The sequence below is a fragment of the Pongo abelii genome, chromosome 5 (genome assembly GCF_028885655.2).
Source record: "Pongo abelii isolate AG06213 chromosome 5, NHGRI_mPonAbe1-v2.0_pri, whole genome shotgun sequence".
Lineage (NCBI taxonomy): Eukaryota > Metazoa > Chordata > Mammalia > Primates > Hominidae > Pongo > Pongo abelii.
The window spans coordinates 76,328,757-76,617,114 of NC_071990.2; the positions used below are offsets into that span (position 1 = coordinate 76,328,757).

Below are 288,358 nucleotides of genomic sequence, written 5' to 3' on the forward strand. Positions count from 1 at the left end.
GCTGGGCGCGGTGGCTCACACCTGTAATCCCAGCACTTTGGGAGGCCGAGGCAGGCTGATCACGAGGTCAGGAGATCGAGACCATCCTGGCTAACATGGTGAAACCCCATCTTTACTAAAAAATACAAAAAATTAGCCAGCTGTGGTGGCAGGCACCTGTAGTCCCAGCTACTCCGAAGGCTGAGGCAGGAGAATGGCATGAACCCGGGAGGTGGAGCTTGCAGTGAGCCGAGATCATGCCACTGCACTCCAGCCTGGGCGATAGGGCGAGACTCCATCTCAAAAAAAAAGAAAATCTGTGCAAGAAAGTATTCTTGGAGCTCAGCATGGTGATGCACATCTGTAGCCCCAGCTACTTGGGAGGCTGAGGTGGGAGGATCACTTGAGTCCAGGAGTTCAAATCCAGCCTGAGTCACAAAGCAAGACCTTCGTGTCTTTAAAAAAATTGTCTCTGTAAAAAAAAGTTTAAATATTCTATAAGCTAGAAATTATTGTTATTAATTTCCAGTGTTTTTAACCCCTTCAATAACTGAAAAGTTGTTCGAACCTGTTAGAGAATATATTATTAAATAATCATAATTAGCTTTATACATGGTAATAGAAGATTTGATCAAAAACAAGTTAGATGAAAATAAATTAGTTCTTATTTTTTGAATAATGTTTTGAGTGTCTACTTTGTACTAGGTGCTGGTGACAAAACAGCCAAACAGATACCATCTTCCTTCCTGGAGCCTTCTTATAGTGTAATGGAAAAGACATGTTAATCAGCCACACAAATTAATAATTTCAAGTAAGTATCATAGAGTATATTAAGATAAGTTCATAGAGTATATTAAGATAAGATAGCTTAATCTGGGGAAGTTAAGGAAGTCTTCCCCAAAGGTGTAACATTTGAACTACTAAACAAAGTCTGGAAGGGGAAGAGAGGATAGTGCTTTGTAGGCTGTTCAAAGGCTCTGAGGTAGGAAGATGTGTAATTTGTTCTAAATGATAATGGTCTCATTTATTAAGGATGCCAAACATTGGTCTAAGCATTTTATTTATGCTTTATCTTATTTTATTTTTTTGAGATGGAGTATCACTCTGTCGCCCAGGCTGGAGTGCAGTGGCATGATCTCGGCTCACTACAATCTCCACCTCCCGGGTTCAAGCGATTCTCATGCCTCAGCCTCTGAGTAGTTGGAATTATAGGCGCGCGCCACCATGCCCAGCTAATTTTTTTTTTTTTTTTTTTTTTTTTTGAGACAGAATCTCACCCCAGGCTGGAGTGCAGTGGCGCAATCTCAGCTCACTGCAAGCTCCGACTCTCGGGTTCACACCATTCTCCTGCCTCAGCCTCCCGAGTAGTTTGGACTACAGCTGCCCGCCACCACACCCAGCTAATTCTTTTTTTGTATTTTTAGTAGAGACAGGGTTTCACGTGTTAGTCAGGATGGTCTCGATCTCCTGACCTCGTGATCCGCCCGCCTCGGCCTCCCAAAGTGCTGGGATTACAGGCGTGAGCCACTGCGCCTGGCCAGTGCCCAGCTAATTGTATTTTTCATAGAGATGGGATTTCATCATGTTGGCCAGGCTGGTCTTGAACTCCTAATCTCAAGTGATCACCTGCTCGGCCTCCCAAAGTGCTAGGATTACAGGCATGAGCCACCACACCTGACTGGTCTAAGCATTTTAAATCAATGAATTCACTTATTCCTCACAACGACATGAGAGATGTACTGTTATTACTCCCAATTTCCAGGACAACGAAATCCAAAGGAATAGTTTCCCCAGCAAGGCTGGGTTTTGAATTCACAACCTTACCTAGAGGCTAGGTTAACCTGTACTAGATAAAAGAAAGTGAAAATAAATAAGATGTACCCATTTTTTAAAGAGATGCAATGTAGCATAATCTTGCTTATTACTGAAACTGGTTGTATAGGGGTTTGTTATGTTATTTGTTTAATATGTGTGAACATTTTCATAATTTAAAAAATAAAAGTGTGTAATACAAGTTCAGAACGAAGTAGGAAGGTAGGCTGGGACCTAATCATGGAGGCTTTTGAAGCCATGTTCAAGATTTTGGTCATGGCCAGGCGCAGTGGCTCTCACCTGTAATCCCAGCACTTTGGGATGCCGAGGTGGGTGGATCACCTGAAATCAGGAGTTCAAGACCAGCTTGGCCAACATGGTGAAACCCCATCTCTACTAAAAATACAAAAAATTAGCTGGGCGTCGTGGCGGGCGCCTGTAATCCCAGCTACTTGGGAGGCTGAGGCAGGAGAATTGCTTAAACCCAGGAGGTGGAGGCTGCAGTGACCCGAGATCACGCCACTGCACTCCAGCCTGGGACAAGAGCGAGACACCGTCCCCAAAAAAAAGATTGATTTTGGTCATTATCCTAAAAAGCCATTGAAGCATTTCAAGCAGAGGAATATCATCAAATGTGAATGTTGGAAAGATCACAGTGGTAATGAAAGCATTACTGGGGACAAGAATGAGTGTAAACCTCTACTATAATAAGTAAACTAATTATGAAGTACTATAGTTAGGGTAACAGATACAATTATGCCTGCGATCATAGGAATGCTGAAATAGTAAGACATAATTTGGATATTTCATTTGAAATGTTCCTTTTAGAAACATGCAATAAGAACAGGAAATAAGCCAGGCACAGTGGCACACACCTGTAATCCCAGCACTCTGGGGGGGGTCAAGGCAGGAGGACCGCTTGAGGCCAGGAGTTTGAGACCAGCCTGTGCAACATAACAAGGCCACATGTCTACAAAAAATTTTAAAATCCCAGCTACTTGGGAGGTTGAGATGGCAGGATTGCTTGAGCCCAGGAGTTCAAGGCTGCAGTGAGCTATGATCAAGCCACTGCATTCCAGTCTGGGTAATAGAGCAAGACCATGTCTCACAAAAAAAAAAAAAAAAAAAAAAAAAAAAAAGGAAATGGTTGGTTAGTTGGTTTTGTCTTAGTCAGGACTTTTTTTTTTCTTTATGAAGAAAGGAATTAGCTAAATATATACAGCTGAAAAATGGACAGAAAATGTCTAACTGAAGACATTTATAGAAAATTGGTTTTAATTTTTTTTTTTTTAAGAGACAGTCTTGCTCTATTGGCCAAGCTGGAGTGCAGTGGCATCATCATAGCTCACTGCAGCCTAGAACTCCTGATCTCAAGCAGTCCTCCTGCTTCAGCTTCCCAAAGTGCTGAGATTACAAGTGTGGGCCACTGCGTCCAGCAAGAAAATTGATTTTAAAAGCAAAATTGTGTATAAAGCATGTGATACCACCAAAGAAAAAAACAGCACTAAAACACCAAAGTTTTGTAATTTTTAAAATATAAAGATAAAAAGAATATAAAATTAGCATGGATTATCAACACTCCAGAGGAAAAGATTTTATCAGTGTAAAAACAGTTTATTATACTTGATCTAGTCAGGCAACATTTCCAAATATGTTTCTTAGGAAAGCTGTCCAAAGTTCTTGTAACATAGCTAGTTATGTTTTGTATCACTTGCTCTCCCCCATCCCATTCTCCTCCTGTCACAGCTAACTGGATTTAGGGTAGATACTTGATCTCAAGGAAAGTTAGTTTAGTGATATGACCTAGCAGATAAAAAGCAAAACAAAAACAGGCCAATCAGATTTGATCATTGGGAATTTAGATGGAAAATAAGGAACGAATATGCAAACTGGAAGAGGAGAGAAGATGGTGTGTTAAAATGATAATCTAATACACTCTTTCTTTCTTTCTTTTTTATTTTTTTCCCGAGACGGAGTCTTGCTCTGTCGCCCAGGCTGGAGTGCAGTGGCATGATCTCAGCTCACTGCAGCCTCTGCCTCCCAGATTCAAGCGATTCTCTGTCTCAGTCTCCTGAGTAGCTGGGATTACAGGCACACACCATGCCCAGCTAATTTTTGTATTTCTAACAGAGATGGGGTTTCACCATGTTGGCCAGGCTGGTCTCGAACTCCTGACTTTGTAATCTGCCCACCTCGGCCTCCCAAAGTGCTGGGATTACAGGCGTGAGCCACCGCACCTGGACAAATTACCTTATTTCTAAGACGGACATTGTTGGCCGGGCGCAGTGGCTCACGCCTGTAATCCCAGCACTCTGGGAGGCCGAGGCAGGCGGATCATGAGCTCAGGAGATGGAGACCATCCTGGCTAACACGGTGAAACCCCGTCTCTACTAAAAACACAAAAAATTAGCCGGTCGTGGTGGCAGGTGCCTGTAGTCCCAGCTACTCGGGAGGCTGAGGCAGGAGAATGGCGTAAACCTGGGAGGCGGAGGCTGCAGTGAGCCAAGATCGTGCCACTGCACTCCAGCCTGGGCAACAGAGCAAGACTCCATCTCAAAAAAAAAAAATATTTTAATCTCTGGAATAAAGCTACACTTTATCAAATAAGGAAACTTGGGTTTGCGTAAGAACCACCTGAAAGGCTTGATAAAATGCAGAGTACTGGGCCCTGTCCCCAGAGTTTCTGATTCAGGGAGTATCCAGTGGGGCCTTCAAATTCACATTTCCAACAAGGTCTCAGGCAAGACCACAAGGATGTATGTATGGCTTCTTAGTAGTGTTTTCAGCGAGGTGTTTGAAAACCTCTTGATGCAGGTAAGACCAAGAAAGCAGCAAGCACCAAAGCATCAGCATTCAATGAAACATGTATGAAATTTTTTGATCATATCTATCCAACAGTATTTTATTTGTAATTACAATTAAATGTGAATAACTTTGAGTCATGTGATGATACCATAAAGCTTTGCTCTTTAAATTATTGTAGTCTGGATTTTAATTTCCTTTATAACCTATTTTAACTTTGTATGCTTTCATATTTTTCCCTATATTCATATACTCTTATATACATCTATATATAGTAATACATGTATAAAGGTGTATTTTTAAATGGTTTTTCTTATAAAAACTAGGATAATTATAAAAACATTTTCCAGAATCTTTCTTTTGTCTCAGCATATCTTGTGGAAATCCAGGCCATCTGGTATAATTAAAGTTTATTTTATGATGGACCACAATTTATTTAGCTATTCCCTTGCTCTATCAGTGTCAATAGGCTTGTTATGCAACAGCAACAATTACAAAATCTCAGAACTTACCCTCCCCAGAAAGTTTCCTCTCTTTGGTCATGCTCCATGCCCCAAAGAGGAAAATAGGGGAGCTCTGCTCATCAGTTACTCACCTACCCAGACTGATGAAGCTCTAGGTTGATACAAACTTCCACAGCTACTCGAGGGTGGGACGGGAAACTGGTGAGCAGCACGTTGACTCTTCCAGCTTCTACCCAGAAGTGTCACATCACTTCCATTCACACTGCACTGCTCTAAAGTCAGTGGACACTCCTAACTTCGGAAGGAACAAATCAGTTTACTCTCACCATATTTCCAAAAGGAGAGGAATATTTTGTGAATACCACACTAATGGGCATTCACTTGTTTCCAGTTTTTTGCAATTATCATTGTCTAAAATATTTCTCTGATTCTTTATATGCTGGTAGTTTTATTTCTTTGGAATAGTTTCCCAAGGATTATAGGATCAAAGGTCATATGTATTTTTAATTTTTGTAGATATTACCAGCTTCTTTTCCAAAAGGATGTAAGGCTAACTTTTCTATAGCCATTAAAATACAGTTTCTCCTGAATCCCAATCAACAATAAGTATTATAGCTCTTTTAATTTTGCAAGCCTTTTGCGTATAAGGCTATCTTTTATTATTACTTTGATTTGCATTTCCCTCATCATTAGTTTATTTATTTATTTATTTTTTTTTTTTGAGATGAAGTCTCACTCTCTCACCCAGGCTGGAGCACAGTAGCGTGATCTCGTGCTCACTGCCACCTCCGCCTCCCGGGTTCAAGGGATTCTCCTGCCTCAGCCTCCCAAGTAGCTGGGATTACAGGCACATGCCACCACGCCAGGCTAATTTTTGTATTTTTAGTAGAAACGGGGTTTCGCCACATTGGCCACGTTAATCTGGAACTCCTGACCTCAAGTGATCCACCCGCCTCAGCCTCCCAAAGTGCTGGGATTACAGGTATGAGCCACCGTGACCGGCCCATCATTAGTTTAAATTTGAGCCTTTTTTTCCCATGTTAGCTATGCCTATCATTTTTCCATTCTCCACTGGCTTAGTCTTTTTTTCCAATTAATATTTAAGCTTTCTGCATATAACATTGCCATCTGTGTTACAAATGTATTTTTTCCTAATTTATTGTCTGTAGACTTTGTGGTATATTTTCCATACCAAAGTTTTTATTTTTATGTATCTTTTGAGTTTTCAATCTTGGTTAAGACATTCCTTCTTGACTCAGAACAGTACATTTACTCACATAATTCTTTCAAAATTTTTAAAATATAAGTAATAAAACTACAGAGGCTGAGTGCAGTGGCTCACACCTGTAATCCCAGTGCTTTGGGAGGCCAAGGTAAAAGGGTTGCTTAAGGCCAGAAGTTTGTGACCAGCCCGGGCAACATAGCAAGACACACACCTGCAGTTCTAGCTACTGAGGAGGCTGAGGTGGGAGGCGCCCTTGAGCCCAGGAGTTTGAGGTTACAGTGAACTATCATCATGCCACTGCACTCCAGCCTGGTGAAAGCACAAGACCCTGTCTCTTAAAAAACACACACAAAAATGGCCACGTGTGGTGGCTCATGCCTGTAATCCCAGCACTTTGAGAGGCTGAGGGGGTAGGATTGCTTGGGCCCAGGAGTTCAAGACTGGCCTGAGCAACGTGGTGAGATCTCATCTCTACAAAAAAATTAAAAATTGGCCAAGTGTGTCGGTGTGTCCCTGTAGTCACAGCCACTCGGGAGGCTGAGGTGGGAGGATCGCTTGAGCATGGGAGGTCGAGGCTGCAGTGAGCCAAGATTGGGCCACTGCACTCCAGCCTGGGCGACACAGAGTGAGACTCTGTCTTAAAAAGAAAAAATATATATATATAACAATTATATCTCTTGTCATACACAGGTTTGGTTTGGTTCGGTTCGGTTTGGTTCAGTTTGGTTCAGTTTTTGAGGCAAGGTCTCACTCCATTGCCCAGGCTGGAGTACAGTGGCCCAATCTTGGCTCACTGCAGCCTTGACTTCCCAGGCTCAAGCGATCCTCTCACCTCAGCCTCCTGAGTAGCTGGGACTACAGGCATGTGCCACCATATCTGGCTAATTTTTGTATTTTTGTAGATATGCGGTTTCACCATATTGCCCAGGCTGGTCTCTAACTCCTGGGCTCAAGCGATCTGGTTGCCTCAGCCTCCCATAGTGCTGGGATTACAGGTGTGAGCTACCTTGCTTGGCCTATGTTATTTAAAACTTTATATTTTTCTAGATGGTCATTTGTGCCAGCACTATTTATTAAAAATCCTGTTTCACATTAAAGTGAATTCCCATGTGTGTCATATATTAAATTATTATGTTACTGAAATTTATTTCTGAAATTTCTATATTGATTGTCTAACTGTAGAACATAGTGAAAGCTGAACTCAGAAGAAATGTATAGGTTTAAACATCTTCATTATTAAACACAAAAATTAAAGAAACTAAAACTTCATGTTAAAAAATTAGGGCTGGGCCCGGTGGCTCACGCCTATAATCCTAGCACTTTGGGAGGCCGAGGCGGGTGGATTACCTGAGGTCAGGAGGTCAAGACCAGCCTGGCCAACATGGTGAAACCCCGTCTCTACTAAAAATACAAAAAATTAGCCGCTGCAGTGGTGTGCACCTGTAATCCCAGCTGCTCAGGAGGCTGAGGCAGGAGAATCGCTTGAACCCGAGAGGCAGAGGTTGCAGTGAGCTGAGATCGCACCACTGCTCTCCAGTCTGGGCGACAGAGTGAGACTTCATCTTAAAAAAAAAAAAAAAAAATTAGGAACATCTGGTGATTTGTGAAACAGCACCTGTACACAAATACTGGCTGTTTCCTTCTTCCTATTACCTTGGCCACTCTCCCAACTTCCTAACACTTATTAATTTATGAAATTGTTCTTATCAGTGAAGTTTTGTGTGTACATTAAGTTACAAAATATTTTAAAATACAAAAATAAAATTAGGAACAGAACAGTGAATACATTTTTTTTTTCAAATAAATTGGGAAAGGAAATTGAGACAGAAGTTAACATTAATGATTGGAACTTCCTACTACACTACCATACTCTGTCCAAAAATAAAGTCACAATTAGATTTTTTTTTGAAAAGATAAATTAGATAAACTCTTGAGACTGATAGAAAAAAAAGAAAATTTAAAAAGGAAAATAGGAGAAAGGAGACATATCACAGATACAGAAAGGCTTAAAAAATACTTTAACATGGCCAGGCAAGGTGGCTCACGCCTGCAATCCCAGCACTTTGGGAAGCCAAAGTGGGTGGATCACCTGAGGTCAGGAGTTCGAGACCAGCCTGACCAACATGGTGAAACCCCATCTCTACTACAAATACAAAAATTAGCCGGGCATGGTGGTGCACACCTGTAGTCCCAGCTACTTGGGAGGCTGACACAGGAGAATCTCTTGAACCTGGGAGGCAGAGGTTGCAGTGAGCTGAGATGGTGCCACTGAAGCCTGGGCAACAGAGCAAGAAAAAAAAAAAAATTTAACATGTAATTATATTACTACAATCTGAAAGCCTGAAAGAAATACATAAATTTCTGGAAGGTTAGAAAATATCAGAACTAATTCAAGAAGTAAACAACTTGATTAGATTATGTACACTTAGAAGATACTGGCAAATAAAGGGTTACACAAGATCAGTTATTGCATTTAATTTTTTTTAATTTTTTTTTTCCAGATGTAGGGTCATTCCAGAGACTGGGCCACTGTGTCCAGCTAGATTTGAATTTTTAAATTAAATTTGGGCTGAGTGTGGTGGCTCACACCTGTATTCCCAGCACTCTGGGAGGCCAAAGCACGAGGATTGCTTGAGCCCAGAAATTTGAGACTAGCCTGGGCAAGCCCAGCTCTACAAAATATTTTTTAAATTAGCTGGTATGATGGCACAGGCCTGTGGTCCCAGCTACTCAGTAGGCTGAGGTGAGAGGATTGCTTGAGGCCAGGAGACGAGGCTTGAGGCCAGGATGAAGGCTACGGTGAGCCGTCAGCACACCACTGCACTCCACCTGGGTAACAGAGCAAGACCCTGTCTCCAAAAACAAAAATAAAATTAAAAAATAAGTAAATAAAATAAAAATAATTAAAAATACTAAATTTGAGGCAATTTGAACTATTCTAGGGCATACAAATCGGTGAAGGTATCCCAAATCATTTATAAAGCCAGTATATCTTTAATTTAAAAATTCTAGTAAAGATGGAAAAAAGTAACAAATAATATACTAAATAGTAAAACACTAAAAACCATTTAAATATCAAGAAATAGACAGTACTATTCAACATTGCTTTTTCACATACAGCAAATATTCTAACATAAGAAAAATGAAATAACTGGTATAACCTTTGGAAAAATAAATAAAAGGAACATTTCTGTTGATTAGATTGTTATAAAACTAGAAAGCTCAGAAAACTTTTTTTTAATACCACTGGAACAAATAAGATAATTGGGCAATGCCTAGATAAAAAACTAATTCTAACAGTGAGAATGTAGGAAAGGAATTGAAAAAAAAATTCACCGTAACAACCAACAACTATTAAAATACTTAGGAATAAAACTAAGAAAAAAGGCAAATGAGAGAACTACACAGCCTCATCCATGAGCACAAGACCTACAAAGAACAGAAAGAAACAGATAATCGTGTTCTCAGAAGGGAAGGCAAAATACTGTAAAATGTTGATTCCTTTCTAGTATTCTGTTACTATAATGCAATTTTATATAATGCCAGTAGTGTTCGTGGTGGTGTTTTAAATTTATTTTAACATCTCAAAGCTTGCCGAGGTGCTGTGGCTTATGCCTGTAATCCCAACATTTTGGGAGACTGAAGCATGAGGATGGCTTGAGCCCAGGAGTTTGAGATTGTAGTGAGCTATGATGGCACCATTGCACCTCAACCTGGGTGACAGAGTGAGACCCTGTCTCTTGAGAAAAACAAAATAAAACAAAAAACAAAACGAACAAAAGACCTTAAAGCTTAGATTAAAGGAAAAATTCCTGAGGGAAGCCAGGAAAAGAAATATCAGCATGGCCGGGCGCAGCGGCTCACGCCTGTAATCCTAGCACTTTGGGAGGCAGAGGTGGGTGGATCACTTGAGGCCAGAAGTTCAAGAACAACCTGGCCAGCATAGCAAAACTCCATCTCTACTAAAAATACAAGAAATTAGCTTGGCATGGTGGCACACGCCTGTCGTCCCAGCGAGGCTGAAGCATGAGAATCACTTGAATCAGGGAGGCAGAGGCTGCAGTGAGCCGAAATCATGCCACTGCACTCCAGCCTGGGAAACAGAGCAAGACTCCATCTCAAAAAAAAGAAAAAGAAATATCCAAATGTATGACAAAGTCACTATAAACAAATCAATATGGAATCTGGAGAGGAAGATAGTATGAAAATGAGATGAGTTTAAAGAAATAGTCTGGGGCAGAGAAAGACCATGTGCAAAAGACACCCCTACAACACACAAAGGGTGAAAAGGGAATATAATGAGTACTGAAGTGAGCCAGAAATCTAATTATTCATTAGAACAATTGAAAAAATTGCTGTCTGTTACTAGCAGGGTTTGAGATGCTAATTCACAGATTATTATAACAGTTATTATCATTAACATTATTACTACTATTATTTGGAGACAGAGTCTTGCTCTGTCACCCAGGCCAGAGTACAGTGGCATGATCTTGGCTCACTGCAACCTCTGCCTCCCAAACTCAAGCAATTCTCCTGCTTCAGCCTCCCGAGTAGCTGGGATAACAGGCACCTGCCACCATGCTGGGCTAATTTTTGAATTTTTAGTAGAGACAGGGTTTCGCCATGTTGGCCAGGCTGGTCTTGAACTCCTGACCTCAAGTGGTCCACCCACCTCGGGCTCCCAAAATGCTGGGATTACAGGCATGAGCCACCATGCCCGGCCCAGTCAGTTATTTTTAATCCTTAAATCTTGAGAGAGTTGGCTATAAATAGGATAACCATAAACCTCCTAGGGAGAAATTGTTCTAGTCTAGATACAGCACTGGTCATAATTTCCTCAAATTGCCAAGTAACCTAAAAATCCCAGAACAAGACCAGATTTATGAACTGAAGATTCTGTCTTTTCTGGGATAGGCAATGGCTGTCAGACTTTTATTTTATCCTTTGTCAGACTTGTTAACAGGACATCATTGATAAATATATTTTCAATTAAATTCCTATATAAAATACAGTTCTCCATACAGCTCCCTCCACCCACAAACACTCAACTAAAAAGCTTCAGAAAACAATTCTTAACCTTTTTAAAGAGATTCGTTCTGATAATTTCTATCTTATTCTTTTTCTGGTGCTCCTTAAAGTCCACTACTTGATATTATCATCCACAATGTGAATAATAACACTAAGGTTTTAGTATTTTATGCTTCAAAAGATTTAAATACACAAGAGTAAAATTTTTTCTAGTGCCAACTTGGATATATTGATGTATACCTCTTGAATAAATTATGAACGTTATTTTTAAAATTTTATTTATTTATTTTAGAGACAACAACTACCTATGTTGCCCAGGCTGCCCTGGAACTCCTGGCCTCAAGTGATCATCCCACCTCAGCCTCCTAAATACCTAAATACCTGGAACTACAGGCATGCATCACACACGCTCAGCTGTATTTTTTTTTTTTTTTTTGAGATGGAGTTTCACTCTTGTTGCCCAGGCTGGAGTGCAGTGGTGCAATCTCAGCTCACTGCAACCTCTGCCTCCCAGGTTCAAGCGATTCTCCTGCCTCAGCCTCCTGAGTAGCTGGGACTACATGTGCGCCACCATACCTGGTTAATTTTTGAATTTTTAGTAGAGAAAGGGTTTCACCATGTTGGCTGGCTAGTCTCGAACTTTTGACCTCAGGTGATCCACCCGCGTCGGCCTCCCAAAGTGCTGGGATTACAGGTGTGACCCACCACACCCGGGCTTGTATTTTTTAAATTATCAACTTTTAGTTCAAAAAATGTAACACAGAACCAGACACGGTGGCTCATGCACGTAATCCCAGCACTTTGGAAGGCCGAGACAAGTGGATAGCTGGAGCCCAGGAGTTTGAGACCAGCCTGGGCAACATGGTGAAACTCTGTATCAACAAAAAATACAGCAAGTAGCCAGGCTTGGTGGTGTGCATCTGTAGTCCCAGCTACTCAGGAGGCTGAGGTAGGAGGATTGCTTGAGCCCAGGAGGTTGAGGCTGCAGAGAGCTGTGATCAGAGCACTGCACTCTAGCCTGGGTGACAAAACAAGACCCTACCACCCCACCCTGCCCGAAAAATACATACTTATATAGAGTGTCTTTTTTATTCAGAACAAGCTTTTTTCAACCACTCTTTGGCTTATATTAATGAAGTGACTTATGTAAAACCTCTTAGAATGGGAGGGCTGGCTGCCAGAGGAACCAACAATGTCACTAGAGGGTTGGAACTTTCAGCCTCCACCCCTGATCTCCAGGTAGGGGAGAAATGCTGGAGGTTACCTTAATCATCAAAGGCCAAATGACTTAATCAATCATGCTTACATAATGAAGTCTACATAAACATCCTAAATGACGGGGTTCACAGAACTTCTGGGTTGGTGAGTGAATTCACATGTCAGGAAGATGGTATATCTGGCAAGAGCATAGAAGATCTGAGCCACTTCTTAGACATACCTTGCCCTATGCATATCTTCCATCTGTCTGACCATTCCTGAGTTGTGTCCTTTAAAATAAACTGGTAAACATAAACAAATGTTTCCCTGAGTTCTGTGAGCTACTTTTGCAAATTATCAAACCTGAGGCGAGGATCATGATAGATGGCCTGTCAGAAGTGCAGGTGACAACCTGGGACTTGTGACTGTCATCTGAAGTGGTGGCTGTCTTGGGGATTGAGCCCTTAACTAGGGAGGTCTGACACCAGGTAGACAGTGTCAGAATTGAATTAAATTGTAGGATACCCAGTTGTTGGAATAGTTGGAGAATTACTACATACATTTGGTGTCAGAAGTATTCTGTGAGTGTATAGGGAAATAGTTTCCCTTTTATAGGTTTACATGTAGAGAAAAAGTGCACAGATCATGAATGAATGTACAGCTCAATGTATTATTACTAAGATAACGCATCTGTATAATTCATTACCCAGGTTAAAAAAAATTACCAGTATGTCCAAAGCCTCCCGCATGCATTTCTTGATCTACCAAATCCTCACCCTTCTTTTTAGAGATGATGTATTAGGCTGTTCTTGCATTGCTATAAAGAAATACCTGAGAATGGGCTGGGCATGGTGGCTCACGCCTGTAATCACAGAACTTTGGGAGGCCGAGGTGAGCGAATCACCTGAGGTCAGGAGTTCGACCAGCCTGGCCAACATGGTGAAACCCTGTCTCTACTACAAATACAAAAATTAGCCTGGCATGGTGGTGTGCACCTGTAGTCCCAGCTACTCGGGAGGCTGAGGCAGGAGAATCGCTTGAACCTGGGAGGCAGAGGCTGCAGTGAGCCAATATCACACCACTACACTCCAGCCTGGGTGACACAGCAAGACTCCGTCTCAAAAAAGAAAAAAGAAATACCTGAGACTGGATAATTTATAAAGAAAGGAAGTTTAATTGGCTCACAGTTTTGCAGGCTTTACAGGAAGCATGGTGCTGGCCTCTGTTCAGTTTCTGGTGAAGCCTCAGGGAGGTTTCAGTCATGGCAGAAGGCAAAGTGGGAGCAGGCAATTCATAGAGAAAGCAGGAGCATGAAAGACGGGGATGGAGAGGGGTGTGAGAGGGGAAGGAGGAGAGGTGGAGGGAAGGAGAAGGTGCCATACACTTTTAAATGACCAGATCTCATGAAAACTCATGGTCACAAAGATAGCACCAAGCACAAGCCATGAGGGATCCACCCCCATGACCCAAACACCTCCCACCAGGCCCCACCCCTAGCATTGGGGATTACAATCCAACATGAGATCTGGGTGGTGATAAATGTCCAAACTATATCAAATGAGGTTTCACTATGTTGCATAGACTGGATTCAATTCAAACTCCTGAACTCAAGTGATCCTCCTGCCTCAGCCTCCCAAGTAGCTGGGATCACTGAGCAGGCTTCAATCTTTTTTTTTTTTTTGAGACGAAGTTTTGCTCTGTTGTCCAGGCTGGAGTGCAGTACAGTGGTGCAATCTCAGCTCACTGCAACCTCTGCCTCCTGGGTTCAAGTGATTCTTCTGCCTCAGCCTCCTGAGTAGCCAAGACTACAGGTGTGCATGACCATCCCCAGCTAATTTTTGTATTTTTAGTAGGGATGGAGTTTTGCCATGTTGGCTAGGCTGATCTCAAACTCCTGACCTCAGGTGATCCACCCGCCTCAGCCTCCCAAAGTGCTGGGATTACAGGCGTGAGCCACCACACCCAGCCTCAATCCTTTTTAATAGACCACTTTGACCTATAGATTGTTGGGAAATGTACTCTCTCTCTGTCTTTCTCTCTCTTTCTCTCTCTCTATATATACACACATATATATTTATATTATATATTATATATTTATATTACATATAAATATATATATTATATATATTACATATAAATATATATAATATATATATTACATATAAATATATATTATATATATGACATATAAATATATATATTATATATTACATATAAATATATATAATATATATTACATATAAATATATATAATATATATTACATATAAATATATATAATATATATATTTAGTTTATTATTCAGCAAACATTTGCTCCCCACACATTCATTATAAGACTATTCATCCTGCCTCATTGATCTAGGATAGGCCATCTGACTTTTTTTTTGACAATAAAATGTGTACAGAAGTAGCAGTATGCCAATTCTGATGCTAGGCTTTAAGAGGCACCATATGTTTCTGACCTAAGACAACAGGAGAACATGCCTCAGGTAGCCACTGGACCTTCATCTTACACCCCAGAATGAGACACATAAACAGACTGAATTGACTAGCAGACAACTAGAGTTGCCCAGGTGACCTGTATACTTACTTACCAGGAAGGAAACAAATGGTTTTTGTAAATGCATTGAGATTTTGTTGAGACTTTGTTGGCTACATAGCAAAGGCTAACTAATATAATAATAATTTGGTAAATCTTAATAAAGCCTAAGTGAATGAATTCAAGTTATTACTTTGTGAATTCATTTAATGCTTTGTTCACTTCAAACTTATGTTTATTATTAACTGTAGGATAATATTTAACTCTGACACATATTTAATTAGGAACTTCCTGGTCAGTGATGACTCAATACGTCCTTGATCTATTTCAAGATATTACTATTTTTAAGACTAGGAAACCAACCACTAACAAACTTTTAATTTATTTAACAAACATTATTCAGGAGAATACAAAGTATCACTAATTTCTTTAAATAGTACTCCCCACCCCCAATATTTTCTTGTCTTTTTATATTATATACATAGTAATTTTTTATTTACACAGTATCAACTTTGAATATTTTATTCATAACCTTGAGAAAAGTTACAATTTATTTTTTGTAAACTAGCAACATCATAGAATAATTTACATGTGTAAAATTGAAAGATAATTGGTGAAATTAAAAATTACAAATTCTAGGCCAGGCACGCCTATAATCCCAGCACTCTGGGAGTCTGAGGTGGGTGGAATGCTTGAGCTCAGGAGTTTGAGACCAGCCTGGGCAACATGGCAAAATCCTATTTCTACAAAAAATACAAAGTATTAGCCAGGTGTGGTGGTGTACGCCTGTAGTCCCAGCTACTTGGGAGGCTGAGATGAGAGGATCACTTGAGCCTGGTAGGTCGATACTACAGTGAGCCACGATTGGGCCACTGCACTCCAGATGGGAGACAGAACAAGACCCTGCCTCAAGAAAAATAAAAATAAAAATAAGTACTGTGACCCAAGTCCATGGGTGAGAAAACAAGTTACAAGTACTGTAAAAATTCATTTTAAAGAAAAAAAAATTATATATACTTTATAAAGATTGAATCACCTGTGGAATAGTTATTTAAATTTAATGTCTCCATGGAGAATTGAGCAAAGCCCCCTCTCTTCTATAACAAAGCTCTAAAAAGTTCTAAAAATAATGTTCATTTCTGGCCGGGTGCAGTGGCTCACGCCTGTAATCCCAGCACTTTGGGAGGCCGAGGTGGGCGGATCACAAGGTCAGGAGATCAAGACCATCCTGGCCAACATGGTGAAACCCTGTCTCTACTAAAAATACAAAAATTAGCTGGGTGTGGTGGCGCATGCCTGTAATCCCAGCTACTTGGGAGGCTGAGGCACGAGAATCACTTGAACGGAGGAGGTGGAGGTTGCAGTGAGCCAAGATCATGCCACTGCACTCCAGCCTGGCAACAGAGCAAGACTCCGTCTCCAAAAAAACAAAAAGAAGTTCATTTCTGAAGGACCTGCACTGTTAAGAGTATGAACCTAATAAAGCTAGAATTCATTCAGCTCAATCCATTCCACAAACATTTACTGAGTATATGCCTTTTATGTCCCAGCTGGCTTCGTATATGCAAAGAGAAACAAAACCTTAGTGAGATCACAGGCATACAAATAAAACATTCAATAGAATACAAAGTGTGCTAAAATAGAGAATTGCACAGATTATTTCCTGTAGGCATTAAATTCAATCTGAGGATAGAATTATGTTTATAATATTAATGTCTAAATAAGGGTCAACCAATCATTGAAAATGCTTAAATTATGGCCTATTTAGGATTAATGCATAAAAACACAATTTTACTGATTTTAAACACCATAATTTTTTTGGTGTATGCTCTGGACTGTATGTTCAGAATATGTAGACTGTAGAAAATTTACCTTTCAGAATTGTGCCACCAGATTTTTTTTCATTTTTTTCCTGGTATTTATGCCTAATATTTACAGATGATCTATCTATAGCAAATATATATTTATGGTTTCCTTCTTTCAAATTTAATTTAAGCTATTTTGTCTACCTTCTCAAAGCTTCTTTGAATCAGATATTTGCTTTTTTAAATTAAATAATATCCATTTATTCAGTTGTTATTATTTAGTCATAATATACAACAGTAATGCCTGTAATTCCAGCACTTAGGGTGGCTGAGGTGGGCAGATCACTTGAGGTCAGGAGTTTGAGACCAGCCTGGCCAACACTGTGAAACTCTGTCTCTACTAAAAATACAAAATATATAGCTGGGTGTGGTGATGCATGGCTGTAATCCCAGCTACTCCAGAGGCTGAGGCACAAGAATTGCTTGAACCCAGGAGGCGGAGGTTGCAGTAAGCTGAGATCTTGCCACTGCACTCCAGCCTGGGTCATAGAGCGAGACTGTCTCAAAAAAAGAAATAGACACACACACACACACACACACACACACATATGTATATATACACACAACAATAATATGTATTCAACTACTTTCCTTTTTTGAGACAGAGTCTCCCTCTGTCACCAAGACTGGAGTGCAGTGGCATAATCACAGCTTACTGCAGCCTCAAACTTTCGGGTTCAAGTGATCCTTTCATCTCAGCCTCTTGAGTAACTGGAACTACAGGTGTGTGCCACCATATCTGGCTAGTGCTGGAATTACAGAAGTGAGCCACCTCACCCATTCCACTTTTTTTTTTTGAGATGGAGTCTTGCTCTGTGACCCAGGCTAGAGTGCAATGGCGCAATCTTGGCTCACTGCAGCCTCCGCCTCCCGGGTTCATGCTATTCTCCTGCCTCAGCCTCCGGAGTAGCTGGGACCACAAGTGCCCACCACCACGCCTGGCTAATTTTTGTATTTTTAGTAGAGACAGGGTTTCACCACGTTGGCCAGGCTGGTCTCAAACTCCTAACCTCAAATGATCCACCTGCCTTGGCCTCCCAAAGTGGTGGGATTACAGGCGTGAGCCAGCACGCCCGGCTCCATTCTACTTTTCTTATTTTGTTCCTGGGAGTAGTATCGCTATAGTAGGAAGACATCTTTAAAGTAGGAAAATGTTTTAGAAGTTATATTTCTTATATACAGTTTTATACATTTTTAACTTTCAGATTTCATCAAAACTGCATATAACAAAGAAATTCTATAATTGACTTCTCATATTAATCTCTGCATTTAAAACAAAACTAATTTCAAATACATGTTAGTATTTATTTATTTATATTTGAGACAGGGTCTCACTCTGTCACCCAAGCTGGAGTGCAGTGGCATGATCATGGCTCACTGCAGCCTCAATCTCCTGGGCTCAGGTGATTCTCCTACCTTACCCTCCCAAGTAGTTGGGACTACAGGCGTGCATCAACACCGCCTGGCCTTTTTTTTTTTTTTTAATTTTTTATTTTTGTAGAGACAGAGTCTCCTTCTGTTGCCCATGCTGGTTTGAAACACCTGGGCTCAAGTGATCCTCCTGCCTTGGCCTCCCTAATTGCTGGGATTATAGGCAAGAGCCACTGCTCTGGGCTGATTTTATTTTTTTTTTGAGACAGGGTCTTGCTCTGCAGCCCAGGCTAGAGGGAAGTGCCATGATCACGGCTCACTATGGCCTCAATCTCCCAGGCTCAAGTGACCCTCCCACCTTAGCCTCCCAAGTAGCCGATACCACAGGTGTGCCCAGCTAAATTTTTTTTTTTTTTTTGGTAGAGATGGAGTCTTCCTATGTTATGCAGCCTGGTCTAAAATTCCTACTCACAAGTGAGCCTCCTGCCTCGGTTTTATGTTTAGAGAGCTACTTTTTTCTTGTTCAAATACATATACAAAATTTTCTAGCATTTAACAAGTACAAGATTATATATTAATGTATTCTTTTAAATGATTTATTATTTGTGTACTTTTTCTATACATGGGCATTGATAATATGATATTTGTAGACCTCTTGGTAGTTTGCAAAATGCTTTTATTTTTGCATTATGTTATTTAATCATTACCCTATGGAGGAGGTATTATCATATTTTATAGATGAGTAAACAATCTCAGAGAGATTATGTGATTTATCCAGGTCACAGTCCTCTAGAGACAGGCCTGGACGCAGGTTCCTCACCTTGGTGGCTCCTCACCTTGGTGTCAAGTGCTGTCATTCCTCCTCACACTATTCACTGAGTAATAGAATAAATTCTAATCTAATTCTGCTCCTTTAGAATGGCTTTGTATTAGTCCATTCACGCTGCTTATAAAGACATACCCAAGACTGGGCAATTTACAAAAGATGAGGTTTAATTGGACTTACAGTTTCATATGGCTGGGGAAGTCTCACAACCATGGCAGAAGGCAAGGAGGAGCAAGTCACTTCCTACATGAATGGCAGCAAGGCAAAGAGAGAGCTTGTGCAGGGAGACTCCCGTTTTTCCAAACCATCAGATCTTATGAGACTTATTCACTATCATGAGAACAGCAGGGGAAAGACCTGCTTCTCTGATTCAGTTACCTCCCACCCGGTCCGTCCCACACCACGTGGGAATTCAAGATGAGATTTGGGTAGGGAAACAGCCAAACCATATCAGGCCTTCACTCATTTGCTTTCTTTTCATTTCTACAACCTGTTTAGGTTACATTTGGCTCAGTTTGAAAAAAATGATCAACTCTCCTCTTTTCTTCAAATTACCACACTTGAGCTTAAGATCCTAAGACAGGACAAAGTAGATGAAATATTATTATTAAAATATTTGACATTTCAATTAAGATATTTGTGGTGATAATCTTTGGTTATATGTGCTATTGTTTTCAGTTTACTGTGAATTATAATGCTGCTGGAACAGTTCAAACAAACTAGCTGGGAGTTTAAATTTATTTTTTAATTTTTTATTTTTTATAGAGATAGGGTCTTTCTATGTTGCCCAGACTGGTCTTGAACTCCTGGGCTGAAGTGATCCTAAGAGTCCCTAAGTGCTGGGATTACAGCCATTAGCCACCCACTTGGCCCAGCTAGGAATTAAAATTAGAGAAATGATAGTGAAATCTCCAGAAGCTGGAATGTTAAGAGATGTGTGGTAATCTAGTTAAGAAAGGTTTAAAAATTATCTATTGATAAAACACATTTCTGCTTTAATTTTAGTCATTTATATTGAAAGTCTTTCTAAAATACATTAGCCTACTTTCTTTTTTCTTTTTTTTTTTTTTGAGATGGAGTTTCATTCTTGTTGCCCAGGCTGGAGTGAAATGGTGTGATCTTGGCTCACTGCAACCTCCGCCTCCCGGGTTCAAACGATTCTCCTGCCTCAGCCTCCTGAGTAGCTGGGATTACAGGCGCCTGCCACCACGTCCAGCTAATTGTTGTATTTTTAGTAGAGATGGGATTTCATCATATTGGCCAGGTTGGTCTCAAACTCCTGACCTCAAGTGATCTGCCCGCCTTGGCCTCCCAAAGTGCTGGGATTGCAGGCATGAGCCACCGCGCCCGGCCAGCCTACTTTCTTTTTAGAGTAAATTCAGGAAAATAAACATTATTCAGTCTTTTTAAAGAAATGACTTATGGGACAGGCACAGTGGCTCATGCCAGTAATCCCAGCACTTTGGGAGGCCGAGGTGGGTGGATCACTTGAGGCCAGGAGTTCGAGACCAGCCTGCGCAACATGGTGAGACCCCCATCTCTACTAAAAAATACAAAAATTAGCCAGGCGTGATGGCATATACCTGTAATCACAGCTACTCGGGAGCCTGAGGTGGAATAGCTTGAACCCGGGAGTTAGAGGTTACAGTGAGCTGAGATTGCACCACTGCACTTCAGCTTGAGTGACAGAGGGAGACTCCATCTCAAAAAAAAAAAAAAAAAAAATTTGCCGGGCGCCGTGGCTCACGCCTGTAATCCCAGCACTTTGGGAGGCCGAGGCGGGTGGATCACGAGGTCAGGAGATTGAGACCATCCTGGCTAACACAGTGAAACCCCGTCTCTACTAAAAATACAAAAAATTAGCCGGGCGTGGTGGCGGGCACCTGTGGTCTCAGCTACTTGGGAGGCTGAGGCAGGAGAATAGTGGGAAACCAGAGGCAGAGCTTGCAGTGAGCCAAGATTGTGCCACTGCACTCCAGCCTGGGCAACAGAGTGAGACTCTGTCTCAAAAAAAAAAAAAAAGATTTATGATTTTCACAATTACTACATTAAACATTAGGGTTTTTTTCATGATAATGTACAGTAGATGCAGATGTTGATGGTGTGTGGGTATGAGTTAAGATACAGTGTAGGGAACCTGCTTAATTCCCTATACATTCCAGATGATAAACATTAGTGCAGATTTGTTAATAACTGAGAAAAACAAAACTGTTAAAAGCTGCCGAATTGTAGATATCTCACTTATTTATTAAATAAACACTTAAGCATCTACTCATTCCTCTTACGTAAAATGGGAATAATAATATAACTTCTCCAAATCTATTGGGGTTGTTGGTTGAAGGCAACAGAAATGAACTCTGATTAACTTATCCAGAAAGAGAATGTATTGAAAGAATATAATGTAGCTCACAGAATCACTGGGAACAGTGAAGAACAAGGTTTGTAAAAGGCACAGGGCCATCCTTTAGGATGTCACTGTTGGCACTGCTGCAGACCCTGGCTGCTACAACCACGCGCACCATTGTGAATCACCACTCTCTATCACGTCATCTTTGCATCTCTGTCCAAATTCCAGGTTTCAGGTGAGAGCATCCAGTTGGCTCAGCCTATGTTCCATGTCATGCCTATACCCTAGCTGCCAGGTCATGAAGAGAAGGACTTTGGCCTGCACCAGTTTCCAAAGTGTGAGGTGGGCTTTGCCTCCACTAAGACTCAGAATGAAGGATTCTCCAACTAATCCAACTAATGTGCTAAGAAAATAACAGGAAAGGCTGAGCACTGTGGCTCACGCCTGTAGTCCCAACACTTTGGGAGGCCAAGGTAGGAAGATTGCTTAAGCCCAAGAGTTTGAGACCAGCCTGGGCAACATGGCGAAACTCTGGTCTCTACAAAAAACGCATAAATTAGCCAGGCATGGTAGTACAAGTCCGTAGTCCCAGCTACTCAGGAGGCTGAGGCAGGGGTATCACCTGAGCCCAGAAGTTGAAGCTGCAGTGAGCTGAGACGGTGCCACTGCACTACAGCCTGTGTGACACAGTGAGATCATGTCTCAAAAAAAAAAAAAAAAGAAAAGAAAGAAAAAAAGAAAATAATAGACCATTTAAAAAATTATTGTTTTTTTTTGAGATGGATTTCCCTCTTGTCTCCCGGGCTGGAGTGCAGTAGTGCTATCTTGGCTCACTGCAACCTCCTCCTCCCGGGTTCAAGCAATTCTCCTGCCTCAGCCTCCCAAATAGCTGGGATTACAGGCACCCGCCACCAGGCCCGGCTAATTTTTTGTATTTTTAGTAGAGATGGGGTTTCGCCATGTTGGGCAGGCTGGTCTTGAACTCCTAACCTCAGGTGATCCATCTGCTTCAGCCTCCCAAAGTGCTGGGATTACAGGTGTGAGCCACTGCGCCCAGCCCCTTTTAAATTTAAAAGCTCAGTATTTTGGAGAGTTATTAAAGAGAAAAACAGATATAAAAATGTAATTATAAAACTACATGGCTGGGCACAGTGGCTGACGCCTGTAATCCCAGCACTTTGGGAGGCTGATGTAGGAGTATCAGTTGAGTCCAGGAGTTCAAGACCAGCCAGGGCAACATAGTGAGACCTCATGTCTACAAAAAATAAAATTAGCCAGGTGTGGTGGCGTGTACCTGTAGTCCCAGTGACTGGGGAAGGTGAGGTGATGCAGGAGGGTCACTTAAGCCCAGAAGGTTAAGGCGGCACTGAGGCATGACGGCACCACTGCACTCCAGCCAGGGTAACAGAGCAAGACCCTGTTTCTTTCTTTTTCTTTTATTATTATTTTTTTTAAGGGAGGGGATCAGATATTGAGGATGGGGGGTTCTTGCTAAACTGACTTGGCAAAGTTCTTGATAAAACTGGATTTCATAAGGAAGGACACAGATGGACCTAGGAGAAGGTTCACAAGCCTAATTAAAGTTTGGTCAAGCAAATACTCTTGGCCAAAGAAATCTAAACTTGGTAAAGGGGGTGACACAATCAGATTTGGGGGAGAGGGGTAACTCTCTAGGAGTGGTAGAGAGACTGAACTAGAAGGAGCAGAGGTGACGTCAAGAGTTCGGATAAAACAAGATGATGGTCTGTACTAAGGGATAACGAGAGTTATGGCATCAACTTGGAAATGCCTTATGATATAGAATGAACTGGATTTGGTGACTCCAAAACTACAGTCGAGGAAGGGAAGGAGTCCTCGGTGACTTAAAACCCAGAAACCAGTGTCTGGTAATACTATACATAGTCATAATAGGTCTGTGGCAAGGGGATTATCTGAGGCAGTGAGGAAGAAAAATATAATGAGTTTCTGTGATAGACCTGTGGGTGTTCAGCCTGCCTCACTTAAAAGTTGGTGACATACTGCTATTTCCTGGTCCCTGTGTTGTGTCTTGGAGTCTGGAGCGATGAAGACCTCTGTGCTCTTAGGAAAGCCCTTCCTCTTTTCTTTATTGTTTTGGAATTCTTCTGGACTCGATCCAGCAATAATTTCAACAGTTGGTTTGACTATTGAATAGTTTCAATAGTTTCTGATGATTGGTTGTTAGAATGAAAATAAGGCCCTTTGATAGCACAGAAATTAGAATTGGGGACATACACCTGGGAGATAACTGTCCTGTCATTTAACTGACTGTTGTCATTTAACTGAGTTTTCTTATCCTGTCACTTATTGTGGGATCAAGAAAATTATGTTCCAAAGAAACGATGCTGCCATATTCTTGGAGATCAGTTATACACCAACGTTGGATACTACCTATGAATTTCCAGTGGTTTGCTTTGTGAAGAGGCTTAAATTTCCATCTGTGATGCATTTTGAAATGAGTGGGTTTGATGTCAACCCACTGAAAGATATCCCTCAAAAAACAAAAGGACAAGTCATCAGCTCCCACACAAAGTAAAAAATGTGAACCTAATTTTAGCATTGTTAATAAGGAGCAATTATCCATGAATCGCTGCATCAATAATGCCTGTGTTATAACATCCTCTCCTTCTTAAGGTACAGGAGCAAGTGGTACATACTTGTCTGGGAACCAGTTTCATTAATACTGTTGTATCTGCCCAAAAATGAGTAGCAGTATCTGTTACCAGTTTCACTACCTTTTGGAGTTTTGGATAACCTTTCTATACTGTGATGTTTATATATTTTAATGAGTTAATTTTAGGTGAAATTGTAATTCTAACTTTACATGTGAAATCAAGTTCATATATAATAAAGCTTGCCTATATAAAAAAAAGGAGTTGGTGACATAGATGCAGTTGAAGCTGTTAAAGCGGATGTCAGCCAGGGAAGGTGTAGAGACCCTTACACACCTATGTTATCTATTCCCACAAAAAAGAAGAAATGAAACCACAAAATTTTGCATATGATTTCAGGGGGATTTGTGGAGTTCCTATCTATGATAAAGGATCCGTGGATCTCAGTTAGAAATTTCTGGGATGGCACAAGAAGATCCAGGGAAGGGTCTTACAAATATTCAATGAGTGACAGCAAAGCTGAAAAACTTAGTCATGTGCCGAATAGTGACATTTAATCAATGACAGATGGCATATACAGTGGTCCCATAGATTCTAATACCATATTTTTACTATATTTTGTTTAGATACACAAATACTTCCCATTGTGTTACAGTTTTCTACAGTACTCACTACAGTAATAAGCTGTACATGTTTGTAGTCCAGGAGCAACAGGCTATACCATATAGCCCAGAGAGTAAGTTATACTATCTAGGTTTGTGTAAGTACATTCTACGATGTTCACACAAAGACAAACTCATCCAATGATGAATTTCTCGGAAAGTGTCCCTATGGTCATGTGATGCATGACTGTAGAGATATGGAATAACTCATTAGGATGAGTTTTTGCAACAAATAAGATGAGTTATATCCACCATGCTTAACTACAGCACAAGCAATTTTTCTTTTTTGAGACAGGGTCTCTCTCTGTCACCCAGGCTGGAGTGCAGTGGTGCGATCATGGTTCCCTGCAGCCTCAACCCCCCAACCCAGGCTCAAAGAATCCTTCCACCTCAGCCTCCTGAGTAGCTAGGAATACAAGCCCAACTAATTTGCTGTATTTTTTATAGAGATGGGGTTTCACCATGCTCAAACTCTGGACTCAAGCGATCAGCCCACCTTGGCCTCCCAAAGTGCTGGGATTACAGGCATAAGCCACCGTGCCCTGCCAGTGCATGCAGTTTCTTACAAGTGTCAACTCTCTTGCCAGTTGTTCATCCATCTGTCCCATTTATTCAATAGTAACACTAATGGTAGGCACTGCTTAATGAATGGCTACCATGTGAAAGCCACTCTGCCTGGCATTAGGGACACAAAGATTAAGTCCCTCACTATGACCTCAAGGAGTTTTACAGTCCAGTTGGAGGATACTTATAAGTAAACTTAAGTTGCAATGGTGAAATATGTGTTTGAAGAGATATCTGCAATGAGTGTTAAGTGAGAAATGGGAAACAGCACCAAAAAGCACCTAGGATTTGCATCAAGGGGGTTTAGGGAAAACTTCTTGGAGAGAACAAATAGGCTTTGTTCTGAAGGATTAATTGGATTTAGCTTGGCAATGTTCCAATGTAATAAATAGCATAGCCGTCTGTTCTGGGACACAGAAGTACTGCAGAATGACCTGAATATAAAGGACAAGAAATAGAGAAAGGCAGTGGGTAGAAATGAGACTGGAGAGGTAAGCAGGGCTAGGACACTGGATGCAAGTCATTCCAAAGACAGGCAGGTAACATTGTGCGAGGAAGCCTGGTTTAAAACAGACAGCTTTGTGAGTTTTGGACCGCAATGAATTGGGGACCTCATAACCAATGAAAACGCATTCAAATTTAATTAGAAGAAAAAAACATGGTCAGGCACAGTGGTTCACACCTGTAATCCCAGTGCTTTGGGAGGCCAAGGCAGGAGGATCGCTTGGGTCCAGGAGTTCAAAATCAGTCTGGGCAATATAGAAGACCCCTGTCTCTATAAAATAAACAAACAAACAAACAAACAAACAAACAAACTGCCTGGCATGCTGGCATGTGCCTATAGTCCTAGCTACTCAGGTGGCCGAGGTGGGAATATTCATTGAGCCCAGGAGGTTGAGGTTATAGTGAACTATGATTGTACCACTGCATCCCAGCCTGGGCGATAGAGCAAGACTCTGTCTCAAAAAGAAAAGGGCTGGGCGTGGGGGCTCACATCTGTAATCCCAGCACTTTGGGAGGCTGAGGCAGGCAGATCACTTTAGGTCAGGAGTTCGAGACCAGCCAGGCCAACATGGCAAAAACCCATCTCTACTAAAAATATAAAAATTAGCCAGGCATGGTAGTGCACACCTATAGTCCCAGTTACTTGGGACGCTGAGGCAGGAGAATCGCTTGAACCTGGGAGGCAGAGGTTGCAGCGAGCCAAGATCACACCAGTGCACTCCACCCTGGGAGGGAGGGAGACTCTTTCTCAAAAAAAAAAAAAAAAAAAAAAAAAAGAAAGAGGAGAAAAGGAAATCCCCATTATGTTAGGCAAATAAAAACAGCCAGTTTGTGACTGGTGGCTAAATCAAGAAGGATCTTACATCTTAAGTGGTTTGGACTTTATATGAAGAGTCAGAGAGTGCCATTACAGAAATTTAAATAGTGGAGTACATAAAAGACAAACTGATGATGTTGTGAAGACTGGATTAGAAGGGGATAAAACTGCGGCCTGGGAAACTGGTTAGGTGACTAAGGCAGTATGCAAGACTTGAAATGATAGTGGCCTGAAACAAGATAATGGTAGTGGCTATAAAGAGGAATTTGATACATTAGAGAGATATTATAGAGCCAGAAGCAAAGGCACTCAGTAAAGGATTGGAAGTGTGGGGCAAAGGCGAGAAAAAAATCACGAAAGTCATTAGCTACAAAAAATCTTTAAAATGTATTGATTTATCTAGGTGTGGTGACTCACACTTGTAATCCCAGCACTTTGGGAGGCCAACGGGGTGGCGGGGGGCGGGGATCGTTTGAGGCCAAGAGTTCAAGACCAGCCTGGGCAACATAGCAAGCCCCTGTGTTTACCAACAACAAAAAAAATTAAGAAAATTAAAAAAATGTATTGACTTCTATTGGTTTGCCAAATGAAGTTTAGTATTAAATCCAAAATTGAGTCAGAGCAGTGTGAACTGAGACAGCCATCTTCATCTTCTCCCTCTTTTTTTCAGTTTGTTTTGAAATTTAGTTTTATATACTTAAGACTTACCTTCTGGCAATTTGGAATTAAATTTCTGAGATTGCTGTAAATTATTTCCTTTCTTTGTTTCTCTTCCTCTTTCTTACTTCCCTATTTTATTCTTAATATTTTATTGTTTTAGTTGAATTCTAAAACATCTTATCAGAACTTAGATTTTTTTATTTCTCCACCCAGAGAACCATGGAGCCTTTAAGTATCAGAAATCTGTCTCCTTGTCAGAATCTTCTAGATTTCCAGAACTTTCCAAGTCGCTACATATAAATGTTGCAGAAAAAGGTGTAATTCTCATGTGTAAGTAGGCTTTTTTCAGCGGATACATTTAGCATTATAGTCAATTGTTATTTCGTTGCCTTAAAAGAAGCTGTTTTCATTGTAAAGGTGATGTGTTTTTACCATATAATTCAAATTTGCATAGGTACTTCATATTTTAAAAGGTGACTCACAGATATGTCACTAATAAAAACAGTAACATTTAAACGACTGAGAAGGTAGGGGCTCTAAATAAAGTAAATGCGTCGGCGAGGGTAGGAGGGGGAAGAGGCAAAGGGGTGCGAAATTCCCATCCCAAGCCCCCTCCTCCAAAGACCGAACGGCAACTTAGTTGTGCGGGAAGGTTCCCCCCTATGCAGGGCAGCCCAGTCCAAGCCGCCCGATCCGGAGCCGAGTGAGCAGTGGTTCTTGCCGCAATCGCCACGCGGCCTCGCTGCCGCCCAAGCGCGGACACCTGGTTCCTGGGTCCCCAGCGCGGAGCCCCGGACTCCTCGCCCCCTCTCCGAACAACTTTCTCCTTGCTTGAACTGATTCTCGCTGTTGGCAGACTGCACAGTCACAGCATCCACCCGGACAGGACCTGCTTTGCCGGGACTGTAAACAACTACCGTGGCAAAAGAGGCCGTTTAGCCGTGGGAAGAACAAGAACTCCCAGCTTGTCCAGGGGCAGCCCCTCCCTGCGCTGCAGGGCGCTTACCCCCGCCCCAGAGGCTCTGCGCCGCGGGCGGGGCGACCCCGGGGGTCGCGCGCCCCCTCCCGGAGCGCGCGCCCGACGGCCTGCCGCGGCCCCGGCGCCCCCGCCCCCTCGGGCGCTCCGTAGCCGTGACGTGCACGCCGCAGTGCCGGGGACTCGGCGGGGCGCCGGCCGGCGGGCGGAGACCGACTCGGGATCTGTCCGAGCAGGAAGCCAGCCTCAGCCCGGCCGCTGTCGCCGCCCCGTCCTGGTGCCCGTCCGCGTCGTCGCCCTCTTCACTGGCCCTCATCACTTCTCACCGCGCCCTCCAGCTTCACCGGTACAGGTAGCCCCGCCGCCGCGCACCTGCCTTCGCGCCCGCACCGGTGAGTGTCCCAGAGACCCCGCTGTGGGGCGTCGGCGCCGGGGTCTCGCGTTCCCCGGCCCGGCCTTGCTCCCGGGCCTCCTCGAGCAGCTCCGAGGCCGACGCTTCTGTTCACTGCCCGAGGACGCGAGTGGGAGAAGCAGGTGATGGGTGGGCCCTGGGCAGCAGTGGGGCCGGCGGTGGTTCTCGTTTCCACCGAGAGACAATCAGTCTCCTTTCATGGGTTCTCGTCACCAAGTTCCCTTTGTGTTTCTTCCCTGGCTCCCAGGTAGAAGCAGAGCACTCAGGTGCCTAACTCGGACTTGGACACTCCGTGATAGTTTTATTTTCTCTTTTGTAAACACGCTTAAAATTCAGTGCAGGGAGAGCGCAGTTTGCTCTGAGATGTGAAGATCAAATGATACCATTAATAGTCTAATCATGTAGGAGACCAGATCGAGACTTTCTAAAGCCTTATTCTTAGTCTCTAGGTGGTCCAGTACCTTGAGTATGTTAATTTACGGATATGCTACTGAACAAAAACTTTTTTTGTTAATTTCCAAAAACTCCCTAAAACGATTAAAATGCTTAAACTCTGGGATTTTAATTTAAATAGGACATAATTTGATGGGGTTATTACTAGAACATCCATGTTTAAAAGTATTTCCATACAGTTTAAAAAATTCATTACTTTTTTTTTTTTTTTTTTGAGACGGAGCCTTGGTCTGTCGCCCAGGCTGGAGTGCAGTGGTGCGATTTCCGCTCACTGCAACCTCCCCCTCGCGGGTTCAAGCGATTCTCTGCCACAGCCTCCCGAGTAGCTGGGATTACAAGCGCCCACCACCACGCCCGGCTAATTTTTTTGGTATTTTTAGTAGAGACGAGGTTTCACCATCTTGGCCAGGCAGGTCTTGAAATCCTGACCTCGTAATCCACCCGCCTCGGCCTCCCAAAGTGCTGGGATTACAGGTGTGAGCCACCGCGCCTGGCCAAAAATTCTTTACATCTTACCTGGCATAAAGTGATGTGGTGGAGGGATGCTTAAGTCCTGATTTACGAGTATTAGTGAGAAATGAGGAGCACTGCCCTAACTTAATAGACTTAACTGTACGGGTTAAATAAGCCTCATTTTTTTTTTTTTTTTTTTAATGCTCTGGTGGTGTAGATGCAATCTATCTAAATAAAGTCAGAACTTGAGAGTTTTAAAAATTAACTTTTTTTTTTTTTTTGAGACAGAGCCTTGCTCTGTCGGCTCACTGCAACCTCCACCTCCCGGGTTCGAACGATTGACCTCCCTCACCCGCCCGAGTGGCTGGGACTACAGTAAGCGCACGCCACTGCCCAGCTAATTTTTGTATTTTTGGCAGAGACGGGGTTTCGCCATGTTGGCCAGGCTGGTCTCGAACTCCTGACCTCAGGTGATCCACTCGCCTCGGCCTCCCGAAGTGCTGGGATTACAGGCGTGAGCCCCCGCGCCTGACCTGAAAATTAACACTCTTAAGATTTAGCTGAAACTTATCTTCACACCGTAAAACGTGAATCTTGAACTTGGACTGGTAGTGGTCATGGTACAAAGGTTGGCGGCAAAACAGCATTTCTGTACAAATTAACTGAAGTTCCTAGATGTCTTGGGTTGTGGTTTTCAAACTGGAGAATGTTTAGTGAAAAAATTACCTTTGTGCCTTTCTTCCTTAATTGTAGAAACCGCCACAAATGTTACAAAGTGGGCTATAGCCAGAGCTTGAAACCATGCTGCCGTTCAAAATAGCTCACAGACTTTTGTATATACAGCTCATTTTGAGTACTTTACGTTACGCAGGAATTGCATCCACATTGGTAAACAGAAGTCGTTTTAGTCTTATGTACATTTGCCCATTATTTTTGTATTTTTTGTGTGTGACATGCTGTTTATCATTCTCTCATCTTTGTAAGTTACATTTTTGTTTTCAGAAACCATTGTGAATGTCAGTATGAATGACATTTAAGGAAAGATCATGATTAAAAACTGTATAATATATAAAACTATATATGATATACGTATATATTCTTGGTTAGTGCCTAGAAACATGAGTAAGAAAAATGTAATGAACAATTACAATATTTAATGTAAATTAATGCAATTAAATATTGTATTAAAAACAAAAGATCGTAAATCATAACCAGTAGGTATTATCTGAAATAGATTTTTCCCTGTTTATGTTTACGTGGTCAAGTTTTAAAATAACAGTGGCCAGGAAATCTGAGAGAGGCTGAAGGCTCTGTTCTCATCCTGTTGTGACTTTGCCTGGAGTCTGTGGTGTATCATGTAGCCCATTGTTTAGACAACTGGGCTGTATCTGGGTTCCAAAATGTAGCTTTCTTTAGAAAGTTTTAAAGACTTTGACCATGTGAGGCTTGAACAGATACAAACATCCAAACATTCAAAAAAAATTAACCCATTTTAACTTTCTGTTGATAGTTGAGACTCCATTTTTGACATGTAAAATACCAGTTTTAAGAAGAGTTTACTAACCTCTGTGTAGTTTTCATTTTTATATATTAAAATATCTAAAAATATTGGGAAGTGTTATAACTTAAATAAATCTCGAGTTTATTTATTCATTTTTTTTTCTCTGAGATGGAGTCTTGCCCTGTCATCCAGGCTGTACAATGGCACGATCTTGGGTCACTGCAACCTCTGTTTCCTGGGTTCAAGTGATTCTCCTGCCTCAGCCTCCTGAGTAGCTGAGATTACAGGTGCCCGCCACCACACCTGGCCAATTTTTGTATTATTATTAGAGATGGGGTTTCACCATGTTGGCCAGGCTGGTCTCAAACTCATGAGCTCAAGTGATTTGCCTGCCTTGGCCTCCCAAAGTGCTGGGATTGCAGTTTCATAGAGTTTAATTATGATACCCATAATGAGATATTTCATAATAATTTGTGAACTGGCCCTTTACTAGTATAAGATTGTTGCACATTTATTAGGCATCTTCCTTAATTGGACAGATCACAGATTGAGGGGCTTGATCTACAAAATAATTTTCTAGGCTAATGGTCTTGTCCTTTTACAGATGAGGAAGTCTAGTCTCAAAGAATTAAATGCTTGCTCCAGAAGGGCAAAGTCTGGATTCACACCTGAGTCGTTTGACCACGAAGCCCCTGTTTTTTCCACCAGAACGGTTTGCCTTGGTTTCAGTTCACTTGGTGGACTGTTTAAACCGGCAAAACTGGTATTATGTCAAAGAATGTAATTCAAGGTTTGACAAAAGCATCCAGGAGTAGATGTGATAGGCCATGAATGTAGTTCTGGAACAAATTTAGAATCCTATGTTTGTGTCTTCATTCTCAAGTTGACAGCCTTGAACAGTGATGCTGCTGCCTTCTCATTTCTCGTATAGTTCTAGGACGTGATATGTATTGTGCCCGTTTAACTTTGATAGGTTTGTAAGAACTAGAATTAGATTGTAATGTTCCTGGTTAGGATAGAACTTTAAAATTTTCCTCTAATGAAAAAGATAGATTATTTATGCAGTAGCTATCCTTTAAATATTACATAATTAATTCTCTAATCTTGAGAGGGGGGACTCGTTTTTAGATTATGATTAAATTGTCACTTAGAAACTATTAGTACAAATCTTTTCTATGGTCTGTGGAATATCCCTTGAGCTGCAGTAGACATAAATGACAACAATGAGCAAATAAGCCCATTTTTTTGGTAACAAACTAGGAATCATGCATTTCAGCAGTAGAATGTAGTTGGGTGAATGAGCAGAAGCAAGGTAGGAAGGCTGAGTTGGGTGGCTGCCATTACGGGTTTTTTCATTATTTGCTTTGAACTATTAGGAATTTTGCATCTCAAGGATATTCATATTCAGCTGTAAATACAAAACCACCACCTAATATAAATTAGTAATATTACTAATATAAATTGGTAATAGATGATCTGTGACACACACAACAAGAAGTAGAGTTAAATAAGCTTAAGTTCTCTTTTGGAGGCATTATATCTATATACATGTATCTATGATCTATATATGTGTGTGTGTGTGTGTGTGTATTTTTTTTTTTTTTTTGGAGACAGAGTCTCATTCATGCCACATGCAGTGGCATGATCTCGTCTTACTGCAACCTCCGTCTCCCTGGCTCAAGTGACACTCCCACCTCAGTCTCCGGAGTAGCTGGGACCACAGGTGTATGTCACCATGCCTGGCTAACTTTTTTGTGTTTCTGGTGGAGAGGGGTTTTGCCATGTTGCCCAGGCTGGTCTTGAACTCCTGAGCTCAGATAATGTGCTGCCTCGGTCTCCCAAAGTACCGGGATTACAGGCATGAGCTACCGTGCCTTGCCGGCATTATATAATGTTCAGAGGAACCAGGATCTTTTCATTTAAAATGGTTCTGATTTTATTTGACAAATTTGAGTGGACTAGAATCTTTAAATATTTTGCAACGTCTTTCTAGTTACTGTTTTCAAAAATTAGCTTATTTTTCTTATTGATTAGTGTAAGAATGACATAATGGTTTGAGAAATGACCGTAAGTCCACCAAAAGTTTTCCCTGTGAGTACTGAAGCATAGAAAGTAAAACCTAAAGAAGAAATCTGGCATCTTTAGAAATCTTGCTGGTGCTAAAGAGAGAGGAAATAATTTTTTATACAGAAGGCATGTCTCAAGTGAAACCAAAACACCAAAGCACATTCCTTCAGTGTATATTCACATGGGGTAAATATGATGCTGAGTAATGTGCACAAAGGAAACTCCTGACAAAAACACAGTCATCTTTTGAGTATGTTAGGTCATTTGTTATTTTATTTGAAAATAACCTGGCCGGGGCGTGGTGGCTCACACCTGTAATCACAGCATTTTGGGAGGCCAAGGTGGGCGGATCACCTGAGGTCAGGAGTTGAGACCAGCCTGGGCAGCATGGTGAAACCCCATCTCTACTAAAAATACAAAAATTAGCTGGGTGTGGTGGTGGGTGCCTGTAATCCCAGCTACTCGGGGGGCCAAGGCACGAGAATCACTTGAACCTGGCAGGTGGAAGTTGCAGTGCACTGAGATTGGGCCACTGCAGTCCAGCCTGGGCGATTGAGTGAGACTCCATCTCAAAAAAAAAAAAAAAAAAAAAAGAAAGTAAGCCACTGACTAACCTTTACAAAGTAATATATTTTGTGTGGCAGAATTTTTTGATTTCTAATATATGTGGATGAACATCTTTTTCAACAAATATTTACTGAGGGCCCACTGTGTTTTAGATATGACAAGTGTGAACTGATTCCTCCCTGTGCTGGCATATCTTTGGATCCAGGAAATAGGAAGAGTTGCAGAGATATGAAAAAATGAATAGAAACCATCCATTTGAAATCCAAAGACATATATGTCAAAAGCTGATGACTTATATTTGTATGGCTTTTTATTGCTTTAAAATATTTTTATATGCATTTGGTCCTTAAAACAACTTGATGAAGTAGATTTAGTAAATTTATTCCTTTTCTACAGGTGAGGAAATGGAGACTCAAAAAATTAACAATACTGGCTGCATGTGGTGGCTCATGCCGGTAATCCCAGCACTTTTGGAGGCTGAGGTGGGAAGATCACTTTAGCCCAGGAGTTTGAGAACAGCCTGGGCAACATGGTGAAACCCTTTCACAAAAAATATTATACAAAAATTAGCTGGGTGTGGTGGTGCATGCCTATAGTCCTAGCTGTGTAGGAGGCTGAGGTTGGAGGATCTCCTGAGCCCAAGAGGTCAAGGCTGCAGTGAGCCGTGATTGCACCACTGCACTCCAGTCTGGGTGACAGAGCAAGATCCCGTCTCTAAATAAATAAATACATTACTTGAAATTAAGTAACTTGTTCAAGGTCAATGTGGCTACTTAGAAGCATCATCTCTGTGTAGTCCCAAAGTAGTAAGTCCTCCACTTTCCCCCTATTGCTTATGTATTTAACCTCACATTATGGCTTCAAGTCAGGTGGTTCAGGAAGTTCTGAAAAATTAGGGTCACTAAAATGGTGATTATTAAATTGTTACAGGTTATTTTTTTTAATGGAAGGTAGAAGATGAGCATGATGCATCATTATGGAACTACTTTAACATTTTAAATAGATTACTAGACTGAAATTGGTAATTAGCTTTTCTAGCTGGAGAATTTTTAAAGAACAATTAGTTAAAAAAAGGAAGGAGAAAAATGTTCTGGGGGAATTTTGAAAATAACTTTTATTACTTTGTGCATTGGTAGTGATCCGATAGTTACAACTGTCTTTGTAAAGACTCACTAAAGAACTGTGTGTGCATCTGTGTTGCTTCCTTTATGTCTTCATTTATATAAAACATACTTGAGTGTCTACCATGGACCAGGCACTATTCTAAGTTCTAGGGATACAGTGATTAAATTAAGACCAAGCCCCTGTACTGACATTTCATTGTTGTTTTGAATTAAGTTAATTATAGACTCTTCATACTAGGATGTAATCAACAGGGCTGACCTTAAAGTTGGGAAATAGGCAGTTGTCAAAATTGTGCAATTTGAAGGCTACTGTATGACTTACTTGCTCTGGAATATTCTACTCCTGACCTGTCTGTCGAAGACTCCCAGACTATTGGGTTATGGCACTGTTACCAACCTGCTTTGATAAATATAAGTATGTTCCATCATTTATCACACTTTTAGCAAAGAAAACTGAGAGAAAATAAATGGGAACTAGAGTTGGACACGGTGATGCGTACGTGTAGTCCTAGCTACTCAGGCGGCTGAGGCAGGAGGAATGCTTGAGCCCAGGTGTTCGAGGCCAGCCTAGGCAGCGTAGCCAGATTCTGTCTCAAAAAAAAACAACAACCAAGCAAAAAACATATGGGACTAGGACTGATATGTTGGTGTTGTAAGAGAAGAGGTTAGCAAAGTGTAATTTTAATAGCAGCTATTGTTTTTTCTTTTTTTTGAGACGGAGTCTCACTCTGTCACCCAGGCTGGAGTGCAGTGGTGCGATCTTGGCTCACTGCAACCTCCGCCTCTCGGGTTCAAGCGATTCCCCTGCCTCAGCCTCCTGAGTAGCTGGGATTACAGGTGCTCACGACCATGCCTGGCTAATTTTTGTATTTGTAGTAGAGATGGGGTTTCACCATGTTGGCCAGGCTAGTCTCGAACTTCTGACTTCAGGTGATCTGCCCGTCTTGGCCTCCCAAACTGCTGAGATTACAGGCGTGAGCCACCGTGCCTGGCCAATAGCAGCTGTTGTTTATTGAGCTTTTCCTACCATGTCAGATATTATGCCAAGTGCGTACTTTTGTATACATTAGCTCAATCACTGTGTCACCTCAGTGGTGTTGGTGTCATGATCTTCATTTTACAGATTAGGAAACTGAGGGGCAGAGATGTTAAATTTGCTCAAGCTTATTTGGTGGTGCTGGAATTTGGGTCTCTGCTAGTACTAAGCAGGTAGTAGATACTAATGTGGAAAGAGTACTCATGTGTGTTGTGTGTATATATGTGTATATATGTATACACACAAATATATAGTGTGTATATATGTGTATATACGTATACACACACATATATAGTGTGTATGTGTGTGTATATACGTATACACATATATAGTGTGTATGTGTGTGTATATACGTATACACACACCATATATAGTGTGTATGTGTGTGTATATACGTATACACACACATATATAGTGTGTATGTGTGTGTACATACGTATACACACACATATAGTGTGTTTGTGTATATACGTATATACACACACATACACACACATAGTGTGTGTGTCTGTGTATACATATATACACACACATATACAGCATGTATATGTGTGTGTATATATGTATACACACATATATAGTGTGTATTTGTGTGTATATATGTATACACACACATATATAGTGTGTATATGTGTGTATATATGTATACGCAATATATAATGTGTATATATGTGTACGCAATATGTATTGTGTATATATTTGTATATATGTATATACAAGAGTACTTGTGTATTGTGTGTGTATATATATATACACACATATATACACACACATATATTGTGTATATATGTATATAGACATACATATATAGACATACATATACATATATAGATATATGTACGTGTACATATATACATATGTGTATGTATACATATATGTATATGTGTATGTCTGTATACATATATACATATATGTGTATGTCTGTATACATATATACATATATGTGTGTGTATATATGTATATAGACATATACACAATATATGTGTATATGTATATATACACACATATATACACACACACAATATATGTGTGTGTATATATATACACACACATAGAACATATATACATATAGAACATCAGAAGTCTGTGTGTGTGTGTGTATATATGCGTATATACACATAGAGACAGACTTCTGATGTTCTACTAGGATGTGTGACACATCACAGAGGTGGGCAACCTTGGTGTGGGAGTGATGGGTGTGGGGAGTCAGGATAGCTTGTTGGGTGAGGGGTGGGAATTGGGGTTGGAAGGAGATGGGAGGGTATTACTTGCCTAACTACTTGGTCGTCAGGCTTAATCCTCTCTCTGACAGCCCTGGGGTTCCAGAGTTGCATTTAAGCACAGTGCTTTCTTGTCCAGCTCCTGGGTAAGAGGATAGGCAGACTTGAGGCAATCCTGGTTTTGTCACTCATTAACTTGGTCAAATTATTTAATTTCTCTAGGCTTCAGTTTTCTCATCTGTAAAATGGAAGTAACAATATTACCTACCTGGTGTGGTTCTTAAGAGGGTTGAATTAGATAATAATACACGTAAAACACAGATCACACTGGCTAGCACATAGTGTACATTCATTATTATTGTTGTTACTGTGTTTTTTTTTTTTTGTCATGTTTAATGTGGAATTTTCATCCAAAAGCAAGAAAAGCAATATATTAGTGATTTGGTTGGAATCTTGAAGTTGGATTTTTTTGTTTGTTTTTTGAGATGGAGTCTCGTTCTGTTGCCCAGGCTGGAGTGCAGTGGCGCGATCTTGGCTCACCACACCCTCCGCCTCCCAGGTTCAAGCAATTTTCCTGCCTCAGCTTCCTGAGTAGCTGGGACTATAGGAGCGTGCCACCATGCCCAGCCAATTTTTGTATTTTTAGTAGACACGGGGTTTCACTATGTTGGCAAGCTTCCCTTTTGATTTATGTGCAAACTGGAATTAGAGAACTACTGGCTTAAACTTTATCTTTTGGTTAGGGAGGGCTTCAACAAGATTAACGACAATTTGCTTGGGTTAACCAGGCAGTATGTGGTAGAGGGAAGTGAAATATGTTACCAGAATCTCTTCATTGACTTTTTTTTTAAGCTTATTTGGGGCTTATAGCATTTATATGGAGAAGACAATGCAGTGTTAAATTTCACACCTAAATTAAATTGTAATGACTGTTTCAGCTTTTTGTTTGTTTGTTTGAGATGGAGTCTCGCTCTGTCACCCAGGCTGGAGTGCAGTGGTGCCATCTCAGCTCACTGCAAGCTCCGCCTCCCGGTTTCACACCATTCTCCTGCCTCAGCCTTCCAAGTAGCTGGGACTACAGGCTCCCGCCACCATGCCCAGCTAATTTTTCTTATTTAGTAGAGACGGGGTTTCACTGTGTTAGCCAGGATGGTCTTGATCTTCTGACCTCGTGATCCGCTCGCCTCGGCCTCCCAAAGTGTTGGGATTACAGGCATGAGCCACCGCGCCTGGCCTGTTTCAGCTTTTTAACTAGCTTCAGTTGGAGGTGATTAGTTAATATTAGTTAAAATTGTTAATTTTTAACAATTATACAAATAGTAAAAATGTATAAATACATATTTGTATAGATCTTTTTTTTTTTTTTTTTTTGAGATGTAGTCTCACCCTGTTGCCCACGCTGGAGTGCAGTGGCATGATCTCAGCTCACTGCAATCTCCCCCTCCCAGGTTTAAGCGATTCTAATGCCTCAGCCTCCTGAGTAGCTGGGATCACAGGCATGTGCCACTATGCCCGGCTAATTTTTGTATCTTTAGTGGAGATGGGGTTTCACCATGTTGGCCAGGCTGGTCTCGAACTCCTGACCTCAGCTGAGCCACCCGCCTCAGTCTCCCAAAGTGCTGGGATTACAGGAGTGAGCCACAGCGCCCTGCCATTTCTATAGATCTGGTCATTTCTATAGATCTTAAAAAGTTTTAAAAACTTAGATTTCTTTAGATAATGTACTGTTGAATAATCAGACTTGGCATTGTTAGTCATATCAGGCAAAGCCCCAAAAGGAAAGAGATTTTACCCCTGATGCTTCACATGAAGAGGCTATTTGCAGAAGTTAGAGAACAAACAAGTGTGGTAAAGCGCTCAGGGATTAGAAACAGTAAGAAACTCTTAGTTCTCCAGAAATTACCGGAGCAGAAAGCTGGCATTGTGGAGGAGGGCTAGAGGGAGCTGCGGTTTTGAAGCAGGAGGGGTGTGAAGGGAGGTTCCCTGATCTCTCCTCCCTCTTCCTCCGAGTCTCCACCAGTGACTTACTTTACTAGAACCCAGCTGGGGAGCCCAAGTGATTTTTTTTTTTTTTTAAGGCTCATTCTCCCAGTGCAAGAGCAGAGAAAGAATTGAGGATGTGAAGGAGCAAATGAAGATTAACTAGGACATTATTTAGAACGTTTGGGGATTTGTAGCATTTCCTTGGTACATTTAAAAAAAAACTTGTAGCATTGTGATATATCTGCAAAATACTTGGGACTAATTGTTTTATACATGCTTTCAGAAATAGTTTAATCACTTTCTCATTTAACTGAATAATTATGTTAGGAACTTTTGATGATCCGTATAACCCAACAAGAAACATAATCTAGGTCTGTTAATACAAAGCACTTTTGTTAATATATTGTTATACTTTGCTGAGGTTTTCTGAAATTTTCTTCACTAGGCAGTCCTGGTTTAATGGAATACATGTTTCTTTCATTAAAAATCTTTAGTGACTAAATTAAAAATATTTTGGCAATAAGTCTTTCGCTTTTCTGGAATTTATACTTGTGTTCACCTGGAATTTTTTTTGACAACAAGAGCACTAGAACATAGTGTTGATATGGTAATAGTTAATAGAAGCAAGACTATTGGGAAATAGTTGTTCATCCTTCCCAAGTCCTTTTGAGGACACATTAAATTTCTGTATAAATCTGTTGCAATTTGCTGTTATCTTGCAGTTGCTGATATTTTGCTAATGCCAATTTTACCTAGTTAATCTTAGTTCTGGCAAAAAGTTTGTGCTCTTTATTTTGGATAGATTTCTTAGGGGTTACTAAAGAAAAGGATTTCTCTTCTTAAAGAGATGGTATGAAGGATTCTAGGAATATAAGTAATACTCCCCCCAAAACAATTAGATTATGACTTATATTTTCTTTCCTCTCTTCAGGATTCCAGGGAAAAAGAAGTGCAAGATCTTACTGAGATTAAGAAGCAGCTAGAGAGGGCCTTGTTCATTCATGACCTCCAGAAAAGGAGGGGCCATATTGTGCAGGGTTGAGCAGATTAATAAACATCTGGCTGAGAGAATTTAGCATACAAATAAAGTATACCTCTGGATATAAATGTTATAACTGAGTTAAAAAAAATATGTTTCCCAGCTTGTCTTTTTTAAAGAGTATGGTGAAAATGAGAAACAGGTTTGGAATCAACTGAATAACACCTGTGGTTGGAAACCAACCATTTAGATATTTTCTCTGTAAGTAGGCTTTTTTTTTTTTTTTAAAGGAGTGATTTCAAACTTTTGTGGGATCTTCTGAAAACATATTGTTTATTTGGATTTGACACTGATGGAATTAGTATCCCGCAGAAGATATTTGAGGCTTTTAGTTTTTCCATGTTGTATTCTTTGAATTTCCTTGATTTGAGGATTGAGTTATTCCAGAGAGAACTTTTCTCTTCTTCCTTGTTATTTTTTTTCTAAAATTAGATGAACCAGCTGTGTTTTGGTTTGTGGGCATGATTTGCTGTCTGTTATCCTTTTGGTCTTAGTTTCTGGGGGAAGAACAAAGAACCTGTGTGTGTTTTGAAGAGGAATGTATTAGTTTCTCTGCTCTTCTTGTTCATCTTGGTTGATCTTTAAGATGAGAAGAATGAAGAAAATACTTTATGTACTTATTATTCTTGTGTTTGATATTTCAAACAAAACTGTGGCTTGTATTGGCCACTGCGATGATGGAGAAAACAGATGAATGTAAAGTGAAAAACTAGTCATTATGTATTCAAATGGCTAATTGAAGAGGTTTATGTTAAAGAAAGGTTTTCTTTCAGGTATGGGAGGAGGGAAAAGAAGGATGGAAATTGAATGAGTTTGACCATATGACCAGCTGTCACGACAGATGTTTTAGCAACCAGGAAATATTTATTTCAATCAGAATTTAATTTTATATTTTATAGGGATGCATTCTACTAACAAACCTTTTTTTTTTTTTTGGAAGGAAAGTGAGGATAAGTAGGAATTTATAAACCAATTTGGTGATTTTAGTAAGTCATTAGTAAAAATGGAGATAGCCTGGTGGCTGCATATAGTGATGCTAGTATGTTAGAAAATGGGCTGTTAGAACACACACACACACACACACACACACACACACACTTTTTTTTTTCCTTTTTGCCAGATGTGCAACTGTATACAGAGGGCTATTATTTATTAAAGGTGTGTTTCTGGAACTGGCCCAGAATGTCATGGACTTTGGTCCTGTTTTTTAGGATTCTGCTATTTGGTATATAACACTGATATAGATTAGTATTTTCAGAACATGTGGACAATAGAGTAGGTCAGCATGATTGAACAGTGAAAGGTTTATGTCAGATGGGTTGGAGGTGGCAGTATATTGTAATGATGGATTGAATGAGTGATCTAAAGTCATCCTAGCACAGTATAATTGTAACAATTCTTTTTTTTTTTTTTTTTTTTTAAGACAGAGCCTCACTCTGTCGCCCATGCTGGAGTGCAGTGGTGTGATCTCGGCTCACTACAAGCCCTCCCTCCCAGGTTCACGCCATTCTCCTGCCTCAGCCTCCTGAGTAGGTGGGACTACAGGCATCAGCCACCACGCCCAGCTAATTTTGTTTTTGTATTTTTAGTAGAAACAAGAGTTTCACCGTGTTAGCCAGGATGGTCTCGATATCCTGACCTCATGATCTGCCTGCGTCGGCCTCCCAAAGTGCTGGGATTACAGGCGTGAGCCACTGTGCCCCCGGCCATAATTATAACAATTCTTGAGGGCCAATTATATGCCATCACTTTGAGTGTTTTGCAGTTATTTTCTCATTTAATTCTCACGTTGACCCTATGAGGTGACTATTCTTATTATCCCATTTTATAGCTGAGATAGCTGAGGTCTAAGTAACTTGAGAAGGTGATAGATGTAGTAAGGAGTAGAGTCAAAAGATGCTTCCAGGTGGTCTGTCTCTAGAGTCTTTGCTCCACTTAGAATTCTGAGCTTGCTTTTTCTGTGTGCTCTTTTAAACACTCAGAGCTTTGAAAATCTCTTAAGGGTTAATCTTTTCTGTTTTTATCTCCCTACACAAACAGTAGTAAAATGGTGACATTCATGCATCTATGGCCCACTCTCAAGTCCAGAGGAGACAGTTCTGTGATACCCACTTCCCTTCTGAGCCAGACTCACCCTCAGATTTCTGCTCTGCACAGGGCTCCAGCCTCCCCTGCCAGTGGATGAGAGAGGGGAGACCTCCTAGACCCAAATCTAAGCCATTGTCTGCAGCTCTTATCTTTTAAACCTCTTAACAACTACCTGTTTTAGTTATATACCTGTTATAATTACATACTTAATGTATGTGCCTTAAGCAAATGTATTCCTGTAAAGTTTTATGTAAATAATGAATTTAATTGTAATTTAATTTTTTTTTGTAGAGATGGGGGTCTTACTGTGTTGCCCAGGCTGGTATTGAACTCCTGGTCTCAAGTGATCCTCCTGCCTTGGCCTCCCAAAATGCTGAGATTATAGGCATGAGCCACTGCATCTGACCTGTAATTTTTTTTTTTTTTTTTTTTGAGACGGAGTCTCACTCTGTTGCCCAGGCTGGAGTGCAGTGGCGTGATCTCGGCTCACTGCAGCCTCCACCCTCCAAGATCAAGCGATTCTCCTGCCTCAGCCTCCTGAGTAGCTGGGATTACAGGTGCCTGCCACTCCTGGTTAATTCTTGTATTTTTTTAGTAGAGACGGGGGTTTCACCATCTTGGCCAGGCTGGTCTTGAACTCCTGACCTCATGATCCACTCACCTTGGCCTCCCAAAGTGCTGGGATTACAGGCGTGAGCCACCGTGCCCGGCATAATTTTTTTTATTATTCTGGGAAAGTTTCCTATTTAAAGGGTCCCAGTGATAATTTCTTTTGTAAAGAGAAGAATCTTTGTATAAAACAAATGATTGTTTCCTAGATTATATTAATAAAATATGGATTTTTCACACATTACTTTTGCATAAACATTGTTCTAGCTAAATGCATATTTGATATAAACATGCCAAAATGAAATTTGATCTTATATTGTGCTTCATATTACTAATAAAAAAGGATTGAATAATAGTTTTTTCCTTGAATAAATGTCATTTGTTGGATTTGCACTAAAATGTACTTTTGTAGGCTTATCTACAGTAAGAATAATATTCTTTTAGGCAGTAGGTTGAGGTTCAATATGTAACACAATAGTATATTATTTTGTTATAAAATTCATTAGGTAAATGCTAGAGTTCTACTTAACTGCCAAAATCAGTATTTTATGATTCTGAAATAAATTATCTGAAAATAACAAAGTTTAGAGAGATAACTTAAAAACTTATAGTTGAAAGACAAACTACTCTTTGAAAAAAATATTTTTCTGTAACACCGGGTAAAATACTTATTTCCTGTAGTTAATATAATGCTAATGAGGTCTTGATCCCAGACTCATTGTAATTTGTGCTGTGTCCCTAAACACTCAACAGTGACTACTCTGTAACCTAATTAATAGACCCAGTGGCCTCATTTAGAGCATTATTCTTTTCCAACCTCTTCATCTATTTCTTTTTTTGTTTTTTAGAGATAGAGTCTCACTCTCATCCAGGCTGGACTGCATTCTTACCATTATAGATCATGGCAGCCTCGAACTCCTTGGCTCAAGTGATCCTCCACCTCAGCTTCCCAAAGTGCTGGGATTATGGATGCGGGCCACCATGCCTGGTCTCTAAACTCTTACTGTGTGATTCAAAATCCTTTTTGACCTGATCTTGCCCCACTTTTTCACTATAGCACTCATCACACCTCTGCCATTCTCCTTTGCTCTAGCCCCGTTGGCCTCTTCCCCAAACGTGTCCCCATTCTCCTTTCTCCTTAGTCTTGTTCAAACAAACCCTTCTTCTGGAGTGCACTTTTCTTTAGTCATTCTTACCCATCTTTCACTACCTGCTTGAATTAAATCTTTGAAAGTAGCCACCCCAAATTTACTATTTGGAATTATACTGGTATTATAATGTACATCAAAGGTTATGTAATGTATGTGTATCTTCCTTCATTCTTGTCTACTCTAACTAGATTGTGAATTACTAGAGGGTATAAACTGCCTAGCGAGAGGCTTTGTAAGGTTTTTGATCAGTGGATCTCAGGTCTCAGGACTCTTTTACACACTTAAAAATTACTGAAGACTGCATATTTTGTTTATGTGGATTATATCTATTGATATTCACTGTATTAGAAATTTAAAAATGATTTGATCCAGGCCAGGCACTTTGAGAGGCTGAGGCAGGCAGATCACTTGAGGCCAGGAGTTCAAGACCAGCCTGGCCAACATGGTAAAACCCCGTCTTTACTAAAAATACAAAAAATTAGCCGGGCGTGGTGGCAGGCACCTATAGTCCCAGCTACTCGGGAGGCTGAGGCAGGAGAATGGCCCGAATCCAGGAGGTGGAGCTTGCAGTGAGCCGAGATCATGCCACTGCACTCCAGCCTGGGCGACAGAACTAGACTCCGTCTCAAAAAAAAAAAAAAAAAGAGAGACTTGAAGGTCAGATAGCTAACCACTGGCAGAACTGAAAGATAATTCATAAATCTCTTAGTTTGGAGTTCGTTTTTCCTGTCAGTATTGTGCAGTTAAAATATTTAGAGGTAATTTCACGTATAAGGCTATGACTAAAAAAAAAAGCTTTTTTTTTTTTTTTTTTTTGAGACAGAGTCTCGCTCTGTCACCCAGGCTGGAGTGCAGTGGTGCAATCTCAGCTCACTGCAACCTCCACCTCCTGGGTCCAAGCGATTCTCGAGCCTCAGCCTCCCAAGTAGCTGGGACTACAGGTGCACACTACCACGCCTGGCTAATTTTTGTATTTTTGGTAGAGATGGGGTTTCACCATGTTGACCAGACTGGTCTTGAATTCCTGACCTCAAGTGAGCTACCTGCCTCAGCCTCCCAAAGTGTTGGGATTACAGGCATGAGCCACTGCATCTGGCCAAAAATAAACATTTCTTTTTGTGCTATAATGTAATAAAATTCTTTAGGGAAGAAATTTCTGAACTCTTACCCAGTGCTCTAGAATCAAGTTTCATCTATTTGTTTCACCTCTTAAAAAAAAAAAATTACCAGAAGTGATGGCACATGCATCTAGTCCCACCTACTCAGGAGGCTGAAGTGGGAGGATCACTTGAACTCAGGAGTTTGAGGCTGCAGTGAACTATGATCATGCCACTGCACTGAGCGATACAACAAGAACTTCAAAAAAAAGAAAAGGCTAGGCTCAGTGAATTATGCCAGTAATGCAGCACTTTGGGAGGCTGAGGTGGGAGGATCGTTTGAGCCCAGGAGTTTAAGACCAGTCTGGACAACATAGCAAAACCTCCTCTCTACTAAGAATAAAAAAAAGGTTAGCTGGGCGTGGTAGTGTGTGCCTGTAGTTCCAGCTATTTTGGAGGCTGAAGTGGGAGGATTGCTTGAGCCTGGGAGTTTGAGATGGCAGTGTGATATAATTGCACCACTGAACTTCAGCCTAGGCAACAGAGTGAGACCCTGTCTCAAAGAAAAAAGCAGGCTGGGTATGGTGGCTCATACCTGTAATCCCAGCACTTTTGAAGGCCGAGGCAGGCAGATCACTTGAGGCCAGGAGTTCGAGACTATCCTGGCCAACATGGCGAAACCCCGTCTCTACTAAGAATACAAAAGTTAGCTGGGCGGGGTTGCAGGTGCCTGTAATCCCAGCTACGTGGGAGGCTGAGGCAGGAGAATCGCTTGAACCCAGGAGGTGGAGGTTGCAGTGAGCAGAGACTACACCATTGCGCTCCAGCGTGGGCAAAAGAGCTAGACTCTGTCTCAAAAAAAAAAGAAAAAAAGAAAAAAACTAGTAGACAGTATAACCTACACATATGTGTGTGTGTGTATATTTTATATATATACATATACAGATATATACATTTAAAAATTAATACAGTATTCTAACAGAGGAAAGTTATTAAATTATTAATTAATTACAGTAATTACATTAAATATACTGTTTATTTCAGTTTGTGAAGGTGCAGGCAGTCCTTTACTACAAGGCAGAATAAAGTAGTCAGATGCTACTAACATCTACATGTAGAATAATCATGAATGCAGCAGCTGTAAATTAGACTAATATGCAAATATTATAATTGGTGACTCAAATATCTTTATTAGCATTGCTCTATAATGTGATTTTTCCAGCAGGATGAACATCTTTTGGTAAAGTTCCAAATAAAGGACAGTCTTCTTTCAATTTATGTGTTATTGTATGTTTTTTAGTCAGTGTATGTTAAAGCAATGCAAAAATATTTTAAATATATGTACACATATATTGGATTAGATTCCGGGCTTACCTATGTTCTCCTCTGAATTTGCTGTTCATTTTACCTTCTATACATCATTAGTGGCATCACAATAATTTGAAAATTTGAAATAAAAAGTTCTTGTCCCATACCCACAGGAGCTGGATCAGTTTGTAGCATCCTCACAGACATTTGTGCTGGCTGCAGTATTTTTATTTTTTTTGTGTCATCTTCCTCAATTCATTCTTTTTTTTTTTTTTTTTTGTGATGGAGTCTTCCTCTGTCGCCAAGGCTGGAGTGCAGTGGCACAATCTTGGCTCACTGCCACCTTTGCCTCCCAGGTTCAAGTGATTCTCCTGCCTCAGCCACCTGAGTAGATGAGATTACAGGCGTGCACCACCATGCCCAGCTAGTATTTTGTATTTTTAGTAGAGACGAGTTTTACCATGTTGACTAGGCTGATCTCGAACTCCTGGCCTCAAGTGATCTGCCCGTCTCAGCCTCCCGGAGTGTTGGGATTACAGCCGTGAGCCACTATGCCTGGCCCTCAATTTATTCTTGAGTGTTGCATTCCTGTCTTTAAGTGAGACACTGAAGCTTTTACATTCTGAATAATAATACATATAAATAAATAATAAGAATGAATGTAAAATTAAAAATGTTTCATTTAAAGTGATGTAAATGAGAAACTATAATAGTTATAAATGGTATATGGTTCATAAATATACATGATTTACAAATTCCTTTTTTTTTTTTTTTTTTTGAGGCAGAGTCTCACTGTTGCCCAGGCTGGAATGCGGTGGCATGATCTCAGCTCATTGCAGTCTCTGTCTTCCGGGCTTAAGCGATCCTCCCACCTCACCATCTGAGTAACTGAGACTACAGGTGCGCACCACCACACCCGGCTAATTTTTTTGTATTTTTGTAGTCGGGCTTTTGCCATGTTGCTCAGGCTGGTCTCTTAACTTCTGAGCTCAAGCCATCTGCTTGCCTTGGCCTCCGAAAGTGCTGGGACTTCAGGTGTGAGCCATTGCCCCGGCCACAAATTCTATTCTTAAACAATTAAATTGGTGGAAATTTCTTGCATTTAAAAAAATGAATTTACTACAGAAATTATATTTTGCCTCCCAAAACACTTTCACCATTTTTAAAAATAATGAAATAAGGTTTGTTGCCCAGGTTGGTCTTAACTCCGGGTATCAAGTGATTCTCCTGCCTCAGCCTCCTAAGTAGCTGGGATTACATGTTGGAAGAGCTGCCCATTGTGTCTGCAATAATAAAAAAGAAACTGAAACATTTCGCCAGTTTGCATTTGCCCAGGAGCTATGGTGATCTTCTTTGAGTCCTTCCAATTTTAGTATATGTGCTGCCAAAGTGAGCACCTCTCAGTGTTTTTATGGCTGTATCTATTGCAGAATGCATAAATAACTTTTTTACCTGTAGTTTTAGAATATTTGGATGTTAATAATCTGATCTATTTTGCACCTGAATTTAAATACAAGATTTTAAAAAATTTCACAAAAGAGTTTTCCTCCAAGTGTAAATAATTCATTTTATTTTATTTTATTTTATGAGATGGAGTCTCGCTCTGTCACCCAGGCTGGAGTGCAGTGGTGTAATCTTGGCTCACTGCAACCTCCGCTTCCTGGGCTCATGTGATTCTCCTGCCTCAGCCTCCCGAGTAGCTGGGACTACAGGTGCCTGCCACTATGGCTGGCTAATATTTTGTATTTTTAGTAGAGATGGGGTTTCACCATGTTGGCCAGGCTGGTCTCAAACTCCTGACCTCAAGTGATCCACCAGCCTCTGACTCCCAAAGTGCTGGGATTACAGGTGTGAGCCACTGTGCCTGGCCAATAATTCATTTTAATGCCTTCAAGGGATAGTGAGTTTGGGAATAAGTAAAGGGAGTAGCAAATTATTGCTGTAAAATATACGAACTATATATGAACTATTTTGCCATAGAGAATGTATTAGTCTGGTTTTGCGTTGCTATAAAGGAATGCCTGAGACTGAATAATTTATAAAGAAAAGAGGTTTAATTGGCACAGGGTTCTGCAGGATGTAGAAGCATGGTACCAGCATCTGCTTCTGGTGAGGGCCTCAGGAAGCTTACAGTCATAGTGAAAGGCAAAGGGAGAGAGGTTGTTGTCACATGGTGAGAGTGGCAGCAAGAGAAAAAGGAGGGAAGTGCCACACTCTTTTAAACAACCAGATTTCTTGTGAACTCAGAGCGAGCACTCACTCATTTGTGGGGGTGGCACCAAGCCATTCATGAGGGATCTGCCTGCATGCCTGAAACACCTCCCATCAGATCCCATCTCTAACGTTGGAGGCCACATTTCAACATGAGATTTGGAGGGAGCAAATGTCCAAACCATATCTTTCCACCAAATCTCATGTTCTTTTCATGTCGTAAAATACAATCATCCCTTCCCAAAAGTCCCTCAAAGTCTTAACTCATTCCAGCAAGACCAAAGTCCTAAGTCTCATCTGAGACTCATCTCCTTCCACCCACGAGCCTGTAAAATCAAAACAAGTTATTTACTTCCAAGATACAGTGAGGGTACAGGCATTGGGTAAGCATTCCCATTCCAAAAGGGAGGAATTGGCTAAAAGAAAGGGGTTACAGGCCCCTGAAACCCAACAAGGCAGTCATTAAATCTTAAAGCTTTAAAATAATCTCCTTTGACTCTGTGTTCCACATGCAGGGCACACTGGTGCAAGTCGTGGGCTACCAAGGTCTCGGGCAGCTCCACTCCCTCTGCTGCTCTCAAGAATAGAATTGAGTGGGCTGGGCATAGTGGCTCATGTCTGTAATCCCAGCACTTTGGGAGGCCAAGGTGGGTGGATCACCAGGTCAGGAGATCGAGACCATGCTGGCTAACACGGTGAAACCCGTCTCTACTAAAAATACGAAAAATTAGCCGGGCATGGTGGCATGCGCCTGTAATCCCAGCTACTTGGGAGGCTGAGGCAGGAGAATAGCTTGAACCTGGGAGGCAGAGGTTTCGGTGAGCTGAGATCGTGCCATTGCACTCTGGCCTGGGCTACACAGTGAGACTCTGTCTCAAAGAAAAAAAAAAAGAATAGAGTTGAGTGCCTGTGGCTTTTCCAGGTTCAGGATGCAAACTGCTGGTGGCTCTATCATTCTCACTTCTGGAGGGCAGTGGCCCCCTTCTCACAGCTCCACTAGGCGGTGCCCTGGTGGGGACTCTGTGTTGGGGCTCTGACCCCATATTTCCCTTCCGCACTATCCTAGTAGATTTCTCTGTGAGGGCTTCCCTTGCTTCATCTTCTTGCTTCTGCTCTTGCCATGTAACACCATCCACTCTCCCTTTGCCTTGCACTATGATTGTAAGCTTCATGAGGTCCTTTCCACAAGCAGATGCTGCAGCCCTGCTTATACAGCCTGCAGGACTGTGAAGCAGTTGAAACTCTTTTCTTAAAAGTTAGCCTGTGTCAGGTATTCCTTCATAGCAACGTAAAAACAGACCAACACAGAGAGATTGTTATAAAGATAGAAATTCTGTAATGAGATACCTAGTTGAAAACAGCCAGAAGTAATGTTCTCATGTTGTTTATTATATAGAGTGTTTGTTGCTCTGTTATGTGGTATTGAAACTTCTAAACTAACCCCCTTTAGGTTTGTTTGTTCATTTTGAGACAGAGTCTCACTCTGTTGCCCAGGCTGGAGTGCAGTGGCATGATCTTGGCTTATTGCAACCTCCGCCTCCCGGGTTGAAGCGATTCTTTTGCCTCAGCCTCCCGAGTAGCCGGGATTACAGGCTTGCACCACCATGCCTGGCTAATTTTCGTATTTTTAGTAGACATGGGGCTTTGCCATGTTAAATAGTCTGGTCTTGAACTCCCAACCTCAGGTGATCCACCAGCCGTGGCCTCCCAAAGTGCTGGGATTACAGGTGTGAGCCAGTGCCCGTGGCCTCCTTTAGTTTTAAAGGCATTTTCCAATGACCATTGTTTGTGTAATTGAAAGCCAGATGTCTTTTAACTGATTTATCTTTCCTGATTATTTGATGTCACATTGGCAATTTAGTTGAATCTTGATGGATAACAGTATAAATATTTTGGTGTTGTTGACGAGGATAGTATTGATAGCTTACCCCAAGACAGATATTTAAGCTATAAGATAACAGTACTTTTTTTTTTCTCTGAGATGATCTCACTTTGTTCCTTAGGCTGGAGTGCAGTGATGCAAACACAGTTCACTGCAGCCTTGACCTCCTGGGCTCAAGTGATCCTCCCGCCTGAGCCCCCAAGTAGCTGGGACTAGAGGCTCATGCCACCGTGCCCGGCTAATTTTTGTATTTTTTGTAGAGACAGGGTTTCATCATATTGTCCAGGCTTGTCTCAAACTCCTAAGCTCAAGTGATCTGCCTGCCTTGGCCTCCCAAAATGCTGGAACTACAGGCGCCAGCCACTGCATCCAGCCCAGAAATTTTCTTAATAAAAAGGATTCTTCAAAGGGCTTTTTTAGTGGCCTCCACTAAATTGTGTGTATAACTCCCAGGAGTTTAATTAATAAACAAAAGGAAAAGAGTGAATACGTGTTTTAACTCAAGGTACATTTATCTGTAGTTGTTCCTCATCAAAACTGCAGTAACTATATTTAGATATCAGATGCTAAATGTATTTCTCTGTAAATAGAGTTTAGAGAGAAAAAATCAGCTACACAGAGATAGATCCTAAACAATTAAGAATCCTCCTGAATTTTATAAGACAGTATGATGAAATCTTTCCCTTACTCCTGTTTGCAGTATAAATGAGATTGAGGTTGACTTTCTGAATAATTATTTACAGGAAAACAATAGAATTCACATTTGATACAGTGAGAAGTCAATAGAATTCTAGGGTTGAGATACCTGTGTTACAGCTTAAACTATTAAGTCCCATATCTTGGAGGGTGGTATTTGCCAGTACCTTTTCAAAGATCCCCAGGTAGTTCCCATCTGCAGTTCACTTATCTTTTTTAAAAATTAAATCTTTGTAAGTAAAACTTTCTTGTCAGGTGTTGAAGAAACTCTTGGTAACCAGAATGTTTTAAAAATTTAGTTTTTGTGTACTAATTTTTAAAATGTATGATATCTTGTGGAGGAGTTAAAAAAGTAGAACACTCTCTGGGATAGAGACTTAAGAATTATTTAAAATTATTAAAATGGTACACTTGATACAAAATTTGAAAGTAGAAATTAATTCTGTTGAAACTAATACTATTGAGTCTACTTTTCTGTTTCTGGCCTACCGTATCTAAACCACTCTAAACAGGTCACTCACTTGTTTTATCCTTATTTTAATGAGCTTCTGAGATGAAGTTTCTGTAACCTCTGTTTGTCTCCTGTTTGTCACAAAGATTCTTCATGTCTTACCTAAATTGCTTTGTTTACATTCTGTGTTCGGAGATGTAGGTAGGCCATTTGATCATTGATGTGAGTATACACACTCATACACTATCCCCCACCCCCGTTGCACAGTTTAAAGCCTTCTCATTCACATAGATAATTTTGTAAGTCTGAATAGCCTAATTTAGATAAACTTTCTTCGTAGTTCAATTAGAAAACTCTCCATTTTGAGCGCTTGTTTAGGTTTTAATGTAAAGGAAACATTTTACATTAGGAATCATTGTTTTACTAACCTTACTGACAAAAAGAAATAGTGATGAGGAAATGACTAAAAGCAGTTCAGACAGTATTGAGCATCCAGATACTACAAGGGTTGAGAACAGACGGGACTAAGAACACATGTGGAGAAGTCAGCTCTGAAAAGAGTTTTGGTTCACCTTCGGGTATAGATGGATGAAGTTACCGATGTGTTTTCAGTTGGAGAGGCAGAGTGTTGAGGAATTTTATACCTATTGTGTTGTATTTTTCTGTCAGGTAGGCGTTAAGTCATCTTGATTTTCTGTAGGATGGAGATAATATTGGACCCTTCAATGAAGTGCTGAAGTTTTGAGATAGTATTTGAACTGTGTTGGTGATCTTTATAATTTTAGTAAATATACTTATTATTAAAGCATATTGTTCAATTATCCTGTTCAGATAATTGGATTTTTAAGTGTATTTACTTGACTTTTCAGGAAATGTTTAAATTGATTCTGTGAGGTAGGAAAGTGACTATAGGTTTATCTATATGTGTTTTTGATAGTCAAAAAAAGATGAAGTAATTGTCATAATTGTGACATAGAATCCATTGGAAGTGAAATAATATAGTTGGTGCAAATACTATGCTAGTGATAAACATGAGTGGTGAGAATGAAACAGATTCTTCCCAGTTTGAAATTTCATATTCTGGTAGGGCAGGCTGCTTACATGTGAGGATATTTTTAACACTTGATTGAGTTTCTCCAAATTTTATATAAAATAATGAGTATCCAATTATGATCAGTGGTAAATAAAAAGTGGAATGTTTGACTTAACACTCTACTCTGCAGCTGAACCACTGTGGAGAAACTAAGGTTCGGAATGACAGCCACACAAGTTAGAGAAAATTTTAGGAAACTGGGATTGATTACCTTGAAAGAAATAAGACTAACGAGGTGATTCAGACATGTTTCAAATGCAGAAGGTAGTGATTATGTATCAATCAGTATTTTTTGGTGAAAACAGTAGAAGGCTTGATCTTCAGCTGCACTCTGAGGGATTTTAGACTGGTTTGTTAGTTTATTCATTGAGAGTTGTTTGCCTGCTATGTAGAGTCACAATGCCAGGATTGAGAGATGGATTTGTGAGCAGTACAGACACAGTTCCACCATCATCAAGCTTATATTCCAGTAGGGAGGTGGACATTAAACAACCTTTTATCATATGGTTATGCTTCAGTGGAGAAGTTCTGTGGGTGCTATGAAACCATATTAGAGAGGAAAGATGTGAGAAATAGCAGTGTAAGATGGTGGCAAAACATTAGGATGGGTGACGGAATACCTCTGTGAACTAATCAGGCCTCTTTAAAAATTCACCCTTCCCAAACTACAAAATCAACTTATTTGTTCATTGTGGAAAATCCACAAAACCAAAATGAAGTGAATAAGAATCTTTGATATTTCTATTAGATAGAGATAATCACTAGATTTTTAGAAGGCCTTAAAAATTAAATGCATTTTCATCTTTATAAGGTGACTGGGAAATTTCATTTCTAGACCTGGAATTTATGGTTGTTGTTTCTCTGACTAATGCTGCTGTATCAAGAAGAGTAATTATCATAATGATACTACTGTAACACCTTGCTATAGCCCCACTTAATAACTGCTTGATGAATTATGTAAATGAATGTTCGTTCATAGTCCAAAGCAAATAGTTTTTTGAGATGTTAAATATAACAGGTAATATAAATGCTTTTTTACATAATAAAATGTAATGAACTTATTTTTACATAATAAAATGGTATATATTTATTTTTCTAGGTGAATATAATTTAACAGCATGATAGTTAATATTTTTGTACCAAATAGGATTAATGATTTTTATTAATTATAGCCCTGTATAAATTTAAATAATTGATAGACCCATAATCCAGTAGTTTGAATAAAGTTATCTTTACTTTTGACATGTTCTTTTCATGCATTTCTGTGTCTTTCTACAACTAAATTGCTGATATTCATTTACTTTCCTTTGGATCTTTTTTGCTACCATTAGAGAATGAATGCAATTTAATGTTTTATGTGACCATTTAGCCCTTTAAATATTGAAATACATTAAAGCAACATGGGTGTTTTTACTTTTCATGTAACAATTGTCTTCTTACCTTTAAAAAAGTAGCTTCTTAAATAATAGTTAAAATTTTATGGTATATTTGTTAGAGATTTTCCTTAAAGAGGAAAATCAAGGAATTGAAGTCTTCCCCTTAGCTTTAATTTTAATCCCTTCCCCCCACTTTTATGAAGTGGTGCTTAAAACTGGGGGAGTTTATTGAGAAATTTATTATTATTATTACTATTTTTTTTTTTTTGACGGAGTCTCACTTTGTCACCCAGGCTGGAGTGCAATGGCACGATCTCGGCTCACTGCAACCTCTTGTCTCCCAGGTTCAAGCGAGTCTCCTGCCTCAGCCTCCCGAGTAGCTGGGATTGCAGGCACATGCCACCACACCTGGCTAATTTTTGTATGTTTAGTAGAGATGGGGTTTCACCATGTTGGCTAGGGTGGTCTCGAACTCCTGACCTCAGGTGATCTGCCCGCCTCAGCCTCCCAAAGTGTTGGGATTTCAGGTGTGAGCCACCACGCCCGGTGAGAAATTATTTTATGTATACAAGATTATCCTTTGATATTATCATTTATACATTGTAAAGAAGGTGCCGTTTTTGCAGTGCCAGTAGTCCCAATAGTACAGTGAGTTCTCTCCATTAAGTATAATTGTCCCGGGACTTGGGATTTGTGGTTGCCATGTTGCCACTGGTAAGGTTAGAGTCTGCATAATAGCCGAGCTGAGCAAATTCTTCCATAGCAGGCACAGAAGAAATTGTGCAGGTCACCTCTGGGTCAGGAACTTATACAGAAGATAATGCTGCCTTGGCTCCTGGCACTGGGGGTTGGGCTGGCCCTTGTCTCTGGATGCTTCAAATGAGACGCATTGGCAACTGTCCAAATTGGAAATAAACTTCTCAGGTACCAGGCCTCCCTTGGCTCTGAGGGCTGTGTATGGGAGACAGCAGCATCTGGGGTGGATGCCTGCTTTACCAAAGATCAGTCTCCAACCTTGAGGGCTGTGCTGCTTATCTGTTGACAGTTGGGGAGCAGATTGCCAGATACAGGTCAGGAGGTGTATATGACCTATAAAAGGGTCTTCTCCTTTTCCAGTTAGGCTGCTCAGGGCTTCAGCTTTATTCAGTTGTTCAATTTTATTTTGTTATTGTTTAACAATTCTGATGTCTAGTTAAAGTTTAGTAATGCATTGGTTTGAGGGAATATGGTCTGAGTCACAAATCCGTAGCGCTACCATTATGCAGGATGGAAAGTGGCTTTTTAATGGAGTTGACTAGTCTGTTCCTAATATGAGTAATTAGTGATATTTACAAGGTAGCTTGAATCCTGATAGGCAGAGCACACTGGTGTTTTTCGTTTTGTTTTCATGGAATGTGTAGCGTATCATTTCTTTAAGATTTTATCCTACCCATCTTTTAATACTCCGTTCAAAATAGAGTTCCTGTGTCCTGGTCCTTGTCTTTCACTGCTCCCCCGAACACCATTTCTAGGACTACTTTATGTCAGTACTATAAATATTGCTGTACATTGTGGTGTACTTGTCTTTCTCCTTTTGTAAGTTGTAAATGCTTGATTTTATTCTTGTGTCTTCAGGGCCTAGTACTTTTCCCTGTTATAATAGATGCTCCATAAATGTCTATTCAACAAATAATTTTATCCTGTGCACTGTGAATATATTGTCACTTCTTTTAAATATTGTTTTCTCCAAATATAAATTCTAGGCCATCCCATCAACATAAAATTTCTCAGAGGTGGTAAGATTGGGCTAGTCAAGGACTTAATGAGCCAGGGAATTTATAATACTATTTTTTAAAAAAGAATATTAGCAGCAATGGTTAGAAAGGGTTAAAGCCCCATAAATCTTTTTGAATAACATCTGTTTACATTATGTTCATTTTAAGTTAATCAGCTAAAAAGTGAATGCATCCTTTTGCCAACCAGAAATCAAAATAATACAGTGGTTGGCATTCCCCTAGGCCACCACCTGGTTGCTCTTCTCTATTTAGAAACTAAGCACTACTATCATTTGGTGTGCATATGTCTGTCTTTTACTATTACGTACATTTTTAGTCTTGTAGAAATGCGCAGTTTGTGTGTGTGTGTGTGTGTGTGTGTGTTTTGGTAGAGATGGGGTCTTGCTGTGCTTCCCAGGCTGGTCTCAAATTCCTGGCCTCAAGCAATGCTCCCATCTTGGCCTCCCAAAGTGCTGAAACTATAGGTCTGAGCCACTGTGCCTGGCCTTGTATGTGTTTTTTGTTTATTTGTTTATTTTTTTAACATGAAAGATCTTGTACTCCACAAAATGTTTTACAATTCTATTTTTTTATGTAACAATAGTTCATGTTGGAAGATAAACATCCACCTTACTTTAAAAAATTATTGCACGACTCTCTGTCCAGATACAGCATAGTTTACGAAACCATTTTTTTAATCGATAGGCATTCAGATGGTTTGTGGTTTTTCCTCTCTTAACAGTGCTTCAGCAGATATCCTTGGTGTGTACCAAGAAATACTGGTTCAGAGGATTTACCAGTTTATAGTCTCGAAGTGAGAACAACTCAATGTGACAGGTTTTTAATTTTCATAACTGTGATGGATGAGAAAAGTATCTCATTGTTAAATGTATTAATATCTTTCTTAAGGGTACATATCAGAATTTACGCTTGTGTCTTCAGGGCCTAGTACTCCCAAGCTCAAGTGATAAAGATGGATAAAATACGGTTTTCTGGCATAATTATTTACACAAATGTGGCTGGCTGTTTGAAACACAGACTTTGGGTTTAAAAGATTTTTTTAAACAGTTGAGTTTGTGATTTCTTTCTCTTTTCTTTTTTTTTTTTTTTTTGAAACAGGGTCTCACTGTGTCACCTGGGCTAGAGTGCAGTGGCACAATTTCAGTTCACTGCAACTTTGACTTCCTGGGCTCAGATGATCCTGGCACCTCAGTCTCCCCAGTAGCTGGGACTACAGGTGCGCGCCACCACACCCAGCTAATTTTTGTATATATGTTTTTTTTGTGGAGACAAGGTTTCGCTGTGTTGCCCAGGCTGGTCTCAAACTTTTGGGCTCAATCTGTCTGCACCCTGTGGCCTCCCAAAGTGCTAGAATTACAGGCATGAACCACTGCACCCAGCCAAGTTTGTGATTTTATATGAAGAAACACTTATTCCCTGCCCCCAGTTCATTTTAGTTTAGCTTTGTTTGACTTATAATACAAAGAAAAAAGTATTCTTTGTTCTTCAGTTTCCAGAATGAAATTATTTGAAGGCCAAGACCGTGGGAGATAGTTTCAAACTTGAAAAAACACAGTTTGTTTAATACAGCATAGAATCAAGACACCATATTATATTCTGATGTAGAGAAATGGATATTTTGATTGTTAATTACTTATAATGGCCAAGGTATAAGACACCTGACAAATATTGTACAATATGTTTTTTTTTTTAATTTAAAAATTGAAACAGAGTCTTGCTATATTGCCCAAGCTGATCTTAAACTCCTGGGCTTGAGTGATCATCCTGTTACACCCTCCTGAGTAGCTGGATTGCAGACGTGCATCATCACACCTAGTGAATATAGTATATTGTTTTCTGTATTTTATGGTTTCTTAAGAATTTTGCAGTAAGTCAACAGTTTTGTTTAATTGCTTTATGGTATTTTGTTTATATGTCTTGTATTGGCTTAGTGAATATAAGTAAAATAAATAGTTCTAAAAAAATTTCTGGCCGGGCACGGTGGCTCACACCTGTAATCCCAGCACTTTGGGAGGCCGAGGCAGGCGGATCATGAGGTCAGGAGATTGAGATCATCCTGGCTAACATGGTGAAACCCCGTGTCTACTAAAACATACAAAAAAAATCAGCTGAGTGTGATGGTGGGCGCCTGTAGTCCCAGCTACTCAGGAGGCTGAGGCGGGAGAATGGCTTGAACCTGGGAGGCGAAGCTTACATTGAGCCCAGTTAGCGCCACTGCACTCCAGCCTGGGCGATAGAGCGAGACTCCGTCTCAAAAAAAAAAAAAAAAAAAAAATTTTTTTCTGCCTTTTTCTGATTCCCCGAAGAGAAAAAAAGGCATTGAAAGTGAATCAGAATATAAGCTAATTATTCTCCTAATTACTTCTGTTGCCATTTGAGTTTGTTTGCTAATGAAATTCTTTTTTTTCTTTTTTTAAATACTTAAAAAAAAAAATAGAGGCCAGCTGCGGTGGCACACACCTGTAATCCCAGTATTTTGAGAGGCTGAGATAGGAGGATCCTTTGAGCCCAGGAGTTCAGACCAGCCTGGGCAACATAAATCCTGTCTCTACAAAAAAACAAATAAAAAAATCAGCCGGGTATGATGGCGCATGCCTGTAGTCCTAGCTGCTTGGGAGGCCGAAATGGGAAGATTGCTTGAGCCCAGGAGGTTGAGGCTGCAGTGAACCATGATCCCGCCAGTGCATTCCAGGCTGGATGACAGAGTGAGACTTTGTCTCCAAAAAGGAAAAAAAAAAAGAGATAGGGTTTGGCTACATTGTTCAGTCTGGTTTCCAGCTCATGACCTCAAGTGATCCTTCCATCTTGGCCTCCCAAAGTGCTGGGATTACAGGCACATGCCACTGTGCCTGGTGTAAATTCTTAATAAAAAATGAGGCCGGGTGCAGTGGCTCACACCTATAATCCCAGCACTTTGGGATGCCGAGGTGGTCAGATTACCTGAGGTCAGGAGTTTGAGAACAGCCTGGCCAACATGGTGAAACCCCATCTCCATTAAAAATTCAACAATTAGCCAGGCGTGGTGGCGAGTGCCTGTGGTCCCAACTACTTGGGAGGCTGAGGCAGGAGAATCGCTTGAACCCAGGAGGTGGAAGTTGTAGTGAGCCAAGATTGTGCCACTGCACTCCAGCCTGGGTGACAGAGTGAGATTCCGTCTGAAAAAAAAAATTCTTAATAAAAACTGTTGTTTTAAAAAAATGCATTTTGAGACAGCATATTTGTTTTAATTGACTGAGTTGTCTTTCATTTTTGATACTTTATTGTAATGTGTCATTTTCACTTTAGGAACTATGTATTGTGTTCATTAACCTTAGTGTTTTCTTTTTTTAAATTCTTTTTCTATGGCTGTTTAAAAAGAAAAGTAGAAAGAAAAAGGTTTTATGCTTTAGTCATTTCATATGGTAATATTACAGATCTCTCATTTCTCCCTTGCCTGCTATTCGTTTAGTTTACAGTGCTAAATGACTTACCTTTTTCTTAACCAGTTTGTTGCTGTAGCTTGTTACACTTTTCATTCTTGCTGTTATCCCATCTCTAGATTCAAGTTTCCTTTTTCTTCTTTCTTTCCCTTTTAAGCCTGTTTTTATGTGTCCTTATTTTCTTGCTCCATGTCTTACTGCTGTACGTACTATCTCTTAAGCTGAAAACAAATTCTCTCTGTCTGGCCAAGGATTCTGAGTTCTGACTGTCTTCATGGACCTCTTTGAAATCTACCTGTTGCAAAATAATTGGGTAATGGGGGCTGGAGGTCTAGAAAAAAAAATTGGATAGTGGCAAAGATCATTGTTAAATCAGCACACTTTAAATATGTGATGTGGCCAGGCGCAGTGGCTCATGCCTGTAATCCCAGCATTTTGGGAGGCTGACGGGGGCAGATCATCTGAAGTTGGGAGTTCGAGACCAGCCTGGCCAACATGGCAAAACCCTGTCTCTACTAAAAAATACAAAAATTAGCTGGGTGTGGTGGTGCACACCTGTAATCCCAGCTACTTGGGAGGCTGAGGCAGAAGAATCACTGTAACCCAGGAGGCGGAGATTGCAGTGAGTCGAGATTGTGCCACTGCACTCCAGCCTGGGTGACAGAGCGAGACTCTATCTCAAAAATAAATAAAATAAATAAATATGTGATGTGAAAATGTTACTTAATATTAATTTTTTTGTTCTTTATAGAGACAACGTAAGGTATATGCTGGATTTGAAGTTTTGTGAAGATAAACTAATACTGATATACATCTGTTCCTCCAGAAACTTTAATCTTCTCTGAAACTTTGTTACAGGTTTTAACTGAACATAGAGCTGTGTTTAGCCATTTGGGTTGAAGAGGGCATTTACTTCTCATCCCTTCAATCAACAAATATTTAATAATTCCCTATATATGATATACTATGTTAGATACTGGCTGCTTATGAATAAGCAGTATGTAATTCTGGTCCTTAAACTCTAAGGAGAGATTAAACTTTTTTTTTTTTTTTTTTTTTTTTTGAGATAGAGTCTTGCTCTGTCACCCAGGCTGGAGTGCCGTGGCTTGATCTCGGCTCACTGCAACCTCCGCCTCCCAGGTTCAAGTGATTCTCCTGCCCCAGTCTCCTGAGTAGAGTAGCTGGGACTATAGGTGCACACCACCACGCCCGGCTAATTTTTGTGTTTTTAGTAGACACAGGGTTTCACCGTGTTGGCCAGGTCAGTCTCAAACTTCTGACCTCAAGTGATCTGCCCACCTCAGCCTCCCGAAGTGCTGGGATTACAGGCATAAGCCACCGTGCCCAGCCGAGATTAAAATTTAATAACAAAATTGGGCCTTGGGCGTCTAAAAGGTCAGTAAAATTGATTATTTTGACAATAAAGTAGAAAACAAAGCAGAGAGAGACTAACACTATGTAAAGTTAAAAGTAGGTTCATAGAAAGGGGTACCTAATCTTGAGAAGGGTTAGAGTGAATGACTTTGGGGAGGAGGAGAGATTTGCTTAATTTTTGAAGCAGAGAGTAGAAATGCAATACAGGAAGAATAGAGGAGAGGTCTTTCTGGCAGGAGTACAAATTGTGTGCATGGAATGGTGACTCTTCAGAGGCCTTTGTGCACCGCAGATATGCTATGTGTAGAGGATACCCTTGGAGAATTTGACCCATTCTGTAACAGTGAGAGGGATATTTTTTGAGTTCCTCCATCTCCAGCATGGAGTTGACACATTGGTCTCTGCTGGGGATAACTCAGCTTTCCAGGTTTTCAAGGTTGCATGTGTTTCCTCCAGTGTCATTTGGAGAAACTGTTTCTGTTCAAGATAAGATAAGACAAAGGGGGCTCTGTGGGTGGCTCATGCCTGTAATCCCAGCACACTGGGAGGCCGAGGCAGGCGGATCACAAGGGCAGGAGTTCAGAGACCAGCCTGGCCAATATGGTGAAACCCCATCTCTACTAAAAATAGAAAAATTAGCTGGGTGTGGTGGGTACCTGTAGTCCCAGCTATTCGGGCGGCTGAGGCAGGAGAATCACTTGAACGTGGGAGGTGGAGCTTTCAGTGAGCCGAGATCGCGCTACTGCACTCCAGCCTGGGCGACTGAGCAAGACTCTGTCTCAAAAAAAAAAAAAAAAAAAAAAAAGATAAGACAAAGGGATAGGGGGAGTGGCGTGTCACCTAAACCACATGTGGACAGATGAGGACTGGTGCTGGAGTTCAGAGTGAAACTAATTCTTCTGAGTAACCTTACTCTAAATATTTTAGTGAGGTGAGTCATATAAAGTATGGGCAGGAAATTGAGATAACTTTGGGATGGGTTGCACAGTTCTTTGGCTTAATGAAAATTTCAAAAAACATATTTTCCTTTGCATTTTGAATCTGACTTTGTGCTGGGGATTTTGTTTGAATTTAGTGATAGACTGAAATGCAATTACTATACACATTACCTTAATGTGTATCAGTTTAAAATAGTTTTATATTGTCATAGATTTTGTGGATTTATCTTGGTTTCTTATACCAAGACAAATTCTTACCTTATACTGTCTTATACCATCTCTTACCCTTATTATATTGAAGATTCTTACTGCTGCTGCTTCCACATAATTTTTTAGTTCTTTTTTTTTTTGGAGGGGGCAGGACAGCATGAATGTATTTTTTTTTCCATTCTTTACAGCTGGTTAAACGGAAAAATGGAAAGAAAAAGGTTTATACTTGAGTCATTTCATACGGTGATTATTACAGATCTCTAATTTCTTCCTTGCCTGCTATTCAGTTTTCAGTGCTGAATGTCTTACCATTCTCTTAACCAGTTTGTTGCTCTGCTTGTTACACTTTTCATTCTTGCTCTGTTATCCCATCTCTAGATTCAAGTTTCCTTTCTCTTCTTTCTCTTTTCCCTTTTTAGCCTGTGTTTATGTGTCCTTGTTTTCTTGCCCTTTATCTATTATTGCTGTGCATACTATCTCTTAAGCTGAAAACAAATTCTCTCTGTCTGGCCAAGGATTCTGAGTGTCTTTGTGGATGGACCTCTCTGAAATTTACTTGTTGCAAATTTAGTTTTTCACAAAAGAACAAGTGATAGTCCTTGATAATCCTCAGTTAGCTAGTTAGCTTTTTTTTTTTTTTTTTGAGAAGACAGGGTCTTGCTTTGTCACCCAGGCTGGAATGCAGTGGCATGATCGCAGCTCACTGCCGCCTTGATCTCCTAGGCTCAAGTGATCCTCCCACCTCAGTCTCTGGAGTAGCTGGGACTACAGGCATGCACCATCATGCCCAGCTAATTTTTAATTTTTTTTTTTGTAGAGATGGGGTCTTGCTATGTTGCCCAAGCTGGTCTTGAACTCCTGGGCTCAAGCGATCCTCTTCCCTTGCCCTCCCAAAATTCTGGGATTACAGGTATCAGCCACCGAGCCTGGCCTCCCAGGTAGATTTTTAGTCTCTCTTTCCTCAGAGTGCCTCTAGTTTTCTCCTAAAGTTTTAGTTTTTCTATCCTTTGGAAAATAGCCTATAGGCACAAGGTCTTGTTTTGATTTTGAATGGGAAATATTGCCTGGGTCACATGGTTGGGTTCACTGAACCGGTAACCCAACTTGTGGAAATTAGGACGTTGAAGTAGGCTTGTTAAGTGGGGCTTTCAGCATTTCTCCCTTTTTCTCTCCTGGTATTTTGATAATGGCTCACAGGGTAGAGGTCTTTATTTTAATAATGACATATTTTCCAGAAGGGATAGTTTCCATCTCTGAGATGGCATTTGATATCTTTTTTTTTTTTTGCCATTTAAAATATCCCACTTGCCTCAGTAATGTTGACACATACCATAATTAGTAAGGGCCTCGGGCTGTGTCTAAAAGGTCAGTAACATTGATTATTTTGACAATAAAGTCAAGGTTCCTCTATTAATGCCTAGGATCCACCTATCATTTTGATGATCATTTAGTGTTTGCAGGCATTATGAAAGAGTTGGAAATTTATCATCTAGACCACAACATAATTACATGACCTTTATTTGTGAATTTTTTAAGGTGAGGGGAGCAAAAAGGCTGTGTATTAGGAAGAGGTCAGATTTCTGCCTTATAGTTGATGGGATGAGGAAAGAAGTTTGAATATAGTTCTTGTTTATCAGAGTTTGTCTTAAGGGGGATCATGGTGGAAGGACTTTTTTATTTTTATTTATTATTTATTTATTTATGAGATAGAGTCTTGCTCTGTTGCCCAGGCTGGAGTGCGGTGGCGCCATCTCCGCTCCCTACAAACTGTGCCTCCCGGGTTCAAGTTATTCTCCTGCCTCAGCCTCCCGAGTAGCTGGGATCACAGGCACATGCCACTATGCCCGGCTAATTTTTTGTATTTTTAGTAGCGACGGGGTTTCACCGTGTTAGCCAGGATGGTCTCCATCTCCTGACATCATGATCCGCCCACCTCGGGCTCCCAAAGTGCTGGGATTATAGGTGTGAGCCACTGCGCCCAGCCATGACTTTTTATATGAATAGCATGAGAGATCCTGAATGGTGGAGACTTTATTTGAGGGACTTGGAATTGGGAGGGAAGTTTGAAAAAAAAAATAGGATTGGACACAGAGAATGGAAGTGAAGTTGAAAGCCAGAATTAGGAGTGTAATAGAATCAGGCTGGGGAAAACCAGCATTCCATAGGATGTGGCAGTATGGAGAAGAGCAAAGTGAAAGGGAAGTTTGCCCGGCGCGGTGGCTCATGCCTGTAATCCCAGCACTTTGGGAGGCCGAGGCGGGCAGATCACGAGGTCAGGAGATCGAGACCATCCTGGCTAACACGGTGAAACCCCGTCTCTACTAAAAATACAAAAACAAAATTAGCCAGGCGTGATGGCGGGCGCCTGTAGTCCCAGTTACTCGGGAGGCTGAGGCAGGAGAATGGCGTGAACCCGGGAGGCGGAGCTTGCAGCGAGCCGAGGTCACACCACTGCGCTCCAGCCTGGGCAACAGAGACTCCGTCTCAAAAAAGAAAATAAAAAAAAAAAGACAAAGAAAAAGATGAGGGTGGAGCTGAGGAATAAAGTATCAGCTGAAGATTGAGGGGTGTAGCTTTAGTTTGAAACTTTGTTAGAGAGAAACTGAAAGCGATTTGTGGTTTAATTTGTTAATCCTTGGAATTGGTGGGGGGCAGTGTGATAATGTAAGGAGTTACTTTATAATTCCTTATGCTTTTAGTATTCAGTGCACACTTTCATTTGTTCTCCAAATATGGATTTATATAGTGTTTTTAATTAAGTAAATGTAGATTATCATTTATTCATCTAGTCATTTATTCAAGGGATATTTTATTGAGCATCAACTGTATGCCAGGCTCTTACAACTCAGGAGAAGGGAGAGAGAGGGATGTACATTAATTGCTGTCTGTTCTATTGCTGGGCAAACAGAGGAATGAATTTAGTATAATGTACAAGTTACATTGGTTTTATATGTAGCTTTTCCCAGGCTAATCTTTGGAAGCACAGAGTAGCAAGCTTTCTCCTATTTAAAAAGAAAGTCATAAGAATAGCTGGAAATTATGCTGAAATGTATTTTTTTGGAGGAAGTAGTATAGTGTAGTAATTAAGAACACAAGTTCTTAATTTGTCAAATTTATACATCTTTTCCTTTGTGATTGATGTTGTTTTGGATCCTAGTTTTTTGTTTTGTTTTGTTTTTTGGTCTTTTTTTTGAGACTGGGTATCACTGTGTTGTCCACACCAGACTGCAGTGGCTATTCACAGGCGTGACTGCAGCCTCGAAATCCTGGGCTCAAGCGATCCTCCTGTGGAGCTGGGAATATAGGCACGTGCTACCACTGCCTGGCTTTTGCATTCTGTTAATGTTTTTTTTCCTATTGTGAGGTCATGAAGGTAATCTTCTATACAAACTTATAGAAGCTTTATTGTTTGCTTTTCACATGTAGATTTATGACCTGCCTATGTATAATTTTTGTATATGATGTGCAGTAGGACTCAAATTTTATTTTTTACCCCCAAGTGGATATCCAGTTGTCCCCGTGGCATTTATTGAAAAGTTCATCTTTCCCCATTATCTGCATTGCCTATTTCTGTTGTAAATTAAATCAAGTAAATATTTATATATTTATTTTTTAAATTAAAACAATTTTTTTTGAGATGGAGTCTTGCTGTGTTGCCCAGGCTGGAGTGCAGTGGTGCAATCCTGGCTCACTGCAACCTCTGTCTCCCGGGTTCAAGTGATTCTCCTGCCTCAGCCTCCTGAGTAGCTGGGATTATAGGCACCTGCCACCATGCCCAGCTAAATTTTTTTTTGTGTGTGTTTTTAGTAGAGACAGGGTTTCACCGTGTTGGCCAGGCTGGTCTCAAACTCCTGACTTCAGGTGATCTGCCCACCTCGGCTTCCCAAAGTGCTGGGATTACAAGTGTAAGCTACTGTGCCCAGCCTATATATTTATATATATAAATCTTTGCTCTTTTTCCTTGGTCTGTCTATTCACGCACTATTACCACACTGTTTTATTGTGGCTTTATAGTAAATCTTTTCTTCCTGTCTAGGTCTTCTTGAAGAATGTCTTGGCTATTCTTGGCCTTTGCATTTCTGCATACGTTTTAAAATAAGCTTGTCAAGTTCCCCAAAGAAAATCTGTTGAAATTTTAATTGGGATTGCATTCAACCTAGAGATCATGTTGGAGAGAATTGACATTTTCAGTAGTATTAAGTCTTCTCACCTAATATCATAGTGTGTTGCTTACTTTATTTAGGTCTTTGTTAATTTAATAATGTTTTATAGTTTCTTTGTAGTGTTCCTATATATTTTTTCTTTTCATTTTTATTTTGCTCTTAATTTAATATTTCCAGAAGGGCTGCGAGGGCTGTACTGTACAGTGAATTCCTGCATACCCTTTACCCAGATTTCTCAGATGAATACCTTACCACATTTTCTTTATCATTTTCTCTTTCTCTGTACATATACATACATATACACACATGTCTTGCACAACTTTTTTTCTGAACTTTTTGACTGTAAGTTGACATGCTGTCCCTTTACCCCTAAATACTTCAGTGTGTATTTCTTGATAGCAGAATCATTATCTCACCTGACCATAGGTAACAGTTATCACTACTATAATTTAAAATCTGCAGACTGTATTCGGAGTTCACAGGTTGTCTGAAGCATATCATTCATAGCAAAGATAAGTCCCAGATTCTGCGTTGCATTCACTTGTTATGTGCTTTAGTCTCGCGTCATCTGGAATAGTTATTTATCTTTCTTTGTGTTTCACGACCTTAAAATTTTTGAAGCGTTCAGGCCATTTATTTTGTAAAGATGCCTATGCAATGACATAGCACTACACACCCCCTAGAAAGGCTAAAATTTTTTACACTTATACTACTAAATGCTAGCAAGGATGTCGAACAATTGGAACTCTCATATGTTGCTTACCATACTGCTGGGAATCCTACTCCCAGGTATTTATCAAAGAGCAATGTCTACACAAAGACTTACATGTGAATATTTGTAGCAGCTTTATTAATAGTTACCCCAAATTGGAAACAATTCCAGTATCTATCAGCAAATCAACAGATAAGCAAATAACCCCATGCAGTGAAAAACTACTCAGCAGTAAATAGAACCCAACTACTGACAGCCACAACAACATGCATGAATCTCACAAGCATTATGCTAAGTGAAAGACACCAGAACTCAGGAATACATGATTCCATATATATGAAATTCTAGAACAGGCAAAACTAATCTCCGTAATAACAGAAATCAGATAAGTGGTGGCCAGGTGCTAAGAAAGGCAAATTAAATTGACTACAAAGGGGGCATGAGGGAACTTTCTGGGGGAATGGAACTATTCTATATATATATATATGGGGGAATGGAACTATTCTATTCTATATATATATATATATATATATATATATATATATATATATATTTTTTTTTTTTTTTTTTTTTTTTTTTTTTTTTTTGAGACAGTCTTGCTCTGTTGCCAGGCTGGAGTGCAGTGGCAAATCATGGCTCACTGCAGCCTTAACCTCCTGGGATCAAGTGATCCTCCCACTTCAGCTTCCCAAGTAGCTGGGACTACAGGTATGCACCACCATACCCAGCTAATTTTTAAGTCTTTTGTAGAGATAGGAGTCTCACTGTGTTGCCCAGGATTGTCTTGAACTCCTGGGCTCAAGTAATTCTCCTACCTTGGCCTCCCAAACTTGTGGGATTACAGTTTGAGCCACCATGCCCAGCCTATTCTGTATCTTGAACTGTACTCCTAAGAAGTTGAATTTTACTATATGTAAATTATACCTCAACAAATGTGACTTTAAAAAATCATTAGAATTTGGAACATTAACAGTGCAAAAGTTTCCAGCCTGGGCAACATGGTGAAAAAACACAAAAGATTAGCTGGGTGTGGTGGTGGGCGCTTGTGGTCCCAGCTACTTGGAAGGCTGAGGCATAAGAATCACTTGAACCTGGGAGGCGGAAGTTGCAGTGAGCCAAGATCGTGCCACTGCACTCCAGCCTGGGCAACTGAGCAAGACTCATCTCATCAAACAAAAAGTCATTCCAGAACCACGTTCTAGCATCATCTTTCCCTGAGCTCCTCCTGCCTCAGCCCAATCTCCTCCCACCAGTCTTTCTCACCTTTATTCCCACTGTGTCCCCCACACACTCTTCCACCAGATCCTGAAAAAAACGATATTGCTTGTATTTACTTATGTTCTTCCCACTAAACTGAAGCACCCTGATGGTGGGGATATCTGATTCATGTAATGTAATACCAACTAATTTTTGTATTTTTGGTGGAGAAGATGTTTCACCATGTTGGCCAGGCTGGTCTTGAACTCTTGACCTCAAGTGGTCCTCCTGCCTTGGCCTCCCAAAATGTTAAGATTACAGGCATGAACCACTGCCTCCAGCCCAGAATGATTTTGTCAGAAGAAGCCATTTGAACTAAAGCACAGAGATGGGATAAACCTGGAATACTTCGAGGAACTTGGAGCAGTTGAGAAGGCTGGACCTGAGGAAGGAGGTGGGAGAAAGGAATTAAGGAATTAAGGTAGAATTAAGGAATTAAGGAAAGAAATAAGCGTTTGTCATGCTATTAAACAAATTTTTTGAAAAGCAAAGGCAACGTGATATTCCTTCGTATGCAGTATAACTTCTTCACAAAACCCAAAAATGAACATTATTCAGTATGCTGCAAGTAGGTTTTACTGATGAAATGAAGGAAGATGCTGAGAGGTCTCTAGACTCACTTGCTATTTAGATGTCTAGTTTCAGGTTACCAACCTCAAAGTACTTTCTACCTTTCAGATTTAGGTCTTTAATTCATTACAGTACCAGGTTTCATTGAATCTAAAATACCATGAATTCTAAGGTACACAATTAATATTTTATATACTGCTAAGAAAGAAAAAAGTCACTGCCAATTAAGTAATGACACATCATCAAATGCTAAATACATCTCAATTTTAAACATGTTAATGTGTGAAAAAGTGCCTATTGGAGGTATATGGTCTTTCATTTAATCCTTATAACAGGTTTCATGTACATATTATTCACTGTATGTCATAGCTTTTCATGGTAATTTTTATTGAATAATCAAACCTGTGGTTGTTCACTCTTCGAATGCTAAATTATACTGTATTGTAATTTAGTTAATTACCTTTTATTGTTAAATGTTTATTTCCAAGTTTTTTTCTTCATTTTGTTTTTCACCTGCCCCTCCCTCTCACCCTCTTTTTTTTGTCAACTGCCGCTTTGGAGAATATAAGCTTTTTTAAAATTAATTTTTATTTATAATTGACACATAATTGTACATATTTATGGGGTACAATGTGATGTTTCAGTGCTTGTATATGTAGTATAATGATCAAAGTATATTTATTGCTTTAAACATGTCATTTCTTTGTGGTAACAACATTCAAAGTCTCTTTTAGCTATCTTGAAATAAACACTACATTACTATTTGCTGTATTCACCCTACTGTGTAACAGAACACCAGAATTTATTCTTCCTAACTGTAACTTTGTACCCATTGAACAACCTCTCCTGGTCCTCCCGGGTCCTCCACCCCCTTTCATTGGTAAGCACTATTCTACTCTCTACTTTTATGAAATCAATTTTTTTAGATTCCGTGTATGAGTGAGTTCTTACAGTTTTTGTCTTTCTGTGCCTGGCTTATTTTACTTAACATATTGTCTTCTAGGTCCATCTGTGTTCCTGCAAATGACAGGATTTCATTCTGTTTTGTGGCGGAATACTATTTACCTGTAGATGGGCATTTAGGTTGATTCTGAGTCTTGTATAAATAAACTTTTGATTATTTTCTTAAGGATAGATGCCTGGAAGTGAAAATACTAGGTCAAAAAGTCTAAACTTTCTTATGACTCTTGATGTATATGCATATAGTCATGTTGCTTTTCAAAACTACTATACCAATTTAAATCATTTACAATACTTAAATGTGTAAGTTCCACCTTCATTAGCAGAGTATCACAATAAATTTGTTTTCTAATTCTGTAGGCAGAAATAGTATCTCTCTCCTTTTTTTTTTTTTTCTTTTTGAGATGGAGTCTTGCTCTGTCACCCAGGCTGGAGTGCAGTGGCACGATCTTGGCTCACTCACTGCAACCTCCGCCTCGTGGGTTCAAGCGATTCTCTTGCTTCAGCCTCCTGAGTAGCTAGGATTACAGGTGTGTGCCATCACGCCTGGCTGCTTTTTAAATTTTTAGTAGAGATGTTTCACCATGTTGGCCAGGCTGGTTTTGAACTGTTGACCTCGAGTGATCCACCTGCCTCGGCCTCCCAAAGTGTTGGGATTACAGGCGTGAGCCACTTGCTCACACAAGAAAAATAGTATCTCATTTTTCGGACCATGTCAAAAGAATGATAACATCTCATTTTAGTATATATTTTTTGGTTTGCTGATTAGATTGAACATTTGATCACATTAGTTTTTGTAGGAGATAGTTGGTGTATAAGTTTCCGGCATTTTTTTGTGATAATAAGTAAATTATAAATGAAGAACAGATGTAATTATGCAGATGTCATGACATTTTTAATTGTGAGATTTATTTTTTCCCTCATAGTAATATAATAGCTGTATATATAGATATTTTTTGAGATGGAGTCTTGCTGTGTGGCCCAGGCTGGAGTGCAGTGGCTCAATGTCGGCTCACTGCAAGCTCCGCCTCCCGAGTTCATGCCATTCTCCTGCCTCAACCTCCCGAGTAGCCGGACTACAGGCGCCCGCCGCCACACCTGGCTAATTTTTTGTATTTTTAGTAGAGATGGGGGTTTCACCGTGTTAGCCAGGATGGTCTCGATCTCCTGACCTCGTGATCCACCCACCTTGGCCTCCCAAAGTGCTGGGATTAAAGGTGTGAGCCACCGTGCCCGGCCTAATAGCTGTTTTTTTAATTGTAAGGAATAATTGATGCAGTTAGTTAGAAGATTTTGGAGTCCTGTGAATTTCTAATTTTGATCTGTTGCTCAGTTGTTGATTTTTAAGGTGAGATTTAATGTTTTAAAGAATTATGACTTTAATATGTATAATGTTTGTTGTCTTTTTAATGCTGGGATAAAATTGTAATGATTTCTAACCATTGTTGTAAGGCTGTGAAACTTGATTATCTGAAAATTATTAAAATTATAATAGTATATCCTAAAAATGTAATAATATGTGCTTTTCCAAGTGGTTAAAAAAATCGAGACTTTAATGATAAAACAAAGATTCTGCTATATTCCTTTTGTCTTAAGTTTATTCCATTAGTAAAAAGTACTTGATCAAGGAGACTTTGACTTTTTTCAACTGATGTTAAGAAAGAAAAAAAATATCTTGATCTTATGTCATAAGGATCTGTTTGAATACTTGTGAAGCAGAAGCATTTGGCATGAACATTTTAAAATTGTTACTATTTATTTGTGAACGTTTTAAAATTGTTTAACTTGAACAATTTAAAATTGGTTACTTCTGAGCTACGCTAATCCTAGCTATTTTAAACTGGCTTTCAGCAATATATATTACAGTACATACTTCAGTCATTTTTTTGGAACAGAAAATTGGATGTTAAGTAATATTTATTAAAATGTAGAATTTTTCTGTGGCAAAATATTTCTACCAGTGGGCTCTGATAGAAACAGATTTTTTAAAGAAAGTAGAGGGGTTGGCACAGTTTAGTTGACAGCCAGTTGATGGACAAAGAGGAGCCTTGTCCTAGTGCTCTGTTATGTGGCTATGGATGAGTCACTTAAACTTCCTGCCTGTTTTCGTTTTTGGAAATGAAAACAATAACACTGGTTATGGATTGTTCATATTATAAAAACAGTTAAATTCTGATGTTCTGCCGAAAAATTGGTTCATCAGTCGGTTATAATTACTGTTGCTACTTGGTTCTAAGTTTTTAAGTTTTAGATTAAGATGGATTTCATGGCTTGATCCAATCCAGCACATTTTAAATTATTTCACTTTATAGATATTAATTAGTTACCCTGGATGATGAGATGGGGTTATCAGTATCTTGTTAACAAAAGAAGCTGTTAAATTATTCTCAAGAATATAAGGTGGACTGTATACTTATTTTTTACAAAGGGAAAAAAGGGGAATTTGTGCCTTGGAAACTAAAGATCCCATTTATTTTTGTCATTATGCCAAAAAATAACAACAGTGTTTTCTCTCTGGCTTATTTAGAGTGGTAGAGCTTCTTTGACGTTTCCTATTTATACCTCTGCTTTTATCGAGCTATAGAACTCTTCACTTAGAATATAACATTTGCAAATGTTGAAAAAGTACTTTTTTTTTGTGGGATTGCCACTAGGTGGTGGGTATAATATGTGAGGAATGATCAGCAGTAGTAATAGTTCTGATAGTTTCGGGTACTTATATTTTTACATTGTTGTGCTTTTTCATTATTGTATATATTTGAACATTTCTGTGAAACTTAATTCTTTTCATAATTATTTTGTTTATTTTCTTTAGAGACAGGATCTCGCTCTGTTGCCCAGGCCAATGTGTGGTGGTGTGATCATAGCTCACTGCAGCCTTGAACTCCTGGGCTCAGGTGATTCACCTGTCTTAGCCTCTCAAATGGTTGGGATTACAGGTATACACCACCATACCCAGCTAAATTTGTTTTTTTAAAATTTTTTCTAGAGACAGGATCTCGTCATGTTGACCAGGCTTGTCTTGAACTCCTGGCCCCAAGTGATCCTCCCACCTCAGTCTCCGAAAGTGTTGGGATTATATGCATGAGTCATTGTGCATAATGATTTTAAAATTTCAGAGATCTCAAAAGATGTTACTGTACCCTGGGATTAGTCCTCTTTCCCCTTAGGGAAAATATTTCCAATTTTATAATGAAAGTTAGAATACAAGTCAGTGACAACATAATCCACTTACCTGAAATGCATTTTACAGCAAACTTTTAAAGATTAAGTTACAATTCTTATATAAGACAATTATATTACTAAGGATTGAGGCTTAAAAAATGATTAAAATAGGCTGGGTGTGGTGGCTCACGCTTGTAATCCCAGCACTTTGGGAGGCCAAGGCGGATGGATCATCTGAGGTCAGGAGTCGAGATCAGCCTGGCCAACATGGTGAAACCTTGTTTCTACTAAAAATACAAAAATTAGCCGGACATGGTGGCGGGCGCCTGTAATCCCAGCTACTTGGGAGGCTGAGGCAGGAGAATCACTTGAATCCGGGAGGTGGAGGCTGCAGTGAGCCGAGATCACACCATTGCACTCCCGCCTAGGCGACAGACTCTTTCTCAAAAAAAAAGAAAAAAAAAATTAAAATGAGAAATGTAAAATTGTCAGATTAATAAACTTTATTAAACATTCCCAAGGCAGTGATGAAAATAATTAACAGCGAATTATTCTATAAAGATGTGTTTCCTTGTTAAACATTGGACTTCTTTATAAACATGGAGAATGTCTACGTACATTTATATCTTCTTTCTCTTCTGAAACATCATTAGAATGATAGTATAGGAATTAAAAAAAATTATATAGTTAGGAACATCCCTACCAAAAAGTTAGATATGCCCAGTTACTCTAGAATGAAGTCATAGGTCTCCATGTACTTACATCGAGCTGCTAGTTAGCTACTTAGTGACTTTCTAAATATGAATGGAAAACAAGTTGAGAAAAGCCTTTCCATGAGAAAGAAAAAAGCAATAGAAGGAAAAAAGCAGCCAGAAGGAATCAGAGACAATAGAGGGAAAATAAAAATGTGACTGTAGAAATAAAATTTTCTGTGGAAGGGTTAGAAAGTCAAGTGGAGGACATTCCCAAGATGGTGGAATAAAGGGATAAATATATAGGTAATAGAAGAGTAAAGAGGCAAGAGTAAGAGTGGCAATCTCGTAGAAGGAGAACATTAAATTATAGACCTCAGAAGGCAAGAACTGAATAGGAAGACATCTAAAAAATAGAAAGAATATCAGAACATTCCTCATTGTATGATTTGTGCTTCCAGACTAAACATGTTCTTAGTGTATGTAGCACAATGAATTCAAGCAACACAGAGCCATATTATCATGGAAATTTAGGGCACCCAGGATTAAGGCAAGATCCTTCAAGCTTTCAAGTAATAGGGGTGAAATAAAAAGGGGTACGAATAATCAGGAACCTCAAAGGGATAGCAGTTCTGGATGCTAAAATATATGTTCTCAAAATCTTGAAGAAAAATGACTTTCAACCCAGAGCTCAATTATATGTGTGTGTTCAATCAGTAATTTAAGTATGAAGGTAGAACAAAGACCCTATTGAGCATGAAAGGACTCAAATATGTACCTAGGAGAGAGCAGTGAAGGGAAGCCCCAGAATGATAGCTGGCGATAGTTTCAGAGAGCAGCCAAACAAGGGAAGGAGGGGCGGGAGGCACTGTTGTTGGTTATATGAGCAAAAAAAAAATAAAAATAAAAATAAAAATAAAATGTGCTCTTTTATCACCTTAATAAGAAAATTAATATAAAATGCATCTTTGTGAATCACTGTTAATATTGAATGGAACTTGTGAGAAGATTGTAATTAATACTACTTCATTGTGAACAACTAAACTGAAGAAAAAAAGGCTTAAGCCTTCAATGCAAAGAAATTCATCCTTCATGAAGAATTCTCAGTAGTTCTAATGGATTCTATTCCAGGATGGTAATTCTTGTGAAGTGAGACCAAATTGTAGCTGAGTTGAATTTTAATTGTTGAATAATCACTGTGTAATTAATTCCAGAGAATGAGTGAGATTATAAAATAGTAACTGAGTACTTGAACTACTCTGAAATTTTAGATTTATCTGACCTTAATACCTACGGACTTGAAGTTGATAGTGTAAAGACTCAAGAATGAATTTTGGTATAGGCAGAAGGCAGCAGCTTTAAAAGAAATCATGCTATGTTGGTGGTTAGGAGTCAAGGCAAAATGCCCGCAGCACAGTAGAGGAGAGGGTTTTTATTGTGAGATCTGCTTTAAAAAAAACCAAAAGTTTGCTTACTTTTAACTCCGGGGAAACTGAAGCTTTTTAACCTATAAATAACATTCCTTTGAGATATTGCCATGCTTTATGAGCTGGGAAGGTATATGGAGCTTTGGATCATATAATCAGTATGATCGATTATTTTTGTTTGTGAAAAGTTAACTGTTTGAGTAACTTTTTAATTGCCTTGACAAAACCATTATGGTTTTATCAGGTTTTATAGAGGATCTCAGTAATGCATAAATTGTGTCTTGTCTCAAGTCTTTGTCTGAAAATTAAAAAATCCAGGCATATTATTCCACTGGGAGACATTCCCATTATAATGTTTGATTTATTGGCTACTTAGCAGAATTTCATAGAAATCTACCTTAAAAAAACCTGACTCCCACCTAAACTTTGCCAACTGTTTGGATAAACTTTGTATTTTTATCCATGTTTTGAGAATCTATTACTGTATTTCTTTAATTTTACTAATCCGGTACATTTGTGCAAAATGCTAAATTGGAGGGCAAGTGATGAATAGATCTGATTTGAGGGTATTTACATTCCAACAGATTGGAACAATCAGAAAAATCTAGTTGCTGAGTAATAGCATTATTAAAAGATGATTGCTCTACTGAATTTGCTTTTTAATGGGTTTATGACACAAAGTCCCATAAGATCTATGGACACTCAACAATCTGTATACATAAAGAATTAAATCTCTCATATGTATGAAGTTTTCTTTTAATTTTATTTGAAATACCCAGTCAGTTATTAAATTACTTAATTCCTTGTTTATGAATTCACTAATTATTTGCTATTATCTGGTGCCCTGCTTTTGGTGCTTTTTTCCCTCATCATATTGGATTATTGCCTACCACCTTCTTCTACCACAGACCTTTCTAATATGGTCAGTGACCTTTCTAATATGCAGATCTAATTAGGTGACCCTCAGTTGCTTGTAGAATAGAGTTAAGGCTGTTTACACCTTGGCATAGATCTGCCTTTATCTGTCAGGCTTTGTCTTCCACCACACTTTTTTCCCCTTCTTCCTCTCAGTACACCCTCCAGTCATACTAAGTAACATTTTTGTCCAGTATTTCAGCTTTTAGTTTCACATCTTTGAATTTTTTTTTGGAAAATTATAATTTCACCTTTTGTTTTAGATACGGGGTACATGTACAGATTTGTTACATGGGTATACTGTGTGCTACTGAGGTTTAGGGTACGGATGATTTCATCACTCAGGTGGTGAGGACAGTACCCAATAGGTAGTTTTTTAGCCCTTTCCCCCTCCCTCTATGCCCCCTCTGGTAGTCCCCAATGTCTATGACTCCCATCTTTTTTTTTTTTTTTTTTTTAATTGAGACGAAGTCTCACTATATTGCCCGTGCTGGTCTTTAACTCCTGAACTCAAGCAGTCCTCTTGCCTTGGCCTCCCAGAGTGCTGGAATTACAGGCATGAGCCACCACACCTGGCTTCAGCTTCCATCTTTAGGTCCATGTGTACTCAGTGTTTAGTTCCCACTTGGAAGTGTGAACATATTGTATTTGGTTTTCTGTTCCTGTGTTAATTTCGCTTGGGATAATGGCCTCCAGCTGCCTCCATGTTGCTGCAAAGGGCATTATTTCATTATTTTTAATGGCTCCAGAGTATTCCATGGTGTATGTGTACTATATTTTCTTTATCCAGTCCATTGTTTATGGACACCGAGGTTGATTCCATGTCTGTTGTGAATAGTGCTGTGATGAACATACAAGGGCATGTGTCTTTTCTTTTTCTGTGTGTGTATTTATTTACTTATTTAATTTTATTTTTTTGAGACAGAGTCTCGCTCTGTCACCCAGGCTGGAGTGCGGTGGCGCAATCTTGGCTCACTGCAACCTCCACTTCCTGGGTTCAAGCGCTTCTCCTGCCTCAGCCTCCCGAGTAGCTGGGATTACAGGCATGCACCACCATGCTCAGCTAATTTTATTTGTATTTTTGGTAGAGACGGGGTTTCTCCATGTTGGTCAGGCTGGTCTCGAACTCCTGACCTCAGGTGATCCACCCGCCTCAGCCTCCCAGAGTGCTGGGATTACAGGCGTGAGCCACCGTGCCCGGCATGTGTATTTATTTTTAAGCAGGCATATTATGTTCAAAGAATGCATGTGTCTTTTTGGTAGAATGATTTATTTTCCTTTGGGTATATACCCAGTCATGTAATTGCTGGGTCAGATGGTAGCTCTGTTATATGTATATTTTTTTAGTTTTTATTTTTTTTTGAGACTGAGTCTCACTCTGTCGCCCAGGTTGGAATGCAGTGGCATGATCTTGGCTCACTGCAACCTCCACCTTCTGGGCTCAAGCCATTCTCCGGCCTTAGATACCTGAGTAGCTGGGATTACAGGTGCCTGCCACCACGCCTGTCTAATTTTTGGATTTTTAGTAGAGACGAGATTTCACCATGTTAGCCAGGCTGGTCTCAAACTCCTGACCTCAAGTGATCTGCCTGCCTCAGCTTTCCAAAATGCTGGGATTGTAGGTGTGAGCCACTGCACCTGGCTGGTAACTCTGTTTTAAGTTTAGAAATCTCCAAACTGCTTTCCATAGTGGTTGAATTAATTTACATTCCAACCAACAGTAATAAGCATTCTCTTTTCTCTGCAGGCTTGCCAGCCTCTGTTGTTTTTTTACTTTTTAATAAAAGCCATTTAATTAGGTCCCACTTGTCAATTTTTGTTTTTGTTGCAGTTGCTTTTGGGGACGGAGCCAAAAATTCTTAGCCAAGGCCAGTGTCAAGAAAGGTATTTCCTAGGTTTAGATTTTTATAGTTTGAGGTCTTACATTTGAATCTTTATAATCCATCTTGAGTTGATTTTTGTATATGGTGAAAGGTAGGGGTCCAGTTTCATTCTTCTGCATATGGCTAGCCAGTTATCCCAGCACCATTTATTGAATAGAGAGTCCTTTTCCTATTGCTTGTTTTTGTTGATTTTGTCAAAAATCAGATGGTTGTAGGTGTGGGGCTTTATTTCTGTGTTCTGTCCCATTGGTCTGTCTATTTTTGTACCAATACCATGCTGTTTTGGTTACTGTAGCCTTCCGTGTATTTTGAAGTCGGGTAGTGTGAATATACTGTGATCTAATAGGCTTTTATTCCTGGGACGTAAGGGTGGTTGAACATATATAAATCAATAAATGTGATTCACCACATTGACAGAATTAAAAACAAAAATCATCGCATCATCTCAATAGAGGCAGAAAAAGCTTTCTGTAAAATCCAGCATCCCTTCATAATAAAAACCTTCAACAGACTAGGCATCAAAGGAACATAACTGAAAATAATGAGTTATCTATGATAAACCCATAGCCAACATTGTACTGAACAGGCAAAAGCTGTAACTATTCTCCTTGAGAACAGGAACAAGACAAGAATGCTCACTCACACCACTCTTATTCTGGGAGTCCTAGCCAGAGCAGTCAGGCAAGAGAATAAATAAAAGGTATTCAAATAGGAAAAAAGAAGTCAAACTGTCTCTCTTTGCTGATGATACATTCTATATGTGGAAAACCCTGAAGTTTCCTCCCAAAAGACTCCAAGAACTGATAAATGGCTTCAGTAATGTTTCAGACCACAAAATAAATGTGCAAAAATGAGTAGCATTTCTAAACAGCAGTGACGTTCAAGCTGAAAGTCAAATCAAGAACACGATCCCTTTTACAACAGCCACACAGACAAAACGAAATACTTAAAAATATAGCTAACCAAGGATGTGAAAGACCTCTACAAGGAGAACCACAAAACACTTCTGAAAGAAATCAGAAAGCCAGGCGCGGTGGCTCACGTCTGTAATCCCAGCACTTTGGGAGGCCAAGGCGGGTGGATCACCGGAGGTCAGGAGTTCCGAGACCAGCCTGGCCAACATGGTGAAACCCCATCTCTACTAAAAATACAAAAACTAGCCAGGTGTGGTGGCGGGCCCCTGTAATCCCAGCTACTAGGGAGGCTGAGGCAGGAGAATCACTTGAACCCAGGAGGCGGAGGTTGCGGTGGTTCGTGATCTTGCCATTGCACTCCACCCTGGATGACAAGAGCAAAACTCTGTCTCAAAAAAAAAAAAAGTATTTTACTTTGGTCCTTGATTTATGTGACACACCTAGGTTAAGGAAGAACAAACATGTTTGTAGGCAAGAGAGTCTCATTTTTGTAATTTGTCATCAACATTTGAAATGTTAAAATTAATATTTAAAAAGTGTTAGCTCTAGAGAGTCAATAAGGCAAGCAAATACAGACTTGTTTGTAAAGCAAGAAAATATTTACTTTCTTTTTTTCCCTCTGAATTTACCTACTATAAGGTAGGGTTTGTGTGTAGCCTAGAGTTTGAACCTTCATTTCAAGGAATGAAATGAAACAAGATAGCTCTTGTTTCTTGATTTTTGCCTGTTTTTTGAGCCTAAGTTAGTGTTCTCAAATGGGGAAAAGATGAGGAAGGAGAGGGTAGGTGTAGACTAACTTTACCCATGTTACAGTGCTTTGGGATAGAAGCATAGCACTGCTTCTCTGAGTATTTCCTGCTTCCCCCCAGGCATTTGAGTACCTGTGATATTATCACTTTAGTTATTCCCCTTCCCCCAATAATTAATTCCAATTCTTTTAATGGCAGTGGTGGTAACTTTAAGACTTTAGGAGTTTCTAGGATCTTATTTCTATGTGTGGTTTTGTTTTTTGTTTAGAAAGAATGTGCTTTGCTTTTTTGTTTAGGATGAAAAATACTAATTTTTTTTTCTGGTGCTATGCCTGACACATATTGGGAATTCAATAAATATTTATAGAATGCGTTTGTAATAATTTCACTTCATGGTTCAACCCCCCTCCAGACTCTACTCTCCCCAAACAGTCCCGTCATAAGAGTGAGCCCTTACTTTCACGAAAAAAATTCAAAATTGGTATGCAGCTGAACAAAGGTAAATGAGTCAACATAATCACTGAGAAGCACCATACAGTGTGTTCCCCAACACAATTAAGAGGAGACAGGACCTGGGAGCTGCTGAGAAGTACTGAGGCTCCCATCTCAAGGGCCTTCAGTTATAAGCGGATGTCCTTAATGTATTTTCAGTATTTCGCAAAGCCTGATGGAAGGTTTATATTTGCTATGATTAAGCTGAAGTAGGCTAAGGTGTCAGATTTCTTACTGGAGTAATACCCAGCCTGGGTGACAGAGTGAGACCCTGTCTCAAAAAAAGAAAAAGAAATTGTCATTTAATAAGAAGAGGATAACTATGAACGAAACAAATTTAAACGGGGAGCTAGGAGGTCAGTTTAGGATATGAAAAGTTTGAGATGGCTGTTGATTTCCTAAGTAGTGATATTGAATAGGCTATGTGCTCTAGATGTCTGGAGTTAGAAGAGAGGTATAAGTTGGAGATAGAAAATGGGGCATTACTATTACTATTTTTTTGAGACAGGGTCTTACTCCATTACCCAGGCTGGAGTGCAGTGGCACAATCTTGACTCACTACAATCTCCATCCCCCAGGTTCAAGCAGTTCTTGTGTGTCAGCCACCTGAATAGCCGGAATTACAGGTGCACGCCACCACACCCGGCTAATTTTTGTGTTTTTAGTAGAGATGGGATTTCCCCATGTTGGCCAGGCTGGTCTTGAACTCCTGAGCTCAAGTTATCCACCTGCCTCTGCCTTCCGAAGTGCTGGCATTACAGGTGTGTGAGCCACCGTGCCCGGCCACATGGGGCGTTATTAGCATATTAATAACATTGATGCCATGATTAGCCATATGGATAATGTTTAAAGCCGTAAGACTAGATGTATTACTTTGTTTTCACACTTTATAAAGAACTTCCCTGAGACTGGGTCATTTATAAAGGAAAGAGGTTTAATTGACTCACAGTTTTGTATGGCTGGGGAGGTGTCAGGAAATTTACAGTCATCGCAGAAAGTGAAGGGGAAGCAAGCACCTTCTTCACAAGGCGCTTCACAGAAGAGAGGAGGGGAAGAGGAGGGAGAAAGAGAAGAGCGGGGAGAGGAGGGAAAGGGGCGAGAGGAGAGGAGGAGGAGAGAGGAGAGGAGAGGAGGGGTTGTTGTTGCATGGCTTAAGATGGAATAGGATCTGGTGGGTGAGTAGCAACTATAGGAGTAAGAATAATTTGGACTTAGTAACAGAATGAAAGGAAGACTGTATGGGCACAGATGCAGATTGATATGTAGAGATGGTGGTGAGAGCTTAATTTTTTTTTTAATGAGAAAACTTGCATTTGCATTTTCAGAGATAGTTTAGTAGAATACTGTCTTCAAAGCATGTTGTGGAGTGGAGTTGAAAGTTAAAGTGGCCCTTGGAAATTTGAAAAAATAATTTGAGGGCTGGGCACAGTGGCCCATGCTTGTAATCCCAGCACTTTGGGAGGCCAAGGCGGGTGGATCACCTGAGGTCATGACCTCAAGACCAGCCTGGCCAACCTGGTGAAACCCCATCTCTACTAAAAATACAAAAATTAGCTGGGTGTGGTGGCGGGCGCCTGTAATCCCAGCTACTCAGGAGGCTGAGGCAGGAGAATCACTTGAACCTGGAAGGTGGAGGTTGCAGTGAGCTGAGATCACGCCATTGCACTCCAGCCTGGGCGACAGAGCAAGACTTCGTCTCAAAAAAAAATTTGATTCTCATCTTATAGAATATCTGAATATACTTATTGCATAATTTGTATGTCAATTGAGAAAAATAATATATTTTATAATTGATTCAAGAAATGAAAAATTTCAGTGAAAATTTCCAATTTTTTTGATTGTCTCTCTGATTCTCAGTGAGTCATTTAAATGCAATACTAACCGGAAGACAAAATTAACTCCCTGTAAAAAGCATGTTTACCTTTTAAAAATATTTCTTTGGCTGGGCATGGTGGCTTGTGCCTGTAATCCCGGCATTTTGGGAGGCTGAGGTAGGCGGATCATCTGAGGTCAGGAGTTTTAGTCCAGCCTGGCCAACATGGTGAAATCCTGTCTCCACTAAAAATACAAAAATTAGCTGGGCGTGGTAGCGCGTGCCTGTAATCCCAGCTACTTGGGAGGCTGAGTCAGGAGAATTGCTTGAACCCAGGAGATGGAGGTTGCAGTGAGCCGAGACTGCGCCGCTGGACTCTAGTCTGGGTGACAGAACGAGACTCAGTCTCAAATTTTTTTTTTTTAATGAGACTGAGTCTCGCTCTGTCACCCAGGCTGGAGTGTAGTGGCGTGATCATGACTCACTAGCCTCAACATCCCAGGCTGAAGTGATCCTTCCACTTCAGCGTCCCAGCCACTCTAGCTGGGACCACAGGCATGCACCGCTTCACCCAGCTAGTTTTTGTATTTTTTGTAGAGACAGGGATCTTACTTTGTTGTCCAGGCTGGTCTTGAACTCTTGGGCTCAAGCAGTCTCTCTAGCTTGGCCTCCCAAAGTTCTGGGATTACAGGCATGAGCCACTGCACCTGGTGGAAAAACTCTTAAACCTAGCACAAATTACAAAACTAGGTAACTTCTGGGTGTATCATTGGATAATAAACAACATTAGTCACAGCATATGGAATATTTAAATCACCTGGGATGAATATCTTGCTATTATATTCTGATACTTTAACATCTGTGAAAGAAATTTTGAGTAGGTAAACTGGGATGTTTAGTCTCTTAAAAATACAGGGCTTTTTTCTGAAAAAGTCTACTTTTTGTCCATATTATTGTAATAAAGATTGCATATATTATATGAATTATGTCTAAATCCAAATCTGTCTTGTGATGGTAATTTATGCAGGTGTTTATATTTGAAATATAGTTTATGATTTCTTCTCTGAAAATCTGTAAGAAAATCATATAATCAGTTCTCACAATTCAGATTGTATAGTATTTATAGTAATTTTCCTGGTATCACTTGCAAATCATGTATTTTAAAATATTTCATAGTAAGCTTATTAATGACATACTTGCTTTTTTTTTTTATCCTCTTTTTTTGTTAGCACATTAATCTTAACTATACCAGTTAAGTTAGTGGTGGTGTTCACTGTTTCTAAGAATCAAGTAATAGCAGACTTAGCTTTAAGCATTGATTGCTACATTGGAGTTTCTTAGGTTATACTTGGAAGTCACTTTGTGAAAAGGTCATACATCAGGACCAGGGCCGTAATCAACTAGACTTTCAGAAGGGGTGTCATAGCTGGAATAAACATTTGTCTTATTTTGAAAAACAATTGATCTGCATATTTTGTCATCAGTGTCTCAGCCTAAAGCAGTGCCTGGTACATAGCAGGTGCTCAGTAAATATTCATTGAAAAAAAATCAAAATTACTTCTTAATTAAATTGTGGTAGTTAATTTTTAGATATTGTTAACGTTCAGATATTTTCTTCTTTGTCCTGAGTTTGGACTTAGTGATGGGTCTTTTCTTTCCATTGTTAATAAAAGTTTATTGCTGATAAAACCAAGATATTCACAATAAGTTCAGTACTTATGTTCAATTAATACTATATTATAGCAATAAAAAACCCAAATTTTGTACAACTAGCTGAAGATTAACTTGGATATACTTTCTAGGGAGGCTTTTTCTTTTTGTTTTTTGTTTTTGATTTGTGGCACAGGATCTTGCTCTGTCACCCAGGCTGGAGTGCAGTGGCGCAATCATGGCTCACTGCAGCCTTGGCCACCTGAGCTGAAGCTATTCTTCCGCCTCAGCCTCTTAAGTAGCTGTGACTACAGGTGTGTACTGTCATGCCTGACTAATGTTCATGCTTTTGGTAGAGACAAGGTCCCACTATGTTGCCCAGAGTGGCTTTGAACTCTTGGACTCAAGCAATCCTCCCACCTTGGGCCTTTTCAAGGTAATTTACTGACTAAAGGGAACCCTGCTGAAATATTTTTGAGAATGATTCAATTCCTGAACTTTGGTTCGGGAACCGAAATGCTTGATAAAAGATTGTGCTAGGTACACACAAAACTTACTAGCCACAGCCAACTGTTACCTTGTGCGCCATTTTCTCACAGTATCTGGATACCAGGGAAGCTAATAGCCTTAGGATACACTGATAGAGGTGAGAGGAGTTGCCAGTTTAAAACTTGTGTGCCAAAGGTGCACATAACATTGTTTTGATCAACAAGGCCAGGGCTTGGCCAGATGAAAGAGTAATCTTTTTAAAAGGCAAACTTGATAGATCTACCCCACCCCTTCACACTCACCTCCACTGGAATTTAAGATCCCTGAGGGTAGGGATTTTGCCAATTCTGTTTACTCTTCTATTCTAATTGATGATTTTCCTATTAGATAGAAGGCTCCCTGAGGCCAGATACCTTGTCTCTTTTTGCTCACCTTTATTCCCCCAACACCTGGCAGTATGTGGTACATGGTAGGTGGCTAAATAAATAATAGTTAACAGAATAAATGACTCTGTAAGGCAGTCTTGGAAGGGTTCTGTTTGCCATATGCTTTCTCCTTTTTGATATCTTATTCTAGCACTTACAGCCAAAACCCAAATTACTTTTAGTTGGTACTTAACGTCTAATACCCTAACGTATATATATACACATATATACATATATATACACATATATACACATATATACACATATATACACACATATACACATATATACACACATAAACATATATACACACACACACACACATATATATATATATTTTTTGAGACAGAGTCTCACTCTGTCAACCCAGGCTGGAGTGCAGTGGCACGATCTTAGCTCACTGCAACCTCTGCCTCCTTGGTTCAAGTGATTCTCGTGCCTCAGCCTCCCAAGTAGCTGGGATTACAGGTGCAGCCAGAATGCCTGGCTAATTTTTGTATTTTTAGGAGCAATGGGGTTTCACCGTGTTAGCCAGGCTGGTCTTGAACTCCTGACCTCAAGTGATTCACCTGCCTCGGCCTCCCAAAGTGTTGGGATTACAGGTGCAAGCCACAGTGCCCGGCCTTAACCTAACTATATTTCTAAAAGGGTAACTTTTGAAAATAATGGTGACATAGCAGGCAACGGCTCATGTTTTGTGATATGAATCTGCCTATTCTGCCTGTAGTATTTAATATATACATAGCTGTTATTGGAGTTATCATTGGAGATGCAGATAAAAGAGAATATAGTGGTGTGTGTTTTTGTTACTCTCGCCTGCAATAAGTTTGCTCCCCAGGGAGCCTCCTGGTGCTATACTTTTAACCTTTTGACACAGAAAAAATGAAAAATCAGTGTAGTAGCTTTGAAAAGCCACGGATTGCCTTCTGTGGATTACATGGTACTTCTGTGGATTACTTCTACACATTACTATAGTGTTTACATTAAAAATACATTATCAATTGTCAATTAAGTACTAAAAGTAAGATAATTTTCAGTTGATGATGGGGAATTATCTCTCTTAGAATAACTGTAGGAATTTCCAAGATTTAAAATTTCCTTAACCCCAATAATTCTTATTATTTTTTTCTTTTAGTATTTGTGCAAAGTATATGTAGTTAGAAAGTTAGAATGTGTTTAAGACTTCTAGTACAATAGCACTGGGAATTGAGACTGTCTTAAAAATTTCCCTTATAGTGAGTGAGTGTCTTTTTAAGTACTCTTCATATGCAAACATGTTTAGTTAGAATGAATATTGACCACATAGATTTTCTGAAAGATTTTTCTGGGAACAGATATTAACATATCTGAAAGAATTTTGTCATCTTTGGTGGGGTGAATAAATCAGACTTCATTAATGAAGGATAATTTGTATTTAAATATTTAGGATTCCAAAAACAATTAAATGAAGACATTAAAAAAAGAGGTTTATTCTAGTGAAAACCTTGCACTAGATACAAAGTAATACTTAATTTAAGCCTGGGCAACATGGCAAAACCTCTTCTCTACTAAAAATACAAAAAAATTAGCTGGATGTGGTGGCACATGCTTGTAGTTCCCAGCCATTTGGGAGGCCAGCGCATGAGAATTGCTTGAACCTGGGAGGCAGAGGTTGCAGTGAGCTGAGATCATGCCACTGCACTCCAGCCTGGGCAACAGAGCAAATCTGTCTCAAAAAAAAAAAAAATTAATAGAAGGGGGAAGTGAGTGTCCATGGCTTCTTCCAGGCAGAAGTACATCATCATCACATAGAATTAAGACATGTTCAGATTGTTGGGAACAAGTGCCCCAAAATCTGGCTATAAACTGGCACCAAAACTGGCCATAAGCAAAATCTCTGCAGCACTGTGACATGTTCATGATGGCCATAACACCCATGCTGGAAGGTTGTGGGTTTACTGGAATGAGGGCAAGGAACACCTGGCCCGCCCAGGGCAGAAAACTGCTTAAAGACATTCTTAAGCCACAAACAATAGCATGAGTGAGCTGTGCCTTAAGGACATGTTCCTGCTGCAGATAACCAGCCAGACCCACCCCTTTATTTCGGCCCATCCGATAATTTTAGTTAATCTAATGTCTGTAGAAACAATGCTAATGACTGGCTTGCTGTTAATAAATACGTGAGTAAATCTCTGTTCGGGGCTCTCAGCTCTGAAGGCTGTGAGACTCTTGATTTCCCACTTCACACCTCTATATTTCTGTGTTGTGTGTCTTTAATTCCTCTAGTACCACTGGGTTAGAGTCTCCCTGACAGAGCTGGTCTCAGCACAGATAAAAAACTGAACTGGGCCACAGTCATTTGGGCAGTGACTGTCTTTGATGACAGTGCTCAGCGTGGCTGTCTCTTGGATCATATTGTTCCAGTCTGGACTGGGAGTTTGCCTCTGTATAGAGCTCTAGGTTAGAATTAATTTTCCTCCAGAATTTTAAAAACATTGTTTTATTTACTTACTGCTTTGAGTGCTGTTGAAGCCATTGTGATTAATGATCCTTAGAAGGACCTGTTCTTTTTTCTTCTTTTCTCACTAATCTCTCTGGAAATATGTAGCACATTTTATTTATTTCTGGTGTTCTGAAATTTGACAGTGGTGTCTCTGTGTGTCTGTTTTCTAGTACATTGTTGAGGACTCCATGGAAATTTTGACTGGACTCTAGAAAATCATGTCTTTTGGTTCTGGTATATTTTCTTTGGATATTTCAAAGCCTTCTTCCTCTCTCTTTGGGGGGTGGGCATGTGGAGGGATTTTTTTTCCTGGTATTTTGATGCTGGATTATTTTTACTAGTCTCATATTCACATTTTATTTTCCTTTTTCTCTTTTCCCCCTATTTTCTATTGTTACAGGAAAGGGGTCCCGATCCAGACCCCAAGAGAGAGGGTTCTTGGATCTCACACAAGGAAGAATTTCAGATGAGTCCATGAAGTGAAAGGAAGTTTATTTAGAAAGTAAAGGAATAAAGAATAGCTCCTCCACAGACAGAGCAGCCCCGAAGGCTGCTGGCTGCCCATTTTTGTGTTTATTTCTTGATTATCCTACCAGCGATCTCTCTTGTTGCCATGTTGGTTTGATGGGTTTTGGCCAGCTTCTTTACTGCAGCCCGTTTTAGCAGCAGGGTCTTTATGACCTGTGTCTTGTGCTGACCTCCTCTCTCATCCTGTGACTTAGAATGCCTTAAATGTCTAAAAACCAGTAGGTTTCAGCCTTATTTTACCCACCTCCTATTCAAGATGGAGTTGCTCTGGTTCACATGCCTCTGACGCTCTTCCATTTTATCTTAACTCTGAAAGGTTGCCTCATCTTTATCTTCTATAGCTTCTAGTGCATACTTCATTTCTATTATTATGTTGTTAAAGAAAAATTATTCTAACACTTGTTAAAACAGCAAGGAATACTTTATTCAAGGACTCTTGTGGTAGGGGTGGTATTAGTCTGCTAGAAGTGTAGACTGCTCAGGCTGCCATAATAAAATACCACAAACATTTGTATTCTGACACAGAAATTTATTTTTTTCACAGTTTTGTAACCTGGATATCTGAGGTCAGTGTGTCACTGTGGTTGGGTTCTGATAAGAGCACTTTTCCCGGCTTATAGATGGCTGCCTTTTCTCTGTGTGTTCACTTGGTCTTTCCATGGTGCATGTACTCGGAGAGAGATCTATTTCTCTCTCTTCCTCTTATTATATGGCCACCAATCCTATCTAATTAGAACCCTACCCTTCCGACCTCATTTAATCTTAATTACCTCCTGAAAGCCGTGTCTCCAAATACAGAGACATTGAGGGTTAAGGCTTAAACATATGAATTTGAGGGGAACAAAATTCAGTCCATAGCAGTACTTTCAGTTCATATCAAGGGGTACTGCAGTAGGGGGGAGAGATGGGCCTCAACTCCTGAATATGGCAGAGACAGCTGGGGATTGTGAACCCAGAATATCTGAGACAGGTCTCAACCAATTTAGAAAGTTTATTTTGAAACCAATTTAGAAAGGTTAAGGATGCACCTGTGACACAGCCACAGGAGGTTCTGAGGACATGTACCCAAGGTGGTCAGGGCACAACTTGGTTTTATATATTTTAGGTAGACATGAGACATCAATTAATTTCTGTAAGATGTACATTGGTTTCATCTGGAAAGGCGGGTAAACTCAAGGCAGGGGGAGGGGACTTCCAAATCATAGGTAGATAAAGAGACAAACTGTTGCATTCTTTTGAGTCTCTGATTAGCCTTTCACAGAATACACAATTTACATGTGAGAGGAGGGTAGAGGAAATAATCTTATGCCCTAGTCTGGCTTAGTGAAACAATATGGTAGAAGAAGCAATGAGATATGCATTTGTCTCACATGAGCCTCAGCGGGATGACTTTGAGTTCTGGCTATCCTTCATCCACAAGGAATTTCCATGTGGGCAAATTGTGAGGGAGGCATGTAACTTTTTAAAAAATGTTTGTAGCTATCTTGTTTAGGGAGAAAATGGGAGGCAGGCCTGCCTGACATAGTCCCCAGCTTGACTTTTTCCTTGGCTTAGTGATTTTGGGGTTCCGAGATTTTTTTCCTTTCACAGGATTTACAGCCAAGGAACAAAGCGAGTGGGTCAGTGGATGGAAAATTATTCATGGAGACATCAAGGGCATGGAAAGTCTTGCCATACTGACTTAACAGGATTTTTGCTGAAGGCAGGTCAAGGACTTAGAGTGTTAATGGAAAAAGCAAACTGTAAAATATTTAAAGAGGTTTATTCGAAGCCAATATGAATGACTATGGCCCGATGAACAGTCTCAAGAAGTCCTGAAAAAGTGTGTGTGAAGTGGTTGGGTTATAATTCGGTTTTATACATTTTAGGAAGGCAAGAATTACAGGCGAAGACATAATACATGGAAGGTATATATTGATTCTGCCTCTGCCTGAAAACTGGGAAATCTCGAAGTCGGGGGATGGCGGAATGGGGAGCTTATGGGTCATAGGTGGATTCAAAGATTTTCTGATTGGCAGTTGAAAGAGTTAAGCTTTGTCTAAAGACTTGAAGTCAGTAGAAAGAAATGCTCCAGGTAAGATATGGGGGATGTCAGCCGGGCGTGCTGGCTGAGGCTTGTAATCCCAGCACTTTGGGAGGCCGAACCAGGTGGATCACTTGAGGTCAGGAGTTCAAGACCAGTCTGGCTAACATGATGAAACCTTGTCTCTACTAAAAAAACAAAACAACAAAAAAAGCAAAAATTAGCTGGGCGTTGTGACAGGTGCCTGTAGTCCTAGCTACTGTAGAGGCTGAGGCAGGAGAATTGCTTGAACCCTGGAGGCGGAGGTTGCAGTGAGCCCAGATTGCCCCATTGCCCTCCAGCTTGGGCAACAGAGTGAGACTCTGTCTCAAAAAAAAAAAAAAAAAAAGATCCATAGATGTTGAGGTTCTTGTTATGTAGAGAAGCTTCATAGGTAGCAAGCTACAGAGAGAATGATGGTAAATGTCTCTTTTCAGACCTTAAAAAATGTCAGACTTAGTTAATCTCGCTTAAATCCATCCTGGAAATGCCTGGCTGCATTAATTACTATGAAATTCTCTGCAGATGCAAATTTCCCCCATAAAAGACAGCTTTGCAGGGCCATTTCAAAATATGTCAAAGAAATATATTTTGGGGTAAAATATTTTGATTCTCTTCAGGGTCTGATATCTGGCATGTGATGCTGTACCAGAGTCAGGTTGAAATGTGTCTTATTGCTGCAAAGAATCTGTTTTGTCAGTCTTATGATCTCTATTTTAATGTTATTATTGGTCAGTTGTGCCTAAATTCCAAAAGGGAGGGGTGTATAATGAGGCATGTCTGACCTCCCTTCCTGTCTTGGCTGGGAATTCAGTTTTTCAAGTTCCTCTGGGTTTCCCCCATCCAAGAGGGATCCCCATTCAGTTGGTTAGGGGCTTAGGATTTTATTTTTGGTTTATGACATGAAAGGTGGGGGATTGGAACTGGATCAAGTATCAGGGGTCGGGGAGTCTTATCTAAATTGATTTAGCAGGATTCTTGCTAAAACTGGGCTGTGCAGGCCTGTCAGAGATAGAATGGAGTTAAGGCCAAGGTTGAGGGCTAGTTGAGGAGAGGCCTCAGAGGAGCCTAATTAAAGTTGATTGGTCAAGGAGAGAGTCTCAGCCAGGTGCAGTGGCTTATGCCTGTAATCCTGGTTGCTCAGAAGGCTGAGGTGGGAGGATTGCCTGAGCCCAGGAGTTCGAGGCTGCAGTGAGCTATGATTGTCCCATTGCACTCCAGCCTGGGCAAAAAAGTGAGACCCTATCTCCTAAGCAGTGTTTTTTTTTTTTTTGTTTTTGTTTTTGTTTGTTTTTTTTTTTTTTGGCGTACCCATAATTGTTTTTGGTGTTTCTCATTCCAGAGTCTTCTCCAGAGAACAGGCTGTAGACCTCTCTTGGTGGGGGTGGTGGGGATTGGGGTCGGGGGGCAGTTTTTCCATCAATATGGAGTTTGTGTGGTTGGTGTTAGGAAATCTCTTTCTCAAAAAACTTTCACCTAGTTTTCCTTATTTTAGATTTCTTTTCACCCTTGTTCTGGAACCTCGTACTGAATTTCTTGTATCTTTTGAGGATTCTGTAGTATAATTTGGGTTGGTTTTCATATTTTCGAATTCATGCCTTGGAATTCAGCTCTCTTGTGGTTGCTGTTGGTTGCCTCTCAACCATTTGCTTTCCAAATTAGAAAATGCTTCTGTTTTCTCCTTTTTGCTTCTCTCCATCCTCATGGGCTGATGTATTTGTAAAGAATCCCTGTACAGTAGATATAGGGCTTTGATGAAGGAGCAATGTTAGCTGTGTGTCTTTAAATTTGTTACCTTAACTGGGAAGTCGTAGTTAATAGTTGAAAATAGGAAAGTGGTTCGAAGTTTAATTTGCCTTTCTTTTTTGGACCTTGGGAGTTTTGCTTTGCTGTGATTTTTCTTTTCTTTTTTTTCACTGTCACAAATTTTACACACAGTGATTTCAGGTAATTTTTCCTAAATGATCCCTACTGTCTATTCTGTAATTTCTGTTTGTATTTAAAATTACCACAACTATTGTCTTGAAACTGACTGGTGGCTTCAAACAAGGGATATACTGGGGAAGGAAAAGGGAAAGGGGGAGGGGTATGACTAGTATCTTTTGGGTGCCAGTAGAACAGTGATCTCAGTTTTATGTCACTTAATCCTCACAGCAGTTCTGAAAGGTAAGTGATATCCCACCATATGGATAAGGACAAAGATAAAAATCGAAGAGGTTAAATAACTTACTTAAGAGCTTGTCAGAAAGTGGTGGAGCTGAGTTTCAAGCCTAGGTTTTTTTTTTTTTTTTTTTTTTTTTTTCCCAGAGACAAGGTCTTACTCTGTCTCCCAGGCTGGAGTGCAGTGGCACAATGATAGCTTACTGCAACTTTGAACTCCTGGATTCAAGTCATCCTCCTGCCTCAGCCTCCTGAGTAGCCAGGACTACAGGGCTATGCCATCATTCCTGGCTAATATTTAAAATTTTTGATTTTTGTAGAGGTGGAGTCTTGCTGTGTTGTTCAGGCTGGTTTTGAACTCCTAGGATCAAGTGATCCTCCCACTTCGGCTTCTCAAAGTGCTTTTTTTAAAAATTAAAATTTTTTTTTGTGTTGATACATAGTAGGTGTGTATATTATGGGGTACATGAGATATTTTGATACAGGCGTACAGTGTGCCATAATCACATTGGGGTAAATGAAGTACCCAGCAACTCAAGGATTTATTCTTTGTGCCACAATGATCCAAGTATACTATTTTAGTTGTTTTTAAATGACAGTAAGTTACTGTTGACTGTAGTCACCCTCTTGTGCTATCAAGTAGTAGATTTTATTAATTCTAACTATATTTTTGTACCCATTAACCATCCCTACTCCCCACCCCACTACCTTCCCAGCCTCAATTATCATTCTACTCCCTATCTTCATGAGTTCAATTGTTGCAGTTTTTTTTTTTTTTTAGCTCCCGCAGATACGTGAGAACGTGAAGTTTTCCTTTCTCCGCCTGACGTGTTTCATTTAATGTAATGACCTCCAGTTCCATCCATGTTGTTGTAAATGACAGGATCTTTCTTTTTCATGGCTGAATAATACTCCCCTGTATATATGCACCATGTTTTCCTTATCCATTCTTCTGTTCATGGGCACTTGGGTTGCTTCCAGATCTTGGCTATTGAGTATAGTACTGCAGTAAAAATGGGAGTGCAGATATCTCTTCAATATACTGATTCCTTTCTCGTGATTATGTTCCTAGCAGTGGAATTGCTGGATCATATGGTCATTATATTTTTAGTTTTTTAAGGAACCTCCAAACTGTTCTCCATAGTAATTATATTAAATGGTTTTACAATTATAGTTTTAGAATATTCTGTGTACTTACTATTACCAGTGAGTTTTGTACCTTCAGATGATTTCTTCTTGCTCATTAATGTCCTTTTCTTTTGGATTGATGCCACCTGGGAGGCAGGGCCTGGAATCAAGAACCTTAGAAATCTACCTGCTGCTGTATTCTGAAGCTGAGCTGGCACCCAAGCCACAGATCAAGTTCTTCCCACTCTTTTCTCCTTTTTCCTCAAGCAAAGAGTCTCTCTGCATGGCCACCACCATCCCAAGCCCATGGCAAGTACAGCCTGGCTACTGCCGATGTTCACTCAAGGCCCAAGAGTTCTTCAGTCAGTTTGTGGTGGATGCTGCCAGTCCTGAATCTCCCGCTTTAGAACAGTGGGCTCCCCTTTGGCCCAGGGCACATCCGGAAATGCCACCCAAGAGTCAAGGCCGGGGATCAGGGACCCCAGGAGCCCGCTTGGTGCTCGTTAACCCACTCTGGCTGAGCTGGTACTCAGGCTGCCAGACAAAGTCCCCCTTACTCTTCCCTTTCCTTTCCTCAGTCAGAGGCAGTCTCTCCCCATGGCGACCACAGCTGGGAATGTGCTGGGTCATACCTGAAGCCAGCATAGCTCTCAGTCTCACCTGTGACCCATGGTGAGTATTGCCTGGCTACCACTGCTGACTGTTCAGGCCCCAGGAGCTCTTTAGTCAGCAGGTGATGAATTCTGCTGGGACTGGGTTCTTCCCTTCAAATCAGTGAGTTATCTTCTGCCTAGGATGTGTTTAGAAATGCCCAGGAGCTAGGGCCTGGAATGGGGGCCTCAGGACCTGCCCTGTTCTCTATTCTACTATGACTGAGTTGGTTGGTATCCAGGTTGCGAGACAAAGTCCCCTTTACCCTTCCCTCTTCTCCTCTCAAACGGAGGGAAGGAGTCTTTATTTAATAGAGCTGTGAGTTGCACTCCTGGCTGCCCAGCTGGTGTTCTCACTAGGTCACATGCTCCCCAAACCCAGTGGCTCTGAGCCTATCATAGCACCAGGACTTGCCCAGAAAATGCAGTCCTTGTGGTCTAGACTGCTTTTCAAGTTTATTTAGGACCCCAGAGCAATTTAGCCTGCAGTGGGGCTTGCTGAGATGAACTATTTGCCTCTGGCTAGGGCTTCTGTAAATGCTCTGTTTGTGAGCTCTCCCTCCCACAAGCCTGTAGATTCTCTCACCACACCACCATTGCTGCAGCCAAGGGGTGGGGAGAGAGAGGGTGGTGCTGAGAGTTGAAGACTGGTTTTGCTCCCCTCTCCAGTGCCTCTTTCTTTGATGTGATGTTAAAACCAGGCACTGGTTTTAACTGGTACATTGCTCACCTGATTTTTTGTTCTTATGAAGATGCTTTTTTTGGGTGGGTAGTTGTTCAATTTGGTGTTCCTGAAGGGGAAGTGATTGCTGGAGCCTTCTATTAAGCCATCTTGCTCTGTCTCCTTACCCTAAAGTGTTTTGATTACAAGTGTGAGTCACTGTTCCTGGCTGAGCATAGAATTTGAAGATATTTCAGGATGAGCACAGTGGCTCACGCCCGTAATCCCAGCACTGTGTATGGTTGAGGCAGGTTGATTGCTTGAGCGCAGGAGTTCGAGACCTGCCTGGGCAACACAGTGAGACCCTGTATATAAAAAAATAAAAATTACAAAAATTAGCTGGATGCACCTATGGTCCCAGCTACTTGGGAGGCTGAAATAGGAGAATGTCTTGAATGTGAGAGGTCAAAGTTGCAGTGAGCCATGAATGCATCACTGTACCACTGCACTATAGCCTGGGTGATAGAAAGACCCAGTCTCAAAAAAAAAAAAAAAAGGAAAAAGATATTTCATTTCTTCTAAGTCTACACCTGCTTTTACTCTTCCAAAACTGTGTGAACAATTCATTCATTTACCAGTGAATATTGAGTTGCTTACTGTGTGCTGGGCCTTAGGGACACAGAGAGGAATAGTCCAAGTCCTGATGAAACAGAAATGAAATGATTAGATTTACCTTTTGGTAGTGTTACTAGTGATACGTGTGAAGTGGCACGAGTAGAAGCAGGCAGCTGAGTTAATTCCAGAAGTCCTGGTAAAAGATGATGTTCATTTGAACTAGGACAGTAGAGGAGATGCAGAGAAGGAGTTGGATTTGTGATGCCTATTGGAGGTAAAGCTGACAACATTAAGGAAGTGATATGAATTTGGAAGGAGCTCAAGGGATTGGGGTTGATTTCCGGTTTGATTTGAAGGAGTGCTGTTAGTGCCTTCACTGATACAAGGAAGAGCAAGCTGGAGTGGTAGACCATGGCAATAATAACATAATAATTATGTTACACCTATTAGATACATTCATGAAGAGGTGTCCAGTAGACAAGTAAACATCTGGGATCTCAATGGAGGTTCTGGCTAGAGCAACAACTTTGAGCATCACTCGTACATAAATGGTATTTAAAGCCATGGGACTAGATATGATTAGGGAAAGTGTATAGATGTATGTGTGGTAATGTAAGTCTGAAGTAGTGGTATTGATTCACTTCTATGAAGACTCTTCATCTAATTTGTCAACTTGGAATTATATATAAATCTGATAGCGTTTGCTGGATAGGGAAAGCAACTCACTTTGTAGCCACTGCATAGACGACATCAACCAACAAGCAAGTTGCAAACATGCCAATAGTTAGCCGCTTTTGAATGAACTGTATGCCAAACGTCCTTGACTTTCATGAAACTACACCTGAGAGCATCCACATGAGGATCCCACATTTGAGAATGCCACACAAAAGGAGGATTATGGCACATGAATCAGCTTTTCTTTTTAAATGTAGATAAGTAGTGAAAAAATAAGTGCCTGTCAAGATGACATCTGGGATCATTCATCAGATGATCCATTGTTACATTTTAGTCTCATAACATCCAGGCTCATTAAAACAAAATATTTTGCATGTCACGGATTGTTTTGGCTACTCTTTAGAGACAGAATTATGAATATTAAATCTCAGAATGCTAAGTATGAAAGAAACCATACAGGGATAATGGAAAAATTAGGTTAGAATTCACATTAGGCAAAAACTGTAAACAATCCAAATGTTCATCAAGAGAGCAATAGGTGAACAATTGTGGTATAGTCATTCATTGGACTAGTACGCACAACAAGGTTAAATATGTTGAAAGCAAAAACAATTTGTTGAATGAAAGAAGCCAGACACCAAAGAATACATACTGTATGATGTCACTTATATGAAGTTCAGGAATAGGCAGAAACTAACAGAACAGTAGGAATGCCCATGGGGAATAGTTATTGACCAAAAGGAGTCATGAGACAACTGTTTTGTTTTAGAAACAGGGTCTCGTTCTGTCACCCAGAGTGGATTGCAGTGATACAGTCATAGCTCACTGTAGCCTCAAGCAGTCCTCCTGCCTCGGCCTCTCAAAGTGTTGGCATTCTAGGCGTGAGCCACCACTCGTGACCTTGACTGAAGTGTTTCATAAATGGCTATATCCATTTGTCCATATTCATCAACTTGTATACTTAGATTTGTACATTTCACTGTATGTCAGTTTTACCTCAGTGGAAAATAAGAAAACAACAAAAATGGCATGCTGAGTAGTTCCGTGAGGATGAGCTTCGGGAGCACATCAGTCCATTCTCAGAGAGTGAGGGAAAGTTTCCCAGAGATAATAATCTCTCTTTTTATCCTTTTACTTCCACAGTTGATTTATTTTTTTCAACTCTTAGTTACCTCCCCACAATAATATCTATTCCTATGACTGTTTAATTTATTGTGCAAATGCAGAATACTTTAGGTAGCAAAAGGGAGTACTGTTATAAATTACACTCAACTGGTAAAAACTATCATTGTTTGCTTCTGTTCTAGTCAGAGCGTTGTACTCTACTGCAGTCATACCTGAAGGAAGGCAGTGGTAGAGCAGGTGTACCTGAGGGTGGAACAACCTCTGCTTGGCCTTATCTAAAAGTAGATAAAGGGGGCCGGGCGCAGTGGCTCACGCCTGTAATCTCAGCACTTTGGGAGGCCGAGGCAGGCGGATCACAAGGTCAGGAGATCGAGACCATCCTGGCTGACACGGTGAAACCCCATCTCTACTAAAAATACAAAAAATTAGCCGGGTGTGGTGGTGGATGCCTGTAATCCCAGCTACTCAGGAGGCTGAGGCAGGAGAATGGCGTGATCCTGGGAGGCGGAGCTTGCAGTGAGCCAGGATTGTGCCACTGCACTCCAGCCTGGTTGAGAGAGTGAGATTCCGTCTCAAACAAAAAAAAAAAAAAAAAAAAAAAAGGTAGATAAAGGGGGCAGAGTTCAGCAAGATGCAAGGGAGGAGGTGGGGATTTTACGTGGCATGGGTAGATGGGTTTGTTAGTTGGGATTTACATGTGAACTTTTGAAAAAGATACATTGTTTGTTTTATATATATTTTGAAACTGATTCATGTTGCTGTATTTGTTCCTTTGAAACAGGTGACAGTGGATAGTGGAAACAGGAGATCGTGGATCCTCCTTCAAAAATGGAGGATGGAAAGCCCGTTTGGGCGCCACACCCTACAGATGGATTTCAGATGGGCAATATTGTGGATATTGGCCCCGACAGCTTAACAATTGAACCCTTGAATCAGAAAGGCAAGGTGAGTTTCTCAGAACGATGTTGAAATATGATTTCTTTCAAAAATGGGTGTTTTTTTCACAAGAGTTAGGTCTGTCTTCTTAATGAAGTAGATATTTGGGAAAGCATATTTCTGGTAAGTGAGTCTGTTTTCTCCTGACTTCTTTGATTAAATCAGAGCTATGTGCCCTAGGGAAAAAATGGTGCCCTATGATAAAATCAGATGGAAATTTAGTGAGCCTTTCATTCTTTGTTTTTTTCAAATCCCTTTGATCATCCAGTTCTTAGCCTTTCATTCTTAAGAACTAGCTATATGATAAAATCTAAACAATAAAGACATTTTAATTTGTTGTGCCACATTACTAAAGTTATTAGCTTGTCTGTGATCAACATGTCACAAAGTAAAAATATGAAAAGTGAATGTGGGGATATCAGATTTTGCTTTTTTGCTTTAGCTTCTATTATAAAGTCTTTTTTAAAAGTCTTTTTTGTTCACTTAAAATTATTGCTATCATTTTTGTGATAGATGCTTTAATTCTGTACACATGGTATTTATTTCTTTGTATGCTTAGACATAAACTAGACAGTATTAACAAAATGAAAGTCTGAGGGAAAAGTGACTAGGAGTTGTGACTCGTTTACAGAGAAGGCATCATTGTAAATACCTGTTTCAGTCTTCATGGAGACTGATACAGTCTGTTTTTGTGGAACTTCACTCCATTCTCAGAGAGTGAGGGGAAGTTTTCCAGAGGAAATAATCTATTTTTATTCTTTTGGTTCCACCATTGATTTATTTTTCAACTCTTAGCTATCTTAGCACAGTAATATCTTATTCCCATGATAGATGTCCACAATTTTTAGTTTAATGAGTATGCCTGTTAAACAGTTCTTCTGACTAAATTAAATTTTGTAGATGTCATTTCTTGTTTACTTTAGACGGAAAATGTTCATGAATAATTTATATTCTATGATACATGGCTAACTAATGCCATATGACTACCATCCTTCTGGGAACCTTAGAAAAACAAGGTGGATCTCTCCTGAGGTCTTTTCACAGAGAAAACTATTCTGTTACTGTAAACAACACAGGAACTGAAATGCATAATGTATAATGTGCCATGTTAGAGGAGGCCAGTTAAAGATACCCTCAGGACAGGAAAGACAAAGTGTTTCTGGTTTTTCCTCTTATTAACAGGTACCTATTTGTACTTACAATTCAGTACATGTTTAAAAAAATAAACTCAATTACTTTACATATTTGAAGGCTTTTGATTTTTGTTTTAACATATTTTATAAGCACAGTAAATCAGAAGACCAAAATGAAATTGAGAGTGTATTTCCTAGGTGTTTATATATAGTCGTTATGTATATTTTGTTGTATTTACAGGTGACAAAACAATTCAGTTCAATTATAGAAGAAACTTGATTTAAGGGGGATACACTTTTTCATATTTTAAATATTTTAATATGCTTTACACTGTGCCTTATTAATATTATTCAGGTACATATGTAGAACCAATAAAAACTGTTTACATTTGGGAGTGATATAAATTTCATGGATCTGTAGGTAATTCTGTGAACTAAAGTGTACGTCTTTTCCACAAAAATTTTTTTGAGGATTAACAAGTTCTCAGAAATTACCTTTAATCTTAATTTTCCTCCCTACTTTCTGATCAGGGTCTTAATAAGCAGACTGCTGTAATAACCAGACAGTTAAAAAGATCCTTAAGAGAAGCAATCTTTTGCTTAGCTCATTCATTGCCTAGAGATCATCAGCTTCGAAATAATTATTAAGGAATTAAGTACATAAAGGGGTGGACTGGTCTTGGACACTTGTGCAGTGTGTGCGCAGTGGAAGTGTAGATGAGGGAGTGAGGAACATGTCTTGATAGCAATGGCTTTTCAAAGTTTTTGTTTGTGACCCACAGTAAAATAGATTTCACGTTGCATTAGGTATGTGTATTATGTATGTGTGTGAATTTATAAGAAATAAATTTTACATTTCAACAACTGTGTGTGTAGTGTTTGTGTGTGTTTACTTATAAATGAAACAGTTGATCAAAAGAAACATTCTTAGCACATGCTATGCATTCTAATAATTTCTAATAACTTTTATTCTTTTAAAAATGCTGTTTTAGGTTAGGTGCAGTGGCTCATGCCTGTAATCCTTGAACTTTGGGAGTCCAAGGAGGAAGGATTGCTTGAGCTCAGGAATTCGAGACTAGCCTGGGCAACATAGTGAGACCTCATCTCTACAAAAAATTTAAAAAAATTAGCTTGGTGTGGTGGTACATGCCTGTTTTAGCTACTCTGGTGGCTGAAGTGCACTTAAGCCAGCAGGTCAAGGCTGCAGTGAGCCGTGATTGTGCCACTGCACTCTAGCCTGGGTGACAGAGTGAGATCCTGTCTCAAAAAAAAAGAAAGCTATTTTAATCCACTAAATTGGTTTCATATTCTGTATTTGCAGCAGTGGTAAGAAGCCGCTCTGAAGCCTTGTAGGCTGAAGCCCTAAATTTATGGCATAGAAGGGTCTGCATTTTCTTTTCCCTGTCTGCTTTGCTGGTCTTATGTTTTGTCAACCAAGTCTCCCCTTTATACTCTTACTCTTGTGTGCCTCTTTCTCCTTCTCTTCTGCAAGTATTAAGTCCTTACCATACCCCGGGTGATGTTATGTGGTTTGTGTCATTGCTCACATTGCTCCTGCCTGGAGTGCCACTATCCATACCCGCTCTTTATTTTATTTATTTTTTTTTGAGTCGGAGTTTTGCCATTGTTGCCCAGGCTGGAGTGCAGTGGCGTAATCTTGGCTTACTGCGACCTCTGCCTCCTGGGTTCAGGAGATTCTCCTGCCTCAGCCTCCCGAGTAGCTGGGATTACAGGTGCCCACCACCATGTCTGGCTAATTTGTTGTATTTTTAGTAGAGATGGGGTTTCATCATGTTGGCCAGGTTGTTCTCAAACTCCTGACCTCAGGTGATCCACCTGCCTGGGGCTCCCAAAGTACAGGGATTACAGGTGTGAACCACCGCACCTGGCCAATCTCCATATCCTTTTGCTTAGAAAATACTTATTTTTCTTTTAAGACTCTGATTGAGGTCACCTTGTTTATGAAGTTTTTCTACAGATACCCAATCTCTCCCTCCCCCCCATTCAGTAGAATTGACTGTTGACTACTTTTTCCTTTGAGGAGTGGTATAAATTCTTAGCTTTCCTTTAATCTTTATTAGAGATAATTGTTTACTTTGTCTCTCCCTCCCTACTAGACTATGTAGTCTTCTCAAGTGCAGGGTCTATTTTATTCTGTCATTAGAGCTTGATGCTCTGTATTTGACTTGTGGTAGGTGTTTAATGCTGAGTGATCAAGACATGTTTTTAGCAGAAAAAAGCCTCCTTCCTCTAAGAGAAAACAATTAATGAAACATTTTCTCTTTAAGGAGAGAGGAAGATGGGGCTGGTGATAATTTAAGGAATAAAGGAGGGAGAGAAAACACCTTTCAGGACTCCTTACTGGCCTTTTAGGCTGCTCTTAACTTTCTCATTCCAGCAACTCTTTGTCGTTGGCCTCCCCTCATCCCCACTCCCCTCATCATCTAACTTCTTGGAACCTTTTTAATTTGACGTGGCTCCTACCAGGCAGAGCTAAACCCTGAAGTCTGGGGAGCCCGTAACCCTCTTGCCATGGCTGTGAAAGTTGGGCACATACATATATGACATTAGCAGTTATTTCTGAATGCATTTTCCTATAGAATCATTATTATAAATTGTGGATTGTTTTATATGACCATTAATATACTTAATGCACATTATGGGTTAATTTTGCTTTTGTGGCCTGTCCTACAAACTTCTCCACATTTATAACATTAACAACATATGTACTGGGTTCCAAGTAATTAACTTCCAGAGTTTTTATGGCATAACAATTTTCTACATTGGGTGTGACTTAGAATTGAGGTAGTCCCAGCAGCGTGGATTTACTCTTTATAGTTGTAGCTTTACACACACACACACACACACACACCCCCCCCATAAATATTATTTTAAAATAATTGAACCATTTTTCCCTGCAGTTTTCTTTGATACAATTAGAAACTTCATCCACAAGAGTAATTGTAATTGTTTGAGAAGTACTGTATCAGCTTATAAATAACTGTGAGAATGGCATGGATTAAAATTTAATTCTCTTTGGATGTCATTTGAGATCATTTGTTCTCTCTTACGAGATGTTATCTTAATTCTGCAGTGTCTACTATAGCATTTAAGTGATAAATATAAGTATTCATGGATACTTGTAATTTTACAGATGAAATATTTTTGGGTACTTTTTATATTTCTGACAGATTTTTGTACAGGAGTTTGTGTCAAATATATTTTACTGAAACAATAGCTATTAATATAACCCTCTGGTTATATCTGATTGAATGCTACTTTTTTCTGTCTTTTTTTTTTTTGAGATTTAATTTCACTCTTGTCTTCCAGGCTGGAGTGCAATGGCATGATCTCGGCTCACTGCAACCTCCACCTCCTGGGTTCAAGGGATTCTCCTGCCTCAGCCTCCCCAGTAGCTGGGATTACAGGGGTGCCGCATCACGCCCGGCTTATTTTTGTATTTTCAGTAGAGACGGAGTTCTACCATGTTGGCCAGGCTAGTCTCAAACTCCTGACCTCAGATGATCCACCCGCCTCGGCCTCCCAAAGTGTTGGGATTATAGGCATGAGCCACTGTGCCTGGTTACTTTTTCCTTTTTTAAAACACTGAAATTGCTGTATCTACCACATTAACATTTTATTTAAAAAAAATTGTTAAATAGCATATGTATGTAAATTTAATATTAATATACCTCTTTTTTTGTCCTTCTCTAGGTGTTAGAGCCTAGGATACTTACTTACTGATTTTTATTGTTGATTTCATGTCCACAGTAATAGTAGATAATATTTTTGAGTAAAGTTATTGTTCTGTTTTGGGGTTAATGACTTGTTAAATAGTAGGATCTGTATTATATTTTAATAAAGAGCATATTGTTGCCACTATTACAGTGTATGCAACCAATTAAGCCCTTCTATTGTTCTTACTATTTAAAAGCCTTGAGTTTAATGAGCATTTGTTTTGCTTGTTAGACATTTTTGGCTCTCATAAACCAAGTGTTTCCTGCAGAAGAGGACAGTAAAAAAGATGTGGAAGATAACTGTAAGTACCAAGTTAAAAATTAACTCTCTGCACAGAAAAGGAAACTGTTCTTTTTAAAAAATAAATTAGTGGTTATATTACTGATAACACTATGCTGGTTCAGAAACAGTCTAGTCTTTTGACACGAATGTTCATGTGAATGAAGGAACTTGAGTCCTCCATGTTGTCTCACATTTGCATTTTGGTGGAAGAGTCTTGAGTGTTCTTTTGGTGTTATTTGAGTTGCATAAATGTGGGGAATGTTAATTACTGTGAGGCTTGAACTAAAGGTTTCCTGTTAACAGTTTTGAAAGTTATTGAACCTTATCTAGAATCAGGTGGTTTTTATAGTAGTATATGTGGTTCAGTAATTTGGAAGTTGAGTCAGTAGGAGTCATTTAACATCACCGTTTGAAGCAAACATGCATTTACAAAAATTCTATATAATTAGTAATTGAAAAATTAATTTCAGAACGATTATATTAAAACACAGCATTAATTTGACTTATCACATCTTGGCATGTTTGATGAAAAAAGCCCTTCTCGATGGAAAAGGCCAGTGTTTATTCTTTTTAAGATTAAGCAGTAATCATTTCATATTGGGGGCAGCAGTGTTAACAATTATGTACACTTGTCATGGATTTCATTAAAGGTACTTGACACTAACAACTCTCCATTTAACAAGAAAAGGTAGTGTTAACAATTATGTACAGTTGTCAAGGTACCTAATACTAAAAACTTTCCATTTGAGAAGAAAAGGTAAGAGAAAGCAATAGATTTGTTATTATTGATTTTCTCTGGAATTCACATTTGAGTAAGCCTATAAAACGCCCATATGTAGAATGGTGGCAGCGTAGAATAGTGGGAGTAATGGGGAGCCATGGACTGTAACTGTAGAGTTAGGCAAGCCTAAATTCTGATTCTGACTGTGTTATTAGGAGACTGTCTGCTCGTGGGCATTTCATCTCTCTTCTGAAATTCTCATCTGTAGAATGGAAGTAATGTGTATGTTGTATGATTAGAGATGATATAAAGTGCTTTGCACCGCATCTAATGACTCTTAATAAATGGTAGCTGTTTTTATTAGGTGCAAGAGGTTGAGGAAAAAAATGTAGAATTCCCTTCCTTTCCAAAATTGCTGGAGAGTTTGTCTGATTAAATAATACATTTTTGAATAGCAGTCAGAATAAAATAATAAGGAATGAGACTATACCATATCTAAAATACAAATTTTTGTTCTGCTAATACTTGCTAGGGTACGCAGAACTAGGAATCAGTCCTTTTCATTTATTAATGTGTATGTCTCTAAATGTAACAAATGGTTTTGAATAGTTTTTAATCCATTTCTTAAATTAATATTTTAAAACATTCTCTTTCCATTTGCTTTGTCTTGCTATGCTTGTCTAACTTTTAAATTTTTGCAACCTCAGTATTTGCTGCCTCTGGCAGGTGGTTTCCTTGGTGATGCCAGATGGCAGCAATGTTAATGTGTGGGTGTTAACTATTCTCATAAGGTAGTAGCCCATCCCTACTGAAGACCCTTTTCTGAAAGCACATTATTAACACAACTTTGGTTGTTGAGTTTAGAATGTAGGGTTTCCAGCTGCAGTGGTTCTGTCACTTAGTACTTTCATCTGAGGCATGCCACCATATCACTGTCCTCTGCTGAATGACACACTGTAACACAAAGCTATAGTGGTAGCTTTGTGTTATACACTTGCACACACACACACATGCACACACACACAGGGTCTCACATGCATATTTCTAAAATTCTTTTCTTCTTTATATTACGGTAATGTGAAGATTAAATGATTGATGCCTGTAGAGAGTGTTCTGAAGTATGTGTTGAAGGTTCTACTGAAACGGAGGCATGTGAAGTCTTTTTTTTTTGTTGTTTAATGGAGGAGGTAGGGACAATGATGAGGATATTTTACTCCCACCCCACTATGTGTTGTCTTTTAATAGTGCCTTAACAGTGTAGCAACATTTATTATCTACTTTTAGATCTAAATTTTTTTTTTTTTTTTGAGACAGTCTTGCTCTGTCACCCAGACTGGAGTGCAGTGGCGTGATCTCAGCTCACTGCAACCTTCGCCTCCCAGGTTCCAGCAATTCTTCTGCCTCAGCCTCCTGAGTAGCTGTGACTACACGTGTGCACCACCATGTCCAGCTAATTTTTGTGTTTTTAGTAGAGATGGGGTTCACTATGTTGGCCAGGTTGGTCTCAAACTCCTGACCTCAGATGATCTGCCTGCCTTGGGCTCCCGAAGTGCTGGGATTATAGGCGTGAGCCACTGCACCGAGCTATAGCTCTGAGTTTTCTATGTGAAGAGTTTTATATGTAGAAATTAGTATGTTAATTTTGCTGTTTGACTGTTGGTTATTGTCACACAAATAGGAATATCGGGCATGTGAAGTCAGTAATTAAAAGGAAAATAATAGCATTTTTCCATGCTGATTTTGAGCTACTGTGACTTTCATGGCACATAATGTTCTTTGTGAATTATTGTCTATTAGATGTTGAGAATAATAAAGTATAGAGTATAAAATTGGAAAGGAACCGGGCGCAGTGGCCCACTCCTGTAATCCCAGCACTTTGGGAAGCTGAGGCGGGTGGGTCACCTGAGGTCAGGACTTTGAGACCAGCCTGGCCAACATGGTGAAACCCTGTCTCTACTAAAAGTACAAAAATTAGTTGAGCATGGTGGTGGGCGTCGATAATCCCAGCTACTCGGGAGGCCGAGGCAGGAGACTCCCTTGAACCCAGGAGGTGGAGATTGCAGTGAGCCGAGATCACGCTATTGCACTACAGCCTGGGTGACAAGAGTGAAGCTCCGTCTCTAAATAATAAATAAATAAAATCGGAAAGAATTCTAAAAGTTGCCTCAGTCTCTTTTTCAGTAATGGAACGACTTCTACAACAACGTGTATTTAGAATGGATTGACTTCTGTGTTGAAGTTGTTTGTGGATTCCTTTTTTCTTTTAGTGAGCCAGAGCTGTAATGATTAAGCAGGATCTTAAATGCTCAGATAACTCTCTAGTCAGATATCTAAATTTAATAATGAAGTCATACCTAATCTTCATTAGAAACTTTTATATATGTTATATATTTATTTATTAAAACAGCGTTTATAAAGAAACTAATTGTTTATTCAAATATTTTGTTATATGTCTTATGTTAAATTGTTTCAAAATTTTAATATTCTTTTGGGTATAGTTAAATCTGTTAATAATTAGGCATAAAAGGTAAACAGTTTACATAAAGATATTCATGTAAATAGCCAAGCCAAGTAATCCTAGGACTGACTACTAGGAAAGGACAGGAGGAAGGAATTATTTGGTAGAGCAGGAAGTTATTTGTTAGGCCCTTGTGAACATCCCTAGGTCATACCTTTAGGGAGATGTAGGCAGTTGGGACTTAGCATTTCACATTCTGGCAAAACAGGGTTGCAAATATTTTCCTCTCCCTCTCTGTTTTTCTGTGTCTTCTTGAAAATGGAATGGCCTGTGTGGCATGATTTCAGAGGAATACCCTCCTGTCCAAATTCTTATTGTCATCAGCAGATGCTTCATCAGTTAGGGATTTATTTGGTTTAATAAACACACATCCCTGAAAAGGTAGGTGGTGAGTGTGGAAGAAGTAAAGATAGGAGAGCAAGTAGTAATTCCCATGTCTGTGTAGGCTTATATGATTAGCATTCACAGGGGAAGTGTACTGTAGGATTACGGGTTTTTACTTAGAGGAAGCAGTGACAACATCATGCAACCAGGTGTTTCAGAGGAAAGTGAGAGAGATGGGGAGTGGTTCAACAGAGTGCTTTGGGTAAAGAAAGAGGAACATGTAGACCAGGCTCCAGGGGACAAGGATGGAAGAAGATTAGGGATATAGAAAGGTAGGTGACCTCATACCCAAACCAGATATATTAATACCTCTGCTGCCTAACCCTCTCTATATCCTTCCTTAATTTAAAGGAAAGCTGCCATTCAGCTGTTAGTAGCCTCCACCCACTTCTTACTCTTTTATTCTGCCCTAAGTGGCACTAGAAAGCAGTGACGTGACTGAGGCAGGAGAATTGCTTGAACCCAGGAGGTGGAGGTTGCAGTGAGCTGAGATGGTGCCATTGCACTCCAGCCTGGGCAGCAGAGTGAGATTTTGTCTCAATAAAAGAAAAAAAAAAAGCAATGAGGTGAAAGTGAACTGGCTGCACTAAATGAGTATAGATGGATGGGCAGTCTGTGGAGGTAGTTATGGCAAGAGGCTCTTGTTTGACACCATTGGTTAGGTGTTGAATAGTACGTTAGACATACATGCAGTGTAGGCACGTGAGCGATTTCAGTGAGGGATCAAACAAATGAATCAGGCAACATCTTGCCCCCAAGGATCTGATTTAGTAGACAAAATCAGATATGTAAAATTATCATAATAACACTGGCGGTGTGTGGTAAGAACCATAAAGAAATTACAAAGAAGATAGTAGTTCTAGTGGTGGTGGTGATAATGGGTAAGTGTCATTTGTGGGATAACCTTTGTACTGACCTTAAAGAATAGGTAGATTTTTGACACCTAGAAATGTGGAGGATATTCTACATGGAAGCGGATAGATGAATGATACCTGCATTTAATAAATAGTTCAGTCTGCCTATAAGTTAGTATTAAGGTGAATTGTGGAAAATTATATGAAAAGGTCATGAATGTAGGTTAAGAGCTCTGATCAGACGCGAATTTGGATGTTGATAGAGACCCAGTGATGATTTTATGGGGAGAAAGATTTGATGAGGGCTCTGCTTTAGTTAATGTGCTGAGAAGTCTGGATTAGAGAGGAGAGAGACTGAGGCAATAGGTAAACAAGAGGCTACCATGATCACAAAAGAGGTAATGAGAACTAAACTGGTATTGGAGCAGTAGAAATGGAAAGAAAGGAGATGCGTTGAGAGGTTCAGATTATGCTTTGAGTACCTGCCATGAGCTGGCCCTGTGCTGTACTTTCTTACATGGCATAAAGATTTGGAAACCGGTTTAGAATAAGGAGGGAGAGAGAAGATGATTTTAGTGTTGACTAAGGTTTACAATTTCAGTGACAGAGAAAATGGTGGTGCTAATAACAGAAACAAGGTGGTTGAGAAGAGGAGTGGTTTTTGTCTACTCTAGCTAGAGCTCAGGAGATTGAAGGACTTGGAGAATAGATTGGGAGTCAGTTCGGACACTTCAGTAGAGCAGATGTCACACAAACAAGATTTTCTGTTCAAACTCTCCCATTAATTAGCTTCATATTCTCAGTTAAGACACACATAATTTCTCTGGGAGTCTTCATTATGTCAGTTGTGAAGGACTCCCTGAATGATTTGATGGTCTGTTCCCATTCTAAAATTTTATCTTTTGTTTTTATCTGTGAAATTCTGAGTATCAGATTGGATTGGTGTCATCACTTTGTTGTGTCAGAAGTATATGAAAATCAGAGCTATCTATTGTAGTACTTTTTTCCCTCTTGAATTGTACTTTTTAATCAACCTTCATTAACGAGTACTCACTAGGTTTACTCTTTTAGTTGAAAATTCATTACTTAAAAATATCACTGTAACACACATGTAAACTGGATCGCATTTAAATCAGCTTCTAGGGTTTACATCAGCCAGGGTTTTAAAAAAGATGGAGTTAAATGTAACCTAACAATTGATTTTTAGGATAAGTGAAAGTGATTCAGATTAAGATAGTATTGCTTTATTTTATTTGTTTTCTTCAATTCTCTGATGACATATAAATTTTATGTCTTAGGTTCACTAATGTATTTAAATGAAGCCACACTGCTCCATAATATCAAAGTTCGATATAGTAAAGACAGAATTTATGTAAGTATTTTACCTATAGTATAAATTTTTGTGGAGATAATTATTTCATGTGGTACTCTATGATTTTGTCACGCTTGAAATTTTCTAACAGAAAATCATACTTGATCTGAGCCTCTTGAATAGAGTGTGAGCTTAGTGAGGACAAAGATTTTTTTCTAATTTACAACTCGAACTCCAGGGGTTAAAACATGCCTGGTACACAGAAAGCACTTAATCAGTATTTGTGGGATGAAATAATGAATTCAGAGTGTCGTTTAATATCTTTTGGACTTAAAAATGTCCAATTTATTTTTAAAAGCACTATAATGGTTTTTGGTTTTGATTTTTGACTTTTGGTATGTCTGTAGATATGTTTGATTCACTGTCCACATTGTTTGGAAGATAATATAAGGCAGCCTATAAGGAATGTATATTGAAATTAAAAATTTGAATGAGGAAAAAAATGTAAATTAGAATAGGAGGTAGTATCTGAGGAAATACTAAGAACACAGGAATGCTGACCATAGAGCCTAAATAGTTGCTGAATTTCATTAGACCATAGGTACTCTACCTTGAAAGTCTAGAATATTCAAAAATGAAAGAAAATGCTTTCAGTGTAAATAGTCAAGGTTTACACCAAATCATTCAGATGGATACTTAACCTAGTATGTTTTAATTATAATTATTCTTTGGGCATGCATGAGACTTTATTCCAATATCACCTAACTGTGTAGTCCTTTGGTGGCTGGAGATAAATTACCCCACTGTAGTTCTCCTGTTATGAAGATGGGGCTCTTCATTATTTTTGAACGAAGAAAACACATGGCTTCTTTGACACTTACTAGATCAAATGACAGTCTTAATCTATTATATCACTATCAATTTGCCTAATTGTACTTACTTAATTCTGACTAAATTACATTTAGTCTCTGCCATCTGTCCAAGTAGTGACAGCTGGGAGATAGAACTTATTTATTCTATTCTAAAAGAGTATACTTGCCATCTTCTAGTTATATGTAGTTTTAAGACTTTACTTTTCTCCCTGATTTTTTTCAAAATCAACTAAATAAAGAACATATTTAAGTTTAAATGTGGCTATTCTTGATTAGAAATATATTTAGAGGCAAAATTTACTCAATCAGCTGACTCATGTTGAGCATCTAATATGTGCTAAATTCCAAAATTAAAAGCAAGCTTAAGTTGCTCATTAAACATTTAACACATAAATATTCTAGGCAATGGTTAACATATATTGTCTGGAAGAAATCTGGGACCAAATGGTCACCACAGAGCTAAATCAATCCTTGGTATTCAGTGATAGGGATGGGCCCAGAAGGTGCTACGAGCTGTATTAAACTCCTTAGTAGCAGGGTGAATACAGTAGGTAAGGAATACAAATGACTAAAACTTAGCTGTAGGAGATTTCATAAGTAGAGTCAACAGAAGAAGGCTGAATGAGATAGAGCTAGAGACTCAGATTTCTGTCTGTGGTGACTTGGTGGTGATGCCATGTCCCTGAGAAAGCACATGGAAGGATAATATTTTCTTTGAGGCAGAGGTAGGTGGGAAGAGATAATCTTGAGTTTGGATATGCTGAACTTGAGGTGCCTATGGGTTGGTAAGATACAAATATTTATTAAGAATTGGAGAAATATGGGTCCCTATAAAGATCAGGGAATACTCAGGGAATATTTAGGACTGATTTGTGAGTCTTAGTTATATAGATAATTGAAATTTTTTGTATTTTATTTTTTCTATGAGCTTTGTTTATCTTTAAATGAAAATAGTAATTGGAATATTTTATGTTTATGTTTTTCATATTTAGACATATGTCGCCAACATTCTGATTGCAGTGAATCCATACTTTGACATACCTAAAATATATTCTTCAGAAGCAATAAAGTCATATCAAGGAAAATCTCTTGGGACAAGACCACCTCATGTCTTTGCAATTGGTAAGTGATTTTAAATGTATTTTAATTCTTGTCTTTCTTCATATTGTACAAATTTACTCAATTTTTCTTTTGGATTAATAAAAGATACCATAAATTGAATATATATTTTGGAGAAACTGTATACCTCTTGGATATATCAACATTGTTAGGAGCAAGTATTTTACACAGGGTGAGGAAGAATACTTTTGTAGTCAACTAATGGGGCAGGCATACCATACATCATTATCTGTGTTAAATGCCTGTGTCCTCTAAGGGATGTCTGCCCAGGTGAAAGCAGGATGTAATAAAAGCTGACCTAATGGTACTTTTAGACTCTTTAATACCATCAGCTGCATCTTAAAATTGTCCTCCTTCACAATTTTGAGGTTCTGGCCTTCATCTCTTACCCAGCTCATCCCTTATGAGTGTGTTACTTGGGCTAGATTTCAGCTGTAAGAGCAGACTTCTGGGCATCATCTTGCATCAGGGGTTTATAAAATTAAAGGATTAAAAGTAGTATACGCTTCATACCACTGGAGAATCTGTGTGAGAAGACAGTAGTGTCTCTTTGCCTTTCTCAGCCTCTTTTATTTTGAAGTCCTCCAGCTCTGAGGCATAGGGGTTGGAGGTTTTAGATCAGAATGAGCAATTACCCCTCTTCCCACCAAATGGGCAGGTGTTAGCTAACCCTTTGCATTCAGACATAAAGCAGCTAAATGACGTGTATTGGAACTAGTTCGTAGTGCATCCTGTTTCTCTTTGGGCTTTCCCTTCATGCTTGTGTTTTGGCCTAACCAGAGTTCACTTCCAGATTTGGTTGACCTGTGTGCTGTCTGCTACTAGGTAGAGTGAATATGGCTGACATAATTACTCTACCGGGGCAGCAGCAGATTTACTTTTGGCTTGAAGAAGCTATGACAGGCATTGTTGTGTTCAGCCTGCAAGATGGTGCCCCATCCCTTAGAACCTGAATACGAGCAAACATCACTGGAGAAAAGTTACATGTTTAAAATGTAAATAAACCAGCATTTGTTTTTAGCTTTTTACTGCTAAAAAACAAGTGTTTGGAATGATTCTTTAAAAATGTGTGGAGGATGGGTGTGGTGGCTCATGCCTGTAATCCAAGCACTTGGGGGAGGGCGGATCGCTTGAGCCTGGGAAGTCAAGACCAGCCTGGGCAAACATGCAAAACCTTGTCTCTATAAAAAAAATGAAAAAATTAGCCGGGCATGCGCTTGCCTGCAGTCCCAGCTACTCTGGAAGCAGTGGTGGGAAGATCGCTTGAGCTCAGGAGATTGAGGCTGCAGTGAGCTGAAATCATGCCACTGTACTTCAACCTGGGTGACAGAGAGATACCCTGTCTCAACAACAACAACAACAAAAAAAAGCGGTGGGGGGTGGTGGTGGAACAGGTTGCTGATAAATTGGACAAAGGGATGTGTGCGCTCTTGCGTATGGTTTGCATTCTCCCCTTAGAGTAAAAGCCATTTCTGAAGTCTTCTTGGCACATGTCTGAGGTGAGAAATAGTTGCCTTATAGAGCCAAATTGTGATGACCTAGTTTTGAATTAAAGTTGTCTTAATTTGAGACTGCTTTAACAGCATTAAATTGCTTTCAACTTGTCTGTGTAGTCTTAACATTTAATACAATTTATTGCCTAAATTGTTGGAGTCTAATGAAGATAGTTAAAAATTATATATGTAAACAGTGGCAAATCTAGGAAATTTAAAGCTGTTAATTTTGCCTAGTTGTAAAATGTTGACAAATTCTAAATTTAATGGTTGTATTGGAGGGAAAAAACCCACAGATATATTTTGCCATTATGTATTTTTTTTTTCCAGCCGAATTTTTGGTTGCCAGATTTCTTAATTGGAAGCTCATTAATTCTTGCTTTTCACTGGGGACTTCATTAGTTATGCATAGTGACCATTTTTTTAATCCCTCTGCAGATCAGCTCTGGAATTAGGAAGAGATGAGCCACAGCCCATAATATCAAGACATTCTGTCAGAAACTTAAGAGTTGTTTATTTGGATTTCATATTACTTAACTTTTAGGATAATAAGATAGAACATTTAAAGTAAATACTTTTGAAATGATTTGAACACTTTTGAATGACTTTATTTTAAAATTTCATTAACATTGAACAGACATTTATGATTTCTTTAAGAGTAAGTGCTCCTAAAGTGAACTTTCTGTTATTAACTTTATATTTAATATATTGCTCATCATTAATGTCTTATTTTGACCCTAGCTGATAAAGCTTTTCGAGACATGAAGGTGCTCAAGATGAGTCAGTCTATCATTGTGTCTGGAGAATCAGGAGCCGGCAAAACAGAAAATACAAAATTTGTTCTAAGGTGAGTATTCAGCTAACTTGAAGTATTTGAGTAGGTTGATCATTTTTTTCCCCCCTTGAGATAGGGTCTTACTGTGTCACCCAGGGTGGAATGCAGTGTCACCACCACAGCTCACTGTAGCCTTGACCTCCTGGGCTCAAGTCACTGTTCCACCTCATTCTCCCGAATGGCTGGGACTACAGGCACATGCCACCATGCCCTGCTAATCTTTTACTTTTTTTGTAGAGATGAAGTCTTACTGTGGTGCCTAGGCTGGTTTCGAATTTCTGGGCTGGGCTTGAGCAACCCTCCTGCCTTGGCCTCCCAAAATGCTGGGATTATAGGCATGAGCCACCATGCTTGGCAACCAGGTTGACTTTTTTCTGGTAAAAAAATACTTACGTAAAGGTTGTCAACCATTTCTAAGTGTATAGCATAGTAGCATTAAATATATTCACGTTGTTGTGCAGCCAATCTGTATAATCTCCAGAACTTTCGTCTTGGAAAACTAAAACTTGACCCATTCAACAACAACTCCATTTATCCACTCACCTAGCAACCACTATTCTACTTTCCAGTTTTTCTGTGAATTTAACTACTTTATCTATTTCTCATGTAAGTGAAATTACACAGTATTTGTCTTTCTGTGACTGGCCTATTTTATTTAGCTCAACTTAAGATTCATCCATGTTGTAGTATGTGTCAGAATTTCCTTCCTTTTATTTTTATTTTTTAGTATTTTGGATCCCATCCTTCCTTTTTAAGGCTGAATACTATTTTATTGTAGATCTATGGTACATTTTGTTTATCCATGCATTTGTCAGTGGACATTTAGGTTACTTCCACCTCTTGGCTATTGTCAATAGTGCTGTTATGAACATGGGTGTGCACATATTTCTTTGAGAATTTGAAAAGGTTGACTTATAATACCTTTGCATACTTCATGACATAGTTTGGAATGGTGGGCTCTATCCTTTTTAAGATACAGACACCTTATATGGAAGCTAGCCTATAGATTACTGAAAGCCAGCTCTGACATGTTATTCACATGAGGATCTTGGAGGAGACCAGTACTGGTTAGACAAAGGGTGATCTAGAAATATTCCCTAAGAATCTAACATTTACGTTCTGTCTATATTTCTGTCGTTAGTATGGTTAAAACCATTTTTTACCTTAAGCTTACGATAATTTGCCCCCTTATTTCTATTTCCCTATAGTCTGCCTCCTAATGTGTTCTCTTTGCTGCCATTAAATTAAACTCTCTGCATTGTGTTTTTTTTTTTTGTTTGTTTGTTTGGTTTGGCTTGTTTTTTTTGAAAACAGGGTCTTGCTCTGTTGCCCAGTCACCCAGGCTGTAGGGCAGTGGTGCGATCATAGCTCACTGCATCCTCGACCTTCTGGGGCCAAGTGATCCTCCTACCTCAGCCTCCCAAGTAACTGGGACCACAGGCATGTGCCACCATGCCTGGCTAATTTTTTATTTTTTTGTAGAGACAGGGTTATGCTATGTTGTCCAGGCTGGTCTCCAGTTCCTGGACTCAAGTGACCCTCCCACTTTGACCTCCTAAAGTGCTGGGATTACAGGCATGAGCCACCATGCCTGGCCTTACACTTTGTTTAGAATTAACAGCATTTTAAAAATGGGAGGAATCATAACACTCATTGTAGTATAGTTCTTTTAATTTACGTACCCATGAGGTTAGATCTAGTGGTTGAACTACTGCTAGGAGCAGCATACTCACCAGTGTTACTCCCACGGAATTATAGTTCTTAGTTGATTGCTGCATAGTGGTACTATGAAATTTTGCTATTCATTATGTAAATATGTGTGCTGTTCAGAGTTATTTATGTAAAATCAATTGAAGAGTTTGTTAACAGCTGTTATATATATGTGTATATATACATACACACAATTCTGGTTAAGTGAATGCTTCCCAGTATTCTTGGATTCTAAGTGTTTCAATTTCTTTTTCTTTCTTTCCTGTATGTAATAGTCTATATGAGTCTATGGTTAATATATGAAAATGAACAAAAAGTTAAGGAGTTATAAACTTATAATATAAACTTACATTTTAAATTAAGGATTGCTCTTTAATTTGAAATGTGCCAGGCAAATAGTTATTTCTCTGTGTTTCATATTTCAGTGAAACAATATGAAAGTGATAACTTCCCAGTTGTTCGGAGGCAGATTGCCTTATTTTCTGTAGCCAAAGATTGAATTAATAGGGTCTCACAAAAGGCTTTGACATCTCCTATAGTTGATGAATATGATATATTTAAAATCAAATAGTTGGATAAAATCAGAACATTCCCAAAACAATTTAAAAAACAATGTTGATTAGATGTTAAATGCAATACAAATAGAATTTATTTTTCATTTTTATAATTTCAACATTTAGATTCAGGCCATACATGTGCAGGTTTGTTATGAGTATATTTTGTGACACAGAGGTTTGGGGTGTGAATGATCTCATCATTGAGGTAATGAGCATAGTACCACCAAATATAATTTTTTTTTTTTTTTTGAGACGGAGTCTCACTCTGTCGCCCAGGCTGGAGCGCAGTGGTGCAGTTTCGGCTCGCTGCAACCTCGGCCTCCCAGGTTCAAGTGATTCTCCTGCCCCAGCCTCCTGAGTAGCTGGGATGACAGGCGCATGCCACCATGCCTGGCTAATTTTTTGTATTTTAGTAGAGAAGAGGTTTCACCATGTTGGCCAGGCTGGTCTCGAACTCCTGACCTCAGGTAATCCACCCGCCTTGGCCTCCCAAAATGCTGGGATTACAGATGAGCCACCACACCTGGCCCCAAATAGAATTTTAAATAAATTTAAAAAGCTATGACAGAATAGTTGCATTTAATTACACATTTGTTATAATGATGATCTAGGTTTCAGTTTTATATGTACTGAATAATTATAAATTATTGTACACCATATTATTGTCATCAACATTTTTTATCCTATATTTTGAACAGATACCTGACTGAATCCTATGGAACAGGTCAAGATATTGACGACAGAATTGTTGAAGGTATTGCTAATTTTTCTGTTGTTAAGCATGTACTGAAATTAATTTACAAGACTTCTTCCAGTGGTCTGGAATGTTCTTCTCTCAGAGATGCAGAAGACTGTCTTATCTCCTACTAACCATTGCTCATATATCATCTTGTTATTTACCTAATATCAATTGTTTCTGCCCCCACCCCACACCTCACGAAAACACTAAGAAGGCAGGGATTTTTGTTTCATATTTCAAACCCCTAGAATGGTAACTGATACAGAGCATAAATATCTGTTGAATGAATGAAAGAAATACAGGAATGTCTTTAGCTTCCTGTTTGTTTTATGGAGCTTGTTTTGTGTAAAGGAAAGAGGAAGAAGGGTTATTTGGCATTAGGTGCTTTTTTAGAGAAGTCATTTTTTAACGAAGGCAGTAGTGTGTAAATTGATTTCCTTAAGCTATCCATGCTTGTATACCTTCTTAGAAAGTCTTCTTGTAGCTCAGGTTGGAGACTACTGGCCTAGACTACCGTTATGTTGAATCTCCTGCATGTTGCCGTCCTGCATCATAGGCTCCTGTTTGGTCTCTTCACTTAGATTCTTACTTCTCCTTAATCCAGTCTCTGTATGGAAATTGGAATAATTTCTTTTTCTTTTTTTTTTTTTTTTGAGGTGGAATCTCACTCTGTCACCCAGGCTGGAGTGCAGTGGCTTGATCTTGGCTCACTACAACCTCTGCCTCTGGGTTCAAGTGATTCTCCTGCCTCAGCCTCCTGAGTAGCTGGCATTACAGGCGCCCACCACCACGTCTGGCTAATTTTTGTATTTTTAGTAGAGATGGGGTTTCACCATGTTGGCCAGGCTGGTCTTGAACTCTTGACCTCAGGTGATCCACCCGCCTTGGCCTCCCAGAGTGTTGGGATTATAGGGGTGAGCCACCTCGCCCAACTGGAATAATTTCTTTTGCTTTAAATAATCTGATGGCTTCATATTGCTCTCAACATCATGCCCCAAATTCATAACATCACCCACAGTGCTCTGTGTGGTCTGGCTCCTGCCTCTTCTGAGCTCACCTAGAGTCATGTTTCTTCTGACTCCTTATGCTTTAATCACATTGGGCTCCTTGTAGTTCTTTGAGCTGTCTTAAATAGGCTTCTCTGAACACTTTTTCTCTTTCCCCCTGTCTTACTTTCCCCCACTATGTACTCAGTAAGCATTTTTTAATAATGATGGTGGTAATAACATATATGGGATGCATTCGGCATTATCTGATTTGTTTAAAAATCTGTTACATAATTTAAATCTTCACAGAATGAATTAGAAACTATTTTATCCCTACTTTAAAGATGATAATATTTAAATATGCTGAAGCTCATATAGTTCATCAGTTGTGAAATTTGGATATAAAGCTAGGCATTTTAACTACATGCCATAGTAAATGCATATTTTAACGCTCTCTTGGCCTTTTTTGTTTTTAAATTAGAGACAGCATCTCACTATGTTGCCCAGGCTGGTCTCAACCTCCTGGGCTCAAGCAATCCTCCTGCCTCAGCCTCGTAAGTAGCTGGGACTCTAGGAGTGCAATACACATGCTCTTGACATTTTAAAGAAAAATGTTAGTTGAACAAAAACTTATTAGGGGCCTTGTATGTTCATGCATTTTGCTAGATCATAGCAAATGTCATGTGCATTTTTCACAATGATGTAAAATCTGCATGTAGATCAATCTAAATACAACTCTAATAAACATTTTTAAAGTTGAGCATCAGTAAAGTTTTTTTTTAATATAAAGAATTTTCTAGTTTCATTTACAGTTTTTACGTGGTGTTGTAACATACCCAGATATATACTTATCTTGTAAGTAATGCTTTATTCACAGTAAAGTGCCTTACTTTAGTGAGGGAGTCGTTCTTAAAAACTGAATAAATTAATAAAAAAGAACAAATTATGGGCTACCTCAGTAAAAGACTAATTAGTATTCTGATTTGCTCACTTGAGGTGCACACTCACTTGATAATTGGATATAAGCCCAGTTTCTTCCACAGTAATGTGCTATACAGTATGTAGTGTGTTATAGTGGAGACAAGTTGGAAAGTGTTATTCCAAATGCTTCTATAGCTTCTTTTTTTTTTTTTTTGAGACTGAGTCTCACTCTGTTGCCGAGTCTGGAGTGCAGTGGTGTGATCTTGGTTTACTGCAGCCTCTGTCTCCCGAGTTCAAGTGATACTTCTGCTTCAGCCTCTCGAGTAGCTGGGATTATAGGGGTGTGTGCCACCACGCCTGGCTGATTTTTGTATTTTTTTAGTAGAGTCGGGGTTTCACCATGTTGGCCAGGCTGGTCTTGAATTTCTGACCTCAGGTGATCCACCTGCCTCAGCCTCCCAAAGTGTTGGGATTACAGGTGTGAACCACTGCTCCCAGCTTGATAGCCTCTTAATGGAGAATAGTAAATGTAACTAGAAGGGCATAGAGTCTTTTGATCCCATCCTTAATAGAAGTTTAGTTACTGGTTTTGGAATGAGTATATTATTAGTAGCATTAATATGATTTTCTGTTGGAGAGGTTCTTACCCTATTTTGGGATATTTTACTTGTATTAAATTCTTCAGCAAAAACTAGTAGATTATCAATAAAGAAGTTGGGGAGACCTGTAATTGAGTCCTCTTTTTGTTAACAGCCAGTTATGTGGACTTTGAAGAGTGAGTTGACCGTGGTTTTTTTTCTTCTTGTTTTTTTTTTTTTTTTTTTTGAGTTGGAGTCTCACTCTTTCACCCACGCTGGAGTGCAGTGGCAAGATCTTGGCTCACCTCAACCTCCATCTCCCGGGTTCAAGTGATTCTCCTGCCTCAGGCTCCTGAGTAGCTGGGATTACAGGTGCCCACCACCATGCCCGGCTAATTTTTGTATTTTTAGTAGAGACGGGGTTTCACCATGTTGGTCAGGCTGGTCTCAAACTCCTGACCTCATGATCCGCCCACCTCGGCCTCCCAAAGTGCTGGGATTACAGGTGTGAGCCACCGCGCCTGGCTGACCATGTTGGCTTCAGTTTTTTTGTCCCATCTGAAACATGAGGGATATATGTTAATATTTCTTTTAGTTTTAATGTTTTCTTACTTATTTTGGCATGTGAAATGGCTGGGGAATGATCTTTAAAAGAGTTTAGAGACTAATTAAGCATTCTACTGTGGATAGAATAGGAGAAATCTACTTGAAAAGACTTCATAAGAAATATGGCTTCATGTTTATTTTTTATTTATTTAATTTTATTTATTTATGTTTTTGAGACGGAGTATCGCTCTGTCTCCCAGGCTGGAGTGCAGTGGCGCGATCTCGGCTCACTGCAAACTCTGCCTCCAGGGTTCACGCCATTCTCCTGCCTCAGCCTCCCAAGTAGCTGGGACTACAGGCACCTGCCACCACACCTGGCTAATTTTTTATATTTTTAGTAGAGATGGGGTTTCACCATGTTAGCCAGGGTGGTCTCGATCTTCAGCCCTCAAGATCCACCTGCCTCGGACTCCCAGAGTGCTGGGATTACAGGCATGAGCCACCACGCCCGGCCGGCTTCATGTTTATTATAGGAAGAACATGCTTCATAAAAAAAATTTTAACACTGAACATTATGAAGCACTTTAAGTTTGTTGATGGAGAATATGTGTGTAAGATTAACACTAATTTGATGCGTTTATAATTGAGATTTAGGTGAGTATAAGAGTAGAATCCAATAACTCTTATCCAGTCATGATATGTGCATAGGTGATTATAAAATAACAGTGAAAGTATTATATTTGTTCATTAGGATTTTAAAACCTATTATTCTGAGAGCCTTAGGTAATTCTGTAAACTCTTAATTTGTTAAATTTCACTGGATATACATGTAAAAATGTTAAATATGGAGACTATTAATATGTAAAATGTTTTAGAAAAGTAAGTCAAGTAATACATCTCTTGCCTATATTTTCTCACAAGAGGTTTGCTGTTTTATCTAAGTACTGTTGTGGGCCTGATATACTTGATAAAACAGTAAAATTCTTAGGGAAAAAATTTTAAAGTCGAGTTATAAATTTTGTAACATAGTGGCTTAAAAATTTAGTCTTTCCTATAACATTTACATTTTCTTGTTATATATTTGAGAAATTTTCCTATCTCCTGGACTTGAATAGTGCCTGAGCATAGTGGGTAGTCAATAAATATTTGTGGAATTTGGCATTACGTGTAAATTCCTTCATGTTAATTTTTTTTTTTTTTTTTTTTTTTTTGAGACGGAGCCTTGCTCTTGTCGCCCAGGCTGGAGTGTAATGGTGCGATCTCGGCTTATCGCAACCTCCGCCTCCCGGGTTCAAGTAATTCTCCTGCCTCAGTCTCCCAAGTAACTGGGATTACAGGCATGCGCCTCCACACCTGGCTAATTTTTGTATTTTTTAGTAGAGACGGGGTTTCATCATCTTGGCCAGGCTGGTCTCGAACTCCTGACCTCATGATCCACCTGCCTCGGCCTCCCAAAGTGCTGGGATTACAGCATGAGCCACTGTGCCCGGCCCGTGTTAATATTTTTTAGAACATTTTTTTCTAGACATATATATTAACAAATGGAGATATACTATGCATATTTTGTAATGTTCTGTCATGCTAATTTTTTGATGGAGTTTTTTTGTTTCTCAATAGCTAACCCACTCCTAGAAGCCTTTGGAAATGCAAAGACTGTTCGCAACAATAATAGCAGTCGATTTGGGAAATTTGTAGAAATACATTTTAATGAAAAGGTAAGTGAGAGTAAGCTTTGGAATGATATTTTTGGGGAGTGTTTGTGAAAATGCAAGGGTCAGCTGGTGCTGTATTTGCACTTAATGGTAAATACCTTTAAGTTTCATTGTTACTTTAGATGGTTGCAGGAATATATGTGTCCACTATGACCATCTAAAAGCTCCTTTCACAATCTAAAACCCAGATACTGAATTTGACTTCAGCATTGAGTATTACTGTATAGCTAGTCATGTAAGATATTCTAGCACCTGTGTTGAGATACGGTGCAAGGTCAATTGTGATTCTTAAGAGGCTCAAAACTTAGCGGGATTTGGGTAGAGACTTAAATGAGGATGTTTAAATGAAGGATGACCATTATAAATACTCTATGCTTACGTTTAGTTATTTGTTTTTTCCCCTTTATTTGATGAATATTATAACCTCTTTGATAGACAAATGTGTATTAGAAAAGGTAAATAATTTAACATTGGTAAATTATACTTTAAGACTTTAAATGCAAAAATATATTTTCTCTGTGTTTTGTTTTTTAGAGCTCAGTTGTTGGAGGATTTGTTTCACATTATCTCCTAGAGAAATCTAGGATCTGTGTTCAAGGCAAAGAGGAAAGAAATTATCATATCTTTTATAGGTTGTGTGCTGGTGCTTCTGAAGATATTAGAGAAAAACTTCATTTGAGTTCACCAGATAATTTTCGGGTAGGTCAGAAGAAAAGAAATTTCATATAGCCAGGTGCAGTGGCTCATGCCTGTAATCCCAACACTTTGGGAGGCTGAGGCGGATGGATTGCTTGAGCCTGGGAGTTCGAGAGCAGCCTGGGTGATGTAGCGAGACCCTGTCTCTAAAAAAAAAAAAAAATACAAAAAATTAGCTGAGCATGGTGGCACTCACCTGTAGTTCCAGCTACTCGGGATGCTGAGGTGGGAGGATCACCTGAGCCCAGGAGGTTGAGGCTGCAGTGAGCCATGATTGTGCCACTGCGCTCCAGCCTGGGCAACACAGCAAGACCTTATCTCAAAGAAAAAAAATTTCGTATAATTTTTGAAAATATAATTGCCATCAAGCCTAAAACTTATTTTAGTGAATTTTGAAATCTACTTGTTATGTGTATGTAACTTATATTGGATCAAGTATAACATGTTAGAATAACCACTGTACTGAGAAGATCTCTATTAAGGTGTACTGCTGAGTTTATAATATAACACTATATGAGGAGGCACATAATGGAATAGATAAAAGGATAGATGTTAAACCCTATGTCAATTTAAACTCAATTAGAAATTGATAATAGCTCTGTAATACTAGCTTTAAAGTTACATTTGACTTATCTGTAAAAATGTTTGAACACTGAATTAATATTAATAAAGGACACATGATTGTATTTCTTAATTTACTTCAACAACAAATATTTATTGCTTGCCCATTGGGTGCCAGGCATTGGGCTAGGATTAAAAAGATAAATAATACACAGTCCCTGCTCCTTACCCAGTCCCTTCTCTTGAGCAACTTAGATGTGGTGGGAAACACACGCACACACACACGCACACACACACACCTGCTTCTTACCCAGTCCCTGCTCCTGAGCAACTCAGAATGTGGTGGGAAACACACACACACACACACACACACACACGCGCACACACACACACCTGCTTCTTACCCAGTCCCTGCTCCTGAGCAACTCAGAATGTGGTGGGACACACACACACACACACACACACACACACACACACACACACACACACACACACACACACACACACACACACACACACACACACACACACACACACACACGAGCATTACAAGCCAAGGGAGTAGTTTCTAGGAGCGGTGACTGGGGATGGTTAACACAATTTTCAGATTCTCAGGTTAGAAAACAGTGTCCTTGTATGGAGTATGGGAATGTAGTTTATACAAAGGAATGGAATGTGAGTAAGGAATGTCGTTTGTATAGAGTTCCCCAGCTGATTCTGATAGTCCTTTTTGGTCAGAAAGCCTCCATTTGAGAATCATAACACACATAATTACTGCTCTGTGGTTGTGTGTGTGTGTGTGTGTTTGCAGACAACTTTTCTTTTACTTCAACGAATTGCTTTTAATGTGTATTTGCAAATTTTAAAAGTCTGTTGTCTTAAAACGCTTTATAAATGTATCTCTTTATATACTTCTAAAATGTCCAGTCTTTCCTAGAGCTCTCCAAATTAATTGGAATTTGAAGCTAGTTGCCCACATTTTCATGAAAGTAAAGGAAGCATTTCTTTTTTTACTATGGTTTTTAAAAAAGGAATAAATTACTAGGAATTACATGAAATATAATAATGATGATATGGTTTTGTCAATACTTAGTTGACAATAAAGTGATGTGACTATTCTGGCCTTAATCTAGCATTTCTTCCTGCTTGGAGGCTTGGGAGTGTAGTATTTTTGGGTTTCAGAATGTACAGCCTTTCCTGGCACAATGGCAGGCATCCTGAAAGGGCAGCTATTGAAATATATCTGGTCAGAGGATTTCCTGTTTCTGCAGTGTGAACCAGGAGGCCTGATTTCCTTTCTTACAGGAGAGTCCTTGTGATGGTAAGAGGAAGAGTAGGGGAACAGCGTTGCATACATCTGCCATCTTGAATATTCCTCTCATATGCAGGCACAACACACACACTACTATATCCACTTCCCCCAAATAATTCTGCCTTAAAGTGACTTAAAAGTGTGTTAGTGATTTCATCAGGTTTTTCTGTAGTTTAGCCCTCTGGTTATAATTGAGAGATCAGGTTTTAAAAACAAAGGGGAAACCTGCAGTAGATTGAACACTTGCAAAATTGTTGAATTTTTTTGGTCACTACTCTATCAAAATTAATATGTAAAGAATTGTAGATGTATACCTGTCTGTAAACATTTTTATTAACCACACATAAACTTTAAAAAGTAAAAGGTTTAAAAATGTTTGCATTTAGACATTTCAAATATTTCTGCACGTTTATGGAGCCAATTGCTGTAATCATGGATAGATCCTTGAATGTAAAGAAGGCTTGGATAGAATAAGAATAGATGGCAGGGATAGTGTTCTAGTTACAGAAAAACTAAAAGGGCATGTTTCTATCCAAGGTTGTAATATTAGGCCCCACTGTCCAGAAGCAAAGTATTTGACAAAACAATTGGAGTGAGGAGACAAAGTGCTTGGTAGCAAAGAACATATTTGTTTTGGCTCTATATGTTTAAACTATTATTCTGCTAAGTAAAAGAACTCTTATTTGAAACAGTCCATTGAAAATGCTTACCAACATTGTCCCTGCTCCCTTCTCTTTTATTTTTTTTTCCCAAAGATTCTAGGGTGGAAGAGAAAAAAAACCATATATATAGTTGTCTTGTTTTTACTGGATTTTAGCATTTAATTATAATGGAGAAGGAAAGATAGATGGATTGATTGTCTAAAATATTAATTTATCGCCAAATCATTCAAATTTTTATAAAATTTTTTTTTGGTATGTGTATGATGTGGTGTATTTAATTTGGAAATTCATGCCATGGTACAATAAAATCATAGCGACCTGATTTAAGAGAAGCTGAGATGTTTAAAAAAACTTGTCCATCCTGTTCTCTGTGTATATCCTTTCTGATCAGATTTGCCCAATTCCACCTAAATGTCTTTAGGCTGTGTGTAATTTTCAGAAAAATGCAGTATTTTTAGTCTGCCATATAACAAATATGTTCATTCACTTTTTATTAGAAACAGTTTTTAAATGAAGCAAGGCTTCAATTGTGAGACTAATAAATGTGAGCAGTAGATTCTTGTTGATACCAATAGATTTTCTTTTTTTGAACTACTCCTCTTGTTCTATATTTTGGAAGCATTTAGCTTTTGAAAGCCTTTGGTAAGCAAAGTAAATCACTGAAATAAGAAAACTTTAAATTATTTGATCCATAAAGCATAAAGCAAGTACTGTAATTTATGTACAGTTATTGTTAGCTTTCAATAAATGTGAAAAGCATGTTTTAAAAAACTGACTCTAAAAATCAAAAATTAAGAAAATCAAGTATAGAATTTCTTTCTTAACTTCTCAGAATTTAAAATATTACTTGAAAAATTAAACCATAGTATTGGTCCTTACTTGAGATTCTACATATTTAGTAGGAAGGTGATTTTCTTGATTTTATGCACTATATTTAGATTTTTGATACTGAAAAGATATAAAATTGTTGCCCTTTAAAAGTAGAAAACCTTTATGTCATTGATTTGTATTTTAATCATTTTATTTAATCTATGCTCAGAGATTAGGATTTTGAATATTCCTGGTTTTATTAGTAGGAAGAAAATGCTTATAAAATATAGAAGTATTGATTTTAATGGTGAGATTATACAGTACTCAAGTTGTGTTTAGAAATTCTTCATGGTTGGCACTATTTGGTAAGTTGTGTTTTCTCCTGTATTATTTCCGTGGATCATGTATGTTAATTATATTTAATTTATTTTGTCATAGTATTTAAACCGAGGCTGCACTAGATACTTTGCTAACAAAGAAACTGACAAACAGATTTTACAGAACCGCAAAAGTCCTGAGGTATAGTATACCATTTTTCATAAAATCTTTAACGTAAAAAAAAACTCATGCTGAAAGATGTGTTATAATTTTTATTTTAGAGCCCAAGTAAGAGTTCTAACTTTTAGGCTTACACTTTAAAAAACTGAATATTCATCTAAGTCTCTTTCACAGTGTAATACTTTATACCGCTTGTTGTTATCTAGTGAAGTGACAGGTTCTGGTTCTTCTGGTTGGGCATCACTGCACTACTCTCCTCTCATTCTGTTTTCAAGCATGAAGGTATTAAATTGCCTAAGAATCATTCTCTTCTAGCATTTTTGAAACTTACTCTTATATTACCCACTTGAGCTTAAGTATATGTCTTTTACAATTTATTGTCTATTTCAAGGCTGACGTGAGGTTTGATGTAGACAGTAAATAGATTAAGCGTTCTTGGGAAGAAATGCTTATAGGCTGGGCGTGGTGGCTTACACCTATAATCCCAGCACTTTGGGAGGCCAAGGCGGGAAGATTGTTTGAAGCCAGGAGTTTGAGACCAGCCTGGGCAACGTAGTGAAACCCCATCTTTACAAAAAATAAAAAAAATTCGCTGAGTGAGGTCGTGTATGCCTGTAGTTCTAGCTACTGGGGAGGCTAAAGTGGGAGGATTGCTTGAACCCTGGAGGTGGAGGCTGCAGTGAGCCACGATCATGCCATCGTACTCCAGCTTGGGCAACAGAATTAAAAACAAGCAAAAAAAAGCTGGTCAGGTGGAGTGGCTCACACTTGTAATCCCAGCACTTTGGGAGGCTGAGGCTGGTGGATCACTTGAATTCAGGAGTTCGAGACCAGCTCGGCCAACATGATGAGACCCTGTCTCTACCAAAAAATTACAAAAATTAGCCAAGTGTCGTGGTGTGTGCCTGTAATCCCAGCTACTCGGGAGGCTGAGGCAGGAGAATCGCTTGAACGCAGGAGATAGAGGCTGTTGTAAGTGGAGATCGCACCACTGTACTCCAGCCTGGGCGACAGAACAAGACTCTGTCTCAAAAAAAAAAAAGCTTATATATTATTGTAGTTCTGTTTAAAACATCATCTTTATGTAATATATTATGAAAAATTTATATATTGGTTTCAGTAAGTTATATTTCTAAGAATAATTAGATATAATTATACCATTAAGTATTATTTTTAAAACATTAAGTTCTTAATGTAAAAATTTACAACCCTTATAAATTTTAATATGCAGTGTTTAATAAGTGATATTAAGTTGCATGTACTCAAGGGGCGTAAGTTATGAAATACTAAAGTAAGGATTAATGATAGATACTGGTTAATGTTACTTTTATTAATTTTATTAAAAATTTAAATTGAGTAATCAAACAAGTTTTTATAACAGTCAATAGTCAGTTTTTAATGCTTCTACATTTGTAAGCCTGATATTTTTTACTCCTCTTAAAATGGATGAGATGATTTATGTTTTTAGCATATTTATATAAAAGGATAGAAAGCAAATAAAATATTCCATTATTTAAAATTCTAAGCAGACAACCCTACAGTTAATTTTTGTTTAATTTGGCATTTTATATATCATTATAGATACAGAATCTGAATTACAAACTGTAAACTTTGTTATAGCCATGGTTGGTACTTTAAGAAGCAACATTAATATTTATTATGGTATCTTTCTTTGTTGTGATAAGACTATGTTTTTCTGAGATATCAAAATATAGTAGTTATATTTTTTTCACTAAGATAATGGAGACCTTTCCTAGTGGGACATTTCAGCAGTTCTGAAGGGAGGAAAAGATATAAATTTGATCATTTGCCATGGAAAAAAATGGAGTAGAGAGGAAAGAAAACTGGAGTTTACTCTCCAAAGAATAGCATGTACTCTCCAAAGAAGAAAATTGCCCTCTTATTCTAGAGTCAGTATACTCTTTCAGAAATCTTATTCACATTGAGTGAGTGTGTGTTTATATGTATAGTTAAATAATGGATTAATATGTTTAAATTACTTTTTATGTCTTCTTTATCAGGAGGATGAGGTGATCATTTTGACTAATTAAACCCTTTGCCCAATTCCATCTGAATGTCTTTAGGTTGTGTGTAATTTTTAGAAAAATGCAGTATTTTTAGTCTGCCATACAGCAAATATGTTCATTAACTTTTGATTAGAAACAGTTTTTAAATGAAGCAATTCTTTGACTGCAAGACTAAAAATTCTGCATGATGTGTGTTTTCTGCTGAACAGTTTTGACTGCATGTGATTGTTTCCTTTGCTTCTTTTAAGAAGAAAATTGAATTTTGTTGTCTTAGATATTTTCCAGAAATGTTACACATTCATAATTGAACACTTTAAATAATTTTGTGGAAAGACAATTATAGCTTGAGCTGGGAATCATTTGTTTACTGGGAGGAAAAAATATCCATCTCCAGAAGGCATCTTTAATGATCAGTTAATCATGATCCTGTTACTTAATGTTTAACTTGTATATTCTCAAGTTCTGGAAAATTTCTAGTACAATCTTTTCGTGTCCAGTAACTTTTATGTTTCTCCTTCTAGTTTCTGCAGACCTGACTTTCTTCTTTTTTTCTTCTGAGTTGGTATAGAGTCTAACAAATGAGTATAGATGCAAGTTCTTTTAGGAGAGAAAACAAATTTTCTTCTCAGTTTTTCTGAAATGTTTTAAGTCATTGTGTAAATTATTAGAGTAAGTATAATGCTTACTAATATACTTTACCATATATATATATATATGCATATAAAAAGGTTTAAAAAAGAATTCTAACGCATGAAAGTTGTATCAGCCTGACCCCTATTTACTACGACTTACTATTGGTGCAGTTGGTGGCAGTTAACCTAAAGGAGTCATGCTAATTGTCACATTTAAATTTTTTATTGCACTTTTTAACTTACTTTTTCTTTTTTTAATTAACAAGAATAATATATATTTATACAGTACATTGGAATACAATGTAATGTTTGATACATGTATACATTGTGGAGTAATTAAATATATTTATCATTACCTCATTTAAAAAAAACTGTAATGTTGATTCAAGTATTGATATTCCCTCCTTTTTCACTCAATTTTTGTCGTTTTCTAATATCCTAGGATTATAAGACTTTAGAGTGAAAATTGTAATTTAATTGAAAAACATCTAATTTCATTATTTTAATTGAAATTTTTACTGATAAGTGTAGATTCACATGTAGTAAATAGTGAAATAGAACAGAGAGATCCTGTGTATACTTTTCGTGGTCATTTAGTTTTTGAATGTTAGAATAGTAAAGATTTTCCCATTGACAGATTTTATTTTTGCATGTTATATAGTGCATTAATTGACCTGGTGTAGTAGTTTTAGTGTACTTAAATAATGTAACTATCAGTTAATTGGTGTCTTCTTGTTTTGTAGTGCCTTAAGGCAGGTTCTATGAAAGATCCTCTGTTAGATGACCATGGTGATTTTATTAGAATGTGCACGGCTATGAAAAAAATTGGTTTGGATGATGAAGAAAAGCTTGATCTCTTCCGGGTAGTAGCTGGCGTCCTGCACCTTGGAAATATTGATTTTGAGGAAGCTGGCAGCACTTCAGGTTTGCTTTTTATTTTTTTAAGAGGAAAAAAATTAAATAGAATTTCTGTTATTTATTTGTCATATGAAAATTGTATCTCTTTATATGCAGTTTGCTTAAAAACTTTAAGAAATATCTAAAATATACGGGTTACATGTTGAATCCCCCAAATGAAGAATGTTTCATTATCAGTCATTCTGAGCTCTGTTTTGAACAAATCAGTGATATTGCTTAGGAATAAACCTCTCATTTTCGAAGGATAAATAACTGACTATTCTATCCTGATAAATTTAGGGTAATTTTTAGTTAAATTTTCCAGTTATATTACACGTTTCCAATAGGTGAGAAGATTAATTCTCTATCATCTGTTAAGGCATTTTTGAAAATTTTCAGGATCATTGGGTGAATTAATTAGGGCAATTTAATATATAAAAGCTCATGTACTTTATTAATGAGAAATGAAAAATAAATGAAAATTTTAATCTTATGCAGATTGGAAAGAGTATTTAAATACATGGCAAAAGCAACTTTTCAACTCCAGTGTTTCAGTCTGTACATAAACAGTAGGACTTTGCATAATTCTAAATTTGATCTACGAATACAGGGAATGGCAAACTATTAACTACAGCCCAAATTTGGTTCACTGCCTGTTTTTGTAAGTAAAATTTTATTGGAACAATGCCACACCCACTCATTTATGTGTGGTCTATACCAGCTTTTGTGCTAGTGTCAGAGTTGAGTAGTTGCAACAGAGGCTATATGTCCTGCAAAGCCTAAAATATTTACTATCTGGCCCTTTAGAGAAAAAGATTGTCAACCCCTATATTAAGACATTATTGTAGGATCTTATACCAAGGATGAGTTAAGGAAAACCTACAGCACCATTTAATGTAGTAGTCAATAATGGGCTTTGGTGTTAGATCCCAGAGGCTCTCTGAGCCTTGGTTTCTTCACTTGCAAAATTAAATAAACCATGAGAAGGACTTTTAAAGTACAGCCAGTAGCTAGTGTAACGCTAAAGGTTCTTGCCTTAGCCACACCAAAGAATTGGTGTGGTGGCTGCCTGCAGTGAGTGATGGAGACAGGGACCAAGAGAAAAAAAAGCCGTAGACTTTATTGAGCAGAGTGACAGTACAAAGCTTTCACAGTGTGGAAGGGGTCCCGAGTGGGTAGCCAGAGTTAGATTATGCAGTTGCCTTTTAAACTCTTTAAGGCGGGAAATACGTGCAGGGGGAAGATGTTACCAGAGTGAGAAACAAAGGCAGTAAATTATTTTGTGATATGTTTTAGATTTTGAGGAAAACCGGAATTGCAACTTAGGTTTTATTTACTTTATGACCTTGCAGCGGCATGGCAAAGGAGACGGGATCTTACAGGACTTTACAAAGTATGTTTACAAGGAATTGGAATTAGGAGCATAGATAAGGCCTACTGGTCACAGAAAAATGGGCATTTAACTTTCTTTTAGTTTCAGGGGAGGGGGAAGGGAGAGAGGAAGAGAGGACATAGGGAAGCTTACGGCAACATTTTTGCTGTTATAGCTTTCTTGGGGAAGAAAACACATGCACAAATCCTGGTGTTAAAAATATTTTAAGCACATATCTTTAATATTATTCATCCAGGACCAAAGTAAGTCCTGATACAGGAAATAAGTGAGTTTCACAGCTTCCTGAGCCCCTACTCGACCCAGGAAGCCCAGCTGGCACCTCCTCTCACTAGCAATAGTGTGCATATAGGGAAAGAGCACAAGAAGACAGGAAAAAAAAGAAGATTAAAAAAAGTGTTATATGCAAGACCCTTCTTATTCTGCATTTCATCATAAACATCATAATTGTAATCTGTATATCATAAATATAATGAGGTAGGGGATATTATCTCCATTTTACAGAAGTGGAACCTGTGTTGAAATGATGCATGTGGTTATTGATGAAGTTGTAGATGTGAGAGCTGGTTCTGCTCATATCTGACTAACTCAGAGGCTTGTGATAATTGTCCCTTCTTTCTCCCAGGCCACTGAAATTTGTCATCTATGAATGAACAGACTAAAACAGATGTCTTAATGATTTTCAGATCTAACGTTCTGTAATGCTGTGAAATCAATAATGTGAGATGCAACATAACAGTGGATGGGAGCACGTGCTCCTGATCCAGATGCTTTACCACATACTGTCTGTGTGACCCTAGGCAGGGAACTTAGCCTTTTCATGTCTTAGTTTCCTCACTGTAAACTGAAGATAATAGTCCCTACCTCATGTTGTAAAGAGGAATACATGAGTTAAATATTTGTAAATGATTTGAGTACTTGTGTCTGGCAAATAGTAATCATTATAAGTGCTTTAAATGAGTAAGTACAATTAAAATACAGATTGCTCCCAATTTAAAATGAAAAAAAAATTCAAGCAAAATTAGGTATGTTCTTAATATGCATTAAAATTTTTTGTTTTTTTTGAAGGATTGGAAAATTTGTTTTGAAAACGTAATGAATGTTAGCATACATTTCATTTGCACTCTAGCATTGTTATACCAAAGGAGCATATGTGGGAGATTCTAACACAAAAAAAACTTTACAATAATGAATACACACTTTAGAAATGTTGTTAGAAGTGATAAATGGCATCTTCACACCTCTTATTATTACCCTGTGGTAGAAGATGCGGTTGAATAGAGTATTGTAAGTGTTGCATGATCAAGTTATTTGAAGAGTATGAAATGCCCAAAAGGTAATGCTATTTGCATTATCTCTTATTTTTCTCCTCTAACTTCCTTCTGTTGAAGGGAAAGTGAACAGAAATCAGGGAAGATTGGAAAGAGGCAGGGAATCAATAAGATTAATATGTGATTAAATTAATTATTTTAAAAGCTAAGATTTTATTATATTTGTCTTCATCCTTCCTATGACTCTTCTTATAGATCCAAATAGTTTCTTTCTAATTAGAAGTGATTTCTTTTTTCCCTAGGGAGCTTAATTTGGCATGTCTTAGCAATTTGAAAAAATGTTGGTTTTGGCAGGGCATGGTGGTTCATGCGTGTTATCCCAGCATTTTGGGAGGCTGAGGCGGTAGGGTTACTTGAGCTCAGGAATTCAAGACCAGCCTGGGTGACATAGTGAGACCCCATAAAAAAAAAAAAACCCCCCCCCCAACACACACACACACACACACACACACAAAATTAGCTGGGCATGGTGGTGCATGCCTGTAGTCCCAGCTACTTGGAAGGCTGAGGTGGAATGATTGAGCCCTGGCAGTCGAGGCTGCAGTGAGCCATGATCACACCACTGCAGTCCAGCCTGGGAGAGTGAGACCCTGTCTCCAAAAAAATTTGGTATTTTTATAATTATTCTACTGTAAAGATTATTCTCCAATAAGCACTTATAGGACTCTTAACTGTCATAAAGAAGTTTTTGCATGATGAAAATGCAGAAAACTGCATTGGGACTGCCTATGTTTTTGAAATTCCACATAGCAAATAAAATGTTATTATAATAAACTTTAAAAATGTTTGAAGAAGTTCTTTTTTGGAAAGAAGTGATATGAAAACTTTACATGATAGTATTTTGCCTTTTAAGACTTATTAGAAATCCTGTTTTTTTTTTTTATCTTAGCCTTACATAATTTTTGGAGGTACGTAAGAAACTTTGCAATATAGTAAAAAAGAAGAAATATTTAAATGAATTATTTGATGGTCAGTTTTTTGAGAGCTATATAATTTTAGGCAATATGTATATGTATAGAACCTACACATGAGTAATAAGCACATTTTCATGAATAAAACATTCAAAATATTCTCAAAGTATCTCTCTTTTCTTTTTTCTTTTTTTTTGGTAGGAGCTTTATTGAGATCTAGTTAATATACCATACAGTTCACTCAATTGAAGTGTATATTTCAGTGGTTTTTAGTATTTTCAGAGTTGTGCAACGATCACCATAGATGTAGAACATTTTCATCACCCCACAAAGAAACCCTGTACCCATTAGCAGTCACTCCTCATTGCTCACTTCTCTCAACCCTAGGTGACCACTAATCTACTTCCTGTCTATAAATTTATTCTGGACATTTCATATAAATGGAATCATACAATATGTGGTCTTTTGTGATTGGCTTCTTTCACTTAGCATAATGTTTTCAAGGTTAATCCATGTTACAGCATTTAGCAGTACTTCATTTTATTTTTATTGCCGAATAATATTTCATTGTATGGATATACTACATTGTTTATCCATTTTTCAGTTTCTAGGCATTTGGGTTGTTTCCATTTTTTGACTATTATGAATAATGCTGCTGAGAACGTTTGTGTACAAATTTGTGTTTGGATGTGTTTTCATTTCCCTTGAGTAAATACCTTGGAGTGGAATTGCTGAATCACATCATGGTAAACTCTGACCTTTTGAGGAACTGTCAGACTTTTTCAAAGCAGCTTTTCCACTTTACAGAGCTATTCCCATCAGCAGTGTATGAGGGTTTCAGTTTGTCCATATCCTCACCAGTACTACGTGTATGCTTATAGCAATTGTAAAGGGTGTGAAGTGTTATCTTTTTGTGGTTTTTATTTGCATTTTCCTGATGGCTCAAGATGCTGAGCATCTTTCTGTGTGCTTACTGACCATTTGTATATCTTTTTTGGAGAAGTGCCTGTTGAGATTCTTTGCCCATTTATTAATTGGGTTGTCTTTTTATTACCAAGTTGTAAGAGTTTTAAAAATATATTCTAAGTACAAGTCCTTTATCAGATATATAATTTGCAAATCTTTTCTCCCATTCTGTATGTTATCTTTTTACTCATTTGATAGTGTTCTTTGAAACTCGAGTTTTTATTTCAGTGAAGCCTAATTTATCTGTTTTTTCTTTTATTGCTTGTGATTTTGGTATTATATCAAAGACATGAAGATTTACTTTGTGATCATGAAGGTTTATACCTATGTTTTTTTCTAAGGGTTTAATAGCTTTAGCTCTTACATTTAAGTCTTTGATTCCATTTTGAGTTAATTTTTGTTTATGGTTGAGGAAGGGGTCCAGCTTCATTCTTTTGCATGTGGACATCCAGTTGTTCCAGTACCTTTATTGAAGAAGCTGTTCTTTCCTCAATGAATTGTCCCAACAACATCTTATTAGTATAAGGTCTCATTTTTCACATTTTTTTCTCATATATATTCTGAGATTGGTATGTTAAGTAGTTTATGAATTTGTCATAAAATTGTCATGATTTTCACACATTCTTTGTAGTTTTAATTAGGTAGTCTTAGAATATATCGTTTATTAATATTAATCTGAAAATATTTGTAAAATGTTATTTTTTATTATAATGCAAATAAATATAAAGAATAGTTAATCTTTAGTACTTTCTCTGTACCAGACACTATTCCAAGCATTTCACATACATAACCTTATTAATCTAAATAACAACCATATAAGGTAGGTAAAGTAAATTATCCCAGTTTTATGGACGAAGAAACTGAGCACAAAGAGAATAAGTAACTTATTCAAGGTCACATAGCTAGTAGTTGTAGAGCCTGATCAGCCCTGAGACTAAAGCACTGTCTTTCTTTATAGTACTTTTTAAAACAGCCCTTATAAATAGAAATCTGTAGATATGATGTACTAAGGCAAAAATGACCTGCCTGGCCACCTTCTGCTGCAATATATCTTTTCCTCACATGCCCCTGCGCAAGCACACAAAAAATAAAATGGTACACCTGCAGGCTGGATGTGCCAATGGCAGATTTCTCAAAATGCCCACATGGGTCAAGACCTAACTGCATTGCTTTTTTTTTTTTTTTTTTTTTTTTGCTATTCTCTGCTCTGCAGTGTAAAGATATTGAAAATGTCAAAAAGGCTTGCAGATACCCCTAAGGGTAACAGTAAATAAGGAAAAGAGGAAGCATTTGTACTGATCTGTAGCACAGACAGTCAAGCTGTTGGAGGAACTGGACAGGGGTATACATGTATATTAGTGTGTATATGAAACATAAATGAATTTTGTGTTTCGAATTGAGCTCATCATGTATATGCAGTTATTCCAAAATTGGAAAAAATCTAAAATCTGAAACACTTTTGGTCCCAAGCATTTCAGTTAAGGGATACTCAGCCTGTACAGGTAATAGTAAATGTCTCTTCACTCCCTTCAACCCCAAGCAATATGAGTACATGCTTATTACATATATGCATAAACACATCCATAGACAGATATGTACATCCAAATTGATCTATTTAGGTGCCTTACAGCATTTGCACTAAAATTACTCCTTGAAATTTCTTGGAGTCATATGAATTTTAATGATGAGATACTATATTTCTCTAAAGAGTTAATATATTGAAAAGGATTATAATCTATCATTAGTGTAGTTTGCTTATAGGGTCAAAAAAAATGAAACAGTGGCAGTTTAATATTGATATGCTTAAAGGATTATACCATGGACTTCCCCAAGGGAGGATCTTCTGTTGATCTTCGCAGTACGGGTGTTTGACAAGGATAGTGAAAAAGTGAGGTGGATTTAAAAGTTACAAATAAGCCTTGCCTATTATATAGTTTTTTGTGAGTGAAGTATAATTCTAAGAAATGGGTCTTGAAAATCTGGTTTATATAATACTTATTAATTTCAATGAAAATATATTTCTATTAGGTGGTTGTAATCTGAAGAATAAATCTGCTCAGTCTTTGGAATATTGTGCTGAATTACTGGGTTTGGACCAAGATGATCTTCGAGTAAGTTTGACCACAAGAGTCATGCTAACAACAGCAGGGGGCACCAAAGGAACAGTTATAAAGTAAGTTCCTTAACTAATTGTGCAGCAAAAATTTTGCCTTGCAGTTTGTCAAGGAAAAACATAAGTTACATTATGTTTAAAACCTGAGCTTGGTAGATCAAAATTCTGTGCATCTCAGTGTAGTAATCCACCATATAAATAAATGGAGTTTAACATAGCTCTTAAAGTTGTTCCTTGCTGATATTTGGAATTTATAAGGTAAGAGAGAGGTTTACTTTTCTACAACTATGAAAATATGAGCTGATGGTATAAATCAATATATGACAGTTTTAGGCAACAGATCATTTTACTTTAAAAGTAATTTTTTTATGCAAATAATGTGTACTAAAACTTCTATTAAGCAGATCTCACTTCAGCAAAATACTTAGCAAATGACACTTTCTTTTGTTTAGGATTCTTTATTTGGGAGAAATTACAAATGACGAGAAATAAGGGCTTAACCAAGATTTTAAAAATCAGTAACCAAGAACTTCTAGATTGTACCTGGATGTCCTATATCTTATATATTTTTGGTTTTGGTACTGTAGAATAAAATTGACATTCAGCCTTGTCATTCTGAGACACTGTAGGATCTTCATTTGTGGAGGGAAGAAGACCCTTTATCTGTTACTAATAAGACAGGCAGTGAGCTCTAGTGACGTATTTCCAAAAAAGTTGCAACAAATTTAAACAGAAAGAATTTTTTGAAAAAGCTTTTAGCCTCTCAGAAAATTGGCTATCTCTTATTCTTTTGAAAATTTTAGCAAGGTATGCTTAGCCTGATTCTTTGCTAAGCAAATTCAAAATTGTTCTTGTTATAAAGAAAAACTCTGGAAGAAGTTTGTAGAGTACCACCCTACAGCCTACAGTTACTTGGTTCCTTAGAGATATCTCTGCGGCCCAAGGGAAAGCCCATAAATGTGCAGGTGGGTGGTTCTCAGGCATTGCTTCCTCCGTTTTCCCATTTTCTCCTTGTTCCAAAGCAGTTTTTTGTTGTTGTTTCCTTTTTTCAATCAATGCCATTCCAGAATCCAAAGCAGCTCCTTTATGTATTCTATGTATAGTGTGTCCACATGAAACTTCAACAAAGAGTTCCATTGCAGAAAATATAAGTGAGAAATCACTGTTTAGAGAGGCTTAAGTATCAAGTGTCAGGCTGATCTGAATGACTTATAATTCTACTTCCAAATTTGACTTTCTTTTTTTTTTTTGGTGCTCTCTTGGTACCCCATGCTTATCTTTATGATAGTATTTAGCATGGTGTTTGGAAATTCTCTTCTGTGCCAGTCTCTCTTCATCAGACTATCATTTTCTTGAGGACAATGGCTGTGTGTCTGTACCTGCAACATTTAATACTGTTATACCATATAGTTAGTTATATTAAATAGTAGAATGGGACAGTTCAAATTTTAAGATGTAAACATTTTATCCTAAACAGTGTAAAGAAGTTACCAAACTTTAAAGTTATCCTGAATTAAACACTGTTTCCTTTGCATTTAAGGAAAACCAAAAGGAAGGTTATTCCTTTGAATAATTTTGTATGTATTCAGGATGTAAATTAAGGTCAAAATGATTTTTTAAGCCTAATTTTTTTTACCCCAATAATAGACTTTTGATCTAATTTTAGGTAATTCCATTAGTTCTCTTGTAACAGTTTTCTACTTAGCCCCATTTATCTGTGCGTATTCTCACATGACCTTTGGTAACTCTTTATTTCGTTCTTCTTCGTGGGTATGTTTAGGTGCACTCTGACTGTGGCATCATTTTCACAGTATACTAATAAAGAATTTTTACTAGCATAGTTTTCTTTTATAGGGTACCTCTGAAAGTGGAGCAAGCAAACAATGCTCGTGATGCCCTGGCAAAGACGGTGTATAGCCATCTTTTTGATCATGTGGTAAACAGAGTAAATCAGTGTTTTCCTTTTGAAACATCATCCTATTTTATTGGAGTCCTAGATATTGCTGGTTTTGGTAAGTAGAGTTTCTTTTGTGAGTATATATTTGTTTCATATTTTTTCACACATTAGAATTTGTTCTTAAATCTTTTCTCCTTTGTAACTCATTTTACTTGATGTATGTGTAATTATATGTCCACACTCACATTTCATAATATGACCTAGATAGGGAGCTGATACTTTAAAGAGAAGAGGAAAGACTCATGGGGATTAGTTTTGATAATACTAATGCTAAAATTAAAACATTGATTGAAACTACTATAGTTAAGGATATCTCTGTACTCTAAAAGGAATACAACTGAATAAAGGTAAATCCTTGTGTGCTACTAATAAAGATAATACATTCACTAATTAAATAACAAAAAAAGATAAATAGAGTCGCTAAAACCATTGACTAATTTGTAGAGCTGGGGATAGGTTGACCTAACTTACAGGCCAACCTCATTACTATGTTTAGAAATTCATTGCTGTTGCTGTCAGCAAGTAGCTATATTTTCCATCAGATGAATAAGGTATCAAGATAAGTAGTTAAACAACTGTAGAGCTGTTCAACCAGAAATGAAATGGGTCACCAGCATGTGAATGCTGCTTTGCTCTGAGTGACAAAAATATAAAAATCTTGAAATGTAAATCTAATGGGTTTCGTATTGGGCTTTGTCGATATGGGCATTCTTTCTGGCTGTGAAGGAGTAGTGTCTTCTTTGTGGTTTTTGCCAAAGAAATGTATGAGTGTTTACATTTGGGGAGGGATGGAGTTTTGCTTTTGATGTAATACGTATTTTAAACTTTATAATTCTCTACTTTTTGTTCAAAGGTAGAGAATTATTAATTATTATTATTAATTATTATTAATTTTTTCTTTTTCTACAACAGTTTTAGCATAACACACACAAAGGATTATAAAATTGTAAAGCCGAATGTATCTTAGACATCATGTAATATAATCTTTTGATTTTAGAAATGAATTGGTATCCACAGCATTTTTGATAAGTAATTTTACAGATTATGCAGAAAAAAAATCTTCTAAAGCACTTGTATTTTAAGTCATTTTTGTGCTTAATTTAGATTGCTTTAATACCTGTGCTTTAAAAAATTGTTGGCCGGGTGCGGTGGCTCATGCCTGTAATCCCAACATTTTGGGAGGCTGAGGCCGGCAGATCACTTGAGGTCAGGAGTTCGAGACCAGCCTGGGTAACATGGTGAAACCCTGTCTCCATTAAAATACAAAAATTAGCTGGGTGTGGTGGCACATGTCTGTAATTCCAGCTACTTGGGAGGCTCAGGCATGAGAATCACTTGAACCCGGGGGGGCGGAGGTTGCAGTGAGCCAAGATTGTACCACTGCACTCCAGCCTGTGTGACAGGGAATCTGTCTCAAAAATAAATAAATAAATAATTAATTAAATAAGTAGTTACAGGTGGCTTACATTTTATATCTTTTAGTATACAAGATTTATCTCATTTGAGAAACACCTTATTTGTCAACTGAAGCGGGTATTTTTAATACTTTTAATGCCTATAAAGTTTTGTCTTGAAATGAAAACATTTGGGAAGTATAGAACAAATATATATAATATATAAATTTAACCTAATTTTAAATTAGGCCATTATTACAATTACATTTTATTCTATGATAAATTTATATGAAGTTGATCTCATAATGACTCTTGGTTCTGGTTTTATATTTTCAGAGTACTTTGAGCATAACAGTTTTGAACAATTTTGCATCAACTATTGCAATGAAAAACTTCAACAATTTTTTAATGAAAGGATTCTGAAGGAGGTAATTGCCATTATAAGTTTAATTTAAGATCTGCATAAAGCTATTTTAAATTTTAAGGAAGAGATATGCTGCAGTTACCCTGACTGGTGTGGATGGATGGTGTATAATGGAAGGTGGCTCAGGGAATCTGGGAAGCCCAGCAGAGGCCCCGGGGCTCAGGCACGTCAGAACTGTTAATGGTTCAGCTGAAGTTTAGGGACCCGATAAAAACCCTTAATAGGGGCTTCCTTAGAAGTGAATATCTGTTTTTATTAGTGACTTTTAATAGACTTGAAGCTCTGTTTTTTTTAATGATTTTGTTGTCTCTACTTCTTTTTTTTTTTTGAGATAGAGTCTCGCTCTGTTGCTCAGGCTGGAGTGCAGTGGTGTGATCTCGGCTCACTGCAGCCTCCGTCTCCCGGGTTCAAGCGATTCTCCTGCCTCAGCCTCCCCAGTAGCTGGGACAGCAGGCATGGGCTACCATGCCTGACAAATTTTTGTATTTTTGGTAGAGACAGGGTTTCACAATTTTGGCTAGGCTAGTCTCGAACTCTTGGCCTCAAGTAATCTGCCTGCCTCGGCTTCCCAAAGTTTTGGGCTTATAGGCGTGAGCCACCGCGCCTGGCCTGTTGTTTCTACGTCTACCACACCAAACAACTTTCTACCTGCATCCCTGCCTTTGGCATCTCCCACTCTTTTTTTTTTTTTTTTTGAGATGAAGTCTTGCCCAGGCTGGAGTGCAGTGGCTTGATCTCGGCTCACTGCAACCTCTGCCTCCCGCGTTCAAGCGATTCTCCTGCCTCAGCCTCCTGAGTAGCTGGGACTACAGGCACGCGCCACCATGGCCGGCTAATTTTTATATTTTTAGTAGAGATGGGGTTTCACCATGTTGGCCAGGCTGGTCTTGAACTTCTGACCTCAGGTGATCTGCCCGCCTCAGCCTCTCAAAGTGCTGGGATTACAGGCGTGAGCCATCATGCCCGACTGTACCTCCCCTTCTTCAGGTCTCTCTGCTTCTCCCTACTCTGCTGCCGGCTCACCTTTCCCTGCCTGGCAGCAAAGCCATCAAGTCAGGAGATTTGATGCATCCATTGTCCTGGAGTGGCTCTGGGCAGTACTTTCCTTGTCATGCCACCTTTTGGACTGTCAGCTGCTTCTACTATATCTGGGCTGAAATGTGCAATCATTTTATTTCCTATTTCCATCCTTTCTATCTTTTCCCACATTTTAATTATGTTTATGTTTTTGTGGGCTTCCCAGCACATTCTAGCTTTTGTACATTTTACTTGCATTCTGTGGTTAAATGAATTCTGGCATAAACAAACAGGTAAAACAAGTACTTACCAGTAAGATAATTTCTCTGAAAATGTTTATCCAGTCACATTAGTTCTATTACCATGTGAAGTTTTATGCTTCTAATTTAACATAAGCTAATCCTTCCCTTCTACACCAACCTACCAAAAAACTTTAGAAATATTATAAAAAGGAGACTGTATTTTGATTTATGTTCACCTTTTTAATATACTTTAAAATAAATGTGAATTTCAAATTGAGATGTGTTTAAGAGGACAGTGCCTTCTAGAATGTCAGAAACCTTTTCTAGTATCTCTCATGGGAGGAAATATTTAAACACTCAGGAAACAATGTTAAAACATATTTACTTAAGTTCATTGCATAGTTTATCCATCTATGATAAAATCCCTTTAAAAATTTTAAGAAGACACAAGACATATTTGAGGACTCAAATTTGATCATATATTGTTCTTCTAAATTACACTTATTTTCCCCAAGTGATGTATGCCTCGTATATATTATATCACTGTAGTGGTATTAGAGCCCATTTGCAGTTAATTGCTATTTCCTTACCTTTAGTGCCTGTCTGCAAATGTTCAAAATCTGTTATGTTTTTGGAAAACCATTTAAGGCTATACCAGTTTGTATAAACCTTTGCATTCTAATTAGTAAATGTTATGTTCAGAAACAGCGCAAAATTCACTATTGCTCAGTATTTCTGTATCTATGATTATGATTATTTCATTTTTAGGAACAAGAACTCTATCAAAAAGAAGGTTTAGGTGTTAATGAAGTGCATTATGTAGATAATCAGGACTGTATAGGTATGTGTTTTTTAACTCCACCTTTGAAAAATATGGGAAGATGTAGTGAATGTGTTCAGTACTTTTTCTGTGCTTTTTAATTGATATTACTTGTTATACGACTTGCAACTGGTATTTGAGAGAAGGTTACTTCTCTATTACTGCTTGGAAGTTATTTTTTCCTACCAAGACATCAAAGGTATCTTTGTTGGAAGTTTTCTATAATCTCTTCTATTTATTTTGAAGGATGTTTTCCTATTTAAATAGTTAGCATGTGAATTGGTTAAGGGGGAAACTTAATTGCCTAGTCAGTAAAGAGATTTATTCACCTGAGGAAGTCCATAGTTAGGCCAGGCTCCAGGCAAGTTTGTCAGGGTTTGCCCTGCTTTTCCGTGATTCTCTTGGTTCTGCTGTATTCTGTGCATTGACAGCATCCTCTAACTGGTTGCGAGTTGGCTTCATGTGTCACAGCCAGATAACACTGCGCAGCAGGAGAATAGAGGCTCTGCCTTCATTTTAGTGATAAAGAAACCTTTCTCTGTAGCATCGCAGCCAGTTTTCAGTCTTCCGTTTCTTTCCCACCCCATCTCTAAAATAAACTGTTGGGCAAGCCTTGTTTTTAAAACAGTTTGATAATCCTGTCAGTAGCTATGTGCTGGATTTGAAAAAAATAGTATAATAATAATACTACTTTACATCAGTATAAATTTTCAAAGCACTTTCGCATTTCACCTGGTCTGCTCCACATTTCCTTAACACACGGACCCTTTCTAACCTCTGTGTCTTTGACTGTGTGGTTTGATATGGCTGGAACTCTTCCCCTTCCATTTGTCTTTCAGCCCACTTTCACCTCGTGCTACATCTATCAAAATACTCGCATTTGTAGCTTAGTTCAGCATGCCCCTCCTGCCCTATCACGAATTACCCAAGAAGCATCATTTTCTCACTAATGTAGTTAGAATCTCTCTCTTCCTATGTCCTATAGCTTTGTTCCATTTAATAATTGTTATATACTGTATTCAAGCAGTTTACATTTTATAGTTAGTTTTGGACAGGAAGGAATTTCAAACAAATGGAAGGAGTATAAAAATGTGTTGTTACAGATTTTGATTGAAAGCATTTACATCAGTTTCTAAAAGTATTATTAAAAAGCTATGCATGTAGAGGTTTCTGTAGTTTTACTTTATTTTGGATATAGCTGTCATTTGGAAAAGAAGGAATTTCCAATTCCTTAGCCTCTTCTTCTGGTTTACAAATGGAATGGTTATTATAGTCATTTGCTTTCTTTATGTAGTAGCTTTTCTAAAACCTATATTAAATATATACTGTTACTTTTTTATAAATGGCCAGATTTGAAATAAAAATCCGTCAGCTCTCTATAACTTTTGAGAGAACACATATAGAATCACGTGCTATGTTGTTTCTGATCAGTCCTTGAAATCTGTGATCAGTGAATTGTTCACATATCTTTAAAATGTTATGTTTTTACACTATTGTGAGTGTTTTCATTTTTTGAAATAGATTTAATTGAAGCCAAATTAGTGGGAATACTGGATATTTTGGATGAAGAAAATCGCCTTCCCCAGCCAAGTGATCAACACTTTACATCTGCAGTTCACCAAAAGCACAAGGATCATTTTCGACTCACTGTGAGTTTGCCATTCTGAAATTAAGACATGGTGGGACGAGACATTATTAAAAAGGTGCATTAGCTATTAGATATTATTAGATAATTAGAATAAAAATTATGGCATGTGTAGAGCAACTATATTATATCCAGCACAGTATCTTCCTTAAATGGATATTTATATATGATTTTTATGTAATCAAGAGACTTTTTCTCTGATGAAAAGTACATTTCACCTGTCTAATACGTACAATGTGCCTGTAGTCTGAGATACTAGGGAAGCTGAGGTGGGAGGACAGCTTGAGCCTGGGAGTCGAGGCTACAGTGAGTTGTTAGCATGCCACTGCACTCCAGCCTGGGCAAAAGAGCAAGATCCTGTGTCAAAAAAATAAAAGTATAGTGAGAATTACCTGCTGTCTTCACGGTCTCCCTTCTGAGCTGAGTGGGTATCAGTTGCTTTGTTTTGTGACCTTGATCACATTCCAGGAGTTGGCACTCGGAGTCGCAAGCAGCCATCTGTCTGCTTATTTGTAAGACCAGCAGTTAAGGTTGTGGCTTAGAACTCTTGACTGGTGCAGGCAATACATATTAGATAATGATCAGCCAATTCATTTTGACCTTCTTTCCTAAGGAGTTTTGAGTGGAAAATACACTCAGAGAGGGAAATTGAATCTGAAGCAATAGAGAGATTAGATAGGGTAAAGAGAAAAGCAGACAGACAGCAGTAGAAATAAATGAGAGGTGCACTCTAAAAGGCCAGAAGACCTGGTTTCTGTTTTTCTTTTCTTTTTTTTTTTGAGACAGAGTTTTGCTCTTGTCACCCAGGCTGGAGTGCAATGGTGCCATCTCGGCTCACTGCAACCTCCGCCTCCTGGTTTCAAGTGATTCTCCTACTCAGCCTCCTGAGTAACTGGGATTATAGGCATGCGCCACCACGCCCAGCTAATTTTTGTATTTTTAGTAGAGACGGGGTTTCACCAGGTTGGCCAGGAGAGTCTCAATCTCTTGACCCCATGATCTCCCTGCCTTGGCTTCCCAAAGTGCTTGAGTCTTTGTGGCAATGAAAAGTGGAGCCATTTTCCATGAGGGTGGACTGTGTGGCTATTGAGATGTTTCTGTGTTCACCTCTTCTGAGCCTGTCTTTTCATTCAGCCATCGTCACCTGAGGTAATAAAAGCACAGCTCCATCCTTGTACCCAGAAAGAGCCTGGCTAGCACAGACAATGTGCTAGCCACACAAATGGATGTCAGTTTCAACCACAAAGATAGGTGCTGCCTCATCTCATAGACAACATCATTAACAACAACAACAACAAACAGGAGAGTGAAAAAGAAAAGCTGTTTAGAGTTGCTTAGTGGAATTAGGGAACTAATAGGCAAAATTGCCTCCCAAACAAACTGTATATTATTTTGAGATTGTAACATAGTATAATGATTATTGCTTTGATGAATCCAGAAACTTAAGTGAATGGTAACAAGTAGTTTTGTTTCTATTCATCATTAACAAAATCAGTGGTAAATAGGTGAAATGGATTTACCTGAAAAGCTGATATAATTGTGTTAACCTTCACTAGGGACTAAAATCTCACAACCACCTGCTCCATTGACTTGCAATTCTTCTGTATCCCTAAATATTTCTTGTAATGTGGAACCTATTTCTGTTACTTCAGTGGAGATAGAAATAAAACAAATATGTATCCTCAACAAAACTTTTGCTAAAATTGAAGATATATATCCAGCCCTATTCCTTAATAGCTCACTGGTCTTTGTTATGACCAGCCTGTAGATGCGTGGTTACCTTTACCAGGAGTTGGCACCTAGAGTCACAAGCAGGTGACTTACCAGGGGCACTAATTGCTAGTCAACAGAATTGTCACGAGGGTCTCAGAGGCATGTGACTTAAAAGACAGTAAACTGAAGCATCAAGAATGGGCCTTGGCTGCTTTTGTCAACCAAGAACAAGAGTAAAGCAGTAAATCCTATTTAATATAGGTTATTCCTTTTGTTGTATTTTTTGAAAATAAATAAAATAATCATTTATTGAACACTTAGATGTGGCAGGCACTATTCTAATGTTTTTACTTGAATTATTTAATCCTGTTAGATGTGTATGCTACAGATGAGGAGACATACAAGAAGAGGTTAAGTGACATGCCTAATATGGCGTGTGAAGAAATGGTAGGTTGGGAGTCAGGCTAGGCACTTTGGCTGCAGAGCCTGCACTCTGCCTTGTCCTGGTGTATTGCCTTCCACAGGGAAGAGCCTCTCTGTTCTGCTACCTCTTCAACCTTGAGCAAGGCTCTAAGGTTCCCAAGTCAGTTTTCTCAATTTTATTTTTTTAGATTTTTCTTTTTCTTTTTTTTTAATAGAGACAGAATTTCGCCATGTTGTCCAGGCTAGTCTTGAACTCCTGAGCTCAAGTGACCCGCCCGCTTCAGCCTTCCAAAGTGCTGGAATTATAGACATGAGCCACCGTGCCTGGCCAGTACTAACTGGGCCTGACCCTGCTTAGCTTTTGAGATCAGATGAGATTAGGCGCATTCAGAGTGGTATGGCGGTAGACTCTCAATTGTAGATGATGTCATTTTTTTTTTTTTTTTTTGAGGCAGGGTCTGGCTCTGTTGCCCTGGATGGAGTGCAGTGGTACTTTCTTGGCTTACTGCAACCTCTGCCTCCAGGGCTCAAACCATCCTCCCACCTTAGCCTCTTGAGTAGCTGGGACTACAGGCCTGCTCCACCATGCCTGGCTAATTTTGCATATTTTTTATAGAGATGGGGTTTTGCCATGTTGCTCAGGCTGGTCTCAAACTCCTGAGCTCAAGCATTCCACCTGCCTCAGGCCTCCCGAAGTGGTAGGATTATAGGTGTGAGCCCACACCTAGCCCATCGTCACTTTTCTTACCCTTAGGTTATTTCAAGGGTCAGATGTGATCTTGTAAGTGAAAACATTTTAGAAACTTTATGATATACATATGAGATATTATGATTAAATGGTACAACCTAAAATGATTTAGTTTTCTTGAAATAGAGTCAGGCTCCTTGTGTAAATATGTTAGGCTATATTATTTGAAACGGTAGGAGAGTCCCTGTGCTGATAACAGGTGTTTCTTTGACTGGCTGCACATGGAAATCATTTGATATAAATGGTATGGGCTTTGGGACGTTTAAAAGTTCTCCAGGTTGATCCTTTTGTAGTTCATAAGCCTGATGATTTGATTTTCATGCTCATGTGTGAGATCTTCCTCCCTCAGCCTTGTTAATGTGTTGGCACATTACTCATCTGACGTGAAGGAGATAGCTAGATTTTAAAGTTATCCAGGTAACTCTAACAGAGCACCAAGGTTGAGAACCACTGCTTTAGAAATAGGTGGTTAACTTTGTAAAATGTCAACTGTGTTTTGCATGTGCTTTTTTAAAAAAATTTTTTTTTATTACAAGCATGTGCTTTTAAATTGTGTTTTTTTTGGGGTCTCTCTGTCTCTCTGTCTCTGTGTGTGTGTGTGTGTGTGCGTGTGTGTCTTAACACCTATTTTCTTTCCTAAGAGATTATACCAAATATTTGCTAGATTTTATTGATACTTTAAGGCATACTCAATACATAATAGCAGTATAATTATGAAAAGTGTGAAAATTTCCTGTATAATTTTAAGTGTTTTACATCTCAGTTGTTTTCTAAAGAATGATTATGTAATATATTTTTGATCATTTAATAACTCATATATGTATTGTTTTTCAGATTCCCAGAAAATCTAAGCTGGCAGTTCATAGGAACATCAGAGATGATGAAGGCTTCATTATCAGGCATTTTGCGGGGGCAGTGTGCTATGAAACAGTGAGTATAACTTTTACAAGGAGAAAACCATTTCATGTTGAAGCTGCACTGTACAGTATGATAGCTTCTAGTCACATGTGTTGATTATTAATTTTTTCACGTGGTTATTTAAGTAAAATTACAAATTCAATTCCTCAGTACACTAGCCACACTTCAGGTGCCCAGTGTCCACACTGACTAGTGGTGACTGCATTGGACAGTGCAGATACAGAACATTTCTGTTATCACAGAAAGTTCCTTTGGACAGAGCCATGTTAAGTGTGATGTTATCACAAGATGGACAGAAACATTCCTGTTTGATTTATTTTTCAGACCCAGTTTGTGGAGAAAAATAATGATGCTTTACATATGTCTCTTGAATCCTTAATATGTGAATCCAGAGATAAGTTTATACGGGAATTATTTGAATCATCCACAAATAACAACAAAGATACTAAACAAAAAGCAGGAAAACTTAGCTTCATCAGCGTGGGAAACAAGTTTAAGGTATTTGTGTTATTTAATTTTTTTTACTATATTAAAATGAAATTATTGTTTTATATTCTAAAATGGATAATGTAGATCACTGTCAGAAATCTCACAGTGAAGTTCAAGAGCAGACCCTGCATTGTTGATATTTGTATGTAAAATATCATAATGTAGGCCTAGTAATTGAACATACAGAAATGCTTGTAATTTTCTGAATGTATTCATTCTTGGTTCTTAACATATCTGATTGCCTCTCCTAATGTTCTTGCTTCTGCATACTGTCTGGTTGACCTTCAAACTTTCTCTTTCCCATGTGTTTTCTGTTTCCTTCCTCATTCAGCAGTTTTATTTTAGCTGGAGTAGTCCAGCTCGGGATGGCTAGAGAGGACTAGTTGAGTTGAGAGAGGAAAGCAGGCACAGCCAGGGGCTTCAGGTAAATGATCGCCTTCATGGACTCCTATTTATAAAGTGGCTGCCATGTTAAAAAGAGCCCATCTGAAGTTAATGATTCAGTTTGTAATTCATTTTCAATGTGTTTCTCTCACAGTGGCATTTTGGGTGTGCATATTACACTAAAATTTGATTAAAGCTTTTAATAACTTCTGTTAAAGATAAGCACTTAGGTGTGGCAAACTCTTCAAACTGCTTATTTAACATGGAAGAATATTTCATTTGTTTTATTAATTTTGGATCAGGAATTTATTCTTCAAGGTCTGACAAGGAATGGCACAGGGTTTGTCTCAGAAACAGAACACTACTAATTGGTTCTAGTTGTTGAGGAGTGTAGAAAAAATAATGTTAAAATTTGTGATGTTATGAGTTTAATGAATGACAAATTAATATGTAGAACAAAAAATGTATATGAGAGAATTAATTTCTTATATATTTCTACAAAGTATTATTATATTTATAATAAAACTCTACATTTGCCTTTCACTATAGGTACTTTAAATATTTGAAATAATGTAATTAGGAAAAAAGATTTAAGTGTCAGAATGTTATGGTACTGATAATATAAGCCTCCCCAAATTTATTTTGGATTGAAATGGGCTCTAAATAACTAAATTGATAAAATATTTATAAGAGCTAGTTTTTTTTTTAAGCTTAAACATAAATATAGGGAAAAACCTCATAATACATTTTTAGGTAACTGAATAAAAAGCCTTGAATTTTGTTGTAAGTTATATTCATTGTTATGAGTTTCTGATTCAATGAACAATCTTTTTTTTTATTTGAATATTCTTCTATTTCTGAGTTGACATTTGATAGCAGGTTGGTTTAAAAATAGTATATTTGCCTATATGAAATGGATGTCATTCACTATTTTCCTACTCTAATATTATTGTAGTATTGCTGATAAGAGCATACTTGAAATTTTAGACAATATAAATAAAAACAAAGACATTCTTACAGTTTTTCTTTGGATTACATAATCTTTTATGTTGAGCCTTGAAACTTCTTATAATTGCTTATATTTAATACAATGTATTTTTTTACATTAAGCCACTGAAAGTGATAGCTGAATGATACTAAATAATAAAATATTTCACGTTTTTCTCTGAGATACCTTGAAATGAAATAGTAATAGATTCTTAATTTTAAATATAGTAGAATAGCTCATTAAATTAAAATTGAAGTATATAAGGCAATAAACACAAAACAGGCTATCATTTACAGCAATAGTTCAGTTATCCAACATCACTGGAAACCAGAAATTTTCTACTGGAAAGTGCCTTTTTCAGGTTATTGAAACATAAACCCTTGACTGTTAGTGTTTTAGAAAAAGTCATCCTTTTTGATGGAAACATAATTCTATTATAAGAATATTTGTGTGTTTTCAAATAAAAATAAAATACAAATAAAGCATGAGTTGCCTGAGGCTTTTTACTCTAAAGCCTTATGGTCCTTGGCTGTTCTTTGGTAGTTGACTTTCTTCCCTCTTTTCTCAGCTGCTAAGGGTTTATTTTGATGCTTCTATTCTTTTGACTTTATCTCCATTTTTTTTTTTTTTTTTTTTTTTGGAGAATACTGTGCTTAGTCTGTGGATGAAGGAGTCTGGACTTTGTGACAGTTATTTTCTTTCCAAATTAGTCACTTTAATACTTTTCAGGCATGGTGGTTCAGATTGATTACGGTTGTCAGAACTCTGTCAATGAGATAAGTGGGATACAACTGTATTTCTTGAATTCAATGACAAATCCATTCCATTTTAATAACTTAAGCCTCTCAGTATATGTGATGTATACTGTAATAGTATCACTCATAGGAGAATGAAATTTGGTGTCAGGCCGATGTTGGAATCGTGACTTTGCCATTATTAGCTCCGTAACCTCGGGCAACTTATTTATTTCTTTGGATCTCAATGCTTTCACCTGTAAAATGAGGTCCTTAATTAGGATTGTCATGTTCTATCCTTAATTAGATTAAACGTAATAACTCCTGTGAAAAGCTTTGAGCAGTACCTGACTTATAGATGACATTCAGTAAACTATACTTACTAATTATAGCTATGATTAATACAGTGTTCCTTTAAAAATTAACATTAGTTTGTCTTTTGTAAGTAGTATAATAAATATCTCAGTATAAAATCTAGATAGAAAAATTTTACATAATTAACTTATTTTGCAGAGTAGTAAGGCAAATAAATGATTTTAATACACTGAACCACACCACATCATAATCAATGTTATAAAAACAAGAAAGCATAGTAACTTGTAATGTTCATTGTCAATTTTTTTTGAGAAAATTGTCCAAGCATTTAAAAATAACTGAAATGTAAAATGTTTTAAAATGTTAAAGAGGCCGGGTGCGGTGGCTCACGCCTGTAATCCTAGCACTTTGGGAGGCCGAGGCGTGCGGATCACGAGGTCAGGAGATCGAGACCATCCTGGCTAACATGGCAAAACCCTGTCTCTACTAAAAATACAAAAAAATTAGCCGGGCGTGGTGGTGGGCGCCTGTAATCCCAGCTACTCGGGAGGCTGAGGCAGGAGAATGGTGTGAACCCGGGAGGCAGAGCTTGCAGTGAACCGAGATCATGCCACTGCACTCCATCCAGCCTGGGCGACAGAACAAGACTCCGTCTCAAAAAAAAAAAAAAAAAGTTACAGAGGATTTCTGTAGCTAGGCAGGACAATTTTGTTTATGCTAAGTGTTCCATAAAACAATCCTAATATATACTATTAGTGTATAATTTAAATATGTCTTCATTCTTAATGTGTGTGACACAAACTACAGTTTGCCACATTCAAAGACTGTGCTATTGATTTCTTATTAAATGCATCCTCACTATTTTCATTTACTTCCTTCATTGCCTGTACATTTTTTCCTCATTCATTCCATCTGCAAATATGTGTATGTTTTTTAATATTGCTAAGTTTCAGTCTTAATTATACAACTTCTGTGTAAGTTATTGTTCTTGCATTACATTAGCCATTTTGCATGATGCTGTCTGCTAAAGAATTTGTGTACCAGGAGGTTGTTAAACTGGAATGTGTTGTATTTGGATATTATTGCATGTTATTTTATTCCAATACTGGAGAGCTAATATTAACTCATGACACTGTGTACTTTGGCTTTTTGAAATAATAAGCTGATTTCCTTTCTTTCACAGACACAGTTAAATTTGCTTCTGGATAAACTTCGAAGTACTGTGAGTACGCTTAAAAAGGAAACAGGTTTTTTTTAATTGGTCATCTAAAACTATTATTAGTAATTATGCAAGTAGGCATAGTAACCCTGTACTAATTAAAAATACATTTTAAACTTTATTCCCTTATTTTAAAAAATTAGTTTTAAAAATGGTTATCGTTTTGATTAGTTTTTTTTCTGAAGAAAGGTCAAATATATATGTGAAGTCAGATTATTTTATAAATATATAGAATTCTTGACTATTTAAAAATTAAGATTATCTTACAGTTTCAGGAAAGTGAAAATAAGTAGTAATTGTGGAGAAGAATTTTTTTTTAGGATTAAAGATTAGGCATGAAATTCAATCTTATTTTATTACTCTTATAGTAACATTCTCCAGACATGGCAATGTTGATGTGGAAAAAATGGACAAAATATTTTTGTGCCCTGCTATAGAGACAAAATTTATTAGAAGCCTGTTTTTTAACTCTACATTTTAGTAATTCACCCCATTTTCTTAAATGAGAAAAACATCATAGAAATTATATGTGGTTTATATAAATGAAGCATGATTCCAAAGTAAGACTTATGTTTTACACAAATCCACAGAACTTGGAATTTTGTTTTTTTGTTTTTGAGACAAGGTCTCATTCTCTCTCGCCCAGGCTGGAGTGCAGTGGTGCAATCACAACTCACTGCAATCTCCGCCTCTCTGGTTAAAGTGGTCCTCCCACCTCAGCCTCCCAACTAGCTGAGACTGCAGGCATGTACCACCACTCCTGGCTAATTTTTTATTTTTTGTAGATATGAGGTTTCGCCATGTTTCCCAGGCTGGTCTTGAACCCCTGGACTCAAGTGATCTGCCTGACTTGGCCTCCCAAAGTGCTGGCATTTCAGGCGTGAGCACCTAGTTAGAACTTGCGTATTCTTTTCCAAATAGTCATTTTGAATAGCCAGACATTTATTATATCAGTATTATTGTTGCTTAACTTACTGTTAGATCAATTTTTGGAACCATTAAAAATCTTTTTAATATCCTCTTTGGCTGCAAATATCTATCTCTTAAGGCTATGTATATTTAAAAACCAAGTCTGATGAAGAGAGTATTTTATTTTTATTTCTTAGAGAGGGTGCTGCTCTAAAATTATGAGATTACTTTGTGATTTATAGACAAAAAGAATTTCTAAAACGTGTTCTAAAAGTGTTTGTGGGCCGGGTGCCATGGCTTACGCTTGTAATCCCCAGCACTTTGGGAAGGCTGAGGCGCGTGGATCACTTGAGGTCAGGAGTTTGAGACCAGCCTGGCCAATATGGTGAAACCTCATCTCTGCTAAAAAATACAAAAATTAGCTGGGCATGGTGGGGCACACTTGTAATCCTAGCTACTTGGGAGGTTGAGACAGAAGAATCACTTGAACCCAGGAGGCGGAGGTTGCAGTGAGCCAAGATCACGCCATTGCACTCCAACCTGGATGACAGAACGAGACTCTGTCTCAAAAATAAAAATAAAAATAAAAATAAATGAATAAATAAATAAATAAAAGTGTTTGTAGGGAGCATCATTGTTGAAATAATTATTTGCAAGGTAACTACTTTGAAGAGAAACAGTTATTTGGATGTCTATTAGCTTCAGTACTCAACAGTATGTTTCATTGTGTACATAATCAGTATTGTTTCTACCTCATTCAGCATAATCTGATAATTGATTCCAAATGAATGCCTTTAAGCTTTAAAAAATATTGTTTGACAAACAAAATGTTAAAATGTACAACAGCGCAGCTTAGGGACCTGCTGTATGTTTTCGAAATAGAATGATTGAAAATATTGTTTTGTTTTCTTTTACACTTTGGCCTAAGTCTTAAGGGGCATAATTTTATTTACTCCTTTTGTCATAGGGAAGTTTCCTTATCACAGAAATATGGCATACATAAATACATTTAAATATAGAAAAAAATCACATGTACATCAGCCTGCAAAATGTATTGTTTAAATATGTTAAAAAATTAAATGTGTTAAACTTTACAGTGAAAGACTTTTTACAGTTTTTGACATTCAAATCTAAAATGTAGTATTTTTGTAATATTATTAATTAGTAATTCAAAAAGTCATTGTAAGCTTCAAAGCAGAAAAAGTATGCTTGTAAAATTTTGAGGTTTTTTTTTTTTTTTTTTTTTTGACGGAGTCTCACTCTGTCACCCAGGCTGGAGTGCAGTGGCGCGATCTCAGCTCACTGCAACCTCCACCTCCTGGGTTCAAGTGGTTCTCCTGCCTCAGCCTCCCAAGTAGCTGGGATTACAGTTGCCCGCCACCATGCCTGGCTAATTTTTCTATTTTTAGTAGAGATGGGTTTCACCATGTTGGCCAGGCTGGTCTTGAACTCCTGACCTCAGGTGATCTGCTCATCTCAGCCTCCCAAAATGCTGGATTACAGGCATGAGCCACTGCTCCTAGGCTTGAGTTCTTTAGTAATTACTTTTACAGGTTCATATGTTAATGTTAATATGCTTTGAAAGTTGCAGGTATTCATACAAACAGAAAACTAAGGATGCTATATGTATTGTAACAAAAAGTACCTTTATTTTCCTAGGGAGCAAGCTTTATTCGTTGCATCAAACCTAACTTAAAGATGACAAGCCACCACTTTGAAGGTGCTCAAATTCTGTCTCAGCTTCAGTGTTCAGGTATTTTCATAATCTCTGTCAGTGTGTGTTAGTAGTCATAGCTCAAATACAATTTAATAGGTTCAATATTTTCAAATAATTCACCATTATCTTGACTATTTTACAGTGCAATAAAATTTTCATCTTATATTTTCTTTAATTATAAGAAAAGTATAGAGCCACATGTGGTGGTGAACACCTGTAGTCCCAGCTACTTGGGTGGCTGAGGCAAGAGGACTGTTTCAGCCTGAGTTCAAAGTCAGCCTGGGCAACATAGCAAGATCTGTTTTAGAAAAGAAAAGAAAAGCATGGATGGCAAATTATTTGAGCAATATTGAGATGTTGTTTATTGTGAAATAAACAATTTCACATTAAACATTTATGAAAACCCTCTAACAGCAAAACTGGATCTTCCTTAAGTAGGCAGCCGTCTCAGTCCAGCAGTAGTTCATTTGTCATTCCACACATGATGGTCAGAAGGTAGGTTTTGTTGGCCTTTCTTCCCACTCCACCACTTGTAAAGAAAATGAAAACACAGTTCCCTCTGCATCTGTGACACTTCATGCATTTGCTTAAACTATCACTTCCTACCCCTCACCCTGCCATGTCTGACCTTGCTCAGGCACCAGGCTTGCTCTGTTTGCTTTATGCCATGCCCGTCCTCCCTCCTCACCAACACTACCCCTAATTTTTCCCAAGGTGTCAGCCTTCTCCTTTCTTGTTTACCTTTTGATCCAACTCAGCTTCCTGATACTTCCTTAAACTTTCTTCTTCTCTGACTCCTTATTTTGCTCCTTTGAGAGGTAGATTTACTGTGAAGCTAAGATTACTTAAGCTTCAGGGTTCTTTATTTAAATAAACCCCTTCCAAAGCCCTGCATGTAATTGTCTGCTTCGCTAAAGGCCTCTCCCCAACTATATAAGCTTCAGCCCCCGCCTCACAAATCTGGTCTACCCTTGACCTCTCTCACAAAACCATAGCTATTGATGAATCTAATTCTGTTCTTTCTTACTGTCTGCACAGGGTTGATAGACAAGACAGTAAGGCACCAGTTTAATTCATCATCACTGATCATTAAAGGGCTCTCAAACCTGTCCTGCCAAGTTTTCCTGGTCAGCATGTTCTGTTTCTCATCAGAAACTGGTCAGACCCATCCTGCTTTCCTCAAATCTCTGTGCCTCTGCTATCAGATGGGCTTACTTCCTCTCTTCCTGGTTGAGGCTTATAGTTCTTTGAAAGCCATCTCTTCCTAGTTTTTCATGGATCTTCAGCATTGTTTATGTGTGTCATACTATTCCCTTTCAGATGGATCTTTCCCATTACCATTTAAACATGCTGAAATCTCATCTCTGAGCCACATTCTCTTACAGCTACCTCCTCCTCCTTACTGTTTTTCTCCAGTTCCTTTTCTCTCCCAGAATAGGTTATTGTTGCTTTTTCAGTTTCATGCATTCCACTTACTCTTTAACTCCAGGATAATTTAGCTCCCACCTTGATGAGGGCACCAGTGATTGCCTTGTTCTGAAGCAAATGTCCCTTTTGCAGTTCTTATTTTAGTGGACTTCATAGCCACATTTGACTCTGGCCAACCCTTTTAACATATCCTTTTCTTGGTTCCTGACATGGCCTATGCCCCTGCTTTTCTTTTGAATTCTCTGACCATTCCTCATTCCCCTGCAGGCTCATTTTCTTCTACCTGGACATTTGTTATCAGTTTTCAGGATTTAAGTTAGGCCCGTTTTTCTTCTCATTCTATGTCAGTACTGTCCGGAAGACCTTTCCATGATGATGGAAATTTCCCATGTCTGTCAGTTTAGTAGCCATGAGACACATTTGACTCCTAAGTACTTGAAATGTGGCTAAGAATGAGTGAGTTACTAAATTTTAAATTTCGTTTAATTTAAATTTTTTTTGGTTGGGAGGGGCAGGGTTTATTCTGTTACCCAGGCTGGAGTGCAGTGGCACAATCATGGCTCACTGCAACCTCAACCTCCTGGGCTCAAGTGATCCTCCTACTTCAGGCTCTCAAGTAGCTGGAACTAGAGGCATATGCCACCACGCCCAGCTAATTATTTTTGTACAGGCAGGATCTCACTATGCCCAGGCTGGTCTCCTGGTCTCAAACTCCTGGGCTCAAGTGATCCTCCTCCCTCAGCCTCCCAAAGTGATGGGATTATAGGCATGAGGCACCATGCCTGGCCTTAATTTTAATTTTTAAAAATTTAAATTTAAGTAGTCTTATGTGGCTAGTGCTGCTGTAGAGCACATGGCTAGTGACTGCCAAGTTGAACAGCACAGATGTATATTCCCTTAGGTAGGCCCCCCAGTCCTGCTGATGTAACCTTCTAAATAGTGAGTCCTGATAGTCTCTAATCCAAGCTGTCACCATCTCTTACCTGGATTTTTGCTGTAGCTTCCTAAGTATTCTCCTATCTCTTCAGTCTGTTTTTCACATGTATCCAGAATTATCACTCCACAACTCATCTCTAATCATCATGTCCTTTTACTGCTTAAAATGCTCTAATGGCTTCAGATTAGTATTAGGGTGAAGAGGTCCCATAGAGCCTGGCCTATGTGTCCCTAGCTTCATTTCTTTGCACTCTCTCTCGCCCCTCTCTCCTTCAGCCACCCTGACTTTCATTTTCGTTCCCTAAATGCTGCATATTTCCTCCCAGCACAGGACCTGTGCACATGCTGCCTCCTCTGGGATGTTCTTGCTATACCTTTTCCTTTATCTTTCACATCTCAGCTCTGTCATCACTTCCTATGAAAGCTTTTCTTGATATTCCTGACGTGGAGAGGAGCCTGAGTTTGGGGTGCTGAGCTCAAGTGCCTTTATTTCACAGTTGTAGTTACAAATTTTGTACATATTTGTATAATTATTTTATTTTCCCCTCCTTTATTCCATAAGCCCCATGAGGGCGGGAACTGCATCTGTTTTGGCTTACACATACATTCCTATTTCCCTGGCATATACTAGACTCAGTGAATATTTGTTGAATGGAATGAACAATGTAGAAAATATGAAGATTTATTTGTGACTAATGCTAACAAATACTGGAAAATTAAGTAATTCATGTCTGTTGTATTCTTCCATGAAGTAGAGATGTATTTTTGTAATATTCAAGTCAATTTTTTTTCCCATTTGAATTCCTCTTTATTTCCTAAGTGAACACCTAGTGTCCTGGCAAGTTGCACCTGTTTAGATTTAGCTATATATGCATCAGATTAGTGGAGAGAGTATGGGCTACTGATGAATGCTTTGGCTAGGATTCCTCTTTCAATAAGCAGTATATTTCAGCATCTTAAGACATGTTGGCACTTTAACAGATAATACCAATTCATTGTACTTTTATTAAATAATAGATATCATAATAGTAATAATGATAATGATATAGAATTTGTTCCAGTCATGTAGCTAGGTGATGAGAAAATGCAAAAATCAATAAGTTGTAGAAACAAAAGTATTTATGAAGCTTTCTAAAATAAAGATATTGAAGATTTGAATTGTACTTTAACTTTCCATTTTCATTTTAAAGAGAATTAATAAATTTAAGACACCTTTTACTAAAATTACTATTTTTTTTTTGAGATGGAGTTTCGCTCTTGATGCCTAGGCTGGAGTGCAATGGTGCGATCTTGGCTCACCGCAACCTCCACCAGGTTCAAGCAATTCTCCTGCCTCAGCCTCCCGAGTAGCTGGGATTACAGGCATGCACCACCACGCTGGCTAATTTTGTATTTTTAGTAGAGATGGGCTTTCTCCATGTTGAGGCTGGTCTTGAACTCCTGACCTCAGGTGATCCGCCTGCCTCGGCCTCCCAAAGTGCTGGGATTACAGGCGTGAGCCACCGTGCCTGGCCTTTTTTTTTTTTGAGACAGAGTCTCACTCTGTCGCCCAGGCTGGAATGCAGTGGTACAATCTTGGCTCACTGCAACCTCTGCCTTCTGGGTTCAAGTGATTATCCTGCCTTAGCCTCCCCAGTAGGTGGGATTACAGGCGCTCACCACCACGCCCGGCTAATTCTTGTATTTTTAGCAGAGACTGAATTTCACTATGTTGGCCAGGCTGGTGTCGAACTCCTGAGCTCAAATGATCTGTTTGCCTCGGCCTCCTGAAGTGCTGGGATTGCAGGCATGAGCCACCATGCCCAGCATAAAATTACTATCTTCTGATTGGCAAACACCAGGGCAAAGTAGGGGAAGGTGAGAGAAGGCAAGTTTTCTTCTTCTGTAACCTTGGGGCTGTGCTGCCTGTCTTGTAGCAAAGAGGGGTGCCAGCTCTGCACCGAGAAGCCGCTCATCAAACTCCAAGAGTAAAAGCCAGTTCCTGGAAATGTTTAGAAGGCAGAGTATTCGCCTTAGTGGTTAAAAGAAAAATTTAAGCTTCAAAACATCTTAAGAGTAAACTAGCTGCAAGTGCTGAGAAAGCGGTTGTAGGCTTGGTAATTTGTTAAGCACCATGAAATTCTTAATGAACTGTGAGCCAGTTTATAGTTTGCAGCTACAGGGCAAGCCAGGAGACTTAGATGCATACATTTCCAAAGGTACTTGTTTATTTGATACAAATGGCCAAAAACTGTGATGATACTAACCAAACTTTACTTTTCTTTCTCCAAGCAAAGCCTAGAGCTATATCTAGTTCTGGAGATTTTTTTTTCCCCATAAGAATGATTTCTTTAATGTGTTTCATTAATTAATATTGAAAATTCACAGTAACAGAAATTAAATAGTACAGAATAATATAAGTAACAAGAAATCTCAGCTCTTAGGGGTGACCACTTAACTCTACGTCTTGGATATATTTTTTATACTGGTTAGATTAAGCTCTGCTTTATTCTTTTAAATTAATATGTCATATCCCATCATATGGTTGTAACATAATCAATTGATATTTTAGTTTTTTTCTGGGTTTTTTTCTATTACCAACAATGACCCAGAGGACATCTGGACATTGTCCACACACATATCTTTGCCCACAAGTGTGAAAAATCATAGAATAGATTTACCGAGCCAAAGGGATATTTCCAAATTGCCATCCAAAATTGTTACACTGGCTTACTTTTCTACTAAGAATGCATCTGTGTGTTTTCCTACGCTGTCATCAGCTCTGAGTACTAGTTGTTATCTTATACCTTTGCCAGTCACATGGGTTAAAATTCAATCTGACTGCCTGTAAAGGCCATCTTTCCTGTGAGATTACTTTAAAATAAAAATTCACTGGTTTAAAAAGTCTTAGAGTTTGTTTTAATTTAAATTTTTGGCCAGCAGGAATTTATTTTGGTGTAAGAAGTGAGACAAGGATCTAATGTTATTTTTCTTTTCCAAATGGCTTGCCGTTTGTCATAATACTATTTATTGAATAATCTTACTTTCTCCGTTGATTTGAATAGTCCCAGAGACTGAAATCTAGGTCTTGTAAGTAAAAGTCCTGGCATCACTTATAGCTCAGCCTTTCCCTGCCTATCTCACACTTTTTCTGACCTGAAAAGCTCACATTGACTCAAGACTCAGATTAACCACTTACTAGAGTTATACTGAAAATAGATATTTATCCAATAGACTAATCATCCTAGTAGTCTAGTTGCTTTGAGAAGTGAGTGAAAGGCAGTCTTAAAAGTGAAACAGTGAGCTCTTCTTTCTTTTCCATTTGCCTTATGCACTGATGATAACTTGGGAATGTATCTACTTTTTGGAGTTTCTTTCAGGAATTTTGTTCTAAAATTAACCTCAGGCCTTTGAAAGTGGTTTAATGCAGGGCTTTGCCTTATATACTGCGTTTGTGACACAGTCTTCTAACAGAAAAAAAGATACAAACTAGACTTGATCTTTCGTTAGTTTTGTTTTGTTTTGTTTTGTTTTGGTACAGTGTCTCACTTTGTCACCCAGGCTGGAATACAGTGTCCTGCAAGGCTCACTGCAGCCTCCACCTCCTTTGGCTTGGATGATCCTCCTGTCTCAGCCCCCTGAGTAGCTGAGACTACAGGCACGCACCACCATGCCTGGCTAATTTTTTCTATTTTTTTTTTTTTTTGTAGAGATGGGGTTTTGCCATGTTGCCCAGGCTGGTCTTGAACTCCTAGGCTCAAGCATTTTGCCTGGCATGGCCTCCCAAAGTGCTGGGATTATAGGCATGAGCCACTGCGCCCAGTTAGACTTAATCTGTCTAGAGACCAATAATTTGCCTCTAGAAAAGAGTCTTATTGGGTTTAGAGGAAATTTGACTATAGTAGTTTTAGGTGGTGGATAAGTTGGGACATAATGAGCATAAATATTTTCATATATAATATTTAATTGCTGATAATTCTCATAAATTGCCCGTTTCTAAACAGTAACTTACAAAAATGATCATTCACAAGTTATTTTGGACTTCTGAACAGTGATTAACAGTGCTTTGTGTTTGTTCGTGAATCTAGGGATGGTGTCTGTTTTGGACTTGATGCAGGGTGGTTACCCGTCACGAGCTTCATTTCATGAACTCTACAACATGTACAAAAAGTATATGCCAGATAAACTTGCAAGATTGGATCCAAGACTATTTTGTAAGGTATAAATGCCACCCAAATTGAAATTTCTTAGCTATGAACTTGTCTTTTCTATTAATAATTGACATTTAACTTTTTAACTTTTATTTTTCAGGCTTTGTTTAAAGCTTTGGGCTTAAATGAAAATGACTACAAGTTTGGGTTAACCAAAGTATTTTTTAGACCTGGCAAGGTAAATATACATTTTTACTTTAAACTGTAACATCATGAAAACAAATAGTTGGGGTTAGTGAATATCTTAAAGTATTTAATAATTTGTATTATTCTTGAATTATATGGTCACTAACAACATGAATTGCCATTTTCCATACCATTTCCCAGAAAAGAAAAAAAGTTGAGAGGAAGATAATTACATATAATGTTCATAATTTGTTTAGCTTTACTTATACATATTTATTCTAAACTCCCCATTTATTTTAGAGCACAGGTGTCCAGTCTTTTGGCTTCTTGAGCCACACTGGAAGAAGAACAATTGTCCTGGGCCACACATAAAATACACTAACACTAATGATAGCTGATGAGCTAAATAAACAAAACAATTGCAATAAAAATCTCATAATGTTTTAAGAAAGTTTATGAGTTTGTGTTGGGCCTCATTCAAAGCTGTCCTGGGCGACATGTGGCCCATGGACTACAGCTTGGACAATCTTGTTTTAGAGCTTTAATAATTATTTGAGAACTAATAGTCTCATAGAGAAAGCACTTTTTCTTGTTTAAACTCCCGAAAAATTAAAAATATTTATTGAAAGCTTAAGACAAAGATTTAGATATCTTTACTCTCGTTATGTTACCTTTAATTTAATTTTGACTATAAGAAGCCATTATATTGGTTGATGGGTTTTTGGCATTCTTAATATTATAGTGAGATATTTGGTAAAGGATTGAAATCATTATGGAATTTTGTGGTATATAGTGGAAATAATGTATTTTCTTAGTTAAGAACCTATTAGCTGTTTTATTTGTGTTGTCTGTCACTTAGTAGCAAAAATTTCTCATCTCTGTTTAAAATGGAAATGGGGGTTGGGCACTGTGGCTCACGCCTGTAATCCCAGCACTTTGGGAGGCTGAAGCAGGGGGATTGCTTGTTTCCAGGAGTTTGAGACCAGCTTGGGCAACATGGCAAAACCCCATCTCTCCAAAAAAATACAAAAATTAGCTGGGTGTGGTGGTGCGTGCCTGTAATCCCAGCTACTTGGGAGACTGAGGTGGGGAGGATTGCCTGAGCCTGGGAAGTTGAGGCTGCAGCTAACCAAGATTGTGCCACTGCGAAAAAGGTTGGGGGTGGGTAATGGGAGTTAGGAGAGTCAGAATAATTTTGGTGGTACCTGGTATTATATAGCTAATATGCACTTATCAAAAGCTTCATAAGGATATCTGAGAATGTGGGTGAGCCAATTCAGAGATACAGTAGTCCTTTTTCATTCTTTTCTTAATAAAGTCTTCTTGCCAGCCATCTGTAGTTTAAAAGTCATTCCCCCCCCCCACCCACTTTTGTTATTGAATATGCTACCTAGCATTAAGTAACCTCCTTACCTCCAAAAAAGCTCCTGAAGAAAGAAAGGAAGCAAAATGTGGCCTAGTGTGTTTGGGTTTGTTGTATTCTCTGCCAAGGCCTATGTAATTGACATGTGACCATTTTCAGACAGTTAGATTTTGGATTTGAATTCTGTTTACTTCATGTCTTTGTGTGTTCAAATGCATTTATATTTTAATACTGATATTAAATTATTTCACTTCCTAGTTTGCAGAATTTGATCAAATCATGAAGTCTGACCCTGACCACTTAGCAGAGTTGGTTAAAAGAGTCAATCACTGGCTCACATGCAGTCGCTGGAAGAAAGTTCAGTGGTGCTCACTCTCAGTCATCAAATGTAGGTGTTTTCCTTTACACCTATAGGATCCTTCATTGTTTTAAGATGGTTTGTGGAGTGTTGTAAAGCTGTCTCAGAGGTGATGCTGGGCAACAGAGACTGAGACTTGTTCACACTGGGTCCCAGGTTCCTATTTGTAGTTGTTCTTTTTTTATTTTTTGAGTGTATGATACTTATTTTCTTTATTCAAATGTGTTATAGGAGTGTCAGTTTCATAGTGTCCTAACAAAACAGCACTCACTGTCTTGATCTCTCGTCCCCGCAACCCTCACCATCCCCTAATCTCTCAGACTTAAACCAGAACTTTTCTTTCTGACTGCATGGCATCTACAATACACATATCCCAAAAATTGTAATTGTATTGACTTTCCTTTCTTATCCCTGAAATATTGTCAGTCACCAGATCCTGTTGATTCCTTCTCCAAATACTGTACATTCATTTCTTTTTCTTGCCAGTGCCTTAGTGAAGTCCTTTCCCACCTTTTGCATAATAATTTCATTAGCTCCCAGACTGGTTTTCCTGGTTTCTTAGGGATATCTCTCTAAACTAGAAGCCTTTTATAACTTACCTTTCATAAAAGGTGAAGTCTAAATTATTTGAGTGTCTTTCAAGATCATGTAAAATGGCGTGTCAGTGTTTTGTTTCAGTCTCTTCCCCCACCATCCCCTCTTAAATCCTGTTCTTTGAAAGGAAGTCTGTCATAATCCTGAAAGACACTGTCTTGAACACCATAATCCCAAATGTTGAAATCTTAAAAGATGAAAGTCCCAGAACTAGGATTCTGTAAAAAATAATAAAAAAGATATTTATTTACATTTTAAAAAGGGGATTTGAGAAACATATAAAAACGTGACAAAACTCTTCATAGGCCACTTTACACAATAAAATAGGCAATAATAACATATATATTTTTGAAAATATAAACACATATACTAATAATAATTGCATGGGTATAACAGTAAGGAGCAGACAAACCATATTCATAAAGAATAGGGTAAAAAGTGAAATGCGTAAACACATATTATTGTGATTGGTAATTGTGCACCCAGCTTTGTTACTGCAGTCATCTGAAATACTGTGATGATGAACAAGCTGTCTTTTGATGAGATCAGTCAAAAATCATAGTATGCAGTCACCACTGCATTTGTAGTTGCCCAGAGAACTGAGATCTTGAGAAATTTTATCTTTTACAAGTGCAGATGTATGATAAAGGACATCTGTTCATTGATTAAGTTTCAGTGTTTTTATATACATACACAGTGTTTACCCAGAAAGTAAATGTTGTGATAATGCGTTTTCATGGAGTTAAATTTGCAAAACATGAATACAGTAAATTAGAACTCTCTAAAAATTTCTACATAATTAAAAAATGCTAACAATTTAAGATAGTGAAAATAAAAACAAAGAAAAGAAAAAGAAAAAAAAACCCAAAACTAAAAAGGAAGTTTGACATACAAAAAAGTGTATCAGAGGATAGATTATAGGCAGTTGAATGGAGATAGTCCATAAGAGCTGGCTGTCTTTCTCAGTCATTAACTATATTTTGAAGTCTTGTACCATGAATAATAGGTGCTTTTTTTCTTTTAGGACATGGTTCTTCTTGGAGAATATGTTCATATTCATTTTCTTCATGAGATTGCTCTTTTTGAAATTCTTCTATGATTCCTCTGATTGGGATTTTTGGGATTTTTGATGTTAGGGATTTTAATCTAGGAATTTTGATCTTCTGGGATTTCAATATTTGCGATTATGGCTTTTGGGATTAGGAATTCAAACCCCTTTGACATACTGGGCTAAGCTGCTTTTATGTGTAGTTTGGCCAGGTCATAGCAGCTACATAGCTGGCCCAAAACAAAAGTGAGGGACAGAACATTTTGGGGTTACCTAAGGATCTGTGGCAAACCTTTAATTGTTGGGAGCTGTGTAGGAATCAGTAACTTGATTATATTTACAGTTGCCCCTTATACTCATCAGAGTACCTGGAATAGTGCTAGATACATGAAAAGGATCCAGTGAATTTTTCCTTATCAGTAGAAAAGGAAAATTCTTTTGGCCTAATGAAAAAGAATCATGCAAACAAAGATTATTTTTGAGGTATTTTGTTAGACAATAAAAAGAGAACTATTAATATAAAAAGAAAAAAGGTATTTTGAGGTATTTTGTTAGACAATAAAAAGAGAACTATTAATATAAAAAGCAAAAAGATAGCAGAATCTTTTTCCCATCATTTTCCAAATAAAATAGAAATATCTTTATTACTGTAGTTTAATACGTTCAGCTTTACACATTACATTATGATAGAAAACACATTATAGTAAAATCATCTGTTACACCATTCATTTGTGGACTGTGTTCTACAGTGGTACCGAAGTCAGTAACCGGGCAGGGATCTTTGCAGAATGTTAATAGGAAGCTCTGAAAAAAAAGTTCAAGGTCAGATCATCCTAGGAAATTCTGAGTAACTGAAGTTAAGTAGATTTCTTTGCTGTAGGATTCTCAGAGGCTTCACTCTGTATGTTCATTGTGAACCTCCATACAGAAGTGTAGTGTACGGCTTTCCATAAACTCATTTGACAGGTAAATCCTTTTTTCAGGACATACCTATTCACATTTCATAGAACAAATGTTGCCTAAGACAGTTTGGGAGGTATCAGTGTAGCATACTAAGGAAATAATGCATTTAAAATGTAAGCCTAACCAGATACATGATATTGTAACTGCCCAGTGGGTTCTCCTTGCCCACTACCTAGACAGAGCTGATTTATCAAGATGGGAATTGCAGTAGAGAGACAGCAATTAATGTAGAGTCGGCTGTACGGGAGACTGGAGTTTTATGATTACTCAAATCAGTCTCTCTGAAAACTTGGAGATCGGAATTTTTAAGGATAATTTGGTAGGTAGGGGCTTGGGTTGGAGATGAAATCATAGGGGGTCAAAGTTGAGTTTTTCTTGCTTTCTTCTGTTCCTGGTTGGGAGCACAGATCTGGCTGGGCCAGATTACCTATCTAGGTGGCATCAGCTGGTACATTGGAAGGTCTGCAAAATATCTCAAGCACTGATTTTAGGTGTTACAACTGTGATGTTATACCCGGGAGCAATTTGAGGAGGTTCAGATTCATGCAGCTGGAGGCTGTGTGGCTCCTAAACCGTAATTTCTAATCTTGGAGCTAATTTGTTAGTCCTACAAAGGCTGACTGGTTCCCCAGACAAGAAGGGGGTTTATTTTGGGAAAGGGTTATTATCATGTTTGTTTCAAAGTTACACTTTAATAAACTAAATTCTTTCCCAAGATTAGTTTGGCCTACACCCAGGAGAATGAACAAGGACAGCTTAGAGGTTAGAAGCAAGATAAACTCCCTTTTACATAGTTTCCTTAGTTGTAATTTTTGCAAAGACAGTTTCAATATCCTTTTATTTTTAAGAAGAATAAGAAATTATAGAAATGTTAAAACTGGCTGGGCACGGTGGCTCACACCTGTAATCCTAGCACTTTGGGAGGCTGAGGTGGGAGGATCACTTGAGGTCAGGAATTCAAGACCAGCCTGGCCAACATGGCAAAACCCTGGCTCGAATAAAAATACAAAAATTAGCCCGGCGTGGTGTGTGCCTGTAGTCCCACCACACCTACTCAGGAGGCTGAGGCATGAGAATCTTTTTTTTTTTTGAGATGGAGTCTTGCTGTGTCACCCAGGCCGGAGTGCAGTAGTACCATCTCAGCTGACCGCAAGCTTCGCCTCCCTGGTTCACGCCATTCTCCTGCCTCAGCCTCCCATAGCTGGGATTACAGGCGCCCGCCACCACGCCTGGCTAATTTTTTGTGTTTTTAGTAGAGACGGGGTTTCACCGTGTTAGCCAGGATGGTCTCAATCTCCTGACCCACGATCTGCCCGCCTTGGCCTCCGAAAGTGCTGGGATTACAGGCGTGAGTCACCGCGCCCGGCCGAGAATCTCTTGAACCTGGGAGGTGGAGGTTGCAGTGAACCAAGATCATGCCATTGCACTCCAGCCTGGGTTGAGACTGTCAAAACAAAAACAAACAAACAAAAAAGATGTTAAAACTTTCTGTTTTTGATGTCTGATATATAATAATAGGGTCGTCAAGATTTCATGTTTCTTGAGAATTACTTTGTGAAAATGAGTTTTTTAAATATATGTCAGATTTAAACTGAATAATTTTCTATCATTTTATTTTACTCTTACACATAGTGAAAAACAAAATAAAATATCGAGCTGAAGCGTGCATTAAAATGCAAAAAACTATCCGAATGTGGCTTTGCAAGAGGAGACACAAACCTCGGTAAGATGAATAGTTCCCAAAAAGAACTCTACAAAACCTAGTTACTGTAATACAAAATGACAATAAAGTCATTATAAAAAGCAGTTTGGATATCAAGTTTTCTCATGTTCTTTGTAAAATGATATATTAGTCTTTTATTTGTAATATTTATTTGAAATTAGTTAACTCATTTATTGCCTTATTACTTGCCTCATTCTATAAAAGGATTTGAAGTGGCATACAAAAATGTGTAAAGACTATAAAACAAGAAATAAGTAGTTGAGAGAAGCTCTTTTATTCCAATTATTTTAGTTATTTGAGTTTCTTGATAATGTCAAGGTGACATTTTTTTTAAAAACATCTCACTAATATGTTTACCATAATTTTCAAGATTATCTGTAGGAATTACATTGTCCCATTATAAATTAGTCTTTATTTCTTATTTGAATCTTTCATTTTTAATTTAGACTTTTAAAAATTGGAAGTCTGAATATCTCTATTGATCCATCACACCTTTTCAAAGAGACTAGATTAAGTTCCTCTGTGATTTGAATTCTCAAAGTTGTAGAAGGCTTTAATCCTGTTGACAGGCATCAGTGTCATTCACACTCATATTTGATTTCTTTTAGCCTTCAACAAGAGATCTGAAAAAGAGAATACTAGATAATATTGAAAACAGAAGTGAAATTCCCTGTTTAGCATTTTATAAATCTGCCAAAAGTACTAAAGGATGAAATTAAGCTCTAATGAAGTATTATTTTTACAGCATTGATGGCCTGGTTAAGGTGGGCACACTGAAAAAACGACTTGATAAATTTAATGAGGTAGTCAGTGTGTTGAAAGATGGAAAACCAGAGATGAATAAACGGATCAAGGATCTGGAAATTTCCATTGATGCTTTGATGGCCAAAATTAAGGTATGTAATTTTAACCCAAATGACTTTGACTTTTTATATAATTTAATATATTTTGTTATTGGTATTGAAATTGTATAGAAAACGTCTTTATTTTTTCAAAATTACAAAATGTGTTGAGACTCAATGATGGCAAGTAGATGCTCATCATTATTACCTCTACTCTTTATGTTTGAAAAATTTCATAGCAAAAAGTTAAAGAAGACAATTTTTATGCCATTTCTTCTGTTGGTAAGAAAGATATTCCCCGCAACTTAATACCTAGGTGATGGGATGATCTGTGCATCAAACCCACCATGGCACACATTTACCTGTGTAACAAACCTGCATATCCTGCACGTGCATCCCTGAAATTAAAATAAAAGTTGAAGGCCGTGTGTGGTGGCTCACGCCTGTAATCCCAGCACTTTGGGAGGCTGAGGCGGATGAATCACAAGGTCAGGAAATCGAGACCATCCTGGCCAACATGGTGAAACCTTGTCTCTACTAAAAATACAACAACTAGCTGGGTGTGGTGGCGTGCACTTGTAATTCCAGCTACTTGGGAGGCTGAGGCAGGAGAATTGCTTGAACCTGGGAGGCGGAGATTGCAGTGAGCCAAGATTGTGCCACTGCACTCCAGCCTGGCGACAGAGTGAGACTCCGTCTCACAAAAAAAAAAAGAAGAAAAAAGAAAATTAAAGTTTGAGCAAAAAGAAAATGGCCGGGCGCGGTGGGTCACGCCTGTAATCCCAGCACTTTGGGAGGCTGAGGCGGGCAGATCACAAGGTCAGGAGATTGAGACCATCCTGGCTAACATGGTGAAACCTCGTCTCTACTAAAAATACAAAAAAAAAAAATTAGCTGGGCGTGATGGGGGGTGCCTATAGTCCCAGCTACTCGGGAGGCTGAGGCAGGAGAATGGCATGAACCCGGGAGGTGGCGCTTGCAGTGAGCCGAGATCGCGCCACTACACTCCAGCCTGGGCGACAGAGCAAGACTCCGTCTCAAAAAAAAATAAAAAATAAAAATAAAAGTGGTGGGGCATTGTGGCTCCTGCCTGTAATCCCAGCACTTTGGGAGGCCGAGGTGGGTGGATTACTTGAGGTCAGGAGGTTGAGACCAGCCCGGCCAACATGGTGAATCCCCGTCTCTACTGAAAATACGAAAGTTAGCCAGGTGTGATCGCACCCGCCTGTAGTTCCAGCTACTTGAGGCAGGAGAATTGCTTGAACCCAGGAGGTAGAGGTTGCAGTGAGCCAAGATTGTGCCACTGCATTCCAGCCTCGGCGACAGAGTGAGACTACGTCTAAAAATACATAAATAAATAAATGATAAAAGTAATATAATACTATAAAAAATTTGGAGGCCAGATGTGATGGCTTGCACCTGTAATCCCAGCACTTTGGGAGGCCCAGGCGCAGGGATCACCTGAGCTCAGGAGTTAGAGACCAACTTGATCAACATGGCCAAAACTTGTCTCCACCAAAAATACAAAAAATTAGTTGAGCATGGTGGTATGAGTCTGAGGCCCCAAGGAGGCTGAGGTTAGAGGATTGCTTGAGCCTAGGAGGTGGAGGTTGCAATGAGCAGAGATTGCACCACTGCACTCCAACCTGGGTGACAGTGAGACCCCTGGCTAAAAAAAAAAAAAAAAAAAAAAAAATTGGAGAAACCACCAAAAACCTCTTAATACCTCCACATTAACAAATTCAGTTAATTACTATTATTTTTACAGTATAATTTTAGTTGTTTTTACTTTACCTGACACTCTTTCTTTTATGCATAAATTTTTACAGTTCTTATCATAATATACATTTCAATTTCTATCTCTACCATTATGTTATATACTTGTCCATGTTAATACATTATCTTCATAGATATGGTAATGTAATTTACTTAATTTTGTGAAAATAGCAATTTCCTCTCCAATTTTGTAGGAAAAAAATGGGATCCCTTTTTTTGTTTTGATTTTTATTTATTTGATTACTAGTGGAATTGAAGACTTTTCTATATGCTTGTTAATTATATTTCATATTTAATTACATTTCATATCTTTTTCTCATTATATTTTAGAGTTTTAATGCTTTTTCTGTTTCATAGGTCAGTGCAAGTATGTGGGATATAATAAATAAAAGTGAGCGTTTTATATTTTCTGCAGATATTTTATGTAAACAATGGCAATCTTGGAGGTAGAAAGGAAAAAAAAGATCTGGAGGAAAATGAAAATGCTATAAATAGACTCAGCTGATTTTATAAATCTGTCAAGGGCCATCTTTGTTTATGTGGTGTCATTATAAATTAAAATTAACCCACCCACATTTTTTGAAGGCTAATTTTAGAAATCATCCAATAATTTTGGATATATTTAGTAATTTTTAAAATATTCTCTAGGTACTATTTGAACATTATTCTAAAATAGTAGTAAACTCTTGCTAAATTAGCTGATCATTACTTAAGAAATAATTCTTTTTGAGATAAGAGTCTTGCTCCATTGCCCAGGCTGGAGTGCAGTGACGTGATCTCGGTTCACTGTAACCTCTGCCTCCTGGGTTCAAGCAATTCTCCTGCCTCAGCCTCCCGAGTAGCTGGGACTACAGGTGTGTACCACCATGCCCAGCTAATTTTTGTATTTTATTTTTATAAGAGACAGGATTTCACTATATTGGCCAGGCTGGTCTCGAACTCCTCACCTCAGGTGATCTGTCCACCTCGGCCTCCCAAAGGGCTGGGATTACAGGCGTGACCCACCACACCCGGCCTAGAAATAATTTTTAACTGCAATATATTACCTTGTGCACAGTACACCTGTCTAATTGACGTCTAATACTTGTGTGCAGAGATAACATAAAACATTTTTTGAATAGTATTTAATGTACAAACAGTATAGCAAAGATAACGGATGTATTGCTTACCATCTTACCTAGTTTTTGCTGTATTTGCATATTGGAGTAGTTTTTTATTTTAAATTGTAAAAAATAAAAACATTAAAATTTATCTTAGCTATTTTTCAGTTTATAGTTCAGTATTGTTAAGTATATTCACACTGTTGTGCAACAGAAGAAATAAGCTTTTACGTACCTATTTATTTTATTTTTTAAAGTCCACTATGATGACGCAGGAACAAATCCAGAAAGAATATGATGCACTGGTTAAAAGCTCAGAGGAACTCCTCAGTGCATTACAGAAAAAAAAACAGCAGGAAGAGGAAGCAGAAAGGCTGAGGCGTATTCAAGAAGAAATGGAAAAGGAAAGAAAAAGACGTGAAGAAGATGAAAAACGTCGAAGAAAGGAAGAGGAAGAAAGGCGGATGTAAGGCATTTATATTATTTTGAATAAGAGACTTAAAGAAATAGTGAATTCTTGGTATTGACAGTGGTTAATGACAATTATTTGTTTTGTTTTGTTTTTGTGACAGGGTCTCGCTCTGTTGCCCAGGCTGGAGTGCAGTGGCGCAATCTTGGCTTACTGCACTCTGCCTCTCGGGTTCAATCGATTTTCCTGCCTCAGCCTCCTGAGTAGCTGGGATTACAGGTGTGCACCACCACGCCTGGCTAATTTTTGTATTTGTAGTAGAGACGGGGTTTCACTGTGTTGGCCAGGCTGGTCTCAAACTCCTGACCTCAGGGGATCCACCCGCCTCGGCCTCCCAAAATGCTTGGGTTACAGGCGTGAGCCACGGTGCTTGGTTGACAATTCTTAAAACTGTGTTCTTATTTTAATGAACTAGTTTTGTAATAAGTTTGAAAATTGAGAAAATAAGGTCATTTTATAGTAGTGATAACATATAATAACTTTAACTATAATCTGAATTTTAGTTAGACTCTTACACCTGAGGATTTTCTTCTTTTTAAAAGTATGATGTGTTTATTGTTTTCTAAGCTAGATAAATGACATTTCTACTTTCCTGCACTTCTAAAACTGATAACATTTTGAAAGATTGCCATGATAGGGTAGAGAGGATGGATGAGTTGTTGACTTGGAGAGGGAGTAGAGGGAAGCACCTTTAATCAGGACCTTACAGCCAGGCTTTGTAACCACATTCATCTAGAGATGTTAAAAGTTATAGAATATAATTATATTTGTTTTATTTAAGAATTATTGTCAATAGAGTTAAATTTTATTTTATTCAAAATAAGTTGATGTATGTGGCCAGGAGGTTAATTTGCATTCCCAATCTGTTACCTTTGTTTATTATTAAATAATAGTTAAATTGCCTTCTGAAGGATTCCATATTTTCTGTTAAATTTTTGAAGAGTTTTCTATTTTTTATTAGGAAACTTGAGATGGAAGCAAAGAGAAAACAAGAAGAAGAAGAGAGAAAGAAAAGGGAAGATGATGAAAAACGCATTCAAGTATGTACTTACTGGATTGAATTTCTATTAAAATGGAACCTACAGGCCGGGTGTGGTGGCTCATGCCTGTAATCCCAGCTCTTTGGGAGGCCGAGGCGGGCAGATCACAAGGTCAGGAGATTGAGACCATCCTGGCTAACACAGTGAAATCCCATCTTTACTAAAAATACAAAAACAAATTAGCCGGGTATGGTGGTGGGCACCTGTAGTCCCAGCTAATTGGGAGGTTGAGGCAGGAGAATGATGTGAACCCAGGAGGCAGAGCTTGCAGTGAGCCAAGGTGGCGCCACCGCACTCCAGCCTGGGCAACAGAGCAAGACTCCATTTCAAAAAAAAAAATAAAATAAAATAAAATAAAATAAAATGGAACCTACAAAATAAGTGAAAATGAGATCTTGATTTGCTAGATAAGCTGTCACTAGTTTATCCTAGAGACCAAAGGCCAGTTTTTGAAGTGGTTATGGGAATGGACTTTGGAGCTAGGGAAGTGGGTTCAAATTCAAGATCAGTCACTGACAGAAATTGTGACATTGTACACATTATAGTGAGTAACTATGGGTCACAGTTTTCTCTCTGTAGAATGTGGATAGATAACAGTTGCAAGCATTTGACAGTTAATACATGTTAAAGCATTTTGAACACTGTGTAGATCAATAAATGTTAATAATTGTTTTTATACCTGGGGAAAGTCAAATGAAAATTCACTTAAAATGTGAAGTTTTAAAATATCATATAACTTTGTAGATACTGGAATTAATAAATTAGGATTAAGAGTCTCTCTCCACCCCTAGTTTTTAAAAAGTCCCATGTTGAGAATAAATTGCTCATGTATTTGAGTTTCTGTTTGTCATGGCTTTCATAATATATCCTAAGCATAACCAAAACTTTAAATTCCTGACATCTGCTCTCTAGGTGTTACTGTTAATGGGATGCCTAAGATACTCTTGTGATGTTTGGGACACTAATATTTATAGTCATAGAATTATGGAGCTGTGGTTCTTCTACCTTCTCTTGGTCTTGGGAAAGAGGCAAAATGGGGATGTGTTTGAAGCATTAATCATAATAGAGAAGAAAATAGAGACTGAAGAGATCTGTGCTTAAGCAATTCCTTAGTAAAGAACTTGTAGGGGGGCAGTTATGCTTTCCCTTTATTTTAAGTAATAAGGGGAGTGATCAAGTAAACAAGTGAAGAACTCTTGGTGAAATAGCTTTCTGCCCTTGTCAGGCTGAAGTGGAGGCGCAGCTGGCCCGACAGAGGGAGGAGGAATCCCAACAGCAAGCAGTTCTGGAGCAGGAGCGCAGGGACCGGGAGCTGGCCCTGAGGATTGCCCAGAGTGAAGCCGAGCTCATCAGTGATGAGGCCCAGGCCGACCTGGCGCTGCGGAGGTACTGGGGCCCCTGGGTGGGGTATAGCGCTCTCTCCTTTGCTTTCTCTACCTCTCTGCCTCTCATTTCCATGCAAAAGGGAATAGGAGAAAATAATATTCTGAAGGCCCTGATATGTTTGAGCTAAAATAATTTTAAAATTATTTGTTATCGACTTTCATACTCAAGTGAATGAGATAATTGATTTTTCATCATATTATTAAACTGTTGACAAATAAGACTAAAATTTCACTAATGAGTACTCTGTTAAGAAAACATATCAACCTTTACCCTGAAATTGTTTAAGAGTATAGTATATTAGGTAGACACCTAATTTGTAAATACCTGTCATCAAACACTGGCATCGAAATAAGTGACTGTGTTATATAATGCAGTGTAATGTATTTGTAGTTGAGATTTTTCTAATGCAAAAAAATTTAATGTATTAAATATCCTGTCAGTTGAAATGAGAAATGTACTCTGCAATGCCTCAGAATAAATGAGTTTCCCTTTCCAAGAAGGGAGGGTTAAATTCATTGACATATTTTGGCTTCTTGGGTTTCTGAATTATCTCTAAGCACTCCACTATAGTGGAGTGTGTAGGAATGTGGAAGCTCTTATTAAAAGTTGCAGAAAGGTTTAATAGATTCAGTTTAAAAAATTTAGTATGTAGAAGCATTAATTATTTTGATTATAATAACAAAACTAATTTGTGAGGTTCCTTTGTATGTAGGTATATATATGTTGTATATATACTGAGAGGCACATAGACACCGAACTTAAAAGCAGTTTATGACAAAATATAGAGTACAACCACTAGATGGCGATGTTTCCGTGATGTTTCCTTGTGAAAGGATCAAATTGCAATATAATGGAATATTTGGCAAAAAAAAAAAAAACAAAAGACGGGCAAGGAAAAAGGCATATTGAGTTGCCTTCACGCTTTTTCTATTAGGTTGGTGCGAAAGTAATTGCGGTTTTTGCCACTGGGAAAACTGCAATAACTTTTGCACCAACCAAATAGTATGTGATTGTATTGGGGAGCTCTGGGACTGCTTGTATATGAAAGTACATTATTCTGTAAATGAACTGAATATGGCTATATGAACAAAAGATGTTATAATTATTAAGCTCTTGGGTTTGAGTCCAATATTTGGGCTCTTTATTAAGATTTCACTATAATTAAAATATTTTAGCCCAGATAGGGCTTTTATAAATGCAAACTCAGCTCAGCTGCTGTTCTGTTCCTTCCACCTGTGTTACATCAGAATGATTGGGAGTCTTTATGTGTAACTGACTAGCTGCCTAGGGCAGGTTCTTAAACGAACCAAACTCTTACAGCTGCTATCCCTGATGTCTGTGAGGAAGTACTGCAGTTGACAGTTGATTTTATTATGGCAGAAGTCAATTTCTAAGGGACTTGTTAATGGAGTCATTATTGGTACTCATCATCAAGCTTTATGTTTATGCACTTGAAATATTAAGCGATATCCAGTGCCATTCCATATACTGTATACAAGATACTGGCTCATATGTGGACCCCTTCCCATCTTCAGAAAGGTACATGTCTTCCAGGTTGAGTAGTCGCTGAGAAAGAGTGGATCGTTTAGGACCTTTAACATAAACAAGTTACCTGTAATTTAAATTAAGCAGAATTAGCTAGGTAATGGGACCATATTAAGTAATGAGGAGATATTCAAACCCTTATGACTTGAAAGGCAGAAGAGCTAGTTTTAGTTATGTGGTTCAGGCCTAGGTATGGTATGAGGAATGCCCTTCAAATCCTTTCTGTCAGCTCTCCAGGAAGCTTTCCCTGACCCTCAGGTCCTCATGAGCTCCTTCCCTTCTGGATGTCGTGGTTATTTTATACTCGGAACTACAAGCATTAGCACTTCATTATGAATGATATTCTATACAGATATCGCATGTTTGATAGTTTAATCTTACTCCATGGGCTATAGCTAAATGTTTTTGAATGTTTATTTTACCTTTTAAGCACTGAATTTTTTCTCTAACAAATTTATGAGTAAGAACTAAGTAAACTGTTCTTAATCTACAGCATGATGTTGTTGGGTTCTATGCTGTGTTAAAAAATATATATATTATAGATGGATCCTGCTTCAATAAGCAATTTTAAGTTACTTTTCCAGCTTGGATTCCTATCCAGTAACTTCTAAGTAAGAATTGTTTTCGATGTAACAATATAATTTTAATCAGTTACACATATGATCCTTGATGCAAAGAGATGGTTTCAAATTACCTAAAATTGTAAAATAATATCCAGATTCTATTAAAAACAAACCTCACAATATATGACTTTTCTAATCTAGATGTAATGTATTTGCTCTTTAATTTTCACTGCATGCCTTATTTTCCAATCATTTTTAATGAATACTTAAAAATATATTAGAATTCTGAGTGATCTCGTGTTGATTAGAAATAATTGAGTTTTTAAAATCAATGAGTAAAGTAATTGAAACACAAATTTGCACAATCCAGATTTTCACAGTTCACAATTGGTTACGATATTAACTAAAATATATTCTTTTCACAGAAATGATGGAACAAGACCCAAAATGACACCGTATGTCACTTACCTTTACGTTTTTAAAAATAGGTTGTAGATCCTTTTTGGGAGTAGTTTTCTCATTGGAGTAAATTTTAAATTATTTTCTTCTATTGAAAGGTAATGAGATAACCTTTTTCATATTTTTCTTGTCTAGGAAAAATGTTTAATGCTCTTGTTTGGTGCTCAATCACAGTAGCTCATGATTTGGTTTCCTTCTTTGTATTGTCTGTTTAAACTATAATGTAACACCTATTTTGTTTTATGTTTTTTTTTTTTTTTTTTTTGAGACAGAGTTTCGCTCTTGTTGCCCAGGCTAGAGTTCAGTGGTGTCATCTCGGGTCACCACAACCTCTGCCTCTCGGGTTCAAGCGATTCTCCTGCCTCAGCCTCCCAAGTAGCTGGGACTACAGGCACGCACCGCCACACTCGGCTAAATTTTGTATTTTTAATAGAGACGGGGTTTCACCATATTGGCCAGGATGGTCTCAATCTCTTGACCTCGTGATCCACCCGCCTCGGCCTCCCAAAGTGCTGGGATTACAGGCATGAGTCACCGTGCCTGGCCTGTTTTATGTATTTTTTTTAACTGCCCTTTACCTTACTTCTTTATAGAGGCAGGTGTGGAGGCATAAATAATAATAAAATATTTGATTTTCAGTATATATGATAGTTCATTCTGCTATATCTAAAATAATTCATCATCTGAAATTGTATATGTAATGCTAACTTTGGTGCTAATGTATCTTTTTCATATGAAAATCTACCCACAAAGAATCCAGGTAACATTTGGAATATAAATTTTGTTTATATAAAATATAAAACATATTTTGTAGGTATGTTATGTATACTACATATAAGGATTTTGGAATATGTATAAAATCTTTATTTTAACAACTTTAAGGACTGCTACTTAACATTTATGATGAGGATTCTCTATCAGGCTCCAGTCCCAATAACAATTTTTTAATAAATGATGCAACCTATGTAAACAACTCTCCAAACAATATATGTAAAGGAGAAATACAAGGATAGTCATTTATAATAAAACATGTATTTAATATGAAAGTGCTTGTGCATAACTGCAGTAGAAGACATGATAAGCGATCAGATGTTTTTGCTTATGTATAGAATCACCACGAATGCTGTAGCTACAAATACAAATTGATGTAGGAATGTTGTGTTGGGCATTCACGTGCCATGAAATTGTGAACAATCCTTTGTGAAGTTCTGAACAGAGCCAAGTACAATATTCTCTCAATTACACAGTATTTGCGTAAGCCCTAGACAAATTCTGTGAATATTAAAGGCATGCAAAAAATACGTTGTTTACATGTAAAACTTTGTTTACATGTAAAATATGTGTTTGTATGTGTTTTTCACCTCTATATGTCTCACAGACATGTTAAAGTTAAATGGGGCATGGAGCAGTTCTTCCTTGGGTAGGACATTTGGCATTCCTTTCCCCTTACTTCAGCAGATGCCAGAAGTATACTCACACATCGTTGTTACCACAATACTGCCCCAAATTTTGAAAATATCTTTGAGTGGGCACTCTTGCCCTCCATTGCCACAACTGCTTTATAGTTACCATTTGAGCTTGAATTAAATAAGCACGCAATCAATGTCTAAGGTGAAATTGTATTTGCATATAGTTTGGTAAAATCAGAAGGAAGAAAGCACCTGGGTGCAGGAACCATTTCTGTCTGGCGAATTTGTTGCAGTGTATTGGTCTAGGTCAGGTGTATCTTGATGCAGGGTCAGGGAGGATAATGCATCAGTAGAGACTGCCATCCATTGTAGTGTCAGAGCACACAGAAAAACACCTGTGTGATCAACAGACCCAGTGGTAACGAGATTTAAAAGTCCATGGACTCCCTTAAAACCTACCATGGGAAAAGAAATGGAGGAAGCTTTAGGAGGAAAAGATGGTAAAAACAGATGCTCTTGAATCCTGAGACAAAAACCTTGAGGTGGAGTGATAATAGAATTAAACATACTTATCAAAATCTGCATTTGAAAGTGAGAGGATTCTGAGAAACTTCTAGCGTGAAGAGAGATTGCTAAATGTATTGCTCAAAAGATAATTTTTATTAGATTGTATTTGTGTTATATTTTGTTTTTGCTGTTCTTCACTGTCAGCTTTGAAAGATATCTTGTTCTCTGACTGTGCTTTCATAGACCTCCATCCGTACATAATTGTAGACAGTGTTCATTACCAGAAAAGAGGAATACAGGAGTCTTCTACTCCTTTAGTCAGGGTCCCAGCTCTTGGCAGGCATTCAGGAAATTGCACCTGGAAGCAAATACACCCATCTTCTTTTCTTATGATTTTACTGATTTGGAAGGGTTTGAGGTTACTAGAGTTTGATGAGTAGAATGAATGAGAAAATAATTATGAAGGAAAAGAGCAAATAGCAGGGAAATAAGTTAAAGAAGTATTGATGAACACTATGAAACTTCATTCCGTTTTAAAGAATTAAACAAATTTTGAGAAAAGTTACACTCTCCTGGGTAACAAAAGCAAAATAAGTTTTTTGCCTTTGGCAAATGTTTATCACTGGAAAATCAGAATGCCTCAGATCTTTCATTAGTCCCTGTTTTGATATTCTTTTTCTTAAAAGCATGCTTTGATTTGGAATTTTTAGAGCTTTGAATACATCAGATTCTTTTTAAAACTCTGAGACTGTCAAATACATCAGCTTGTGGTTTTCACCATTGTGCCTTATCTAAGTAATATTTACTAAGCAACTCTGGTGCAAAAATCCTCATGGAATCTATATCTTGCCAAGTTTCCTGTATGGACTTAGACCATGTTATTTGTATTCTATATGGAAAAGAATACCATAAAAGCTTTCCTGAGATTTTATCTAAAAGTTGCTACTGCAAAAATGGAGAGACATTCAAATAACTTGAATTGGATTTAAACAAAAATTTTTCTGTGTGTTATGGCTAGATTTGTTGAATAGTATATTATAGGCATTAACAAAGTAAAACAGTTATGAACAGTTGTTAAATAATATTGAAAATATATATTTTAATTATATTTTCAGATCTTTTAATTAATTTATGTAGTATGCCTTTTTTGTAACCATATTGTATTATCATTTTTCTTGTAGGGAACAAATGGCCAAAGACATGTCAGAATTTTTGAGTAGGTTAGTGCAGTGTAATTGGGGGAAATAAGTGTTCACCTCAAAATCATATTTTTAAATTACTTTTGATTATTTGGACCAGAACCTGTTACATGAATAGCCTACTCTTTCTTTGTAAAGTGATATTTCTTTCTGTACAAGAAATATCACTTTTCCCTCACCCCACCCAACAAAGAAAAAGTTAAAAACCAGTATTCCTTCAAAGTCATCGGGATACCATTGGCATTTTGAATGGGACAGTTTCCTTGGCAGTGGAACTCTACTGCTTATCTCTGGCCTCCACCAACTCAGTCTCAGTAGGGGACTTCTTCCCCTCATCATGACAAAATGAGTATTTTGCAACTCTCCCTGGGGTGGTGCTGCCCCTAATTTGGGCATCACTGTGTGTTGTTGAAGAGGAGGTAGAGGAAGAGCATGGCTCTTGAGGGGCTCTGCACTATGGCACATGTTGAAAACCACTGGTGTAAATTGAGCCACCAGCAGGATCTGGTCCATTACTTTTATAAATGGATATGATTCACTAACATTTTAATTCTTAATTTTGAAGTTACAAAGGTAATTAAAAGTGTTAATATATTAACACTTAAAAATCAGTTTGCTACTATTGTATTCTTTACATGATTGTCTTTATAGCAAGTCTGAATAATCAGCGAATTACCCATTTACTATTTTAGTAACTCTGGAGATGGGGGTGGGGAAACATTTGAATGTGTTGCATTGATGTACTTCTTTGGATGCTATGTTTTTTAGTAGATGTACTTTTGTTTGAGGTAATAGGAATGAAAAGTTAGGGATATTAAAACCATATTTTAAGCAATAATCATTTGAATTTAATGTAATTTTTAAAAGTATCAAAACACATTTTACATACATTCTAATACCTTGTATACATTCTGACAATCTGTAAAACTGTATATTATGTCAATTTACCTCTTCTTTCAAAAGAAAACAACAAAAACAAAACATAATAATTTTCAGCTGCCCTCCTAGAAAAGACTCCCAGAACAGCTTAAAAATAAAAGGAATTTTTTTTTTGTTTATTGATTGGTAGTTTAGGGATGTAGAAAAGACAAAGAATATTTGAATAAATGTAAAAGCATAATTTATTGTTAAGGAAATGAGAGAGCTTGCTGATACACAGCTGGCCATTTTTATTTTATTTTATTATTATTATACTTTAAGTTTTAGGGTACATGTGCACAATGTGCAGGTTTGTTACATATGTATACATGTGCCGTGTTGGTGTGCTGCACCCATTAACTCGTCATTTAGCATTAGGTATATCTCCAAATGCTATCCCTCCCCCCTCCCCCCACCCCACAACAGTCCCCAGAGTGTGATGTTCCTCTTCCTGTGTCCATGTGTTCTCGTTGTTCAGTTCCCACCTATGAGTGAGAACATGCGGTGTTTGGTTTTTTGTCCTTGCGACAGTTTGCTGAGAATGATGGTTTCCAGTTTCATCCATGTCCCTACAAAGGACATGAACTCATCATTTTTTATGGCTGCATAGTATTCCATGGTGTATGTGTGCCACATTTTCTTAATCCACTCTATCGTTGTTGGACATTTGGGTTGGTTCCAAGTCTTCGCTGTTGTGAATAGTGCTGCAATAAACATACGTGTGCATGTGTCTTTAGAGCAGCATGATTTATAATCCACTGGGTGTATACCCACTAATGGGATTGCTGGGTCAAATGATATTTCTAGTTCTAGATCCCTGAGGAATTGCCACACTGACATCCACAATGGTTGAACTAGTTTACAGTCCCACCAACAGTGTAAAAGTGTTCCTATTTCTCCACATCCTCTCCAGCACCTGTTGTTTCCTGACTTTTTAATGATCACCATTCTAACTGGTGTGAGATGGTATCTCATTGTGGTTTTGATTTGCATTTCTCTAATGGCCAGTGATGGTGAGCATTTTTTCATGTGTTTTTTGACTGCATAAATGTCTTCTTTTGAGAAGTGTCTGTTCATGTCCTTTGCCCACTTTTTGATGGGGTTGTTTGTTTTTTTCTTGTAAATTTGTTGGAGTTCATTGTAGACTCTGGATATTAGCCCTTTGTCAGATGAGTAGGTTGCGAAAATTTTCTCCCATTTTGTAGGTTGCCTGTTCACTCTGATGGTAGTTTCTTTTGCTGTGCAGAAGCTCTTGAGTTTAATTAGGTACCATTTGTCAATTTTGGCTTTTGTTGCCATTGCTTTTGGTGTTGTAGACATGAAGTCCTTGCCCATGCCTATGTCCTGAATGGTATTGCCTAGGTTTTCTTCTAGGGTTTTTATGGTTTTAGGTCTAATGCTTAAGTCTTTAATCCATCTTGAATTAATTTTTGTATAAGGTGTAAGGAAGGGATCCAGTTTGAGCTTTCTACATATGGCTAGCCAGTTTTCCCAGCACCATTTATTAAATAGGGAATCCTTTCCCCATTTCTTGTTTTTCTCAGGTTTGTCAAAGATCAGATAGTTGTAGATATGCGGCATTATTTCTGAGGGCTCTGTTTTGTTGCATTGGTCTATATCTCTGTTTTGGTACCAGTACCATGCTGTTTTGGTTACTGTAGCCTTGTAGTATAGTTTGAAGTCAGGTGACCAAAAAGCTACATGGAAAATTGCCACTTAGACCACTTATGAAAAGTATAGATTCTGCAACAAAGCTAAAACTGATTTTAATCATAAAAATACAGGAAGGACTAATGGCCACACATTATTCTTTAGCTAGTCTTATATGTAACTAACAATCACTATGTCAAACAATTTTAAATATGTAGGATGAAGTATGCTATTTTTTATTTTCTAGAATGAAAGCATACACAGGCCTTTTAAAGAAGCAAGGGCACCCTATTTATTTCATTGTTCAGCTTAATATTGAAAGAATAATTTCCTTTACTTCAGGAAGAAAGTAACATATTCTCAGACATCATTTTTCAATTAAGTATGTGTCTTCACTGCTTGCCAGGATGGCTGTTATCTTTCAAAATGTAAAAGACTGAGAAAATACATGTTTATTTTCAGGTATTATATCTTGATCAACCCTCTTTAAGAGGAAGTATATTTTAGGTAGTAGATGATAATGGAGAATTTCCTTGTGTGATACTTAAGAAGCAATACTTTTGTTCTTTAATACTTAGTTATTTTAATATTTTGTGCCACCTTCTTTTCATGTCTTGAAATGTGATGTATTTAAACTCTTCCCTTGTTACATTGATCTTAAAGTCTTGCAGCTTATTCTGAGTGTCTGCTATTTGCAAGTGTAATCTTTTGCTGAAAAATAAGTTTATTATTACAGAAAAGAAATTTTTCCCATATTTTCTGATTAATGATCTCAAATTACATGCATAAAAGTCTTAAAGGCCAGGTGTGGTGGCTCACGCCTGTACTGTAATCCCAGCACTTTGGGAGGCTGAGGTGGGCAGATCACTTGAGCTCAGGAGTTTGAGACCAGCCTGGGCAACATGGCAACACCCCATCTCTACAAAAATTATAAAAATTAGCCCGGCTTGTTGGTGGGTGCCTGTAGTCCCGGCTATTTAGGAGGCTGAGGTGGGAGAATTGCTTGAGCCCGGGTGGTGGAGGTTGCAGTGAGCCAAGATTGTACCACTGCACTCCAGCCTGGGTGAAAGAGCCAGACCTCTTCTCAAAAAAAAAAAAAAAAAAAACCCCCCAAAAAACAAAAAACAAAACCAAAAAAGGAGGCCTTAAAGCACTGCGTAGCACTGTTTTGAAAAAGTTGAATTTATTTCATTTTATTGAGTGCTTTGGATTTTATTTCTTTCCTATTTCCCCATACGTGCTACTAAATGGGTCATGATACAGCACTTGTGCCCTTTGAAATCTCTGTTTTTACCTCATGAGCTAAAACCTCTTGAATTTACTAGTTTTCTTATTACTTATGAGGGTGTGGTTTTTGTCTGCTTATAGAACTTTTCTAAGTGTTCTTAAAGCAGTGAAGCCTGAAAAGTAAGAGTTTCCAGATTCCATCCCTTCTTTTAGCCAACTTAAATGACTCTAATGCAGTGGGTTGCAGGTTTGGCTACTTACCTATGTACTCTGTAAACATCCAGAGGCCCAGGGATATTCTGAGCCACTGTGTGTGAATGGCGTTTGGCCGTCTGTAGCTTTCCACAGTCTCTCCAGGTGATCGCACTGTGCAGCCTCATTGCTCATAAACAAAACTTTAATATGCTTTTAATGATCTTTCAAGTGTGTTGAGGATTTCTTTCTTGATTTTGAGGAATATATGTCAGTATATTTTTAAACTTTAAATGTTCGTATATATATTAGTAAAAACATTGAAACTGAAGTCTGGGGGAAGTTTGTGGAACTAGAATATTAGAATCAAAAGTTTGGATTTAAAATCTAATGTGACTATCAAGTGGCATGCTGGAAATTTTTAATTTATTTGGCCATCTTTTAGTATGCCATTCTTAATCTCATCTGTCAAAGAAACAAAAATTATGTTTTTCTAGTAGCTGTTTCCAGTTTTCAAACTTATGCATGCTTTCTTGCCTCTTTAGTCAATGTTTTCTTCATGTTTCTGGTTTAAACGTGCAAAAATGTGTAATAATTACAGAGGTCCTGCTGTACAAGCCACCAAAGCAGCTGCTGGTACTAAGAAATATGATCTTAGTAAATGGAAATATGCAGAACTACGTGATACCATCAATACTTCTTGTGGTAAGTATTTGGAGAAGATCAAAAATAGAAAATGTTCATAGTGATAGGTGATAAATACCTAGATTGGGGTGAGGTGTGTGTGTGTGTGTGTGTGTGTGTATGTATATATAATACCTATATTATCTGAATATTTTGGTCCATGAATGCACAGTAACAAATGGCAATGCAGTGCTTTCTTTTTAAGGCTATTTTTCTTCCCACAGAACAATTAGAGTAAAATACTATATCCAGAGGATCCCACATAGTTATGTTCTTATTTAAATCACAGTGTTTGAATTCAGAAAACTATGAGTAGGAACGAGGAATTCAGAAAACTATGACTAGAAACAAAAGTATCATAATTGTACATAATTTCTCATTATATTTTCCTCCATTGAGTATATCTGCATAATTATAAAAAATGTCTTGCTTGTAAATCTAGTTTGTATTTTATCACACTGACTTTTTATTCTATCGTCAAGACTTGTTGCCTTCGACAAGTTGCTTAACATTTCTGATTCAATTCCTTCATATAAAAGTCCTGTTTAGTTCAGAGTTCTTCTGTGGAGCAAATGATATACAAGGCAGTAATACTGTGTAAGGAAATGATCTGTAAATTTGAACAATAATATTATAAAATGCTTATCTTTATGAATAATTAGCTTACTTTTGATTTTGTACCATTAATTTAAAAATAAAAAAATCTCCTTATGCCACAGAATAATTATATCATTATGTTAGATGAATAAATTAACATGTCAATTTTTTTTTTTTTTTTGCTCAATGTAATCAATAGATATTGAGCTCCTGGCAGCTTGCAGAGAAGAATTTCATAGGAGACTAAAAGTGTATCATGCTTGGAAATCTAAGAACAAGAAGAGAAATACTGAAACAGAGCAACGTGCTCCAAAGTCTGTTACTGATTATGGTAAAAACAAATCTGTACTTTTGAACGTTTTAAAATATATGTATATAACTGCATGTATCTGTACTTAAGACATGGGTAAAATGTCCCATATAAATTTTCTCCTATTTTAGAACTGTGAGCCATCGAACCTAATACAGCCTTGATGGCCTATCTTTTATAGCATTATTTTTATGAGTATGTCTTTAAACTCACACTTATTAAGATATATTGAATTTACTATAATTGAGACAAGAATTTTCTTGTCTGAAGAGGGTGTGCATGCATAATTTTCACACACACACACACGTGCACACACTCACAAGGTTAAATGTGAAAATGTCAGGATTGCCATGCATCTTTTACTTTACATGTGAAATGAATTTTACATATGAAACTGAGTTGCTAAAAAGGATGATGGTTAGTTTTTATTTTTAAATTTTCTATAATTTTATTTTTTAAATAAATAGAGATGAGGTCTTGCCATTTTATCCAGGCTGGTCTCAAACTGCTGGGCTCAAGCAATCCTCCTGCCTTGGCCTTCCAAAGTGCTAGGATTATAGGCATGACCTACTGCTCCCACCCCTTTTTCTAATTTTTAAAATTCAATGTAGCTCAGTTTTTAGAAATAGTTCCCTGAAATACCCAATATTGTTATCTTTTTTATATGTAGGTATAAGTACTTTTCTGTTGCTCCCAGAATAGGGTTATAGCCTGGAAAAAGAAAGGAATTGATTCATGCATTGTCCATTTACACTCTAATTCCTTTGTTTCAAAAATAATTTTACTGGAAACATTATTTTACAATACTGCAAATATATAAAAGTGAGAAATATTACCTTGCTTCAGACTAGAGTTTTGCCTAGATCAAGATTTGATTTTTTGATTGGAATCCTGAACATGGATTTTGTTACTTTGTTATGCAAAAGGCCAAGGTGTATACTTGAAATTGGAAAGTAGAGTAGAAGAGATATAACCTAGTAAAAGCATGCATGAGCTTTAACATTAACTGAGAATACGTGTGATATGTGAGTTGTAATTTCAATCTTTAAAGCAATAATTGGACTTACTATGTTTAAATTGGCACAATTTATTAGCTTAATTCTGGTTAACATCAAGGTGACAGCAGATTCAATATTTTTTGTGTTTTTTTCCCCTAAGCGGTATATTCCCAACAGTTGATAGTATAGCTTAGCAATGCAGGACCCAAGTTGACTTAAAAAATGAGTTCTTGGTTATATTTTGCTTTCCTCACTACCTTCCAAGTAAATAAAAGCAGTGTTTAAATAAAGTCAATTTGATAGTGGAATTTTAGTGTTTCTAAGTTGTTGCAAAGAATAGATTGAGTGAGGGCAATATTATTATTAGTAAGGGTAATATTAGTGCCAGTTATTGCTCAAGCGGTGGCAGTCAGAATATAGGACTATGCAAGGGCAGTGGGAGATCACTTGTAACCAAGAAGTAGCAGGTGGAAGCCCCACTAAATATTGTGACACCACTTTCTTCTCCAGTTTCATATTTTTCCTCTTCTAATTAAACACAACAAAATGATTACATTAGCTGTTCACTGTCTGTGTACTGAGTTCTGACCACAGATTACCTTTGTTTTGCAAAAAATGACAGTGGGCTGTTCTTTTTAGCTGTAAATGTTATAATTACTAACTTTAGCTTGACAGACTTTCATTATATTGTATTTCAAAATTAATACATCTGAGTGATCACACCTCTTAAAACAAAAAGAGGTTCATGTTGTAATATTTGGCACACACATTTTAAATTAATGTACACATATTTATTGTATTTGTGACTCAAACTTTGATACCTTATTCATCTAGCTTTACCCAAAAAAGATGCAAATAATACGTGGCTCACCTTGCTGGTTCAACTACTGTTTCTGTTTGTTGTAGTATATTATTTGGGAAAACAAAGGAGTAGATTAGGAAAGCTTCCTAAGGGTTCTATCAAGGTTTATGAACAAATTTAGGAATTTATGTGAACACAACCCCACACATACATATTAAGCCTTCAGAGAACTTGATTATGAGTCATTTTCAGGATATATTTTATCAAATGTAACTTCTGCTCTGAAAAGCACTTTTTTTTGCTTTTCTTTTTCTCTTTATGTTCTTTCTCATACAAAATTCATCTTGACACAGGAACATAGCTAAAAGCAAAGGTTAAAGAGCACCAAGAAGCTCAATTGAGAAAATTCTATACTTAAATGATTTCCTCATGTGGCAGCTAAACACCCTTTAAAAGGAAGTGCTGTATAGTCTAATATTTAGAAGGAAAATTCATTAATGTGAGAAAATAAAATGATGACAACTTATGATTAACAAAAATGTAGCTTCATATTGTTAACTTAAAGAGTAATACATTGACAGCTAATGGTAAACTCTTAAAATAATGCGTAAGGAGCCTCAGACCCTCTTCCTGGTACAGTCCTGGATGAGCATGCTTTCATCTCATTTACTGCAGAGGGAGATTTTTTAGAAATAATTTTTTGGTCAGTGACAAATCATCTAGTAAATATTTATAGTAATTAATTGTTTAAAACAATGATTTTGGAAAGTAGTTTTATTTTATACTTTATAAAATAAAAATGGCATGAGTTTAAGATGTAGACAGTTTAGAGAAAGCAAAACATACTGTTACCAAAAAGTAGTAATGTTTTTACTCCTGTAATGTATATAATTTTTTTTGATGAATTCTCATTATTTTCTATGAAAATTCTAGTAATGTATGAAAGGTACTATAATGTCTATTAAGTCATTGTATTAGGTTTTTGTTTGGATATGTGTTCCAAAAGTCACAAATGAAGTATGATTTTTTAATTTTGGTCCTCTTTATATGTGCTTCAATCAGAATTTCCTAAGCCTAATCAGTGAAAATAGCCTTTTAAAAAAATCAGAAAGCAGCACCTGCTTTTAGGTAATTCTGAGAATATTTGGCTTGTGGATAGGATATTTACTTTTCAGTCACCACCTCAATTGATGAGAAGGCTTTATAAATTAGAAAAATGCTGATTTAACAGTTTTGGCATTTTTATCTTTTCTTCAACATAAAATATTTGTTCACAGATTTTGCACCATTTTTGAACAATTCACGTAAGTCAATGGGTGGTAACTCATGAGCTAACTGGAAGATGGGTTAAAATACTTTACAAAGTACTAACTTCTATTAAAAGTTGTTTTGCTACAATTTTAAGTGGAATTGTAGTGTGTTAAAGTTGTTATATCCATACTAAGATATATTTTAATTTGAGATGATGCTTTATTTGGATCACTCCAATATGTATATTATTACAAAAAATCTAATGAAATTAATGTTTTATCAAATTACTTGCATTAAGAAAATGACTAGCATTTTAAACTGAGAGTATATACAATTCTTATTGTAGCAAAACTCTTAACATAGCAGCTGACCTTTTAGAATAAAGACTAACTTTTAGGTGCTGGTTTTTGGTCACTGTGTTTTCAAACACTGATGGTGTCTGCATTTCTGCCAAAGGTATTTTAGTTTTATAGATAATGTGATAGTATATACAGGTTTAATCATGATACATCCTTAAATAGGAAGAGATTATTCTGTTACGTTTATAGCTTCTTACGATACACATTCTTTGATAATTTAAAAGCTTTGAGTCACCTTAGTGCACAGTAAATCTCTTGTAGAATTAGTTGGGCAGTAATGATTGGGATATAATGTTGCCAACTGGTTGGACCTGATGTTTTGAAGTGCTTCTTATAATTTATAGGGCTGTATTTGAAGATTACACAATTGAATGTGAAGGAAAGTTATTTAGAATATTAGTTTCACGCTTTTAACGTCTGGATCTTTGTGTTTTTCCAGATAAGTATTCGTTTCTAGTCTTCCCCAACAAAATTTCAGTTCTCCTGTTAGTAAGAAAAGCTATCAAAGACTTTCTATTTAGTTTCTGAATTTTATCCAGTATCTTAACTTACAGGAGACTTACTTCAAATTAAAAAGTAGGTTAATTAATGAATGACTATCAGTATCATGGTAAATTTCCTGTAAACTGGACATTAAATTCTAATTCACTACTTTAGATGGAGGGAAGGTTTTTAAATTCTTAGTTTTGAATTAGTACATTTTCCACAATGTAGGGAGTTTTAAAAACTTAAAAGTAGAAACACTGAATGGTAAGTAGCTCTGGGAAAACAGGAGCAAAAGAATAGATAAGCAGATGTCTGTTAATATGTGATGCAGCTTTTCAAGTTAACTAACAAAACCGGGCCTCTCGTTCTTTCATAGGCATATATAGCTTTGCTAACTGCTTTTTGCTTTCTCTGGTTTGCAAAGAAATAAATTCAACTGCTATAAAGCTTTTGCTATTTCTTGGTGTAAAAAGTAGAATAAGAGTATTTTCATCCTTTCAGTATTTACAAATTCTTACAAAAGCCATGTGGCTGTTCTTGGCTTTATATCATATGTACATTTTACAATATTTCTTTGACACACTTAGATTTTCATAGTGAGACTCTTAATTGAGCTGCTGTAAATGGTTGTTCCACTTTTGAAGTTCTGTGAGTATAAAACAGATTAAATGGGCTAACCAAAATTATGCTGCTAAAGATGTAAAGTCATTGCCCCAGGGAAATGTTTACATTTGCAGATAAAATAAAAACCTAATTGTTAAGTAATGAAAATTGAGCTAGGAATGAAAGATTGATATGAATGAAATGCCCAGTACTAGTAGAAAAGCAAGGATTTTTCTTTTCTTTTGGCAAGGAGAATCAAATGTTACAAACTTTACACTTACTTCATTGGATTTTATTCTAAGAGAAATCTGATTTCAGAGTAAGTAAATATCTTTAAGGGAAAGTTTATGCTTACTGTTATAAGGTTTTTTTTTTTGTTGTCCTATGGTTGTCTTAATGTTGTTAATATCTATGTCATTGTGGTCATTTTAAATCCTAAAATTTGTTGGCAAAAGAAAAAATTTTTATATGGCTTCTACTTTTTGTGGAAATAGTGATTAAACTGACAAATGTCTACATCCTTCAGATTTTTGAAATTACTGTTTATTTTGTTCTATCATAAATAGTCGAATAAAAGTTACTCTACAAATTTGAACTCTTTGGAGGAAGAATATAAATCTACTAAATAATAGTAGTTTGTTTTCCTGCCATGTGAGTTTATTTTAGGTTACTGTTACAGTGATTTGTGGGAATCTGACAGGGGTTTGTTGCTGGTAGTGGTGGTGGTGGTGGTGTGTGTGTGTGTGTGTGTGTGTTTGCAATGCTAAGAAACATCTTAAGGAAAAGACAATTCTAAGAAGTAACACTCTGCATTTTATTAATTTATAGGCAATAAATATTTGCATTTTGTTTTAAATTTACTATTAGGGACTTTTCTTCTTTTTAAAAAATTATTGAGGTATATTTTAGGATTAAAGGCTCTTTTCTTTTCCCTTGAGCTGCTGGTATAACTTTCCTTGTTCTGTGTAATAGCTCAGCAGAACCCAGCAGCTCAGATTCCTGCCAGGCAGCAGGAGATTGAAATGAACCGACAGCAACGCTTCTTCCGCATCCCATTCATCCGCCCTGCCGACCAGTACAAAGATCCTCAGAGTAAGAAAAAAGGCTGGTGGTATGCCCATTTTGATGGACCATGGATTGCCCGGCAAATGGAACTCCATCCTGACAAGCCACCCATCCTACTTGTGGCTGGTGTGTATGATTCACATGAAAAACAAATTATAAAACAAAAAAGATCATAAACTCTCTGAATGAAACATTCTAATGTATAATATAATAATTTATTAAATTTCAGGGTTGAGGGATGGAGTCTTGTGGTTAAATCACATTTCCAGTTCAGTGAGGATTAACTCAATTTATAATGTGAAATTGCTTGGATTAAATTATGTTCTTAGCACATAGAAACTTGTATCCTAAAAACCTTTCCATTTGTGTTTCATCATATCCATTGATTTGTAGTGGCTTGAGGAAATGTAGCATTTTTATTAACTCTGATAACTTGTTTGATCAATAGCAGTGTTTATTAATATTGAAAGGGTCCTTGATGGGGGACAAATTTTAATTGTTTCTGGTGATTTTATTAAGCAGATTTCCATCTTAGAGAAAAAGTCTTAGGAAGTTTTCAAATCTATGAGAATTAATAGGTATTTCAGGCATACAACTGGTAAGAAATGGTCCTGAAGAGAGAGATGGTAATTTTCTGATGTCTCATGAATACAGGTAAGGATGACATGGAGATGTGTGAGCTGAATCTTGAGGAGACTGGCCTGACTCGGAAGCGTGGTGCTGAGATCTTGCCAAGACAATTTGAAGAAATCTGGGAACGCTGTGGAGGCATCCAGTACCTTCAGAATGCGATTGAGAGCAGACAGGCTCGGCCCACCTATGCAACAGCCATGCTGCAGAATCTGTTAAAGTAGATGTTGCACACCAGCCTTGTAGCTGGGAGCCTTTGCCATGGTACTTAGGTAGGGTGTGTGCCCCCAGATTTGACCATTCCATAATCATGTTAGAGTTACTTCTATAAAGTGAACAGATTTTATTAATCATGGCTTTTGGTGAATTTGTTTAAGGTTAATTACGGTAACAAATTTTGGACCTAAAAATTATTTTTCTGTATCCTGCTGTAATTCCCAGAACTCTCATTATTCTCTATTACACTTGGACACATTCTGATGTTTCTCATCCTTTGCCAGAAGACTACCTTACATCTATCATAATTGTTCTCTAGGAAAAGAGAACTTTTTTCAAAATTCAAACTACTTTTTAAGGATGGCACAGTACTGTATAACTGGAGTAATAAAACATGAGCTTACAGTCTTATAATAACTAAACCACTTAAAATGATCCAGGCACTAATGTTTTGGTCTGAAAAGCTGTGTACTTTATAGACATTTTCAGACATTTTTGGGAATTTCCATTAAAGGTGGAAAATCTATTTTTTTCCTCCTTTGCAGTGTCTTAGTTTGAATGAAACACTTCTAAGTTCTAGAATTCTAGAAAGAGCCTTAATGTATTTGATATATTCTGTGATAAGAGGTACTAATAGTATCCAGCACAGATTTGCTTTTCTTTGCTAGCACAATGTGTGTTGCTGTCAGAATATTCTTTTTATATTCCGTGGAAAAATAAAGGAAAGTCAGATTGTTTAAATGCCTAAAAGTTTTGAGATAAGTTTTTAGGTTTTAGGTGGCATAGTGGCTTAACTGGACTGAATTCAAATATTCTTTCAACTTCATCTCAATAGTGATTTTTGTATCAGAATCTTGTCCAAGTTGTTTCATTGATTTAGTAAGCGTTCTGCTTCCAACATCTTTCTTTTTAAGAAATTCCTAGTGTCTTTTTTGGCCGTTGACGTTTTGGTAATTGTAGACCTGTTTCATAAGCTTTGTAATTCAGAAGTCCTTGTATTTAGTAAGTGCTTGTTTTACATAACTGATAATTTTAAAATGTTTTCCTTGTGTGCTGTTAGTATTGATTCAAATGTCAGCTTTAAGCCTAATATTTATGACTTTCACATTTGGAATTTAAAGACAAAAATACATCAAGGAGTTATGCTGACATAATTCTAAGGAGTCTTGTTGTATTTTAGAATAAAATTATAAAGTAAAATTATTCTCTGTACTGCTTTTTTCTCCAGTTTTTAGAGACCCTAACCTTTGAAATGAAATTTCAGTGATTTCTTTTTTCCCTAGAAAGATTACCTCAGTTAGGGAAGTATTTCCCAGCTGACTAGTGTTTGTGAGCCACAGACACTGTCTTCAGAATTGCTTTTCTCATGTCTTAGTATAGAAATATTTATTTATTATGATACATGCAAATGATTGTCAAGTTAAATTAAATGGTCGTGTCTGTGCTATTAATTGAGAATGCAAATGTGATTATCTTTTGAAGGCTGTATTACTGCATAGATTCACCCACCCTTGGGTCATTTCATCTCTGTGATTGGTAACAGAAGGTGTAGCTACTGAAATAAATGACCTATTCTCTCTCTTCCATCTCTCGCCTTTAACTGGTGTTTTTATTTGTGTAGGATAGTGAATGATAAGCTTTTTTCCTAACCAGTAGTGAGTAAAATTCTTGAACAAAAGTTAGTAGCCAAATTGGTTTTTAATGACGTGTCTCTTTAGTACATTTTTCAGAAATAGTTTTGTGTATCTTTTAGATACATTAATAGGCACTAGATGGAAAATTAAAGAGTTAAACATATTTAAATGAGAGAATCTAATGTTTTAAGAAATTTGTAAGAAACGTATCACAGCAAGGCGTTGTTATAAGTCTTTAGTTTTTGACTCTAATAGTTAATACAATTATAGTTAATCTTAAGCCATAATGTTTCTAATCATGTCACACAGCTGTCCTAGAACTTATCTATCTAAAATAGTTTCCTGAGTTAATTTTGGCCAGCAGGGCAACTGCCCTAATTCAGATAGACTTACAGGAACCTACGTATGGTAGATGCACATACACACAGACGCCCCTTTGCTGGAGAAACTTAGGACCCTGTCAGCCTTTTAAAGGAAACAGCAGGAATGGTGTCTAAATGATGTTCATGCAGCTGCTTTACCATGTTCACAGTCAAGCCCATGCATGCCAGGTTAAAACTGTGGAAGTCAAAAGTAAATTCACTCATATTTTAATCAGTCATTTTAACTGAGATTTAAAATTAGAAGTTTAAACCACTATATATAAAGAACTAATCTTTTCTTAATACCAGTTCTTTCCATAGCATATGCTTTGCAAAGGCAGCAGGCATAAAATATTTAAAATGAGAGGACAGAACATTTTCACATTTGATTCAATTTTAATATCATTCCTAATTGTGGTAACACAGTTGAGTTAACTCACGTATTATGAGTTATGGGAACTCATTGAGAAAAGGAAGTTACTCTAATCCGTGTATGTTAAGAGAATACTGAGTTTTCTTAGTTGTAAAGTTGGGGAGATGGCACCCTCTCAGAGGAAGGTGAAAATATGAGGAAGAAACAAAACAGTGCGTGTAGGAGCACAGGGCCACACAAAGGCATTCTATTGTTACGTTCATTCTGCTTCTTTAATGACTTTTCATAGGTCATTCTTGTGAACCATTTTGTTTTGCAAGCAACCAAGGAAAGAACATCTTAAGTGGAAAATCAGTGGTGGTTGTCAACACTTAAAGAATAGCAATCCACAGGCAAGAATAATGGTATTGTTTGTAGAGCTTTATTAATTGGATATTTATTAAAAGACATTTTCATTCACAGGTTATTGCTATGGTTCTCAGGGGATCCAAATATGTAGATCATTGGTTTTTTTTTTTTTTTACCTGAAGTAGCTTAAGAGTACTTGGATCAGTAGAATAAATATTTATTGAATCAATCAGTCAGCCAATTAATATGATGTTAGTGATAGACCTGCCTCCTTTTATGGAAGAGGTAACAGATCCAGAGAGGTCAAGTAATTTAGTTGTAGACTGAAAAATATATCAAAGCCTTTGCTCCAATCATCTGTAACAAAAAGAACCAAAACAAACACTTTTTAGTAGCCCCTGTGGATTTACAAGGGTTGCCTCTCTGTCATTCCACAACTTCAGAAGGTGTGACAGATTTTCCCTATTTATCATTACCAATAATAACAAGTATTGAGAGTTTTAAAATTTCTCCCAGAAGATAAACTAACAAGGATTGAAGGGGAGGGCAAAGGATATCTAAACATGAGAATAAGGACATGTTAGAGTTGGGGAAACAGTTGTAACAATAAGGAAAGAGAAGAGCAACAGTGGAAGAGACAGGTTGTGTGCCCCTAAAGATTCTGCACCCCCAGTTTGGAAACACTGATACATTTTAGGACACAGAGCACTCCTAGATCTCTACTAAGTTTTAGAATGAATAATGTGTAATTTATAGGATCAGAACCTATGGTTATTAAGACTTGGATCAAGATATGCCTGGTGTATACATTCTTAGCACATAGGAATGGCACTGCCACACTGGAGAAGGTCAGCAGTAAATAGGCATTCTGTACATAAGCCTCATGGAAGGGTAAGATGGAGAGACTGGCAGAGGTAGCACCTACTCTGCCTGGAGCACATCTTTGAGTATGCTTTAGTTCAATTCAAATCACTGTATTCTTTCCCCATTGCTAACCTAATATATGAAACAAGCTTAGCTGTCTCAGTAGTTTTTCAAGAGATAATCAGGAAAAATTAATGCACATTCAAAAGGAGAATCTTCAGTACAAATTTGTTTTTTTTTTTTTTTAAATAGATTTAGGGCCGGGCGAGGTGGCTCACGCCTGTAATCCCAGCACTTTGGGAGGCCGAGGCGGGTGGATCACAAGGTCAGGACTTCGAGACCAGCCTGGCCAACATGGTGAAACCCTGTCTCTACTAAAAATAGAAAACATTAGCCAGGCGTGGTAGTGGGTGCCTGTAATCCCCGCTACTTGGGAGGCTGAGGCAGGAGAATCACTTGAACGCAGGAGGCAGAGGTTGCAGGGAGCCAAGATGGCGCCATTGCACTCCATCCTGGGCAACAAGAGTGAAATTCTATCTCAAAAAAAAAAAAAAAAAAGATTTAGGGAGTACAAGTGCAGTTTTGTTACATGGGTATATTGCATAGTGGTAAAATGTGGGCTTTTAGTGTACCTAACACCCAGATAAGCATACACTGTGCCCAATAGGTAATTTTTCATCCCTAAACCTTTTCTCACCCTCCCACTTTCTGGAGTCTCCAATGTCAGTTATTCCACTCTTTATGTCCATATCTACACATTTAATCCTAATTTGTACCAAGTAGCATCTCACCTTTAAATCACAGGCTTATTAGTTGGCTGTTTTCTTTTTACTTATGAAAATTCATCTAGTCAAACTGTCAATTTTTCCTCATTTCATTAAAAGTGTATATCTAATGCTTTCTCTCAAAATTGATGTACTGGAAATATAAATAAATGCTCCCTGTGTAGAATTTCCACTTGCATCTTGTGCTTTTAATACCATTACAGGGTGTCATGAACAGGTTGTAAATTTTGCACTTATTGCCATGTTTCAGATGGAATAAGTTGGAGAATTCTGGGCTCCTGAAGCTTGATCCAGTCGCCAGGGCTGGAAGCACTGTGTTAGGTGGCTGCAGGAAGAAGCAAGGAACTCAAGGCAATTGAAACTTCTTTGAACATTGGCCCCAAATTTCCTATGTCATCTCCATCCAGGAAACAGGCAGGATTCTGTGTGAGTGACAGCTACTCATTTTGCAGAGATTAGAGACACACCAAATTTTGGCTGCCTTTCTCCAGACCCTTACTAATCTTTGAGAAGACACAGGATGTAAAAACTGGGGACCCAAAGAAGGCTCCTTCTCCCTAAGGCCTTGAATATAGCTGGTCCATTCCCTGTGTCAAGAACCTACCATGATCCTGCTGGGTCCTCTGAGAGTGGAAGGAGACTCTGGCCGTCTCACCTCATCAGCTCTTCCCTGACTGGTTGGAAAAGACCAACCCAAAAGAGGGGTGATCCAAAGAGTGAGAGACACTTCCCACAAAATGGGACCCTCCTCACAGAATATAGGGCTTTTACCTACTTCTCTTTCTCCATAGAAAACTACATTTCCTATACTAGTTAGAGCACAAGTAGTATAGGGAATGTAGGGGGTGAGGACTACATTATACAGGAATGATAGTGATAGATCCTTTTTTCTCCTGATGAAATGTTTTCATGTACTTTTGGTCAGCCTATCATGCTTCTATCATTTGTTTTCCTTTGTGAAGTTCCAGGGATATGGAAGTGGGTAGGTACACCTCTTGCCACCATTCTTTGTTCTGTGGCACCTTGTCATCATATTTCACCTCGAAGTCCTTTTCTCACATTATAGATCTTCACTTTGGTATGCACACACCAAAGTTAGCGTGAGGAAGTAGTCAGTGAAGTTATTATAGGACGACATTGTTCATCTGTGGTGGAAGACAGGATTGGTATGGGAACGGTGATGAAAGCCAGGTGTTTGTGAGGGTTTGTAACCCTCATGGGGCACTACCACTTCCCCCAAAATTGTCTCCATTATTAAGAACATTTTGTTTTCGTGTGTGTGTGTGTGTGTTTGAGACACAGTCTCACTCTGTTACCCAGGCTGGAGTGCAATGGCATGATCTTGGCTCACTGCAACCTCCACCTCCTGGGATCAAGTGATTCTCCTGCCTCAGCCTCCTGAGTAACTGGGACTACAGTCATGTGCTGCCACACCCAGCTAATTTTTGTATTTTTAGTAGAGACGAGGTTTTGCCATGTTGCCCAGGCTGGTCTCAAACTTGTGACCTCAAGTGATCCACCTGCCTTGGCCTCCCAAAGTGCTGAGATTACAGGTGTGAGCCACTGTGCCCAGCCTGTTTTTATTTTTGAAGCTTACTGTTAAATGTTGCTCTTTGTGTTTATTATTTTGTTGTCTGTTGGCAGCATTAAAATTTTCATGCTTAAAATCATTTATTGAATACATAAAACAAATCTAGAGAATATCTACTAAAACATAGGCTCATTAAAAAACCTATGAGTATAGCACTTTTACTTTATTGAAATTAAGGTTTTGTAGCAAATATATCTGACATTAGAACATTTGAAAGAGATAGAGACAGATTCATTTTCATTAAGCAGTACATAAAAAATGGACTGAATTGGATTACATTGATGCCAGTCTAGGTATACAAACACTAAAGTTGGTGCGAGGAAGTATTCTGAAGTTATAGGAAGACATTGTTCATCTGTGGTAGAAGACAGGAATTGATCATGTCATATAGTACAGCTTCACCCTTCTCCCAATATAGCATCTTCTTTAAAATAGCTTTGTGTAGTAACAAGAAAAGTAAGATTTTCCATGGTATGTATATCTGAACCTCAGTTTCTTTTAAAGAACAATTCAAAGATTATTGGCAACAAAACAGTCTACTATGTAAGCAGTAGTTGCGTATAAAACTAGTGTGCCTAATAACTGAATACTGAGGTTTGTGTTTATCAGACATTGTATTGTGGAGCATATATACACTCAATACAGTGCCTACACGCTACATACATTCATGCATTTAGAGAGACCTGCATCTCCCTGCATAAGTAGTCATCTTTTAAATGTACATTCTAGCATATAAAGAGTTTGCTTCCCAATAAATTGTTCAGTCCCTAAACAATAAGTAAGCTGTGCTTGTTGCAAATGATCTGTGAGTAAAATTTTCAGGGAAGGTGGAAGCAAACCTGGCTTACGATCATTTTGACTATCATCCAAGAATAGTAAAAATATGTTTCACTGATTGCATTTGGGGTTTTAATAATAAGTGTCTTTTTCTTCAGAATTTACTGGTTGCCAAGTACATGACTCTTCTATATTTGAAATATGGTGTGTGCTGATTCTCAGTGTTGACTGTATGTCTGGATTTTGATGACCCATGAATATGCCTGCCTCCATTTTCCTTGAGAAAGAAAATCATCTCTCTTGAGACAGCCTAAATGATGATTGTACATTTTCAGCTTTTAATTTCCTTCCCAATCTTGGTGGTTAAATTCTTCATATTCTACGGTCAGTAATTCAGAATTTCTTTTACTGATTACCTGAAAGAGAAATAGTTTTAAGAACTTAAGAAATGCCACCCAAGGTCAAACCAATGGTTCATTCCAATATTACTGCTACTGGTAGATAAGAGGATGTGCTTGCCATTTATGACATCTTCTTTGAAATGTTGAAGATGGCCTCAAAATATTCTTAACTTTATAACCTACTAGAAATGTACTCCATGCCCTCTTAAGCCTATTTAGATTCTCAGGCTGACCCATCTCATGGAGCAGGAGTGGCAGATAGTCTGTGAATGAGTCACCATTTTCCCATCCAACCATAGTAGACACCATTAATGTATTATAGCATGCTTCCTCAGGGAACCCATGTGTCCTCTGAATGTCTGTCAACACAGAAATCCACGTAGCCAGGAATAATCAGCATTGATACTTGTTCCGGCCTTGAACTAAGATGTAGTTCTTCAAGTTTACTTCCTACTGTGAAAATTATCACTTCCTTTTATTTATTTGAAATGTGATCCATAATTCTATCTGGTACTTCAGGATTTAGTTGGACATTTTGTCAATATCAGATCCTGTGTCCTATTGTCATTTTACGGCCCTAGTCTAAACTTTTTCTGTTTTTCCAATTTTCTTTGTTTCAGGAAACCAAAGTGGCACACATTCCCAGTGTGCACTTGGATACATAAAATTATTATTAGCATTTGGTGTGATTACCCCAGTATCCTTATCATATATTAACTATGATAACTTTTGTAGGTGCAAACTTTGAGGCATTTGTTTTTATCCAGCACTGTAGACTTTAGATAAAGTAGACATTGGCTGATTATCACCAATTGTTTCTATCAAAGACTATAATTTTTGAAAATGGGTAGTTTTAGGCTAAAGATTGTCCAAGGTTTTTTCCCCCAAAGTTATTTTAAAAAATTATGTCAACTGTATATAAATTGCTTATAGACAAGTTATTTTCCTTTGTAAAATAAAATTATTTTAGTAACATAAGTTGATTAAGTGACTATTTTAAAAGAGACATTTAGGACACTGAAAAATATCTGAAGATGAACTTTTACGAATTTTTGAAGTTACTCATTGTTCACAAATGATGTTTCCTCATATTTTCTACATATTTATCCTTTAGCTGATTATTATTTGAAATTGAAAGTATATAAAATTATTCAATGCCAGGAATATAAATTATTACTGTAAAGATTTCAACCTTAAAATACATTTGATAAATTACCTGTATATTTTTATAAGAAAAGGTTGGGAATATTATAAAATACTTGGATTGGTTTTGTTATTCTGTTGTTTTATCTACACATTTTGGTTAATCCCAGCCTTCTGACTCTATCCTTCTTGCACTAGAAAATATCCCCCCCTTAAAACAGTAAATTAAAAATAAAAAGTATCTTGCTTATCTCTATTTAAAATAAGAGGGACATAAATATTTTTAATTTCCTTCAAAAGTCAAGTTTAGTAATTGCAACCAACTTAGAAAGTATGATTTTACCTTGTTATTTTGTTGATTTTGAAACTTTTTAACACTAGTTTTGTATGCTTGATTTTCAGAGTGATCTGGCAACCTACAAAAGAAAGCAAAAACATAGTATCTTGTTTCTTGGGCTTATCAACATTAATAGTAACTACATCTTTCTACTGTTTTAGTTTTAACATCATGACAAGTGAAAATTGATAGCATATTTTTGCAGGTGTCTTCCGTTTGAGTTGGAAGAAGTGTGCTTTCAGCATTTCCCCTGAGTTTTGCCTTTTAGTTGGCTTACTATTTCTTAGGCAGGGGTCTCAGAAGGATTGAAGGATTACAAAACATAGATTTATTTCTCAAGTCAAGTTCTGAGTTGTGGTTGCTGAAAAACAACTCTATAATGGCATATTGTTAATAAAATTTAAACCACAATAAACTGTCACCTTATTCCAGTTAGAATGGCTATTATCAAAAAGCCAAAAGATAACAAGTGTTATCGAGGATGTGGAGAAAAGGGAACCCTTATGCTCTGTTGGTGGGAATATAAATTAGTAGTCATTATGGAAAACCATCTGTAGGTTCCTAAAAAAAATAAAAATAGGACTATCATATGATCGAGCAATCCCACTACTGGATATCTATCCAAAGAAAATGAGATCAGTATATCAAAGAGATATCTGCACTCCCATGTATATTGCAGCACCATTCATAATACTCAAGATTTGGAGTCAACCTGTTGTTCATCAATGGATGAATGGATAAAGTGTGATATATGTATTACATATCTAATATATATAATTATATATAATAGAATACTATTGTCATAAAAAGGATAAAATCCTGTTATTTGCCACAACATGGATGAACCTGGAAGACATTATATTAAGTGAAATAAACCAGACACAGACAAATACTGCAAGCTCTCACTCATGTGGAATTTAAAAAGCTGATCTCATAGAAATACAAAATAGAACAGTAGTTACTAGAGACTGGGGAGGGGAGGGAGGAGGGTATCATGGAGAGAGATTGGTCAATGGGTACAAAGTTACAATTAGGTGGGATAAATTCTGGTGACCTATTGCACAGTAGGATGACTGTAGTTGTATATTTCAAAATAGCTAGAAGAGAGGATTTTGAATGTTTTTACTACAAAGAAAGGATAAATGTTTGAGATGATGGGAATGCTAATTACCCTGATTTGATCATTGCACAATGTATACGTGTATTGAAATATCACATTGTACCCCATAAATATGTACAATTGTGTGTCAAATTTTTTTAAATAAAAAATAAATGTTTTTAGACTTTTCTATATACATAATTTCTGTTGATAGTGTATATGCATTTTGCATTTTGTGTTTGTTTTTTCTCTTTGCATTATAAAATGGGTATAATATTTAGGAGCTATCTTCCTATATATATTCCCTTATTAAACTTTTTTCTTTCTCTCAACATCGATTTATTACAATTTCAGGGAAATGGAGAAGGACAGAAAATTTCAGTCCTAGTGCTCGATGGGACTGGTATTTATTTATTTTTTTTAAAGGAAGTTGAGTAACAAGTTTCTTGTTCCCCATCCCACCACCTAAGGCAGCATTTTCAGTTCCTATTTGTCTTGGTCGGGAGATTTGGAGGCTTTGAGAATGCCAGGGAAGGGGCAGATGCCTGGGATCAGAACTAAGAGATTACAGGTGAGGGGAATATGGAACTAGAAAACTTCCAGAAGAACTGTCAAGACCAGGAGAGCCATACCTCACTATATGTTCCAAGCGAACTGAGTTGTCTAAAGTGATTGCTCAAATTATTAATCAGATGGAAGTTTGAACTACATTAAATTGGACTATATAAAATTCCAACCCCTTCCTCCTACAAACCTCCCCCCTAACCGAACCTACCCACTATTCAGTGGAGAAAGAGCTCCAAAGGGAGTTGGTAACAACTATCCAGAGGGAAAAAAACTAGACCTTTTCTCCATTTGAGGTGTAGCATGTGAGTGAACCTGTGACTTTGCTGTGGTTACAACAAGCACTTTCATATGATTAAAACATCCTCATAAATGTCACTTTGTACCATCATTTACTGAAACTGTCCCCTATATTTAGAAACAATTTTCATTATTATAAGTAATGTCACAGAGAGCATATTAGGCCTATCAAATTAAAGGACAAAAGTGAGAATGTTAAGACCTGAGAAGGGAAAGTCAGAATCTACTCTGTTAGATTTAGATTTGCATTTTTTGTGTATGTATACTGATAATTGTGAGTAATAAAAGCCTAACTCATTACACCAAAAAAAGGAAGTTTCAAGTAAGTTCCTAGCATGGCAGAATCTATGTATACAACATCTAAAATTGAGAGAAATGTAAAAATGTATGGAGTATAGTTATAAATATTGGATGGAGGAAAAGAATAGAAGGAAAAATAAAGGGGAAAATGTAAGGAGAAACAATGACAAGTAACTGAAGCAATGGAAACTGCTCTTTGTGTGTCAATGGTAGTCTCAGGAGGGCACCTGCCTTCAGTGTCGTTTCCTTATCTCATCACTTTCAGGTAGAATAACAAAAACGCAGCTAAATTTACAGTTCTTTAGAGAACACTGTTTTCAAAGTTGCAGCACTTGGTGTTCTCATGGATTTGCTTCTGAGTTCAGGTTTAAGTGCCAGGTAGGGATTCTTAGTTTTTCCTTACAGGGCTGCCCTTTGTTGACAGAAACAGCTCCAATAATGCTAGTAGTGAGTAGCTTACACTGAGGGGCATCCAATTTATTCCTTACCAAAAACCATGAATTTATTCCTGTTATTCCCATTAGATAGATGAGAAATTTGAAGCTTAAGGGCAGGGGGTGGGGAAGTGGCTTAAAGTCATACCAAGTTGGGGGCAGAGCTCTTAACTTAAATTTGGGTCTAACTTTAAAGCCTCTAATTGTAACCAGTGTCTAATCTATGGTTGATTGGGTTTTAATTTGTCAGCTAATCCTTATATAAATAAATTTCATCACATAAATGATAGCATCTTGGGACGAACAGAAATAACTGATGGGAGGAGGAGCAGGTCACGGAGATGCACAAGGGACCCTCAGAGCACTGCCGTGGTCCCGTTTCTTCACTGAGAGTCTGTCTGAAGTAGCTCATAGGGGCAACGGGTTTGTCCTCATGCTGAGGATATCAGGGGTTAATACTTAACATTTAAAAAGGAATATTCAGGAAGTTGAAAAGAGCAAAATTGGGGTAATAAGGGAATTTCTCCCTTCTTCCTGAAGAAATTAAGCATCTTTCCCTCCCTCCCTCCCTCCCTCCCTCCCTCCCTTTCTTCCTTCCCCGCTTCCTCTCATCTATTGCCCAGCATCTATCTAGCAGGGTGCCTGGCACATGGTGCTCAAAAATGTTCATTTCATTCCATTAGTCTAAGGAGGGTCAATTTTCCAATGTATTTGAATCCCTCAAGTCCATGTTATGCCCCAGAGACAGGCACAGGTGGAGGAAGTAGAGCACCACCAACCTTTTTGAGAGGTGTTTATTTCCAGATCACCTTATGCCTTGCTTTATTGATCTCACTTACGACAACCTAGAATTAAAGTGATCTTTCTCACTAAAGAAAGAAAAATGTTTAAAATTACGAATTGTACAGCCATCTGAAATAGCAAATAGGGCTGATTAAAATGAAAACGGAATACATTCCTGTTCACAAAAGCTGCATGCAACCCTCTTCTTATTCACTTTAATCCAGCCTTGTTCATTGGCCCTTTCTTCCCACCCCTCAACCTTTCTTTCTTTCTTTTTTTTTTTTTTCTTTTTTTTGAGATGGAGTCTTGCTCTGTTGCCCAGGCTGAAGTGCAATGGCGCGATCTTGGCTCACTGCAACCTCCACCTCCTGGGTTCAAGCGATTCTCCTGCCTCAGCCTCCCGAGTAGCTGGGATTACAGGCATGCACCATCATGCCTGGCTAATTTTTGTGTTTTTGTAGAGAGAGGGTTTCACCATGTTGGCCAGGCTGGTCTCCAACTCCTGACGTCAGGTGATCTGCCCACCTCGGCCTCCCAAAGTGCTGGGATTACAACTCCCAGCCCAACCCTTCTTTTAAATTATACACGTTGGCTGGTCCAAACATAGTGAATTCTCTCAACTGATTGTTTACAGTCAATTGCAGATGGAAATGCTTGTTCTATTTCTTTCCCTCTTCTTACTACTGTGTTTGACTAGCCTAAAAAAAATGTACACAAGTGATACATGAACAGATTCTCATTATTAAAAATCCTGGACCTCAATTTCACTCCATTCCATTGTTAACTGGAGTGATAGTTATGTATCTATTCCACATTTTTATCATGAATTTACTTACACGTTAGATCGAACTATACAAAACTGCCAATATTTGATGATTTGTGACTGACAAAATGGCAGTGCCATATGGTTGAACCTAATATACTTACAGTATTTTTATTAATTTATTACATGTACAGGATCTTTTATGCTGCAATTTGCTTTCTCATTTAATGATACATTATTTTTCCTTCTATGGCAGCTCCAGTAGAGTTATATATATTATTGCCTTTAGCTGCCATGTTTCACAGTAATGTACTGTACTCTAAACATTTCCCTATGATGGGCTATACAATTGTTTCATGACTCAAAGCAGTAATGCTGTGAACATTTTTGTAAGCATATCTTGGTGCACAGGTGCAACTATTTTTGTAGAAATAATTGTCTAAAAGTAGAGTACCTGAGTCAAATTTAAAATTTTATAGATAATGACAAATTTCTTTTGAAAAAAGTCTTTTCCAATTTGTGCATCCACCAGCAATGCTTGATGGAACTAGCTTTCCTCCATATTCCCACACTGAGTATCATCAATCTCCTTTCGCCAAATTCAAATGATATCTCCTTATTGTTTTTGGATTTCCCTGATAATAGTGAGATCCCGTATCTTCTGTATTTTGCTGGTCATGTGGATTTCTTCTATGAATCACACCTCTGTATTTTTTGCTCATTTTAATATTAGGATGTTTGTCATTCTCAGCAAACTATCGCAAGGACAAAAAAACCAAACGCTGCATGTTCTCACTCATAGGTGGGAATTGAACAATGAGAACACATGGACATAAGAAGGGGAACATCACACACCGGGGACTGTTGTGGGGTGGAGGGAGGGGGGAGGGATAGCATTAGGAGATATACCTAATGCTAAATGATGAGTTAATGGGTGCAGCACACCAACATGGCACATGTATACATATGTAACAAACCTGCACATTGTGCACATGTACCCTAAAACTGAAAGTATAATAATAGTAAAATTAAAAAAAAAGAAAAATGGGGAAAAAAATAAAATTAAAAAAAAAGAGTTTTATAATCCTAGCTGGACATTTAGGCCTTTGATCTTTTGAGTTAATTTTTGTATGTGGTGTTAGTTAGGGGTCCAAATTCATTCTTTTCACGTGGATATCTGGTTGTCACACACAGGACCATTTGTTGAAAAAGACTGTTCTTCCTCCACTCAATTGTCTTGGCACCCTTGTGGAAAGTTATTTACCTCATTAATGAATGTATGAGTTTGTGTTCGAAAAAAAAAATTAGGATGTTTGTCTTTATTAATACATGTGGATGTTCATCCTTTGTCTGTAATATAGGTTGCATTATATAGAAACTTTCCTGCTCCCTTTTTGCTCATAAGGCCACCTTCATAACACCCTAAAGTCTGGTTTCTGAATAGAGAGGTCTTTGTATCTTGCCTCCTTTTCCACCTTCTAAAAAGCTTCTCTTAACCTTTCTGTCTGGAAATGAAGGAATGATTAAACACATCATAACACATCTAGAGAATGGACTGTTATGTAATCACTAAAAATGATGCTACAAAAATATTTCATGACATGGGGAAACATTCTAAGTTAAAAAAGAGGACTATAAAACAAGAAAGTCTGATTCTATTGTGCTTTAGAAAATTCCATATAAATCAATTTTATATAGACATGAACACCAAAAGATAACAGTTACTGTGTTGAATTAACTGATTTTCAATTTTATATAAACATGAACACCAAAAGATAATGTGTTGAATTAACAGGATTTTTATCTTTTTTTCTCATAATTTTCTATATTTCCCAGCTTTCTTATGATGAAAGCTATTATGTTTGCTAACAGGAAAGATCAAATTTTATGCGCAAATACATCCCCAATTAAGGTAGTAGACCAAGTATTCAGTCTTTTAAAACTGATATAGGTTCTTTCTTCCTTCCCTATTGGTCTTAAGGAACCCTTGCCGGGAAGCCTAGAGCAGGGTTCTCAAAGTGGGGTCCCAGGACGAGCAGCACCAGCCTTACCTGAGCCCCATCCAGACCTACTGAATCAGAAACAGGGCATAGTAGGGTGCAGCCATATTGTTTGAACAGGCCCTTTTCTGGGTGATTCCTATGCTCACTAAAGTTTAAAAACCATGGGTTGAAAGGACCATATGAATTTACTCTAATAATGGGTTTCTCAGAAGTGTGAGTAATGAGTTCTTGGGTCTGTGAAGTTAGCATGCTTGACCCACCTGCATGGAGCTCCCTTTCCCTGGAGGACCTCACATTCCTTTGTGCCAGGGCCACAGAGGCCTGGTTCCAGACCGTCCAGGCCCCTCTGGCTGTCATATCCTGGTTTGCAGCGACACTCCGCTTCCTCAGTCCATTCGTTCTTTACACACTGGGCAAATTCGCCGCAGGCCAGGAACTTGCAGGGATCTGCTTGATCAGCTGTAAGAAATGGGGCAGATTTTAACGAACGTATGAATATCTAAGCAATGGAACTGGCAGCAGTCAAAGGCAAGAGACCAAATACATTTGCTATTACCTCATTTTGGAGTGGGTTGCACAGTTGTGATATCAGACTGGAGGGAAAAGAGAACCACATTCTGTATCTTTGGAAAATGAATTTACAGACACAAGTGATATTAGTTTAGCTCCAAATGTAATTATTTACAACCTTTAGTGTGCATCAGAATCATCTGAAGGCCTTGTTAAAACAGATTCCTGAGCCCCACATTCAGAGTTCCTGTGCAGGCAGCGTGGAATGGGGACTGAGTTCTGGCTCTAAAACAGTTCCAGGTGACGCTGATGCAGCTGGTCTGGGGAGCACATTTTGAAAACCACTGCATTAGAGAATTAGGAATGTTTTGTTACTTAGTTTTTTTCTTTAAGTAAGCATTTATAAAGCAGTAAAGTCATCATTTATGTGAACAGTTTTGAGAACTCAGGATGATTTCCTGATTTTAAATATAAATTTCTCTTGGTCTCTTGCTAAGGCCCTAATGTTAGAGAGTCATTCTTTCGGATTAATTATTTCTTCCCTATTAACATTTAGACTCTCTTCTTTCTTGTCATTAATTGTCCTATTTTACTCTATTCCTAATTCTATAGGGTTGTCTCCAATTCTTTGGAAAGTAGATTAGAAATCAAGAGAATCTCAGATATTTAGCTCTGGAAGGCCAGTGGTCCCTGTCTGCCTTTCCTTATCCTTATGGAGCTGAGCACACTGAGCTCTCAGTAGAAAAGCAACTGGCCGGAGTCCCCAAGGGCTGATGGCAGAACAAGAACAGGCCTCTTGTCATCAGACCACTGTTGTTTCTGCCCTGGATGGTCTCCTGTTTAACCATATCAGCCATTTACTTTTCAGATTATTCTTTAACCAAATATCTATTATGTGCAAAGAACTAGGGAACAGGCAACAGTAAAGCCATTCTTCCAAGAAATTTAGGGGAAAATGCGTACAGATGATGCTAACAAGAAGTCCAATATCTTGTCGAGTATAGATCTTTATTTTCTTCTCTTTTATTTTTTGAGATGGAGTTTCGCTCTGTCATCCAGGTTAGAGTGCAGTGGCACCATCTCGGCTCACTGCAACCTTGGTCTCCTGGGTTCAAGTGACTCTCCTGGCCCAGCCTCCCAAGTAGCTGGGATTACAGGTGTCCACCACCATGCCCGGCTAATTTTTGTATTTTTAGTAGAGATGGGGTTTTGCCAGGCTGGTCTGAACTCCTGACCTCAGGAGACCCGCCCACCTCAGCCTCCCAAAGTGCTGGGATTACAGGCGTGAGCCACTGCACCTGGCCACCAGTACAGAGCTTTAAATAAGCACTTGGGAAGATACACTTGGAGAAGACAGCATATGGAGGGGATTGCTTTGAAGTGAGTATCTAAGTGGGTTGCAATTGTCCATACAAAGACTAGGAAAGACATTCCAACTGGAGGCAGCAGCATGAGCAGAGCCACGGAAATGCGAAAGCAACAGAAATGGGAAGGGAGAGCAGAGGGAACACAGTTAGGAAGGAGCAGAGACTTGTGGATGGAAAGGAAGGGAACTAAGACTGGAAAGGTGAGTTAAGGCCAATATCTAAATGCGGTGCTAAGGAATTTGGACTTTACAGGCAGGTGGGAGCCAGGGAGGATTTTTGAGCAAGGGAAGCGTATGATCAGAATTGTGCTTTACATGATACATAAATAGAACTTAGAATTTTTAGAATCAGGATGACCAGATATCATCCTGTCCAATGTTTCCCAAGTGGGAACATTTGCTGAACTTAATTCAGCAGGATTTGATAAGTTTTACACTAAAAAGAAGTTCAGTGACTAAGTTTTTAAAAATGCTATGTGAAATAATAGATTTTTCCTCTTTTATCTTGCTCTTTCTTCTTCCAACCCTAACCCTTTCTCTTTTTACTTTTAAACGTCTTAGGGTTGTTAATAAGCTAATGTCTGTTGTGAATCTTTGAGCGGAGAACGTAGTCAGCTGCTTTGCCAAATTTACTGACCACAGAAACTGTGTAGGGATAGGTGGAGGCCAGAACTTCAGTGAACAGCGATGTTCACTTGCTCTGATCTAGTGCCTCCTTGTGGTGGAAAGGCATTAAAGTGAGGGAGATCTGTGCGACCAGCCCAAATGTTTGGGCAAGAGTGGGTCCTTGAAAACATGCTTTTGGGTCTACCATCAAGGTAGACCTGCCAAAAGTCTTTACGTGAAGTTGTATTTCTCCGAAGCTTGTGGATCCCTTATGGACACGTGAACTGGCTCTCCCTGCCTCACAGTTCCTACAGCTGGTCATGTTTAAGGATCCTTGTCACTGTTTAGGAAATAACTCAAATTCACATTGACAACCCAGGTGATTTCACATCTAGGACTTGGTTTAGTAAATAACAGCTGTCAGCAACTTTATACTCAGGACTGTGGTCTTGAAAATAGAAGCTGGGAGGGAGTAGTTAGAGGTTCCGTTTCCTTCTTTCTGTAGTGGAGAAATATATTTAACTTGGAAAACTGACTGAGTATACAGATTCTGCCCCTCTGAAAAGTAACAAGAGATGTGTGATAACCAAAAGAGTTTCCCCATGAAAATATTCATATTTTACCATAATTTCCTTTAGCTCAGCAAGGAATGACCTATGCCTCAGTAAAGCGCATAGCAGGCAACATTGGAAAAACAAATTTTTCCAAATCTGGGGGCCCTGAATTGGGTATAATTGAAGAACAAATTCAAGCAGTTTATCAATCGCTTGCTTTCTCCATGTTATTTATTCAGGACCAGTCTACAGAGAAGAAGTAGGAAACTTTAAATTGCCAAGCTTAGGTTCTGTTTGCTGTGTATGCCTTCATGGGTAGAAGACAACTAAGACAACCTTCATTCATTCAACAAATATCGACTTAGCCTTTCAAAACCTTCAGCTCTAAGAATTTCAGACCAGCTGATTGTTTTAATGTTTATTTTTATCATTATATAAAATTTTACATTTCAGGTAGAAGTTTAGAGCTAGAAGGTATTTTTAGAGAGCTTCTCGACTGATTGGTTCACTTTACAGATGAGGAAGCTGAGAGTGATGTTGCCTGTTTATGCTGAAGTCCTCTGACTGGTCTCACGGCCATCCCTTTGTGGAATGTGTGAGAAGTTCCAGGGAAGGGCAGAGCCCCAAGGGGGAGCTATTGGACCACTTTCTTTGCTAATATGGCAAGTGAAGGCAATTAGAATTAGTGTCAAAACCAGAGAATTTATAACAGTAATTTGTAGAGCAACTCACACTGCTCCCACTCTTATTACCTTAAAAATATTTTCTCTAGGTATTTTGATGACCCTCTTTACTTTCATGTCATTTTTCAAGGAACACCCAAAACTTTAGGCTTTAGGCAAAGACTGAAAACTGGATGTGGGCTGATTCTGGGGAGACAGAGCCATGGAACAGATAGAAAAGACTGGCTCTATGATAGATGAATGAAAGTTTAGTAGAACTTTTGTAAGCAAAATTTTCCCTATGTTGTTATCATTTTCTTTATTTGCTATATCCCAAAGACATTTTTCCTTAGAATAATGAACTTATTCATGGGTAGGCCATACCAATATTTGTTTCTTCCTTTTTTTTTGAGATGGAGTCTCGCTCTTGTTCCCTAGGCTGGAGTGCAGTGGCACCATCTTGACTCACTGTAACCTCCGCCTCCCAGGTTCAAGCGTTTCTCCTGCCTCAGCCTCCCAAGTAGCTGGGCCTACAGGTGCCCTCCACCACGCCCAGCTAATTTTTGTATTTTTAGTAGAAACAGGGTTTCACCATGTTGGCCAGGCTGGTCTCGAACTCCTGACCTCAGGTGATCTGCCTGCCTCAGCCTCCCAAAGTGCTGGGATTACAGGCGTGAGCCACCGCGCCTGGTCTCTTGTCTCTTTCTTAATACATCCCAGAGCATGTGTACAAGACAAATTAGTTTTAACTTCCTACTCTTTGCTATTGATTTGATCAATAATAATCTATATGCTATGCTGCAACAACTGAAAATGTTTTGTTCTGAATGTGGTCGAAAGCTTGGAAAGAAGGGGGCAAAGAAACTTGAGATCAATAGTAGATTCAGGAGAAAAAAGCAGATGCCATTGTCTAGAAGAATATTTTCAAGTCATGATCAAATTGTGTTTGGGTCCGAGGAAGTGAAATCCTCATGACTGGTGTGTAGACAAATTGGTCTATAATTGCCTTCACTACCTGGATTTGTTTGAATTCCCTTCAAACCATTTATTTTTACTGTTGGTACTATAGAGAGATTTCACCATGATCCTGTACCACACTTAATGAATACATAGTATGGTTTGGGGCATTCACTGGGCTTACTATAATTGCTTGCTGGCAAAATGACTTAGCTTTCTATTCTTAAGCCATGAAGATAGCTCTTCTACACAGCATATTTGACAGTCTCTCCATAGAGACAGTCCAGGGCACTTGACCTCGGCAAGCTGAACAGTGTCAGTGGCGGCTCGTTAGCAGTTGGTGGGAAGATCCAGGTCCAGCCTGGCCAGAGGTCTGGGCCTAGTCTACTAGCATCTCAGTAGATTCTGGCTGTATTCAGAAGAGACATGTCATTGCATTTCAGGCCTTGTCCCTGGAGTGTCCCTGGGGATCATGACCCTGAACCTCCAGCTTCAGTGGAAAGGGCAGTTATTTACATAAACAGGGAGCTCACGCTTATCAAGGGCCATTATGTGTTTGGCACAGTGCCGGGCACTTTCAACATGTGTCTTCAATAATATTCACAGCAGCCTCTCAAATCCATGTGGATATTGCCGACATCATTTTCATCGGTGAGAAAACGGAAGCCCATTTTAGCTAGTAAGTATGATCCAAGATTAACATTCATATCTGTTTAAATGTTTGGCTTTTTAAATCATTCTAGAGGTTTTCAAATATGGGGTTTCTAGGAGACACCACAGGACTCCAAGGGGCTCATAAGGGATGAGGGAAAAAGAGTGAGAGCCCCCCCCCACATCTGCATTGCCATTCTCACTAGCAGACATATCAGACTTCCATGAATGCTTTCCTTTGAATAAAGGCTCCCCTAACTAAACAAAAGCTCAAATCCATTGTCTGCTGCACCCTTTCATGAGGCAGAATGTTTCTTGTAGAAAGTACAGTCTGACACTACAGTGGCTCCAATTTTTTTCCTGTTGTTTAAATGTGACAGCAATGAACATGTCTTGAAATAAGTGAGCTGCCATTGTAGGGCTTGGGAATATTTGTATCATTCTGAGATTTCCAGTGTAAGGGCATTGGATGTATCAGTTTCTCCCCTGGATTTGCTTATATAATGTCTTCTGTGTGCATTTCAAAGGTACTGAAAAGCAATCCCAATTGGTGACTGAGGAAGTTTGTTTCCCAGCTCTCCATCGTGTGATCAAAAAGCATTTAAATGATGTCACCTGCCTGCAGGGAACACCTTGAGGCATTTTACAGTCAAAGTTAAAAAGATCATGGTCCTTGTCATCAAAAAGTTTATAAATTCATGGAGATCATAGGTCCCTGTTGGTCCAAGACTGCCTCTTTTTCAAGCCTCTTGTTTCTGGTCCCAAGTGCACTCATGTTTGTCAGGCCTGAAAATAGGCTTTCCCTGTCTGCCAGACCTCAGAAGGTCTCACTCCTTTTTCTCCAACTCAAGATCGTGCCCTCCGCGACACCCCCCTTCCCGTCCCGCCCCTCAAACTTGTCCTGCTCTTGCCGCATGTCCTACTGGCTGTGTGCTGAGTGCCTTATCTCCCTAACATTTATCATTTCATCATCTCCTGCTTTTGCGCTGTCCCATTTTACTCACGTGTTGGACAGAAAGCGATACATCTCCTTTGATTGGGTACTGTCCAAGGGCAAGGTTTCAGCTCAGCTTGCCTGTAAAATTCAGGCTTCACGTGGGCTGGCTGGGCTGAGATCCCGCTGGGTCTCTCTTTCGTGGACGTTTTCTTCAATGCGATGAAACCTAGTTCTCGCTAGATGGCGCTCAATAGCAAAAGAAGCAAGACTAGACTTCGGGAACGACATTTTAAACACCCCAGCTGATTTCTGACTTTTTAAAAACCACTGTGCCTTGCGCGTTGGTGGAGGGAAGCGAGGTCTGCAAGGGATTCACGCGGTAGCAGGAGCAGCTCCAGGGGACCGCTGATAGAGCCATTATTACTCCGTGATTACAGCGGCAGATCGGGCCTGCCTGGCGGGGGTAATGTGGTGGAAACTCCTGGATCATCTTTTCCCATTTCAAAAAGGCAGAGCTAAGACTCTGGAGTCCAAACGCTTCCCGTGCTGCCACGCCCTGGCGCCCAGCGTGACAAAGCTTCACGCCTGAACAAAGTGACAGATTTTTGGTTGCGTCGGCGCGGGGGAGTCGACCCCGCCGCATGCTCGCTCCCTCCTGCTGGCTGCTGCGGGCAGCTGTGGGGCCTCCTCGCCCTCCCCTTCCCCACTTATCACCAAGGCTTTGTGGTCATGCTTTTGTTGGTGGCGAGGAGGGAAGGGGTCATTCCTTTGCCTGGGGCATCAGAGAAAGGCAAACTTACGCATCACAATCAATAGCAATCTGCAGGAGGCACAGCCTGAGGGCCCGCCATGCTTTTAGGAGCCCACGAAAATGTTTTCTTTAAAATCAGAAGAAAAAATTAATGCAACCCATACTGGATTATATTCATTTTTGTGCTCACGAAGTTAAGGTATAATTTTAATATTCTTTACTAATAGTCATGAAAGCAAGGGGCCTAGAGTCCAGGAAGTCTTAATGAGGCCCTGGTAGTCTGACGGTTCTCTTCTCAATGTGTGAACATCACTTTTACATAGTGCTTGGGGCTTCGAGTTTAGTAATTTGAATAAATACGTCCCTGTACTGAGGGTTCATCTGAGATGTTACACAGGGACCTCACAGCTTCCACCAAGTCCTGAGAAGGTTGTGAGATGATTTGTACCTTCAGAGAGAGTGGACCTGCTCATCTGTTCTGCCAGTGAAGAAGCCTCAGGAGAGTGCCCCAGCGGGGAAGGCCTGGCTCCTAGAAATTGTCTGTGGTCTTGGGAACATAGGTTAGCATCTCTGGCTCTCACTTTTCTCTTCCATCAAATGGAGTGTTTAAATCAAGTGATCACTAATGTCCCTCTAACTCAAACATACGTCTCCCATTCTGCGTGTTCCACGGCATAAAGCCAACGGAGGTGGCTCATGATACTTCCAGAAATGCTGATGCAATTCAGTGATTCAAAGAAATCTTAAAATATATATGTTTAAGTTATTGTTGATCGCTTTATTATTTTATTGTTATAAAATGTTTGGCTTATGGCTTATTGCTGAAAAGTAGATTAGAGTGAGAATATTCAATGATAAATAGCACATAGCACAGCACCATGCACATGTTTGGAGCTTAATACACATTTGTGGAATTAAGTTAACAAGAGTTCTTTCAGGTTTAAAGTGGCAAGTAATGTGATAGACTTCAGGTTTCATTTAAGTTCTCCACCACTCTCAAGAACCACCACCACAGCTGACTCTCAATAATCCTTTTTTGTGTGAGTAGATGTGTGAATACCCACACAAATCTTGCCCTGGATGTGAGGTTGAAGAATTGTCTCAACTTTCAGCCATTATTATTATCTGCCAAACAGAGGTGTTCTGGATGGATTGGTGCTAGGGTGGTGGCCAAGTGTCCCAGGATCAGTGGGTGGAGGGAGAATTCTGACACTGGGGTAGCTGGGAGGAGGCCCTGCAGCTGGGCTAAGGCCCGGACTTATGTGGAGGGCTTTGCATTAACGGGTTGGCCAAAGAGCTCCAGGAGCCTTTTAAGGAAGCTCCATGCAGTGGTTGGGGTGTGGAATGAGGGCACAGACTGAAACCCTGGAGAGAGGTGAAATGTGTCTGGCAGTCCAGCCACTGTTGGGGCCTCTAGTGAAGGCAAATGTCAAACAGAAAATCTGCAGTGCTGCGCATCCCAGGAGGCAAAGGGCCAGCAGCATGACCCCAGGAGACAGGGCCAGGGACATAGGAGATGTTGGGGCAAATGAAGAGGGGAGAGGCTGAGGAGAATCACCTGGAAGGAGAATTCCTATGACTGCCCCAGCTGGAAGGGACACTCCTAGCAGTGCATATAAAGGGGACTCTTGGGCACTCAGGACTTTTGTTTCCGAGTGTAAACACTTTTTTTTTTTTTTTTTTTTTTGCATTCTAAGGCTATGACAAAATATGATAAGAAATTTTATTTGGTGAAGTGTAGAAGCTAACAGAATTCTTTTAGGATTAATTAAACTGAAGTATGTTGTCACTTTTTCTAAATAAACAGCCTCTATAACCCAGTTAGAAGGGCTTATAAGATTCCTTTTTGTAAAGAGGTTATAGGGTAGAGTTGAAAATGGCACACAAATCTGGCTTTGAATTCCATCTGCAGCGTTTGGTAATAGTTTGACCAGCAAAAGACAAATTACTTATTCTCCTCTGAAACACAATTTCTGCAACTGTATAGTGGGGGGAAATATTATCTACTTTGCATATTTATTAAGATTAAAATTTGTGTCAATAGTAACTATTATTGTCATTAGTTAATAGTAACTATTATTGTCATTATTGTGATGAGTGACATATACCACTTTTTCAGAGCTGTCGAAGGTCTTACAAATTATGCCTTTTCCAGGGAAAACAAGCTTGTTGATCCACATTTTCGTGAACGTATCCTGGATGTCAGACTGTAATTAATTTCAATGTTTACCATTTACCAGCCTTGAGGGTTGTCCATTTTTTGAGGAGGCTTCTTAGGAATTCAAGGAGAGAATAAGTTATATGTGGTTTTGCATTTTTGAAATCTTCAGCCTGCACAACTAACTGGCATAAAAGCCCTACAGGCTTCTGAAGAATTTTCACAGCAGCCTAAATGAAAGATGACTCTAGTTGCTGGAGATGCTGGCAGAATACTGAGCAAGCTGTGATTTATTTGGTTTTTTAGTTGATAAATCACAGAAAGTTCTAACACTGGCTTATACTTTTTATATCACAGATTCATTTATCCAGGGGTTTTTCAAAAGGGGAATGGCCCACCTAACGTAGTAATAACAGCATGTTGCTTCTCCTACATGCCTGCACCTCTGCAGATGTTATTTGGCCTAATGGATTGCTAATCCTCATTTAGAGGATGCATCCAGGAGTTCACATGCTGATCTGAATGTGGAATGATATTAACTAAAAATCCCATGAGAGTTTTCAAATTCTCTCTTCTCCTTAGTTCAAAAGTGGTTGTGGAATAATGTTATCTCTCTCCCAGTATTGCGACCACAAACTGCTTTCTACCCTGACATTAAGCAAAAGAAAAGACAAGGACTTAATTGGAATTTGTTTTAGATCTTGCAAATGATACTAAATAAATTATCTGGGCATTGCCTGTAAATACAATAAAATTGGGGCACAGACAGGAAATACTATTCTGGGCCAGACGTGGTGGCTCATGCCTGTAATCCCAGCACTTTGGGAGGCCAAGGCAGGTGGATCACTTGAGGCCATGAGTTTGAGACCAGCCTGGCCAACATGGTGAAACCCCATCTCCACTAAAAATACAAAAATTAGCCGGTCATGGTGGTGCACCCCTGTAATCCCAACTACTTAGGAGGCTGAGACAGGAGAATCACTGGAACCCGGGAGGCGGAGATTGCAGTGAGCTGGGATCGCGCCATTGCACTCCAGCCTGGATGACAGAGCCAGGCTCCATCTCAAAACAAAACAAAACAAAACAAAAAACAAACAAACAAAAATACTGTACTGACACCAAGACAGCCTTAACATTCCCCTCAGCTTCACTAAACTTTTTTTTTTTCCCCCAAGACAGGGTCTCACCCTGTCACCTAGACTGGAGTGCAGTGATGAGAGTAACTGGGACTACAGGCATGTGCCATCACACCCAGCTAACTTTTCTTTGTGTGTGTAGAGACAGGGGTTTCATCATGTTGCCCAGGCTGGTCTTGAACTCCTGGGCTCAAGCAATCCACCTGCCTCAGCCTCCCAAAGTGCTGGGATTACAGGCGTGAGCCACCACTCCCAGTCTTCACTAAACTTAAGACAAACTTCTTCCACAAGGCTCTCAACCTCCTTTTTCTTTTTATTTTTTTTATTTTTTTTATTATACTTTAAGTTTTAGGGTACATGTGCACAACGTGCAGGTTTGTTACATATGTATACATGTGCCATGTTGGTGTGCTGCACCCATTAACTCGTCATTTAACATTAGGTATGTCTCCTAATGCTATCCCTCCCTGCTCCCCCCACCCCACAACAGGCCCCGGTGTGCGATCTTCCCCTTCCTGTGTCCATGTGTTCTCATTGTTCAATTCCCACCTATGAGTGAGAACATGCAGTGTTTGGTTTTTTGTCCTTGTGATAGTTTGCTGAGAATGATGGTTTCCAACTTCATCCATGTCCCTACAAAGGACATGAACTCATCCTTTTTTATGGCTGCATAGTATTCCATGGTGTATATGTGGCACATTTTCTTAATCCAGTCTATCATTGTTGGACATTTGACAACCTCCTTTTTCTTATAGCAGTTAGTTAAAAGAACTTGTAATTGCAAATTCTATGTTCCTTTGAGATGTAAATCTTTTAAAAAGCCTCTTGCCACCTTTACAACTCAGGAATGTTATGCTCCAGGTCCTGGGTGCCGTCCCTTTCAAATGTAAACCTCAAGGAAGTTAGCAACTTTCTCCCCTTCTCTGTGGAAAGCTAGGAGCCTAACATTGGAGGGCGCCTTGCTCTAAGTTGTAAGACAAGAGGTAGACAGCCTGTGCTGACGTTGTCCATTTCCATTTCATTCTAGCCTCACTGAAGTCTGGCCTCTCTGCCCTTGCTATTCCATTTGCTTTTGTAAAGCGTTCTGATGACCTTTGAACTGTCCACTTAAGTGCCCTCTACTCGGTTCACTCACAGCTGCTAAAATTATGGGCCTCTCTCTCTCCTGCTCTTCTGTTTTGCGACTTTCTGCGACATTGTCTCTCACCTCACTGACTGCTATTTCTTGGCTCCCTTCACTGTAATTTGTCTATTTCCCCATTAACTGTTGGGGTTATTCAGAGTTCCATTCACAGCTCTTCCTCCCGTCCTACACATTGCCCCTGGCCATTTTTAAAAATCTGTTCTCTGGCTTCAGTTGAAGTGTCCCAAATGTGTACTTTCAGCCCTGGCTTTCCCTTGGCCTCCAGACACCTACTTTATAGGCTAGAGTCAATCTATCCTGTCCATTTCTTTAGAACTGGTTTTCTTTCTAATATTTTTGGAGTCTTTTACAAATATTTAATGGATTTTATTAATTTTTGCCTTATTTATTGCATTTAAAATTAAAAAACAAATTAATATACGCACCACCCTTTGTACCTATTTTATATTTTTCCTAAGTTTTTCCAAACTTGCAGTATTGTATGAACAATAAACTGTTTTATTTTTTATTTTACTTTGAGAACACTTTAAGTACTGTCTAGCACTTAGTTGGAAAACTTTTTGAGCTTTCCAAAATTTTATTAAAGTTTAATTTTAAAAGACTGTAAGTCATAGGAAACAAAAGAAAAAGAAAAATAAGACACCAAAAGTGGAAGCAAACAGATTTGACAGGCATTTTTAGACAGCCTGGCTTTAAGTCAACTGGCTCAGTCTGGCTTTCCCTTCCTTCCAATCTGAGCTCCCTTCACTCCCTTCACCCCCTGTTCTGTATACAAAGCTGTCATCACTGTGGAGTATCTGAAGAAACCTGGCACTCCCAGAAATGTCTGCATTTTCCTCTTGCATGTTCTGGAATAGTCCCTCACCCCGTTTCTCTTCCTGGGCCCACCACCATCATACACCAAGACCCAGCTCAATATCACTGTCTGTATATGAAGACTGCCATGATATCCCTTCACCTCTGTAGAATTAATTGCTCTCTCCTCATTACTTCATAAGATTTCTTTCTGCTCACATCCTGATTCTAGTATTTAACAGACTCTATTATGTCTTTTTGTATATGCTTCCATTTTTTTCAGTAGTTATTTAGCTCCTTGTGGGCAGAGATTGGGTCGATTCATCTTTTGGTCCTTGTGGCTATCATAGTGTCTGACTCATGGCAGATAATCCATAAATGTTCACTGCATGTATGAGTGAACAGGTACCCAAATCATGATTACATTATCATTTACTTGTCTAACTTTTCTGTAACAGCAAAGATAAAGGCCAGGGAGAGGAATAGGCTTGAGTAATTGTTGATGGTTTAAGAAAAATGATCCAATATTTGGAAATAAGGAGAAAAGTTGACTGTGTGACCTTCAATGTCATATTAGAATATAACAATCCCATCCAGTAAACAGAGACCACCTGCGGGTCAATCTGACCAGCTGCCTGCTTTTGTACAACAGGCAAGCTAAGAATGCTTTTTAAATTTTTAAACGGTTAACTTTTAATTAGTTATGTAAGTACCTACATAATTTTTGCCTTTTGGCTTTCAAAGCCTAAAATATTTCCTGTTTGGCTTTTTAAGAAAAAGTTTGCTGATGCATGGAAAGCAATAACTTTGTTTGACTCACTATTTGCTATGGATTATGGTCCAGACATTTTACAACTCTATAAAATTAGAAATTAGTGTAGAGAAAATTGATGATGCAATGATTGTAGTTTCTGTTTTATATTTACCAATCTCATTTCATCATTCTTTTTTGTCCTCTGGCTACCTAAAATTCCAATTTTTCATGTTCTCTTTAAACCAGCTTTGTCATCCTACCAATTCCCTTATTTCAAAATTAAATAGGACTTTGACATGTGCTCAGTATCTACTTTATGACAATTATGGTTTTTACATTTTGAGGGCAATTCTTTGATAAGGGTTAGGGGAGGCAGGGATGGGTAGGGCTGGTGGTTCTGGAGACTGGGGGGACACTGGATGTGAGGTGGGAGGACCTTCTTACCCTCCAGTGTTGCGGACCACTACCTCTAATCTATGTCTACCACGAAGTTGGTCAGGGAAGGGTGAAAGGGCAAGAAATCCAGTAATGCAGTTTTGCTATATTTGACTATCCTGGCTGGGAAAACATTGAAATGATAGGATGCCTTCTCTATTTTCCAAGGATAGATTCTTGGGATTCTCTGCTAGAGACAAAGCTAACTATTTATTCTTGATATACAGAATTTCCAGCAGCTGCCTTTTTTTCTTGTCAAAGATTTCTCTCTTTTAATTCTCTTTCAAGGAGAATTTTCTCAGCAGATTGGACCATCATCATTGAGTTCAAGTAAATACTTGAAAGATCAAAACCTGAATCAGGGCTGTTCCTGTATTTGCTTAAGTGACCTTCTGTTATCATCAGGAATTGTGGGCATCAGTGTCTCTTGGGTCTCTCTTACTACATGCTGGAGGATGGGCACTGCTGTGTACCACCCAAGCCTTCCGTAACTGAAAAGTCCACACCAGCAATAGAGCCAAGAGCTGTGTAAATTGGAATTTGAGTCCTTGTTTTCTAGGAATCTGAAGTGATTATCTTCACTCCGGATCCAGGGTCCTGAGAGACAGCACAATCTGCTGGTTGCACTGGTTGGTTGTACTAGGGACATTTTAATCAGCTCACCCGTCAGTCAGCATGATTGCTTACGCGCAAATATACCACCAAAAGGAGAAAATTTGGATCAGCCAATCGCACTGAAAAACTAGGAGCAAAATAGCTGTCATATTGCTAGATTTAAAAGAGAGGAAGAAAATGATTTAAAATCATCTGCACATTTTCCGTTAATGTGTTTTAAAATTTAGATATGCATTTCTCTTATAATAATTTTGTATGTATTTCCCCAGACTAAAATTGTATAGGAGTACTGATGCTAGAAACATTTTTCTATAACTGTATAGGCTTTTTTTACGAACAGTATTTTGAATTTCATGTTCACAAAGTTTTATAAGATATGCAGATTCATATAATTAAGAAGTTAATTAACTCTATTGAAAAGCAATGGTGGTGAGAAGTTTTGGGTTTTAGTACTGTCTCCTCTCTGGATTGGAAGAAGGGTTTGAATGGAAAAAGAAGGTGTGAGTGAGGGTGATGTTTGTGAATCTGTGTTTGTGCACCTGACTACCACACACTTTGGTGTTGCCATCTCCTCCTCTTCAGCAGCCTCACCCTCCAATGGTAGCCCGTACTGCTGTGTGCCCTGCATGGTTAGTGGTCCCCTCTGAGTCTCATATTAAAAATCTGATCTCCAATGCTGGAAGTGTGGGCCTAATGGGAGGTGCTTGTGTCGTAGGGGCAGATCCTTCACGACATGAGTAGATTAATGTCCTCCCTGGGAGGGAGGGGTGAGTGAGTTCTCACTCTGTGAGCTCCCACCAGCACTGGGTTGTTAAAACGAGCCTGGTATTGCCCTCTCCTCTGCTTCCTCTCTTACTGTGTGATCTCTACACATGCTGGCTCCCCTTTGCCTTTTGCCGTGAGTGGAAACAGCCTCAGGCCCTCACCAGAAGCAGATGCTGGCGCCTGCGGAAAGATGAGCCAACTCTTTTCTTTACAAATTATCCAGCCTCAGGTATTCCTTTATAGCAATACAAACAGACTAAGACAGCTGGTATTCTGTCTCCCCAGCCCTGAACGTTAGTGGCTGCAGCTGGCTGCTTAGTTCTTGCTATCCCCGGCCGAAGGCTGTCTCATTGACCAGCCTGGAGGGACTAGAGTTCCTTTCATTTATTTCTATTCCTATATTCTCTCTTCTGTTCAGGCTTAACAAAATGAGACTTAAAGAAAACTCAGTGCTCTCTTTATTATGGGAGCATCTCTTAGTGATGGCCAAGCCCACAGGAATTTGTAGGAAGTCTGGCACAAAAGAAACTTGTCCTTAAAAAGTCTTTTGGAATGAAAAAGATGTAGGCTTGATCCTAGCATAGTTCTAAAATGTCCCTTTTCTACTACAGTGCAAATTCCTTTGGGCAGGGATGGATTTTCATGCATTAGCCTGTTATATAGTGGTGGATGAATGCTGTTTTGGATTAAGCATGTAGAAGATGGTCAATGTCCTGATCATCAGTCCAGTGCCCACTTCCTGATTACCTGGGTGAACCCAGCCTTCGCCTTTGGTGAAATATCTAAACCAGAATCCCCAGCTGTGCATGAAGGATCCCACAGAGTCAGTGACTATTCCCTGTGCCCCTCTCTATTCCTTGCCTGCTCCTCCCTGCCTGCTGGTACCTTCCTCCTTTCCCTCACTGTTGACCGGAAGGAAAACCTTTGAGGGCGGTTTAGCACAGTGGCTTCTAGCTATGTATAGCGTAGTATAATTAGGAACCATTTTGGATATTGGATTTACCCATTTGGATTTACATAGATGAATCCATACAGTTCATTGATTATTTTTAACTTTATAAAATCCATATTTGACTTTCTAATTCTGCTGTCCTCGAATACTTTGATTGAACCATCATCATTTGGCTGATGCTTAATGATGTTGTAAGCATCACTTAAGACAAGCATCACTATATCCTAACTGGTGCAACATAGCCAATTTTTGGCAGACCTCTTGCATAGATTTATTATTTTATGAGTTTTCAATGTATGTAAAATTTAGATTTTGTCACTCTCCGGGTATCTGGTAAGGAATAGAGTATGAACTATTAGTTCACTAAGTGCTTAGTGTAACATTCAGTGGCTTTTGCAAAGTATCTCCCTTGTAGTTACCATGAGTGGTCATTCAACATTCAACAGTTTTCATTCAGATTCACTGCTTCTCCTGGCTTTACATGTTAATTTCTTCAAAAGTATTTGAGCTGGTGCAGGCTCAGGGTTGAACTACCTCTGGAAAGCAAGCAAGTAATTTCCCAGGTTGTCCAGCAGGCACTGGCTTTCCCCTACTTTTCCACCACTAACAATAAGAATTGGGCATGTATGCCATAGTTCACTGGGTAGGCTGGAGGCATTCTTAGGTAGCTCAGCATAAATGTGACCCTGCAGGGAGTGAAACTGATGTTAGCACCATCTCATGCTTACCACCTTTGGCTTCTTGGAAGAAAAGCTGCATAGCAGAACTATTCACAAGAAATTCGTGAAAATAATTTCAGTTCCACCCCCTCCACAAATACCTTGTCATGCTCCTTTTTATTGTTTTTGCTGGTACCTTAAGCAGGTCACAAATTGATAGTCAAGTTAACTGTGACAATGTTGCAATAGTAACTACTAATGTTTATTAAGTAACTACAATTTGTCAAGTGCTATGCTAAGTATTGTAAATATTCTTTCAGTTAGTCCTCATAAATGTTACTATCTCCATTTTCTTTTCTTCTCTTTTCTTTTTCTTTCTTTCTTTTTTTTTTTTTTGAGAGGAGTCTCGCTCTGTCACCCAGGCTGGAGTGCAGTGGGGGCAATCTCAGCTCACTGCAACCTCTGCCTTCTGGGTTCAAGCGATTCTCCTGCATCAGCCTCCCGAATAGGTGGGATTACAGGCACCCACCACCATGCCAGGCTAATTTTTGTATTTTTAGTAGAGACAGGGTTTTGTTATTTTGGCCAGGCTGATCTCAAACTCCTGACCTCAAGTGATCCACCTGCCTTGGCCACCCAAAGTGCTGGGATTATGGGTGTGAGCCACCACACCTGGCCAAAATTTCTCCATTTTCCATTTGCAGAAATTGAGTGCTGCAGTTAGCACACAAGATTCAACATTTAGGGCTGGGGATCCCCAAGACCATCACTATGCTGTGCTTGCTTCCAATATCAACAGTGTCCCTTATACAGCCCTGGCAGTGCACTAACAGCTTCCCACCCTCTTTCTAAAGCACTACTTAAGTGGCATCTACATTGAGAAGCTGCTCCCCACAGCCGCACACCTGGGTTATCCCTTGCCTCAACTCACAAGAAGACGTTGACCTTCTTGAGCTGGTGGATGGTTCCCTAAGTAAGCTGTCAGCTCCCTGAGGGAGGAAGGAAGGCAGGGGATTGTGCTATGACTTCTTCAATGCTTTCCAAGTTCTCCCCATATACTTCCTGCTAGCTTAATCAATTGGCTGAAGAAATTAGCCTCCTGATCCTAACTGGCAAAGACCCCTGGTTCCTTCTCAGTTCTGAAGTAGTTTTCTGGGGAAGAGGCAGTGTCTTACTGGCATTTAGGAGGTGTTTGATTCATTAGGGGATCCACAGGGCTTACTTAGCTGCTCCTGTTTGGAGGTAAGTGCTCCAAGGCTCAGTGCCTACAGGCGGTCTCTCTTTTTAAGGATTCTGTTTACTAAGGTACTGAGGCAATTTGCTTAAAGTTGCTCAAAGCCTTGCTCTATCAAATATAAATGTCTCCCGCTGAGCCTTTTTGGTTTGCATTTTGCCCACGGCCTCTTCCTTCTGCTTTCATTGTTAGTCCACAGAGAGCCAGAGAGGGTGTTAAAGATTCACTCCACTAATTCATAGCCAATTAGGAAGCTTTGTTTTGAATTTGACTGGGAGGTAGCTTTGGCAGAAATCAGGAGTCCTCCCTGCCTTGCACTCCAGGGAATAAAGGACTTCTTTCAATCGGTTAGAAAACAGAATTTTGAAACTAATGGTAAAAACAGTTCCCAATTTGGTCACAGCTGGTTACAATGGTGCACACACTTTGCTTTATTATCAGAGCAAATGTTTGCTTTCTGTTATTTGGCTTTGGGCTAAGCTCCCATGTCTTTAAAAGTTTTCTCCTTGTCTAACTCTTTGCTTTAATCCTCACATGGAAGCTGATCTGTAGTATACAACCAAAATGCAAATTTATTTTTGTCTTTTTATTTGGTGATGGCGAAGTGACTTTCTCCAAGTTTGAATCTCTATCTAATGATTATTTTTCTTTCCTTAGAATGCTGTCTCTGATCCTGAATTACATGATGAAGTAGCTATTCTGATAATGAACAGTGATTGAAAGATTGCTTAGGTAGGAAGCCCCGAGGTTGTTGCAGAGCACTGAGAAAGTGCTTTTGACTTCTAGCAGAATGTAAATTAGCTTGGCTGTGGGCTACATTAAAAAAAATATCTTAAACACAGCAAAAGTTTTGTTCTGATTAAACTTAAAATTAAAGCTCTCAGATTGTGCAACAAGAAGTGTGCTTGTTCATTGCTTTTTGATACAGGAAAATGTTAACTTGCATGTCTTTGGACTCTACTTTTCTAATGATGTGCTCCATAGCTTCCAAAAGGTTATTTCATCTGGTGTCATTTCAGTTTGATTTTTGTGGCCTCAAGATTGAAATGTGTGCTTAAAAACACAACAAAATAAAAAAAATGAACAAAACATCTCTACCACTTTCTGGGTTGGATTCTTTTACCTGGTTCAATGTTGAGAGAGTAGCTGTCTATTTCCAGATGGAGTTGTTGGGCTGCAGCAGAACGAAAATCCTCCAAGACCCCATGCACGGCCTTGGTGAGGTTATACGGCACTGACTTAGCAAACTTCATTTTGCTATTCACAATCACACTCCCGTTTCTGAAGTTAAGTATTTCAAGTTGCTTAAATCCTGTAAGATTGGATCGTAGATATGGAACCAGCTGCAAAATAAAAGATGGTTTCCTCTTAACTGTGTTCTAAGTGCTCAGCTGCTGCTAATTCCACTTACACTCACTTTTCATTAACTGAGACATATATTTTAGTTCCTTTTTATTATTTTGATTTTTGTTTTGGATTTAATGTGAGACCAAAACACCACTACTTAATGGTTGATTTGCAGTGATTAGTTCCATATTTCCACCTTTCTATCTGTGTATTGAGATGGATGGCTGTGATTTTTTTCATGGTGAATTGTGAGAACAGATGATTTTTAAAAACCTGAGCCAATGCTGTTAGCAAAGCAGGAATGCCAAGTTCAATTATTGAAAAAAAAAAAAAAACCAAGTAAATAAAAGCATGTTCCAAACTGAGCCCAGGAGCAGACTGACCTGTGTCTATGTAAATGGGACATCTATTTGGATGCATCCAATTTGAAATGACCTATTAAAATAAACAACAGCTTAAACATCAGCATGTCTCTCTACGCAGTAAACGCTTCCCAGCCAACACAAATGTGGTGTAGTGGAAACAGCAGGAAACTGGCAGTTAGGAGACTTGGGTGCCAGTCCTAGAACAGTCCCTAACTAGCCATGTGACCTTCATCAAGTTCTGTAACCACTGTGTTGTACCTCAGTGCCCTTATCTGAATTGTGAGGAAGAACAAAAAGTGGTTCCCTAGCGAGCCCTTTCCAAACTATCATAATCTCAACAGTATGCCCCATGGCACTGTGTTTCAGGTTCCCACATCTGCCTCCTGTGAGCCACGCCATCCTAGAGATCGTTTTTCAGAAATGTTTGAAACTCAGTGATGTTCACCTTGTCCTTGGCTCTGAAAGTGAGCCCCCTCATTCATGAATCGTACTATGAACCCAGAAAGCACAGAGATGCAAGCGCCAACCTCCTAGGCATGACCCACACCTCCTTTTTATTTGCCTTTGTCCCCACCCCACCACAATTTTGACTCTGACCCAGTCCCACATTCTGTTACTTCCCTCACAAGGTTTTTGTGTGAGTAAAATGAAATTTTAAACAAACTGTGGTACTTCCCTTTTCAAGTTACTGTCCCCTGATGAGGACAGAACTTACTTGACTAGCCTCATTCTTGGTGTCTTAGCATTGCTTTGGCCTGGGGTAGAGATTTCTTGTCTTCACTTACTGTGCAGATAGCTAGGTGCCACTTCTCCCAAATCCATTTTCCTATTTCTCATAGAAAGAGGCTGCTGATCTAGAAAGCACATTTTCCTGCCTCCCTTGCGGCAACGATGGCCATGTGACTAGTTCCCACTAATATGGTGTGGGCAACTTTGGTGTCTTTTGCTTAGGAGAAAATTGCTTTCCCTCAGCTTCCTCTCTGCTTCTCACAAGTGGAAACAGGGATGTACCAATGACCCAGCTTTGACCATGTGAATGAGGAAGTGCCTGTGGTGTTGGCAGAGCTACAGGATGGAAGAAGTGTGGGTCCCTGAATGACATTGTAGAGCTAAGCTGTCCTACCCGTCAAGTGAAAGAGAAATAAACTTGTATTGAATGAAAGTCACTATATTCTTACCTCTTCATTATGGCAGCTTAGCATGAACCCTAATTAACATACCATGGTTAGTTTGTCAGAGGCAGGTGAACCAGCACAACTCCATCTTGAATAGGAGCTGGGTAAAATGAGGCTGAAACCTACTGGGCTGCATTCCCAGACAGTTAAGTCACGGGATGAGAAAGGAAGTCAGCACAAGACACAGGTCATAAAGACTTTGCTGATAAAAGAAGTTGCAGTGAAGAAGCTGGCTAAATCCTACCAAAACCAAGATGGCCATGAGACTGACCTCTGGTTATCCTCACTACTACACTCCCATCAGCACCATGACAGTTTAAAAATGCCATGGCAATGTCAGGAAGTTACCCTATATGGTCTAAAAAGGGGAGGCATGAATAATCCACCCTTTGTTTAGCATAGCATCAAGAAATAACCATAAAAATGGGCAACCAGCAGCCCTCGGGGCTGCTCTGTCTATGGAGTAGCCATTCTTTTATTCCTTTACTTTCTTAATACACTTGCTTTCACTTTGCACAGTGGACTTGCCCTGAATTCTTTCTTATGCGAGATCCAAGAACCCTCTCTTGGGGTCTGGACTAGGACCCCTTCTCTGTAACAGGTTCACTGGGACTCTGTTCCTTGAGACTCTCCCAATATCTACTCACCTCATTATAAATGGTGTGGGGCGGGGAGATAGAACAGATAAAGTCTTGCAAATGTTCACTTGAGAAATTGGGTTTCATGTGGATTTTAATTTGTGTAATAATTTAACTTATATGAAGTATAAAATTTTTTATTATTGTCAGGCATTCTGCCATCTGTGTGATATGTACAATTTATTTTAATTAGCCATGAATGTGTAGAGGTATTACATAGTTCAACATTTCTTATTGTATATGTATTTCTTATTGTATATGTAGAAACAAAATAAACATGTGAGTTTGGGAGTATCTTATTATCAAAGATATATGTCATAGTAATTATCTTTTCATTTTCTTTGTTAGGCACAAGGAATGATAAACTACTTAGTCATTTTTTAGGTTTACAAGAACTTAAGGGGAGCTAAGAAAGGAACCCTTACTCCTGAACTCTTAGCCTCATCTGTGCTGGACCATTCTAACTTTGTACCCTTTCATGAGATTGATATAATTTAGCAAATGTTCACTCTATTTGTAGATTCCATGTTCAGTGCTTGAGTGTTATGTATTATTCCTGCATTAACTAAGTTAGGAAGAATTATAATGAAAAGAGTTTAAGAATAAATTTGTTCCCCCAAGGTTGGGTGGCGGTGTCTTCCCATTTGTCTACCACAGAACTCACTTCCCCAGTTGGACCCGAATTCATCTCAAAATTCTAGTTGAATGTCTTCAGCAACAGCTGTCTTGGCGGTTTGTTTCTACTAACACTCATTGCTCAAGACAGCCAATAATTATATTATAAAATAACAACAGCAAAGAAAGAAGAGACAGAGAATTGGGAATTGTGAGCAGTGCCCACTCACCAGCTGTGTGAATTGTTGCTCCAGAGCTCGGTACTCCAGAGAGCTCTTGTTGAACAGGTCGTTGGAGAAGGCCATGTTAGCAACACGCAGACTGAAGAACACTACCAGCTCTCGGCCCTTGGGGGCAGTGGTCATAGAACTAGTGGTGATATACTGTAAAGCTGAGACAGGAGTGGTATCCTCCAAGAAATGATCCAGGACAGAAACATATTCGCTGAGTTCTGGTACCTCAGATGGGGCAGGAGTGTCAGACAGATCCATTTCATCTAGGTCTCTGACCATATCTTCGCCGCCTGCACTTGACCTACTGTCATCTGAAGATGCAGGTGGATGTGAAATTCCCAGAGCCAGTTGGCTGATTGCAGAATAATCACTGGTGGGGATGGTGAGCCCTGGTACTAGCACTGTCCGGTCAGTGGCCATTATATCTGTGGTGCCTTGATCAGTCAGAGAGAAGATGCTTGATGCCGTAAAGAAAGGTGGAGTTTCTGATAGGGAGGTAGAGGCCATAGCAGGTGGAGACCAAGAAGTGTCTGTGGAGGAAGTACAATTTCATTATTGAAATCAATTTCATTATGTCCAAGTATTCCCCAAAGAATAGAAGGTGAAAAAAAGAAAATCCAGAATTAAGCTTGAGAAAATACATAGCATTTGTGTAGATCATTTCAATAGTCATTATCTTTAAAGAAGAGAAATTGGAACAGAAAGGGCAGGCAGCACTATGTCCCAAACTAGGGAGACAAAGAGTGGATCCCTGTACCCATTTTATTCAGGCCCAATAGTTCTTGATATATGAGACTAAAAGAGCACCAGTTAACTAGAATTTCTGGAATTACTGCCTAGTCAGACATGATACACCTGGGAACCAAGGAGTACAAACTGACTAAGTCACCAATTGGTGCCAAACTGCAGCTGGCATTGGAACAGATTTAGATCCCTCATCCCCGTATATAACTCCCAGACAACTAGGTGTGCAGTTTTGGCCCGGAAATTTTATTCACTTTCCAATAATGCAAGTCTGCATTTTTTGCAACTGGATTTTTTTGGTTACAATAATGATGTTTTGGTATTTTTACCACTTAAAATTTAAATTATGCTTTTCCAAAACTGAGTAATCTAATTGAATAGCTTGTCAATTTGCAAAATGATACTAGGAGTAAAAAGGTATTGGTGAACATATAATTTGAATGTTACATTGACCATACAACTTGCTATTTATTAATATTTAAAACCTCTCAATTAGCTGGGTGTAGTAGTACACGCCTGTAATTCCAGCTACTCAGGTGGCTGAGGCCTGAGAATCTCTTGAACTTGGGAGGCAGAGGTAGCAGTGAGCCAAGATCACGCCACTGCATTCCAGCCTGGGTGACAGAGTGAGACTCTGTCTCAAAATAATAAGAATAATAATAAAATAAACTATAAAACCTTTACCACAGTTACATTATTATACTCTGACAATTTCTACCACCATTTTGCATTGCTATCTTGGGTAAGTACACATTGAACTACCAAAGTCTACCCCTTTTTTGGTACAAAATGAAAATAAATATTTCTAAACTAAGAAAGTGGTGGAAACTTTCAGATAAACAGATTGTTGAATTATTAAAATATTGCAATAAAACTAAATCCAGAGCCACTGATGATATTTAAGGCATTAAGTGAACAAAACAGGGAGCTTTTTGTGATTTCTTCAGTGGCCTTTTGGCAAATATGCAGGAAAGCTCTGTTGAAATCCAAAAGCTAAGCATGATAAATGGACTGTCTGGATGCAGATATAATCTTTGGACTCTCAGTCAGCTAATTTACTACAGTGAAATTACCAAAACTGAAACTCCAAGTGATAAACAGCTCTGAAAGTTGGAATCATATTAGTTTTATTACTTTCTTAAAATAAAACCTGTCTGTTGGTGAGTTATGCCAGATTTCAGAGAAGCACCCTCTTTTCTCTTACCTGGGGAGGGTATCTGCATGTGTCTCCTCATAATTCACTCAATTGTGAGAAATAATGTTACCTAATATCTAAGATCTCTCTGGAGATACACTTAAGGTTTTATTAAAATCTCCATTGCTATGGGCTGAATGTTTGTGTTCATGCAAAACTTGTATGTTCAGGCTCTAATCCCCAATGTGATGATATTTGGACATGGGTCTCTGGGAGGTAATTAGGTCACGAGGGTGGAGTCCCCATGAATGGAATTAGCAGTCTTGTAAGAAGAGACTCAAGAGAGCTGATCTCGCTTTCTGCCATGTGAGAATATAGCAAGAAGGCAACAAACTCCAAACCAGGAGGAGAGCCCTTGTCAGGAATAAAATCTGCAAGCACCTTGATCTGGCATTTCTTGGTCATGAGAACCATGAGAAATAAATTTCTATTGTTTAAGACATCCAGTCTATGATATTTCATTATGGAAGTCTGAGTTGACTAAAATATCCACAAACAGATCTGGGATGATAAATTGAAAGGATTTCATTTGACTTTTTTTGTGCCATGGGAAATGCATTTGAATCTGTGTTCTTATGATGTGATCTCTGCTTCTGCAGGTGATAAGAGTTGGCAAGAAGCGCAATAATAGATGTCTTCATTTTGCTCTTTTGCCAGCATTTCATTACTCACACCTTTCTTACTACGTAGACTTTAACCTGTTTAAAATAGGCTTCTGCATTATGTCATCAATCAACAAAAATAAATTTCTGGCCATTTCCCTTTGTGACATCTTTTTTAATTTTATACTTTAAGTTCCAGGATACATGGGCAGAACATGTAGGTGTGTTACATAGGTATACACGTGCCATGGTGGTTTGCTGCACCCATCAACACATCATCTACATTGGGTATTTCTCCTAATGTTATCCCTCCTCTACCCCTCCCCTACCGTGCGACAGGTGTGTGATGTTCCCCTCCCCGTGTCCATGTGTTCTCATTGTTCAACTCCCACTTATGAGTGAGAACATGTGGTGTTTGGGTTGCTGTTCCTGTGTTAGTTTGCTGAGAATGATGGCTTCCAGCTTCATCTATGTCCCGGCAAAGGACATGAACTCATCCTTTTTTTCCCTTTTTATTATTTATTTATATTTTTATTATACTTTAAGTTCTGGGATACACGTGCAGAACATGCCGGTTTGTTACATAAGTATAACTGTGCCATGGTGGTTTGCCGCACCCATCAACCTGTCATCTACATTAGGTATTTCTCCTAATGCTATTCCTCCCCTAGTCCCCCACCGCATGACAGGCCCTGGTGTGTGATGTTCCCCTCCCTGTGTCCATGTGTTCTCATTGTTCATCTCCTATTTACGAGTGAGAACATGCGGTGTTTGGTTTTCTGTTCTTGTGTTAGTTTGCTGAGAATGATGGTTTCCAGCTTCATCCATGATCTTGCAAAGGACATGAACTCATCCTTTGTTATGGCTGCATAACAGCATGGTATATATGTGCTACATTTTCTTTATCCAGTCTATCATTGATGGGCATCAGAGTTGGTTTCAAGTCTTTGCTATTGTGAACATTGCCACAATAAATATACCTGTGCACATGTCTTTATAGTAGAATAATTTATAGTCCTTTGGGTATATACCCAGTAATGGGATTGCTGGGAAAAATGTTATTTCTGATTCTAGATCCTTGAGGAATTGCCAAACTGTCTTCCACAATGGTTGAACTAATTTACACTCCCACCAATAGTGTAAAAGTGTTCCTATTTCTCCACATCCTCTGCAGCATCTGTTGTTTCCTGACTTTTTAATGATCGTCATTCTAACTGGTGTGAGATGGTATCTCATTGTGGTTTTGATCTGCATTTCTCTAATAACCAGTGACGATGAGCTTTTTTTCGTGTTTGTTGGCCGCATAAATGTCTCCTTTTCAGAAGTGTCTGTTCACATCCTTTGCCCACTTTTTGATGGGGTTGTTTGTTTTTTCCTTGTAAATTTATTTAAGTTTCTTGTAGATTCTTGATATTAGTCCTTTGTCAGATGGATAGATTGCCAAAATTTTTTCTCAATCTGTAGGTTGCCTGTTGACTCTGATGATAATTTCTTTTGCTGTGCAGAAGCTCCTTAGTTTAATTGGATCCCATTTATCAATTTTGGCTTTTGTTGCGATTGCTTGTGGTGATTTAGTCATGAAGTCTTTGCCCATGCCTATGTCCTGAATGGTATTGCCTAGGTTTTCTTCTAGGGTTTTTATGGTTTTAGTTCTTATATTTACATCTGTAATCCATTGTGAGTTAATTTTTGTATAAGGTATAAAAAGGGGTCCAGTTTCAGTCTTCTGCATATGGCTACCCAGTTTTCCCAACAGCATTTATTAAATAGGGAATCATTTCCCCATTGCTTGCTTTTGTCAAGTTTGTCAAAGATCAGATGATTGTAGATGTGTGGCATTATTTCTGAGGCCTCTGTTCTGTTTTATTGGTCTATATATCTGTTTTGGAACCAGTGCCATCCTGTTTTTGTTACTGTAGGCTTGTAGTATAGTTTGAAGTCAGGTAGCATGATGCTTCCAGCTTTGTTCTTTTTACTTAGGATTATCTTGGCCATACAGGCTCTTTTTTGGTTCCATATGAAATTTAAAGTGTTTTTTTCTAATTCTGTGAAGAAAGTCAATAGTAGCTTTATGGAGATAGCATTTAATCTATAAATTACTTTGGGCAGTATGGCCATTTTCAAGACCTTGATTCTTCCTATCCATGAGAATGGAATATTTTTCCATTTGTTTGTATCCTCTCTTATTTCCTTGAGCAGTGGTTTATAGTTCACCTTGAAGAGGTCCTCCACATCCTTTGTAAATTGTATTCCTAGGTATTTTATTCTCTTTGTAGCAGTTGTGAATGGGAGTTCACTCATGCTTTGGCTCTCTGTTTGTCTATTATTGGTGTATAGAAATGCTTGTGATTTTTGCACATTGATTTTGTATCCTGAGACTTATCAGCTTAAGGAGATTTTGGGCTGGGACGATGGGGTTTTCTAAATATATAATCATGTTATCTGCAAACAGAGGCAATTGGACTTCCTGTCTTCCTATTTGAAAACGCTTTATTTTTTTTCTCTTGCCTGATTGCCCTGGCTAGAACTTCCAACACTGTGTTGAATAGGAATGGTGAGAGAGGGCATCCTTATCTTGTGCCCATTTTCAAAGGGAATGCTTCCATCTTTGGCCATTCAGTATGATATTGGCTGTGGGTTTGTCATTAATAGCTCTTATTATTTTGAGATAGGTTCCATTAATACCTAGTTTATTGAGAGTTTTTAGCATGAAGGGCTGTTGAATTTTATCAAAGGCATTTTCTGCAGCTATTGAGATAATCATGTAGCTTTTGTCATTGGTTCTGTTTATGTGATGGAATATGTTTATTGATTTGCATATGTTGAACCAGCCTTGCATCCCAGGGATGGAGCTGACTTGATCGTGGTGGATGAGCTTTTTGATGGGCTGCTGGATTCAGTTTGCCAGTATTTTATTGAGGATTTTTGCATCAATGTTCATCAGGGATATTGGCTTGAAATTTTTTTTTTTGTGTCTCTGCCAGGTTTTGATATCAGGATGATGCTAGCCTCATAAAATGAATTAGGGAGGATTCCCTCTTTTTCTATTGATTGGAATAGTTTCAGAAGGAATTGTACCAGCTCCTCTTTGTACCTCTGGTAGAATTTGATTGTGAATCCATCTGGTCCTGGGCTTTTTTTGTTGGTAGGCCATTAATTACTGCCTCAATTTCAGAACTTGTTATTGGTCTATTCAAGGATTCAACTTCTTTCTGGTTTAGTCTTGGGAGGGTGTATGTGTCCAGGAATTTATCCATTTTGTCTAGATTTTCTACTTTATTTGCATAGAGGTGTTTACAGTATGCTCTGATTGTAGTTTGTATTTCTGTGTGAACAGTGATGATATCCCCTTTAGCATTTTTTACTGTGTCTATTTGATTCTTTTCTCTTTCTTCTTTAGTAGTCTGGTTAGCGGTCTAGTTTGTTAATCTTTTCAAAAAACCAGCTCCTGTATTCATTGATTTTTTGAAGTGTTTTTCATGTCTCTATCTTCTTCACTTCTGCTCTGATTTTAGTTATTTCTTGTTTTCTGCTAGCTTTTGAGTTTGTTTGCTCTTGCTTCTCTAATTCTTGTAATTGTGATGTTAGGGTGTCAATTTTAGATCTTTCCCACTTTCTTTGGTGGGCATTTAGTGGTATAAATTTCCCTGGAAACACTGCTTTACCTGCATCCCAGAGATTCTGGTACATTGTGTCTTTGTTCTCATTGGTTTCAAAGAACTTATTTATTTCTGCCTTAATGTTGTTATTTACCCAGTAGTCATTCAAGGAGCAGGTTGTGCAGTTTCCATGTAGTTGTATCGTTTTGAGTGAGTTTCTTTTTTTTCTTTTTTGAGATGGAGTCTTGCTCCGTCACCCAAGCTGGAGTGCAGTGGCATGATCTCGGCTCACTGCAACCTACGCCTCCCAGGTTCAAGCAATTCTCCTGCCTCAGCCTCCTGAGTAGCTGAGATTATAGGAGCTGGCCACCAAGCCTGGCAAATTTTTGTATTTTTAGTAGAGATGGGGTTTCACCATCTTGGCCAGGCTGGTCTTGAACTCCTGACTTTGTGATCCACTTGCCTCGGCTTCCCAAAGTGCCGGGATTACAGGCATGAGCCACTGTGCCCAGCCGTTGAGTGAGTTTCTTAATCCTGAGTTCTAAGTTGATTGCATTGTGGTCTGAGAGGCTGTTTGTTATGATTTCTGTTTTTTCGCATTTGCTGAGGAGTGTTTTATTTCCAATTATGTGGTCAGTTTTAGAATAAGTGCTATGTGGTGCTGGTAAGAATGTATATTCTGTTGATTTGGGGTGGAGAGTTTTGTAGATGTCTATTAGGTCTGCTTGACCCAGAGCTGAGTTCAAGTCCTGAATATCCTTGTTAATTTTGTCTTGTTGATCTGTCTAATATTGACAGTGGGGTGTTAAAGTGTCCCATTGGAATGGCAGGTCTAAGTCTCTTTGTAGGTCCCTAAGAAACTGCTCTATAAATCTGGTTGCTACTGTAGTATTGGGTGCATACCTATTTAGGATAGTTAGCTCTTCTTATTGCATTGATCCCTTTACCATTATGTAATGCCCTTCTTTGTCTTTTGATATTTGTTGGTTTAAACTCTGTTTTATCAGAGACTAGAATTGCAACCTCTGCTTTTTTTTTTTTGTTTTCCATTTGCTTGGTAAATATTCCCCATCCCTTTATTTTGAGCCTGTGTGTCTTTGCATGTGAAATGGGTCTCCTGAATACAGCACACCAATGGGTCTTGAATATTTGTCAAATATGTCAGTCTCTGTCTTTTAATTGGGGCATTTAGCCTGTTTACATTTAAGGTTAATATTGGTATGTGTGAATTTGATCCTGTCATTATGATGTTAGCTTGCTATTTTGCCCGTTAGTTGATGCAGTTTCTTCATAGTGTCCATGGTCTTTACAATTTGGTATGTTTTTGCAGTGGCTGATACCAGTTGTTCCTTTTCATACTTAGTGCTTTCTTCAGGAGCTTTTGTGAGGAGGCCTGGTGGTGACAAAAGCTCTCAATATTTGCTTGTCTGTAAAGGATTTTATTTCTCCTTCACTTATGAAGCTTAGTTTGGCTGGATATGAAATTCCGGGTTGAAAATTCTTTTAAGAATGTTGAATATTGGTCTTCACTCTCTTCTGGTTTGTAGGGTTTCTGCAGAGAGACCTGCTGTTAATCTGATGGGCTTCCCTTTGTGGGTAACCCGACCTTTCTCTCTGGCTGCCCTTAACATTTTCCCCTTCATTTCAACTTTGGTGAATCTGATGATTATGTGTCTTGGGGTTGCTTTCCTTGAGGAGTATCTTTGTGGTGTTCTCTATATTTCCTGAATTTGAATGTTGACCTGTCTTGCTAGGTTGGGGAAGTTCTCCTGGATAATATCCTGAAGAGCATTTTCCAACTTGGTTCCATTCTCCCCCTGTGTCACTTCCAGGTACACCAATCAAATGTAGGTTTGGTCATTTCACACAGTCCCATATTTCTTGGAGGCTTTGTTCATTCCTTTTCACTCTTTTTTCTCTAATCTTTTATTCATTGAGTTGATCTTCAGTCTCTGACATCCTTTCTTCCGCTTGATTGATTCGCCCATTGACATTGTGTATGCCTCACGAAGTTCTCGTGCTGTTTTTTCCGGCTCCATCAGGTCATTTATGTTCTTCTCTATACTGGTTATTCTAGTTAGCAATTCCTCTAACCTTTTTTCAAGGTTCTTAGCTTCCTTGCATTGGGTTAGAACATGCTCCTTTAGCTCAGAGGAGTTTGTTATTATCCACCTTCTGAAGCCTTCTTGTGTGAATTTGTCAAACTCATTCTCTGTCCAGCTTTGTTTTCTTAGTGATGACAAGTTGTGATCCTTTGGAAGAGAATAGGCGTTCTGATTTTTGGAATTTTCAGCCTTTTTGCGCTGGTTTTTCCTCATCTTTGTGGATTTATCTACCTTTGGTCTTTGATGTTGTGACATTCACATGGGGTTTTTGTGTGGATGTCCTTTTTGTTGTTGTTGATGCTATTCCTTTCTGTTTGTTAGTTTTCCTTTTAACAGGCCTCTCTGCTGCAGGTCTGCTGGAGTTTGCTGGAGGTCCACTGCAGACCCTGATTGCCTGGGTATCACCAGTGGAGGCTCCAGAACAGCAAAGATTGCTGCCTATTTCTTCCTCTGGAAGTTCCATCCCAGAGAGGCACACACCAAATGCCAGCCAGAGCTCTCCTGTATGAGGTGTCTGTCGACCCCTGCTGGGAGGTGTCTCCCAGTCAGGAGGCATGGGGTTCAGGGACCCACTTGAGGAAGGCAGTCTGTCCCTTATCAGAGCTCGAGCGCTGTGCTGGGAGATCCGCTGCTCTCTTCAGAGCCAGCAGGCAGAAACATTGAAGTCTGCTGAAGCTGCATCCACAGCCGCCCCTTCCCCCAGGTGCTCTGTCCTAGGGAGATATGAGTTTGATCTATAAGCCCCTGACTGGGGCTGCTGCCTTACTTTCAGAGCGGCCCTGCCCAGAGAGGAGGAATCTAGAGAGGCAATCTGGCTACAGCAGCTTTGCCAAGCTGCAGTGTGCTCTGCCCATTTTGAACTTCTTTGTGGCTTCCGCTGTGAGGGGAAAACTGCCTACTCATGCCTAAGTAATGGTGGACACCCTTCCCCCAACCAAGCTCAAGTATCCCAGTTCAACTTCAGACTGCTGTGCTGGCAGTGAGGATTTCAAGCCAGTGGATCTTAGCTTGCTGGGCTCCATGGGGGGTTGGATCTGTTGAGATAGACCACTTGGTTCCCTGGCTTCAGCCCCTTTTCTAGGGGAGTGAACAGTTCTGTCTCGCTGGTGTTCCAGGCACCACTTTGGTAAGAAAAACAAACTCTTGCAGCTAGCTCAGTGTCTGCCCAAATGACCGCCCAGTTTTGTGCTTGAAATCCAGGGCCCTGGTGGTGTAGGCACCTGAGGAAATCTCCTGGTCTGTGGGTTGTGAAGACCATGGGAAAAGCATAGTATCTGGGCTGGAATGCACTGTTCCTCACGGCACAGTCCCTCATGGCTTCCCTTTGCTAGAGGTGGTAGTTGCCCAACATCTTGTGCTTCCTGGGTGAGGTGATGCCCCACCCCACCCTGCTTCAACTCACCCTCCATGGGCTGCACCCACTGTCTAACCAGTCCGAATGAGATGAGCTGGGTACCTCAGTTGGAAATTCAGAAATCACCTGCCTTCTGTGTTGATCTTGCTGGGAGCTTCAGACTGGAGCTGTTCCTATTCAGCCATCTTGCCAGCCGAAAAAGAGATGTTTTTTGTGACATTTTAATATTACTCCCTCACATTCACAATAAGCCTAACCAAGTTATTTCATTAATGGAACAATTTGCTATTTAATTATAGGGTTGCTTGATAAAATACAGGATGCTCATTGGAACATACTTTTACTAAAATTATTATTTTTTATCTGAAACTTAAATTTAACTGGACATCTTGTATTTTTCTTTGCTGAGTCCAGCAACCCTATTTAAGTGTGATTTTAAAAGACGTCCTACTCTGTTTTGAGATTGAAGCTACTAAGGTTATAGTCAATTCCTTTGGAAAAAATATTATCCAAACCTTATCACTATTTGTAAGTGTATTTTAAATAATCATGTTTTCATCTAATTCATATGAAAAAATTAGACATAGTAGTGACACAGACCATTCTAACACTGTATTTTTGCACTACAATAGGAAAGTCAAACACTAAAAGCCAAGGCCATTCATTTCACTCTGAACTATGCAAAATGAAAAGATTTAAGATAACTGTTATGCTAGAGTGTGTGTGTGGGTCTGTGAAGGTATGGAGTGTGTTTACGTGTATGTATATGTGGCAGTCCATTATTTCTAAGTCCAGCTGCCAAATGTAGAGTACATAGCTATTGTGGTCACTTTCTAGGTTGGAGGTCTGTCCAAAGGCAAGGCCACAAATGATATGGTCCAACCCAGAGTAGATGAACTCAGGTCTATCTGAAGCCCAAAGTGAGGTAAGTGGGTGGGAGATGCCAGAAGCCCCATTGGTAGCCAGAAGAAGACAAAGCAGAAGATGAACAGTGTGTAAGGAACAAGTACAGATGAAAGGCCATTTTATTATTTATTTATTATTATTATTATTATTATTATACTTCAGGTTTTATGGTACATGTGTGCAATGTGCAGGTAAGTTACATATGTATACATGTGCCATGCTGGTGCGCTGCACCCACTAACTCGTCATCTAGCATTAGGTATATCTCCCATTGCTATCCCTCCCACCTCCCCCTACCCCACAACAGTCCCCGAAGTGTGATGTTCCCCTTCCTGTGTCCATGTGTTCTCATTGTTCAATTCCCACCTATGAGTGAGAATATGCGGTGTTTGGTTTTTTGTTCTTGCGATAGTTTACTGAGAATGATGATTTCCAATTTCATCCATGTCCCTGCAAAGGACATGAACTCATCATTTTTGATGGCTGCATAGTATTCCATGGTGTATATGTGCCACATTTTCTTAATCCAGTCTATCATTGTTGGACATTTGGGTTGGTTCCAAGTCTTTGCTATTGTGAATAATGCCGCAATAAACATACGTGGGCATGTGTCTTTATAGCAGCATGATTTATAGTCTTTTGGGTATATACCCAGTAATGGGATGGCTGGGTCGAATGGAATTTCTAGTTCTAGATCCCTGAGGAATCGCCACACTGACTTCCACAAGGGTTGAACTACTTTACAGTCCCACCAACAGTGTAAAAGTGTTCCTATTTCTCCACATCCTCTCCAGCACCTGTTGTTTCCTGACTTTTGAATGATTGCCATTCTAACTGGTGTGAGATGGTATCTCATTGTGGTTTTGATTTGCATTTCTCTGATGGCCAGTGATGGTGAGCATTTTTTCATGTGTTTTTTGACTGCATAAATGTCTTCTTTTGAGAAGTGTCTGTTCATGTCCTTTGCCCACTTTTTGATGGGGTTGTTTGTTTTTTTCTTGTAAATTTGTTGGAGTTCATTGTAGACTCTGGATATTAGCCCTTTGTCAGATGAGTAGGTTGCGAAAATTTTCTCCCATTTTGTAGGTTGCCTGTTCACTCTGATGGTAGTTTCTTTTGCTGTGCAGAAGCTCTTTAGTTTAATTAGATCCCATTTGTCAATTTTGGCTTTTGTGGCCATTGCTTTTGGTGTTTTAGACATGAAGTCCTTGTCCATGAGAAAGGCCATTTTAAATGCTACTAGAAAGGGTCACATATATATGCTGAACCATAAGCATCAAGTGGTTGCTTATTCATGTCAAAAACTCTCAAAAGAAGAGATTCCATCCAACTCCTTTATATCTTTAAGGGGCATGACCAGCAAATTCTTAATTTTATATCAAACAAATCCATTCTTATTTATAATAACAAGAAAGTTATTATCTTCCTTTTTGGAATATTATAGAGATAGAAAATGTTAATTATCCACTCATTCAACAAATAGACATTGATAGCCTAGTATGTGCCAGGCATTATTCCAGGTGCTAAAATATATAAGTGAGCAAAGATAAAATTTCTGGCCCCAAAGAGCTTACTGTCTAGTGGAGGAAGACAAAAAACAAAACAAAAACCAAAACAATACCAAGAAAAATACATAGTATGCCAGGTGGTGATAAGTGCTATGGAAATAAAATGAAGCAGAAAAGGGGATGGAAGTACAGGGTTTCCAATTTTATACAGTTGTCATTGAGAATATAATATTTGAGAATAGACCTGAAGGAGATAAGTTAGCCATGCAGCAAATGCAAATGAGAATGCCAAAAGAAGAAGAATGCCTGTCATGCTCAGGGAGCAGCTAGCTGGGAGAACAGCATGGCCACAATGGAATTCTATACTATCAATCAAGCATCAGGGTGGCTGAAGACATTTTCAAGCACAGTCTTAAAATTTTTTCCCAGGCACCTTTTCTTAGCATGTGTTTACCTAAAATGAGGTAGTAAACCAAGAAAAAGAAAGAAATGGGATACTGAAAAAGGTTCAGGGAAAGGGAAATCTCCAGGAAGATGGTAAAGGGGACTTTCAAATACACAGTTACCCAGGTGTAAAAGGCAACCAGTTAAAAACTGGATTCATCTCAAGAGACAGGTACATTGAATGCATCTTTCACCAAGCCTTCTGCAATTGTACCAATTTTTAAAAGATTTCTTTGCCATTTTTTTTTTTTTGAGACAGGTTCTTACTTTGTCACCCAGGCTGGAGTGCAGCGGCATGATCACGGCTCACTGCAGACTTAAACTCCCTGTCTCAAGCAATCCTTCCACCTCATTCTCTTGAGTAGCTGGGACCATGTGCATGCAACACTACACCCAGCAATTAAAAAAATTTTTTTTTTATGTAGAAATGGGGGTCTCTCGATGTTACCCAGGCTGGTCTCAAACTCCTGGGCTGAAATGATCCTCCTGCCTCAGCCTCCCAAAGTGTTGGGAGGCATGACCCATCATGCCCAGCAACAATTTATTTTCCAGCTTTATTAAGGCATAATTGACAAATAAAAGGTGTGTACCAAATTTCTTAACCTGACAAAACTACTGGATGAAATGTTCCACAGAACAGGAGAATAAACCCAGAGGGAGAAGGGAGAGTCTCTTAAGAGCCGAGCTCCTGGACGAATAAAAAACCTCTTCCTTCTTTAATCTGGTGTCTGAGGAGTTTTGTCTGCGACTCGCCCTGCTACATGTACCAAATTTCTTAACCTGACAAAACTACTGGATGAAATGTTCCACAGAACAGGAGAATAAACCCAGAGGGAGAAGGCATCAAGGAATCCAAACTGGGAGAAAGGCCAAGGAAAATCCAAGATAGCAAAACAGGTAGCAAAGGGAAGACCCAGAAGACAGCGGTCCAAAAGTCCTAGAGAGTAGCTGTCCAGAGAGAAAGAGGTGGTATATTACAATTGCAATGGAAAGTTTGAGAAGAATTAGTAGTAAGTACAAAGAAAACTAAGTGAATAATAGTAAGAAATCGGCCTGGTGCAGTGGCTCACACCTGTAACCCCAGCACTATGGGAGGCTGAGGCAGGTGGATCATCTGAATTCAGGAGTTTGAGACCAGCCTGGCCAACATGGTGAAACCCCAGCTCTACTAAAAATACAAAAATTAGCCAGGTGTGGTGGCACGTGCCTGTAGTCCCAGCTACTTGGGAGGCTGAGGCAGGAGAATCACTTGAACCTGGGAGGCGGAGGCTGCAGTGAGCCAAGATTGCCCCACTGTACTCCAGCCTAGGCTACAGAGTGACTGTCTCCACGAAAAAAAAAAAAAAAAAAAAAAAAAAAAAAAAAAAAAATCAAAGAAAACATGAACTCCAGGAAAACAGAAAGGAAACACAGCAGACTGATCAGCTGAGAATATTTACTATAAATGCTGAATACTAATTTAATAATATAATATCACTATATTGGGAAGGTTGAAGAGAGAAAGAGGGGATGGTATTGCAAGAAACTTAAATCTTTACCTACAATAATGGAACGTCAATAAATGATGTATGAAATGATGACTCAAAAATGCATATTATTTAAAAATATGGGGAAAAATAAATGTCAGACAAAACAGCTGAGTTAAAAGGGACTGAGTTAAAAGGCACTGTTTTTGGTGAGTGTTACTGCACAGTAAAGAGGTGTGAGATAGTAAAATGCTGTATTTGTCATGATTTTTAAATATGATTTGACTTTAAAAAATTAAACTTTTTGTTTTGAGATAATTGTAGATTCAAACGCAGTTATAAGAAATAATACAGAGAGTAACATTTGTGAAAATTGCAGAGTTAGATGCTCCAAAAGTCTGTCCTTTCAATAAAAAGCTGGTGAAAAGTGTCAGAATTGACTTTTTCAGAATTCTGGAAACTAAACAAAAGCTTGCAGCAAACAAGGGAATGCTTAATTAAGAACAACAGTTGAATCTCAGTAAGAGCAGTGAACTTTGTGGCATTTTTAACTTACCCTGTACTTATCCCCCACTCCCCAGCTCAGTGGTAGCCTTGAAAATAACAGCCCTCATTTCCAGTAGCAGTACTCCAGGGAGCAGAATGGACCTCACTGACAAAGAGTTTTAATTATTTGTTTCAACCTGACTCCCTGGAATACCAATTCAAAAGGCTGGCCTTTATCTTTCCTAACTAGGAACTCTCCTGATGCTAAAATGGTTACCTGGGGAAAGTTTGTCAAAAACACCCAGGCAAACGCACTAATTGCTACTGTGTGAGGCAATGGATAACAGCTGGGCACACAACAGACTAAGTAAAAACTTGGGAGGAAAGGCTGGGGAATGAGATGCTTTGGGGAAAAAGCGCTTTCAAAAGCTCTGACATATTTTGGGGAATCTAGAGAGCCACTTTAATGCCCAGGACTGTATGCATGCTTATAAGGACCTAAGAATGCATATAGTTCTGGGCATTAAACTCTCATCTCTGTCTGACCTTCAGAGCTCTGCAAAAGCACGAAGAGAAGGCTAATGGGGAAGTGGCTGCTTTCTGGTTATGGGGTTTCTTTTGGAGATGATGAAAGATTTCTGGAATTAGACAGTGCATAACATTGTAAACATACTAGAACCACTGAATTGTCCACATACGATTAAAATGGTGAATTTTATGTTATGTGAATTTTATCTCCATAAAGAAAAAATAGGCTGGGCACAGTGGCTCACGCCTGTAATCTCAGCACTTTGGGAGGCAGAGGCAGGCAGATCTTGAGGTCAGGAGTTCAAGACCAGCCTGGCTAACATGATGAAACCCCGTCTCTACTAAAAATACAAAGATTAGCCAGGTGTGGTGGTGGGCGCCTGTAATCCCAGCTACTCGGGAGGCTGAGGCATGAGAATTGCTTGAACCCAGGAGGCAGATGTTGCACTGAGCTGAGATGGCGCCACTGCACTCCAGTCTGGGTGACAGAGTGAGACTAGTCTCAAAAAAAAAAAAAAAAAAATGAAAAAAATGAAAAAATAATATAGAGAGAATTTGCATACTCATTACCCCTAATAACATCCTGCAAAATTATAGCATAATATCAAACAATGTTGACATTGATAATCTAGAGACAATTCCCATCATCACAAGGATTCCCTCATGTTGCCCTTTTACAATCACCTCCACTCTCCCACCCACACCCTTCTTAACATCTGTCAACCACTAATGTGTTTTTTGTTTCTATAATTTTGTCATTTCAAGGATGTTATATAAATGGAAAAATACAGTATGTAACTTTTTGGGATTGGCTTTTCTTAGTATAACTCTGGAGATTCATCCAAATTGTGTGTATCAATGATTTGTTCCTTTTTATTGCTGAGTAGTATCACATTATATAGATGTACCACAAATGGTTTAACCATTTACTCTTGAAGGACATCTAGGTTGTTTCTAGTTTTGGGTTATTATACATAAAGCTGCTATAAATATGCATGCACAGGTTTTTATGTGAGCATGTTTTCTTTCTCTATAATAAATGCTCAAGAGTGAAATAGCTTGCATGGTAGCTGTATGTTAAATTTCTGGAGAAATTGTCAAGCTATTTTACAGAGAGGCTGTACTGTTTTACATTTCCACCACCAGCAATGTATAAGTGATACAGATCCAAATGCATTTTCCAGCATTTGTTGTTACTTTTTTTTTTTTAAATTTAGCTATTCTGATTAGTGTTAATGATATCTCATCGCGGTTTTAATTTGGACTTCCCTAATAAATAAAAATCTGAACATCTTTTCATGTGCTTATATACCATCTGTATATGAGGTAAAACGTCCCTCCCTATTTAGTAAAATGTCCGTTCTTATCTTTTGCTCATTTTCTACTGGAATTTCTAATTGCTATGATAGTTGTTTATATTTTCTATATACTTGTTCTTTTTTTTTTTTTTTTTTTGAGACGGAGTCTCGCTCTGTCGCTCAGGCTGGAGCGATCTCGGCTCACTGCGAGCTCCGCCTCTGGGTTCACGCCATTCTCCTGCCTCAGCCTCCGGAGTAGCCGGGACTACAGGCGCCCGCCATCACGCCCCGCTAATTTTTTGTATTTTTAGTAGAGACAGGGTTTCACCATGTTAGCCAGGATGGTCTCGATCTCCTGACCTTGTGATCTGCCCGCCTTGGCCTCCCAAAGCGCTAGGATTACAGGCGTGAGCCACCACGCCCAGCCACATACTTGTTCTTTACCAGATATATGTTTGCAAAGATTTTCGCCAGTCTGTATCTTTTCTTCTCATCCTCCTAACAGTGTCCTTTGCAGAGCCATTATTTATTCAAGTACTTTGTTCCGTCTAGGATATACGAGACAAAAATAAAACTCAGGAAACTCACTATCATGTCATATTTTAGGCCCTAAGGTTCCTAGGTAGTCCATCTTCTTCTCTTTACCTTTCAGAGCCTTCTCATATTTGTTTTGTATATCATATCAGGGTATTTAGATACACTTAGGAGGAAAAGTACATTCATTTCATCTTCCTGGGGGTGGAAATCTACTTGAATTTTTAAATGATGTCCTTATTTTATTTATTAAAAAACACTCTGGGGACTGTTGTGGGGTGGGGTGAGGGGGGAGGGATAGCATTGAGAGATATACCTAATGCTAGATGACAAGTTAGTGGGTGCAGCGCACCAGCATGGCACATGTATACATATGTAACTAACCTGCACATTGCGCACATGTACCCTAAAACCTAAAGTATAATAATAATAAAAAAAAATTTACTACTGAAAAAAATTATTAAAAATATAGACTAAATATGTACTGTTATTTGAATGTCCCCTCTAAGACTCATGTTGAAATTTAATTATTATTGTGGCAGTATTTAGAGGTGATTAGGCCATGAGGACTCCGCTGTCATGAATGAATTAATGCTATGATCATGCAATTGGGTTGTTATAAAAGCCAGTTTGACCCTCTCGCTTTCTTGCTCTCACCCTCTCCTGCTCTTCTGCCTTCCATCATGAAATTATGCAGCCCAAAGGCCCTCACCAGATGCAGGACCCTCGACCTTGAACTTTCCAGCTTCCAGAACCATAAGCAATACATTTATTTTCCTTATAAATTACCCAGTCTGTGGTATTTTGTGACAGTAACACATAATGGAATAAAACAATTTGACTGAAGAGAGCCAGGTCAATACTGACAGGCTTTAAGAAATCATTAAAAATGATATGAAAAAGAACAAAGTTCAGAAACTGATCATAGAGGAGAGGATAAAATGTAGAATAAAAACAAAAGAAAGCCTACATTTATGTAATTTGTGTCCTTCAATAAGACAACAACATAACAAGTGAATTAGAAAACGTCCTCAAACCTATGACAGGAGAAAAATTTTTCTGATACATTGCAACAAACAAGGCCAGTCATGATGGCTCATGCTTGTAATCCCAGCACTTTGGGAGGCCGAGGCGGGCAGATCATCTGAGGTCAGGAGTTTGAGACTAGCCTGGCCAACATGATGAAACCCCATCTCTACTAAAAATACAAAAAATTAGCGGGCTGTGGTGGTGCATGCCTGTAATCCCAGCTACTTGGGAGGCTGAGGCAGGAGAATCGCTTGAACCCAGGAGGTGGAGGTTGTAGTGAGCCGAGATTGTGCTATTGCACTCCAGACTGGGTGACAAGAGCGAGACTTCTTATAAAAAAAAAAAATTGAATTGAGAGGCCCAAACAATATCAAGAAATGATTCAAAATGGAATTATCCATGGCAAGTTATCCCTTGCTATGGTCTGAATGTTTGTATCTTCCCAAAATGTATATGTTGAAATCCTAACCCCCAAGATTATGATTAAGAGGTTGGGCCTTTGGTGGGTTGGGGGTGAGAAGGGTGTGATTAGGATTAGCGTTCTTATAAAAGAGACTCCAGAGAGCTTGCTAGTCTCTTCCAACACAGGAGGACACAGTAAAAAGGTGCCGTCTGTGAGGCGTGGGTCCTCAACAGACACCTCATCAGACACAATGTCAGCTCCTTGATTTTGTACTCCCATGCCTTCAGAACTGTGAGAAATAAACTTGTGTATAATCACCCAGTATAAGATATTTAGTTATAGCAGCCCAAATGAACTAAGACACCCCTCAAGAAAGAAAAGTCTTGAATCTCAAGGATTGAAACAAAGCAAAGCTAAACAAAACAAAACAAAACAAAAAACATGTGGGTATCTAGTTAGAAAAAGGAAGCCATATAGAAATTGCCAGAAAAATCATGCTAGTGTCATGTTTATTGCAGCTGATCACATAGCTGAAGACAAAGGAGCAAAGTTGTAAGTGAAAGAGTGGTTCAAGAATTTGATATTTATCCACATTGTCCTTCACATTTGGAAGTTACAGGCAATAAGTAGTTGAGCCTTCAGGAGCTATGGAACCCATGAACCCTTTTTGAAACAATTGCCTGCTGGTATGTTCCAGCCAACCAAAAGATAAATCAAACAGAACTCAGGAATGGAGACGCTGTGGGATAGAAGGTTAGAGGGTGAGACCTAAATCTATTTAAATATGAAAATCTGTCCAAGAAGCTGTGGGAGTTGTTGTAGAAGCAATTCTAAATTTGTAAACCTTGACAATGGTAAAATACAAACCTAATTACCAAAACTTGGAGTGTGGAGGAGTGAAGATGGGTAGACTACCAGTGTTCTGATAATTTTATCTTTCATAGCATTACATAAAAAATTCTATCTACTGTTAAAATGTGTAGTGTAAATAATAATTACACGAAATTAATATTTTAGGTGGTTTTTCTTAATTGCTAGAGATCTTTTAAGAATAAATGCCTTATGATATAAAAAAATACTTATCCGGAATTCAGCAATTTCTTTAGTGTCATTTCAGTTTCTTTTTTATTCTGTTAAAGTCAAGTGAAATTAAATTTAGTAAATTTTATTAAAATAGCAATATAGAAAAATTCTACTTTTGTGAAGGTACTTCTAGCTATCCTTTTATCTTTTAAAATGCTAAATACCTCTATCTTTTTAGATTGTAAGATATCTAAAGTGATAGATATTATTTTATTATTTCTGAGTAGCAAAATTTTAGCCTTATTATTTTTTACTTTCTCCATCATTTACTATTTTTCACTTTTAGGGAAAATAACACTAATTTTTTAAAAAGGCTTATTATTTAGCTTCTCAACATATTAAGTTTTCTTCATAGATATTATTTTTAGATTTTTTGTAAACTTCGACACTCCCAAGTTTATTGCAGCATTATTTATTGCTTTCTTGCTGTCACCCTCTCTTGCTCTTCTGCCTTCCACTATGAGATGATGCAGCCCAAATGCCCTCAACCAGATGCAGGACCCTCGACCTTGGACATTCCAGCCTCCAGAACTGCAAGCGATACCTTTATTTTCTTTATAAATTACCTAGTCTGTGATATGAAATCAAACCAAGTGTTCATTGATGAATGACTAAAGAAAATGTGGTATATATACATAACAGAATGCTTAAAAAAGAAGAAAATTCTGTTATTTTTGACAACATGAATGAACCTGTTAAGTGAATAAGCCAGGCATAGAAAGACAAATACTGCATGATCTCTCTTATATGTGGAATCTACAAAAGTCAAACTCATACAAGTAGATAGTAAAATGGTGATTACCAGGGGCCAGGGGCAGGGGCTGTGGTTTGGAGAGATGTGGGTCAAAGGATGTAAAATTTCAGTTATATAGGAGGAATAAGTTCAAGAGATCACCTGTATAACATGATGACTATAGTTAATAACAACGTATTGTATTTTAAAAATTGCTAAGAGACTAGAATTTGAATGCCCTCATCACAAAAAATGGTAAGTATGTGAGATAATTCATACATTATTAGCTTGAATGAGCCTTTCAAAAATTGAAATATGTGTACATATTTCAAAATATCATGTATGTGATAAACATATATAATTTTTATTTGTTAATTAAAAATAGTTCTTTGAGGCTGGACATGGTGGCTCATGCCTGTAATCCTAGCACTTTGAGAGGCTGAGGTGGGAGGATCACTTGAGGTGAGGAGTTTGAGACCAGCCTGGCCAACGTGGTGAAACTCCATCTCTACTAAAAATACAAAATTAGCTGGGTGCACGCCTGTAGTCCCAGCTACTCAGGAGGTTGAGGCAGGAGAATTGCTGGAACCCATGAGACAGAGGCTGCAGTGAGCCGAGATCACGCCACTGTACTCCAGCCTGGTTGACAGAGACTCCATCTCAAAAAACAAACAAACAGCACAAAAGCTTCTTGGTCACTTGGAAAAAATATGAAATTTCAAACGTATCTATATTCTAAGAAAAGGTCTTAGGCAGAACCACTATAGAAGAAAAATATTTTACCACTATCTTTTTATTATTAATAGAAACATTAAAAAACATCTGGAGTAAAACTGAAACTGGTAATAAATTTAATTCCTAAGCCCTGGGAAACTTCACTGTGTTTTCTTCCTATTTTAGTTAGATGTTTCTATGAGGTTACAGTCTTAAAATCCACTTTTAGAATCTTGGGAGGCAGAATTGAGGATAGGATAGAAGGATAGGATAATAAACTATTATTTATTTGGCACCTTTATGTTCTAGACACTATACAAAGGATATTTAAAAAAAATTCTCCATTTGCCCCAAGCCACTTTATAAACTCCTGATTATATACTCTGCACTTCCTACTTGATGTTAATTTTTGGAGTCCTTGAAGTATTTTTAAATTATGCCTTTTCTAAGTGATTAAAATGGGTAATTAAGAGAGGCAGCCCAAGGCTACAAAGATGGGTGTTGCCTTGACCAGGGGTCATCATCGAAATGAAATACAAACTTTTTTTTTTAATATGCTGCATTTCCCTTCTTAAAGCACTAAAGGCACATTTTTCCAGTCTAATTTATTACTTTCCCTCACTAAACAAACATGCTGAATCTGTGAAATCTTATTAGACTTAAACATTATCTCATATAATATAAAAACTAAAGAGTTCAGTCCCAATCATACCTTGTTACTTTCTGTCTTCATTTTGAAAAACATAATCACTAATTGCTTTCAGTTTATAATCAGCCCCTATGTGAGGAAAGTGTGAGTATGCATTTGGAAAAGAGCCCATTCATGTCATTTGCTGGTTTCCTGATGGCCTTAATAAAATTTGTAATTGCCTTCTCTGGAGAAATGAAAATTTTGGGACAAATGAAGTAATTGTGATATGGATTTGACATGCAATAATGTAATTTTTAATAGTATGATCAAAATTCAATTCTGGATGGCATCTGAATTATTTATTCCAATACTATTGAAAAGGTTGTGTTTTTCCAGCTCTGATTTGCAAAGCAAAATAATCAACACATTCTTCTATCTATTAATAACTTCATATGTAAACTAGTTCAACCATTGTGGAAGTCAGTGTGGCGATTCCTCAGGGATCTAGAACTAGAAATACCATTTGACCCAGCTATCCCATTACTAGGTATATACCCAAAGGATTATAAATCATGCTGCGATAAAGACACATGCACACGTATGTTTATTGCGGCACTATTCACAATAGCAAAGACTTGGAACCAACCCAAATGTTCAAAAATGATAGACTGGATTAAGAAAATGTGGCACATATACACCATGGAATACTATGCAGCCATAAAAAATGATGAGTTCATGTCCTTTGTAGGGACATGGATGAAGCTGGCAACCATCATTCTCAGCAAACTATCGCAAGGACAAAAAACCAAACACCGCATATTCTCACTCATAGGTGGGAATTGAACAATGAGAACACATGGACACAGGAAGGGGAACATCATACTCTGGGGCCTGTTGTGGGGTGGGGGGAGTGGGGAGGGATAGCATTAGGAGATATACCTGATGTTAAATGACGAGTTAATGGGTGCAGCACACCAACATGGCACATGTATACATATGTAACAATACGTAACAAACCTGCACATTGTGCACATGTACCCTAAAACTTAAAGTGTAATTAAAATAATAACTTCATATGTACCTGACATAATAATAAAGATTAAGGTTAAATAAAATATAAATTTGGGACTGTGTAAGACACTCTAAAGTTATAGGGTATAGTAGTCAGCTTCTAAGATGATCATTGGTGATCCTTACTTCCTGTTGTCCATGTCCCTGTATAGCTCTTTCCAAATTGCATAGGGCTGACTTCCACAGAATGCTATTAAAGGGATGATGTATGTTCCTGAGGCAAATTCATAAAAGATATTACTTCAATCTATATAATAGCATAACATGTACATACCATAGTGATTTCCCCATGTCCTTCAAAGGAATCTATGGTCATTTATTTGAGGAACTGTACCCCTAGGGAAAGGACTACTCAGATCTTTTAGAAGTTGCTGGGTGCAGAGTTGGATATGTTACTGATATAAAGGGCCCAGACACTCTCATGATCTTCCTATTAGAGTAAGAGTGTGTGGGGTCAGTTAAAGTTCCTCCCAAGTAGGTCTTGAAGTTCCACCTTGCTCTTTTGGATCAGTTGTTCTAGTGGAAACCAGCTGGCATGTTGTGAGGACACTCAAGCAGCCTTGTGAAGAGGCTGACAAGAGGAAGGACTGAGGCCTTTTTTTAAATCAACTTGCCATCTATGTGAATAAGTCATCTTGGAAGGGAATTCATCAGACCCTGTCAAGTCTGAAGAACACTGCAGCCTTGGCTGACATCTTGACTGTAACCTCTTGAGAGACTCTAAGCCAGAACTCCTCAGCTAAGTCACTCCTAGATTTCTGACTTACAGAAACTGGGAGACATAATAAATGTTTATTCTTGCCTTAAGCTACTGAGTTTTGGGGTCATTTTATGTGCAGCAATAGATAACCAACACATATAGAAAAGAGTTTCTTATCGCTGCACATAAAATGACCCCAAAAGACCTAGCATTACAGGGTTTTCAGTCTGCCAGTCTCGGACTCTGGCTTTTAATAGATTATCATAAAGCATCTGGCTTTGGTGTAGAAAAGTTATTTTAAACATATCTTTATTTTACAAGAAGGCATTATAATTTACATAAAATATGCTGAAATGAATGTTATATCAGTGTTCTGATCTTCAATGGAGACATTAGATGTCAACCTCTGATTTACAGGGAAGCTTTCAGAACAGGGTGTGTGTTTGTATTTACGGTAAGAAGGAGAAGAGTGGGTAGAAATAAGGGCAAAGAGACAGACACGAGTTGTGCATTCAAGGAATGTGGTTTCTAATAGTGGTTTTGCCATCCTGACTTGCATGTACCTGATCTAGGTTGTAACAGGCAACCTCCATGCCAGGGGTTCCCAACACAGTCACTTCAGTATCCCCTTCTTATAACAAATATTTTGAAATGACTCCTTTATGATCCTGAAATTATCAAGATCAAATTATTGATCCAATTAATCAAGAATAGAACCTAGCTAATACACATTTTCAAAATAGTAAATACATTGTTCCAACTATAACATAAGGGAGAAATAAAAGGAAAATAATTTTTATAACATAATATGTACTTCAAAAGGCATTACAATGCAGGACATAATAAAGTAGTTAGATGCTTATACTTTTCTGTTAATATCTAAAAATATCACTGTGGATTCCATAGTTGTGAATGCAGACTGATTCAGATATTGTACTGGCAACATCAATATCATCTCTACTTTCATAAGAGAACTGATTTTCTGAAATGACAGTTAACTCTCAGTAGTTCAAAACAGAATTTAACCTCCCCTTAATTTACACTTCCATTGCATTCCTAGAAAATTCAGGTTTATATAAATTTTGAGAAATATACTTTACAAATCACACGTATGTGCAAAAAGGAGTGTCAGGAAAAAATGTGAGAAACTTCAGTGTCCTATCTAGTGCACCTTCCAGGCTATCTGATTCATAGGGACCTCTGCCTTCTATATTGTCTTTGCAACCTCTTGGTGGTAGAATATGTATAGTAGTGCAAATTATTCTTGTTCATAGAAATGCAAAGGATTTTCATCAGGTGGAATGTAATTGATTATTTCCCTGTGGATACTGACCAGCTTTGTATCTACTCGTATATTTATTTCCTCATTTCTTTTTGCTGATTGTGTGTTTGAATTCTCCTTTGAACTGGTTGTAACATCTTACTTGGTTCCTCATTAATTAGTTTGTTAAACATAACATTTGGCATGTATTCATCTTATAATGGTATGACAGCTGTAATTTTACCTTTTAATAAAGTTTTACTTTAACAAGAGTTAGTCTAGGCTTGAAAAGTTGTAGTTTTTATCTTCACATACATGAATGTCCACTTATATATATAAATCTTGTTGCAAGAAGATGAATTCTTTGTTGTGCAGTACTGTCCTGCATATTATAGAATTACTCTTCCCACTATATATTAGCAGTGTCCACCCATTACTGTAGCAACCAAAAAGTGCCCACCCCCATTCCCTCCCAACCAATATGCAAGATACGTACATTCTGTAAAGAAGTATCACTTCTATCAAGAATTGTTCCTGACAATGTTGAACTTTACCTGAGCTTTATCAGAAAATAGCTACCAAGAACACCCACGCCCACCCACCCATAACCCATCCCAACCCTTTTGTTTTCTGAAATCCTCTCTCCCCTTTTTTTGTTCCGGGAAGGAAGGGCTAATTACAAAGAAGCACCCTTCTTCATATGACTTAATGAGACCTGCTGTCCACTCTTTCTTATGACTCCTGTAAGACTTGTGGGTAGCTCCCTTGTTTACCTGCCTCTATAAAATGCAGTCCATTTCTTTGAGACATGCCTAATTAATGAACAGTCTCCCAATTGCAATAGTCTGAATAACACTGTCCTTCCTTAATTGTCTGATACATTTTGTTTTTTACACTTCTGTTTTATACTCAAACTTTACCAAATTATATCTACATAGCCATTCTTCAGTCATTCTTTAAATCACTCACTTTTCAAACATTTATTGAACATCTACTATGTACCAGCATAAAATAGTAATTTAAGTGAATTGCTAGAGCTGCATTTATGGCTATTTTATAGGTACTGAGGCTTAAAGTCAAGGACTGGAACAGTAAACCCGGAGAAGAGAAATTTTTCAGTAATCTAATGATCATTTTTATAGAGAATCAGTGGAATCAGTGTTTAACGGTTTGCTGAAATCCTGCTCTTTTCTTTTTTTGAGACAGGGTCTCATTCTTTCACCCAGGCTGGAATGCAGTGGTACAATCATGGCTCACTGCAGCCTCGACCTCCTGGGCTCGAGCTCGAGTGATCCTTCTGACTCAGTCTCTAGAGTAGCTGGAATTATCGCGGCACACTATCATGCCTGGCTAATTTTAAAATTATTTTGTAAAGACGGGTTCTCACTCTGTTGCCCAGGCTGGTCTCAAACTCCTGGCCTCAAGTGATCCTTCCACTTCGGCCTCCCAAAGTGTCTGGATTACAGGCATGAGCCACCGTGCCTGGCTGCAATCCTGCAATTTTTTCCCCCTAAAATTGATCTTTCTGTATATCCAAGACAGCACAGACGGAGAGGAAAATGGCATTGGATTTAGACTATTTGAATGTTTGATTCAATTCTGCTTTTACTTTGCTCATTCATTCATTCATTTAACAAATATTTATTGCCTGTTGACTTTGTATCAGGAATTTTATTAGATGATATAAACAGCTCTCATTTTTTGAGTACTTGGTACATGCTAGGCATAATTCTAAGCATTGTACATATTAACCCAATCTTCACAAGAACCCTATGAATAAGTACTATTATCATCATTTCATAGATGGAAAACTGAGGCACAGAGAAAGGTTAAGTAAATTGCCCAAGGTTATAAGTTGTTGGGCTGGGGTTTGAACACAAATCGGGGCACACAATCAGACTCAGAATTTACTTCACTACACTACTGAGGCTAGGGTGGTGAACACAACAGACTTAGCCTTTGTCTTCAGGGAACTTTGAGTCTTGGAGCATTATGTTATTTAATTGAAAGCATGCCAAGTGCTGCTAAAGAGGACACATAGGGTACTTTGGGAGGCATAAAAGGGAGACCTAACAACTCTCATTAGCTGATGGATGCATTTGTGAAATGAGGCTGATAAGATCTGCCATGCCTGCTTTAGGGATGTGGTGAGGAGCAAAGCCAAATATATCAAAAAAGCAAAAATTATCAAGTGCAGTTATCTGTATTTTGAAGAACCACAAGCTGTGATCATTTGTAGAAATCAAACATGTGAATGTTAGAGATGCAGCCTGGCTTCAAGATAGTCCCTTCAGAGAATGACCTTAAATAATTTTGACTGTGAACTGCAAAGATCAAAGCAAGAGCTGTTTTTAAGATAATGCAAACATTTTAGTGCAAATTTGGAAAATTTTTTACTCTATAAAAGGCTTTCATAAGAATATTACAAAAACACTGAAGGTATTTTTAATGAGGACTTTCTTTCTTCCTTCCTTCCTTCCCTCCCTCCCTCCTTCCTTCCTTCCTTCCTTCCTTCTTTCTTCTTTCTTTCTTTTTCTATTTTTTTTTTTTGAGATGAAGTTTCGCCCAGGCTGGAATGCAATGGCGTGATTTTGGCTCACTGCAACCTCCGCCTCCCAGGTTCAAGCGATTCTCCTACCTCAGCCTCCCGAGTAGCTGGGATTACAACCTGCAACCATGCCTGGCTAATTTTTATATTTTTGGTAGAGATAGGGTGCCTGCAACCATGCCTGGCTAATTTTTATATTTTTAGTAGAGATGGGGTTTCACCATGTTGGCCAGGCTGGTCTCAAACTCCTGACCTCTGGTGATCTGCCTGCCTCGGCCTCCTAAAGTGCTGGGACTGCAGGCATGAGCCACCACACCTGGCCAGGATTTTCTTAATTGCAACAAATATTCAACAGTTTAAATGAAAATAAGGTTGATTTAAAAGTCAAAGATAAATTTTAGAGAACATTCAGAGGCTTGGTTTTTATGCAGTGTTGTTTTTCTATCAGTAAGTGAAAGAAATGCAGTGTAAGTAGACTTTTAGAAGAATAATGCATTTTCTTTTGGGAAAGTAGGAAGTTATAAAATCACAAGTGAATCAGAACTAGAATGGATGTATCTATTGACTTGGATGTGCCTGTGCCAGGAACATATATGCTCCCTGAAGGCAGAGCCTGGGTCTACATCTTGGTAGCACCTTACACAGAGTACTTTGCAACATACCCAGTAAAGATTTGTGTTTTGTCTGTGAATGAGAAGCTCACAGTGAAGGGTCAGTCAGTGGTGCTCAGTCACTGGCATATGCCGGGCTTCTAGAGCAGGCAGAGAAGATGTGTTATAAAGCAGATATGGGGTCTGGTCATGTCCCACATACCTGGAACAAAGTCAGTTCTGATCAGGACATATCTCTGATGTCCTAAAAAAGTTAATGTAGTTTAGTTTGTCTCAGTAAAAAATTGTGAAAGAGTATGAAATGGGTTTAAAAGATTACTAGGTGTCTTTCCAATGGAATGTTGAGTATCACCTAGCATACCTTTGGCAGTTATCTAATTTTAGACAGTTCTGTGCTTTTTGTTGTCTCTGACTGAGCTATTTTACAACTCCACAAACTATAAAAAGCTAATGATAATGCAAATAATTCAATGCAAGTGAATTTTGTCTGATGGAGATGCCATCGATTTTCCTTCTGTGAAAGAGATAATTTCAACATTACATTTTATTGCTGGGTGGATTTTAATCAGTTTTGCATGAATTTGCAAATTTGTATCACCATTCCTGATTGCTTATATCAGAAGTTGGCAAACTTTTTCTGACAAGGGCCAAATGATAAATATTTTAGGCTGTATAGGCCATGTGCTCTCTATTGCAACTACTCAACTATGCTGCTGTAGCTCTCAAGTAGCCATAGGCTATACGTAAGTGAATGGGCATGGCTACGTTCCAATAAAAGTTCATTTATGAGCACTGACATGGAATTAAATATAATTTTCATATATCAAAAAAATTATAATTCTTTTGATTTTTTGGAACCACTGAGAAAAGTAAAAAACATGCTTAGCTTGTGGGCTGTACAAATGGTAGGTTGGATTTGGTTTTCAGGGCTATATTGTGCTGGTTCCTGGGTTATGTTTGGTCTGCTTTTTGGATTATTTTTTGAACCAATGATAACATCTTATTGGTTTCCTCATTAACTAAAGAGGTAAATAAAATCTTCAATATGTGTTCATTTTACATTTAAATGAGAGTCATTATTTTACCTCTTAAAAGTTATTTCTTAACATTTGCCAAAGGTAGTTAATGGAATTCAATTGAGGTATTTGGAGACCATGAATCAAGAGGCTGAGAGAGGCTGGGCATGGTGGCTCACACCTATAATCCCAGCACTTTGGGAGACCAAGGCGGGCCACTTTGAGCGACCAAGGCGGGCCACTTTGAGCTCAGGAGTTCAAGACTAGCCTGAGCAAAATGGTGAAACCACGTCTCTACTAAAAATACAAAAATTAGCCAGGTGTGGTGGTGCACGCCTGTAATCCCAGCTACTTGGGAGGCTGAGGCAGAAGAATCACTTGAACCCAGAGGCGGAGGTTGCAGTGAGCTGACATTGTGCCACTGCACTCCAGCCTGGGCGACAGAGCAAGACTCCGTTTCAAAAACGAAAAAACAAAACCAACAAAAGGCGGAGACGTTCTTTGTCCTGAGTGAATATTAGAATCCTTGGACGGGTGCGGTGTCTTACGCCTGTAATCCCAGCACTTTGGGAGGCCGAGGCGGGTGGATCACAAGATCAGGAGATCAAGACCATCCTGGCTAACACAGTGAAATCCTGTCTCTACTAAAAAATACAAAGAACTAGCCGGGCATCGTGGTAGGCGCCTGTAATCCCAGCTACTCAGGAGGCTGAGGCGTGAGAATGGCAGAACCCAGAAGTAGGAGGTTGCAGTGAGCCGAGACTGTGCCACTGCACTCCAGCCTGGGAGACAGTAAGACTCCGTCTTAAAAAAAAAAAAAAAATCCTGAGGAGTTTTCAGAATGTCATCAATACCCGGGCTTTTCTGCAAAGAAATTAAAGTAGGACCTCAGGAGAGGGCCCAGAATGGGTATGTTTGAAAAACCTTCTATGTGATTCTAATGTGTAGTCATGATTGAATACTGGTAAATTTGAGGAAGTGGTATTTAAAAAAATTTCTTGGTATATTGAAGGCCAGCTGTTACTTTAAGATATAAAACATACAATAAATAATAGCTAGGACACCTGTGATAATATCAATAATGTATGTAGTTTTTTAAGTTTAAAGCATGATTGAAAGATCCAATTATATAAATGAGAAGACTATAAATCGCTTTAATTAATCTTTTCTTACAGTCTTTCTAATTGCTAGGAACTTGGCAGATTAAGATTGCTGCTAAAGACTTAAGCGGCTAGGCGCGGTGGCTCACATCTGTAATCCCAGCACTTTAGGAGGTTGAGGCTGGCAGATCAATTGAGATTGGGAGTTCGCAACCAGCCTGACTGATATGGAGAAACCCCGTCTCTACTAAAAATACAAAATTAGCCGGGCCTGGTGGTGCACACCTGTAATCCCAGCTACTCGGGAGGCTGAGGCAGGAGAATTGCTTGAACCCAGGAGGCAGAAGTTGTGGTGAGCCAAGATTGCGCCATTGCACTCCAGCCTGGGCAACAAGAGTGAAACTCTGCCTCAAAAACAAACAAACAAAAAAACAAAACAAACAAACAACAAAAAAACAAGCACATATTTTATTTATTTAAAACTCATTTCATTTCATAAAGAATTCGAGGTGGACTAATGACCTATCAGTGCTAACAACAAACTATGAAGTGTTATTATTTTCCATTTTCTCAGAGTGGTTTACGGATGGGAAGACTTGGAGAGTCTTTTCTAAGCACGAACTCTAAATTATCTGAAGTGACTTCATGGTACACTCATTAAATGTGATACCTTAACTACAAAACACCAAGTCATTTCACTCTTTGAAAAATAATCAAATTTTATACCTCAAAAAGTGCTTCCATATATTTTGTCCATTATTATTATTTCTTAGAGATGGGATCTTGCTCTGTTGCCCAGACTGAAGTTCAGTCAGTGACACAATCATAGCTCACTGCAGTCTCCAACTCCTGTACTCAAGCGGTCCTCCCACCTTAGCTTTCAGGGTAGCTGGGATTATAGGGGGAGCTGTGGTATCCATTATGATCCCCAAAGGTTTTAGTAAATATTATAAATATTTACATTACATACAAATTTATATTTCCCACAATAAACCAAAACTTTTCCCATTAGTTGATTCAATGTCAATTACTTAATACTCAAAAACCTTTCTTTGGCTTTTTGTCTTGTTTCTCCCTCTTCTGCTTTGTGTGTTGTATGTCTGGTCCCATTTCATGCTGCAACTTTGCTGCACTAGTGCGTCTTTGTACCCAAGGTTATGCATTTTTGTGCTTTCTCTATCTTTGCTTTTAATAAGTTCAGCACACTATTTTGTTGGTGACACATTTTGCTATTGTTTTCTTTTCTATATGCTCTTTATTTCATTTTTATCTATTAATACCCCTCTGAGAAAGGCAAGGTAGGTGTTGTTAGCCCATTTGCAGATGAAGCATCTAAAACTCAGAAAAATGAACAGTCCTACTCGAAACTAACCATGGCAGGTTCAGCACTAAAGTTCAGTTTCCTTAATATACCCCTTTTATTTCCATAAAAGAGCCAAAAGCTGTTGTTTTCCTCTTTGCCAAGGCTTCATTCATTCGTTCGTGTATGGATTCTTATATTTATTAAACAAAAATTATTGAATATCTACTATCTTCCATGTACTTGCAAGTCACTGGGGCAATAGCAATAAATAAGATAAATGTATTCTCTTCCTCAGGTGATTACAGTAGTTAAAAATACTGCAATAACTCCAATTTATTGAGAACCTTTGGTGTACATTATACCTAAATGTCACAGCCAATTTATAAGGTATTATTATTCCCAGTCTGCAGATAGACAAACCGTGGCATAGAAAGATAAACACTTTTTTGGGGGGTGGGGGGGACAAGGTCTCTGTCTGTTGCCTAGGCTGGAATGCGGTGACATGATCATGACTCACTGGAGCCTCCACCTCCTCCGGCTCAGGTAATTCTCCCACCCCAGCCTCCCAGGTAGGTGTGACTACAGGTGTGTGCCACCATACCTACCTATTTTTTTTCTACTTTTTGTACAGACAGGGTTTTGCCCTGTTGCCCAGGCTGGTCTCAAACTCCTGGGCTCAAGGAATCTGCCCATCTCAGCCTCCTGAAGTGCTGGGATTACAGGCATGAGCCACTGCACCCCACCAAGATTAATAAACTCTTAATATAGTATCAGCGATGAGGTCCTCAATAAGGCTGACATTGGAGCAATATACTCATAGTCTCAAAGGACAATTGGTAGCTTGGCAAGGTGCTACAGCCAATATATGTTGTGTAGAGGTGGATGGAAAAGGGGTGTGGAGAGGGGACATCCAATGAAGTGGCAGTGCTGAACCTTTGTGAATTAATGCCACTTGTTGCACAGGACAGTGACCCTGCTGATCAGGGGCATGTGGATTTCCTAACACATTATATAAAAGAAAGGACAGTCTTCTATTGTCAATAATGGATCTCAAAACCACTTTTATCTCATTTCCCAAGTGGTATAACTGTCTTGAAGTGCTGAGAAAGGCAAGTCTACTAACAATCTCCTTCCCACCCCAGTTTGGTTAGGGAGAGTCCAGAAGCTGAGATTTTAGTAAACGCCAAGCAAGGAGTCCAGATATTCATTTTTGCAATGAAAACACAGACTGTAGAAGTTTTGAGTTAAGGAAAATTACATCAGGGATATTTTAATGATAGCAATTCTGCCAATTTAGCAAAAGCCTTGTTTATATTCCTCATAAAATTTCACAACAAAAGAGTAACTGTATTTATTAACAATGAACTTTGTCTCAGAAGAGCCACTCACCCTGTTAAACCACAGGCCTTTGTGAAGCTAATGCTGAAATTAACGAGGCAAATGGAGAAACTGAAAGACTGAAGAGTCAAAGTATTTGAAATAAGAGAAAGCAGACTGAATCAAGGATGAGAAATGAAAATCTGATTCCACACTGTATTGGGGGATTAGCTACTCGGGTACCACCTGAAGAGTAGGTCTGGTCAACTATGTCTAATATGCTTCAAGCAGGATAGTTTCAGACATGATCACACACTTATGGAATGGTGGATGTTTAAAAAGATGTGCCACAAAATGTGCAAATTTGAAGGAGAAATTGGATTTATGAATATGAAATAGAGGGCAGTATACATTAGGTATATATAAAAGATAATCCATCCTGATTTACTGTATATTAAACTTTATGAAACATTTTTCTAAAAAGACTTAAACATGAGGTTTAAAGGTATATTAGGAAAGGAAAATGGTATGTGCAAAGGCATGGAAGAGAGTGGGATATTCATAATATACGGGTATGATAGTTAATATTGTCAACTTGACTGGATTGAAGGATGCAAAGTATTGTTCCTGGGTGTATCTGTGAGGGTGTTGCCAAAGGAGATTAACATTTGAGTCAGTGGGCTGGGAAAGGCAGGCCCACACTCAATCTGGGTGGGCACCATCCAAAAACTGCCAGCGTGGCTAGGATAAAGCAGGCAGAAGAAGGTGGGAGAAGCTGACTTGCTGTCTTCTAGCCTTCATCTGTCTCCTGTGCTGGGTGCTTTCTGCCCTTAAACATCGGACTCCAAGTTCTTCAGCTTTTGGACTCTTGGACTTACACCAGTAGCTCTTAGGCGTTTGGTCACAGACTGAAGGCTGAACTGTTGGCTTCCCTACTTTTTGAGGTTTTGGGACTCGGGCTGGCTTCCTTGCTCCTCATCTTGCAGATGGCCTATCGTGGGACTTCAATTTGTGATAATGTGAGCCAATTCTCCTTAATAAACTCCCTTTCATACATGCATATATCCTATTAGTTCTGTCCCTCTAGAGAACCCTGTGAGTGTGTTGGAAATGCAAATTTGTCCCGACTCCAGACCTATTAAGTCAGTAAGACTGAAGGTAAGGCCCAGAAGTCAGTGTTTTAAGAAGCCCTCCGGGGGATTCTGATTCATGGAAGAGTTTGAGAACACTGGTAGAGGAAAGGTTCCACAATTCATCATGGGGAAATTTAGTGATGAAGCACTGCAATGCAGCCCTGGTCCTGATCTGCCCCTGTGGAGGATATACTACAGCACTTTTCTTCTGCCCTCAAGCCTCTTACATCCTAATGATCCACAGGTGTCTCTTCATTATAGATAGTCTGCTGGCAAAGTCTTAGGTCAAGAAGAACCGCACAAACATTCTATGCTTAATACCAAAATCTAGTAAAGTCCATAAAGAGGAAATGCTGCTTTAGAGTTAATTTAATTAAAGGGAAGAAAATTCAACTTTAGTCAGTAGCTTTGAACTCTGATGAGTAAAAAATCCATAATGTGATCACATTGAAGTTCCTTTAGAGGCGTTCTTCCATTTGACATTTAAAATGCATTTTGCATCAAGGAGTATCATTTGGGAAAAATAAATGACTTTTTCTGCTGTATAGCTGAAGAACTTGTTAAAAAGCAAATACGTGTGAAAAATTATGTTTAAATTTCCAGGTGTTGTCAGTCTAAGCTAGTCAACATCTTTCTTTGCTTAGATGTTAATGGAATATAAATCCCTCATAAAAAGAGAACTGGTAAGATAGTTTTTAGTGCTTTTGCCAAGTTACAGTCATAGAAGACATTTGTATTTCAGCCACTTCAAATAATCACTTCCTGCATCAAAGCATTCTGTAAGTTGGTTCTGTAAATACATGTTTTGAAGATGTTACTACAGCACATCACATTCTGTCAGCTAGAGGGAATTGTTGAGTGCAAAGAAGGAACGAATGCAAGAGACTAATTCTAAATTTGTGTTTTTAAAAGATAGTTTAGAAGCATCAACTTTTTGGGGGACACTTTGGTAGTTCCAGAAGGAGCTATTTCAAACTCAAATTTCTAAGTATTACTCATCCTCAAGTGATTTACAAAAGGTATTTGAGCTGCCTTTAGTGCATTACATGCCTGATTAATTTCATGCCCTTGGTATAGACAATTATATTTAAAATATGATATTTCTTCCACTTTTATGTTACAGAAGATTTTGAGAAATTTTCAGGACTAAGGAAAACAAACTGTATTTGAAGAAATCATAGCCTAATCATATATTAACATTAAGCCACTAAAAATTCAGCTTTATAGGATATATTGTAGGATGAAGGTGGTGGTGGGGGAAGAATTTATAGCATTCTGCAAAGCCTGAATGGTGAGGTCATGTGAACGTTAAGAAGAAAATCTGAATAATTCAGGCAACAGACTGTTATTTACAATCTGAATAAAGAAAATGTATTCCACTTTGGGAGGCCAAGGTGGGTGGATCACAAGGTCAGGAGTTCGAGACCAGCCTGGCCAGCATAGTGAAACCCTGTCTCTACTAAAAATGCAAAAATTAGCCGGGCATGGTGGCACATGCCTGTAATCCCAGCTACTCAGGAGGCTGAGGTAGGAGAATTGCTTGACCCGGGAGGCGGAGGTTGCAGTGAGCTGAGATCGTGCCACTGCACTCCAGCCTGGGTGACAGAGCGAGACTCTGTCTTAAAAAAAAAAATGTGTATATCTATCTATCTATATAGATATATATAGATATATATGTGTGTATGTATATATATATGTGTGTGTGTATATATATTCAAACAACTCTCCTCACCTGCAACAAACAATGCCCAAATAGTGACTATTTTTCTGAGCAAATCACCTCTTTTTACTTTTAATGTAACATTTTAACTATGGTTTGAAGAGAAAATGTTACATTGACGAGGTTCACATTTTGTAGCTATGATTCTGCATTAACCATAACACTTTATATAGTTTCTACTGTCACCAAAAGAAAGGGTGAGGAACACCCTCATCTTTAAAATCTAGTGACATCATCATTATCATTAACATCCATTCATCTGCTATCATCCGTCCCTCCATCCATTAGTCAGTAATCCATTCATCTAGAGAATGTCCCTGGGGCAGAGGAAAACAAGAAAATGGATAAGAGTTAGTGTAAAAAGATAGAGTGAAATTGCTGCAATTCAAGGGCAGCTAAAATGGATAACTACATCAAGAAGATGTCAGCACTAAATGGGAACTATCTCAAATGATTATGCTGTTTAGTACTTTATTGAAACTGATAGATTTGGGTGCACAAGGAGATATATCCCTGGTGCATCCAAATCTATCAATTTCAATAAAATACTAAGCAATATAATGAATAAGCAATCCTACAGCAACTTTAGCATTAATACATAGGGAGAGGGCCTTCTGCTTTTAATTAAGTGCAGCTAATAAAGGAACAGTTTTGAAGTACAACGACCTGTGTATTTGTGCTGTAGTAATCAAAATAGCATGGTACTGGCATAAAAACAGACATACAGACCAGTGGAATAGAATAGAGAGCCCAGAAATAAAATGCACATATTTAAGGCCAATTGATTTTTGACAAGGTTGCCAAGAACACAGAATGGGGAAAGGACAGCCTCTTCAATAAATGGTTTGGGACAACTGGCTATCCACCTGCAGAAGAATGAAATTAGACCCTCCTCTCACACCATATACAAAAATCAACTCAAATGTAAAAACTTAAGACTTAAATGTAAAACCTGAAACTCTAAATCTACCAGAAGAACACAAGGGAGAAAATCTCCATGACAATGGTCTGGGCAATGATTTTTTTGGATACAACTCTAAAAGCACAGGCAGCAAACGTGAAAATAGACAAACAGGATTACATCAAACTAAAAACCTTTAGCACAGCAAAGGAAACAGAGTGAAGATAAACCTAAGAAATGGGAGAAACTATTTTTAAACCATACAGCTGAAAGGCAATTAATATTTAAAATATATAAGAAACTGAAAAAACTCAATGGCAAAAAAACAAATAGCCTGACTAAAAAATGGGCAAAGCACACAAACAGATATTGCTCAAAAGAAGACACCCAAATGGCCAACAGGTATATGAAGAACTGCTCAATGTCATTAATCATCAGGGAAATGCAAATTAAAACCACAACGAGATATCACCTCATACCTCTTAGAATGGCTATTATCAAAAAGACAAAGGATAAAAAGTGCTGGTGAGATGCGGAGAAAAGGGAACATTTGCACATTGTTCTTGGGAATGTAAATTAGTGTAACCATTAAGTAAAGCAGTATGGAAGTTCCTCAAAAAATTAAAAATAGAACTACTATGTTATTCGGCAATCCCACTAGTGGGTATATATACAAAGCAAATACAATCAATATGTTGAAAAGATATTTGCACTCCCATGTTCTTTGCAGCATTATTAATAAAAGCCAAGATATGGAATCAAGCTAAGTGTCCATTAACAAATGAATGGATAAACAAAATTGTCCACACAATGAAAAGCTATTCAGTCTTAAAAAAGAAGAAAATGCTATCATTTGTAACAATATGGATGAGCTTGAAGAACATTATGTTAAGGGAAATAAGCCGGGCACAGAAAAACAAATGCCATATGATCTGACTTATACGGTACGAGGAATTTTTAAAAAGTTGAATTCCTACAAGTAGAGAGTATTCTTACTACAAATAAATGATAAGTATGCAAAATAATACATATGCTAATTAGCTTGATTTAGGTATTACAGAATGTGTACATATTTCAAAATATCATGTTTGATATAGTTTGGATATTTATCCCCTCCAAATCTTATGTTGAAATGTGAATCCCCAGTGTTGGAGTTGGGGCCTGATGAAGGTGTTTGGATCATGGGGACAGATCCCTCATGAATGGGTTAGTGCCATCCCCTTGGCTAGGATTGAGTTCTTGCTCTGGTAGTTCGTGTGAGGTCTAGTTGTTTAAAAGAGCATGGCAACTTCCCCTACCCTTGCTCCCACTCTTGCCATGTGACATGCTTGCTCCCACCTTATCTTCCACCATGATTACAAGCTTCCTGAGACCCTCACCAGAAGCCAAGCCGATGTTGGTGCCATGTTTGTAAGCCTGCAGAACGGCAAGCCAATTTAATCTCTTTTCTTTATAAATCACCCAGCTTCAGGTATTTCTTTATAGTAATGCAAGAACAGCCTAATACAATGTTTCAGCACACAATAAATATATCAAATTTTTGTCATTTAAATATAGACAAAGATAAATTTCTTTTTTTGTAAACAATAGTTTGAGTCATTTGAAATTCCAGATATTTGTGATTTTGGTCTAGAATATGGCAATCTAATGTCTGAAGTGGTTTTATTTTTCTGGTTAGATTCTGAATTATATGGATCAACTAAGGAATGGAACCTTCCCACCAAAAAGGGACTTTAAATGCTGTCCCTGGCAGAGAGGATGCAATAGGCAGAAAACAAGGGTGTCCCAGATACCATATTTGTATGGTTAAAGAGGCAGAGAGAGGCAGAACTGTCTGGCTAGGGAATACAGACAGGTAGCCAGCATTTTCCAGGTGGGACCAGATCAGAGATCATAACTTTAAACAGATTGGCTGAGTCATTAGGGAAGAAAAAAAATAGAAGCCAATTGCAGAATCCTGCTAAAAAGTATTTATATTTCAATCAATACATGAAAAAACTTAATAAATTTCTCATCTAAGAGAATGCTTTAGTGACTTAAAACAAATCCTTTTGTCATCCTCATAAATACTCTGTATCTATTGTTTATGTTGTTTTATGGACTATTTCAATCCTGCTATTCCATTATCTGGCTCCAGGCTGGACAAAGCTTGGAGAGCAGCTCCTTTATAGGACCCGGTTTTAGCCAGACTTCCTTGTTTGTGCTGAGCCATACTGAATTCTGAGGCAAAAGGGAAAATGTGCACCTCTATATGCACTTATCAAAATATTCTCTCATATTCTGAACCAAAAAGAAAAAGTTAATAAAGTGCTAATGCGTTAATAAAAGAAAACATAACAATACATGAAGTCTCACATTGCCTGATCTGTTGGTGCCCACGTCAACCCTTATAAACCCACCTGAAGAGGGATGAAAGAGCCTCACAGGCCAGAAACCATGGGCAGATTGGAAATGACTGCTCCTGTCACAAAATAGTACAATAAAACAAACAACAGCCTATCCTTATTTACAATTTTGACATGTGTTCATCATGGTAAATGATGAGCCATGTACCATGGTTTTTTTTTGGTACTTTAATTTTTTGAAATATTACATTTACATATTATCTTGATTCCTGAGGTTTTGGCTCCCTTTAAATTTTGCACCTGACACTAGTGCCTTACTTGCTTCACTCTAATCCCAGCCCTACTTGGGTGGTGCGTGTTACACACAAGGTGTGTTGAGATTAGGTGAAGAGGAAGAAGAAAGAGTCAGGCAAGTCTGCATAGGAATTCATGACAAAATATTCTCAGGAATTGAAAAAAAAATCCCAGTATGGACTGAAGGTCTTAATAACTATTATAATAAAGATTGAGGGGAGAAAAACAGATACATCAAATCATGGGCAAATTGGTCTTGAATTGGTGGAGGACACTGAAGGCTCAGATCTAGAAGGGGATCTGCAGAAAGATACTTTATTGCTGAGCATGAATTTGTGAGAAAAATTTGAAATTGGGAGAATGGCCGTAGAGGAGAATGATGCTGGTAATATAACTTGTCCTTATCAAGCAAAGTGGTTATCAATAATGAAGGCTGAAATATATCATTACTGGAATATTGCCATAAACCGCATAAAGTGTTAAATTGGATCTCTTGCCCAGCCTGCATAGGAGAAAGCAGAATATGTTAACAATGAGGAAAAAAAACTGAGACTCCCTAGGGGAGAAATGAAATGAGAAATACATTAGTTTGTATATGAAGGCTGCAAACTTAAAAGCAAAAAGAAAACAAAACAGGCAGTCAAACCAACAAAATCTCAGATGATTCTAATGAAACAGGAGAATTTTGTACCTTTCATATATAATGAAACAATATATCAAACTGCACCATAAATGAGACTTTTAACTTATAATTACATCTCAGGAAACTTTTCTCACAATCAGTTTTTTCTTTTGTTTTTAGCCTAGAATGAAGGGCACTCACAGTTGAGTCATGCCGGAGCAGCAAGTTCCATTTTCCATATTGAATAGGGCAGTTAAGGCCTAGGTATTGCAGTACTAGTTTCCTGTGTTTCTTTGGTGAGGCCTAAATTCCTCTTTGCCTAAGAAAGAAAAAATCTCACTGGGAGGGGTGTTCAGTGAAAAGATTCACCTTAGCTGAAATTCAGCCAAGGCCTCCTATGACTTTTTATCCTCTGTCATTGCCCAGGAACATGGGAAGGATGGTTGAACTTCAGTCTGACACACAAGTCTTGTTTTTTTTTTTTTTTTAATTATACTTTAAGTTCTAGGGTACATGTGCACAACGCGCAGGTTTGTTACATATGTATACATGTGCCATGGTGGTGTGCTGCACCCATTAACTCGTCATTTACATTAGGTATATCTCCTAATGCTATCCCTCCCCCTCCCCCCTCCCCCCACCCCACGACAGGCTCCTGTGTGTGATGTTCCCCACCCTGTGTCCAAGTGTTCTCATTGTTCAATTCCCACCTATGAGTGAGAACATGCGGTGTTTGGTTTTCTGTCCTTGCAATAGTTTGCTCAGAATGATGGTTTCTAGCTTCATCCATGTCCCTACAAAGGACATGAACTCATCCTTTCATACTTTTTTTTTTTTTTTTTTTTTTGAGACAGGGTTTCACTCTGTTACCCAGGCTGGAGTGCAGTGGTTCGATCTCCGGTCACTGCAAACTCCGCCTCCCGGGTTCACGCCATTCTCCTGCCTCAGCCTCCCGAGTAGTTGGGACTACAGGCGCCCGCCACAACGCCCGACTAGTTTTTTTGGAATTTTACTAGAGAAGAGGTTTCACTGTATTAGCCAGGATGGTCTCGATCTCCTGACCTTGTGATCCCCCCACCTCGGCCTCCCAAAATGCTGGGATTACAGGCATGAGCCACCACGCCTGGCCAAACTCATCCTTTTTATGGCTGCATAGTATTCCATGGTGTATATGTGCCACATTTTCTTAATCCAGTCTATCATTGATGGACATTTGGATTGGTTCCAAGTCTTTGCTATTGTGAATAGTGCCGCAATAAACATATGTGTGCATGTGTCTTTATAGCAGCATGATTTATAATCCTTTGGGTATATGCCCAGTAATGGGATGGCTGGGTCAAATGGTATTTCTAGTTCTAGATCCTTGAGGAATCACCACACTGTCTTCCACAATGGTTGAACTAGTTTATAGTCCCACCAACAGTGTAAAAATGTTCCTATTTCTCCACATCCTCTCCAGCACCTGTTGTTTCCTGACTTCTTAATGATCGCCATTCTAACTGGTGTGAGATGATATCTCATTGTTGTTTTGATTTGCATTTCTCTGATGGCCAGTGACGATGAGCATTTTTTCACGTGTCTGTTGGCTGTATAAATGTCTTCTCTTGAGAAGTGTCTGCTCATATCCTTTGCCTACTTTTTGATGGGGTTGTTTGATTTTTTCTTGTAAATTTGTTTAAGTTCTTTGTAGATTCTTGATATTAGCCCTTTGGTGTTCTCACCAAAATGATTTTCTATGGGATACCACTGAAAATATTCAGCCCCTTAGAGCAACGTGGAAATCATGAGTGAAACTTATAAGAAAGATAGCAGATTACAGGTACACAGCACAATAGCAGTCTGGCTTTGTCTAACTTAAAAGATGAACCTGCTTCCTTTAACTAGTTCTGCTTGCCTCCTTTCCCTGAACTAGCAGGTCCTCTTTCCCACCTTAGGTTCTTCGTGAAACATTACTCTTTTAAATCGATTCTTCCAGGGAAATGCCCAAGTTGCAGTTCCAGTTTCCTTTTCAAGAAGCCACTGTGTCCCCAGCATTGATGTTTGTGTCTTTCATGGATGTCTTGCTCAGTACCCCTCACTACTGGTCTACCTCCAAGGTCTTAAGCCTTGTTCAACCCTCTTCTGTTGCCCTTCACACCCAATGATTGAAATAAATATTTCCCACCATTAAAAGGCCCTTTTAGCAATTTCAGTTTTGTTCTGTCTCACTTTTCCTTCCTCTGGTCTTCTACCTCCTTACCACTGCCAGTTCTCTCAGCTGTAATGTTTCTGGCATTTTTTTTTCCTTTTTAGAAACGAGGTCTCACACTGTTGCCCAGGCTGGAGTGCAATGGCACGATCATAGCTCACTGCATTCTCCAACTCCTGGGCTCAAGTGATCCTCCTGCCTCAGCCCCATGAGTAGTAATTACAGGAATGTGCCACTGGCTAATTTTTGTTTCTCGAATACTGTAAAGCATCATGTACAACTACATCTATTTAAATTTAACACACATGAGATGCTTAAAACAAAAAGGGAGGCACATAATTTGCTTCCTTTGAGATACTCTGGCTTTCCAAGTTGAAGAAATTTACTGAAAGATCATTCAAGAATGTCCCAGATATACAGTCTGACAAAATTATTGCAAACTCTCATGAAAAGCCCTTAAATCAATGGCAAACTTGCTATCCCATAGAATGAAGATTGGTTTGAGGATCTACAGAGATATATTTTCTTAAACTCTAAGCATATGCAGATATTTGCCGGGCATGGTGGCTCACACCTGTAATCCCAGCACTTTGGGAGGCTGAGGTGGGCAGATCACTTGAGGCCAAGAGTTTGAGACCAGCCTGGCCAACATGGTGAAACCCTGTCTCTACTAAAAATACAAAAATGAGCTGGGCGTGGTGGTGTGTGCCTGTAATCCCAGCTACTAAGGAGGCTGAGGCAGGAGAACCTCTTGAACCCATGAGGTGGAGGCTGCAGTGAGCTGAGATCAAGCCACTGCACTCCGGCCTAGGTGCCACAGCGAGACTTGGTCTCAAAAATAAAATAAAATAAATATATGTAGATCTTGTGTTCTTAGCACACACCCAAAACAGGTAACTATGTGAAGAGATAGAATGTTAATTAGCTTGACTGTAGTAATAAGTTTACTATATATATGTTTATTAATGCATTATGTTGTTACCTTATATATGATTTATGAAATGAACCAAAAAACAATAAACATATGGTCATTCAAAGCAAATAAACAAACTTACAAATACAAATAGATGTATTCATTCACTTCTCTGAAAATGCTTTCATTTGTTTCATCCCTATCAATGAAGTTTGCCGAGTTTTGGAAATGCTGACTTTAGATGATATTTAGTAAGCATATTATTAAAATTCTGTGGATTAGCACTTGTTCCAGCATTTCAAATAGCATAAAGCTCCTGCTAAAACACATTATCTGGCAAGGATTTTACTTAACCTGACAATACAGAGAACGGGCCAACTAGCAATGAAGAGTTATTTTTCTATCTCATTCATTGCCGTGGAAGAAAAATAGAAGAAGCTGAAAATCCTCTTATCTTTTGGTTTACTCGGTAGTCAAAATGTTAAATTCCCTCTGAGATTGATGGGACCTATTTAAAGATGAAAATCTCATTTTCCCAGGCCAGGCATGGTGGTTCACATCTATAATCCCCATATTTTGGGAGGCTGAGGCAGGAGGGTTGCTTGAGCCCAGGAGTTTGGGAACAGCCTGAGCAACATTAAGAAACCCCACCTCTACACACACACACACAGACACACACACACACACACACACACACAATCTCATTTTCCTGCCTTTTACATATTTAAGGTCAGATGGATGATGTGACCTGTCCCTTTGAGCAGAAGTGCATAACAATTCCAGAAGGTTGCTCAGTTGCCTGTGTAGACTCCCCTTCTATAAACTGACAACTGCACGCAACTTGCAATCTACTGACACCTTCACAAATGCTGTTTCACTTTTTTAAAATGTAAAAACTGAAGGAGATTATTCACGGGGGTTTCTATCCTTGCCCCCCAATCCATTACAGATATTCTTTTTATTTCTACCTTAGGACTTTGAAGATGTCACTTTCCCTCAATGTAAGAACTACTTCTCTGATTAAAATGCTGATCACATTGTATATCTGTACTAATGCAGTTCCCTACAATGGAACCCAAGGTGACATTTCTTCCTCATAGTCTCACAGGTGGCTTTGTCTGTGCTTGGTTATTCTCTGGCCTCAAACCATTTGCATGAAGGATGCTTCTCACTTTCTGTAAAAATGGACGCAGTGGCTCACGCCTGTAATCCCAGCACTTTGGGAGGCCGAGGTAGGCAGATCAAGAGGTCAGGAGATTGAGACTATCCTGGTAACACGGTGAAACCCCATTTCTACTAAAAATACAAAAATTTAGTTGGGCATGGTGGCACGCGCCTGCAGTCCCAGCTACTCAGGAGGCTGAGGCAGGAGAATTGCTTGAACCCGGGAGGCGGAGGTTGCAGTGAGCCAAGATTGCACCATTGCATTCCAGCCTGGGTGACAGAGCAAGACTCTGCCTCAGAAAAAAAAAAAAAAAGGCAAAAGAGGCAGACACACCTGACTTCTCACCCTAACTGTGATGTTACCTCATTTGAGTCCAGATAAGGGAACATGATACAGAAACCCTTGTAGCTATGAAAACACCATGTCTCGATCACTTGAGAAGTGATTAATGGGAGAATGGAAAATTCTGGAACTGGTTAGATGCCACTTTGACCACCACCTAACCTATGCCAGCCCCCTTCTGAACAACCTTCTCTCTATTCTCATTCCATTATTGAGTGCATATTTCCTGTCCTCTCTTCTTCTGCTCCAAGCTCCTTCCAGTTCCTCAAGAATGGACACCTATTACCATTAATGACAAACACGTCTTTTACATTATAATTAAGAGCATCCTGTCAGGCAAACCTGCTTTCTCTTTGCACCAGACAGATTGTTGAATTGTGACTTGATTTTGTCTGTTCCAGTTCTGTCTTTGCATATATGGTGCTGACATAACGTATAAGGCACCCTGTTTTTTTCCGACTATGCTGAGCTCATTCAAGACATACTGTGATGATTAATTTGATGTGTCAACTTGGCTAGGGCACAGTACCCAGATATTATTGTATATGTTTCTGTGAAGGTATTTTAAAAGATGAGATTAACATTTAAATCAGTGGACTCTGACTAAAGCAGATTACCCTACATAATGTGAGTGGGCCTCATCCAATTAGCTAAAGGCCTCAATAGGAAAAAGACTAATGTCTGCAGAGGAAAAGGGAATTCTGCCAGCAGATGGCCTTCAGACTATTGACTGCAACAAGAACTGCATCAAAGTGCAACTTTCCCTGGTTTTCCAGCCTGCCACCTGCAGGCTTTGAACTTTCAGATTTTGAACTTGCCAGCCTCCACAGTAATATGAGTCAACTCCTTAAATAAACCTCTCTCTCCCTCTCTCTCTTTCTCATTGTGTTCCATTCCAGCATGAAATTCAACAGCATGTGTTCGACTCCAGCATGAAAAGAAATTTGGTGTCTCATGTATAACATAGGTGACCATGGGGGTGTTTCATTTCACGGTGATCCAGACTCTTTGACCTATCCTTCTCCATCCACCATTATCCAAAGTAGTCCCTGTTTTATTTTACTTTTTAAATAAAATATCTCTTGTATCATCTTCCTTTCTTCCTTTGCATCCATGCCCCCAAAGCTTCACACCAAATACAGAACAAAATCCTCCACTTTCCTACTTTTCACCTACCAAGCTGTGGGCAGACGAACTTTCCCTAAGCCCCATTTTCATTACCACCCTCATTTTCTGAAAGCCCAGAACAAACTCCTTTTTCTGACTTTTGAGGCCCTGCTTGATATATATTCTTCCCCTACTTATTTCTCAGCATTCTTCCTTGAAACTCACTCCGATCTCTGAGCTTTGCTTATGAAACTTACTATACTTGGAGGGTCATCTCCTCTCTCTTCACGAAAGTCCTTTATACCCTTCTCAACCCAAGCAAAGCTCCATGAGTGCTTTCTTTGGTATCTCTGCTTCTCACTGTTTTTCTCCTCTTCTGAACTAAAATAATTATGTACCTCGGTTTAGTCTACGTAAAGTTAAAGTAGTATTTATATTTTATACATAACATCTTACATTGTTCACTATTTCATATGTGTAGGTCTTGAATAAAGGAAATAGATGGGAAGCGTACCGAGGTCTCTTGTGAACTTAATCTTCCTTTTCAGAGCCAGACTTTGTGCTTGTTGAACAAAGAATAGTAAATGTTGAAGTTCTGGTGTTGTTAATTAGTTATTAACAACTATTAGTTGTTAATAGTTCTTAATATGCAATTTCAATTTACCCCCAAATTTAGGCCTTGGAAACATCACAGACATATGTAATGGGGCATTGTTATTTAAATTGGGATTGCATCTTTGACAGCTGTCATAACAGAATACCATAGATCAATGACTCAAACAATGGATATTTATTTCTCACAACTCAGGAGGCCATGAAGTCCAAGATCAAGGCACCAGAAAAACCAGTGTCTAGTGAGGTCACTCTTCTTAGTTTGTAGGCAGCTGTCCTCTAGTTGTATCCCTACACGGCGGAAAAGGAGAGAGAGAAAGAGAGAGAGAAAGGGAGACAGAGGGAGAGAAAAGGAGAGAGAGAGAGAGAGAAAGAGACAGAGAGAGAAAGGGAGAGAGAAATCATCCCTTTTTTGTCTCTTCTTATAAGGGCTCGGCCCTCATGACCTAATTACTTCCCAAAGGCTCTTACCTTTGACCTAATTACGTTCCAAATACCATCACAGTGGGGATTTAGGTCTTTCTTCCTTAAGTCTTACAGTAACCTTTCTCAAAAAACGTTCTCAACTTTCCACACATGATAACTGAGTGATATATTTTTAAGATTTAAGATTTTTGTTAAAATAGTCACAATGGCTTAATTTTGAAAAGCTTTTAAAAGTTTATTCAAGCAGGGCTGTTCGCCTTGTCATTAGAGCTGTTTACTACTGAGGAATGATCAGGGAATAGCCCTCAATAGGTTTATCCTAACTGTTTCAGTGCCAGCAAGTGTGAAAGCAAACAGAACCAAGCCAGCTTCTAGGTAGTCTGTGAGGGGCTGCAGAGCTCTGTGGCATGATGCAAGCCTCTCCTCCTGGCCTGAGCTGCTGTGTGCTGGTTTTCTGGCACTGGTGAGGTGCTAGCACTTCAGCTAGAGTTAGTAGGATACAAATACCACTCCTGCAGTGTGTTAGGGTCCACTTGGAGAAACAAGAAGGGGTAGAATACAGATGCTAAATCCAAAGTGAAAAATATGACAAACACCCAAAACTGAAATTAGGAAACAAAACAAAACAAAAGTCACTGGGCCATTGGAATGAAACCTCTAAATCAGGATGTGTAGGAGGACAAAGCATGCATAGCTGCTTCTAGCTCAATAGATTTAAAGTAATCTGGGTGACAGTTTCCTAAACAAGGTCTCAAATAGAAATCTTGAATCCCTAGAATCATTCCATTTACCTGTTTATCTATTTCCTGTATTTATCAACCTCTGCTTTTCTCTTTTCTGTAAAATACTGGATAGATCAATGAAAAGTACTACTCATAATGGATACTGTATTAGTCTGTTCTCATACTGCTCATAAAGACATACCTGAGACTGGGTAATTTATAAAGGAAAGAGGTTTAATGGACTCACAGTTCCATCATGGCAGAAGGCAAGGAGGACCATGTCACGTCTTACATGGATGACGGCAGGCAAAGAGAGAGAGCTTGGGCAGGGGAACTCCTTTTTATAAAACCATCAGAGTTTGTGAGATTTATTCACTATCACAGAACAGCACGGGAAAGACCCGCCCCCATGATTCAATTACCTCTGGGTGGGTCCCTCCCATGACACATGGGAATTGTGGGAGCCACAGTTCAATATGAGATTTGGGTGGGGATACAGCAAAACCATATTAGATACTTACCAGTCTTTTCCTTTGTGTGGATGTGAGCTAACAAAAATGGATGGAAGCAAAAAACTAACCCTGTCAAAGACCTGAGAACTAGCAAAGGCTAGCATCTCCTAGGATGTGCTCGCTAACCACTGACTAAAAAGAGGTAAGAGGAGGGCAATATTTGAACACCTGAGAGGCACAGCTAAAACCAGTTCACTGACCTGGTACAGAAACTGCAGTCACATATATTACCACTTTCTGTTAATGAGCCTGTACAGACATTGTTCATCAATCAGGCCAGCCTTTCTTGCTGAATCCATTCATGGCTTCAGAATTTATATTGGTTTTAACTTTTAAATACCAATAAAATCAATTCACTTCTGTTCATCTCTCCTTGCATCACCAATGTCCTAGCTATCAACATTTCTAGACTGAATTACCATTAAGCCTCTTCTAATTGATTGCTTGCATTTGCCGACCTCCAGCCAGTTCTCCACAATATAGTCAGAAGGATCTATTTAAACCTAAACTTGAGGTGCCATTATTTTTCTTAAAATATTTTAGTGATTCTTTGCAGGGCTTATAAAGCTCTACGCTTCTAGAGCTTCACCATTTCCTCTCCAACTTCCTGTACTCTAGCTACAATGGATTTCTTCACTTTCCTTCAATGTGCCACACCACTGCCAGCTTCAGCTACTCCCCTCTGCTGAAAATACTCTTCACCACCCCTCCTCAGTTTTTATGTTTTGCCTTCTTGTCATTCAGATCTCAGTTTAAACATTGTTTCCTTAAGAGAATCAATTGGCTATATAGAATTTATAATAAGGAATACTGTGTATTTTATTACTTGTAGATTGTGTTACATATCCTCTGTATCAGCAAAATTTTATAATAAACTTCTCTATGCATATATATTCCACATTGTTTTTAGATTGGCTGTTAAGCATTTACTAGCACACCACTGACGAGCTTCAGTGGTCACAGGGTAATTGGTTGTATTGGTTTCCTTCTTTTCTGCACTTCACTTCTCCATTGCCTTACTGAATTTACTGGTATCATCCCTGAAATAAACTCCTTGTAATTGAGTCCTTGTTTCGGGGTCTGTTTTGGGGGAACCTAAATCATGACAGGCACAAAGCATATTTGCCTTGTTCACCAACTTATCCCCTGTGCCTAATAAGCACAACATAAATATTTGTTGAATGAATAAATGAATGATCACAGCATCCCAGAGAGCCGCTGGTAATTAAGATAATTTATTGAAGTCCTTTTTACTCTGTGGTCTCCTGGAACATAAAGAGTTTGCTTGAATCTGTGGCCTACAGTGCCCCTGGAATTCATCTGTGATGGAGCAGTTTCCCATCTAAAGATGTGCAGAGAATCTACATGGGACCCCTGGGGAAATCAACATGCACTAGTGGCATATGGGGCAAAGCCAGAGAATGGACTTACATGATATAAAGGAGGCGAGAGAGAGAACTCTCCTGAGAAAGAAGAAGGAGAAACAATGGCATCAAGGTGAGATAAAGTCACCAAGAGTTACTGAAAACTGCTTGGTACACACTATTATCTGAATATGTACCTGTATTCATGTGAAGGAGTATCAGCATGGAAGGAAGAGAAAGATGCAATTTCTAACTACAACCACCGTTAACTGCTTTTATCCCTGCATAAGAGGCAGGATTTATCTTAGAAACGGGTGATCTCTGTTCAGTATAATGTTGGAAAGAGATTAAACAGATCACTACTCTTCATAAAAATTGGACTGTAACTTGGGAAAGGAGTTGGGAGCAGCCTGGAAAAAGGGTGGTCATGAGGAGGGCTTTGAGAGAATGAGGGCTTAACATCATGATGCAACAGGGAATGACCAAGATAGCACTGGCTAGGGAGAACTTTCCAGCAAAGGATGTGACTGACATGTCAAGACAGGACAGCTATGTAATAACTTGAGGTTGGCGACTGGGTGGTGCTGCACTATGGCTTCCTCCTGTCCTTATCACCTCAACCCACAATAAAGTTGATCTACTCATAGAAATATCATCTCTGAATGGTGATGAGGAATAATTATGGAAATCTAGACTGTTCACCTTTAGAATGAAGAGGGAGTGAAAGAAAGGAACAGATTCAAAAAGGGAGATGGAATAACATCAGTTCACTAGAGGGCAGAAAACCAGAAAAATTTTCTTGGGAATTGCCAAAATTTGTGGGAGGGTACTGAATTTCCCAAACTGAAATTTGAAGGACATATTAAGTCACCTGACATTTCTAGGCTAAATCTAGAAGTACCAAATTTGAGAGTTGAAAGAACTTCAATTTACTTTTCATCTTTTCCTGGGCATCGTAAAGATTGTATCTAGGGATGAGGTGCAATTGGAAGTCTTAGTTGAATGGCCATTTTTCCTTTTCTTTAGATGACATTTTTCTTGTAGACCTCTCAGAATAATTTTTATAAGCAGTATACTTCTGTTAGGAAAACTTGCTCCCTGGTAAGAAAGAACAGGCAAAAATATTGACCACTGTTGCCTAAACTCAGTTCAGCCATGTTGTTCTTAAAACTCTTTCAAGTCTTACTATTATCCTTTCATCCTAAGGTGGAGCAATTTAAATAACATCTTTGCCAAGCCTTCCTGATTGAGTTAGGAAGTATACATATTTGGGCTGGGAGAGAGGCTTACTGCAAATTTCTTTCCCTGCATACCTACATTTAATCAATGTGGTAGTTGGTACATCACATGAGGTGGAGCTGATTAAAGTTCTTCAGCACTCTCATTTTGATGAAAGTACTTACCAATAAGGGATATTGCCTTACACGTGAGGCTGTCTGTGGAGCTGCGTGGGTACCAGCACAGGGAGGGCACATATCCTCCAGGCATTTACTGTCTGAGATGATAGTACTGATAGGCCCAATAAGGTTGACAGTAGTGACAAATAGTTATGAAACTGCAATTATATGCCAGCCACTGTGCTTAGCACAGGAATTTTTAAAAAAGGAATAAGAACATATCTTTTTACTTCAGGAATTCAGTCTTGGAGGGATTCCAGACATGCATAGCAATACTTTCAATTCTGTGTGGTAAATGTTTGATGGCACTCTAGATGACTTTTTGCTGTAGAATCAGGGAACAGATGGTAATTATAAATCCTTTTCAGGGAGCAGTTGGGGAAAACTTCACAGAGAAAGTAGCATGTTAGCTGAAACTAAAATATGAGTTGGAGGTCATCAAGCTGCAAGAATGGAAGACTATTACAGGCACAGGAAAAAATAACTGTGTAAAGGCACAAGAACATGACAATGAATGACAAATTTTGGCACTGGTGAGTGGTGTGACCAGAATTGATAGCCAAATACTGCTTCTAGAACATTGATTTGGCTCTAAGCTTTTTACTAGACAGATTAAAAAGGGAACTAGATTATTCCAATAAACTCTGACTTTCATGGAGATATTGTAATACAAATTCATTCATTCACTGCTATAATTCCTTTAACATATATTAATTTTTAATATAGCATCTGGCTGGACACTGCCAATATAGGAATGAATAGAGACAGACAGCTGTCCCCGACCACATGGAACATTAGCAGCTTGGTTTTCCATTGAGTTCATTCAATTTGGCTCATGTCACGGATTCCTTTTGACAGAGTCAGAGGCTGAGGTGAGATAAAGAAAAGTTGGAAATGTGCTAATTTTAACATATTACCTAGATGGGCAATAAAAGACAAAACAATGTCCAATAGTACACTAGCTCTGCTTAAAGTTTGCTTCTTCACTTAAAATACTGCAATTTATTAAGAGACCTGGTTTCTATCTTAAATGGAATGTGTTGCAAGTGAAAAAGTCTGTAATTTGGGAGGGAGGACACTAAAGAACTTCTCTCCTGATAGACAAGATGATCATTCTAATCAGCTAAAAGAGAAATGTATTGCCGCCTACACATGTCTAAACCAAACCAAACCACAAAAAATTTTTACCCTGTGAATTGATACTATTTTTGAACAAGTTGGATACATGTCGTGTGGAGGACAGAATATCAAGTTTCTCCTATATGTGGATGACTCATTTTTATGAAATAGAAGTGATCTTTTTGAGATGGAGTCTCGCTCTGTCACCCAGACTGGAGTGTAGTGGCGCGATCTTGGTTCACTGCAACCTCTGCCTCCCGGGTTCAAGCAATTCTCTTGCCTCAGCCTCCTGAATAGCTGAGATTACAGGCATGCAGTACTATGCCCGACTTATTTTTGCATTTTTAGTAGAGACAGGGTTTCACCATGTTGGCCAGGCTGGTCTCGAACTCCTGACCTCAAGGGATCTGCCTGCCTCGACCTCCCGAAGTGCTGGGATTACAGGCATGAGCCACTGCACCCGGCCGATAGGAGTGATCTTAACAGATAACTGGCTCTACAAAAAAGAATGGCTTGGGATCAGCTACTACAAAAAATAGTAATGATAGAAGATCCCACAATTCTATACAACATACCAATTCTTTTAGTGTCCTAGATGCATATTTTGTAAGTACTTTATCTCAGAATTAACTACTAAGTTAAACTGCTGAAGCTGAAAGATTTCTTTGAGTGCTTTAGTGAGATTTTAATGGCCTGGTGGGTGTTTGGTGACACTAACCTTAAAAATTTTCCAGGCTAAAATTATCTCAGTAATACTGTGGTGCAGGATTTTGGAGCCCTAATTTTCATTTTACCTGTACATGGGAAAAAGCCGGAATTGTTTTGAGGGAGGGAAGCTTTGTTCTTGTCCAGAGTGCCCCTGCACTTTTTTTTTGTTTGTTTGTTTTCTGTTTTCCATGTATAACTGTCTTTTTATCAGGAATGTTTCCCAGTTAGGGTTTCCATTTTTCATTAAGATACGTCATTTCTACTCCCATTTGGGCTGATTAGGAAAGCATATGGATATGCTCTTGTCAATATGGAATATTTGCACTCTAGGTCCAGGTCGGCAAATATAACTCTTCTTGCTCAATACAAATCAAAAGCTCAATTATGAGATATAATTTTTATTATAGAGCATTGACTGAAGGTTAGACAGCACAGCTATTCCTCTAAATAATGCAAAATCAATTCTTGAATTAAGGCAGACTGTCAGCACCTAGCCCCTCCTGGAACTTCTGTAATGAACGGGGCTTTGGCATTCATTGCATATGTCCAGGGAGGGCCTTAAAGGAAACACCTGACACTGGTTTTACACAGTAGGAAGGTTCATGTGGACAGGACATGGTGCATTATAATCGAGACTGTCCTCCTTATGAGAATTCATCAGATAAATTTTTCTCTTAAGCAATTACCATGCTGTAAGCATGCAGATCTATATTAGGTGACCAATTGTATTTTCTTCTTTACACAGCCTGTTAAGAAGCTCAGAGTCAAATCATGGACCATCTAAAGCAAACCTACAGAACTCTATGATGTTTATTTTGTATATGATTTTTCCTACAGAGTTATCTTATTTTAATAAATTTATTGATGTGAAACTTATAACACATAAAATTAACTATTTTAAGGTAAATGATTCAGTGGCATTTGTCACATTCACCATGTTGTGTGATCACCACCTCAATCTAGTTCCCAAACACTTCCATTTCACTAAAGGAGTAATCTTTGTTTTATTTTCTCTTCCATTTTTCTTTCCATTCTTTAAAACAAAAATCTTTTTGTATTGATCCATGTCTGTAAATCACTATAAATCTTTTTAAAAATGATGTAGGATTTTAATAAGCAAAATTTAAAAAATTTAATAATAAGCCACACTGCAGGATATGGAGGAGTAGTAGGCAGGGTATGTGAGAAGAACCAAGAAGGAGTCACTTTGTGGAAGCCCAGATGTAAGAGTTTCAAGAGCGGGGTGGTTAACAAGAGCCACGTGCCAGAAATGTCAAATGAAAAGAAGATGGAAATGAGACTGCTAAACTGATCAATTAGGAAGTCATCTGTGACTTTTGTGAAAGCTACATCCCTGCTTTATGTGGTTAGAGGTGAAACCCTGTGGTGATTAGGTGGTGAAATAATAGAGACTCAGAAGCCTAGACAATTTAGAAAAATTGACAGAGTAGTGAAATAGAGAGAGAAGAGGCTGTGGTTTGAGGGCAAAGCAAGTTTGAGGTTATGTTTTTTTTGCAAACGATGGAGATACTTAAGCCAAACATAGTATAATAGATGTAGAAAACTTGAATAACGATCCCGGCTGTGCCACAAGCTATGATATGACCTTGAACAAGGCACTTCACATTTCTAGCCTTGGTTTTCTCATTTGTGAAACATAGAAGCTTAACCAAATTATCTCAAGATTTCTTCCAGCTTTAGTGTTCTATGGTATATTCATGAGTAAAAGGAATGTATAAATAAAATGGAAACAGTAAGGCAATTTGGAAATAAGATAATGCTTTCATCATAGATATACTATTATTTTTATTAATCTACCTGAAATGCTAATTTTATAAGAAAGTTTTATGGTAGAATGAAAGAAAAGTATTCAGTGAGTGCTTAAGATCAATCATTTCACGAAAAGTTTTGATTTGTTTTGTCCAACCAACTCTTAAAATAATTTGGATGCCAAAATAGTGGTTATGTGGATTGTGGTTAATTATAAATGACATAAATTCTTCGATACTTCTCCCATCAAGAGAGAAGGTCTATGTCCCCTCCCTTTGAATCTAGATGGGCTCTGCAGCTGCCTAGCAATTGGAATGTGAGGAAATGATGCTGTTTTTAGGCCCTTAAGATATTAGAATACTGACACTCTGAACTCAGCTACCATGCTGTGGTGAAACCCAAGCAACCCTGTGGAGAGACCTGTGTAGAGAAGAAATGAGGCCCCCAGCCAACAGCTCTGGATGAGCACTGATTTGCCAGCCAGTGAGTGAACCGTTTTGGAAATGGATCTTCAACACCAGTTGAGATATTCCAGCTGACACAACATGGAGCAGAGAAAAGGTGTCCCTGCTGATCCCTGCCCAAATTTCAGATTTATTGGCAAAATAAATGATTATTGTTTTAGATCACTAACTTTAGGGATGGTTGTAATGCAGCAATAAATAACCGTGTCAAGAAGTTAACATTTATTCACTGATAATCATGTAGATGAAATCCAATTTGTATAACTAATTCTGCTATCATACCATATATGTATTCCTGAAATATCTTGCATTCTGTAAAATGGCATACTAATTGTACAGTGTTTATGAGGAAAATACAGTTAAGATAGTGCACTCAAAACTTGTAGAATTTTGTAGAGACCTCTAACTAAAACAATAATAATCTTATTAAATATACCAGTCATCGCAAATCTCCAATGGCATTTGTACTTATAATCACAGCACATTCTTATCAGCCTAGTATCCTGGGGCTTGTGTTTTTTACTTGTAGTTTTACCACAGGGCTCTATAGAGTGGAAAGAATAGGGGTTCTTGGAGCCACGAAATCAGCTACTTTTTGCACTAAAAAAGGCTCTCTGCAAGATTTTTAGTTGTTTTCTTCCCTAATGTCTTCATAGGTTGCTAAATATTTCTCTTTAACTGTGAAAAAGTTTGATACTATTGCCTCAAAATTAACCTTCTTGGAGATTCAAAAGTGAATCACCAAGACTTCAGTGTTTACTGATATTCTTTTTTACTTACACATGTGCTAATTTACACTAAAGAAACACATGTAGCAGAACAGCCTGCATCCATATTCAGCATGTAAGAGGCACAGGAATACATATAGTGATTGTAAAGACCCAGTCCACTGCTGACATGGCTGCTTGTCATGGACTTGGGCCTTAGGACCTACCTTGTCCTCATGGATTCTCAGTTTCCAAGCCCAGAGGAGATTGTTGTTCTGGGTGAGCAGCAGTTGGTGCTGTTTTGCTTTCAGCCTCCTTGACCAGTTCCATTAGAAAAGGGCTGCCGGTGCTGGCTGTAGGACTGGGAACTAGAGCTGAAGGAAGGATGCTGTGGATGTCCTCCTCTGCAGAAAGGGTAGTTCAATGGACTGCTTTTCTGTTGGAAATGCTGGTGGCAGTGAACCTTTTCCTGGGTTCAGGATGGCTTTGTCACTGGTCTTTGAGGCAGCATCATAATGGGATTCCTCAAAGAGTATGTTGTCATCTAACATAGACTTTGTGAGGAGAAACTTACCAGGTAGACCATGCTCTGCTCCGTCCACTGTCTCAAGCTGGGGTTCAACAAGAGGAAGTTCTGGACTCAAAGTAGCATCCTGAAGAATGAATTTTGCAAGACAGATGTTGAGAAAGGATGTTTGTATGTATATGAGAAGGGCTATACCCATATTTTAAAATTTTCTTTTAAATTTAAGCAAACTATTTTGTTGTTGACTTGAATCTACTATGGAGGAAGGTTCTGATGTAGAAATATGTTCTAAAAGGTTAACATCCATTGACACAGTGGTAAAATAAGATCTATTGCTTCTCGGATAACTGAATCTGACTGAATAGACTTAACTAACAGCTAAGATACTTTGATTTATGTCGATCATGTTATGAATTATTTCATTTTAGGAGGCAATAAAGCTTAGTCAGCACTTCTATTTATGAGCACCCCAGTGATAACTTCTGGCATAAATTAAATAAACATAGGTTTAAATTAAATACAAAAATTATTACTGAATTTATTATTTACTTTTAAAGACATTAATTTGTATTTATCAAACCCCCATAAATAAATAGATAGGTAAATCCTTAAGACATAAAAACAAATTTATAAAGTATGATCATGTTTATATATATTTCTGAAAGTCAAATAATATATTCTGCTTTAATTATTCTTTTCAGTTCATGAAAATTTGTTTGTTTTATTAAAAACAGAGCCCATCCTGATTCTAATTGAAACAAAAATCTAACTAAATTGAAGGAAACTTTGAACTTTGAGATATTTGAAATGCAAGTTGTATTATATTTTATTAATACAGATACTGAAAGTGGGTTAAGCAAGTGCTGCTTGTAAAAAACAGAAAAGAATTTAATTAGCATTGCAAAGGGGATTTTGCTCTGTTCAGTTCTTAAGCTGATTTGTTCTTTGGTGGAAGGTTTTGAGACTTTGTTCCTATTTAAAGAACAAAAGGACAACAAACTCACCTTTGTTATATCAGCAAAAGATGTGGGCAGCTCTGATTGGGTGTCAGGACCAAAGGCTGGCAGTGATCCAGCAATTTCTATGGGTAAAAAAATCACAAGATTTGAGTGTATCTTTCCTTTTTCTTTTGTGGTTGGGGCAATAAAACAGTCCAGGTTGAAATATGCGGAATAACCAATCCTTAAGGAGTAGTACAACAAATCATTAAGAAACCAGAGGCATAGAATAAAGGTAATTAATCTGAATGATATATTGAAGGACAGATGCAAAGGGTGCGTCTTGCATGTTTATGTGATAAGAATAGTTATTAGGGTGGATTTTTAGGGTGCTCAGTTTTATTCTATAGATTTGGACCAAGCAGCCTGGCTAATTATCTAGACCATTGGGGATAAAAATATGACTAAGTTGATAAGAAACAAAATGATTAGAATAAATACTGGAACCAAGGATCATTTGTGGCAAACTTTCAACCTAAAGCCTGATTCTCAGAACACCATAGAGGGCTCAAAAGGGACAAGCCCCGAGTATCAGGTTGTCTCTGAGACGCTTCTGAAGTTGACCTTTTCTTGCCTATGAAGTTCCCTGGCCCTTCGTCTTGTCTCAAGAGACCTTTATGAAGTTTTCTAGTGTTAAGAGTGCCTATCTTAGGCAGAAAACAGAACTGGCAGAAAATGACAGTTTCATGCCATGTTGTACCAAAATGGCATTTCCAGTGTCCATCTACCTTGCCATTTACTGAACCTACAGAGGACTACCCGCTGAGGATCCTGAGTGTGCCTGATGATCTTGTTGACTTCTTTAGATCCACTCTCCCCTCCTCTCCCTGCTACTTTCTGCCCCAGAAGGTTGAATAATGTGGACTATATCAATGGTTCCTTGGGCTCTGTCTTTGGCATGGCATACAACATTAGGCGACACTTCAAGTCTGGAGATAGTAATGAGGCTTGCTGCTTCTAGCTCCAGGGAACTCTCCTAATCCTTTGTGTACAGACAAACCTTTGCAAATGGTCCCTTTATTAAACTCTCCTCAAATTATACTAATTTGAATGTGCCATCTGTTTCTCACTGAGACCTGACCGATTGACTACATGAGAGAATATGTTTTGCTTGTGCCAGGGTAACAGAACGGTCTTTGGGTTCTTTTCTCTGCCTTGGTTCTCCACAGTTGAGTTGGACTGAACTGAAACCCTTGGATTCTCCTAGAACTATCCTTGGTAAGAAGTGGGTACCAAAGACTCATCAAATGAGACACAGGAAGGAGTGTGAAAAGCTAGAAATGATACCATATATATTCCTGTCACAGTAATGATTGACTTTAGAAGACCCAAGTTAAAATGACAGTTTCCATGAGACATTCACATTCTTAGTCTCTGCCAAAATGAGAATAAACTCAGAACTAAGCAATCATTAACTGACCATCAGTGAACTGAATTGTCCCCACATCCAAAGATTGTTCTTCGTCTAGTGCTTTGCTGATCAGCCTTTTGAGGTCGGTAGCTGTGAGATAGATTTCTGGTTGCTTTTCCTCCTCCATGGTTCCATGATAGACTTCCTCACTTTCAATTTTGTTGGAATCAAAAGACAGGAGGTCACTTGCAGGGCTTTTTGCTTCTGCACCGTGTCTCTTAAAGACGGCCGTAAGTTGCATCTCTGTGGAGCTTGAGCTGTAGATAGCAGAAGACACATTCCCCACCCAAAGCCATTGTTACATGCCTTGCAAAGAGAGTCACTAGATTGCTACAAAGCTTCAGGATAGCTTCCACCGCTTTCCTGATGGGCTCTGAGAGAATATCTCACTTTAAAACATTTCAACATTTATCAGAAACTTAAAATATGAAAAAAGAATAAACATATCTTTTAGCTCTAAAACAGAATGGCAGGAGGGAGTTCAGTCCACCTCAAAGAAGGATTACTAAATGAATCAAGTGACCATAGATTTTTACTTTAGGTTTTTTTTTTTCTTTCTTTCTTTTTTTTTTTTTTTGCGACAGGGTCTCACTCTGTTACCCAGGCTGGAGTGCACTGGCATGGTCATGGCTCACTGTAGCCTCGAAGTCCTGGGGCCCGGGTGATCCTTCTGCCTTATCCCCCAGCATAGCTGGGAATGCAGGAAGGAGGTGGGCTAATTTTAAATTTTTTTGTAGAGACAGAGTCTTGCCGTGTTGTCCAGACTGGTTTCAAACTCATGACTCAAGCGATCTGCCTGCTGTGGCCTCCCAAAGTGCTGAGGTTACAGGCCTGAGCCACTGTGCCCACCTAGGTCTTTTTGAAAAAGTGCTTTTTGTCAAAAAAGTTGCTGGTATTGACCACTATTTTTTGTGATCTTATAAGTCATGCTGTGCCAGTCAGGAAGAAGGATGAATTATCCTTTCTTCTACAAATAGCCTCCTTTAGGAAGGTCTATGAAATAGTAATGTAAGATATAGCAGTAGGACAATAGTATATATATGTGTGTATATATATATATACACACACACACACTGTATATATATATACTATTGTGTATATACATATTTATGTAAAATATATATATATTATATATATGTAAAAAAAGTCCAAATTACCCATCCATATACCCATATATGGGTGTGTGTATATACATATGTATATAGGTGTATATATACACACATATATATATACACCTATATATATATGGGTATATATATGTGTGTGTGTATATATATATATATATATATATGTTGTAACCAAGTCAAAGGTTCAGTTCTTAAGGCTATTTCTTTTCTACTTTTTTCTAAGAAGTATTTTTTAATTAAAAAAATACAACTTTAAATGATACATAACACTCTTTTCCCTCAAGTTGCTTTTAAAATAACATCTTAGAAGGAAGGTGTGAGAAAAGAGAAAAATAAGCAGTACATAGGTAACTGTATTTATTGTCCTATTCATTAACTCAAAGCTTTTTTGCATGCAAAAATGAAACAGGATTCTCTATGTCTCTGTCCTCAGGAATTAGATTTTACCTTTAGTTCATGTCATAAATCTAGACAGAGTGATGTAGAAGTGTTTTAAAGGCCACAGAAACTGATCACATGTATTCTTGGTGGTTTTTCAGACCATACAGTCATTTAGAGTCTATCGTTTGTTATTTCACTAGTCAATTACAGAGCCAAAGTTGATTCTTATTACTGAGCTCTCCAAGGTATAGTGGGCCTTTTTTCTCAGTTCACATTGACCTGGGAAAGGAGCAAATTAGTTTCTCTGCTTTATTCCAGACTTAGGTTGATTCCATGTATGTGTGTGCTTTCAGATAGACAACTGCCCATTACAAATGGCATTTAAGAAATAAATTATGCTTGCAGCACAGATATGTGTTTTTATGTTTTTCCAACTATACCTTGAGTATGATAAAATCCTGTTCAGCTGACCAAGGAAATATTTACCTGTATACCACATAGTGACTTTGATAAGAGAGCTTTTTTTTCTTTAACTACTGGACAATTGTTCAATTACTTCTATTTAAATAAGAAACCATCAAAAAGTAATGGGCTTATCCCAGACATTATATGTAAAAATTATTTGTGCGAAATCAGTATATAAATTTGGGGGAGGGGGGAATGTACTATATTTCGAAACTTAAAAAAAGTCCAAATTACCCGTCTTTTTCTTTCTTTGGTCTTCATTTCATCATGCACAATGGAAACATGAAAAAGAGAAAAAATTTTAATGACATTTATTGAGACATTCAATGAATTATTTTATATACAAAAGAAAAAATATTTCTTTCCATTGTCTCTTATGTTTGCTCAGAGCTTTGAAAGATTCATATAAACTGCCATCAGAATTTGAATGGAAACTTTGAGAGAGATAGGAATCTAAGAAGTAAATATCATTATATGTTTCTGATTAGGATTTGAGCCTTAGTTCAAAGATCATCTGCACTTTTGGTCTTCTTCTTAAATTCCTTAATTTCTTCATATTCTGCTTAAAAAGGCTAGAAATCTATCCTACATGTTTTACGTTTTGGGGGGTACTGGTGCCAGAACATTTTTAAAAAGTATTTTGTAAATGGATTTCTCAGCTCTTACTGGCATTAAATGATTAGTTTATTCCTGAAGATAATTTATCTGAGGCAAAACCGTGGAACTGGTGTTTTCTTGACTGATTATGTTTTGAATTGTTGTAATCAGTAAGCTTTGAGGGATTGGTCCAATTCACCATGGGACAGCTTGCAAGAAAAATCATCACCTGTTTACTGGGTGAGTGGTCTGTACTAGACAATTTACATGCATTCTCATTTAATCTTTTCAGCAATTTAATCCCAGCTTCACAGAAAAGGTAACAGGCACATAGAAGGAAGCGTCAAATGGGAATTGCAGGGTTGAAATCCTGGCCTTCGTGACCTCAAGCCTGGCTCATTTTTCCATGCTACCACCTGCTTGTGCATGAAAAAAGACCATTTAGTCACCAAACTGATGAACACATTTTGGACTCCTTTGGACACATGTATGAATGCAGTTTAGTAGTTATGTCCAGCTTTCTCCTTTTACATTTCAAATGGTAGTTGCTGCCAAAGACACTCTACACATGTGATGGGATTGGGGTTGTTGCCCTTTCTGCCTGGACTATATTAACTAATCTAACTTTCATCCCCAGATATCATGTGACTGAAATGTACATGCTACAGGCATGCCACAACCCTCCTTCTGTGGAGGCAAGGAAGAATCTAACTAGTGCTGCTGTATGGGGTGAGACTTCCTTCTCTACCAACCAGACACTCATCCTCCCTCTTGCTTGTTTTCAGCAATAGTTTGCAATCCATGAGGTTCTGTAAAGAGGCCAGGCTTCCTGGGTCAAGACCCTAGTCCTTTTAATTTTTAAATAATTGTTTTGTTGAGGTATCATTGTGATAAACAAATGAGACATATTTATGGTATACGGTCCAAGAATTTTGATGCCATACACCTGTCAAAGCATTACCACAATCAAGATAGTGAGCATATTCATCAATCGCAAAGCTTTACCCATCCTACTGTGCGATCCTTCCCCTTCTATCCCTATCTGCCTCACCTTCCTAAGCAACTGCTGATCTGTTTCCTGTTACTGTAAATCAGTTTGCATTTTCTAGGGTCTATTATAAATAAAATCATGATGTACTTTTGTTTGGCTTCTTTCACTCAGCGTAGTTATTTT

General features: G+C 38.5%; 2 protein-coding genes, 1 non-coding gene and 1 pseudogene across 12 annotated transcripts in view; 2 read left to right on the forward strand and 2 right to left on the reverse strand.

Annotated features, from left to right (window-relative positions):
• The first annotated feature begins 28,384 nt into the window (after window positions 1–28,384).
• On the forward strand, window positions 28,385–191,570 carry MYO6 (myosin VI). 9 transcript variants are annotated; one of them, XM_054557768.2, is made up of 36 exons: window positions 28,425–28,661; window positions 47,163–47,277; window positions 96,946–97,109; window positions 102,203–102,272; window positions 108,029–108,102; window positions 109,907–110,036; window positions 112,268–112,373; window positions 115,327–115,382; window positions 120,016–120,113; window positions 120,645–120,809; window positions 124,590–124,670; window positions 128,052–128,232; window positions 134,832–134,976; window positions 136,771–136,928; window positions 138,604–138,695; window positions 140,719–140,791; window positions 142,292–142,419; window positions 146,134–146,229; window positions 146,542–146,715; window positions 150,311–150,349; window positions 152,915–153,008; window positions 159,404–159,534; window positions 159,627–159,704; window positions 161,274–161,403; window positions 165,611–165,701; window positions 166,447–166,597; window positions 169,677–169,885; window positions 170,850–170,928; window positions 172,154–172,314; window positions 174,848–174,877; window positions 177,979–178,017; window positions 182,585–182,688; window positions 183,464–183,595; window positions 186,652–186,678; window positions 189,046–189,264; window positions 189,793–191,570. In XM_054557768.2, the coding sequence occupies exons 3-36, from the start codon at window positions 96,993–96,995 to the stop codon at window positions 189,990–189,992; spliced, it is 3,858 nt and encodes a 1,285-aa protein (XP_054413743.1). In that variant the 5' UTR covers window positions 28,425–28,661; window positions 47,163–47,277; window positions 96,946–96,992; the 3' UTR covers window positions 189,993–191,570. The 9 variants fall into 9 exon arrangements, with proteins under 9 accessions (XP_054413744.1, XP_009240289.1, XP_054413746.1 ...); XM_054557770.2 differs by lacking the exon at window positions 47,163–47,277 and adding an exon at window positions 92,596–92,747 and having other exon boundaries at window positions 28,446–28,661; XM_054557769.2 differs by lacking the exon at window positions 47,163–47,277 and having other exon boundaries at window positions 28,385–28,661.
• LOC112134021 (U6 spliceosomal RNA) lies at window positions 47,675–47,774 on the reverse strand (annotated as a pseudogene).
• LOC112134084 (small nucleolar RNA U13) lies at window positions 145,581–145,683 on the forward strand. Its single transcript, XR_002915667.3, has one exon. It is a non-coding gene; the product is annotated as a small nucleolar RNA U13 (small nucleolar RNA).
• A 5,463-nt stretch (window positions 191,571–197,033) lies between the features above and the next one.
• IMPG1 (interphotoreceptor matrix proteoglycan 1) overlaps window positions 197,034–288,358 on the reverse strand; it is a 161,307-nt gene continuing 69,982 nt past the window's right edge. For both annotated transcript variants that reach the window (XM_009242015.4, XM_002817076.5), the window contains 9 exons: window positions 286,822–286,842; window positions 284,624–284,871; window positions 283,210–283,286; window positions 282,254–282,332; window positions 226,857–227,389; window positions 223,610–223,829; window positions 205,106–205,304; window positions 198,606–198,678; window positions 197,034–197,134 (listed from right to left, as the gene is read on the reverse strand). In XM_009242015.4, coding sequence (XP_009240290.4) covers window positions 197,057–197,134; window positions 198,606–198,678; window positions 205,106–205,304; window positions 223,610–223,829; window positions 226,857–227,389; window positions 282,254–282,332; window positions 283,210–283,286; window positions 284,624–284,871; window positions 286,822–286,842 — 1,528 coding nt within the window. In that variant the 3' untranslated portion in view covers window positions 197,034–197,056. The remainder of the gene's footprint in view (window positions 197,135–198,605; window positions 198,679–205,105; window positions 205,305–223,609; window positions 223,830–226,856; window positions 227,390–282,253; window positions 282,333–283,209; window positions 283,287–284,623; window positions 284,872–286,821; window positions 286,843–288,358) is intronic.

Coding starts and splice junctions, on each gene's coding strand:
- MYO6 (XM_054557769.2), top strand. CDS start 96,993: ATGGAGGATGGAAAGCCCGTTTGGGCGCCACACCCTACAGATGGATTT. Junction 120,810..124,589: donor GTTCACCAGATAATTTTCGG/GTAGGTCAGAAG, acceptor ATTTTGTCATAG/TATTTAAACCGAGGCTGCAC. Junction 161,404..165,610: donor CTCACTCTCAGTCATCAAAT/GTAGGTGTTTTC, acceptor TCTTACACATAG/TGAAAAACAAAATAAAATAT.